Source organism: Natrix helvetica (genome assembly GCF_964273705.1).
Source record: "Natrix helvetica genome assembly, chromosome: Z".
NCBI lineage: Eukaryota > Metazoa > Chordata > Lepidosauria > Squamata > Natricidae > Natrix > Natrix helvetica.
In genome coordinates, this window is record NC_138554.1 from 119838285 (window position 1) to 120077544 (window position 239260).

Here is a 239260-nt window from a genome sequence, read left to right on the forward strand (position 1 = left end):
TGCTTTCTGGATGTGATTGCTGACAGACAAGTCAAATTCTTTGACTGACAGGGTGTGTAGCATGCCTTCCCTAGCTGATTGACTGGGGCAGACTGATGCGATGGGGTGAAGAAAAGACTGGAAGATAGCTAGAGAAAGATGGGGAAGGCAACTGGGCTAGTGTTGTGAGTTTTTAATGGTGTAAGATACTAAGAGAACTCTGTAGAGTAGGGGTGTTAAACTCAAGGCCTGCGGGCCGCATCCGGCCCACAAGGTGCTTCGATCTGGCTCATGGGGACACTCGAAAAATGGCACTGTCCCTCGATGCCTCTGTCAGCGAAAATGGACTCGAGAGGGCCATGCATTCCTGTTTTCAGTCACAATGGCTTCCTGCAGACTTCTGCCAGCAAAAACGGAGCTCGGGGGTGGTTAGGTTGTGAAGGAAGGAAGCAGGGAAGGAGGGAGGGAGGGTCTGAGGGAAGTTCTGCCTTAGCACTTGGCCACCACAAGTGCCCCTGACACGAGTGACGTCAAGCTGGCCACGCCCACCCTGGCCACACCAACCTAACCCCCTGGAGGTCAAACACAACCCTGATGAGGCCCTCAAGGAAATCAAGTTTGGCACCCCTGCTGTAGAGTATTGCCTTGCCCAAAGGTTTCATCTAGATTCTCCATCTTTGTCATAAGTACTGCATTTTGTTGAGCCAACATGACCAGCTCACAGGCCTAGAAGAAGTGCTCAAAATTATTTCTGCAACATTTCCTTTGGAACAGTAACCGAGTTGTGTTAATAAACCTCTGCAAGCTCCCTGGTGTTATGAGACCACCGGCGTATGGCACTGATCTTGTATCGGCACCTCCCTTGTGTGCAGAAGGAGCTGCAAAGCCCATATCCAGAGTGGAGAAAGGACTAGTCACAGTTCTCATAATTTATCAATCACTAGTGTTGTCTTTGTTTTTCATGGTCATTCAGTGTTTCTCTGAAAAGTATCCAAGGCCAGAAAACTATTTTCCAACATTAATAAAGAGCTTATGTATAATAACGGATATTCTGTTTTTTCAAGAAAATGTGCAAGGAAACAATCAGGTTTTGTGCTTTGAAATGATCAGTTTAAGCAATACAGTCCCGTTGCTTAAAACAATACAATCGTAGTTATTACATTACAGACAAAAATTACATTCACAAGGTCAAAATCAACACCAGATTGGCCCAATGCAGAATCACTTTTCAAGGCAGATCTGTGCCATGTGGCAATTACATGTCACAATGGTGATCAGGAAAGAGACACATCATGTTCATATTTCTGTAAAGCAATTGCTTGGACTTTTCACTGTGCAATTACTGTTGCAGCTAATTCATTGCACATGTGATGAGTACATATGATATGAAATGGAACCTACAATGGTCTTCCTTGGTATTGAATCAGGACAAATTTTAAATAATGTCATCTAAGAAATCTATGGAGGTTGTTTACCTGATTAAGGCAATCTGGACATTATTCTACAAAAAATGTTGGCCTGAATCCTCTGATGGAAATTATTCAGAGAGCTGCAAAGAATTACCACAGAAAGCTGTCCACATCACTATTCCTTTTAAAAACTGGAATAATGATTTGCATCTTGGAAGGGTAGACTGGTGCAATCCAGTCAAATGTTTAGCTTGCAAAATCTTTTGCATGAGTGAAGCTGAGTTGGACTTCAAAAAGTTGAACTCCAGAAAGCTTGGCGAACATCAAGTTGACAAACATGAATTACCTGATTAGAAATTAAACCCCAGACTCTTTTCCCATATGTCTTTGCATAATTGTACATATAAATTACCTCTTACAGCGGGTTTCCCCCCAGATGTGAAGTGGTATAAAGTTTCCTGCCTAAGCAGGGAGTTGGACTAGAAGCCTTCAAGGTCCTTCCAACTTTGTTATTCTATTCTATTCTATTCTATTCTATTCTATTCTATTCTATTCTATTCTATTCTATTCTAACTGCAGAACGTTTAGCCCCATTATTTTGTTTATCGGTCCAAAGGCTGTTTAGCAGGACAAGAAAAGGCAAGAAGAGGGGAAAACTAAAAAAAAAGAAAATAAAAAGAAAAGGTAAAGAAAGCTAAGGAGATTCTGTTTGTAGGACAATCAGAAATTAAATGAAAAGAAATAAACAAAAAGAAGAGAAGGCACGATTTAATCAGCCTTTTAGTTTCAATCATGAAAAACTTACCATATTTTTGGAGTATAAGACACACCGGAGTATAAGATACAGCAAGGTTTTGAAGAGGAAATTTAAAAAAAAAAGTTTTTGTACTCTGCAAACCTCCCCAAAATGATCCATTTTTCATAAAAACAGGCCCCCTTTTTCCTCAAAAAAAGGGCATGGATAGCCTTTAGGAAGCTTATAGAGCCATTTTCCGCTCATTTCTGCCCTCTCCAGCCTCCATGAGTTATCTGAAAGCCCCCTAAAGGATATGCATGGCCATTTAGGTGAAGTGAGTGGAGTTTCAGGAGGCAAAAATGCTGTATTCAGTATATAAGACACACCCAGATTTTCAGCCTCTCTTTTGAGGGAAAAAGGTGTGTCTTATACTCTGAAAAATATGGTAGTTCAATGGTTTCTCCCATGTTTAGAAGGGCATGGAGTTATCAATGCAGTGGTGGACTCCTGCTGGTTCAGACCGGTTCAGGCAAACCAGTAGTTCCGACCGACCCTGGTGCTATTTTGGCCATATATCGCCGTGCTTTTGGAGCTGTGTGCATGCGTGAAAGGCTGCATGCATACATGGATGGTGCACGTACAAGCAAAACAAGTGTGCGTGAGCACTCACATTTCCAGTGTTGGCTCTTTCTTTATTTGACACCCAGCTCTGTATCAATGCTATAATGCTACAAAATGTAGAGATCAGGATGATGTTTCTCAACCTTGTCAACCTTGAGATTTATGGACTTCAACTCCCAGAGTTCCCCAGCCAGCATTTTGGCTGGGGAATTTTGGGAGTTGAAGCTCACACATCTTAAAGTTGTCAAGGTTGTGACACACAGGGTTGTGGATTGACCTTCCCCTAGCAACTGTTTATAAAAGCAAGGCTACATGAGTAGAAATAAAAAAGTAATTTATTTCTACAGTCCCCACCAAGATAGCTGAACTGCATAATTAGTCTCTGTAATATAGAAAAGTTTCTGGATAACTAGAAAAGGATGGCAATTCTGTGAGTGACATTAAAAAGCATAATAATATATGGAAAAGATAAGACACAGTGATATTTTTATTAGGGTGTCAGAGGCTTTACAAACTAATGTCAGGTTTTATAACAACTCAGAGGATCAAAAACCAGTGAGATGCTAGACAGGGTAAAGATAAAGGAGGAAAGGGGAACTCATCAAATTTGCAGAGGACACCAAGGTTGCAGGAATAGCCAACACTCCAGAAGATAGGCTTAAGATACAGAAGGATCTTGGCAAACTTGAACATTGGGCACTATCTAATAAAATGAAATTCAATGGTGAAAAGAGTAAGGTTCCACATTTAGGCAAGAAAAACAAAATGCACAGGTACAGTATAGGTGGTACCTTGCTCAATAGTAGTAACTGTGAGAAGGATCTTGGAGTCCTAGTGGACAACCATTTAAATATGAGCCAGCAGTGTGCAGCAGGTGCAAAAAAAGCCAACACAGTTCTAGGCTACATAAATAGAGGGATAGAATCAAGATCATGTGAAGTGTTAATACCACTTTATAATGCCTTGATAAGGCCACACTTGGAATACTGCATTCAGTTTTGGTCGCCATGATGTAGAAAAGATGTGGAAACTCTAGAAAGAGTGCAGAGAAGAGCAACAAAGATGATTAGGGGACTGGAGACTAAAACATATGAAGAACGGTTGCAGGAACTGGTTATGTCTAGTTTATTGAAAAGAAGGACTAGGGGAGACATGATAGCAGTGTTCCAATATCTCAGGGGTTGCCACAAAGAAGAGGGAGTCAAACTATTCTCCAAAGCATCTGAGGGCAGAACAAAAAGCAATGGGTGGAAACTAATCAAGGAGAGAAGCAACTTAGAACTGAGGAGAAATTTCCTGACAGTTAGAACAATTAATCAGTGGAACAGCTTGCCTCCAGAAGTTGTGAATGCCCAACACTGGAAGTCTTTAAGAAGATGTTGGATAGCCATTTGTCTGAAACAGTATAGGGTTTCCTGTCTGAGCAGGGGGTTGGACTAGAAGACCTCCAAGGTCCCTTCCAACTCTGCTATTGTATTATTGTATTGTATTATTGTATAAAGGGCATCTGATTTTAGTGCTTATTTGCACCATTTTTTATGGGAATGCTGTTACTGCAAATATGAATAAGGAATTATTCAAAGGGGTTAAATATTCTGTGGAGTCATTGAGATTTTTTGACGATCCTCCTTTCTCCTTGGCGAAATTCATGGTTTAAAGGTCTAAAGTCATTGTTATTTTACATGTCTCTTTTCCCAGCATCTTTTTTAATAAGCATAAATGTATTTGTAATGCTACAGGCCAGTTAATAAAGTGAGGAAAAAGATGAAAACATCTGAAGGGTTTTTAGAGACCAAAGATAAATAATTATTGGACAGAAAAAGAAGGAGTGAGGGAAATTGAATAGGTAATCTTAGATTGGGTAACTACGTTTTTAGACTTTGAAGAAACAGGATAAAAAGAGTATCAACACCCTTGAACTAGGGCAGGGGTCTGCAATCTTCAACACTCCAAAAGAGCCATTTGGACCTGTTTCCCACAGAAAAGAAAACACTGGGGGGGCCACAAAACCTGGGTGGGCATGCCAACTTGACATCACTTACTCCCACCCAGTCACATGACCCCAGCCACGCCTACCCAGCTAGTCATTAGCCACGCCTACCCAGCTAGTCATTAGGGCAGAGAACTGGTTGTTAAATTGTTTACAATGCCCCTCCCTGCCTAACCCCTCTCCTCACCTCCCAGCCACCTTTTGTCACACCTGGCCTCGCCTCTTGGCCACTTGCCTCAAAGGCCTTAACATATTTATAGTTCTGTAAAAATGTTGTTCATTCCCCCTCTCTCTTTCCCTTCCACTCTCCCTCCCCCCCGCCCCCGGCCAGGCACTTTTTCTCTTTATTTCTCTCTCTGTCTTTCAATTAGCAAAATGGCAAAACTGCTTTCAGGATTTTCATGGTCACATTTCACCCTTAAAATACACAACATCTCTCCCCCTCTCCCCTTCTCTCCCACACCCCTGAACTGGTGCTGGGTGGTGAGAATCTGATATCGAGAGGCCGATGATCCCAGGAGCAGTGCGCCGATGGTCAGCTGGTCGCTGGAGAGGTGGAGCATCACAACACTGGCAGCTCTGCAGGAAAAACAACTGACTTCCGGGAGGCGAGACCTAGCCGTCACTGCCATTGCTGTTGCCAGGGGCGGATGGAGCAGGGTCACATTATGGCTCTGCATCATAATGGCCTCCAAGAGGAGGGGGTCCAGTCTCCCCCATTGTAAAGCACGCTAAATTTCACTGTGCTGCACAAGGCGCTGCAAGAGCAGCAGGAAGGCCACAGAGGCAACAACAGCAATGCGTGACAAGGTGACAGAGAGCTGAACAAGGGGATGAAAGATCCTCTGGAGCCTTGGGTTGGTGACACCCAAACCAGGGGTGAAATTCAGCAGGTTCTTCTGGAGAACCAGTAGGGGAAATTTTGAATAGTTCTGAGAATCAGCAAATACCACTTCTAGCTGGCCCCAGAATAGGGTGGGAATGGGGATTTTGCAGTATCCTTCCCTGCCACGGCCACCAAGCCACGCCCACAGAACTGGTAGTAAAAAAAAATTGAATTGCACCACTGGCCCAAGCTAAGGGTTGGAGAAGATTCTTAAAAAATTCATGGACAACCAAGAAAACAAACCATTGGATCATTGAACAAATCAACCCAGAGTTCTTATTCAAAGCAAACACAATCAGGCTCAAGTTATCCTATCTTGAGCACTTCATGCAAAATTCCAGCTCTCTGGAAAAATCTCTAATGCTGGGAAAGGTGGAATGAAAAAGAAGAAGAGGATAACTAGCAACAAGATGGCTAGGGTCAGCTACTGACTTACTGTACAATAGCACTGTTGGATGTAATGAAACACTAATTTAGGGGGAAATGATGATGATGAAGAAGAAAACCTATGCGGGTATGAAGAGTCAACACCAACATGATGGCTGATAATAAATCAAATCACCTAAGTTTCAGTTCGCAAATGCCTACAGAAAGCAAAATACGAAGGAAGCAACCCAAATTGACAGCTTGCAAAAATGTCCATGTCATAAAATCAAGATGGCAGTTGCGCCTGCACAGTCAAAGCCCATCCTTGTTTGATTTGATCACCATTTTTTGTTGACTTTTTTGTTCCCCCCACCCCAATAGACAGGCCTGGTCTTACATTTATATGAATTTCATTGGCATTTCTTCTCTTTGGAAAACAAATGAAAACAATTCCCGTTCCATCAAGTTGAAAACTGGAAATAAAGCGCAGAAGACATTTTTTTGGCACTTCAAATATATAACAAAATGATTTTCTGCCCAGATCGATATAATGGTAAATAATTTGGACAGTGAAATCTTTTAAATCTTTTCTTGGGCTAAGCTGAGCAATCAAGTAGCCAAATTGGTAGTCACAGTCCTACGCTGATGTTCACGCTCATAGGATTCTTATGCTTTATTCCACTTGGACCAGCAGTGGCCTAAGTCATTTTCTATTAACTCATCCAAGCATAGAAGACCATAACAATAAAAATGTTAAATGTACTGTGGAATTTCATTCGGCTTTTATAAGGAGCTACGCAACCCCCTAAAGCAGAAAACACATAATCTTAACCAGATTTTAAATAACATTTTTGCTGCTCTTTTGGAAGAGAAGTAAGCCAAGCTGACCAGAATTTTACTCAGAAGCAAAAAGCAGCCATTTTCTTGCTCTGATGCAATATGGACCCATGGGGGGAGAGGAACTGTTAAGTTGTCCAAGGAGAAGAAAAGTTAATAAACAACATATGTGTTCTTCGCCCCAACATTGAGTATAATTGTCTGGTTTTAGGTGGCAATGAATTTGAAGTCTGGCTACTCAAGAGACAGGGAACTGGACTTTGCCACATCATTAAGCTTACTGTATTTATCTAAATGACTATGCCACCATATGCAAGACATCTGTAATTGTTAATAAATAGATTGTTGATAAATAATGTCAATAAATTCCTCAATGTGTTTGCCTTTATTCTTCCATAGAAACATCATCTTGGACTTTCTCAGTATTACTGAAGGATATCGGGTGAGCCAACCTCAGACTTAACCTGGGAATGAGTGGTAAAGAACTACTAAGTAAATAGGGTCACAGTGCTTGTGAAATTGTCTGGGTTGCTGGACTTCTAATTGTGGTGTGCTTATTTTAAGGGATATGCTACAGCTTCACATAATTATGAGAGTCATCTCCAAAGAAATGAGAAGCTAGTGAAAAATGGGATCCCTGGATCCAAAGAATTGGACTCATGGATCATATTGAGCCATAATGGGGTCAGATTGCCCATCATTATATGCTTCTTTGCAATCCAAATTTTATTCTAATTCTTGCTCAAATCTTTGTAAGCAAAGTAGCCAGTTTGGCTACCCTTTTAAACAAAACAAGCACATGTTGGTGGCTGAATTTGAGGGACAAGAGTGATGTAGATGAAGGCTGTTTGAGAACATCTGTATGTCATCAACTCTTTTTCCTTCTACCTATTTGTCTGGTCAATAGTACTCCAAGATGCCTTTCTGCCCACAGAGAAAACTGCTATTTTAAATATTTAAGCACTGCCACAAAAGCATTAAACATTATATCATCACTTTTTATTGTAACTTTAATGGCATTCATCACTAGAAAGAGAAAACCGAACATCTAGAAAAATATATGATTCATTTACCATACACTCTTTTTCTTCCTAAGGTCCTAGACTGCCAATCTTTCTATCTCTTGAATGCTATGATCCATCAGCATCATAGACACTTCTATCTTCCTTCCTTCCTTCCTTCCTTCCTTCCTTCCTTCCTTCCTTCCTTCCTTCCTTTTTTCCTTCCTTCCTCTCATAAAGTTGACATGGTGAGGAAAGGGGGCCTGACACCTTCCTTCCTTCCTTCCCTCCCTCCCTCCCTCCTTTCTTCCTTCCTTCCTCCTTTCCTTCCTTCCTTCCTTCCTCCCTCCCTCCCTCCCTCCCTTCCCTTCCCTTCCCTTCCCTCCTCCTCCTCTTTAAATCTGCTTGTTATTATTGTAGACAGTAAAGAATAAAGTTAACCTGCTGTAGTCATACTTGATAATTGGAAATTGGGGTGACCTATCTTTAGGAGAAGAGGAAAGAATGGGATTCTAAGTGAGGGATGAAGGAATTTAAGTTCAGTTTGCAGTTCAAATTTAGCTTCTCACTTTTAAGTTACCACTAGCAGCCTCAGTGATTAGGAGATGCAAAACTACTGCAGGTTTTTTTCATATAATGGAAAATTATTAAAGCAGCATTCACCTGTTGGATGCCTTTCTGATGGGCTGTATTACAACTTCCAATATTTCTAATTCTGGACAAGTTAGCTTGGAAATTTAGGCTCTGTATTTAATGTTTGATGTGTAGTTTAATACACCAGGCGGCGAAAAATTCCAATTGAATCACTGTGGGTGACTGCAAAGCGATTTCCTTTGTAGCTACCTATCAGTGTTGGGACAATTTCTCTTGTTTTTTTTGCCCAGCTTGATCATTGTGAACATTCAAAGTCACCTCAGCAACCACTGAGCCTCAATTCTCTCTGACAACAGAAAGACATGAAAGAGAAAGGACCACTTCTTTTCATTTTTAATAACGCGGGTCAAGCTGCCAATGAAACATACGAAATCAATAGTCCATTTCATGTGAAAAGATCTGGGCTCAAGAAAGCTCTTCCACAGCTGCTCTATGATACGAAGATGACAGATTGATCTTTTTTTTCTCAGTTTTACCTTTCACAGTGATGTTGTACAAATAGCAACACCCTGATGCTAGAAAGTTGTAAATATCTTGGGAGTGCGAAATCCATGCATTCATCACTTAATGTTAGTCATTTTAACACAATAGGATGTCATCCACTAACTGCACAGCTGACAGTTTTAAACATACCTGATTGCAGGACTGGTCTTTTCACTTCTGCCTATTTCTTTCACAGCAGGAACATCTGGTCATTCTAAAACTGTAATTTGTGGACACTTTGCACTCACAACGGAATGTCCAAAAACAGCTCTGAAAAACTTGCCTGTCTTTTTTCCCCCTTGCCAAGGAGCTGGCCTGGACTTTAGCAACCATTGTTATAAATCTGCCTTTGCTTTTTCAGCCCTGGATGGAGTCAAACACGTCACGAGGCCTTGCTAGAGAGTGAAGCAAGGCACTCTGGCAAAAAAATAAACAAATAAAACAAAATAAAGAGCACTGGTGTGTTAATTGGAAGAGCCGAATAACTGAGTCAAGAGGATGAGTAATTGCTTGATTTATTTAGCAAATTTATATGGTTGCCCACTTCACTGAATGCTACCCTGGACAGCATGCAATAATAATTAAAACAAAATTGCAACCATCAAAACACTTAAAACAGTAAACATAATAAAAATAGATAAAAAGCAAGATTGCAGGAAAATAACAGCCTTCCAAGCACAGTAGAATCATCTAGCAGCTGCTTCTCTAGTGGATTCACAGACCTGACGAAAAAGATCTACATTTTGTGGGTTTTCTGAAAAACTACAGGTAGCCCTCAACTTACAACCATTTGTTTAGTGACTTTGTGTAGTTAGCGACAGCACTGAAAAAGGTGATTAAATGACTGCTTTTCACATGTACTACATTGCAGTATCCCCATGGCCACATGATTAAAATTCGGGCACTTGGCAACTGGCATGTATTTATGACGGTTGCACATCCCAAGGTCATGTGGTCACTATTTGTAAACTTCCTAGCTGGCTTCCGACAAGCAAAGTCTTTCTTTTTTTGCCATGGTTGTTAACAAGTGAATCAAGCAGTTGTTAAACAAATTCAGCTTTCCCCATTGATGTGCCTTAGCAGAAATTGGTTGGGAAGGTAGCAACTGTTAATTACATGACCCCAGGATGCTACAACTCTTGTAAATACATGCTAGTTCTTTCACAAGTGCCCACATTTTGATCATGTGACAGTGGAGATGCTGTGATTGTTGTAAATGTGTGTACCGGGCAAAAGGCACCTGTAGTGGGGTATCAAAAAGTCAAGATGACAGCTATGACCACCGCATGGAAGGCATTTTATGTACTTCATACAGTTCTGATTGCTGACTCCTTCCTGATCAGTTCAATTTTTTCCTTTAATGGAAGGTAGTTTTTTATTTTTTATTTTCAGGAGCTATACCAAATTAGATTTTGCAGTGACACTGCACATGTGTGGTATCTGTATTACTGAAAATCTATTTCATTCAATATAATCCACTAGCCAATAACCTGGCATTACCCAGGTATTTATTTATAGGGAGAAAATGTCCGGACCAAAAGTAATTTCTAATGTTGGATTTTTCCCTTTACTAGAGGGAGCCCCCTTGTGGAGAACTGTGAAGCCATTACCATGGCAACTCCACTGCGCTGTACAGTAAAAGCCATTTTACGGAAGTAGCTTAGAAGCCATTTTAAGGCACAACATGCAGTATTTTAACAGAACACACACCTGAGGGGTGTTAAGAGTGGCTTACCCCCACAGTATTTGTTTCCAGAGAGTAAGTCATTGGTGCACAAAGTTTGGTTGAAATTGCTCGAGGCGTTCCAGAGTTATACTAGAACACACCAGGGGTGGGTTCCAGCAGGTACTAGTGCTGGCACGCTTGATGTGTGGGCACACACAGTGCAATAAAAATTGTCCTGTGCATGCACAGAAACAAAAAGCAAGATGGCGGCACCTACGGTGCTGCCTGGAAGAATAAAACAGGAAGGCCAGATTTGACATTTCCTTCTGTAAATCTGCAGTGAAAGAAAGAGAAAGGTCTCGGTGGCTACTCTCGAGAAGGAACAAACTGAAACTTGAATGCTGCAATTCAAGTGGCTTTTTATGAGACTTAATCAACATGCTTTCGAAAGATGTGATAAAGGAGACAATATACAGGGGGACAAATCTGATGATCCCTCGCTATAAATGTGCAGTGGAAGGAACAAAGCGTTCATTGTTTATGAAACTTAACTGGTAGGGTTTTTGAAGAGATTAGCCAGAAAATAGATTAGATGCAGCAAATGAGCAGAAGCAGGTAAATACCAAGGAGAGAGGTGATTTATTGGGAGAACTGACTCTCTGAGGTCCATGTTCCTTGAAGTACCTATCCACCTCCACTCATGCTCTCCTTGAAGGCCGATATAGGAAAAATCCTATTCAGAGAAGCAATGCCCCTGTGATATAGAAACATGTGCTTTTCCAGTGCATATACTAGAAAGATATTAATTTCAGCCTGATCTCACCAATACTGTATAAATATACCCACTGTAGACAGGACAATTTTATATCTCCCTGCTGCTTGCAGATACTAATCCTGCTCCAATATTCAGTGTTGCCAGGTTCTGCAGAGCAGCGATTAAAATGCATTAGATGATGACCTTTGCCTCAAACCTGCCTTAGTGAGTATTTTGATCTGTTAGTTAAAAGTGTTTTGTATCATAATAGCTTTGGCTATATATTATTCTTTTGTGCTTTTTATATTCATTTCATGTTTTTAATTCATCTTAATACTTTTTTTTTAGTTTTGTGTGTATGTGTTCAATTGTGCATGTTTTAAACTTTTGTGCATTTTATATATATTTTTATGATTAATTGTTCATAATTCACCCTTCTTATGCTGGTCTACGACCTTTCTAAGGTTTGGATTTGATTTGGGTTGCATGTAAAAATAAAGTCATGTGACTGAGACAAACTCAGTGGGAAGAAATCTTCCTTGTTTCCATGGCTTCGACTGCAGAGATGATGACTGCTCTTTGTTGAGGGATTTGAAAGAATGAGTCAGGAACAAATCGTCCTGGAGAAAATGTATTGATGGTCGCTGGGAGTTAAAAGCAACTTCTTGGCACATAATCAATCAATCCATCAATCTATAGTCAGAAGGCATTGGAGCACTTTAACTGTGAGGTGACTTTAACATGCACCCCAGTGATTAACCCAGACATATCTTACGAGAGCATCCTGGTGTGAGGGCACCTGAGAAATTAGGGAGGAGGGATTGCAAAAAGACTTCAGAGAGGCACATAGGCCTGGCATGAGGAAAGGGGCATGGAATAAAAAAAAATAAGTAGATAGGAAGATTTTGTCTCGTCTCTCTAGGCCAGAGGACAATCAAATGACAGCTCATAATTAACCTGTGGAACAGACTACCAATCTTCAAAAGGAGAATGAATTAATTCATGGAAGATAGGTTCATTGTGGCTATTTATTTTTAAGTATAGATGTTACTGTTTTGACCTAGGCTTCCCCAGCAGCACAAAGGTGAGTCCTCGTCCTGATAAACCCCTTTTAATTAATTTACAGTGAATTCCTTTCCAACAAAGTCCCGGCCCACAGTCTTTCAAGATAGTTCACAATTACCGACCTTTATCAGGTTTGGATAGTGGCCAGGCTGATATCTTTCAGACACCGCAATACTTGCCAAGAATGCAGGAATGAACTAATAGTCTCCTGCAAACACCCCTCCCCTTTCGTTCCTCTTTTATTCCCTATGGGAGGGGCCATTTACCGTCCACCTGTGTCCTTACTCCCAAATTGACCCTTGTTCCTTAGCTGTTCCCTTCGTCTGGCAATTCTTCACATGTGCACACTGGGAACAGGCTCCAGCTGTTTTTCTGCCTCACTGATGTCTGACTCCAAAGACAGCTGATAATTGGCATATGGCTCTGGGCCTCTCTCTGCCTCCAACACAGAGCCCTCATCAGAGCCTTCCCCAGACCCCAGGGACTGGCCCATGTTCCTCCCCAACCTCACTATCTGAATCTGCTGCCAGCTCCACTGGCTACTGGTGGGCCACAACAGTTACCTCTGCATTTGAGGAAGCATAGCTCCCAATATCAATGGTAGTAGAACAAAGGACCTGGTCAATCAACTTTTATTTTGCCTTCTCCTGGCTGATGGTAAGTCAGTCAGCTGAGACAACTATGAACATTTACAAGGGCCCAAAGAATTTGTTATTGTCCTATTCTTTCTGTTGTTGTGTTCCATGTTCCATGAACAACTTCTTAGCTGGGTCTGGCTGTTCTACTTAAGCTGAATTTGTTTTATGGAAGCATGATTGTCAATTGCCTTGTACATATACAGCCTGTGCCAAAAAGTAGAGCATGCATTTGGGAGGGGTATGTAAATCATTTAAATTTACAGAGGGTTTTGGTTTTTTTGCTTAATTTTTAAATGATCATAGATTATGTCTCCATTGATGGTTCTGTCTTAAAACAGGGCATTCTGCTACTGCCTTGGATTTGAGGTTGCGAGCCTTCATTCTGTTGGATGAATGAGTAGTTTTCAGAGCCAAGACATACGTTTCTCCCCATCAGATTCCTTCATAAAAAGGTTGCATGTGTTGCTAGACTTGATAAATGAAAAAACTGCATTTCTGACTGTCTAAAAAGTAGGCTGCTTTATTTCACAAACAGAAAAGATATTCTGGATTTCTCCCCAGTCATTTACAGGGCAAAACGTTTTATTAATCCACTCTGTGCAGACACTTGTGTCATCCAATGAGCAAATCTCACATATTTCAGTCTTTTTAAAACATATCCTGGTGTGCTGTCATTTCCACTCACGAGCCCCAGGATATACAAAGCTGCTCTATGGATTGTGACAGCAAAAATGGATTATTCAGAAATGAATAAAACTTCATATCGGTGGTGTAGCCAGGAACTTGTTTTAGCCAAAGTGAAGTTATAGGAAAGAACAAACTCCTTGAAGTCTACCCAGAATCTTACTAACCTCCATTAAACCTATTTCTTGGGGTAGGCTTTAGTTATCTCAGCCTGGAAATAAGCACGCACACACCACCTGTGTTGTGCAGCCAGGAGGCAGCCAGTGGTGGGATTCAGCCAGTTCGCACCACTTTGGGAGAACCGATTGTTAACTTTCTGAGCAGTTTGGTGAACCGGTTGTTAGAAGAAATCATCAGGACAGAGAACAGGTTGTTATTTGAATCCCACCACAGGAGGCAGCCCTTTTCACATTCCAGGATGGTCTTGTTTTGGGCTTTTCCTCATTACCAACATGGTATAATAATTAAGAAAGGGCTTTGTGGATGCAGGGACTCTGTAGGTGCTCTTTATTTTTGTCAGAATAGCAAAAGGAGCCTTACTTACAGAGTCATAAGCCATACCTTGGTAAGGCCACACTTGGAATACTGCATCCAGTTCTGGTCGCCACAGTGTAAAAAAGATGTGGAGACTCTAGAAAGAGTGCAGAGAAGAGCAACAAAGATGATTAGGGAATTGAGGGCTGAAACATACGAAGAAGGGTTGCAGGAATTGCTTAATGAAAAGAAGGACTAGGGGTGATATTATAGCAGTGTTCCAATATCTGAAGAGCTGTCATAAAGAAGAGGGCAACCCATCCCCCAAAGCACCCAAGGCTGGACAATGGATGGAAACTAAAATCAAGGAGAGAAGTAACCTAGAACTAAGTAGAAATGTCTTGCTTGGTAGAACAATTAATCAGTGGAACAACTTGCTTCCAAAAGTTGTGAGTGCTCCAACACTGGAGGTTTTTTAAAAGAGACTGGGCAATCATTTGTCTGAAATGGCATAGGGTTTCCTGCTTGAGTATGGGGTTGGATTAGAAGACCTCCAAGGCCCCTCTGAACTCTGTTATTCTGTTATATTCTATTATACTCTTAGGGTCTGTGCACAGTGTTGCGATGCAGGTATGAAAGGGATGTGACTTGCCTTGTGACATCCTGATGCTGTTTTTATCATTTTGATCCCTATTATTCCCTCTGCATGCCAGTATCACAGAAGGATTCAAGCCCAGCCTTAGTCATTAGAAGCAAAATGGGTGACTTGAGTCCAGTTGTTCTCTTGCACTCCCACCTACCCTACAGGATGATCTTCGCAGGGAAATAAGGTAGCAGAAAGATGTGGTTTTTTTTTCTTTTGAAGATGTTTCGCTTCTTATCCAAGAAGCTTCTTCAGCTCTGTAGAAGCTTCTTTATGAGTTCCAAGAAGCTTCTTGGATGAGAAGTGAAATGTACCTCTGGAGGAACAGCCAGATGTAGGTCTAGCAAAAAATATTTCCACCCATCTAAGCCATAAACAACCTTACCACATGGAATTTGCTGCCCCGTTGCTGGTCTCATTGCTGCTCTTACTTCTATCAACTAGATTCCTCCACCATCGGACTTCCTTCCAAGGTGTTGGGAGATAAAGCAAGTCAGAGTTGATATACTTTATGGCTGCTCTTGGATAGGAATGGACTAAGGAGGCAATGTTGCTGTCATGTTAGCATAACTAAGGGCGATTTCCCTGTCTTGTACATGGGCTAGGATGAGATGGAGGCAGTCTTGGGTGGGCCAATAGGAAAAAAAAGGCAGCCAGCCTCGTTTGTGCCCTACCTACTGTAGGTGCAAACATAGCCTTGGAAAATCAGCTACTGCCTAAAAAGAAGCCACCACAAAAAAAAAAAAAAAAAACAGAGATGCATTTAAATGCTGGAAGTCAACTGGGTGACCTTCGGATAGTTTCTCTGTCTCTCAACCCTAAGACAGCGGCAAACCACTTCCGAAAACGTTGCTAAGAAAACGGCAGGGACTTTATTCAGGCAATTGCCAGGAGTCAACACTGACTCAGAGGAGAAAACATACACTTTGTACTTAATATGGCAGCAATTTTGGAAGGGGCCAGAGAAATCACATGGTTTCTTACTTCTGCAAGTTTGGTTTAGAAAGTGGTCGGTCTTCTCCAATATAGAGATCTTCAGTTCTGCTGGATTTCAATAAAGAGGCCTCTCAGGCTCAAAATAGATGCAAGGTTGAGCATGTGGGTAAAAAAGTTTAAAACAACCAGGGCGTGTTACAGGTAATCCTTAATTTATAACTGCAATTGGGACCAGAATGTCCATTGTTAAGCGAGTCATCTCAATTTTACTCCCTTTTTACCCTGTTTGTTAAGTGAATTACTATGATTGCTAAGTGAATCAAGTGGTCATTAAGTGAATCCAGCTTTCCCCATTGAGTCTCTTGTGGGAAGCCACCTGAGAGATTCTCAGTCATCCAGGTCATGGTTGCCCCAAAAGTGCTTTTTCAAGAGCAACTGGACTTTCCTATTTTTTCTTTTGAAGATGTTTCGCTTCTTATCCAAGAAGCTTCCTCAGCTCTGAAGAAGCTTCTCCATGAGCTGAAGAAGCTTCTTGGATGAGAAGTGAAATGTCTTCAAAAGAAAAACCAAGAAAGTCCAGCTGCCTCCTGAAAAAGCACTTTTGGGAAAAGACATTTGGAAAGATAATAAATCACAATCACATCACCCCAGGATGTTGTAACTGTCATAAATACACGACAGTTACCAAGAACCCAAGTTTTGATTCTTTTACTATGGGAATGCTGTGGTGGTCATAAGCGCAAGGACCAGTCATAAGTCACTTCTTCAGTGCCTTTGTAACTTTTAATGGTCACAAAGTGGATAGTTGTAAGTCAAGGATTCTACCCTTCCACTTAGATCAAATTCCATCAAAGAGCAGTCAGGACTCTGGCACCTGAACTGCAAAATTCAAGATACACATCAGACGCCAGGAAAATGTTTTGCACCTGCTGTGCTCTATAGCAGGGGTCTCCAACCTTGTCCACTTTAAGACTTGTGGACTTCAACTCAAGTCTTAAAGTGGTCAAGGTTGGAGACCCCTGCTCTAGAGGATCTCTGGATTCTGGCAGAGAAGGGGAATTTGTTGGGAAAAATAAGGAGAAGGTTAATCCCTTTTTTCCCCATTTCTCTATCCCCGGAGCAGGTTAGAGCTGGAGCAATATGTGCCTATTCACCTGCTTATAATTAACGTTCATAGGATTCCCTTCTATTCCTTGATTCAAGAGTATATTTGTTAGTTTTATGTCCAATCTCAGAATTGTTTTTACAAAATAAAATATTTATTTATATTTCCATAATATATAAATCAACAAGGAACCAGGAGGAGTTGTTGTGTTTTTTTAGCTGATTTATTGATTAGGCAGTCACCAATCCATAAGGTTTCAAAGGTTTCAGCCTGCTTAAGGAAAAATTTAATGGAGGGGAAGCGTTGAAGCTTTGTTGGAACAGAGCCACATAAACGGAGAGACCACTGCCAATAATAGCTCTCACTGTTGTCCACCGCAGCTTAATTTTTTTCCACCTAAGCAATTTAAATTGTTCAGAATTTTCAAAAGCAACACAAGCCATTTACATTAGATGCCCTCCCAAACGTCTTGCAACCTATGTGACTGGGGTGGATGGCAAATGTCAAATCTTAACAGATTGAACCTGTGACTGACTTGTTTTAGAAGTATTGTATTGTATGAGAATAATTACCCAATGGAACAACTTGCCTGCAGAAAGTTTGAGAGCTTCATCACCAGAAGCATTCAAGAAGAGACTGGACTGCCATCTGTCAGAAATGATGTGGGGTCTCCTGCTTGGGCAGCGGGTTGGACTAGATGACCTACAAGGTCCCTTCCAACTCTGTTATTCTGCTCTGACCAGAAGCAAGTTCTCTTTGATTCTTCACATTTTTTTTAATTCAGTTGATTAGAAGAAACATAAATGAGAAATTGGCAAAACAAGGCACTAGGCTCTAGCGTTTTTATGGACAATTATGCTTTTGAGCCCATAAGGATCCAATCTGCTTTGCATTATAAGTTACAAACTTAACTTGGCTATGTCCTCTCCTCCTCTCCCCTCTTCCCTCCCCTCTACCCCAGTCTACTCTACTGTTCTCTAATCTAGATTTATAATCATTTAGGTAAAGGTTAAGGTTTCCCTTTCACATATGTGCTAGTCATTCCTGACTCTAGGAATCTCCATTTCAAAGCTGGAGAGCCAGCACTGTCCGAAGACATCTCCATGGTCATGTGGCCGGCATGACTAAACAACGAAGGCACATGGAACGCTGTTACCTTCCCACCAAAGGTGTTTCCTATTTTTCTACTTGTATTTTTACATGCTTTCGAACTGCTTGGTTGGCAGAAGCTGGGACAAGTTAATGGGAGTTCACTCCATTACGCAGCACTAAGGATTTGCACCGCTGAACTGCCGACCTTCTGATCCTGAGCCCCTGAGCCCCTGCATCTTGCATACTAAAGATTCACTTGGTGTAATAAGTGCATTGCATCAACATATTATACATACCATCATAATGTGGCTGGTTGGATGAAGTAAGACAGTTAGAACTTGGATGCAGGAAGAAGTGAACTGGAAATGCAGAATTGAGGAGCTGTGTGTCCTACGTGCCACTTTTACAGCTTCCACTCCACACCTTTGAACAGAAAAATGGATTAAGTAGTTCTATTTCAGGCTGTTAATAATGGCATAGGAATAACATTAGTGGAGGATTGGGCAACCTTTCCAACACCTGGTGAATATCTGTTTGGGAGGCTGATCCACTTGATGAAGTCAAGCTTACTAATCAGATGGGGTGTGGGGGAGAAACATTTCATCCACCAGAGAGGTTCAGTAGCTGGCATGACTATTACTTTTCTCCATTCTTCTGCTCCCTCCATCACCTTGGTGACATCTATCAAATGTTACATTTCTCAAATTTGCTGTTTATTGTGTAGACTTATGGATGGGAAGCAAAAGTGCAAGAGATAAGCAAATGCAGAACCAGATGTGTGGATTTCCTTTAAAGAAGAGGAAAATTCACCCATCCATAACTTTGCACACAGTCAAAAGAAAGAAGAATGATTAGATGAATTTTGTGTTGATTCACACCTGTCATTAAGACATCAATTAAATTTCCCTGCTTGTTTTCTCGTCTTTCTCTTTAAAAGAGGAAAGGAAGTAGAATGTAGTTTATGATGCAAAAGCCACAGGGGAGAAACTAAAGCACATACAGACCCATATGTTGAGGTAGAAAAGAATCCAGCACCCTGAAAAAGAAAGGGGTAGGAAAGGAATAAATAAATGTCCATCATCTGACAAAAAATAATAAAATAAAATACAGATAATAAATAAATTAAAAAGGAAATAAAAAAACAAAGACCCTAAAAGAACAGACTCAATGGACCAGTGTGCCCTTTTCTGACATCAGTTTTCTATGCTTCTATGTTTGAAAGGAAAAAAGGGGAGAGAGGAGAAGGGAGAGAGAAGAGGAGAAAATGGAGAGAAGAGGAGGGAGAGGAAGGAGAGGAGAGGAAGGAGAGGAGAGGATGGAGACGAGAGGAGAGAATGGAGAGGAAAGGCAAGGAAAGCGGAGGAGGCAGAGGAGAGGAAAAGAGAGAAGAGGAGAAGATAGAGAGGAGAGGAGGGAGAGGAAAGGAGAGGAGAGGAAAGGAGAAGAGAGGGTGGAGAGGAAAGCAGAGGAGAGGGAAGGAAGGAGAGGATGGAGAGAGGAAAAGAGGAGATGAGGAGAGGAAAGGAGAAGAGAGGATGGAGAGGAAAGGAGAGGAAGGAGAAGATGGAGAGGAAAGGAAAGGATGGAGAGGAAAGAAGAGGGGAGGGGAGGAAGGGGAAGAGAGGATGGAAAGGAGAGGAGAGGAGATGGGAGGAAGGAGAGGAGAGGATGGAGAGGAAAGGAGGATGGAGAGGAAAGGAGAGGGGAGGGGAAGGGAGGAAGGAGATGGGAAGAGGGAAAGGAGAGGATGGAGGAGAGGGGAGGAAGAAGAGAAGAGGAGGGAGAGGAGAGGAAAAGAGAGGAGAGGAGAAGATGGAGAGGAAAGGAGAGGAGGGAGGGGAGACGGGAGAAGAGGAGATGGAAAGGAGGTAGAGAAGAGAAATGTCAGGATAAGGAAATCTTTAGCCAAATAAAGCAGCCTGAAGTGGAGGCAAACTTTTTCTCAATCTCCATCACTTCGTAATCATACACTTTGGGTCGTATCCAGCCTGCCTTAATGAAGTGAGGAAGCCAATGTAAAGCTTTATCCTATGTGCTGCTAATGGCTGTCTGACATATGTCAAATGCAATTGAGGAATGAGGAAGGAGGAGGAGGTAGTTTCCAAAACATTCCAGCCTTTGGATATAAGAATGAATCTGGGCATTCTTTCTATCTGTAGTCATTTTATAAATGGTTCCACAAGTTTCTATCATCTCTGCAGCATTATGTACAACTCACATACTACATGCAGATAAATTTAATAAGCCCTCTCCAAATCCTGTGAAACCAAACTTGGACCAGTCTTGAATTATTTTTAATATCTGATCAGTTCCAAGTCCTATCTAAGCCACGATAGCATGACAGTGGCAGCTTAGCCCGAGATAAACAGCCTGGATTTTCCTGTCTCGAAACTATTATTATTTCATTGCATAAGGATTTTTTTCCTGTCCTATTTTGAGATACACATGAAAAGTAAAACCAGTCTTGTTTCTTTCTTCGTGGCCTTCAAGTGTTACTGACTTTTCATAATTAGAAGATAATGGCTGGTATTATTTCTTGCGCAGCCCAAACCTGGCGTTAGAGTTACACTTGACCAAAAGCCAAGGCTATAGCTGGCTTAACTACTTTTCCCAGCCTTTGCAAGATTTTACAGATTTTTCTATGAACAATTTATACAGTTCCAAGCCAAGGAAAGAATAAATACTTGTTCAAAAGATCCATATAAGCTTGGTGGGGCTGCCCTAGTTAAAAATGTGCAAAAGTGTGATTGCTAGCTAGAGCTGGCATTAAGCAACATTTTTTTTAATGGCAGAGATTAAATATGACCTACTCTTAGTTACTTTTTCACCTACTATATGTCCCTTCAAATAAATTTAGGCAAGTGTAACCATAGTTGGGGTGACATTCTTGAAAAAGTTTCGAGATCAGTGTAATTCCCTTTTGGCATAATTCAGGGAGCCTTGATAGGACTAAATGTCATGCTTTAATAAACGAAATTCAGCTAACTTTGTCACCTGGTTATGTTTGCTGCATGTGCTAGGGGGTGCTGTGTGTTAGTAAGACTTTTGGACCACTAGCTCATGAACTTTTGAAAAAACTATCGCTGTTGAGTAAAGCTTTGTCAGCACTCTTTGCAGTTTATTCATGACAGAATAACAGTGTGCATTGGTTTTCTTCTTTCAACCACAATACAGCAGTGTTTTAATAGGCAACTGTTAAACCAGTGGGACATAAAAATGAGGTGAAAATGGGTAAGCAGGTGTTGTGGGGAACTTGATTTCAAATACCTGCTAGGGCCCTGAAATTTTATTGCATGCTGTTAGGTTGGTTTTTTTATTTCCAAAAAACTGTGGTGATGCTAAAATAAAGTAGAACCAACTGGGCTGACTAGCACTTCAATTCTGCTTCTTGGTTGCAAATGAAGGAAAGGTTTATGCAATAAATCTGAATACAGAATAGCATACATTAAATGTATATGTTTTGGACTGTGCACATAAAGAGTGTGTGTTTGCATGTGTGTGTGATTGTACATACAAATGTATGGTTATAACAGCACTCATTTCTTTTTTTCTCACAGACTTGAAGGCAATTAGATTTGGACTGGCACAATTGAAACAATTTGATAAGTGAGTCTAGGTTTGAAATGAACAATTGGACCAAAACCAACCCATAAATTTTTGGTCAGGTTAGATTTAAATCTGCAATCTCAAGTCTAACATTCAACCACTGTCCCCCAATGGTTCTCTTGTATGTTGCCTTTAAATAACTTGTATAGCAATGATGGTTTGATCTGGTTAAAAAAAAAGACAAGATAGTGGTGCCAGATGATAACACACACACACACACAAACAGACAGAGCTTGGATTCACTGTTGCATCACCCATCTTCATTGTTTTGACTGTGTAGTGGATACCCCTGATAGCAGTTATGAAGGAACTGCAACTGGTTTTAAAATATGAACCTTTGTCTTTGTTCTAGCAATGATCTTAGGAGTGGTCTACTTTTATGCGCCTGAATGGCAAAACAGAATTGATGTTTTAAATATTTGTTGAAACAAAAGCATCAAATCTGCAGCTATATGGCAGGGAAAAGAGATCAAAATAAATAGAATAACAAGAGTTGGAAGAAACCTTAGAGATCTTCTAGTCCAACCCTAACCCTATACCATTTCAGACAAATGTTGTCCAATCTGTTCTTAAAAATCCCATGAGTTCTGGAAGCAAGTCGTTCTACTGATTAACTGTTGTAATTGTCAAGATCAGAATGTATGTCCAATTCTTTTGCTTTCCTTCTTGATGGGAATGCTTAAAATTTGATAATCTCTGCATATATTATTCAGGCAACTGCTCAAAGTGTGCCAGCTAACACAGCTTTACATTTTATAGGTTGGCTTGAGAAATTTTCTGATTCTTTGCCTTATTTACGAGTCTCTTTGATTTTTTAAAATAGATATAAATGCATCCTTTGTAGTTTTATCCACTTGTTTGCTTGTTTTAATAGTATAATTAAAGCAAGTAAAATGACTACTATCATTAGTAATCTACTATCTACAACTCTCAGTAATAATCCACATGCCTGAACACACAAATCCAATCGTTGATCAAAAAGTATTTGCCGACTCTTGTAGATATAACTTGTTCACAGGATGTAAATGCAGTACTCCTTGGCTTACAATTATTAATTTAGTGACATTCAAAGCTACAACGGCACTGGAAAAAGTGACTTATGACTAGTCCTCACAGTTACAACCATCTCAGCATCCTCATGATCATGTGATCAAAATTTGGGCTGACGTGGATTTACCATGATGTGGCATCCTGTAATGATGTGATTGCCCTTTGTGGCCTTCCAAATCAGATCCTGACAAGCAAGTCAATAGGAAAAGCAGGATTCGCTTAAAGATCACATTGTTCACTTAATTGAAGTGATTTGCTTAACAACCTTGGTGAAAAGATCATAAAATTGGGGTGACTCACATCCACTGCCTTGCTTAACAACAGAAATTCTGGTCCCACCTGCAGGCATAAATCAAGGACTACTGATTCAATATGGCAATTGCAGAATATTTCACTCCTGCTCATCATTTTAAATACTACATTCTGATAGTTTACATTTTTATTATTAGACTTTGCAATCATTCTGCTTGGTTTTATGATGTTTATTAACTCTGTAAGTGAAACATAATAATTGAAAGGCTGATTTAAAATGTTGATAACAGCTGCTTACTTTTTATTCTAAAGTGAAAGTTACGGCATGCCTTTAATTTTGACTTTGGTGGAATTCTCTTTCCATGCTTCCTTTCTAACCAGCCTGCTCTGACTATTTAGTTGTTACGCTCCATTTTCTACCTTAGGGTAAAATGATTCTACCCAGAAACATTTCCCATCTTCAGAGAAGATAAGAGGATATAAAACAGGGGTGTCAAGCTCAATTTCATTGAGGGCCGCATCAGGGTTGTGTTTGACCTTAGGGCGCCACGGTGGACATGGCCAGCTCAACATCACTCGTGTTGGGGACGCCTGTGGTGGCCTGAGCACTCTGTCAGTGAAAACAGGCTCCCAAACTCTGTTTTCAGCTGTGATGGCGTCCTGCAACCCTCTGTCAGTGAAAACAGAGCTTTGTTTCCTCTGGTAGAGGCACTGTGGACTTGTCGTTTGCTGTTTCCAGGGCGGTCCCATGGGCCTGATCTAAGCACCCCTCGGGCTGCTCTTGAATCCTTGAATTTCATACTCCTGATGTAGACACACAAGGATCTTGACTTAGAAGCATTTGTTTAGCAACCATTTGCAGTTACAATGGCACTGGAAAAAAATGACTTGCAACAAATTGTCGAATTTACAACTGTCACAGCATCCTCACAGTCATATGGTAACCAAAAGGTGAATGGCAACCAACATGCATTGATGACATGTGCAGCATCCTGGGGATTGCCATTTGTGACCTTCACAGCCCACTTTCAACAAGCAAGTCAATGGGGGGAAGCCAGATTTGCTTAATGCTGCATGATTCATTTAACAACTGTAGTGATTTTTTTTTAGAATTACACATTAACAGAGTTGGAAGGGACCCTGTAGGTCATCTAGTCCAACCCCCCAAACCCAAGCAGACCCTACACCATTTCTGACAGATGGCAGCCCAGTCTCTTTTTGAAAGAGTTCCAGTGATGAAGTTCCCACAACTTCTAACGGCAACTTCTGTTCCCTTGGTTGATTGTTCTCATTGTCAGAAAATTTCTCCTTATTTTCAGGTTGAATCTCTCCTTGTTCAGTTTCCATCCATTATTCCTTGTTTGGCCTTCAGGTGCCTTAGAAAATAGCTTGATCCCTTCCTTTCTGTGGCAGCCCCTTAAATATTGGCACACTGCTATCCTGTCTTCCCTGGTCCTTCTCTTCACTAGACTAGCCATGCCCAGTTCATCCTATGTTTTAGCCTCCAGTCCCCTAATCATCTTGATTGCTCTTCTTTGCACTCTTTCTCAACATGTGATCAAAACTGGATGGAGTATTCTAGATGTTTTCTTACTAAGACTTTATAGAGTTGTATTAGTACCTCACTTGATCTTGATTGTATCGCTTTGTTAATGCTTACAACTGTGGCAAAAATTGGGTGTGACTCATTTAATTACTGCCTTGCTTAGCAACAGAAATTCTGGACCCAATTGTGGTGATAAATTGAGGACTGCCTTACTGAACTGCAAGCCAAGGCTGGCCTCATACAGGGGGGAAAAAGGATCCATTCCTGGTAGAAGGGAAGACTTAAGTGGTTATAGCACTGGCTTCCTTACATGCTTCTAAAAATCCTGTTAATGGATAGCTAACAGTTGTGGAAACATTCAAGAAAAAGGAATGTTTTCAAGCAAATATTCAAGAAAAAGAGACTGAATTGCTGCAGAGCTGAACTCAGATGATGTACCATCTTTCTGGCTTTAACAAGGGCTCTGAAAACAAATAGGGACCTTGCAGATGCCAGCAGATGTGGTGGGTTTTGTTCTGGTAATAAGATTAGAAGAGTGAAGAAATAGCTAGATACCAGTATCTATCCAGTCCAGTCTCTTCTTGAAAGTAGATATGCGGAGCATGGAGTCACCCTGGAGCCACCAAGTAAGTTACAGGTAGTCCTTGACTTACAACAGCTCACTTAGTGATCATTTGAAGCTACAACAGCATTGGAAAAAGTGACTTATGACCATTTCCCCACACTTACAACCATTGTATATATCCCCCATGGTCACATGATTTACATTCATATGCTTGACCACTGACTCACATTTATGATGATTGCAGTGTCCTGGGATCATGTGATCACCTTGTGCGGCCTTCTGACAAGCAAAGACAATGGGGAAACCAGATAGTTAACAGCTGCCTTAACTAGTTTCACAATTGCAGTGTCAGGTTTCCGAAAGATGCCCTAATTAATATAACAGACATGCCAATGCTTTATGAGTTGACATGCTGTGATTCACTTAACGCATGTGGCAAGTAAAGTTATAAAATGGGGCAAAGCTCACTTAACACATTTCTCATTTAGCGACATAAATTTTGGGCTCAATTACAGTTGTAAATTGAGGACTATCTGTATGTCTTCTGTAGGCTGGAGTATGAAGGCAATCTGACCTTCTAGAAAAAGTGCAGAGAACAGCAACCAAGAGGATTAGGGGACTGGAGGCTAAAACATATGAAGAACAGTTGTTGAAATGTCCAGTAATGAAAAGAAGGACTAGGGGTGACATGATAGCAGTGTTCTGATATCTCAGGGGCTGCCACAAACAAGAGGGAGTCAAGCTAGTCTCCAAAGCACCTGAGGGTAGAACAAGAAGCAATGTGTGGAAACTAATCAAGGAGAGAAGCAACTTAGAACTGAGGAGAAACTTCCTGACAGAACAATTAATCAGCAGAACAACTTGCCTCCAGAAGTTGTGAATGCCCCAACACTGGAAGTCTTTAAGATGATGTTGGATAGCCATTTGTTTGAAATGATATAGGGTTTCCTGCCTAAGCAGGTGGTTGGACTAGATGACCTCCAGGTTCCCTTCCACCTCTGTTATTCTATTACTTACAGTATTTCCTCAGTTTTTTATGACTGTAACTTTTTTTGTTTCTATCTCATGATTTATGTTGATTGATTATTTAGTATCCTATAACTATCACTGAGTGGAGAAGGATGAAAGTAGGGTTGAATCATCATGACTTAGGGCCCACCTCTTTTGTACTTGCACTCTTAGGTCACATGCATGCATGAAAGGGCTGGCAGCCACAATAGAAGCAAAACGAGCATTGTATCTAATGATATAATTGTTGATGATGATGTGGGCAGAACTAGAATCCCAGCTTTTCTTGGGGTGCATCTTCAGACATGGAACTCAGGAAAGATCAAGACTCCTTCAAGTTGAACTCAGCACCAAGGGACAATAGATACAGCCAGTTTGCTTGAAAACATAACTGAAATGCTTTGCCACTGTTACCTTCTGGAATAGTTTCAACTTCCCATTCTAGCCTTCAATCTTGGTACTGTATTTTTCTGAGTATAAGACGTACTAGAGTATAAGATGCCAAGATTTTGAAAAGGCAATTAAAAAAAAAAAACATTTTTGCACTCTGCAGACCTCCCAAAACCGGCCCATTTTTCATAAAAACTGGTCCATTTTTTGTCCAAAAAAGGGGCATGCATAGCCTTTAAGAGGCTTATAGAGTGCTCCTGGGTGTGTGGGGTGTGTGTGTGTGTGTGTGTGTGCAAAAACAAGCGAAAAACGGGCCATTTTTCATCAAAAAAGGGCATGCATAACCTTTAGGAGGCTTTCAGGATGCTCCTGGGGATTGGGGAGGCAAAAATGAGCAAACCCCCCCCCAGCCCTCAGGAGCACTCTGGAAGCCCCCTAAAGTCTATGCACAGCCATTTTGGTGAAGGGGGCAGAGTTTTTGGAGGCCACAAATGCTGTATTCAGTGTATAAGATGGACCCAGATTTTCACCCTCTTTTTTGAGGGGAAAAGGTACGTCCTATACTCCAAAAAATATAGTATTACCCATTCTTCTCCAATTGAAGTCGAATCCAACCTGATTTTACTTAGTTTCCAAGCTCTGATAAGATTACCTGCAAGTCAATCTATCCAGAAGGTCAGAGATCATAATAGTTGTAATCATCTGAAGAACTGAAGATTGTCAAGAGCTCATACATCTATTATATGAAATAATTAGCAGTATGAAATGCACAAGCAGAATAGCTTGTAAGCCTTGGCTAAATCTTATTTCATACTACCTTGATGTACATTGTCCAGGCATTGCATGAATATAATTCAACATTTATACTGCTTGCATAGAATGGAAAAATATTATCATTTTTTTTCTAGATTATCTCTGCAGGCTGACCGTAAAATCCACCTGCGGTTTTTGACTAAACTTCAAATGGTATTTTTTAAAAAAGACATCATTTTACTCGTAAGAACCAAAATGTAGCTATGCGTTATCATTTTGTGTATTTTGTGTAACAATACATTGTATTGTTTCCTTTTTCAGAATTCTAGAGTGTATGTGTTCTATTATTGCTATCTATTTTTTTCTTTGTACCTTTCTCTGTAGTTCTCCAGTTGTTTAAAATAACAATGGCAAACTGAAATATTTGAACAAATATATCCTGGGACGTGTTGTGTTCTTAATATCTTAAAAGAGATGGGAAGGTCTGCTATGTTCAAATGCTGTCTAAGTCTGAGCTGATATATTGCCAATGTTATGCTTCAAATGCATAACTATTGCCACACTGTTCATGAGCACCTCTAATCTATGTGGCCAGCTACAGGATTCCATGCAACATGTGTTTTTCTTGTGCACAGTTTTCCAAAGAACATTTAAACTTGTTGCACTGTAATCAAAGGTCTTCCTAATTACTTCAGCGTGCAGATTCTCCTCCAAAAGACTAGTCCTCTGACCATTCCAAAATAATTTGATTAAGGAACAAAGCAACTCAAATAGCAATAATTGGGTTTCTTGGATCACTGAAAGTGTGTGAGTGGAAAGAGTAGTTCTGGTAACTTTCCCATCACGTTGACTTTTGTTCTTTGGAAAAATGCTTGTTTGTGTCTTTTCAGCAGCTTTGGAGACAAAGCTGGAAAGATGCAGTGGAATTGTATTATTGATTATCATTTCAGGCTAGGGCTAAATACGCAATGCTGATCAGAAAGGCACATTCTGGTAATGACCTTTCTAGGCCAGTGGTTCTCAACCTGTGGGTCGGGACCCCTTTGGGGGTCGAATGACCCTTTCACAGGGGTCGCCTAAGACCATCGGAAAACACATATTTTTGAAAAAATACGGAAAACATATAAGAATTTTATGGTTGGGTGTCACCACAACATGAGGAACTGTATTAAGGGCCATGGCATTAAGAAGATTGAGACCCACTGTTCTAGGCTATTCCCAATTGGTCCAAAACGAAGGGAAGGCAGGCCTTGAATTCATGATTCATTTGTTCCTTCGATGTGGATGTCCAGTAAAAAAGAAACTAAGCTATGAACATTGACTTTGAAACTAATTTGATGCGAAATGTTAAAACAAACATATACTATCTATTTAAGTAAATCTTTCTGTTTCACTTAAACTCCCCTAGATGCTTCGGCTAAAGGGAAAATCTGTGCAATTGCCTTTGAATTTTGTTCCTGTTAAAACTTATGGTGGCAGAGCTGCTGTGGCATCTTTTGTCACACTGATAATTCTAGACACTGTTTTATACACAGTCCTACATTCTTGTGCAATTCAGGGTAGGCTGAAATTTGTTGTCTTCTAACTGAACTAGGACATTGGTGATTTGTGGTGAATTTCATGAAACAGAACAGGTGGAGTGTTCAGCTGGGCTGCTTTGTTTCCCCAGAGACTTTGAAAGATTTATTTATATTTATATTTATATTTATATTTATATTTATATTTATATTTATATTTATATTTATATTTATATTTATATTTATATTTATATTTATATTTATATTTATATTTATATTTATATTTATATTTATATTTATATTTATATTTATATTTATATTTATATTTATATTATTTATATTTATATTTATATTTATATTTATATTTATATTTATATTTATATATTTATATATATTTATATTTATATTTATATTTATATTTATATTTATATTTATATTTATATTTATATTTATATTTATATTTATATTTATATTATTTATATTTATTTATTTATTATTTATCTATCTATCTATCTATCTATCTATCTATCTATCAATCATTTATTTATTTATTTATTTATTTATTTATTTATTTATTTATTTATTTATTTATTTATTTATTTATTTATTTATTTATTTATTTATTTATTTATTTATTTATTTATTTATTTATTTATTTATTTATTTATTTATGTTTCCTTCCCAGGATCCTTTTTCTAGTGTTATCCTCTCATCAAGCAACCTATAAGGTAGATGATAAGAGCTAGACCAACATCAGCTTCTATTATAAAGATGGCCTCATCTTTGGGTTCCCATTCCTAATTCATCAACAACATCGTCCCATGTCACTGACTGCTACACTTTGATAAAACCATCGGTGGGAGGGGGAAAGTTATTTTTAAATAAATAACTTTGTTCTGGCTAATTTGAAAGTTCCACATGAATGGTAGCAAAGTACAAACTAGTTTCATTATGAATCTCAATGTTTATTGTCCACAATAAATCCTCACCCCACAAAATACATTTTTAAATACAAAATACCTGTTTAAAACTGATTTGATCATCTGATTGACTATGTTACCACCAAATTGTTGTTGACTCTTTGCAATTACATAGATTGATTTCCTCCATAATAATTTGTCCCTAAAGTGGTCCTTTAAGTGTTCCAGTGGTAGACTATTATCCCTGTAAATGAGTCCATCTACCTGACCATCCTTTTCTTCTGTTTCCTTTCAGCTTCCCCAGATTGATCAGATTAACAGAGTTGGAAGGGACCTTCTAAGTGATCTAGCCTAACCCCCCGTCCAAGCAGGGGACCCATTCTGACAGATAGTAGTCCAGTCTCTTCTTGAAAGCCTCCAGTGATGAAGCTCCCACAACTTCCGAAGGCAACTTCTTTTCCATTGGTTGATTGCATTAGAACTTTCTCCAGAGAGTTGGGTTTTTGTATAATGTGTCTGGAGTAGGATAAATTGAATCTGGTCATTGAGCCTTGACTTAGAAGAACTCTTGGTTAATTTGATGGATAATCCATTTGTTTATCTGTGATCACAAAGGACTGGTTTTTTTTTTAAATGCTATTTTCAAGCGTGTCTGTATGACAGTGAGGCATATTTCCCTGCAAAACCTGGAGATACAATTTCCACATCCGTTCCTTGTAAGGATTTATTTTAAGACACTGTTATGTTTTTTGTTTGCTTTTGTTTCAAAGGTCTCCTGCTCCAACTAATTTTAATATTAAGTTTGATTTCTGAGAGACCAATCTTTAATTTTAGTTGAGAGGTGTTAAAAGAGCATCGACAGACAAAATTGTTTTCCCCACCTCCCAAAATTGATACTATGATGGGTTTTTAAAAGGTTTTAAAAATAATTTCAATAATATTTTTTGCATTAAGTACATAGGCTATTACTGCATAATATGTCAGACTATTCAAGGAGGAGATAAATGAACAGAATTTCAGTAGAGCAGAATTACGAAAAAGGTTCACCTATAATGGCTTTTACAGAAAAAGGTTTTGTAACCATTGCCATTCTTTTCTTAGGCAAACATAATGGCCCTTATACACGAGAATCCCTAGTAAGTGGGTAAGAATTGTGCAGAGCAACATAAATTGGGTATCTCTGAGACTTATGTTTTTAGCATGGTATAATTATGGCTCATTATTTTTACTGGAACATGGTAGTTTAATTGTAAGGATGCTGGATTGACAATATGCAAGTCCATGTTCGAAGCCCAAGTGCTGCTGTGTAATGCGGTGAGTACCCTTCATTTGCTCAAGCACTTCCCGAATTAGCTGTTTGAAAGCCCCCCATTGCAAGTAGATAAATAGGTACCACTTTAGTGGGCTCACTAATGGGGACATGAAAGAAACACTTGACTGGGTGTCCTCACGCAGTGGTAATGTGACTGGCCTGGTCCTTTCACCACAGAAGTGCTTTGGTGTGTCCGACACGAAAGTACAGTATCATTTTTATAATGTTCTTTTTTTTTACATTTGTAGAAAATCTGAAACAGTTTTGTTTGAAATTGCCCTTAGCATAAGTATCTTTAACATAGATTTCTTGAGACCATTTGTAAAACAAATTAAATTGTTTTTTTAATGGAAACTATGTGTTTCCTCTGATGTAAATCATTATTTTTTAAGGAACTACCATTAAAGGCTGATAAACATTTGTTGGAGATGTCATTCACAAACAAATACACATTTTGTGCACATGCATGTGGTTTGCTTGGTTTTTTTTTAGAGTGGAACAAGATGGACACTAATAGTCTCCGTTTAGTGCCACTGTCCGTAGAGTGTTGGTGGATCTCATTAGAATAGAATAGAATAATAGAATAGAATAGAATTATTTATTGGCCAAGTGTGATTGGACACACAAGGAATTTGTCTTTGGTGCATATGCTCTCAGGGTACATAAAGAAAAATAAAATAGAATATATTCATCAAGAATCCTAACGTACAACAGTGATAGTCATAGGTTACTAATAAGCAATCAAATTATACTAGGAACAAATAAAACAATATAAATTTTAAAGATACAAGCAACATGGTTATAGTCATAAGTGGAAACAGATAGTTACTAGGAAGGAAGAGAATAATAATAATAGTAATACAGTCTTAGTAGGTAATTGACTGCTGCTCTAGAAATGAGGGATTTGTGTATATTCCGATAAGTTCTTTTTAGATTTTAGCTCATTCTAAACTTAGTTCTGAGTAAACACCCAGAAAACTGAGTCCTATTCTTAATTGAGAGTCCAAGTAATAACATCATTACATTGTTGGACTTCAACCAGGAAAAAGAAGCCTGGTTCAGATCCACACTGTCTTGAGGAAAGGAGAATTTGGCCAGTCTTACTCTCAGCCAATTCATCTCAAAAGGTTGGAGCATGGAAAAAAACCCAGCCAGCATGAACTTTAAGAAAAAGGTAGCATATAAGAGTCATGGATAAGTAGTACAATGCTGCCACGATACCTGCAGCTTTTTTTACCTTTTTCTGTCACCTATGTTAGTTCTCTCCCCACCCCTATTATATTTTGTGAAGAACAATGCAATGCCCAGTTATACAACCTGCCCTGCCTTATAATAACTTTTTCTCAGACCCATCCAAGAATATTCTTGATGGTTTTGTTAGAACCATAACAAAAAACCTGCAATGATTAATTAAAACAAGGGCCAAGCATTCCTGCTTTGGATACAAAGCCGCAGGCATTTCAAACTGATCAGGTTCTTTGCTACGGAGCAAACACAATGGGACAATTTATCCTCAAGTATGTACATGGGCTATATATCCATCACCAAAATACAAAAGAAACCTACACCTCAACTATAGCATTCCAGGATAATGTGGATTTGCAAGGGAGACTTGCAAATTTATTTGGGATTACTAGATTGCAAACCTGAGATGGGAAAGGGAATTTTCCTGAGCAGGCAGTGGCTCATGACAGTCATGGCATTTTTTATTAAACTTGGGCACTGCTAAATCCTACAAGCTGCCTTACATCATTAGTTTTTGCTTCACAAGAAATGTTCAGAAATTTTCAGGTCATACACTCCATGGAAAGGCAAACTCTGGGTTCATTTCTTGACAGTTTCAGGAAGGGTAAAAAAAAAGTTTCTGGATAAATTTTGCTTCTTAGTGCAGATAATGTGTAAATAGATAGCCCAATAGGCTGATCCTGTGATGGCTCGTGTAGCATTAGATGACACATTATGCTAAACCACGATGAGGTAGGTTTGCAATTTACTTACAGTGTTGTGTCAATCATGGAATTGCTATTGGTAAGTCAATGTTTATAGCTTGTGTGTTCATGCAGACAATTGTGTCTTACGCAATAGACTATAATCAAACAAATGATGACAGTGAAATATGTGAATCCACTCTGTGTGTGTGTGTGTACACAAAAAGTTAAGCAGGTTTGGACCTAGTTAATACCTGGATGGAAACTACTAGTAAATGAAAGACTGTTTCAACCTGGCACTTCCCTCACCCCCAAAAGGCAAGCCATTTATATATTGTGGTGAAGACAACAATATTGACAGGTCCATGAATTCTTCAGAAATCAAGCTCAATTTGAGGATGAATTGTAGTTTAGTTTAGTTTAGTATAGTCTACTGCATAAGACACAATTGTCTGCATTAACATGCAAGCTATAAACATTGACTTACCAATAACAATTCCATGATTGACACAACACTATCAGTAAATTGCAAACCTACCTCATGATGGTTTAGCATAATGTGTTATACATGTGGGTTCTAATGTACATACAGTATATGTGTGAGAGTCAGTTGCTTAAGTTAGTTGCTAAAACAAAAGATTTCCAGAATAGCCTTCTCAAACAGTGCTTAAATTTGTTCTCCTTAAGTTCATCAGTGGACAATTGGCATAACCAGCATTGTGTCTCTTCATTCATTTTACGTGAATTGCAGGCTGTGTATAAATGAGCTGTTCTAATGTGCCCTCTTCCCCCTTCTGTTTTTCAGATGAACTCTTTTTAGATGTCATGTTGGTCATGAAGAAATTGTTGATTGCTTTCCTGGAAATTCAGTGTCTTTTATACAGTCTGTGGACCAGCAAATACAGAAACTTGGCTGGACAAACCCATAAGAAATTCTTGTCCAGCTACACAGATGAAACTCGTCTTGGCAGAGTTCATATCTCTCAGCTGCCATATTTTGCCCTCTTATCATTAGCAGGTGCTTCCTTATCTTAAAGAGCTCTTTGCCTTCCCTGATATCTCAAAGCTTCTGTTTTTTGTTTTTACAATATGCTGTTTCCCTTTTTCATAGCTCTGCTACAGGTTCGTGACAGGTTCAGAATTAAACTTCAGAAACTCTTTAAAAATCTGTCTTTTCCTCTCTCTCCAAAGAATGCCATATTACATTATCCTAAAAGAAAAGAATGCCTCTTATTTGTGGTTATTTATTTACAGCATTGTAAATCAAGCATGTACCATCAAATGCCAGTGAAAATTGTTGAAAAATCAACCTTAAAACTCTCGGCAGCAGCTCATAAAACAGCACTTGGCAGGTTTTAGGTAGTTATGGTTAGAATGACACTCCTTTAGGGAGTTAAGTTAGCCACAAGGACTAATGGTTAAGTACAGAGTGATAGATGAGGGCAAAAGTTGGGCGAGGCAATTTTGCATTGGTGCACACTTGACATCTTAGCACCTTGAGAATTGGTTGGCTAAGATTAGCAAGAAAGAACTTGAATCAGGACTGGGATGAATAAACACAGCTCTTTGACACATCCAAATCTTCTGTTGCCAAAACATGACAGGAGAAAGAGAAGGAGAGCTCTGCTGGGCTATAAAATGAACTTTCAGTGGCATAAGAGGCTCGATTTTATCTACATGAATGCTCTACATGAATAGAGCTGAACAGTAGTCACTGTAACATTTTCCCTGGCTCGCTACAAGTCAGTTGCCAGTCAGGGTTTTGTGCTCTGTCAAATTTCACGAGACCTCCTTCCTTTAAAGAATTATTTATATTTCTTAGCTGTACGTATAGTATTTCTTCATTCTTCATCATCAGTTTGATTTCAAAGGAATTGTAAAAATAACTTGCGGATCATGAGGGAGGTATATTATTAATATCATATACTAAAGCTATGTTTTTCAAACTAGGCAACTTTAAGATGTGGACTTCAAGTTCCAGAATTCTCCTTGCCAAGTTTGAAAATCCATGTACAAGACCATAAATCAGCCTTCTAGATGTGTTGGGACTGAAATTCCTGTTCCCAGCCAGAATGGCTAAAAGATGTGAACTCTTTAGACAATGACATGTTGAGTAAAGTCTCTTGAGTTATTCCTGATCACATCAAACACTTGCAGGCATATATCTTCTGAGCATCTGCTGGGATAATAATTTTATTGCACTGAACATACAGAGGAGAGTTTTTGTTGTTGCAGTCGAAGTCTGCTATTTAAATGATGTTCTCTGGAAAGATAGTCTATCAACAAAGAGCACTGATAACAACTATTTAGATAGTTATAAACAAAACTTTGCAGAAGACTGATACCCAGCTTAAAAGAACCTCTGCAACATTAGCAGATGTCCAAGAAATGGCAGAGAGAAAAAAAAGGCCCAAGGTGTTGGGATCCTATCCAAAAAACAGGATGGAAAATAAAATGATCTGAAAAAAGATCCAACAAGACAAATGAATGAGCTCATCCATTATGGAACCAGACCTCAATAGCTTAAAAATTCAGGTGCACTGATTTATAGCTATATTGAGCTAGGCCTGACATCTATTGCCAATAACTTCATCCATTGCCAATTGACCAAGCTGATATGACAGTTGCATTAAAAGAATTTGAGGAGGGGAGACTAAAAATTGAGATGTGGAAAATGTATCAAGTTTGTGTATCCATGGCCTTTCCCCCTCCCCCACTTCCTTAATTAATTCTAATCACTATCAGTTAGTGATTGATAACAGAATCTGGAAATGTCAGCTCTGCCTTTATCCCAGATTTCATCTGTCCCAAATTATATTCAGTAAAGTCATTACTGATTTGATAGAATTCTCTCACCTGAATTATTTTATGAGAATGATGACTGTTGCAGATTCTCCTGATGTCCTGATTTAATTGACGCCCAAAGCACTGCTATCAATGACAATTAACTGAATGCAAACATAGCATTTTCTCTGTAGATGCTTTGGTTTCTCTGTCAAGCAGGCTTTCTGGGACATGCATGGTGGACCTTTCAGGAAGTTGGCCTCCCTTTAGAAAAGTGAGTGACCATAGAACACTTTCAATAAATATAGATATATCTCTGGTTTTTCCATTACAAACATTTTGTGACATCTATAATGGATCCCTTCAACAACAACAAAAGGAACAGTAGCCCTATTTCGTAAGTCAGAAAGAGGCAAAGGAGGTGGAAATGAAGACAGAACTTTAAGATTCTTTGCCTTGAAACCTCAACTTCATGGAAGATGTTGAGATAAGCTAGATAAGCTAGCTAAGCTACAGGGTGTTCTTGAACCATTATTGTTCTAAACTTGCCATCTCTCTCCTGCAACAAGGTAATTTGGGGTCCAGCTGGGTCGATACAGTTCAGTAATAGCTTTTTTGAACAGTGGATGATGAAACTGAACTGGCAGTGAACCTCTGAAAGCAAACCAGGTGTCGTTGAGCCAGACCCAAAAACATGAAAGATCAGAATATGACACACATGTGCTTTCAATGCTTTTAAAGCAGCCCAAAGGTTTGGCACAATATTCCTGTATCGTAACATCGGCTCTGCTTATCTTTTAAACACTTGAGCCCAGTTCTGAAATAATTTTACTCCACATGTCTTAGGGTTTTGGAAATATAAAGAATCTCTGTGTAGAAATTATAGAAACCACTTGTTGCTATAAGCAAGCACATTTCTATTACCTGCTAACATTAATTCCCTAAACACTTTTTTTTATAAACGCCTGGGCTATCAGCCCAAACCTAATTAAGGGTGCTTAAATCCTATGAAATCAGCAGTCCCCTGCATGCTTAATTTGATTGCTGTTTGATTGTATCTCCAATATTGAGAAACAAGCTGAGCAGAACATGCATTTGAAATCAACAACTTTTGGAATCAAAATTTGTTTCCAAACTGGCATGAAGGGATTTTTAAAAGTTGCTTATGTTCTTAAAATGGTTATGCCAGTTAAAGCAAAGACCAGCAAGTTTGCTGATAAATAACCGAGACTCAGTTCTGGTCTCGGTTCTGAGACTTCTGTTGCCTAAATTTGTGGCAATAGAAGGATTAAACTCAAGGAAATTTTTTTTAAAAATCACATAAATATTTACATTTACTTTTCATTGCCTAGAAATCATTTGGCAGTATCCAATCTGTTCATCTAAGTGGAACTTCAGAAATTCCCAGACATAATTGTCTTCAAGCACGGAAAAGAATGAAACAACACAACATCAATTATTTCCCTGTATCTTATACTTCGAAGGACCACCTCCACCTGGTTATTCTATCATTCAATCTGGGTACACATTCTCCAAGTCCCATTCTATCTGAGAGGCCCCCAGAAATTATGCCTTAGTCTCCATCTCTATATCAATGGAATATTGTTCTTCTAGGGATTAGAATGGTCTGATCTTACTGACCATAGTTTGCATTTGTTCCTGAAATCCAGAAATAATACTCTTAGTTGTTCTTTTCCACTGAATTTAATTTGAAGATGCTCTAAACTTGGCTGGTGTCAATATTTAGTTATACCACAAAACTTGGGCATTTAAAAGAGAAGTTGTAACAATGGGGGATTTCAGTTGCCCTCATAGACCTTCTATATTTGTATTCAGGCCATCATTAGACAATCTTGTCATGAGTCTGTATACACGAGTATTTTTTTTAATCCCCTCGCTTCAAAAAGGAACCACGTGATCCATACCATCCTTATTTTGTATAGTAACTTTTATTCTTTGGGTTGATCCTTCCACATATTAGTAATTTTGTTGACACTGTTATTCACTTGAATTTTTAAAAACAAAACAAACCTGAAAACATCTTACAGAAAAGTTTGGCAACACAGTTTATTTTCACAAAATAGTTAATAGCAGAATAATTTACAATAGTATGAACTAAAGCGAAGCGCTTACTCTCTGTTTTTATTTTAAAAATTCACATTGTTATGAGAAAATCCAGTAGATTGGTTGTCAAAGCCATAAAGTGTGGGGATATCTCTGTTGCATAATGATGTAAATCATTCAAAAGTAAACTTCAGCTGTTCATACAGTCATAACATACAGTATATTTCCTGCTTTTTTCATGTCAATGAAAACACTCCCTAAAAAAGTGTGTGTGTGTGTGTGTGTGTGTGTGTGTGTTTATAGGCATGTATGTATGTATGTATGTATGTATGTATGTATGTATGTATGTATGTATGTATGTATGTATTTGTGTTACAACTCTTGGTATGCCCAAATATGGGAGGGAGCTCACTACTCCCCCTTTCTGTCCTTTGGCCCATTACAAAGGACCATCCAGGCAGAAAACCATATTTTTATTTTTTATGTTGCCTTTTTATATTTGTGTTGTATTTGTGTATTTATATATATGTGTGTGTGTGTGTATGTATATGTGTGTACAAAATATATATATTTTTCATATCAAATCACTTTAACTATACAGTTTAGAAATAACCATCATCGCAAAATGCTATGATACATCAAGATGCATTCTACAAGTTACATCAAGGCAGATACCTGCTAGTTTATATTAGTGCAATTGAAACTGGCTACACTTGAAGATCAATCTGCATACCTGAAAGTTAGCTCCATCAAGGGTTAGTCCCCCTGCCTCTCTTGAATTTCTAGGATTTCCCTCGACGTCGAGGGAGCATAACGGGTGTAAATCTTCTGCAGCCTATATCCACTGCTTCCACATGTATAGGATGGCTATATGCTTTAGAAAGCTTCTTTTGGAAATTTTGCACAATTTAATCCCCACTTAATCTTGCTCATATAAGGAACCCTATACAATGCCCTCCATGCTCAGGAAATTAGAAATAGCCAATTTAGAGGTGTGATAAGTTTTTTTTTAAAACAGAAAGATTTGAATTAGCCACAAGGTTACCTACCTTCCCAACAGAGTTTACGTTGAAGGCTAAACCCTGGTTGATTTTGCAATACATTTTAGACTTTAGACAGGAATCTGCCTTACTTTGATTTGTTATACTATAAAGAGTTTAGAAAACTAGCAATACAGTCTTAAAAGAATTCTGTGCAAAGCTATATGCAAAAGTCTTAATTCAGTCTTATCTACTCTTCTGCTGGGAGTTCTCTACCCAAAGAACACCTCGTGGATGTATAAACCTGACAGTATCAAGTAAAAACAGGCAACATTCTGGTGGATATTGAACATTTTAGGGAGGCTCTCAGTGTTGATGGGGTCACAACATGACTGCCATATGATGGAGCCATGCCTTGACCATCAAATAGTCAGGGCAGAATATGGGAAGGGCTGTTCCCTTGTTCTTTTCACTGGGATATTTCTATATTAGGAATTATATTACCATTTTCATGCTTTTTTATATTTTGAAGTGGTGGGAATGATGCTTTGCATTTTGGGGAATTATGGTCAAGTGGGATTTAAGTACTGCCCAAAAAGATTTAAAGACTGCGTGGGGTACATGTCACCCACTGCTTGTAGAGAGAGAATTCCATTCCAGGACACAGTTTGTTGGGGGCAATATGCTGACTTTGTAAACCGCTCGGAGAGGGTTGTAAAGCACTGTAAAGCAGTATATAAGTCTAAGTGCTATTGCTAAGTGCTATTGCTATCAGGTGAGACATGAGGAATTAAACAGTGAATCTGCCTTGTCCATCTCAACTAACATATACTGATTTTTTCTTTCCCCTCTCCCCTTTTATTGGCTATAACTGTGCTGGGGAGAAAAACAAGATTGGAGTTTAAATGATATTTTCTCGAAACTAGGTTTACAATTTAGTCTGGATATTGTTATTCAAATGTAACATTCAAACAATTAAAGGAAAATAAGCTTGGTTTCAACTTTGCTAAACTAAACTCTGGCAATCAACTTTTTTCTCTAATTTTCTTTTACCACTCAATATAAACTATTTGGGCCTTTACTGTTGTTTACATAAGGGAGGGAGCCTGATTAGAACATTTTTGGATGATTGAAGAAAAATTTGATATACCTCTATAAAAACTATTTTGTACAATTCACTTGACTCAATGGCAGTCAAATCTAGAGGTTTAAAATGTTGTTTTTAATGCCTAATTTAGCATCTATTTTAACTTTAAATTGAGTCAGTGCCACAATTGTTTGTCTGTTGTGTACCCCACATGTTTTTAATTCAGGCTTTTCACTTTATATAATATATAGATTTCATTATGCCCACTTTTCCTTCATTGAAATGGGGATTGCCTTCATTTGATACATTCCATACCAAAATAAAAAACATTTTGGATGCATTAAGGCAATAACGGTTTCCGTCGTGGAAAGTTACAGAGCTCCAATGTAAATAATAAACTGAAGCACAGATTGATTTGGTACCAAAAAAAGTGAGCTGCTTTGTTTACTTACATAACAGTTTCAATAAATCTAAAGGGGACTTTAAAAGGAAGGAATCTACACTGGATTTATTGATAGCTTTACTGCAACAAGAACAACTTAAGCTGTCACAGGATACGTTTTCATGTAAAAAAAAATTAAGCACTATATAAAGCTAAGAGGAACATTTTCATAGGTGAGATTTAATTTCTCTGTGAGCTGCTATCTTGCTCTCATGCTCAACAATAATAAGAGCCAAAACAGCAGTCAGACGGAGGAGAGGCACTGTATTTTTAAATCATATTGAGAAACAAGCACATCCAGACTGCAAAGCACCTGAAAGGAAGGATGCTTCACATATATAAATGTCCTTGCTGTTCGAATTCTTCTTAAAATGAATGAGGCTTATTTCTTTTTAAAATCTGGATCTCAAGCTCTTGAAGCCATAATATTGCACTTATCAAAATAATTCTATGGGTAACAAAACATAGCAATTTGATTTCACTTGAGCAAAGTAGAGTATTACTTGGTAACAATCAATTTTTCTTTCATGGTAAAATATAGCAATTTCATTTTAGATATTACTGGGTCTCTAATTCAGATAAATGAAAAGTTTAGGGCTTTTAAAACAGTAATAATACCCTTTCTGACGTCAGCTTCGAACGGTCAAGATGCACTTAGAACTGCATGCAAGGTTAAGTGTTGGGTGATTGACATTTTGAGGCACAGATGTCTAAAGCTATGCCCACGTTGTAGCTTACTGTAAGAAAGCAAGGCACTTATTGTTATAGCAATGCAGATGGTTAATGTGCAGCTTGATTAATATAATAAAATAAGTTAATAATTTTGACTTAAAAAGAAAAAAGCAGGGAACGCCCCCCCCCATAATGGATATGTTATTTAAGAAACAAACTATTTAGCCTGAGAGAATATTTCTTGATTACTGTACCATAACAGAACACAATTCATTGGGAATAGCTTTTACATCACAAACAAGAAAATGAACGAGAACCACACAAACCTCCTCAGGATCATTTTGCTGGTGCTTGCTGGTGAGACCTTTCCGATGAGCTACGCTTATTCATATTCGTCCTGACTGTCACAGACTACAATAGGAGCTTCAATCCCTATTCTAGATCTTTTGTGATCTTACAAGAAAACGAACAGCATGAAAAAAAAAATCCACAGAGAGAGAGAAAGATAAGTAAATCACTTTTTCTCTTAAAATGGCATTGGCACCAGTGGAACTTTCACTGTCTTCACTTCTGATATGTGTGAAGATTTCTGAATGATGCAGCTGGTTGTACCCTGCAGTTTGTCCTTTCCCTGGGCAAGATTGGTTAAGGCCATCGCTGCATTGATCTCCTTCCAATACGTCTCGTCTTTGCTTGATCTTTTCCTGTTCATTGCACTGGAAACAAACATCAAGAAATGTTTCCATGTTTGTTAATTATTATGATACTCATGCATTCAAACAGTGAAATAACACTTTTCTCCATTAGGCATATAAAAATCTGTTTGTTTAAAAAAGAATCTCCTGTAGAGTGTACAGTACGAGGGGGGGAAATCTTGTCTGTCACTCCTGGTGCATCTCGGGCCTATTTTAAGAACAGAGACAGTATCTGTCCTCTTGATAGGACTGAACCTGAGTGGGGCAATAGGATTAGAAGGGAACATTAAGACTTTCTCCTAATCTATTGAAATTTCCCCTCTCACATTATGACATCTTCACTCATCCTTAACCTTTCCATTGACTTGTTCCTGTCAAGTCAATACAGGCATACAGGCATAATTCCCTCTCCCATTTATGCACACTAACCTGGTTCTCACAAGGCACAATTTTACTCAGTTTATTGGATTAGCTATAATTGTTTGGGCTAATACAACACACCAAACAAACAAAAGAGGACCCACAACTTGGGGAATGCGGCGCTCCACCTGAGACTTCGTAGCACCTCAAAAATTGACTGAACCAAAGAACCTTTGATTTTCCAACATATAGCCCGAAAACCGCTGTTTCTCAGGGCTGATGGGATTTAAAAATAAGAATGCTTATGATGTGCCTCTCAAAGGTGCCCCGCTCTCTCCCATTTTTATTATTTTTATTAATAACTCAAGACAGAAATGTGTTTCCTTTCTTTTCCTATTTTCCCCCAATGACTGTATGAGATGGGTTGGGCTGAGAGAGAGGGACTGGCCCAAAATCGCCCAGTTGGCTTTCCTGTGTAAGGCAGGACCAAAATTTGCAATGTCCTTGTTTCTAGCTTAGTGCCTTCACCACCAGAACAACTCAGTCTCTTAGCCTGACTTCCCCATCACAAAACTGGCGCCATCCTCTGTCATCCCATGAGATCCAATGGCCTTTCAATAGCTGCATCTGGGTCAACAGCCTTCTCCCATTGTCCTTTCCATATGAGTGGCTCTTTAAAGCAGCCTCTTCATTCAAACTGATGGAGACATTTTTACTGAATTGAATAAACAAGGGAAGGACTGGAGAGTAGAATTATTGAATAGCTTAGTTCAACATCTGTTAAGTTCCACCTAACTTTAAAAATATTTTGCTTATTTATTTGAAATACTGCCAAGTGCCATCTTCTGTCTTGATTCCTCAACACAGCTCTTCAAGACTTTATCAGAAAATAATAGTGATCAGTAGGTGCAGCTCAGCACTTCATTTAAAAGAGTGCCATTTAGATAAAGGTGCTAAGGTGCTAAGGAACCATCCTCATATTCCAAAATGAAGGGTAGCAAGAAGGAACCTCCCCAGTTGACCCATAAGCTTCCAGTCCAAGCAGAAGAATGAGATCTCAGAACCACTGAACTATATGTTTCAGAGATCCTGGAACACCGGGGAACTACCAGAGGACTGGAAAAGAGCTGATGTGGTTCCCATCTTCAAAAAAGGAAAAAAAATAGATCCAGGAAACTACAGACCTATCAGCCTGACCTCAATACCAGATTCTGGAAAAGATAATCAAGCAACGAATTAGCAAACACCTAGAAGTAAACAAAGTAATAGCCAAAAGCCAACATGGGTTTGTCAAAAACAGATCCTGCCAGACTAATCTTATTGCATTCTTTGACAATGACAAAATTAGTGGACCAGAGGAATGCCTTTGATATAATTTATTTGGACTTTAGCAAGGCATTTGAGAACGTAGACCATAACCTACTACTAGATAAAGCAGAAAAATGTGGGTTAGACAGCATCACCATCAGATGGATTCATAACTGGCTGACTAACTGCACTCAACGTGCAGTCCTCAATGGAACTGCATCTACACGGAGGGAAGTATGCAGTGGAGTACCCTAAGGCTCTGTTTTAGGCCCAGTACTCTTCAACATCTTCATCAATGATGTGAATGAGGGAATAAATGGGAAACTCATCAAATTTGCAGATGACACCAAGATGGCAGGAATAGCCAACACTCCAGAATATAGGCTTAAGATATAGAAGGATCTTGACAAACTTGAACATTGGGCACTATCTAACAAAATGAAATTCAATGGTGAAAAAAGTAAGGTTCTATATTTAGGCAAGAAAACCAAAATGCAGAGGTACAGTATAGGTGGTACCTTGCTTAATAGTAGTAATTGTGAGAGGGATCTTGAAATCCTAGTGGACAACCATTTAAATATGAGCCAGCAGCTGCCAAAGAAACCCAACACAGTTCTAGGCTACATAAACAGAGGGATAAAATCAAGATCACGTGAAGTGTTAATACCACTTTATAATGCCTTGGTAAGGCCACACTTGGAATACTGCATTCAGTTTTGGTCACCACAATGTAGAAAAGATGTGGAGACTCTAGAAAGAGTGCAGAGAAGAGCAACAGAGATGATTAGGGGATTGGAGGCTAAAACATATGAGGAACGGTTGCAGGAACTGGGTATGTCTAATTTAACTAAAAGAAGGACTAGGGGAGACATGATAGCTGTGTTCCAATATCTCATGGGTTGCCACAAAGAAGAGGGAGTCAAACTATTCTCCAAAGCACCTGAGGGTAGAACAAGAAGTAATGGGTGGAAATTAATCAAGGAGAGAAGCAACTTAGAACTGAGGAGAAATTTCTTGACAGTGAGAACAATTAATCATTGGAACAGCTTGCCTCCAGAAGTTGTGAATGTCCCAACACTGGAAGTCTTTAAGAAGATGTTGAATAGCTATTTGTCTGAAACGGTATAGGGTTTCCTGCCTAGGCAGGGGGTTGGGCTAGAAGACCTCCAAGGTCCCTTCCAACTCTACTATTGTATTGTATTGTAATGAGTGAATTGCTAAACAGAGGAGAACACCATGTGGACAGCAGAGGCATGCAATGTTTTCAACCTTGGCATCTTTAAGATGTCTGGACCTCATGCTGGCTGGGGAATTCTAGGAATTAAAATCCAGACATCTTAAAGTTCCCAAGATTGAGAATCACTGCCCTAAAGGCTCTTCACAGGGTAGGGATGCCAATATTTTTTTCTGCTGGAGTCCATGTATGGTCAATCACTTTCTCTCTTGCTTATCCACCACTTTGACAAGTTTGCCTTTTTTCCTCTTCCTAATTTTAGCTTACGAAGTGAGGGAATTGCTGCCATCAAAGTTTTCCATGTCTTCCGAGCTTGTTATCCTTCTGATGGAAATAGGATGATGTCCATGACTTCTGCTTCCAACAATCTCTACTTATATTTGCTTTTGAACTATTCAATAAGCAAAGGAAAATTTTACTCACCTTTCACGCTTGTTAGGTCCATTCTCCAAAGTTTCTGAAAAAAAACAGAGAATATTTTTTTTATTTCTATTTTTATAACATTTTAGCATCAGTATTTTTTTTAAGCAACAGATGTTTAAAACGATTTTAGTAGACTTATTAGAGTTCCTGGTTTAATGTTATGGACTGACTCCAAATTTACAGTAATTCACGTGGGTCTGAATCCAATCCAATGATTTCATTTGCAGCAGTGCCTCAGATAGAAAGTCCATACAGAGAATGGTAAGGACAGCTGAGAAGATTGTAGGAATATTGTTTCTGTTATTCAGGATACTGCTTATAAGCGCTATGTGCTTAGAGCTTGAAGCATGGTTAGAGACCCCAAACACCCGCTTTATAGTCTGCTTCTGTTGCTCCCCTCTGGAAGGAGGTTTTTAAGTATTTCTAGCAGGACTACCAGATTCTGTAACAGTTTTGTTCCCTATGCCATCCGCCTAGTAAACTCGCAATATTAGTTTTTCTCATCATGGGCATGTATACATTCGAACTAGACTAGGTTGCTTTTCTGTGTCATATAATATATATGAGTATATACATAATTTTGTATTTATTTATTTATCTACTTATTGTGTCATGTTTATGTAGTGTATATTGGCGGTAGTGACCCTTTGAGAACTGTATGCAATGAAATTTCATTTTAATGTATGCAAATTACTGTATTCAAAGTGACAATAAAGTTAATTCTGTTCTATTCTGTTCTGTTCTATTCCATTCCATTCCATTCCATTCTAATATATCTGATAACTGTGTATAATCATAATATTGTGAGACTAATGCACAGTGATGCTTCAGTGTTAATAGCAACTTTACACACGATAAACCTTTACAACCTAAACCTCGGGATCGCATTCTGCCCCATACATCCCTGCGACCAATTCGCTCTCACAGAGAGGGACTCCTCCGGGTGCCATCCACCAGACAGTGTCAGAGGGCGGCGCCCAGGAGTAGGGCCTTCTCTGTGATGGGCCCAGCCCTCTGGAATGACCTCCCCCCAGACATCAGGATAACGACCGATCTCCGCTCCTTCCGCACGAAACTCAAGACCCACCTGTTCCAACTAGCCGGCCTGGCTTAAACTAGAACTTTCTAACCTCCCTGGCAATTTTAATTACGGTAAATGTAAATTTTGGGGTTTTAAATTATTTAAACTGTTTTAATTTATTGTTATTTATTTTAACCTAGTGGCTTTTTATTGGAATCTTATTTGTTAAGCATTGATGTCACCTCCTCCATGCCACATCTGTATATTTGTTTTGATTGTACGTCGCCCCGAGTCCCTTTGCAGAGAGGGGGCGACTGATAAGTCAAATAAATAATAAATAAATAAATAAAATAAATAATGTCAAAATTGAAGAAAATAACACAGATATCCCTGAGGTTTTTTTTTTTTTTTAATATCCTTGTCATCTTTTGAGCTACAGAAACACAGTTCTGCTAATACAAAACCTATCTCAAAATTACTTTGCTACTAGTTCGTTTCCCTAGAGCAAATTTTGGGTGGAAATATTGATTTATATTGGATTGGATAGCATACTTTATTTGGCCTAGTGTGATTAAACACCCAAGGAATTTGTCTCTGGTACAGAAGCTCTAAGTGTACATGCAAAGCAACAGAATTGGATTTGGAGAGGTCATGGGGGTGGAGTGTAGATGTTTAGAAGTTGTACCACAGAACCTTTGGTACCACTTCAGAAAGTTAATTTAAAGAATGTCTTGTAAAGCCCCATGCAGCTGGGTAGGATGAAGAAACCAGGAACCACTCAGACTTCATTAGTGTATCATTCTTGCTACTTTGGCAAAATAAAGATATGTGGAACTGTAATATAAATGGGCTGGGATGGAAAGAAGCAGTAGAGAAACATGGAAAGGTACAATATTGTATTATTATTATTATTATTATTATTATTATTATTATTATTATTATTATTATTATTATTATTATATCTTTCTCTATTTTGCTTATTTGCTATATTATTACTTTGCATTTTCTCCAGAAGCCCAGTGTAGTAAGCTAGGCACTACTCTATGAGGAGTAACAGGTAAACCTTATTTGCTTCTGTGGATACTGCAAAGTCATGTCCATGAAAAGAGCAAGTGGTCATATTGAGAATTGTGGAATAACTTAGAAATAGAATAACAGAGTTGGAAGGGACCTTGGAGGTCTTCTAGTCCAAGCCCCTGCTTAGGCAGGAAACCCTACACCACTTCAGATAAATGGCTATGCAACATATTCTTAAAAACTTCCAGTGTTGGGGCTTTCACAACTTCTGGAGGCAAGCTGTTTCACTGATTAATTGTTCTAACTGTCAGGAAATGTCTCCTTAGTTCTAGGTTGCTTCTATCCTTGATTAGTTTCCACCCCTTGCTTCTTTTTACTTATATTTACATGGCTGTTTGTTAGGTACATAAGAGCTTTACCACATACGTCATAATTTGAAAAGTGTTCAGGGCCAATGTATTCCTTTATCCTGGGTGGTACCAGTATTTTTTTTTCAATCAGCACCAATGTGTATGTCATCCGATGGATGCTTGTGATAGGTGAGCTATTGCACAATTTGTTTGTGGGCAAAAGCTGTCATTTTGCTCAGTTCCAACTAATCTGTACAGTACTAAGAAACTTTCTTATTCTACTTAGGACAAATATTTCAAAACTGGAAGGTCTGCTGAACTTAAAAGGAGATCCATGAAAAACAAAAACAAACACAGCATGAGTATTGAATCGCATGTCACATATCAGGGACCACCAGAGGCACATTTCTCTAACAGTTGAGAATTCCTTGTTTCAATTCCACCTCTTCTGCTCATTTTCTAGTTAAAATTATTTATTTATTTAAATGTATTATAACCTCCCATAAGCTGCAATGGACTCTGGACAGTGTACAAAACCAACCCCCCCTCCCATAAAACAAGATAAAACATGCAAACACACAGTCAACCCAGATTAAAAGCATCTAAAAGTGACACAAATCAAACAAAATAAAGCTACCAGGGCTTGCAATAGTACAGTATGGCCTGAGAAATTAATGCAAAACAACCTAAATGATTTTCTAGTTTCATTTGGTGCAGTTTGGATGCCTGGGACAATTTTTTCCCCTTTCAATTTCACTCCAAACAGTACATGAGACTCATCGTTTCTGCAGCAGTCCAGAAAATTGTTATAATTGGTGTCATTTGCATAATTATGTAATTGACATTTTTACAGTTTCCATCAAGTTATGCTACTTGCATAATTATGTAAAGTGATGACCTAAAAATAGCATCTTAATGACATAAATATCAATTACATTTATTGATACGTATAATTTAGCGGATAATTTTAATCCAAGATGGCCTGTTAAATCAAAGATTTACAGCAGACCTATTATCAGATATGAATGTTCCAGAAAGCAAGACCTTTGTAATATGCTATACTAGCTGAGAAGGAGAGGAATTAAAGAAATGATATTAATTGTTAAATGTACTCCATATATAGTAGTGGTTCTCAACCTGTGGGTTGGGACCCCTTTGGGGGTTTACTGACCCTTTCACAGGGGTCGCCTAAGACCATCAGAAAACACATATTTTCGATGGTCTTAGGAACCGAGACACCAATTTGATGGTTGGGGTTCACCACAACATGAGGAACTGTATTAAAGGGTCGTGGCATTGGGAAAGTTGAGAACCACTTACTTATAGGTAAGTAAGTTCAGTATGGGATAGCTATTGAAACTGTGGAGAATTTCAAAAGGGTATTTTGCTTCATCAAAGCTAAATCTGAACATCTTTTTCAAGCAGGGGTAGGCTGCAAACGGTTTGACAACCGGTCGCACGCAGCATTCAAAAACCATCCATTTTAAGCTCTAAAACTTACCTTCTACTGCAGCACCAGTGAGTAAAACAGCTGAGGCGTGGCAACCCCCTGTGCTGCGCGAATCAGCTGAACTGAAAAACACGGAAATATAGGACAGGATGGGGCAGGGGTGGGTGGGCGGGGCCAACTGCTCACCGGAACTACCAGTTCACCTGAATCGGTCCGAACTGGTGGCAGCCCATCACGGTTTTCAAATGATGGTTTCATATAGAACCGGTTGTCCCACTTCAGTTCAAATGATTAGCAATGCATGAGCCAAAGTTCTTCTTATTGAATCTAAGGGGATAGTTGATTCTAGCTGGTGTTATGTTAATTCTGCCAGGTGAAGCATGATGCTTGGGACGAACCATAGGGACTTTGCTGTTGATCAGCCTAGCCTTAGTGATCAACCTGTGGACCTCTGAATGTTATTGAAATGTAATTTCTAGCATCTCTCATCATTAGCTAGACTGGCTGGGGTTGCTGGATGGCGTCATATATTGCCTCCTTTTTGCATAGTTGAATTGTGTGTTCAATATAAACAATGCAGAAGTGGTTATTCAGCAAGCTACATGGGGAGGTTATTTTCTTGCTTCTCTGCTTTCTAAATATATTGTTCCATTTGGTAGAATCTGTCAGAAAATTTTGAAAAGTACCATTCAAAATGAGATCTTTGCTATAGGCCTGAGAATATCTTGTGTTTGAATTTTTTGAATAACATACTCTTCCATCTCATTGTTTTCCAATACAGTGGAAGGGATTGTTTTAGATGCATACTCATAAGATATGCATTGCTTATCAATTAACCACTTAATCTATTAAATAATGTTTATTGCCTACAAGAGTGCTATGAATTATATATACTGGCAATTCTTGAGTTATATTCATAACTGAGCCCTGCAATTATAAAACAGCCAGTTGCTGGATGGACAACTGGTGAAATTTCCCCTTGTCCAGGTTATCTTTATACTTTTATTGAGTTAGTTCAGGGGTCGGCAACCTTAAACACTCAAAGAGCCACAAAGATTTTAACCGGAAGCCCCCCGTTCAATTCTCCTCCTACCTCAGCATCCTTTTTCCTTTACCTGTCCTAACTGAAAGTCCTGTTAATTGCGGAGCCAACCGGCAACAGGAAGCCACAGCAGAAGGATGAAAGAGTCAGAGGTTGCTGGTCCTTGAGTTAGTTGCTTGTTTCCAGCCACTCTCCATTTTTTTCCCTAAAAATGCCTAGGACCCCCATTTAGAACCCCCAACAACAATGTAGCAACTATGATTAGCATCTTCTGTATGACAAACATACCAGAAAGCTTTTAGTCTGCCTGCAACTGAAAATTGCATTCTTTTATTTAAAGACCAAAGAACAGTTTTATCTGTATTAAGTGAATGCCAATAAGTGACAGAGTTGTAAAAAATGGAAAGTGGAAAAATGTGAAATCAAATTAAAGGTTATAATGCCAAAAATATTTTCTAGAGCCAGTAAAGGATGTAGAAATGATTGCGTAGTCTCCTCAGAATGTAATACTCATTACTAATACCCTGAAACCTATCATGAAGAGAGTTGGATGCATTCAATTTCTTAAAAGTTAGAGGACTTCATATTAGATTGGTTTCAGCATATTCTGAAAGACAGCCTCTTTGAAAGTTATTTTTGAAAGTAGATGCCACTCATGTTTGATGAAGAAAATGATTTCTTCCTAGAGATCTTGAGGATGAAAGACACTCTTACGTTTTATGTTAAAATCTCTCTGGATGTAGCATCTTCTTAACATTTTTGAGATCTTTACTATTTTATTGGTGACAGAAGATTGTGATTTTCTGGTCTTCACACCTCAAAAAAGATAGCTATGTACTGAACTATGCTCTCAGTTGCATCTAACCATGTTACAAAGATGTTCCATAATTTTTTTTAATTGTATCCTCATAGTGTTTTGTTCATGTTGTCTTAACTCATGAATGCAACAGTTTGAAGTCATTTTTAGCTGTAACCAGTGTTACAACAGTATTTTCCTTATTATTCTAGTTCCAGTCAAGGACAATCTCAAATTAAAATAAAATAAAAATTATTTGATAACCTACCTTTTATTCAGGAACACAAGCTAGCGTACCTAATAGTCTGGAATAATGCCACAATTTCTCCTTATAATTCTTTTCGTCACCGTCTCATGCTCAATACAACCACAGTGCATGATAAACAGTCAGATTGCAGCCAGATTCTACTGTATATAGAATTTTGCCCCTTTCACAAAATTTTCAGGCATTTAAAGAAAAACTAGCAAAACTCCTGCTGTAGAATTATTTTAGAACTATTTTGAGAAGAAGTTTTAAAAAGTGGGGGAAACAATTCAAAGCACTATAGGGGAAATTTACTTGGATTTTGTTTGTATATTTGTGTGCTTCAAGTCAGCAGTGACTGGTGGCTGCCTGGACTAGTCTCTGAAATTTTCTTGGTGAGATTTCAGAAGTGTCTTATAATTTCCTCCTTCTTAGGGCTGAGAGAACATGAGTAGTCCAAGATTGCCTATCTGGTTTTGTGCCTAAAGTGGAACTCTCCTGGTTTATAGTGTGGTTTCTTAATCAAGATACCAAATTGTCTCTTTACCTGATTAATTGATTAGGCATTATGTTAGATCCAATTTATGGGATGCAGTGGCTCAGTGGCTAAGATGCTGAGCTTGTTGATCAGAAAGGTCAGCAGTTCGGTGGTTCGAATCCTTAGCGCCGCATAACGGAGAGAGCTCCTCTTAATTGTCAAAAGCACATAAAAATGCAAGTAGACGAATAGGAACCACCTTTGGTGGGAAGGTAACAGCGTTCCGTGTGCCTTCGGTGTTTAGTCATGCTGGCCACATGACCATGGGGGCATCTCTTCAGCTTTGAAACAGAGATGAGCACAGCCCCCTAGAGTTGAGAACAACTAGCACAGAGGTGTGAGGGGAACCTTTTTACCTTTACCTAGATCCAATTTAGAAATTCCCATGCTGTTTCTAGATTTCTGTTAGTAAATCCAGATTAATTTTGAATAAAGAGAAGTATTATTTTACAAGGCTCTTAGAGAAAAAAAGCTTTAATTAGAATTCCAAAGTGATGTAGCTTTCTGGGATTGTATTTTTAAGTTTTAGTAACTTTAAAACCCTGAGGCAGCCTCCAAATGAATGTAAATAAATCCACTAACACGAAGAACTAAAATAGAGGTGAACATCATGTTCAGGAACCACTTTGCTATTTATGGTTAGGACTTCAACATTCCTCTTAAAATGCTTCTTATTTGAGTCTTTTCAGCTCCCGTAAATCCTTTGAGTCAGTCACTACTTCTAGAAAAGACAAATTCAGAAATTGCCAATTCTGGAGTATTCTGAGTATTCTGGATTTGGACAGCATTTTGCTTAATTAGTAGCCTTGTATCTTACTCCCAGATGAACATCTTTTTGGACAATTTTCATGAATTACAGTGCTATGCTTCATTTCCTTACTTCCTACTCATTGTGTGAAAGATGCTTCAAAAGGGAGGGAAACGAACAGCTCAGCTGCACAGAAGGATGAGGAAGCGACTCTACATACAAAGAGTCTGTTATGTGTAAAAAGGAAAGCTAAGAAAAGAGAGGGGGGGGAGAGAGCGAAAGGGAGCTCATTTTCTGATGACTTTCCACTATATTTCCTTTAGTAAACAGGAAAGCCAAGACTTATCACTCACAAAGCCTCCTGGGAATCAAGTGCAAAGCTTATTTCGAGAGTTTAGGCATTGCATACCACTCCAAAAACATTAATTGGGTACAAAGAATCAGGAATTTTGCAAAAAAAAATTAAACAATGGAATAATGCTGCACTGAATTATGCCACAGCTGGGTCAAATCATGCAAGTGTTAAATAAGTCACTCATCCAAAAAATTATACATCTTTGGGTGTACATTAGATGCCAGATGTGCCTCCTTTTCCTGTCAAGGACAATCTTCTTTCACAGAACAGAATATCATTTCCTGAGTTGTCTCAATTCCAGGTCAGCAGAATATCCCTCTCCTGTATTTTTTTAAAACAATCTTCTCAGTTTTCCAGGCATGACCAAGGTGATAGATAAGACATTCTTCAGCTCAGTGGTGGGTTTCAATTTAGTTTACTCCCGGTTTGCTCATGGTCACTTGCACGGCACCTCTACACATGCACAGAAGCATCCGGGAGGGTGGGCGGAGCCTGCCACTGCTTCCATTAGCGGTTCGCCCGATCCAGGGCAAACTGGCAGAAGCCCAACTCTGCTTCAGCTAGATGCCATGCTATTTAAAACAAACAAACATGAAAACATCCATTTATACCTGTTTTCTCTTTAGAGAGACACTATGCCTTTTTCCTCTGTAGGGGCCTTTTCTATGGTGGTCTTTTAGATGCCTTTCAGAAAAACTAGTATGATGCTAATCTTGCAGATCAGATGGAGGCAATTTCTTTTTCTTGGTTTGTTTTATTATACGCTTTCTATCTACTGTCACTGCAACTTACTTACATGTCTGTTATGCTTAAGAACTGTTTCAACATTCACTGAGCGTTTTTGTAGCTTTTGAAAATGCTGAAAGTCAAATTGTAACATTTTCACTACACAGAGAATTCGGAATCCACAAAAGGCTTGAATGCTAGCCATAAGCAAAATCTGGCTAGTATTCAATCCCACCGCATATTTAAAAAAAACTTGTAAGAATGCAGGAAGGGTTGGCCTTACTGTTTTCACTGCACAGCATTCCTGAGGGAGTTGGTGGGCTTCCATTTTTGTTTAACCCTTAAATCTTCTGAGACCTCACAGCAATATTAGTTTCTTTACAGGGCCATTTTTTTTTGCAATGTGCTCTGAAACGCACAGGTTGCCACATATTCAAGCAATCACCTGTAACTCTGGCTCTGTTTCCTATATAATGTCTTCATATAATGACGTCTGGGTGATGTGAGATCAACATCATTAAGATGGCAAACATAGCATAGTGATGCATGGCCCTAAAAATGTGGGATTTGCACTGTGATATTCCATCTGTCATCTTGTCTTTGCTGCCCTCTCACCCCAGCAGAGGCACTGTCTTCATATCTAGCATATGTTTCAAAAGTAATTTTTTCAAAAGGCAACTGGACTTTGTTTTTTGCTTCGAGACATTTCACTTCTCATAAAAGAAGCTTCTTCAGTTCTGAAGAACTAAAGGAGCTTCTTGGATGAGAAGCAAAACGTCTTCAAGCTAAAAATGAAATCCAGTTGCCTTTTGAAAAAGCACCTTTGGGACAACCATGACCTGGAGGACTGAAAATCTCTGAAGACATTTAGCTAACATATGGAATGGCTGCTCATCCTAAGAAGGCATGACTCATTTCCACTACTGAAAAAGAACTGCAAAACCTTCGCACGTTCAGAGAACAGAAGAACAGAGGAAATGGGTCATTCAATAAAATGTTGCAACATGCTTTCCCTCCTAAAAGTTCAAACTAAGTATCTTCTTCCCTACTTTAAATTCATTTTTTTCTCTGTATGTCCTATGGACAGTTCCAGGTGACCAGACTTTTCATGGGAACCCTTTTAAATCGAAAATATATCTAAACCAGGCTATTTTGATTATTTTCACACCTATAAGGACATTAAAACATATGATAGATCCGTTTCTAAGATCTGTCTTGACTGACAACTCTAGCACCCTCACACTGGCTATCTCTGGAGCTAAAAATGGCAAAGAAGGAAGAGTAAGTAAAACATGCATCTGAATTTTTTTGCAGTTTACTAGCACTTCAAATTTTTATTATCAAATCTGGCGTGAGCACATTCAACTCATCTTGTGTGAATTGGTTTTTTGTTACTGTTGGAAATGACTGTATTGACCCAGATTTTCCAAATAATCTAATGGAAGGAAGGAAGGGAAGAAGAAAATAAGAGGACATGACTGATTCAATGTGATTTACTAGGTTACCTACAGTTCTCCCAAACCACAGTTTGCAGGCAGGCACGAAGCATGCACTATACTTTCACAGGGCAATCTAAGTTAACCGGCAGTTCATGTAATTACATTACGTTGGACGGAACTCACATGAATGTTCAAAGGAAAAAGTGTCTGCAGATTAGAAAAATAAAGTCTCAATGGAACTTAACCAACATGATAACAAGTCTAAAATTAACAACATGTTAACGATAAAAAAATTCTTTATTTGTTTTGTTACATTCCAATTTTAGGCTGCCTCGTTTTTAGAACATGTGCATTTAGAAATCTGCCAATTTATCCAAAAAAAGGGGCATTTGAGGGCTTACGGATTCCCACAATGAAAGAATGGATGGTAAAGCTAATGGAATTGGCAGAAATGGCAAAAATTAACTATTCTGATTAGAGAAAAATCGTTATGTAGTTTTGTTTCTACCCGGAAAGCACTTTTTAATTTTTGTTTTTTGCTTGAAACTAAAGGAAATGATATTTTAATTTTGGGAGTTGATAATTAGAAATGTTTATGACTCTAGAAATACTGAGAACTATTGTTAGTATTGTCAAAACATTACTATATTTTATATTTGTATCTATATGAAAGAAAGATGGAAGCTGCTCCTTTTATTTTTCTCTCCTCCCCCCCCCCCCCTCTTTATTTGCACTCCTAATCTTTTTTCGCTGGCTTTCCTTTTTCCATTTTTTATTTTTCTGTTTTCTTATATTTTATTTTTTGCTGAAACTTTATAACATTTTTACTAAAAACAGAATTTGTCCCTATGGCTCTGTGTGTGTGTGTGTGTGTGTGTGTGTGTACTTTCTATGAATTAAAATCTGGATATGAATTAAAACTTGGGCAAGCAATTGTTTTTCTTTATTTGGAAGAAAAGATACCCTCATTCTGCCATCATGAATGGTGTCTCAGCCAACTTCCATGCAAGTATATAACATGGCTTGTAGTCCCATCTTAGATATCTGAATGTCTTAAACTATATGTCTAAAGTTTCTTATATCTATTGGAAGCATCTCTGGGCCAAGTCTTACCAGCCTCAACCTCAAGGCCAAGTCTTACCAATTAAGTTCAGTGAGGAAGTCAAGCCCAAAGCTATCTACAGGATTTTTTTTCAGGTGAGGGAGAAGAAAGCTGCAAGGAAGGACGTGGTTTAATTTGTGTATATAGCATATTCACAACATCCATGCCCATTTTTCTAATAAGGTACTGGATTATATATGTATGTATGTATGTATGTATGTATGTATGTATGTATATATGTATTTGTGTTACAACCCCTGGTATGCCCAAATATGGGAGGGAGCTCACTACTCCCCTTTTCTGTCCTTCAGCTCATTACAGATTATATATATAATCTGTATATATATATAAAAGCCCAAGCTTGAAGATAGCAGGTGAGATCCTGCCGAAACGTTGCAAAGACAATCTCAATCTTACACGGGAAAAGACCCGAATACAACAAAACCAGCATGTGTGTGTGTGTGTGTGTGTGTGTGTGTGTAAAAAATTAACAATTCCACATGATTTGTCAGAAATATGATCTCATGTCCTGTATATATGAACATAGGAAGATGCTTTACACTGAACGACACCCTCGTTCATCTGGCAATGATCATCCACACCACTAGGTAGCAGTGTTCTAGATTTCAGAAGTCTTTCTCAATCTTACCTAGAGCACCAAGAACTAAATCTGAAACAGCACTGCATGCAAAGAAGAAATCCCATAACTGAGCCACAAATCTTTCCTTTGTCTGCAAAAAATGGATCCTGCAGGAAAAGCCTTTTGTAGTGGTGGAACATTTTGTATCTTAACTTTTACCCTGTTTAACATTGATTAATAAAGTACATTTTTGGTAGTTAATATTACATTGTACCAGCACTCTTGGAATTGACAGTTCTTAAAATTGAAGAGTTTGTATCTGATTATACATTTAATTAAAACAAATACCTGATCGCATCAAAGAACAGCTTTGCTATTTTTTAAATAAAACTAAAGCTTAAACAGCAGGTCTACGAAATATATATACATTCCTAATTTTTCAGGGTGAAAACCTGGGGACTTTTTATATATGGCTAAAATCTCTAATGTTCTAGTATCAGAAACTTATTCAAGTCCTAGAAAAATATTGTACTGAAGAAATGTAAGCTTATATAACATTTGAATTTACATTTGAAATGTGAAATTAAAAAAATAATAATTCTAGATTTAGTTCCCCTGATTAGTCAAAAGGCTGATATAATGTTTATTTGCTGCCTGAATTGCTATTATGAAAAAAATGTGGGATATAAATGTAATAATATAAAAAAAGCATTTCTATTAGTTCCCTTAATTATATAATGCCATTTGATGTAGGCTGTGCTCCGTAGGCTACCCATAAGGCGTATCTTCATGAAACAAGAGTGCCATTTCTGAGCATCGACTAAATCTGCTCTCGGAAAAGAAAAATCTCATTCAAAAGAAAGGAAAAACTGAAGTACATACAATATTCTTGCAGGTAACATTTTCTCCTTCAATCTTTACATTTCTACTTAGGTTTCCCGCTCTCACTTACTTTTATCTTTAAAAAAAGCCAATGACACTCCAAGAGAATCTACAAATTTATCTGGTATCAATTTCTGTATACAACCTCCTACCCTCATCCCACCAACATAGGCACAACAGCCGTTTAAGATAGCATAAATGAGTCTCCCTGCTACCTTATTTTTTAAAATATGCAGTTATAGATTTCATAGGTCACCATGGCAGAATCACTATTTTTAAAACTTGCATACATTCAGAAAATGTTATTCCTAATTTCTACACACACACACACACACACACACACACACAGAGAGAGAGAGAGAGAGAGAGAGAGAGAGAGAGAGAGAGAGAGAGAGAGAGAGAGAGAGAGAGAGAGAAATAATTGTTTTTCTACCTTTCCCTGTTGGCTCAATCCACAAAAAAACACGTTTTTAAAGCTTACTATGTATGACAAAGACCAGAGCCTTGATTCTATTCATCTCAGTTAGCTAATAAATTGAATTAGCTTGTTAAGTCTTGTTAAGTCCAAGAGGACAATCTTAGGTACTACTTTGGCCCTCCGTATTTGTGTCAAGTTATGGTCCAGATTCTAGGGTTTAAACCTTTTTGCCTTGAGATCTCCCCATGATGGCTGTTGTACTAGGTCCGAAGCACAAGCCTAGCAAAATGAATTAGCTGATGCATGTTTAACTTTACATTAAACTGCACCCTAGATGCAAAATCCAGGAGAGAGGGAAAAGAATGAAATATGATTTGCAAAGTACAAAGTGCTATATTAAAAACAGTACTAGGACATAATGATAATTACAGATGGGTCTCTTCTGGAATGAAGTCAAGGTCAGAAGCGGGCAGAGAAGAGGAAATAGTATCCATTACGCATTTTCTTCCACGGGGCCAAAATGTCACTTTAGGGCCTGATTGCTACAAGTCATCTTCTTTACTTTGTTTTTATTCCTGCCAAATTTTACCGTCTAGACAGCCTTCTTTGTAGAACATTAGCTGTAAATATCTTTAATGAATTGCTACACTGACATTGACTAATTGAACACCTCAGCTGACAGAATGACTGAGGAGACATATTTATTTGCACCAGACATAGTTTTGAGATGTTTCTCACTGAAAAAGCCTACCATGTTGGTTGTGTAACCCTCTGAAATGACAGCAAACAAGGTATGTGTCAACCAGAACTGGTGTGATACAAATAGCAAAAAAGAACAATAGAAAAATCCTTGTGCCCAATTCCTTGTCAGAACCAGGAAAATGAATTTGAACTGTAGCTTTTAATGTTGATTTTCCTGATGTGAATACAACTTTTGCAGATGTTGGTTGGCTCTTCAATCTCTCTTGAACAACGTTGGTATCAGCCATAAAATCTCCTCTTTGTGGGGAAAGGGTGAAGGGGAAAATGAGCCAGCAATGTGCTGCAGCTGCCAAAAAAGCCAATGCAACCCCAGGCTGCATTAACAGAGGGATAGAATCAAGATCACATGAAGTGCTAGTACTGCTTTACAAAGCCTTAGTAAAACCACATTTGGAATACTGCATCCAGTTTTGGTCACCATGATGCAAAAAAGATGTGGAGACTCTAAAAACAGTGCAGAAGAGAGCAACAAAGATGATTAGGGAAATGGAGGATAAAATATATAAAGAACAGTTGAAGGAATGGAGTATGGCTAGCTTAATGAAAAGAAAATGAAAAGATGAAGAATGATATGGTAGCAGTGTTTCAATATCTAAAGGGCTGCCATAGAGAAGAAGGGGTCAATCTATTCTCCAAAGCACCTGAAGGCAGGACAAGAACCAATAGGTGGAAACTAATCAAAGAGAAGCAACTTAGAACTAAAGATAATTTTTCTAACAATTAAAACAATTAATCAATGGAATAGTTGCCTTCAGAAGTTGTTGGTGCTCCAACACTGGAGGTTTTAAGGATTGGACAATCATTTGTCTGAAATGGTATAGGGCTTGCTGCCTGATCAGGGGGCTGGATTAGAAGACCTCCAAGGTCCCTGCCAACTCTGTTATTCTTGTATTATGTTAAGACATGAAGCATTTGACTTTCCAGAAGCTGCTCACTTCTTCACATTCTCACATATAATTCCTTCTGATAAAAAAAGTGAGAAGGGGGTCCATCATCTTCCTAAATGGCAATTTTAGGCCATTTCATGATATTTTAAAGGGTATTAAGAGGCAATTAAACCATTAATTTAGTAGGGGGAAAGCCAAGAAAAATTGCATATGGTTTTGAATGCTGGGTGTCTCAGTGATAAAAGACCTTGAGCTTGTCAGCTGGAAAACTGACAGCCCGGGTTTGAGACCCTAGTGCCATATGATGGAGTGAGCTCCCATTATTTGCCCCATCTCCTGTTAATCTACCAGGTTGAAAGCATGCAGATGGGAGTAGATAAATAGCCACTGCTTCAGAGGGAAAATAGCAGAGATTCTGTACACCTTGGGGGTATATTCATGCTGGCCACATGACCACATAAGTATCTTCTTGCTGGCTGCCTCTGTTAAGAATCAAAGATGAGTACCTCCACCTGGAGTTGGAAATGACTGGACATGAGAAATCTTCACCTTTATCTTTGAATGCTGGCAACTGCATGAAACCTCTGATTCCTAATTTTCATATACATATATGTGAGTGTGTCTGACTGTGTGAGAGAGAGGGAGGGAGGGAGGGAGGGAGGGAGGGAGAGATTGAGAGAGAGAGAGTTCTAGTTCCTCTAGACAGCCTACAAAAATTATTTGGTTTAAATCTTCCTGTTCTCATACTGCTGCCATTCATACAGCTCAATGGGTTAGGGAAGAAATAGCAGGGGCATAGAGACCATGGGCAGGAACCATTTCCCCCCCTACCAACCCCAGATTTTCAAAACAATCTACTGTCCTCAGTAGTAGCAGCAGAGGGACCCCCAAGAAAAGGAAAACAGAGGGACAACATTATTGTTTTTTAATTGCTTCAGTGTTAGGAAACAACAAAGCAGTTTTTTTTAAATGTCATCTGCATTTTAAGAAACACTTCAATGTACAGATTTGCCCATCTCTTTTGTGCATGGTCCTTGGGGTGGGTGGGGGGTGGCCTATAATTTAGCCTTTTCAAATCTTTCTCATTTCAATTAGGGAATTAGGAGAACTGAAGTCCAACACGTTTGCAGGTCTTAAGCTGTGAAATATTAACCTCAAAGCTCAAAGATCTGGCAGGTTTTGGCTCTGAATCAGTTGAAGGAACCTTCATAAATGCTCTTGGCATTTTGGTAGCAAATAAAAAGAAATACATCAGAATCTTCAACATGCTTATGTTCAGCTAAGTTGACGCAACTGTATCTTGACAAAGTCTGCCTCTAATTATATATGGCAGTCATCTGACCACAGATAAACAGATATTACACAAACCTTTGGAGGGAAGAGTATTTGGCTACTAGAACTTTTGGAATAATTTACTCTACATCCTGACTTTAAAACACCAAAAATGATTCATAGCATTTTGGGGAGTTGCACATAAATATTTTTACTGAACAAGAGATTAGTCTCTCTGACCTCCATGCCTTATTCATACTAAACATTTCTATGTTTAGTGATATTGTATCATGGATCGCTGGAGAATAGTCGGAGAATTGGAGCCCCAAACTAACAAATACTAATAGTTCCCTCCCAGTAACTTTCAAAAGCTCCCCTTCAAAAATAATGGCACAACAAGAGAAGCACAATGTCCCAAGAATGATTACTTTCACTTCTTTTCAAAACAAAGTGGGTGAATCATAGAAAGCTCTCTGTAAAGATAAATTACCCAGCCACTACTTAAGAAAAGAATCTGGGTTGAAAAACCTATGTTATTGATTACCACTGGAAGTGGAATAAAAATAGCTTATATGTGCTTTGAGAATTCAGTACATCCATCTTAACCAGAACCCTATTAATTTTGTTGGAAGATATTTATACAGTGTGTGTGTGTGGGGGGGAGGTAGTGAAGCTTGGTCATGCAACAGGCTTAAAACATTAATTGTGTGTTGAATTTAGTTTGAGTTAATAGCTCATCCTCATATATGAAACAATTGAGGGTGCAAAGATGGTTTTTCAAGAGGCAACTGGACTTTCTGGTTTCTCTTTGAAGACATTTTGCTTCTCATTCAAGAAGCTTCTTCAACTCTGACTGGATGGTGGGGAATGGAAGGAGAAGAGCAGAAGAAGCTTCTTGGATGAGAACCAAAATGTCTTCAAAGAAAAATCATAAAGTCCAGTTGTCTCTTGAAAAAGCACCTTTGGGATAACCATGATCTGGATCACTGAGAATCTCCATGGACAATTGAGGGAACTGCTAAATCAGACCACTAGCAGTTGAATAACCATGTTGATTAAGAAGTATAATCCATGTTGTGTAGAATGATCAGGAAAAAGGACTGATTTTTATGTTTAAATTTAGATTATAATAATTAAAAGGAATTTCCCATTTATTATCTGTGAGCCAGATCATTAATGTATAATTATGCAAAGGCAAAAATATAGAGTAAAAGTCTAAGAATTACATAGTTGTTTACTCTGCTAGAAAATATTTATACAGTGAAAAAAATTAGCATGCCTAATGCGTGCCTTTCTTGCATGCCTGGGCGATATAAGTCAAGTATAGGTTTCTCATCATGCTAAGCACACATCCTGATTTGAGGCATGCTGAGACAAAAAGCTGCCAGAATTTACTGGTGGGAATAAAATCAAATACGTTGATTTATGTAAATGAGAAAATGGCAAAATAAATCCTTTGTCTAAATCTGGGTCCTCAGGATAGGCAATATGTCAAAAAAATGAAATTGATTCTATAAAAGACAACTTATTATTATTATTATTATTATTATTATTATTATTATTATTATTATTATTATTATTATTATTATTATTATTATTATTATTATTTGGTAAAACTGCTACCACAGATAGTCCTCAACTTATGACCCTTCATTTAATGGTGGTTGAAAGTTATCATGGCCTTGGAAAACTGACTCATCCTCAAAAGATCTACCTGAAATTAGACACAATTTGCTTATTAAATAGCCTGGACATAAATTGCAATCTTAATAAAAGCATAAGAATCAATTATGCTGGCTGAGCGTGTAAACAGTAAAACAACCGTAATTTTGTACATAGTCAGAAATAGAGAAAAGCAACTGTACACAATATTCTCATTTATTCTGGAACTCATAGAAACATACAAACCCACACCAAACAACAGATCTATCCTTCACTTCTCAGTAGTTCTCCAGTCGACTAACTTCTTAGTATGATTAACCTTCATTTATTCCTCCATTTTACCTGAGTATTTTTAATCCAGAGCAATACAAAGATGAGTACAATTATTTATATTGGTTCTACTTATAGAACCTGTGAAAATAATCTTTATATATTTTATAAAACCACAGGCTCTCCTCCTTGTCAGCTGAGCCAGGGAAATAGGTATGTATTTGTGTTACAACCCCTGGTATGCCCAAATATGGGAGGGAGCTCACTACTCCCCCTTTCTGTCCTTTGGCTCATTACAGAAGACCATACAGGCAGAAAACCATATTTTTATTTTTAATGTTGCCTTTGCTATGTTTGTGTTGTATTTGTGCTGATAAATAAATAAAGGGAGACTAGTATAGATCTATTTCAAGCTATTTAGCTCTCATCAGCTAGCCATACCCTTACTGGGATTTGAGCACAAATACAACACAAACATAGGAAAGGCAACATTAAAAATAAAAATATGGTTTTCTGCCTGGATGGTCTTCTGTAATGAGCCGAAGGACAGAAAGGGGGAGTAGTGAGCTCCCTCCCATATTTGGGCATACCAGGGGTTGTAAAACACACACACACACACACACACACACACACATATATATGAATAAACACAGACAAACAAAACACAAAAAACACCACAAAACCATCTTCCATTAAAATTGTAGAAAGTGTGTCAAATGGTTACAAAAAACTTTTGTGCATCACTTCCACAGTCATCACCTATAATTCACATCAAATTATATATTTTAAATCAAATATATTTATATGTATTACTATCATCATACCTCAACCTTCATTTGACTATAATTGTTTTTACGTCCTTTTATATAAAATATTCCAAAATTTAAAGAAAAACCACATAATGGCAATCCGTTAACTGTTTCCATTATCATCCGGTAACATTACATCGTTATAACATGTTCTAAATAAAAAATGATTATATTAATCATATCTTAATTAATATATTAATTAATTTATTTATTAATATATTAATTAATAACAAAGTTACTAAACTTCCTTTCTTAATCTCGGTTTACAATTTATATCCAATTTCCTTTTATCAAACCAGTAAATATATATACATTATTTTTAACAAAATTTGACTTAATTTTTTATTATAAGCTTTCATACATAACAGAATTTCTAAATTTCCTTTCGTAGTCACCATTTGCAATTTATATCAAATTTCCTCTTATCAAACCAATACATATGTATACATTGTTATCATGATCAATTATTTATCTAACTATATCCATTATCACTTCATTTTTTACATAATGCTCTAAATTTAACTAAATTTGACTATTTTTTTATTATAAACTTTCATATATCAACCTGTGTCTTTCCAGTAATAGTGCAGTTTTATGTCTTTTGCCATTTGTGGGATTAGTCTTCTGGTTGTTTCCTTAATAAGATTTGTATGGACCACATGGGAACAGGAGCTGACATTGCAACGACACGACATGCGATCTCGGAGCTCCGAGATTGCAGTTGATACTTTTGCCACTGGATGGTCCTTTTGGACCTAAACTGTCCTGAAGAGATGGTGTCAGGGAAGAATATGTCTTGCTAATCTCAGGGACACTGCAAAGTCCCTGATTGATCCAAGAGGATCTCTTGTTGCCAGCGACAGAAGCACAGCCAAAAGCTGCTGAAGTTGGGAGAGCTCCGGAACAGGAGGAAAGAAGAAACAGAGTGTCTATCTGGTGAGGAAATCATATTGTTTAAAAGAGACTGCCTCCCCCCAAATTAAAGCTAAATTAAATTTGAAAACAGAAGAAAATAAGTGGTGAAATTAAGCTACATTGGACAGTGTGTTATCTTTTTTAATTTTCTTTTATGGATGGAATTTTTGCAAATATTTCTTATTTTTTAAAGTGAGCAGATTAGTTTTTCTTCTACTACTTCTTTTTTTGCCTATGGATTGGAATCTTTTTATTTGTTTTTGTAATACTGGTTTGGATGGGTTTTTTTCTATTTTGCTTCACTTGAGAATTTTGTTTCTTTTGTGCCTGATATGTGGAGAAGATATGGGAGGAATATGGAGAGGGTTGTGGTGTCAGGGGGAGGCGGGTGACACTGTCACTTGGAGGCTGGAGGCTTGAGTCCTGAAAACATTGCCCTTTCTTTTTTTGCTTTGATCATTTTGACTTTGCACTTTAGGGTTCTTCAGCTTGTTTGTAGGGAGTGATAGGGAGAGGAGTGTGGGTTCTTTGTACAGGTACTCTTTGGGAGCTTCATTGGCAGCTGGAGAGAGGTGAAGGCAAGGCCTTGTTTTGAAGGATTATAAATGAACTTGTGTCAAATCTAATAAAAGGTTTTGAATGCTAGAGTGGCAGTGTTTGCCAGTTGGAAGAGTGGCACAACATTGAAGGGAAACCTTAACATTGCAAAAGATTATGTTTAAAATTTAAAATTTATTAGAAGTAACAGAGAAAATTGAGAAGAGATTGTAAAAGATAGATTGTAAAAGAGTAAAATTTGATGGAAAAATTGAAGATGTTCATCAAATGGAAAAAGTGGAGATTAGAGTCCTACAAACTGAAGGGAAAAATGAACAAAGAGACAAGGTAATTGTTGATACCAACAGTGAACTGAGCATGGTTGGAAATGGAAAGAGTGGAATATGGAAAGGGGAGATAGATGGATAGGAGTTCTACCCCAGATTTCAAGGTATAGAAGAAGAAAAAAGAGAAGAATTGGTGGATCTAAGGAGAGAAATTTTGTCAGAAGCACTATTGATAACCAAAGATAAGCTGATTAAAGAAGCAGATGGAGGGTTTCAAGATTATATAAGATATGCAACAAGCAACAAGTTGAAAATAATCTTTATCACTTTTCAAGGGGGATTGGTAAAAAGAATTTCCTCTTTAGTTTAGTTTACTTTATTGTCATTGTACCTCGTACAATGAAATTAAATGCCATCTTCAGTGAACATTATAACTATAAAAATAAAACACAAACACACATACGTCACATTCTATATAATTGAATTGAAAACCTGATATTGCATTAGTATTGCACTATACAGAAGAATTCAATATGGTTACTTCCCTGGATAGAAGTTGTTTTTCAGTCTATTTGTCCTTGTTTTTATTATCCTGTACCGTCTGCCAGATGGAAATAGTTCAAAAAAGGGTGCCCAGGATGAGATGAGTCTTTATGAATGTTTTGGACTTTCTTGAGGCAACAGGAGCTATAAAGCTCTTCCAAAGAGGAGAGAGGACAACCAATAATCCTCTGGGCAATGACATTAACCCTCTAGAGTGCTGACCTATCTGCCACTGTGCAATTGGCAAACCATACACAGGTGCAGTAAGTTAAAACAGTCTCTATGGTGCAGCGATAGAAGGTCACCAGCAGTTTTTCATTCAGTTGTTGCTTCCTGAGAAGTCTCAGGTAGTACAATTTCTGCTGGGCCCTTTTGACAAGTGCTGTAATGTGAGTTCCCCAGGTCAAGTCCTCCTTTATGCTAACACCCAGAAACTTAGAAGTGGCCACTTGCTCCAATCGATCTCCATTGATAAGCAAGGGCTGGATGCCTGATCTATTCCTTTTATAGTCCATTATAAGTCCCTTGGTCTTATTGGTGTTAAGAATCAAATTATTGTGTCCACACCATGAAAAAATCGGTCCATCTCATCTCAATAGGCAGTCCCAACACTGTTGCATCATCTGCAAATTTATTAGTAGTATTACTAGTGTGAGTGGGAATGCAGTCATGGACATAAAGAGTATAGAATAAGGGATTCAACATGGAACCCTGTGGTGTACAGTGTTAAGAATAAGGGCTGAAGAGATATGATTAGCTAACGTGACCCTCTGAAAGTGGCCAGACAGGAAATCCATAATCCAAAGGCAGATTGAATAAGAAAGTCCAAGATCCAGAAGTTTAGACACTAGTCTATGTGGAAGTATTGTGTAAAATGCAGAGCTAAAATCTAAAAAAAGCATCCTCACTTAGGTGTTCCAAAAGAACTCTTGTGCAAAGGAAATTTATGCAGCTTATTATTTTCTTTATTATTTTCTCACTTTTTAAACAAGTATGATCTGCTATTTTTATGTCTTATGAAATGAATACATGTTATTTACAGAATACAAGATGCTGTGTGTGTGTGAGAGAGAGGGGGGGAGGGAGGGAGGGAGGGAGGGAGAGGGAGAGGGAGAGGGAGAGGGAGAGGGAGAGGGAGAGGGAGAGGGAGAGGGAGGGAGGGAGAGAGAGAGAGAGAGAGAGAGAGAGAGAGAGAGAGAGAGAGAGAGAGAGAGAGAGAGAGAGAGAGAGAGAGATGACAACCAAAATCTCATTTGACAAGCTAGCAACCTGGGAAAATTCAAAACCGATTCCTTTGCCTTTCCACTTGAAGAATCAATTATCATCAAACATACGATTCATTATAATACAAGAACAGGTCACAAAAGTTAAGACAATTAAAGATGACCAGTATACCAAAATCTCATGAAAGCCTTACGTATTGCGCCATCTGCGAAAAAAATTGAATTTCCACTCCATTTTCTTAAGAACTGTTGCAGTAATGTAAACCCCACTTATTGCAAATTGCACAGTTCTTTTTAGAAATCTTGGCCTCTTTCATTGCTTCTTTCACCCTTTTCCCAACTCGGTAACTCTTATGATTCCTACTATCCATTGCTCTTCAGTGGACATGGGAAGGAGAAAATCTCTGCATAATTATGTTGTTGGCAAAATATTCAATTAGACAACAAGGCTTAAACCATTCAAGAATAAAAGCTCTGGAGAGGAAGGACTCCACAGAAGCAACTTAGCTTGTTTGGTTGATTGGCATTCAGAAACTCAGCCGCTATTGACCACAAAAACAATCTGCCGTCTGTCTAATGAAGTGAGGCATTTAACTACAGGCTCCGTGGTTTCAGCTTGCATCTGACATATTTTTTTTTTTGCAATACTTCGTGTTACTTTAATCCAAGTCAAGCCTTTTAAAATTAAAAGAAAATGTTGTCTTTAATTAAAGACTCAGTAGAGAAAGTTCTTTACAAAGAGTGTGCTTCTACTTTGAAGGGGGGAAATGTATTTGAAAACAGTGAAAACTTTTTGAAATATAAAATACATTTTCCCCTTGCCAGACTAGGAGGAGAAACTTTCTCTTCTTGTCTCTTTGGGCTTTAAAGCAAACTATGTGAAAATCATTCATTTACGGAACAATATTTTGGATACTATTGCCACTGCAGTTGTGAATATTTGGCCCCACCAGACTTTTTCCAGATTTTCGGCAGGAAAGCAGAAATGAAAAGGTGGGTTATCCTTAGCACATATTAAGCACTAACCCTTGCTGAAAAATTTACTCATTTGCTGGGATTAAATTATTTGATGTCAGGTATGTGCAACGTAGCACTTTTCACCACGATGCAAATGAAAATAAAGGGCTTGCTACAAAGTCTCACTTTGGCAAGATGGGTTGAAACAGCAGCTGCTGGAAGATAATTTTGGGGAACAATGAGCCATCTGAAAACCATTACTGCGTTCAAGTGGATTTTCCACATGTTCATTTGCTGGACAAGCAGGTTGCCCTTGAAGTATTGTCCTCAAGGGGGAAAAGGAAAAACTTGAAAAAAGTATTCTCACTGTTAGATCACTGCTTTGCTAGAGCAAGCCAAAAGTACAGCCAAGGAAGCTTTGAGTTTTACGGCTGGCAAAATCATCCGATCAGGTACAAGGGAGGGAGGCAGGCAGGCAGGCAGGGAGCTAGTGAGGAATTCAAAGGATGAAAGCAACAGTGGCTGATAGGAGGAGGAGAAATATTGGTGCTTAAACTGCTCAGGAGGAAAATTAAGTATTCAGAATTCTCCTCTCTTCTTGCGGCTTACATGATCTACATTTGCAATGTCCAAAGGAAAATGCCATTGTCTTACTGCATACAATTCTTGCTTCATTTTTGGTACAGATTTTTAAGACTCAATTACTGGACAGATAGGGACATGTTTATAAAAAGTAGGTAAGAAAAAATATGCACCTTTTGTATTTTTGCTTTGAGTTAAATGGTATGTTGGTTCAAATTTTAAGAATGGCATAGATATAAAATATTTTTGCTTTAAGGGAAAAGGCAAAAGGAAAATCTAGATGTACCATATTCAATGAAGCATGAAAACGTACAATTTCAAAATTGCTTAAGATTTACTATTCGTGTGAAAATTTCTATTGTGAGTGAGATGATTATTATTCCTGACTTAAGGCATATCTTTTAAAATCAATATCTTTTTTGTTTAGATTGTTATAATAATAATGTATTGCATATTGAAATTCTATGATATGATGCTGTCTTTTCTTTGACTTCAGTAAGACGTTTGTAGAATACAATTGACAGGTCCACTAAAGTCATCATAGTAGATATGCAACTAATTGAAACATTCTATGCATCAAAATCTCTACCTTAAGGATATAATAAAGCTTACAGGAAAATCAGATTTGTAAGAGATTTCTGAAAAAAAACACAGGCAAATGATTTCATCAAACTGCGAATAACATCTCAATGTTCTCTCTCATTAGAATATACTTTCTTCCATTTTTTGAAATTAGTGGTAATTTTAGCTGGTTTTACTAACTAAAATTACCGCTAAGTTTATATCTCCAAATCTTTCTTGACTTACTATGAGTACAAAAGCAAAGTATAAAATAAAAATTTAACTACATAAACACATTTCTGGCTTTTTAATGGTTGGCATTAGCTATTAGTGTTCTGCTTATTTTACTGTTTTTATTTACTCATTTAGTATTCCTATTTTTTAACACAGAAAAACTATATATAAGCCCAGAAAAAAAATTCCTTTACCAAGCTCAGTTGAACAATACTTAAATCTCAACAGAGACTTTATAACAGCTACATAATCACTATAAAGACAGGTTTATAAATTCAGTGTAAAAATTTGCCATTTATTTGGTAATTGACAGCCAATCCATGAAAAGCCTGGATCATCACTAATTTTCAGAACTGTTAAATAAGAAAATATTCTGCAATTATGCATTTAGATGACATTAAATGATAAACAATATATTAAAATGTCACCTGATACATATTTCTTAACAAATAAAAATATGATATATAGAACGGTCCACTTGGTGGACCAATTTATGTTTGAATGCATATTAAAAGAACCATGTTCAATGAAAATAAATAACATGTGAATTCCATTAATCTCAACAGTGGTAACTAAGGAAACCCTGCCATGAGCTGTACTTTCATGTTCTGTTTGACCGAAGTACAGCTTAATTTGTTTTGGATGATGAAAACGGGAATTGCTACCTTGAGTTTGCTGCTACTAGAAGTCTGCTTACATTTCCCTGTCTCTGTGTCCCAGATAATTTCAGATTTTTAGATTGATAAGTTTCTGAATCACTCTTGGGAATTGTATGAAGACCTACATCATCAATGTATAAGGAGAACATGTAAAGCAGAGTTGAATGCACTCATTTCTTATCTATCTATCTATCTATCTATCTATCTATCTATCTATCTATCTATCATCTATCTATCTATCATCTATCTATCTATCATCTATCTATCTATCATCCATCTATCTATGCATTTGTGTGAGAGTTAATTATTTTTCAGTTCTAAGCAATTTCCTATAAAAATATAACCAATAGCAATTTCAGATGTACATATTATTTTATGGTTTTGCTATGCTGCCAATTAGAACACAAAGCAGAAGATAAATATCCCCACCCCATTTTAATTTTGTGGTTCAATCAAGATGTATTAATATTGGCCAGAAGCTTCTGTTGCAATCAGGAATCATTCATAAATCCACTTTAGAATCTACCATAAATCAGTGTAAAGGCACATGGATACGTACAAGAATTCTAGTTTTAGTTACATGCTTCCATCATGGAACCTCTCTGCTGTTATGATTATGGACAAATGGCCAAGTTAAAGGAAATACTTAATTTCCCCCCAATAATGAGAAATAAAATACAAACTACAAATCCGTAAGGGGAATCGGGATTTGCACAAACAATACCGTATTTCTTTATTGCCTCTGGATTTTAATAACCATTGTGTGGCAGCAACACATACAAATAAGAAATGAAAAAAAGCATGTTTCTCTTACTTGAAAGAATATTTTTAAACCTTTAAAAATACATTTTTGAGTAGCTTTCCTAACCCCAGAAAAATATATTTTATGGAAAAAGGTTATACAACCAATCAGAACAATTTAAAGTGAAATAATGCTCTTTAAAAAAAAACCCAAGTGTTGTTAGATGCAAATGTATCAGATTAATTTATGCCAGGTGTTTTTACACTTATAGTTAGTTATGGGTGATTTCTGGTACTTTTTGAAATTGATCATAAGCATCCCTACTGGGGTGAAGGTTAAGACTGCAGAAGAAATTCGAGAAAAGAAATTCCTGGTCTAGGGCAGGGGTGAAATCCAGCAGGTTCTGACAGGTTCTGGAGAACCAGTAGTGGAAATTTTGAGTAGTTTGGAGAACCGGCAAATGCCACCTCTGGCTGGCCCCATAGTGGGGTGGGAATGGAGATTTTGCTGTATCCTTCCCCTGCCACGCCCACCAAGAACCGGTAGTAAAAAAAAATAAATTTAACCACTGATCTAGGACCTTCATAGTCAGAATAATTTTACAGTTATTCAATTCACACACACACACACACACACACACACACACACACACACACCACAGACACCCTCAAGTCATTTTTGGACTCCTAATGATTGCATTGATTAGTTCCTGCTGTTTTCTTGGTGAAGTTTTTCTGAGGTGATTTGTTGTTGCCTCTTATATCTGAGATGGGTCTAGAACTCACAGTCTCCTGGTTTCTAGCCCAATGCTTTAATCACCTCACCAAAACAGATCTCTATAAATACATAGGTGAGTTAATACAGGAGGATTACAAAGACCGAAATAAGGGTCATTCGACAGAAGAAGAAAAAATATATACTCAACAGAAGTGACAGCAAAGGAAACTACAATGAAATGCAAATGAAGACCACTTTCGTGGAAATAGACAGCACCAATTATAATCAGATCTGCAAGAGAGAGGAGGTTTTTTTTTTCTCCTTTCTCTTTTAAATTGCCTTCATTAATGCAAATGCTGGTATCAGAGACATACCTGTGTAAATCTACTTCGTGTAAATTGGAGAATGTGTCTCCTGCTTTGCCAAGTTCAAGCCTGACTGAATTTTTACAGCTGGATCAGAGAAGGTTGGCTGTGTATGTTTTAGAAAAGCTTTTTTAATGGAAATATTGATACAACTTTAAACACACAAGAATGAACAGCTCTGTGATGGGCTAATATTACACTAGAGGTATGGACAGATCCAGCAGACAGTGGTACGGACAGAATTTACCAGATTGGGAGATACAAAAGTTTTATTTACATTAAGAAATGGAAACAACCTGGAACACAAGGAATGCCATTCCAGATATTAGGTTTGAAGTAAGACATTTTTCCAGAAATAAATAAAGTTTTTATGCCCTCCCCTTCCTTTTCTTAGGTATTCTGCCAAGAAATACAAGATCCCTTGTTCCAGACCAATCCTCTTTCATGGGATTTATATTTTGGGGCATTACTTTAATGATATGCCTTGCTTCCAAAACAGCTTTTCCCAACCTGGTGCCCTCTTAATACATCAAGCCTACAGTTTCCAGAACTTCCAGGCAAAATTCTGAGAACGGACATTCCAAACTCCTTGGAAGGATTAAGATTTGGCAAAACTGTTCTAATATATGTTTTTGGTTCACTTTAATTCTCCCGAGCATGAGATTATCTCTATGGTTTGCAAAGAATGGTTCACACTTGAATGAGTGTCAACATTCCCTTGCAGAAAAGCCTTTGATAAAAGAGATTTAGGAGATGGTGGGGAAGGACATTAGCCATTGTGACTGGGAGTACAGTGCTGAAAAAATATGCATTAAACCAGTGTTTCTCAGTCTTGGTAATTTGAAGATGCATGGCTAGGGAATTCTGGGAGCTATATACATCTTCAAACTGCCAAGGTTGAAAAACAATGCATTAAACCTCATCTGAAAGACTAAACTGAAATATTCAAACCAATCATAGTGGAGGAGAATAATCAGTTTCGAAGTATGAAAGAAAGAAAAAAGAAAGAAAGAAAAAAGAAACAAAGAAAGGAAGGAAGGAAGGAAGGAAGGAAGGAAGGAAGGAAGGAAGGAAGGAAGGAAGGAAGGAAGGAAGCAGTTATTTCCAGTTTGGTTTCAAAGCATGCAGGAAAGAAAGAATCTTGAAGAGAAGAAAAGGTGAAAGATGAAAGAAAGAAAGGGAAGGGAAAGAACAGAGCAGAGCAAAGCAAATTTGGTTAGTAGCAGAGAACTTTCTTCCAGGTGTAATAGTAAGTGAATGAGGTAAATTTTCATCAGAACTATGCTTGGTACAAATCAGTGGTGGGATTCTTTTTTTTTTTTACTACTGATTCTGTGGGCGTGGCTTGGCGGGCATGGCATGGTTTGGTGGGTGTGGTTTGGTAAGAGTGGCAGGGGAAGGATCTCTATTCTCTATTCCCTGCCCACTCCAGGGGAAGGTTACTGCAAAATCCCCATTCCCTCCTGATCATCTGGACTCGGGAGGCAGAGAATAGATGGGGGCGGGGCTAGTCAGAGATGGTATTATCAGTTCTCTGAACTGCTCAAAATTTCTGCAAAATCTGATGGAAATGTGTTAAGCTAGATCTGAAAAGAAATTTGACTAACAGCATAGAAAATGAATGTTTTGCCTCTGGCACGTCAGATCTGTTGCCCTAGTCACCCATAAAGCAGGTTTAAAGTTAAATCAGCTACTTTATTGTTTATAAAATATTTCATTTTCTTTTCCATTTTTCACACTTTTAAAATATCCTATTTTTTAATGTTGCTGATCTCTTTTTATTAATTTTATTGGCTGCTGGCCTAAAAATAGTCTTAAGTTCTGGAAAATTTCATATAGGCCAGCATCGCAGTAGGAACATAAGAAATTTTAGAATATCGTGCTTTATTGTCTGGATCACTGGCTTCCTTGCCCTGATATACATTACAAGAATATTTCTTGGCTCCAGTCCAGAAGCAATAAAGCATGACTAAGTCCCAAGGAAGCAGCTTAGTTGGGCCAAACCAAAACGGAAGGCAATAGACGTATACATTTAAACATGGCTCCATCATCAATGCTATGAAAAGTTTTTTTTTTTCCTCTGAGGGTATATGTATCTCTTAAAACTGATCAGTGATCGTGATAATCCTAAGTGCCATTAAAGAGATCATTTAAAAACCTGTATGGCAGAAACAGCCACATCTTTTAAGCAATTGATTCTGTACTATTTTAGATAGGTACTGTACCTATCAGGAATGTGAATTTTGCTGTACTTGATATTCAAATGCTTATCTTGCTTTAGTGTTTTTCATTTTGCAGTAGTAGACATTTATCTTCATTCCTACTTTTCATAAACTAATCTGCAACATATTCCACAAAAATACAGTGCAGATGTTCAAAAGTGGATCATATGAAGATTTTTGTCAACTCTTAAACAGTTGTGAAAGAAGAATACATTTTGCAGCCACATTTTTTTTTAAAGTGGATGTTTCATTTCACAAATATTAACTGGAAAGGGGGGGAAAACATGTTGGCAAGCTAAACAAGATAAAATATCTATACATCTGATATATAATATAAAGTCTACCAGCTAGACATAAAGTAATCTAACCTTTAAGAATGGCATTTGGGAATTGTGGTTTTCAATCTCCTGCAATGGAAGATGCTAAAGATTCAACATCATAAGAGCAAAATATAGAGTGAAAGAGGAGTTGAGGAGTAAGTAAGAAAAACAATTCCAGAAGCCCACAAAATTCTACTCCACATAAACACCTAAAAGAAAACCACCACTTTCAAATTCTGAATCCTGATCAGTTCTGAGGGCAGTTTTTTTCCAGATGTCATCATTCTTGAACTCCTTAAATACCACAAATACAAATATGCCAAAGACTTTGCTTCTGTTGCTGTCCTGCTCATCCTCTCTCAACAAAGGAATTCTTAAAACTCTGTTATGAGATACTGAAGCTATTTAGTTTCCAATGGGATACATGGTCAAGTATTTCATGTGAAGCAAACACTAGTATGTCTAATTTCTGAGCAAGTGCCTGGAAGTGCCATGGAAACTGATATAGTCTCTGTCTCTGTTTCTTTCTTACATGCATACATTATTCCAGTCTATAAGAATGTATGTTCAAAAAAGCTCTGTAGTTAAAATATAGCTTATTATGCATGCAAAGCATAATTGGTAGGGTAAGTTGGCTGAGATATGAATCTGTAATATGAAGGTCAAAAAAATCTGGGATGAATTTGGTTGGGGAAGTGATGCAAATATGAAGTAGTCAATGCTTTGGAGAACATTTGTAACTTCCTCATAAAAGGGCTGTCATGGTAGGCTGGTCAGTTACAAATTACTATTTACTAAAAGCAAACAGTGATGTCACTTCTTGCCACTCCATCTAGCTCTTCATGATGCTTCTTAGCATCCTGGTTTACCGCTTCTCGTTTTTTTTCCGGATAGGAAGGCACATTTTGTTATTACTACTTCGTTCTTCAGGAATTCCAGTATGGCTTCTGCATAGCCCAGAAACAGCATTGGAAATGTTTTGCTTATTTATTAATTTCAAATGGCTACCAAATTAAAAAAACCTCTAGTGCTTTGCATTCCAGTTTCCTATTTAAAAATGATATTTTAAAAAAGGGAGATATGGCAAGGAACTTGTTGGTTGCCAAAGGAGAAATCTGTAGGCACACCCTCAAATCTGATCACATTCATGTACTGTTGAATATGGCACGTGCTGTCAATATTTCCTCATACCGAGGAAAATTGCATATAGAAATGAACAGAAAAAAAAGAAAAGAAAACATGCATGTGCATGAATCATTTTTAGTTAGGAAAAGACATATCAGAGAAACAAATGCTGGAATAATTGGTTCCTCCTTTTTAAGTGAGCTGGCAGTGCCCCATTCTGGTTGGCATGTGGTTAAAACTTTAATTGGTTAAAAGTCAATTTGCATATTCCTGAAATTATGGGTCTGTTCACCTTATAGTGGAGTCCACATTTTCTGTTCTGCATTACAGACTAATTAGAACAATACACTTGGAACACACTAGGGCAACATAGACGTCTGTCTGAAGGACAATAGGAATTAAAATTGAGTGTATCTGGAGGTCCCGAGTGAGGGCGGGGTGAACCTGGAGTATCAGTGTATGAAAATATTTACTCGGTCCTTTGAAGTCTGCAAAGAATACGGAAGATGACCTTGTTGGAAAAATGCAAGAACCATTAATTAGCCAAAGGGAACTGAAACTTTCTTTTTTAAATCCTCATAAACAATATAATATTTAGAAACAGCTCAGAAAGACACCTCCCTGATTCACTGGGAAATTGAAGGGATGAATGTCAGGGGTGTTTGCATGGAGATGGAGTCTAGCCAGACCTGCAAGATTTTGTTAATGTAGCCAAGGTAGATCTTCTAAAGGCACCGAATTCCTGAATTCTGGCCTGCTTACTGCAGCCGACAGAACCCCACATAACATGACGGTGTACATAAACTAAACATTTGTATCAGCACTATACGTTTTGTTATTTAATTTGAATTACTTAAACAGAAGTATGTTAGAACTTCTTGTATTCTTGACCCTTTACATTTCTAACAGTGTTCTCATATTCAGAGTTATTAAAGATGCCAGGAAATCATAACATGTCAAGAAAATGCTGCTCTAAGACATTTTCAGAAAATTTTAAATTATTGGCCCAGCATTTGTAAGAGAGCTAGTGGAATTATAGAACATATTTAGAAATTGGATGCATGGGACTTTTAGCTTCTAGGGTTGTACAATTTAAGACCCTAGAACCACTTGCACTATACCCCCTTAATAACTTGAGTGAGTTCACAAAATTATTTAAAATACTGCTACCAAATGCTAATATTAAAGGAGGAAACGTTAAATAAACAGGAAGAGTAATCTCATTGATTAAATTAAGTTTTGCCCTGACCCCACCCATTTATTTGATTTCTTTTAACATGAACATTTTTCACCAGATGGCTTCCAGGATGGCTACTTAGGGTCTTACCTTTTCCTTCTCCAAAGTGTATCCCTGCTTTAAAAGTAATTGTGGTGCATTATGTAATATTTTTTGTCTTCAAATTAAATTTGTGCAGTAAAAAGAAATGTCCCTATGAATGTTAAATTTGTCTATTTAAACATGTTGCTTTATGCTTTTCAAGAGTACATTCAAAGGAAAAAGTCTCTATGTAGCACTAATTCTGCACACATAGAGAGACATTAGCATGATTGTATAACAATTTATAGCTTGTTTTTCCAAATGTTCCACTTGTTCCTGATGTAGTGGTTAATATACGGATGTCTCAGCCATTTCAGGAAATTTCTCCAGCTCTCAGTCAAAGCTAAAATGCTGGCAGAAAACAGGCCAAGTCCAGTAACAATTCTATTACACAAGAGTATGCCCATTTTTAAATTCCAATTGTATAAGTATCAAAAATCAGAAGTTCACATGTCTTAAGTCACTGTGCTCATTTGAGCAACAATCGTTTTAAACTAAAATTTGGCACAGGATTATCGCGTAATGTAGACCAAATGCACTTGGAATGCTGAAAAACAGCATTCAAAAACCAAGAGATTTCACTTGGAAAACACTTGAACTAGACAACCACAGCTCCTATTTTACACAAAACCTTTTAGAATTATGAATACACTTCAAGGAAAGTCCATTGCTCAACCCAAGACTTGGAAGGAAAGCACAATAATTTTAACTTAAATGGAAGATCTACATAAGACTGAAACTCAGGGGAAGAGATCAAAGGAATGAGTTATTATTATTTATTTTTATCCAAACAATAAAAGAAGGAATGCACTTTTTGAAAGCTTCTCTGAAAATCTAGGAATCAAGATATAGATGATCTATAATAGCATTCTCCAACTTGATCCCACAGACACTTTGAATTATCTCTTCGCAGTTGACATCACTTTTGACTTTTCTTACTCTTAACCTGCCCATTCCCACCATTCATCCATACGTATTTTGAACTAAAAAAGATCCCTTTATATTTTACCACACCATAAAAAAGATCTCTTCATATTCCACCATACTGGACAACAGACCATACTATGGTCTGTTGTCCAGTCTTCTATTACCAACTTTTCATAATCCTTTCCAAAACATCTTGTGATATTTTTACAGTATTTCATTTAACTTTCTAGGAATCTTGTCCTGTTTTAAATGTAAACTTGATATATTTCAATATATCTGATATATTTGGAAAATTAGAAAACCAGGGGATTAGAAGGTTAGAAGAAGCTGGATGATAACTAAGAGGCATGTCTTTTGGATGACATATACATTAGTATGGACACAAGAAAATGAAAAAAAAATTAAAGCTTTTTTCAAAGAAAAGCAAACTTATTTTCTGTCCTTGAGGATAGAAAGCTTTAACTTGGGATTTACTTCAAAGCAAAATGCTGGAAGTTGTAGTACAAATTGTGAAAAGATTGCAAGAGTTTGAGGAAAAGACTGTGAAAGAAATGACAAAGACTACAATGTGAAGGTTGAAGAATGATCCCGTATATGAGTGTAAAAACATGGACTTCATTATGAAGTTTCATCCATGGAATCATTCAGATGTTCAGGTTTCATTCAGAAGGGCATATGAATGCAATTCATGGTAGGTCTAAACAGGCCAAAATTAACAGGCCAGAGCAGCTTAGAGGAACATAGTTTTGTCATGATGCAACAGATGAAAATATAGGATCCATATTTATTAATAAAGCAGGCAAGAAGAGGATTTCTCATATGGAACTGTTTGACTTTCAGCCAAACCACTAGTCCAAATCACTTGAGCTGTTGGCACTGAAGATCTGGGCCAAGCTCCAAGGCCTTCAGAACAATTAACCAAATAGCAGAATGGTGTAAATAGACTAAGCAGTAGCAGGATGGAGCTAACCTATCTTGAGTAGGGATCAAAAATTGAAAAAGTTTCTTCTCTTATGACAATCTGCCCAGATTCCAGACCTTTCCCTCTTAACTTTTCCTGAGTGCTACAAAGTTCATCCAAAATAGAAAAAAGTCAGTCTTTCCTGTGGAGCTTCATATCAAGTAGCGTGCTTTGCCATTTCAAATGTATCAGACCCCATCTATGTCTCATTTTAAGAAAACCCTAAAGCCCCATTAATTTATCCCAGGAATCCTGTTAACAAGACTTATTATATTGGCAAGGACACCAGTTGGAACTGAGGTTTCTTTTTCTATGGTGGAACATATTCTTTTAATGTTGGCTTTCTAACCTCAGGCATCCAGTGAAACCTAGGGGTTTTTTTACAGCAAAAAGTAGTGAATTACAATATTAATTACAGCATAGTCTTCTAAACCCTGAGATATTAGCATTAGCTTTGGGGCACAATGGTTCAGTGGTTAAAGACACAGATCAGGTTCGAGACCCAAGGGCTGCACAATGGGATGAACTCCCATTACTTGACCCAGCTCCTGCCTACCTAGCATTTTTAAAGCATGCAAATGCAAGTAGATAAATAGGTACCACTTTGATGAGAAGGTAACAGTGTTCTGTGTACCTCAGTGTGCATAGCCATGCTGGCCACATGACCATGGAAATATCTTCATACAATGCTGGTTCCCTCAGCTAAGAAACAGAGTTGAGCACTGTCCCCTAGAGTTGAACATGACTGGAAAGGGGAAAACTCTTACCTTTACCTTCTAAACTCTGAGATATTACAAGCACATTCACCCTAAAACAATCTTCTTGCAAAAATAGGAATAATTATGAAGGAACCAGAAAAGGGTCTTTGGGGAAAGGCACATACCTGTCCGGTAGACAAAATTTCCATCAGTCTCAGAGGAGGATGGCGACACCAGTTCTTCTTCAAACTCATTAGAGCTGAATGATCCAGAATGATTCCTTTGTCTTGTTTTTTCCATCAGGTCTGCATCTGTGGTCATGACATGTGTCACCGAATCATTCAGGTAGCGATTCAATAAGCTGCTTTTGTATTTAGGAGGGGCTACATAATCCTCACTGGCACTTCCTTCTGGTTTTACTCCAGATTTTATGACAGAACTTTCTGTTTTAACCATAGCATGATGAACCTGGGTGTTGTATTCTCCTTCATTTCTGGGAGGGCTTTCATCTGCAAAGAGAAGAATGATCAAGCAGAAACTTTTCTTATGTATATCTATACTCCTAAAGAAGTATTTGGTGGAAAACGGAGATCAGATGGCATTATCATGAAAGTCTTTTCTAAAATCCATTTACATAGACTTCTCTAACCTGCCCCATCCTCCATTCCCAGTTCCCAGCCACATGGTGTGAAGTGTGCTTCCCACCGAAGGTTATTTGTATCTTATCTATATATACATATATAAATGTGTGTGTGTGTGTGTGTGTGTGTATTCCAGCATAACTCTGGAAAATTTCGAAAAATTTCAAACAAACTTGATACACAGAGGACTTACTGTCTGGAAACAAATATTGTGGGGGTAAGACACCCCTAACACCCCTTGGGGTGTGTTCTGTTAAGATACAGCTTGTCGTGTCTTAAAATGGCTTCTACAATATTGCTGTAAAATGGCTTCTACTGTACAGCGCAGTGGAGTTGCCATGGTAACGGCTTCACAGTACTCCACAAGGGGGCTCCTTCTGGTAAGGGGGAAAATCCAACATTAGAAATTACATTTAGTCTGAGATTATTTTTGAGGAGAAATGTATGGATTAGGATAAATAAATACCCGGGCAATGCCGGGTTATCAGATAGCATTATATATATGAGATTCACCCCTTAAAAGCAGTGAAAGAAAATCTCCCCCAAAAGAAACAACTTATTACATGGTTTATCTACTACAGTATAATATTTTGGCAGTTCCCCAAAGAAACAAGACAGAGTTCACTTCATACATAATTTATCTTTGTAGTAGTGGGACTGCTGCAATTGCTATAGAAGACAAATATTTTTGTGTAAATATACAGTGAACTCCCTCTTATCTCTTAATACATTTATAACTGGGCTTTAAGAAAGATTAGTTCAAATAATTCAGAAAGAATTGACATTCTCCTGCCAAACTTAACTTTAGGGAAGAAGTTCTCGTAGCAGAGGGCATCAAGTGGGCATAAGATTTCTTCCTTCTTCTTCTTTTTTTTTTTTTACAAAACCATCATTGCATCTTAAGCAAACAATATAGTCCATCTGGACATATATAGGCTTTTAATCTTTGAAGTGATTTTTTAGACATTCATTCTTCTTCAGAGTCCAGGAAGATGCTGCTTATTAGACATAGTTGAGGAGCCCAGGTCAAGGCAAAAACAGCATGCAAGACTATTGACTTCTTGAGAAATAATAACTATTTTCAATTTTACAGACTTTTTATAGAGACAACTTGAAAGTATCAAAAACAAACCTTCAGAACATGAATCATCACTGCTTACGCTAAGCCGCTCAGCATTTCCTTGAACATACTTATTGTATAGTTTTATTCGTAAAGCCCAGCTGAGATCCGGTTGGCGGACAGTATTTTTAAGACGCCGCCTTGCATTGGCAAACCAATTTGACACCTAAATAAAAGACAAATGCATCAAATTTGTCTTTGACCCAGAACATTGAGAACTGAATTTCTCCTCTGTAAATGCGATGAAAGAAGTATAAAAGGTAGACAAAGGTGATTCATAGTTCTATTTTAACAACAATTATATGGGCACTGGAAAAACATGATAGCAAGTTCTATATCTATCAATTATTAAATGAAAGGTCAATCTGTGCTCCTGAAGTCTTGCTGAATTCTGCTTAGTACAGGGTACATTGGGGGAAAAAAAGATGTGAATTGGCTCAAAAATATCTGGGGAGCCACCTGCTACCTACTTCTGCAAAATAACCAACAGCAGAACCTTAAATTGCAGAATCCCACATCCTAATAGGAAGTGGGCGGCTATATAACTAGGCTATTGAATGCAAGAGACAGATGCAATTTTTCAGGCTTTCAGAGTGCTAGGTCAGTTTTCCCGGTCTCTGTAACCCAGGTCATCTTCCCGTTTCTGCTGATCACAACCCACTAATGGACATTCCGTATGCCAGAGAGTACCATGGGATCAGCCCAGGACCACGTATTATTCGGCCGCACAAATTTAGATGAGCCAATGTTTGGACTGTATATACTTTCTGAATTCTTTGTTGAATAGTCTGTGTTAATGATTGTACCATTTATTTGTTGGGGAGGGGTAAAGACAGAGAGAGAAAGATGTGTTGGCTTAATAGCTGCATAAGCATCTTCTGTCATATGAAGTGGTAGAGATTTATCCACGTAGCTCTTGATACAGGCAATATAAAACTAGCATGATTTATATGCATACACCTCCATTTCATGGAAAAAGCCAAAATGAAGCCTTGTGCACTCAAGATTTCCATGTCAATAGCAAGCATTATTCACATGAATATGAACAGCTCCCTGTTTCAAAGTGTTCCAGCAGGCAGTAAAGTGAAATAGGGTTATCTCAAGAAAAAGTATCTGGAGCCCCCAAATACTTGAATTTTGGACGTTGTCTTTTCCTCATCAAAACAATTATGAAATCGTCATTTTTGACCACTTAGGAACTAAAGGAAATAAACTCACTATTCATACTGCCTGGAAAAGGAGAAAAGAAATAGTCACTCCAAGCACTGTAGCTATCACGATATTTAAAAAAAAAACCAGAAAGCTTAAAAAGCTGTATTTGAGGCAATAGTTGGTCAAGGAGCAATTTTTAGTATTACATTTTGCTACAGCAATACAGTCAATTTAGAGCTGATAAATACTGCATTAGTCATTGGTTTCTCAGAACTGTCATTACCATCTCTGTTTGGCTTCTACCTTTCTTTAAAATGCTACATTTCTGTTCATATGAATTGGTCCTATTCCAGAAGCATGTAAAGCCTGAAATAAAACAATTGCATATAGTTCCAAACTCACAGTCACCACCAGATTGTTAACTAGGGTGTCCATCAAAGCTTCCAAGGACGCCAGTAGAAGCACATGGTTAGGCTTTGTAGTTTCCCCTGATGGCCCTGGACCAAACAGCAGCTTGAAGTTCTGGACTGCAAACACATAGCTGACTTCTCCCTCCTTCCCTCCCTCTCCCTCCCCCCACTACCCCCCTCTATTTCTGTGTTATCAAATAATTTGCCGTCTCCATGATATGGCCTGCAAGTGTGTACTGCAGCAAATTTTTGCATTTCATGAAAACCTAGATGAAGCACATTTTAGTCATCCTACATGGGCTACCTCTAGTTCCATCTTGGAACAAAAGGCAGGTTATAAAATGCCATAACTAAGCAAATAAAATTAGAAGGATGCATAGCTCTTAGCTGGACTAGGAAAATTGTAGCTGCTCAGACTTGGAATGATGTTAGATACAGTGGGCCATAATTCCCATAATTTTTCAGCAACAGGGCCAAATGCACTGTGCTCTCACAAAACTGGAGAAAGGGTGGATTAAACTAAGAAATTCTTTTTATATGCCCTTCATTTTGATTTGCTTCTTTTTTCTTATTTACTATTATGATAAACTGTTTCTACTCAGCAAATGTATTTTTCAGGTGGTTTTAGGGCAGGTCTCCCATTTTCCAATGCATTAAATAAACATCATGCTTAAAATATAAATCATAAAGTACGTTCCTATCTTTATCTCCTTTGAAGGGAAAAGATTACTAAGATATTGCAGATCGTATTGCTCAAGGATAAACATCTAAAGGAGCAATTTATCCAAACTTGTGTTCTCCAGATGTGTGGGTCAATAATAGGTTGAAGCTAGCCCAGGGGTCGGCAACCTTAAACACTGAAAGAGCTACAAAGGTCCTAACTGGAAGCCTCCCCTCTGGTTCAATTCTGGAATCATCCAGAAGTCTGGTTCTCCCACCATAGAGTCTCCTTCTAGCACGGTGTCCTTTTCCCCCTGCCTGTCTTAACTGAAAGCCTTAGAAACTGAAATTGAAAACTGAAATTGTGGAGCTGACCAGCAACAGGGAGCTGCAGCAGAGCAATAAAAGAGCCACAAGGGACTGCAGAGCCATGGGTTGCTGACCCCTGAGTTAGCTGAAAGTTTTGAGAGTTGAAGTTCAAGACATCTGAAGATTGGAGATGATTGAAAGGGAGAAGATGGCTCACCTAAGTGATTTTTTCTTCCTCGGTAAATTATATCCTATGCAGTATATACTTTTGCAAAGCTGAATATTGCCAGAGTCTCAGAAGCTGAAAAGCAAGCCATTAGTCATACTGTGGCAAATCATATTCAACAATAAAGCCATTCATATTTCCCCTTCTGGAAAGAATGTTCAGCTTTTTTTTTTTTTAATTCCTAGGAATGGCTAAAACCAAATTTAAAATAAAATAAATCCACCCCTACGGGAATAGTGCAAATGAAAACATGACATACAGCATTCATTGCAAATTAGCAGGACAAATTGCTAGCCTCCAAATTGAGGGCTAATTGGCAAGATAAATATAGGCTGCGGCTTTTAGTCGAATATGGCTTTCTGCTCTAGTTCTGTAGTTTCGGAGTATAATGTTTCTGGCTCTAAAGCAAATGGGAGAAGAGGGAGTCTAGAAGTTACATGAATTAGGCACCGTATTGAGCTGAGCTTCAGCTATACAGATGCTTTCCCCAAATCTTCTTTTAGAAGCCTTCTTCCTTTCCTTAAAACAAAATTACCTAATACAGGGACGATTTGCCTTGTTTGTTGGTTAATATTCTGCCAGGAACTCAGACAAACAAATGGCACCATTCTCTCCCTCCCTCCCTCCCTCCCGCCCTCTCTATCTCTCCCTCCCTCCCTCCCTCCCTCCCTCCCTCCCTCTCACTTTCTCTCTCTCTCTCTTTCACACACACACACACACACACACACACACACACACACTACAAATCTCCTGTGGGGCAGGATTGACTGAAGGAATGGCCCCAAGTCCCCTCAGTGAACTTCCACAGCTGAGTTAGGCCACACTTGGAATACTGCATTCAGTTCTGGTCGCCACGATGTAGAAAAGATGTGGAGACTCTCGAAAGAGTGCAGAGAAGAGCAACAAAGATGATTAGGGGAGTGGAGACTAAAACATATGAAGAACGGTTGCAGGAACTGGGTATGTTCAGCTTAAGAGAAAGAAGGACTAGGGGAGACATGATAGCAGTGTTCCAATATCTCAGGGGTTGCCACAAAGGAGAGGGAGTCAAACTATTCTCCAAGGCACCTGAGGGTAGAACAAGAAGCAATGGGTGGAAACTAATCAAGGAGAGAAGCAACTTAGAACCGAGGAGAAATTTCCTGACAGTTAGAACAATTAATCAGTGGAACAAGTTGCCTCCAGAAGCTGTGAATGCCCCAACACTGGAAGTCTTTAAGAAGATGTTGGATAGCTATTTGTCTGAAACGGTATAGGGTTTCCTGCCTAGTCAGGGGGTTGGACTAGAAGACCTCCAAGGTCCCTTCCAACTCTACTATTGTATTGTATTGTATTGAGTTGAAGTTGGATCTCCAAGTCCTAGCTTACTACTTTTATTCATCTTAAATTAGAGTTTCCCAACCTTGGCAATTTTCAGGTGCCGGTATATGGACTTTAACTTCCAGAATTACACAGCCAGCATAGCCATTGATGAAAATTCTAGGATTGAAATCCACTCATCATTAAAATGCCAAGGTTGGGAAATAGATTCTTGGGGAAACAGTAGATTCTGTTTTCCACCAGAAACTCAATGTTAATGTTTCCAACTTGCTTGCAGTGCTTGTGGTACCTTCCTTATTTATTTGTCGGTACTTACCCACTTATTTACTTACTTGTAGTGAATAAAATTGAGAGGGTATACAAAACCTTTGCTTTCTCCGTCACTCTACAATGTCTACTTTTACTTTTACTTCATTAGGATTTCCATATAATTAAATGCCCCAAGCTAGTACATGGTCAGTGGTGTTTCATTATACTTAATATGTTGATGTACAATTGGGGGATTAAAGGAAAACCATCTGTAACTAGAAAATTGGTGGCTAAAGAAAAAGGCTAGTAAGAAGTCTTAGGGCTCCCCAGCTAGATTCAGAAAACTTATCATTTGCTTACAATTTAACATTCTTTTGGTTGCATAAAAAATCATAAATACAATTTTCTTCTGATAGAAGAAACCAAAATAATAAACAATCAGAAAGGGAGGCAACCACAAGTGTTGCTAATAGGAAAATATTTACATGATATGTTTTCTGAATTTCTTCATATTAAGACTGCACAATTGACATGATTAAAAAGGCTTTTCACCCTTCTATTAAATATTCAAATATGTATAATACACATAATGAATGCAGTAACCAGTATTAATACTATAATGCCTTGGTTAAAGCCACACTTGGAATATTGCATCCAGTTTTGGTCGCTATGATATAAAAAAAGATATTGAAATTCTAGAAAGCGTGCAGAGAAGAGCAACAAAGATGATTAGGCTAAAACATAAAGGCTTAAGGCTAAAACATATAAAGAATGGCTAAGCATATAAAGAATGCTAAAACATATAAAAATGGTTACTGGAATTGTTATGTCTAGTTTAATGGAAAGAAGGGGTTAGGGGTTACATGATAGCAGTGTTCCAATATCTAAGGGATTGCCATAAAGAAGAGGGGGTGAACCTATTCTCCAAAGCACCTGAATGCAGGAAAAGAAGCAATGGATGGAAACTAATCAAGGAGAGAAGCAACCTAGAATAAGAAGCAGTTTCCTGATAGTTAGAACAATTAATCAGAGGAACAACTTGCCTCCAGAAGTTGTGAATGCTCCAACACTGGAAGTTTTTAAGAAGAGATTTCTTCTTAAATAAATCTTCTAGAGTCTTCTAGTCCAACCCCCTGCTCAGGCAAGAAATCCTATGCCATTTGTCTGAAATGGTATAGGGTTTCCTGCCCGAGTAGGGGGTTGGACTAGAAGACCTCCAAGGTCCCTTCCAACTCTATATTCTAACTTAAACTGAAGATGGAGGATCCAGAAAAACAGTGGCGTAGCGTGGGTTGTCAGCACCCGGGGCAAGGCAAGTAATTTGCGCCCCCTAACACCCCCTCCTAACACCACTCCCCTAGCACCCCCCCCTCCACAGTGGGCGGCGACCCGGCGGCTCAGATCAGATTCGCACAGCCAGCACTGCAGTGAGAGAGAGTGAGTGAGCCAGGCAGGGGCAGAGAGCTGTGAGTGCGAGCGCGCCCCCCCCAGATGTTGCGCCCGGTGCGGCCGGCCCCCCTGCACCCCCCACGCTACGCCACTGCAGAAAAATAAGCCTATGGACCTCTAGGGATGTTACACTAAGTCTCAGCCATAAAGCTAAGAGGCTATCAGAGATAACTTTAGGAATGTCTTCAGGGGGCTTTAGATTCACCACAAATATAAAGAGTTCCTTTATACACAAGGCAAATTATTTTAAAATATATTTTTTTCTCCACACACATATTTATGGAGTCTTAATGCAATTTTACTCATATTTACCCAGCACCGAATTTCACTAAGTTCAGTGGGTTTTAGGACAACGCTTATCGGCTTCATATTGCAATTTAAATGAGCTACAGTTAATAACAATAATCAACTGTGGTGGATTATGAGAGGATTTTTTTCCTCCCAATTTGGCACCAATCCCATCATAAGAAAGATTTGACTGAAACTGAAATAAAACTGTAGCTCTAACGCTATATCAACTTAACCAAATAAAACTAACATAGCAACGTGTTACAGAATTTGACAGAATGATGCAAAGGAAAAGGTCAGCCTTATTACATGGAATGCATGAAATACAGATCATGCGAACACTTTTTTTTGTTAACTCCAGAAGTGTCCTGGCACTTAACAATCCTAGATTAAAGTCAGTCATCCAACACTATTTGACCATCTGGAATGCACAGCTTCAAGGAATGAGAACTATTTTTCAAATGTATATTAAAACACGACCCATTCTCAAGATAAAATAATGTTGGTTTGAGTTGGTGTGGTTGCAGAGAAATTATTCTACATTCAGGTATGACTTGAAATTATTCTCTGCCTTTGTTATTTTTGACAAGCTGGGCTTCTTATAATCAATAATCAGATCTCAACCACAATTCATTCTCTCCTTTTCTTTCTCTTCATGCAGATATCACAGGATTGCTGGACCAAGTATAGAAGAAGCATCTGGAATGTTTTATTATAGTTCTTTTGTTTGTTTGTTTTCAGACCATGTGCTTCTGTCAAATAAGATACATTGACAATAAAATGAAGCATTTTTCCTCCTAACCAAACAAGCCATTTAATTTCTGTGGAACATATTGCCATGAAAAGTTAAGAAGGCAAAGGACTACATTTAATAAAAGTCATTCAAAAAGGGGAAAAAATTAATGGGAGTATCCAACTTATTCCTAAATACCTGAAGAAATCAAATGATAAGGTTAGTGGTTTGATTTAGAATGAACCCGTATCTCCACACCTGCCTAATTTTTATTATACGTCATTTCACAACAGGCTTCAATGAACAAAATTCTCGAAGAGCCACGGTGGCACTATGTTTAGAAAAACAGGCTAATACTGCCCATTGCCAGGAGTTAGATCTTGATGGACTCAAGGTTCATTCAGCCTTCCATCCTTCCGAGGTCGGTAAAATGAGGAGTCAAGACTGTTGGAGCAAGATGCTGACTCTGTAAACCACTTAGAGAGGGCTGTAAAGCACTATGGAGCTGTATATAAGTTTATTGTTAGTGCTAAGAAATCACAATTGAAGCCAAAACATTGAAATCAAATATTTGATTTACTCTTACTGCAGTATTCCCCAACTGTTTTCCTCCACCCTGTTCAAGTGATCTCCATCCAACCAAACCACAATTATGGATGCTACAGTCCCACAGTCATGTATAGACAGTCATGTTGATGTAATAAATGTCAACTGGAAGCCTAAATCAAGCCATCCTAGTTTCTAGAGGAATTATTTAATTTACTCATACAATAATGGTTTCTTGCCATAGTTTAATTCCCAACTTTCGTCTAGTATCAATAGTGTTAAGGAAGAGGTAGATAGATACTTATTTCTATAACAGAGCAAAACAATAAAATCAGATTAATATTCAGATAAAAGTTTGTGGCTGCTTCTTTTTTGAAATGAAATAGCTGGTATTCGGTTTCCATTTAATTGAACAGGAAAATAAATCTACATGTACATGAAAGAGCAGCTGAAGTACATTCCAGCTGCACTTAGAACTCTACTTGTTTGTTCGCTACCATTGGAAGACACAAGATTGAGGGAAACGGTTACAGGACATCTTTCCAGATTGAAAATCATACTTGGCCTTTGAATGTCAACCTGGGTTATACTCTCAATTGTACTAAAATTAAACATGGTTAATATTACTCTCTAATCATTACAGCCATGCAAAATTTGTCACTCTAGGAACAGAATGTTCAAGAGAGCTCCCAAATATTCTTCTGAAACATGCCAAAACTTTTCCTGTCTTACGGGAGTTTGGCAGTTTTTGAAAGTAAATCCTCCAAGTCTGGTTTCAAGAATTTACTTCCAGAAATCAACAAACCTCCTGAATGAGATTATCTGAAGGGAGATGGAACATTCTGGAATGCCACTCCCACGTAAACAAATTTTTACTCTTCTCTATTTTTTCTCCTCCTTCTATTACATTAAAAAAGTTTATAACTTGCTGGTACATCTGATGGCAACCAGTCAGATTTTTAAAATCAAAGTCTACAGAGTATTTTCTTCTTACCTGGACCAGAGTCATCTGAGAGCCCAGAGCCAGCAAGATCTTCTCTGTCTTCGTTGGGTAGGGATTATCCCGGTGCTTATACAACCACTGCTTCAGTGGTCGTGCCATATCTTGCAGGGCCTGGCGCTTGTGTCTCACCTTCCCACTGTTCTGCCGGGCGCTGTGAATGAGGTAAGAGAGAGGGGAGAGAAAGAGGTATATTGATATTTCAAGAGGAAAGGGGAGTACTATGAGTGCTATCCATTCATAAGACCACTCATGGGGTGGAGAAGTAGAAGAGCATCAATCATGAAAGGGAACTATTTGTCATGACTGTATATATCAGGTTTTCCCAATGTGCTACTCCAATCCAGGGTTGAGAATGGAACTGATCAAATGTTCCGTAAAAATGACCTCTAGGCTTCCATTTGTAGAAGACTGATCTATAGCTTCTCCCATTCCCCAAAGTCAGAATAACAGATATAGACTCTAATCAATGTGGAAGGAGTTACTTTTATTTACTCCGTGTAAATGTTAAAGCCGTAATTCAGCCTTTCCCAACTAGTTTATCCTTCCAATGAAGGGAGGGAGGGGACTGGATTACAACCCCTTCTAAACATGGTGAATGTTAGGTTGAGATATATTGATTTATGAGTTTGAATACATGCATGTGAATTTATAGAGGTCATGGTACCTATCGTGATGATTTTCCATTGTTTGTGACATCAACGCACCTCAAATGGAATATCCTTGGCACATAAAATATTTTGTTGTACACCATGCAGAATTATTTTTATGAGATGGTAGCTATATAAATTAGATAAATAAATGAATACAATTATATTTTAAAATACTGTATTAAATCAACAATTTTAATGCTCAGATAACAGTTTTAATATTCAATCCATTCAAAGGCAATTATACTAAACAAACTTGGAATCACGAAGGATATAGTCCAAATTAAGTGTGTGATGAACTGTCTTATATTCCTATCTTTTATTAAAGTGGTTCAAAACAATTTAGGACTATTTAACTTTCAACATATTGGCTAGTTTCACACCACACTTTAAGCCATGGCAACATTACCCATGGTTTGTTCAGGATTAGCAGAAAAAATTTCAGCCATAAATCATAATAACAGGCTCAAGTAATAGCCTATGCCAGAATCAAATAAGCTACATTACGGCTTCCTATATATAGATTCCCATCAGAGGGCCTGTTAGTGCTAACACAACCAGAGACTAAGCTCTTTATGCCCTCCATAACACAAATAATTGTATTGTTTTCTAACTACAAATAGTTCTTAATTTATAATCATCCATTTAGTGACCACTGAAAACTCTTATGTCACATGACCAGTTTTCCCACTTAAGAACTATTGCACCCTCTCCATAGTTCCGTCATTAAAATTCAGGCACTTGGCAACTGGCAATATTTACAATGATTGCAGTGTCCTGGGGTCATGTGATCACAATTTGCAATCTTCCCAGATAGCTTCCAACGAAGTCAATGGGGGAGGCTGGATTTATACTAACGGCTGCATGATTCATTGAACAACTGCAGTGGTTCACTTAACAAATATGGCAAGAAAAGTCATAAAATGGGGCAAAGCTCACCCTACAACTGCCTTGCCAAGCAATGTAAATTCTGGTCACAGCTGTGATCGTAAGTGGAGGACTATAGGTAGTCCTCAACTTACAACCACAATTGAGCCCAAAATGTATGTTGTTAAGTGAGAAATTTGTTAAGTGAGTTTCCCCCCATTCGACGACTTTTCTTGCCACATTTGTTAAGTGAATCATTGCAGCTGCTAAGTTAGTAACATGGTTGATAAGTGAATCTGGTTTCCCCGTTGACTTTGCTTGTCAGGAGGTGACATGACTCCTGGACACTGCAACTGTCATACATGTCAGTCAGATGTCAAGCATTCAAATGTAAATCATGTGGCCATGGGGATGCTAAAAAGGTTGTAAGTGTGAAAAATGGTCATAAGTCACTTTTTTCAGTGATGTTCTAATTTTGAACGGTCACTAAGTGGACTGTTGTGAGTCGAGGACTTCTTGCCTACCTGTACTGCATCATTATTTTTGTGAATAGGAGCTTCGCTTCTCCCTCCCCTCCAAGTTTGCTAGGGGCTGAATATGAATAAAGCACAGTAGTGAGTTCCTACCCGTTTGGACCGGTTCAGCCGAACCGGTAGTGGTTTGGCAGTCTGGGTTGCTGGAACCGGCGAGACCCAGGCCTGCCACCCCCCTGAACTGGTTTTTTGGGCAGTGCCATAGGCACCGCCATCTTGTTTTTTGCTTCTGCATATGTGCAGAACAATTTTTATTGCACTACCAGAACCCACCCCTGATACAGTAGAATTATGGATACAACCACCCCGAATTTCAACTCCATTGACTTTGTTTCTTTGGGCTTCTTAGATTTGGAATGTCTTATTGTTATCAAGCAGCTGTCTTTTCACAGGCATGTGATTACAACAATTCCAACTTCAGCTGGATTATCAGTACCATCCTAGAAGTCACAATGATAAATTGGGACATACTCTGGAGCCTTTTCTAACATATTCTTGTCATTGTACATGATCAATGGTAATTACAAGCAACATAAAGGAGAACCCTGCTGGTTAAACTAAAGGTCAATTGATTCCAAATATTTCCCAGAAGAATCTCTCAGACATATGGGTCAACTGAAGCATGAAGGCCACAGTTCTTTAAACAAAGATCTAAAGGCATTCAGAGCAGCCCACAAGTACAGACATATGAGGGAGTGTGGATTTACAAACTATGCATAATCATTTATTCAGGTTTTATGGAAGAATAAGCAGAGAGGAACTTGTTTATTCCTTAACATGTTTACCTCGCTAACTGTATTAAAAAAAAACCATCCCGACTAGCTATAACAGCTTTGATAGCTCTCATATTCATAAAATCAACATAACATTGCAGAAAGCCAATATATAAGAATGCAAACCAAGGGCAAAATTCAGCCCCAAGGGATGGAGAAAAAAGGAGTTGCCAAACTGGATGCTTTGATAATTTAAATAGCATCGTCCATTTCTGGCCTGCATACTATCTCAATTTCTTATGAAGATAAAAGATCTTTCTCAAGTAAGGAAGCTGTTAAAACACTGTCTGACCTTGGAAGAAGGATTTGAGAAGAAAAGAAATTGCAGACAAAACAGTGTTTGCTAACAGAAAACATTTGGTATTTGACACAAGCCTTTAGCTTTTCTCTCCACTGGGATAGAGATGCAGCCAAAGCAAGCAAGTTCAGCAATCTTCTCCAATGTAGACCTCTTCAGTCACGCTGGAGAAAATGTCAGAGTTGCCATCCCATTATTTCCAGCATTGAGGTGTGAAGGGCTGGCTTAATCAACACACTCTTTACAATACAATACAATACAATACAATAGTAGAGTTGGAAGGGACCTTGGAGGTCTTCTAGTCCAACCCCCTGCCTAGGCAGGAAACCCTATACCGTTCCAGACAAATGGCTATCCAACATCTTCTTAAAGACTTCCAGTGTTGGGGCATTCACAACTTCTGGAGGCAAGCTGTTCCACTGGTTAATTGTTCTAACTGTCAGGAAATTTCTCCTCAATTCTAAGTTGCTTCTCTCCTTGATTAGTTTCCACCCATTGCTTCTTGTTCTGTCCACAGGTGCCTTGGAGAATAGTTTGACTCCCTCTTCTTTGTGGCAACCCTTGAGATATTGGAACTCTGCTATCATGTCTCCCTTAGTCCTTCTTTTCATTAAGCTAAACATACCCAGTTCCTGCAGCCGTTCTTCATATGTTTTAGTCTCCAGTCCCCTAATCATCTTTGTTGCTCTTTTCTGCACTCTTTCTAGTCTCCACATCTTTTTTACATTGTGGCGACCAGAACTGAATGCAGTATTCCAAGTGTGGCCTTACCAAGGCATTATAAAGTGGTATTAACACGTCACGTGATCTTGATTCTATCCCTCTGTTGATGCAGCCTAGAACTGTGTTGGCTTTTTTGGCAGCTGCTGCACACTGCTGGCTCATATTTAAATGGTTCTCTCCTGCACCTTTCTTTCAATTATACCTTTAAACAAGGGATCTACTACCCTGAGCATCTAGCAATAACGATACTATTAGGATGCAATCCCCTTGGAAGCAGCAAGAGAGGAGCACAAAAACACAAAGAATTTCCCATGAATTAGTATCAGTCCAACAGACCACACTACCGTAACAACAATAAGTGGACCTTACTCCCAAACCCATACAATCAATGGGAGGTGCTTGGGCTTACTAATAATTTCTTCCATAATGTAGGATAGAATTTCACAATCTCATCAGTTTAAAGACGTGTGAACTTCTATTCCCAGAATCCCCTAGTTAGCATGCTGTGGAATTCTGAGAGTGGAAGACCATACATCATAAAGCTTCTGACCTTCAGAAACATTGGTAGAGGGGTGTCAAACTCAAGGCCCTGGGTCTGGATCTGGCCCGCAGAACAGTTAGATCTGGCCCAGTGGTTGGTTCCTACTGATTTGGGCCTGTTTGGCCGAACTGGTAGTGGTTTGGTGACCTGGGTCACTGGAACTGGCAGTGACCCAGGCCTGCCATGCTCCTGAATCGGTTCTCCTGGAGGCAGAGCAATTTTTATTGCACTGCGCATGCGCGGGCGGCCAGCAAACCGGCAGTACCCACCCCTGATCTGGTCCCCTGGAAATAGTGAAGGACTGGACCACAGTGCTTCTACCAGCGAAAATGGGTTCCCGAGCTCCCTTTTCGCTGCCACAGCCTCCTGCAACCCTCAGCCAGTAAAAATGGAGCTCAGTTTTCAGTGGCAGAGGGTTGCAGGAGGCCGTGGTGGGCAAAAACGGAGCTCGGGAGCCAGTTTTTGCTGGCAGAGTGCTTGGGCTACCACAGATGCCTCCGACATGAGTGATGTCAAGTTGGCCACACTATCCTGGCCACATCCACTCTGCCCCTCTGAGGTCAAACGCAACCCTGATGCGGCCCTCAATTAAATTGAGGTATAGAGGGACAGTTTCATCTTCTCCAGTTTCCTTAAGCAATTGAGCATTTTCATGTATATTTGAAAGTAGGCAAATCTGTCTCAGTGGGAGACGACACGTAAATTTCCAGGCACATCATTTTGGGAAAGTTACATCATGGATCTTGTGCTGCTTAAAGCAAACTGGACCTAAATTAACCTGTGCTTAACTAAAATAAAGCCTGGTACAAGAAAAGCAAGGTTAAAAATCTGCCAAATCTAGAATGAATGCTTTCTCTGAATGAGTTTTTGTAAAGAAACCTATTTTATTTTCAGGCATTATTCTACTGTTGCTTTAGAGTTCACAATCAGGTAGACAGGCAGGGCAGCAAAGCAGCCACGTAGTCTTTGAGTCATGCGCTGGAAGCCAAGGTGGAAGCAGGAGTAAGAGTAGCGAAACCATCCTGGACCAGAGAAAAATATGTATTAGTTTAACTAGAGTTAAATTTAATTAAACACAATCAATGTAACTCTTCTATACATAATATGTTCTCCTTTCCTTTGCATTAGAGTTAATATTTAGTATTGATACTTGGAGAGAACCTGGGGCTGTACCCAAGGTTTTAGTGGTTTCCACAGTCTTCATTTTCACAGCTGTACTCTACAATATGCTTGTTGAACACGCTGTGAGCCAAGCTGAGGACAGTAGATGGCTTTATTATGGTAGGCAACAATAGGGGATATCCTCCCAAGATCAACAATGTCTTCATAGGAAAAAAATGTCCTAGTTTGGAGCAGGAGATAAAGAATTAAATTCCACCCACCCACCCTTTCTTCAGGTGCTTCTATTTGTATTTTAAATGAAGACAACTGACCTCAGATAAAAACTCCCAAAGCCAACTGGTAAATATATATATATATAATTAAAGGGGCATGAAGAGTTCAGGACCTGGGAGAAATTGTTGCAAAGCCAAGTGTCAGCTTGGCTAGGAGCCCCAATCATGAACTGAGAAGCTGAGATCAATTTGCAGGGCAAGAGGATGTGATGGGAAGCAACCTAACCTTGCTTTCTGTTAACACAACACAAACATTTTGCATATTGTTTATCTCGGAGCAAGCCTTCCCTTGAGGATTATTTTGTGAAAACATTCCTAGCATGTTCTCACAATTCCAAAACGGGGCAGCAAGTTCCCCAAAGTGAGGAATTTGGTTTAAGTGTTAAGTGTGGCTAATGTGACCTTGTTTTCAGATCAAGCAATTTTTACACATCTGGCTAATCAAGATATTTAGATAATAACCTCCTTCCCACTTCCAAAGTCTTACATCTGTTTATGACTAATTATTAAGGGGAGCAAGTACCAGTCATTTCTGCACTTGACCAATCTTAAATGAAAATAAATGTGACTTTTGCAGACAGCCCAGTACTGATAAGCAATTAGTATTCTAGATATACATAATGGCTGATGGAGAGATAATATTGCACTCTGGATTTTTGTCTCGGCAAAGACAAATGTTTGCCTGATGGGATGCTTGTACATTCCTATCCCAACAGAAGTTCATCCAATGGAAGACATGAACAACTTCGTCTCATCTCTCAGGCATGTGCTGTTTTTTTAGGCATGTCCTGTTTAATTAATGTAAAGCCTAACCATATGCAGTCCCCCTTCGTGGAAAGAAGCTTTACTGAATAAAGTTCCATGGAATTTACACAGAGGCAAGTTTACATAAGTTTGGATCCACCGTATCCAAAATCAGGACACAAAGGAGAATCATTAAGAGAAACAAATTATAATCAGGGGCAGGTTTGCTCTCCCCTCAAAACCAGTCCAGGACATTTGGTATCCCCAGTGAGAGGATGGGATGCAAGTACACAAATCAAGCAACTAGACTTGGCCTTTCCACAAAACCCCCCAAAATATCTGAACCTGTCCTTCCAAACTGGTGCCAGTTTCTCGTTAAGATTCTGGAGTTTGATCCTGCAATGCTATTTTCCTCCAAAGATGCTGCCTCCAAGCGGTGCTTGTTCCCTGCCCACTCATGAATGCCTCTCCCACTTCTTAAAAGTTGTTTTTTGGTCTTTTTTTTTTTTACTTGTTACTATTATTGTTGAAATGTAAATTCTAGTAGCATCTCAGCAGAGTACAACCATTCTTTTGGTAGCCTTAAATATTTTGTAAGTATAAACCCGACATGATTTTTAACTTTCCATTTCAGAGAAAAAGAATCTCCTCTCCCTTTCCACTTTTGACATCCCTTAATTTTTTTCTCACAAATGAGCGTTCTGATCTACGTGCATTACTCCTAGACTTGTCGCATTCTGTTCCTGAAGGTATCGATGATCCTCTAATGGATGTCCATGCAGAAACCATTAACTGACCCACCCACCCATTTTATGTCTCTTTCTGAACAAAAGGGGCAAATCTTGATTCCTTTGGACTCCTAATGTTGGCACAAGCGAAAGATTAAGTTTTACATGTGGAACACAAATAACCATTGTGGCAGTCAACCGCAAAATAATTGTGCAGAAGCATTCCTTAAAAACCAAACAAAGTCTGAGTAAATTTGCAAGCCCATAAGCACACATTATCCATCACCTGAAAAGCAATCATAAACAGCAGCAAATTTGCTTTCCGGGGTTAAAATAGCCACAATCAAAGGAATTATTGACACGATATTGATTATTGTCTCTAGCTGTCTCTCAAATGTAATATTGTTTAATAGATACTACTAGTGTCCTTATTTTTCAAATTATTATTGCTGCTGCTGCTGCTGCTGTGATTGTTCTAATTGTTATCATTTTCAGCAACATCAGTTTGCTCAGATGTAAATCCCAGTTAAGTCTCTCTCTCCTAGGTAAATGTTCATCCACTTCAATTTTCAGTCATTGTCCTTGCACAATTTTTTTTCTATTCTCACAGTACTTAGGTAGCTGCTGGTTTTTATTTCATGCCAGCTGTATTTCTACAATGCCAGCTGCCCAGCCTATCAGTGGGATTTTCATCTTCCAAACATGCCACTTTCTTTTGAAAGTATGTGGAAATAATTTAATGGAACATAATTGTGAGTAGTGGGATGCCCAGTTGAGCTTAACAAGAAAGATTTGGAAGCTGAGAGGTCTTGGCAAAAGGGCATAAGTGTTGGGTTGGTTGAATTATTGAAACAAGTGCCCTGATAGGAAAGGCTAAGGCAGGTGGAGATGGACAGCGACCCCAGAATGTAATTCAACCGGTGCTCCAGCCTCTCACTTCTCCTGCCCAGGCCAACCCTCCCTTCCTCCCACCTGCTCTCCAAGCCCCGACCCAGCAGCCTGCGGGTGCTTACCCGGTCTTCTTATGGCGAACGGTGAGGTTATCTTTATTGGGAGGGCGGTCGGGCAAGAGGACTTCCGGGCGAGGGGTGACTTCCAAGAGCGGCCCGTAAGGACGGCTGCTGTTTCTGTCGTGGTCCTTGGCGCTTTCTTCGAAGAGCACTTGGCCGCTGAGCTTGTTGAAGACGATGGTGTTCATGGCTGGAGGATGGCAACGTCCTTCAGGCGAGAGCAGGACGGCTGGGTGCGGGCAGGCAGTCCCGGTCAGCGGGGACAGGCGCGCGCTGCAAAGGAGAAACCTCGGGTTACTCGGGGTTCCGGACATCATCCGACGCATCGCGGGGGGACGGGGAGGGGAGGGAAGGGGTCGAACAAGATCAAGGACGAGGACTTTTCCGCGAAGGGAGAACCTCCAGGAGCAGCTGCATTAGACGTCAGGGGCTACCAATTCCCCACGCAACAGGGCGGGAGAGAAGGGCGATCGAAAAGTCGCCAATGTTGAAGAGCGGACCACCAGTCGCTCTTCGAAACGCCCCCGCTAAACTCAACCCATCCCACATCCCGCCAAGCCATCTCGTGGCCGGTTTGATCAGAGCGAAAAGCAAACCTAGGCGCAAAGTTGCGCCTCTTCAAGCAAAGCTTACCGCTCGGAGAGAGGTGGAAACGCGGCGCGGTCCAAACCAACCGCTCTGCTGAACTACTGCGCGATTCTAATCTTCGATGCGCGTTTATGAGGTTTTTAAAGGCTTCCTTTTACAGGGCTGTTTCCATCCCTTGTGAGCATCACTCTCAGCCACCGAATCGGAGACGAAAACCCAGCATCACCTGCTTAATTTGCCGCCTTGTCCGCGAATGAGAGACGGAAGTTCTGTCTGGAGGGCAAGCGGCTTGGGCAGAAGGGCGTAGCTGATGTGATGTCTCGGGGCTCCCCTTCCCGGCTCGCGCACGGCCGGTCCTGGTCCCCGCCTCCTTTACACCTGTCTGCACGCCCCCTAGTGACAGGACCAATTCTTCCAGCGAACGAGGGACTTTCGCCAGAGAGAGTTTTCGCAATAATTGGACTGTTCCTCCCAAATACAACACACACACACACACACACACACACAGAGAGAGAGAGAGAGAGAGAGAGAGAAAGATGGGGCTAGGAAAAGGGTGACAAACAGCTCTTTTCCACCAGGATTGCGACGTCTCCATGTTGTTCAAAAATAGTTTCTCACTTGTTTTTTCTAGAACATTTTTTGGGAGGGGGGGTTGGTTGATTTCCCAATCTACAGCACAGATTTCTTGGTGTTTTCTCATCCAAGTATTACATCTGATGTAAATTTAATAATCTTTTGTGTTTCTTTCTTTCTTTGACCGAGAAGCAAACAGGTATTGCAATGGATGTCTCCGCTTTGCTAATGTAAGGCTGGGAACTTGTTTTGCCTAAGTTACACATTTATTAGTTTTTATGTATTCATTCTATTAGCTCCCCCCCCTCAAAAATAATTTACTATTAAAATGGGATAATGGTCTGTATTTTATTACTGTATTTTAATAGCAGCTTTGAGCGCTGTTTGCCAAGAAAAGGAGGGGAGGCCATTCTAAGAAATGAACAAATTCTTACAAGTACAAATGGTTGGGGAAATTTCTGCCGAAATTTGCATTATTTTTTCTTGCAAGACCACCAACAGACCTAGGACCTAAGCTGTTGCTTCAAGGACCAGAACAGAAACATTGACTCTCCCATTCCTGTGATAGAGGTTTAGAAAAACAAAGGCAATCCTGAGTATCCTCCAAACCAGACTGTGCTTGTCCCCCACTACTTTTGAGACTGCACACGCATTAAACTTCATGTGAATGCGCGGGATTTATAAATGTGTGGGACTTTTTCTCTTGTGTGCTTTAAACCACTCGAGGATTCTGTATACCAAGCTAATACATCTCCCAAGCCGAAAATATTCTGCTGTGCTCTCGATGCAGATTGGGAGGGGGGGGAGGCTAAAATTGAATATACAGTTATTCAATTAAACAACTGGGTTTAAATCAGCTTTTCTTGTCTATAAATGCGAACAACTACATAAAGGTATGCGATATGTTTATGATTTGACTTGGTATACATTCGAACTTAAGCCGGATCAGACCTTGTTAGTACTTGGATGGGAGACTACGGGGAAATCCCAGGACTGCAGGCTGAGAAATAAGGAGGGAGGGGAAAGGGAAGACTGTACTGCTCCCAAGAACATTCCATGGACGTGCCTACAAGCCACTGGAAACAGATCTCACTTTGTGATGGGAAATTCTTCAAACAAGGTCAACCTCTGCAAGTTTAGCAGAAAGCAAGACTCACTGAATTCAGTGGAATTTAGTCCCAAACAACTGCCTTTTGGATTTTAACCAAATGCTATTTCAATTTAAAACGAAACCTGCATTGGATACCATTGGTAGGTTCTCCCCCCCCCCCAAAACTTCCCCCCTCCCCTTTTCACCATTCACACACCGCAAGTTAACGCGCGCAAGTCTATGGAAAACAGGTTATATCAAACAAATAAAAGGCTGGTAATTTTTTGGCATCCCGCAGATAGGGCCATTGGTTCAAGCTCCCCGGATCCATCCGGACCAGGACCGGGGAATGCCCATAAGCGTTCACATCTTATAATTGATTAATACGGATAAAAAATGTGTGATCAAATATCACATACCTCTGAGTTTTGAAGATCAGGCTGACAGAGGAAGGTGGGCAATCAGATAGAAGAGAGAGGACCTAGAGCGGACTACGATGGAAACTACTTTAGAGGAAGAAACTGGAGTCGGGGGCGGAGGTGGGTTCTTCCCAATCAGAAAAAGAAAGACACGTGATGCTGCCTGTCCCTTTGGGTGCTCATTCCTAGAGATAAGGCTAATTACAGCTTCAGCTGCAGACACAAACCATGGCTTATTTAACCGCGTCTTATCTAATAACTATCGGTATATACAAGGTCGTTGTGAAGCAAACCAACGATAGTTGTTAGTAAAACGTGGTTCAACAAGCCATGGTTTGCATATGCAGCTGAAACTTTAACCACACATCATTCCATCCTCCAGTAGCATCCTGGTTAGCTTGTTGGTCGAACTCAGTGAGAGAGATGTCAGGACAGGAAGGGGAATAGGGGCGAAGTCTGCAAAAGATGCGCAGAAAGAGATGGAGCCAAACAAACTTGGAAAACTCGTTTCTGAAACACGTGTGGGTTATAGGTTTTGGGAGACTCGAAGGGGCCCCGTTTGAGAGGCGAGATAAGTTTATCAACTTGCCCCGCTTGAGTACATGAACAAGAAAACGAAATGTCGGCCAAGCAATAAGCGCGTTCAGATTCGCATCTACGTGTTTCTGGATGGCGGGGGGGGGGGGGAGCGGAGAGATGAAAGCAGAGTCCCGGGTGGCGTCGCCGGCCTTGTTCTGATTCATCTCGCCCTCTCCGGTGCTGCGCCCCCACCCCTTAACTCCAGCCCAACCTTTAATCTGGCAGGTTTTGCTACCTTCGCTCGCGTTCGCTTTGTCAGGACGCACTCAGACAGCTTTTCCCGGCCGGAGCTCCCTTTGGCCTCTCTGCTGACCAAAGTCACTCAAGAGATCCGCGCCAACAGCACCCCCACCCACCCACCCCTGGTGCCCTCCAGCCTCTCCATCCCAAACTTCCCCATCCTAAACTAAGCCTTCCCACCTCCAGGAATCGCGTCGCCTTCTCCCCGCTCCAAAAACGTTTGGAGTAGCCACTGTCAATATTTGCGAGGATATTTTTCAGACTCCTTTTGGACTTTATCCGCAGGGGAAAAAACACGCCATGGGTCTGCGGGTCTGCGCGGGACTGGAGCCTCCAAGGCAAGGCGACAAGCGCTACTGGGCCAAAAGAGGACAGGAACCTGCCAGCGCTGGCGCACCTGGGCCCAGAAAACAACTCTCGCGCGTTCCACAATCCCCTCCGGTCCCCAGCCCTCGCCCTCGCCCAGGTACCTGCCGGCCAGTCCTCAGAACTTTTCCCAAGATCGAATCTGACACCGCAAAGACCATCGCCGTATTTAAGCATCACACAGGACTTCCACTGGTGGGGACGCCTCAAGGATGCGACTTTTTACAAAAAGATAAAAGGAAGAAAAGCCTCCGGGCACCATCAAATTACCCCATTAAGACGGCCTCAGCTGAACCGGCGGTACTTTCCCTAAAGTTAAAGGGTAGCATCTTGGGTTGCTACCCTCGCAGGGAGCCCCAAGAACCTTCCTTTCCTCCTCTGAAGCCGCCACCACTCGAAGGCCTGGGTCTGGCTCACGTTCGCCGGACTCTTCTCTTCCCGACAAAGGCGTCCCCATGCGCTCTCCAGGTTAACCAGAGAGGTCCCCTTCCGGCAAAATCAGAAGAAGTAAGAAAGAAGCCCGTCCCTTGGGAGGGAGAAAGGGGCCATAATAATCCGATTGCAATTTGTAACCAGGGACCCAAAGCCACTGCCGAAATATAAATAGTTTCGAATAATTAATTAAGTCGAAACACGCTATTTCAAAATTTACAGCACATGAATTTCAAATATCCAGAGAACATTCAGCTTGCGAGGGTCGCTTCTATACCGTGTCTAGACCTCTCAAGTTCCTTGTTTAAGGCACAATACGAGCGGCACTTAAAAGACACGGACCATTGGCAAAGCAGAGAGAGAATAGCACGCAGGAAAAGGCGGCCGCCGTTTCCCGCAGCGGGACCCCGTTTCCGCAAAAGGTCGCCGTGAATACCATCAACCCGCTGCTCGGAAACCGCTCCTTCGCCCAGACCCCATCAACTTTCGCAGAAATGCGGATGCGCAACTCTGGAGAACAGGCGGCGCCTAACAGAAGATGCTGCGCCTCGGGTGACTCTCCTGCGGATCTGCCGTCCCAAACTCACCTAATTAGAGATGCGGCAGTTCCGCTCCCTAATGGGAGAAGGCGCAGTTCACTCGGGCCACTAAGTGGCAATGGGTTTACGAGATCAAGCCCCGGGCCTGCCCCCACCCCCGCCCCCAATTCAGTAAAAGGAAAAGGGAAAAATAAAACGCTCGCTTTCCCCTAGGATCTTTTGCGTAGTCCTCATAGTCTGTCATTGCTATTACTATGAATCTTATTAAGTTGATGTGTGCATGTGTAGGGGGCGGCGGGGCGGGGGGTGGGTAGGCAGAATCCTTCTGGCAGCTAAGGCGTCCGGACTGTATTCTCATTAATATTGTTTTTGGGCAGAGGAATCGCTCGTTCCTTGAAGGACGCGGTTCGTTTCAAAGGGGGAACCCCGAGAGAAGTCGCGCGCGCGCTAAGGCGAGCGGGGCTGCTGAGCGGCGGCGAAGCCGAGCGCTGGCGAAGACCGCGGGCGTGATGATGGACACAGCCGGCGGGTCGCATTAAGCTCTCCCTTTGGAACGGCAAAACCTCAGCGACCTTTCACCTGTAGCCCCCCGTGCCCTGCCAGGATTCCCCGCTCCCTTTCCCCCGTCGGAACCGCTGCGGACAGTACCACTATCTCTGGCAAAAGGAAGAGTGAAAGAAAACCGGGGCGGCGAGAGCTTTGCTGGTACAGAAGCACCACTTTGGTGTCCCAAGTAGAGGTTGAGGTATGTCTGCGGGGGAAGGGCCCCTTCCCTCCCGTTGCCTTGGTTCAGGTCAAGCTCGGCCAGCGCGCGCGCGTCCTCTCCCATTCCCGGGGATGCCTCCAGCGGTCAGTACCTGGCGGCTGTTGGGAGCTGCGGTTGCTGCGGGGCCGGGATTCGGTCTGACTGCGTGCTTGTTCGTTGGTTTGCTTGCCTCCGCTCTCCCCTTCTCCCATCCCAGCTCCCGCCACACGCTTTCGGCACGCACACCGCTCGCGAGAGTTCTCGCCCCGCGGCGGCGGAGGAGGCTGCTCGTCTTTATTGTCCAGACTCGAGCGCCCTAGCCCGGGAACGTGAATAGCCGCGTCTTCTCATGTTTCCCCTTTGGCTAGCTCAGTCTGCGAACATCGTACTATTGTCGTATCCAGCTTCCGGGGCCGCGGCGGTCTGCGAACCCCGCGGCGGTGTCTGTCAAAAGGACAGGGAGGGACCGAGGCGCGGTGGAGAGCGCGGCGGGATCGCGGACCGACCGATCCTTTCACGGAGGAGGAATCCGCGGTGGTTGGATGCCCTGAGGCGACTCCTGTCTTGTCCGAGGCGGACAAAGGGCGAAAAGAAAATTAAACATGGTCTTTCTGGTACATAGAATTATTTGCCAGGAGGTTCAAAACTCTGAAAGAGAGACGAGAGATACTTCACTGTATCGCAGTAGCCTTTCCGACCTAAGTACCTTCCAGATCGCCTTGGGCACCATGGGCCATAATCCCCAGTCATTCTAAAAGATGAAGAGCAACATAAATATGGGAATCCTAAAAGCTGCAGTCTGGGAGAGACCCAGTCTGGAAAGACTGGCAGGAGGGATTGCCCAACTACTGTTTGCTTAACAGTGCATGGCCACTCCGAAGTAACCTTATTCAGTTTAATGCTACCTGATCCCAGAAGGTGCAAGATCCTGGCTTCTTTCACCTCAAAAGAGATAAATCAGAACAAGTTAAATACACAGATTTATGGAGGAAGCTGGTGAATCCTGCGAGGTTGTAACTTGTTTCTACATACCTTACACTGATTTGTGAGCCCATTGGAAAGATAAGGGAAGTCTTGGACAAAGTAGCATATTCTGCTCATTTTAGAGATGGAATGAATGGAGGTTGAAACAACCCAAAGTGATCTAGGGACTCAAGTCATTTAGCAACACCAAAGGGTCACTTGTCACCAATCTTCATCTATTAAGGAGGTGGACAGTAGAGATCTGTCTTTCCACACAATTATTTGTTCATTCATAAGTCTATTTGACAAGGGCACCATTACTGTATGCCTAAATCTAGTATGTCCTCCAAAATATAAAGATATTTTGAGTATGACTCTGTTTGGTAGGCCTGCACACACTTGCTTATACTGGATTTATAGATATAACACATGTGTTGTAACATGAATACAAGTTCTTCCAATTAAAGGTTAAATCAACATTTCCCAACTTGGTGCACTTCAGATATGTTGGACTTCCATGTCTGCAAAGCCTGGCTGAAATACAGGCTTAAAACATTTTGAAGTTTCCCCAGAAATGATGACAAATCATCAAGTTCCAAAAGGTGGGATAAGAGGCAGGGGGAATAAAAGTATTAGACTTCAGGGACCTGGGTGGGGGGGAATGAGTTTAACTGAAAAACCTTTACTTGACTTCCTTCAAGAGTTGTTCTTAAGTTGTTTCTACCAAGTCCACTGGTGGGTGGGAAAGTTGGTTCGAAGTAAAGCTTGACCGATCAGCAGATAAATAGCATATGGACTACCATTGACTGAATTCAGCAGCTCCACTAAATTAGATACTGTATTATTTAATGTATATCCTACTTGCCTCCAGAAGCAAAGAGTGGCTTTTACAGAGATCTCAATTTTTTCCTTCATAGCAATGCAGTGGAGTAGCTTGGATGAAAGGGTGGGACTATTCTTGAATCATTCTAATCAGCTTTAATAAAGAAAAGAGAGAAAGAATTGGGCATCAGTTGAAAAAAAGGCTGTGATCCTAAATGCACATGTTTATAAGTAGCCCCAATGAATTCACTAGGATGAGTAAACTCTCATAGGAGTGGAAAGTTCCATCTTAGTTTTCCAAAGTGAGAAAATCCTGATGAAGTCCTTGCATGCGATTTGATGCTCTTCTCAAGGAGCAATCCAAACTGGCCCAAGGTCAGCCAACTGGCTTTGTGCCTAGGATGGGACTAGAACTCAAGGTCTTCTGGTCTCCTAATTCAAAGATTATATGGATTGTTCAAAACATTTCCCGCCACCCTCCCCTGCAATATAAAACCAAAATATATAAAAGTAGCTTGATTGTGAGATGGGAGGCAAATAAAGAAACAAATAAATACATAAATAAACAAATCACTTTATTCTGGGATACAAGAGTTTATTCTGCAAAACTGGTGGATGTATGACTATTTCCCACATTAAATAATAAATATATTTACTTTATGTTGAACAAATGGAACTTAAAATCTTTCAGATTACAATAATATTTTCAAATAGTACATAATGTACAATAGCTCCCTCTTCTCATGCAATGCTTTCTCTGCCAGTTTCCCAGTTATTAGACTATTATTACTTTTAATTCAAATTAGGAGTTTTGGGAAAATTGGCAGTAGTTTTTTATTTTCAGCAGCCTGGTCCATAATTATTCAGTTTGCTGGAGAGGCTTAAATTAGCCAATGTGTGGAGTAAATAGGAAAGTGCACAACGATGTCTGATAGCAGTTTATGAGAAATGAATTATATATCTTGAGCTCACAATTATAAATAAATGAGTGTAAATATTATATATTAAAGTTTTAATATGCTAGTATCTACACTGTTCTAAGGAGAATTTGGTACCAATTATGTCTTTATGTATTCAATCAATCTTTATAGGCAATCATCTGAACCAAGTGATTCTGGGCAGCTGACAATTCTGAAACTATATAACAGTTAAAACAATTTAAAACAATAAAAACATCCAAACAATAAATACATACAGGCGCCAAAATAATTAACCAACTAATGTTAAAGTCACAAGATGGAGCGCTGAACACAATTTAGGTACACAGCCAAATTCTTAAAGCCTTACCAAATATCAACAGAGTTGGGGCATTTTAATTTCTAAGGGGGAATATTCTACAAAGGAGGGGATATAGCAGAAAAGGCCTGTCTTTTAGTATCTGCCAATTTATACTCTTTGGATTAAGGGATTTGCAGCATACCCAATCTGCTGGATCAAATTGGATGAGTAGAAACTAATTCCCACAACACTGTCAAACTATTTACTAGGACTGTATTACTATTATTATTTTTCTCATCCTTCCTATTACCTATCTCCTCCCACTTATGACTACAACCTTGTTGTTTGTATCTCTACAATTTATATTGTTTTTTGTTTCTTAGTATGATTTGATTGCTTATTAGTAACCCATGACTATCACTAAGTGCTAGTGATTTTGATGAATATATATATATTTCTTTTTATGTACACTGAGAGCATATGCACCAAAGACAAATTCCTTGTGTGTCCAATTGCACTTGGCCAATAAAGAATTATATCTATAAATGTTTTGAAGTCAATTCATCTAACTTTTAAATGTTACTATTATCATATTTTCAAATGATTCTGTAGGTTTTTAAAAGCAAAAATATATCCAGTTCATAAAAGGTCACTTTCAGTTTTAAGGGGAAAGATATAGGACATTAACAGAAAAAAAAATATAAGAGTGTATTGTTTAAACTGGTATTCCATACTCTTCTTTAATACTTCCTTGAAGCAGAATATTTATTGTGCTACTTCTGGAAGTGGAATATTTCTTTCATTCACCCTATCTTATTTAAACATTTTCTTGTTTTGGTTTTCATTTGTTTTTTTCCATGAGCATGCTCATTTCCTGAGTTTACTACACAAGATCCATGTCTCAAGTGCTAATATTAAATGTTGGGACAAGTTGTGTAGATTTCCCTTCTAATTTGGCTGTATCCATACCGTGTGCCAATCATATATTTCTGTGCAGTAAGCTGGCAGAGCTTACTGATGTTGAGTCCTGTCGTTGGGCAGTAAAAGCTGACTCTGATTTACCAAAAGATGCTAGACGCTGCCGTTCCAAAATTTGAATGAGATCCTGGAACATTAAATAATTATATGAGATTTAAACTCTGAACTTGTGTTTTGAAAGGTCCTGATGACCTAGTTCTTCACCCAGGCATTTGGTAAATAAGAATGAAGGCCGTTTTTCGTTGTCTTTGTTCCCATCTTTGGTTATCTCTGCCATCTTTGTTCCTTTTCCTTTTGCGCTGTTTGTTTTAAACTGCCCAGAATATTTTTACTAAGGTTGGTCGCACAGTCAGCCAGATGTTTAGACTGGATTTGGCATTTTTATCCACCAACTGAGTTCTCCCCAAGGACCTGGGATAGGCAGTTAATAATGTTAAAGGGTGCAGGATGTAAGTTGTTCCAAGTAAAACTGAATTGACCAATGGTAATTCTGTCAGTGCTCATCATTTTCAAGTGGTACTGCAGATGTTTTGAGATTGCAACCACGGTGTCTATTAAGATTGATTAAGATTTCTTTCTTTGTCTTTCTTATCGATAACTGTTAGGTCTGGAGTGTTATGTGGCAAATGTTTGTCTATCTGAGCTCTAAAGTCCCACAGCACTTCAGCTTCTTCATTTTTTATTACTTTGTCTACTTAATAGTACCACTAGTTCTTGCTTGCAGGCAAATAGTTTTTTTTTTGCAGATATTCAAATGCATCATTGTGGTTCCTTTGTCAAGCTGTTATTTGCAATCTATGTGATTACTTTGCAACAACTAACCAGGTGATCCACTGTATCTTCAGGTTCTTTGCAGAGATGGCACTTGCTGCCTGTTGCTTCTCAAGATTTGGTCTTGTTCCCAAGATTGGATCTTGTGCAGCCAGAATTAGCCTCCCTATCTCTCTCTCTTTTCTTTTAACTTTCCTGCTTTTAGCCATTGCCTAGTCTTGTTCTACTTTGCCTTTGTGTACTCACCATGGAATACTTTGCCTTGCCATGTATCTTTTCCATTTTTGTTTGGCCTTTCTTACAGGCCACCCTGGCCTCTTTGGTATTCAGTAAGCCTCCTTGGAGTATTAGTTTCAGGACAGGGGTGAAATCAACTTAACTTTGCTATCAGTTCGCAAATGTGAGCGCGTGTAGAGCGTCAAAAATGGGATATGATGATGTCCAGGTGGGTGGGCGGAACCTCCCGCTACCACCGCTACCCGTTAGCCCAAACCGGGTAGAACTGCCTGAATTGCACCACTGCTTCAGGGCATCTTCACTGTCCTTCAGCTATTCTAATGTCCATTTTGCTTTTTCAATTATCTAGCATGTTAGCAACATCCCGTGCCCATCTATGCTCTTTTACTTGTCATATACCATCGAATGTATCAGCATCACTCTGTTCTTATTATTATTGTTATAATTATTTAATCAAGCTCGCAGCCTGCTCACAGATACTGGTAGTGAATTGTACCTCTGTGACTATTTGTCATTGTCACCCAATTCCATTGGAACCTGACGGAGTTGACAACACTTTTCTTTGCTGGTAGAATAGTAACACTTGATTGTACTTCCAGGCAGATGGACTTCCCAATGAGTCAGAAGTCTTGTTTATTTGATCAGCCTTTTACTTCCAGGATGCTTTGCACGTTGATCAACCTTCTCCAACTTCGCCATCTCTCTTACCTGAGAGTAAACTTCTATAAAGCCCAGGCAGATGACTGAAAGCTGGAAATTCTAAGGATTGCAGGCTTAACATAGCTGAAGGAGAACAGGTTGGGATAGCTGGGCAGATAGTGGCCACAGATGAACATTCAAATACTGAATCAATCTCATTACTGGATTGAAAAGAAATTTAAGAAGAGATAAAGATGGATGAGGGGCTCAATATTTGAAAATCAAATTGAAAAAGAAAATGCAAACAAAAGTTGTGCAGAAAAAAGGTATGCCCAAAATAACAGTGGAGGAGCAAGGGAAATTGGCATCAGTGCAATTTTAAGATCCACCAAATAATCCCATATAACATTTTGCTGTGGACAATACATTCTCTATTCATTTCCCTATTGCATTTCTTAAATCACCATTTGAAACAAATTTGTTAATGAAAACAAGATTAACTCCTGTTTCTATTTTCAGAACTTGTTTAACATGGGATCCAGAATAGAGACATGTTTTTAATTAATAGTACTTACCAAAATGGCATTAAAAACCAGTTTCTAACTGTGGCCCATTTACTGTATATATCTTCCTCTCCCTCAATGTGGAGGGGGGGGCATGAGTAGGAGAGTTCACTGGGGGGAAAATTACTCAGAGCTATGAAAGGTTTGTGGAAAAGTGATCCATATTCAAGGGCTTGAATTAATGAAGCCACACATAAAGGCAGAAATTTTTAGACAAGGTTTACTATGGGCTCTTACACAATAGGCCAGGAAACCAAGCAACAGCCCTACAACAAGTCTGCCATCAGTTATACTAGAAAGTTGATATAAGAACATATACTCCCCAAGTGTGGCTCTGTGCCTCCAAATTAGTTGTTGTACCCCTTTGGCTCACTAGCCAAAATAAATACATCAATAAATGACAATAAAAGACTTCAGTTCTGCATTCATGCTATCCAGAGGATTTATACTTCCCCTTGACCACAGTATATGCAACACCTTTAAATTCAGAATGTTAGTGTCACTAATATAATATTTTCCCAAATTCCAACTTAATAGTTTTTGATTGGATCATATTTTTAGTTTTGAAATGTTTCAAGACTTTTGTTTTAGGATTATAATTATTTTGTTAGAATACTACATATTAATATTTAGGTTGTTACCTGAGATTATATTCTCTGATGTATTCTGTTCTTTTATTCACCTTCGTTTGTTAATCCGTCTCTGCTTTGTGCTGACCAACCAAAAGGCCAGAAACTTCCCAAAACAACAATGGTTCTTCAGAACCTACTAAAGTAAAATGTGATTGGCTGCTTTATGGCTCAACACTTTGCAGCCAGTATGGCTATTTTAGTGTAGTGTGATAATCCAATTGGGTTAGTGCAGTAAATTATATCGAAGCAAACCAGGATTTCGTGCAAGACAACCAACCAGATGAAAGTAGTCAACTTCATTTTAACTTAGCATGGTGCACGAACAGAGCCTATTCAGTCCATTTATAATTGTGTGAACTATAAATACACAAAAATAGGTCAATGGAATAAATCATAGTTAAGTAGAAGCATATAGCAGGAAGGTAGTATCCACTGATGGCATCAGTTATCAATACAGGTACATAGTGATAAATAACATCTACTTGCCATTAAAAAAATGACAATTAAAAAGACCAAAACAGCTACTCATGGGCAACCAATACCCAGATGATCAGCAATTAACACCAAGATTAACATTAGATTACAATAAAGAAGCAAGAAGCTACCAACTCAGAGAAACAAGCCCAGTGAAGAAACTACCTAATCAATTCCAACAAAACACTGACAGGGTAAGGCAAAAAGAGAGCAAGCCCTACTCCCTTACTACACTGATGATGTTACTTAATTAGGTAGCAAAATGTCTGCAAGAAAACAAACTTAGAGAGCACCAAGGACATTCAACATCAAGCTACAAATATTTTCATCTATAGGCCAATAGCTTCCATCACCAAAATACGTAATTCTGTGAAGGAAGTCAGAAGTCTGAAGTATCTAAAACTCAGTCCTTTTGTTTAGGATTGCCCAACCTGAACCTTTAATAATAGGTGTGGAACTCAAAGCTTGAAAGGCTCCCTACAAGCTTTGGAAAAGTTTTAATACATTTTTAAAAATTTCTGGACATTGCAATGAGAAAAATCAAGACTGTTCAGCTTAAAATATAATTCAGAATACTGTTGAAGAAGGTTGGTGTGTGTGTGTGTGTGTTTGCTGTCCCTCTTTTATTCTAAATAAAATAGTAGCGTTCTTCTCTTCCACAAATTGAGCAACAAGTATGAAAGTCCCTCAGGAATTTCAGCACGCTTGACAAAAACACATGATGGGTAATAAATGATTGTGGGTGAGAGGCTGGTTAATAACCAGTGAGAGAGGAACCCCTGTAACTCTCAAAATATACCTCTCAGCCAACCCAACATAAGCTAAGTTGTTTACTACTTTAACCATGACACCTAGTGGGGAAGCACTATAAAATGAAAACCAGGACATGGCATATGAGTAACAGTGCTAATTTGCTAATAATTAGAAAAGATAAAGGCAAATGACTATTCTTAATAAAAAAGTAAAGAGGTGAGAACTGAACTTTGTATATCATTTCATCCATTGGAGCAGACATGACTGTGCTATTAAATGTAGCTATTTTATTCCCAGTTGAACTCCATTTATTGGCTAAGGGATTTTAAAACTTATTTTAATAGCAAGCAGCAGCACCAATATATCTTTACTGGAATTGAATTACAACAATTTTTATTCAGTGCATTGTGGCAAGGATTAACTTGTATAAATCTTACTACTTATTGCAAACTCTTTGCACTGAAGACATGTCACAACAGCTGTTACCGGACAGTCTCTAAATATGTCAAAGACCCACAGTGTGCTTATTTCAAACCATAATGTAGTTGGCAATCTACATTATGGATGGCTTTTCACATCATAGTAAGCCAAGCACACCACATTATGGCTTAGTGTGACTTGTGAACTTACCACCCTGGTTTGTGATTTACTGTATTCAGCAAACTAGTCGATTGTGGTTTATTCAAGAAATAAATCATAGTTAAGCAAACTCTGGCTTAGCAGGATGTGTGACTCTGGTCTATCGTTTGGAATGCTAGTATAGTATAATTCTCATTCTAAACAAGGAACAGGACAATGGAAAAGAGCCATAAAAAGTCCAGGAGAGTATTAGTTTTATTCACCAAATGTTCATACATTTTCAAACAGATGATATATAAAAATATATTTATTTTGTTCCATCTTAAGGAAGCCTTATTGCAATATTCCCTAGTCTGATGTTTTTCAGATGTATTTGCTGGAAATTCTCCCAAAGTTTAGGACTATGTATAAATCAGTCAGTTACCATAAAGCTGACTGAGAGTTCTTAAGCAATGAAACGTTCTGCTTTCTGAGGTTTTGGGTGCTCCATCACTGCAAGTTTTCAAGAAAAACTGGTTGGCTGTTTATCCAGAATAGTATAAGGTTTTCCCTGCACTGGGCAAGAAATAGGACTAGAAGACCTCCAAGGCTCCTTCTAACCCTATGATTCTAGGTCCCTGATAAACGTCTCACCAGAAATCTCATTCCAACACCTCCACCTGCTCAACAGGATGGCAACTCCGGTTTATTGTTATTGTTTTAAGTAAGGGTTTCTAAGTGTTTTATGAAAGCAAAATATTATGATGAGTGCCTGCAGGGTGGTGAGGCATTCTGAAAGAAGGAACAGAGTTTTGCAAAGTTCCAAGTTATAAATCATTCCTTCTTTCATCAGCCTGTTCTCTTCTGGCTGCTAGTTATCTAACAAGGTGCTGAACCTGGAAGGGGGAAAAAGTGACAGAGTGACAGGTCCCGCCAAGTGGGCCTTTATAAAATGTCTAAAACCTAGTAATCTTTTATGCAATTCCAGCATCGTTGCATGAAAGCTTGTGAAGCAATGCTCTCTCGGTGAAAAACAGAGCCGTCTATTAAAGACTCAGCCAAGAACTCCTATGGTATAGAACCTGAACTGGCTGATGTCATTGATTTATTACAAGAACTTCCTGGTTCAGCCTGGTATTCCATCTCTTTGACATCTGCATCGTTGTGTTCTGCTCAGCATCCATCCCTCATTTCCCGTGGTTTGTTTGACTTTCCTCTTTCCTTTGCTTTCCTTCTGACTTCTGTCCATGTATAAAGCAACAAAGATATCAAAATCATCTCATGAATTTAATATTAAGAATTCCACACTTTCACAAGTATGCCTTCAGTAAAGCATGGTATGTGTATCGAAAATCTCTGTACTGTTTGAGACCTTGTTAGGGTGCGTTAAAACCCGAAGAACCATCATTTAGATCCAGAACGGTGCGGGATCTTTTTATACCAACAAGAGAAAACATTCACCTCATTTTTTTTTTACTATGCTATTTCAATTATTTACTGGATGGGTTCTAGCACACTAAAGATAGTTCTCTCAGAGGTGCTTTTCCAAAAGGCAATGGGTTTTTTGCCCTTGAGAGAGAAAATGTTTCACTTCTCATCCAAGAAGCTTCATCAGGTGTTTGTAAAGATTGTTCCTTTCTGTGAATCTATTCAAATCATTGTTTATGGCTTAGAATACAATAAATATTGACTATTGAATAAAAAATGACTTATTATTATTATTATCAATAAGGCCCCCCTCATCCACGATCTAATTTTGGAGGGGGTGCCGGACCTCGCAGGAATAACCGAGACCTGGTTGGGCCACGAGGGTGGTTTACCCCTCGTGGAAATGTGCCCGCCAGGTTATCGAGCATTTCACCAGCCTTGGGCCCAGGGAAGGGGCGGTGGGGTAGCAGTGATTATCCGGGAAGACTTAGAGCCGAGAGAGTTCACTGTGCCACAGACATCCGGGTGTGAGTCCCTTGTCGTGAGATGGGGCCCAGGGAGGCAGTTGGGCCTGCTGATAGTATACCTGGCTCCTCGCTATACGTCAGCGGCCCTGCCTGAACTCCTCGAGCTGATCTCATCGGTGGCGGTTGAGACCCCCAAACTGTTAGTGATGGGGGATTTTAATCTGCCGTCGATGGGAGAAGCGTCTGAGGGGGTTCGGGAGTTCATGGCTTCCATGACAGCCATGGACCTGACCCAGTTAATTCAGGGCCCTACTCATGAGGGAGGCCACACGCTGGACCTTGTCTTTGTCTCTGGCCAATGGACGAGTGATCTGGGAATAGGGGATCTAGCTATTATTCCCCTGTCATGGTCGGATCACTCACTTCTCCGGCTTGACTTCCCTGGTGCTACCCCCCACCGCGAGGAGGCGGAACCGGAAGGCATTAGATGGTTCCGCCCCAAGCGCCTGATGGAACCAGATAGGTTCCAGACGGAGCTTGGGCCACCTCCTGTGGATCTGACCCGCCCTCGAGTAGAGGACCTGGTAGACGCATGGAACAGTGCGACTGCCGGGGCCCTAGACCGGGTGGCGCCTTTGCGGCCTCTCCTGCGGCGACAAACCACCCTGGCCCCTTGGTTTACTGAGGAGCTAAGGGTGATGAAACGCCACAAGAGACGCCTAGAGAGTCGTTGGAGATCCTCCCGTTCCGAATTTGACCGAGCACAGGCACGAGCCTATTTGAGGACGTACCTTGTGGCACTAAGAGTGGCCAAACGTCAATATTGTGCCGCTCTTATTGCGTCCGCAGATAACCGCCCTGCCGCCCTGTTTCGGGTGACTCGCTCCCTCTTGTTTGAGAGACCGCGGGAAGCCCCTTTACAGGGCAGAGCAGAGGAGTTTGGGAAATATCTACAGGACAAAGTCGCTCAAATCCGGATGGGATGGGCCCCTTTCAGTGGTCCAGTAGAGACGCCCGTGGCGAGTCTTGAGGGACCGCTTTGGGAGGAGTTTGACTCGGTTGCCATCGAGGATTTGGACAGGTTGCGTGGATGTCTGCGACCCACCACATGTTTATTGGACCCGTGTCCCTCCTGGCTTGTACTGGCATCCTGGGAGGTTACGCGCGACTGGCTCCTGGGCCTAGTGAACGCTTCGTTGGGTGAGGGATCTCTACCGGCCGCCTTGAAAGAGGCGGTGGTGAGGCCCCTGCTCAAGAAGCCTTCCCTGGACCCAATGGACCTAGCCAATTATCGTCCTGTCTCCAACCTTCCTTTCTTAGCGAAGGTTGTAGAGAATGTGGTGGTACAGCAGTTCCCTCGTCACCTGGAGGAAAATGATTATCTAGACCCGCGCCAGTCCGGCTTCCGACCCGGGCACAGCACGGAGACGGCCTTGGTCGCATTGGTTGATGATCTCTGGAGGGCCAGAGATAGGGGTTGTTCCTCTATCCTGGTCCTATTAGATCTCTCGGCGGCGTTCGATACCATCGACCATGGTATCCTGTTGCACCGGCTAGAGGGGCTGGGAGTCAGGGGCACCATTTTACGGTGGTTTGGCTCCTACCTCTCTGACCGGACGCAACGTGTGTTGGCAGGGGAGCAGAGTTCGACCCGGAGGTCACTCACATGTGGAGTGCCACAGGGATCGGTGCTCTCGCCTCTCCTGTTCAACACATACATGAAACCGCTGGGCGAGATCATCCGTGGCTTTGGGGTGGGATATCATCTGTATGCTGATGATACTCAGCTATACATTTCCACCCCGAACCACCCCAATGAGGCCGTCGAAATGATGTCCCGGTGTTTGGAGGCCGTACGGGTCTGGATGGATGGCAACCGACTAAAACTCAACCCTTCCAAGACGGAGTGGCTGTGGCTTCCGGCCCCCCGGTTCAACCAGGTGCTTCCATCTCTGGCCATTGGGGGCGTGCAACTAGCCCCCATGGAACAGGTGCGCAATTTGGGCGTCCTCCTAGATGCCCGGCTGTCCATGGATGACCATGTAACAGCCGTGGCTAGGGGGGCGTTCCATCAGGTCCGCCTGATGCGCCAATTGCGCCCCTTATTGGACCGGGATGCCCTACGCACAGTCACCCATGCGCTAGTGACGTCTCGCCTGGACTACTGCAATGCTCTCTACATGGGGCTTCCCTTGAGATGCACTCGGAGACTACAGTTGGTCCAGAACGCGGCCGCGCGGGTGATTATGGGGAGGTCTAGATACTCCCCTGTAACACCTCTCCTGCGCGAGCTGCACTGGCTTCCTGTGGTCTACCGAGTGCGTTTCAAGGTTTTGATTATGATCTTTAAAGCGCTTCATGGCATAGGACCTAGTTACATGCAGGATCGCATCCTGCCCCACACATCCCTACGACCAATTCGCTCACACAGAGAGGGACTTCTCCGGGTGCCGTCCGCCAAACAGTGTCGGGGGGCGACATCCAGGAGCAGAGCCTTCTCTGTGATGGGCCCAGCCCTGTGGAATGACCTCCCCCGTGACATCAGGATTATTTCCGATCTCCGCTCCTTCCGTGTACAGTTGAAGACCCACCTCTTTCAATCATCCGGCCTGGCTCAACCGTAATCTTTTCATATTCCTCCTGACTGTCTTTTTTAAATTTTAAATTTTTATTGTATATTGGATTTTTTATTAGACGGGGCATGTTAATGGTTTTAATTTGTCTTAATGTTTTAATCTATTACCTCCTCCGTGCATGTATGTCTTTGTATATATGTATGTTTATATATGTCTTAGTGTACGCCGCCCCGAGTCCTGCCCGGAAAGGGAGCGGCTAATAAATCCAAATTTATTATTATTATTATTATTCAGCTAACCATCCACCAGCAAATCATGGATTAGTAAACACATCAGGAGAGGCTTTATCATCAGTTACAAAACATGCATTTCTGAAACTGATGAGGCTGAGCATTCATTTTACCTCATTGGAAGGTTCCCTAGTTAGTTTTTAGAAAACAGACACATTTTCAAACTGCTAATTGGGCAATGCTATTTTTGTTTTATGTGGAACTTAGAAACATTTTTCTAAATAAATATGTTGGAATTTGGTATTATATTTTGCAGGTTACCATTATCTCACTATTACAATTATCACTATCACCACCTTTTATTATTATAGAGAGATTTTTAGACTGTACCTGGCATTTTTTATTCAATTGTTGAATCCTTCCCAAGGACTAGGGATAGGCAGATGTTATTGATGATGGTAAAGGTATAGTCACCGAATGTAAGCTGTTCCAAGTAAAGCTGCCTTTTGTAATTGACAGGTGAGATTTTGTCAATACGGATCGTATTCAATTGGTGTTCCCAATGTTTTGTGATTGCACCCAGGTGGTAGTATCTTTGGTTTTTTTTTTTTTTGCCAGAATCATTCTATTTCTATTTGCAGTTTTTTTTTTATTTTGCAATTTTCTCCAGTCTTTCTCCTCTATTCTGCTGTTTCTAGGTACTGCCATGTCCTCTAACCAGATTTTTTTTTGGTCTTTCTTACCAACAATTTTAAGTCTTGACTGTTATGAGGCAGGTGCTTGTCTATCTGAATTCTAAAATTCTAGATCACTTTAGCATCTTCATTTTCTACTCCTTTGTCTATTTTGGTACTACCAGTTCTTGCTTCCGGGGCAAATGGTATTTCTTGCAGATGTTCCAAGGCACTATTGTTGCTACTTGACTTGCCATTGTTTATAGCTAGTCTGGGCAATCTTCTTGCAGCACTATGATTATTTAACTAAACAATTCAAACATGAAATCAAGCGTTAAGTGCCAAAATGCTTTTCTATGGACATCCTATCATCTGCATCCTATTGTCAACTTCTTCACACAAATTGTATGCTCTGTCAACCCAGTTTGGCTTAAATACTTATTTAATGACTGGGGTATGAACATAAATTGCCAAAGTTTAGCCAAACAATTTTTCAAATAAAATTGAACAATCTGCTAAAATTATGCAGTTAGCATGCATAATACTTATTCTAAGCACTGCTTTTTTGGTAACTATAATTTGACACCATCCCTTAGGAAGAGACAGCACCACCTCTTGTTACTGTTGGAGAAATACAGACTGTCCAACAGGGTCAAACGTTTCCTTAAAGAACAGACAGCCATCCACCCTTTCCTTAGAAGTTAATAAGGCAGCCATTGTTTTAGCGAGCTTCAAAATTAAATAGAACAATGATCTGTAATATGATAGTCTAAGACCATTAATTAAAACCAGAACTACATACCTGACATTCATAACAGGGCAGGGTGAGGAACATATTCACATGGCCCTATGAAAGGATTGTCTGTGGTGGTAGCTCAAAAACAGGTTGAGGAGGATACATTCCTTCACAACAGAAAATAATCCAGGGAGTAGGGTTACACATGTTGTAGATGGAAAGAAGGATCCAAAATGTTTTGGATGACATTCTAAACATAAAGAGGTCAGTCTCAAGATGGGCTCGGGGTTTGGTCATTGCATCTATGCAGTTTCCTTGGCTCTGAATTGGAAATGTTTGTCACTACCTTCTTTAGTAAACTTTTCTTTTATTCAAATTCTCAGTGAGCATCTTGTACTACATATGCTGCCAAACATTTTAAGTGGAAGCGTGTGCACTTCAAGTATATAGTAGTTGTGTTTAATTTTTATACTTCATTCTAGTAAACAGGGGGCCCTGAGAATATTCCTGTGTGGCCTGAAACAAGGGTTATGAAAAGCTATGTATGTGATTCTCCCATCCTTTTTACCCTTCTCTGAACTGCACTCATTTCTCTGTTGACACAACAGCCACAAGCAAAGTGCTGAATTTAAATTCAAAATTGAGATATCAAATTTCTTGCCTTTATCCCTGATGGTGCACCCTCCAGGATTTGAATGTGTTTGTTTGAAGGTTGAATTAAAACATAACCATAAATGGACCCAAGTTATCAAAACTGTTCCTAAAATTCTTCACAGCAAGTAGGCTAACCCATTCATCAGATTTTCTCCAAACTACTTAAGTGTTTGAGGCTCCGTTCCTATGCAAATACCAGGAAAGAATATACACAAACACCATTTTCCTTCCCTCTCATGTTTGTTTTCCCAAACAGGATGAGAGGAACACAAAAGAGAATTGTTCATTGAGGAATTAAAACAGAAACAGTGCCACATAAGAATTTAGGGAGCTCATAAGGAAGGAACACTTGGGCTGATTGCACCAGACAATGAACACATTCTCTGTTGGATACTATTTTTTCTATTAGAAGCAGAAGGCGCAGTGGCAGCCTGAGGGTCCATTTAATATATGAGCAACTTTTTTTCAGAGGAATTATTTTCACTGCAGCTAAAAAGTGCTTCGGCGTTAGCTGTTAGCATCTCATTTCTTGAATTAAAATGAGAATTGTTAATCAGGCATGAACAAGTAGCAGGCTAGGGGCTGTATCTTAGGCCCATCTTTTATCCCAATACTGTGATATTTGCTTTACTCACATGGCATTCTCTCCGATACGACCCCTGGGAACTATAATTCCCTTTTACTCGCCATTTTCAGTGATAGCTGTTTCCTGAGGGGACTGACTTATTTGTGTGCTAATTTAGTGACATAAAACTTGATAGCTCACCATGGAGATTGGGTTTAAAGTGAGAGAACTTTTTTGGCAAACCTTTTTTATATCTTTATCTCAAATAGAGGTGTTGGGGGGGCTGTAGAGAATTTGCAGGCAGCTATGAAACATCATCCAACCTTGATTTTTATACCTGTAAATGTATTTATCAGACTTTGTCAAAAACTGAAGATTGGCATAGTGGCATGTGGATGAAGGAGAAACTCAAACTATAAATATATTCAATTCCACTAAGCATATAAATGCATTGGCCTCTATTAGAGGCTTAATTACCTCCACAAAGAAATCTGCATTCTTGAATAGCAGCTCAGCAGCCTGACCTCTTTCAACTTCCTTCCACAATTGCTTTCTATAGACTGCTTATGTCACACACTCAAGTTAAAAACAGAAATGATGAAATGAATGTTATGTTTTTTTGTTTCAGCTGTTGCTACTTTTCTCATAACAATCATCACAAGACACAAGGCACTAGTTCGCCTTGTAAACACAGTATATAATTTATTGTGTGCGGCCAATGTGCAGTAATGCGTCTTCCTCTGTAATGCTTGCCATGTAAAGATGTCAGGATCCAAATCACAGTATCTAATAGGGTTGTGCAGTGCTTTGGATTTGACGAGAAAAGGATGATTTGGAAAACAACTTGTGCCAAAAGCAGCACATATCTGCAACTCTTTAAAGCAGTTGTGTTTTGTCTGGGGTTGTGTGCCTTTTTTCCACAGCTGCCATTGGAAAAGAGCTGCAGAGAACAGCTGTTCATACCTTTTGTGCTCACAAAATACTTCTATGGAATTAAACCAAAGCTCTGTGTGGCCCTAATATTCAAACTGAAGCCTTTAAAAAGTAAGAGGATAAACTGTGTTAAAAGAGCAAAGCTTAAAGAAGGCAGGTTAGAAAAGAGGAGAAACTAACTACAACTTTTTTCAACTGGTTGTTCTTCAAACATTTTGTCTGTTCTTTGTTTTATATTTGACACTGTTTTTAATGTTTATTATACTGTAAGCTGTCCAGAGTAATTTGAAATGAGATTGGCAGCAAATAAATTTAATAAATAAACATGCTGACTTCAATGTCCAACATTCTCAGCTATCATGGCAAGAAAAAAGTTGAATGACACTATTTGGATATTGCCAAGATAGTGCCTCTTTCCTAATATATAGATCAAGCCATGCTATTTGATGCAAACAAGCACCCCACCCCAGGTTTTTTACATGCCAAAGAGTTTTATTTTTAACTGTTGCTTACAAGACAAGTTTCCCATGTAGCCACTGAATTGCTTTGATTTTTTTTTTAAAAACCCTCAAAATAGTCTTGTAGATTTGCTCCCTGCTGCCCCAGTTATGCTTCCTCTGAGTGCCTTCACAGGGCCTGGCCAATATCAATCCAGCATCAAGCAATCTGATACTCTTGGGGTGGGTGGGGAGTGTAAGCCCTTTGGAGGAGAAGCAAACTTGTGGCTCTAAACACAACTGAGTACAGACTTGGTTTAAAAAATGCTCATAACCAGCAGTAACTGGCCAAGAACTAGCCATCAGAGGCACCGAGCAAAGAAACAGAATTAAAAAAAAACAATACTAATGCAAAGCATGATTGCCCACTGCCTACAATAGGTATGTTTCCTGCAAATTTTCTGAAGTTGGAGACTGTATATTAAAAGACGACTCTAAACCTTCTTGTTAAGGTTTACCTATTAAGAGGAGCCAATTGCTTTGTGGCAGTGTACTCACATCAGCATCTTGATAATAGCAAAAAAACATCAACAACAAAAAACTACTGAGTAGCAGTGAACATTATAACTGAGCCAAAGTAGTAAAATATGATTCTGAATATTTATATACATAACGCAACAGTAACGGCAACAGAAATGGTTCCCAATTGCCTGCTACATTTGGGCCAAAAATTTCACCTGGCTTAGTTCCAGAAGAGGGAATGTTTTTGTTTTGGTGGAGTGAGACTAACCTAGGATTTGGCCCCTTAAAGGTAAATGGGAGGTCATCAAAACTCTAGAGTTTGCTGGGCTGGCTGAGTTATTCAATCTCTTACTCCATCTACTGTTCCTGCGTCCCAGGGAGCATGCTGGAAAGCTGAGGAGCTGACAGACAAGGAAACCAGGACTTGGAGTGAGGGAAAAGTCTGTTTTCAAATCTGTAAAATCAGTATCAAAGTACTAAGGTGGAGTGGTCCCAGTATGCCTCAGTTATGGGCAATGTGTGACTGCCACTTTGTTGTTTAAAAGTAAAAAAAAAAGTCAGAAAAGTGCACTGGATTAATGCTGATGGAGCCCTTTTGGGATCTAGAAAAGATTAAACTGAAGGCTGGATGCAATGACTAGGGAAGGGGATAGCAGGGGGCATTCAATTCCTGGAAGCAATGAAGGCAGCATTCTAAAATGGATGCAATATGGGATTAGGCAAAAGCATAGGGAAAACATAGGGCTCAGTGGGCAGATAACGAGCCCGGAGTAGAAAAAGCCTTTTTTATTTTGCATTCTCCATGTAGCTCATCCATATTATCCATGTATCCATCCATCTTATGGCATGCTAGCTGGGGAATTCTGAGAGTTGAAGTTCACACATCTTTAAGTTGCCAAGGTTAAAAAAAACACTGGTTTATCCCAAAGGAGTAATTAAACACGGCAGCCAAGTTTGAATTTTTGTTGTAAAAGAAAAAAAAAGAATCCTTGTCAAGCCAATTTTTTTGGGGTTGTTGATGGTGTTTATGCGGCCACTCATTCTTTTTATTTCTTAGAGATTTCTATCCCACAACTTCTGCAGTCCAAAACAACATCAAGGGTAATAAGGAGTAGAAAAAGGGCTTCACCTTATTTGGGTGCCAGAAAAGTCTCGCTGGGGAAATAATTCTAAAACCAGGATGGCCATGACTGTCTCCTGGTTGAGGACGCCCAGAAGTGCTTCCAAATCCCCTCCCATGTATGAGTGCTGGATTTGGCTGTCCCATAGCAAACAGCTCAGCCTTCCCCATCTCACTTGAAATATAGTAGCTATATAAGTATAGGGCTTGTTTATCCGTAAGTGAAGAAATCATTAAGCAATGACTTATTACACAATGTGTAGCAATATATAAGAACCAGTCTAGTCTAATGGTTAAGGTACCAGTCCTGCCTTACTCATGAAAGCAAGCTGGGTGATTTTGGGCCAGTCTCTCTCTCAACCTAATCCACCTCACAGGATTGTTGATCTGAGGAAAATAGAAGGAAGAAGTTGTATAGGGAATGTTCACTGCCTTGAGTTATTCTAAAAACAATAAAGGCAGGAAACAAACAAAGAAACAAACAAAGGATTATATCTAGTAGCCCATCAAATTATGCAATCAGGAAACAGGACAAAACCAAATGTTTTAAAAATTAAAAATATAGTTCATTAAATACAATTTAGTGCCTGTGAACACATTGTTATACATAGATATTTGGGCTCTGCTTAACAAGTAACATTGGGAGGTGTGGAGGTGGGGGAAGCTAAAACAATGTGTAAGTGGTTTGTAACATAAATTTTCATTCATGAACTTTAGCAGGAAATGAATATAAAGCTCACATTTCAGTGCCTAGTTGAGCATCCTAGGACAATTGATTAGTTGATAATAAGTGTCTGTCATCAGGCAATAAATCATACATTCAGGAAACGATAAAGAAAGCCTTTTTTGTCTGCTGACAGACATTTGCAGGGAAAACTTCATATTTTCAGTTCAAAGAAAGGCAAAGAAAGGTTCTCTCTTTCAGCTTTCTTCCTGGAGTAGGATAGCACTTCCCTTGCAGAATGTTGGGTAAAGTCATTCCCCCCATGAACATTTTAACGAAAGTGCACTTTAGTGTTCTTGACATCTACAGGAGGGTAGTAGCTGATTTATACTCATTGAGAAGCTGGCCACGATCAAATTGGAAAAGGTATTTTAAATGCGTTTTGGAAGCTTGAGCTCTAAGTGTAAAATAAAATATTACCAACCTGCCATTGACACACATGTTCCAAATTGCTTCTTGATCATATATTGTTTTGTTTTTAAACTGAGGGTCATATATTTCAAGATAGGTTGCTTTGGACCTCAAGATTGCTATAGCAAGAAGGAAAATTTTACAGGAGCCTATAAAACTTAAATATTTGGGTAATTACTTCCTTTGATGTATACTTTATATGGATTATAATCTACACACCAGCTTTGACCATTGCAATGTATTTGGGATATATTTAGATCACAACACTCAAAATTCTCAGGCAGGGTGCCCAGAAGCTAGGAGCTATGGGTCTAAGACATCTGGAGGGCATGATCTTAGAGAAGGATGATATACGGTTTGAGAATAAATCAATCAAACAGCCAGTCTAGGCCATTTTATTACTGTATTCCATTTTGCAAAACTTACTCATCTTTTTCCAAATACTTAAACTATCTCCAGGGACAAAAAGTATATGACCTGATACAAATCTTTATACAGCAGATATTAAAAAATTAGGCTTTCAATGGTTTGACAAGGTTGATAAAGAAAAGATATTTATTGCAATTGAAAAAGAAAATAATGTTTGCAAATAACAGTCCATTTGACATATTTGATAAGGCTGAAGTCTTTAGGGAAGAATTGCTAATGTAAAGTGATATTTATAAATTTCCCTACATGCAATATAGAGAAAAGAATAGTCAACAGGAATTGTATCAGTAGCAACTATTTCCATAGGGAAGTTAATTATGGATATGGCTACATCACGGACTGAATCTGTTAGAAAGCCCCTAAGGCATGTTGGAGGTTTGAGGGAATCTAGAAACATGGAACAACGATCTGTACATACCTTCTGAAAATCATAATTTCTAACATTCTTTGGAAAAAGCCAAGATTCTAAAATTGATAATCAGAATTAGCATGGATTTGCAGTGTAGCAGTACCATGAGTTAAAAACTGGACATGACCAAAGATAGTGTAATGAAGAAAAAAATGCTATCTGTTTTAAATTGGTTTAGTATAACTAGTTGTGAGTTTTAAGACTTGAACTTGTATTTGGATCATTATGTATTTCTAATCAAATTAATTGATCTTGTTGGTACAGGACAGGTAGTATTAAAGTACAGGAATTTGAGGGAATGTTGGGAGTGTGTAGAAAAGCAGATGTGTTTGAAGTCCTTGTATAGTTCCAGATGTGAAACTGGCCTATATGAATATAGTCCTCTTGATATTTTTGAGTACTTAACTATGGAAAATCATAATAATGGAATGATTAGACAGACTTAGCTCAACACATTAGTGAGAAATAGTACAGTCGTATACAATGAAAGGAAATACATTTGTTGTAGCATTCCAAACAAGAAGGAAGCATTATTAGATTTATAACACTTTTGGACATATAGTGATATATGGGTTATGCCAAATATATCCAGTGGAAGTGATAAAATAAAAATAATTTTTAAAATACAGTAATAAGGGCAAATGCTGAAATATCATGCACCTTTTGACTTTATGTTTCACTTTTGCATCCATTTATTTTTGATTAGGTATGCCACACTAGTACAAATAACTAAAAATATAGATTTCGGAGACATTCTCAATCATCATTTGCTCATCAATCTGAGCTAGCATACAGTACATTAGGCAGAAAAAGCTGACAGGGCCCTGATAAAAGCTGCTTGGAGTTTCAGCCATACTTAGCTTTCTCTGTAGCCAAAGCCAGCCTGCGGATGTTTGCTATGCAACCAGCTGCTGCTTCCTGAAGAGTTTCATCCGTAGAGCCTGCCATACCCAGCAGAAGCTTGTTAAAAATAAAAGTGCAGGGGGAAAAATGAGAAAGGGTTCCAAACCAAAAACATTACACTAAAAATAAATTATTTTAAAATAACACGCCTGCAGAAATCCATCCAATAATGAATGAAAATAGCCATGTGTTCCACATTCTGGAATCAGCTGCTCAAAAGCTGGATTTCCAATAGCCTCCTTCGAGAAAATACACTAGCCAAAAGCACAACACGTTTAAAAAAGAATGGAATAAATGCATTTAAGACAAGGTAAGTATCAGGAAAAAAAAACATTCAGACCAATCCTGTTATATACAAAGACATAATAAAAATATTACATTGGTATTGTAGTGGCAAATGCACAGGATTGGCATTTAAGCAACATCATTTTGGATGTTGGCCTTTCAACAAAGTTCCAAGTTTTCCCACTTCCAATGGAAATATTCTGAGAGTTTAGATGCTCCTGTATGTTAATGGCTCTATTTAAAAAACTGTTGCTCTTAGCAATAGAACTTCAATCCGGTTTTTGTTAGAATGTTGGCCAATAGATTTATGTCGTCTATGGGGAGTAAATAGTTCCAAAAATTGAAATACACTCTGATCATTCAAAACCTAAATCTATTTTAGACAGTGTACAGAGACTACTAACTCTGTTCAAACACTGAACAATTTGTCAGGACTAGGAATTTTTAAAAAGTGGACTTTAATAAATGATAAAATAACCAAAAAAAAACCAAGTTACCTTATTTTTGTCTTTCTTTCTGAAAGAAGATAGTGGGGCTTATCAGTCTGTATAGGTAAGGGAAGAAAAAGCCCAAACCAGCAAAAGATTGGAAAATCAGAAGGAAATAAATTTATCTTATGGTCTGATCTGAACTGTTTCTTTTCTTAGATTTATTTTGTTTTATCACTTAGCATGTGTATGTACGTTTCTTCCTGAAAGATTATGAATTAAGGCATGTAGGAGTAAGAATGTTTTCTCCTATTTTCTTCAAGTCTCAGCTGAGTTCTAAATTAAAAAAACAAAACCTTTATATACAACTGGAAATTTAGCTTCCAACATTTTAGTGTATCTAGGGACAAACCCAATATTCTGCCACCATCTTGACTTTTTTGATTACTTAAGCCTATATATTCAGCCCCTCTGCTAGCTATAAAATGGCAAGAAAACAGAGTAAGTTTCCACTCTTTTGCTCCTGAATAAATGTACACCAAGAGATTTTCTCTGTAAAAGATTAGCAGCCCAGCTACAAAACAAGCTCTCCGCAAGAGTGGGTGAGAGCACAAGAATAAGGATTATGGGGACTCCACTTAAGTCAGCTATCCATTATAATCTCGGGCATGCACTGCAACTGTGTGCTATATTCATATTCATATTCAATATACACATTTCATGGAAAGCAGTGTGGTCAATTCAGATTTAAGAAAGTCTCCTAAATTTTTATTATGGCAACCGCAGGATTTTAAAGCTTGTAGCCTTAATTAAAAATTATTTTTCAATCTGTAGCTTTTAGTGTTCTGAATATAAGCAACATTTAATTCAACCACAAAAACATGTTACCATTCAATTCTTATGCATATTTTTATACTGCTGCATTATGAAACTTTATGAGCAGCTACATATACAAGCAGAAAGTTAACATAAATGTAAATACTAATCACTACCATTCATTACCCTTACAACTGTTGGGAGACAGGAAATCTAACTGCACACATCTGAGATATGCTTATGAAGATCAATTTTATATTTTAGGAAGTATTTGTGTAGAATGTAAGCATCTTGTCAGTCACCTCTTTCTTTGATCTCTAGGTGTCACCATAAAACATTCAAGGTTTTGCTTCACCTCCATTTGTTTAGTTTGAACATGTTTACCATAGAATCGAAACAGATAATTCTCAACTTACGACCACAATTAAGCCCAAAATTTCAATTGGTAAATAAGTAGTGGTAGGTTCCGGCTCCCGTTGCAATCGGTATGCTGCAGCAGGGCTGGGCGTCCACCATGTGCACAGCGCGCGCATGCGTACACACTGCCTGCGGCGCTCCGGCTGCTCGGCGGAGCGTCACACAGGCACTGCACACCCTTTGCGTGTGCGCAAATGTCCCGGTCAGCTCAAATAGTAGTAAGGAGAGCGGGCGGGCGGGTGGCCCTCCAGAGCACCATACCGGAACAGTACCTGGTGCTCCCAGCAGGCACCAGACCGTCTGCATCCCACCACTGAAAGTAAGGCAGTGAAGTAAGTTTTGCCCGATTTTACGATGGTTTTTTGCCACAGTTGTTAAGCAAATAGCTGCAGTTATTAAGTGAATCATGCTATTGATTCACTTAATGGGCCACATCTGGCTTCCTCCATTGACTTTGCCTGTTGGAAGTTAGCTGGGAAGGTCACAAATGTATCAGATAACTCTAGGACCATGAATGTAATGAGTACCTGCCAAGTATCCATATTTTGATCACATGGTCATGAGATCCTAGAACCATTGTAAGTATGAAAAACAGCCATAAGCCATTTTTTTCAGTGCCATTGTAACTTTGAGCGGTCACTAAATGAATGATAGCAAGGACTACCTGTATTACATGTGTTACAAACTTCTGTAATGCAGTTCACAGAATCACAGGATTTTGAGAGGCAAAGTTTTCAGGAAAGGTTATTGTTTGCCCTGAGTCAATTGAATTAATTTGAATGAGAAAGAACGTTGGTCTTACCTGAACGTTTTTTCTGTCGAATGGAGGGAGGGGTCACTGAAGGGTTAACACAGCCTGATTGGTCCATTTGACTGAGAGAAAACTTCTTAGCCTCCGGCTTCTCCTGTTGGCTCCCAGTTTCCGCGATGTCACGGTCAGCGTCTGTATGATGTAAGAAGACAAGGGAAAGCCGCCCAGGGCCACCCGATCCTACCCCTCCCGGACCCTGTCTATCTAACTAGGGCGGGAAAGTGACCCCTCCCTCCACTCGACAGAAAAAAACGTTCAGGTAAGACCAACGTTCTTTTTCCAGTAGAGTGGAGGGAGGTGTCACTGAAGGGACATACCCACGCTACGTCCCAGGGAGGGAAGACTGGGTCCCAGGGGGAGGATCGGCCGCCACCCTCTGGAGAACCCTCCGCCCAAATGACGCCTCAGCCGAGGCGTAAGTATCCAGGCAGTAATGCCTTATGAAGAGGGTAGGAGAGGCCCAGGTGGCCGCTCGGCATATGTCCTCGAAGAGCGCCCTTGTGGCCCAGGCCGCGGAGGAGGCTGCACTACGAGTGGAGTGAGCTGTAATCCCCGAAGGGGGGGATTTCCCCAAGGCTCCGTAAGCCTCAACTATGGCCAACCTGATCCACCTCCCAATAGTCGAAGACGAAACCTTTTTGCCTAGTGAACCCGGATGAAACGAGACAAATAACGCCTCGGTCCTACGAATGCCCTCCGTCCGCTTCAGATAAATACGGAGGGCCCTTCGCACATCCAACTGATGCCACGCCTGTTCTCTCTCCCTTGTTGGATTGGGGCAAAAATTTGGTAGGACAATCTCCTGGGCCCTATGAAACAGAGAGTTAACCTTCGGGATGAACGAAGGATCCAAACGCAGGACCACCCTGTCCTGGTGAATCACACAAAGGTCGCTGCGAACTGAAAGGGCCCCCAACTCAGATATACGTCTGGCCGATGTAATGGCCACCAAGAACACTACCTTAAGCGAGAGGAGACGCATGTGTACCGACCTGAGCGGCTCAAATGGAGAGCCCGTCAGTGCCTTCAGGACGAGGGTAAGATCCCAGGTAGGGAATCTATGAACTGGGGGCGGACAGATGTTAGCCGCCCCTTTGAGGAACCGCTTTATCAATGGGGAGTGGGAGAGGGTAGAGGATCCTTCCCCTCCTAAGATGGTGGATAGGGCCGCTACCTGTCGCCGGAGCGTATTATGGGACAACCCGTCCTCCAGCCCTTTTTGGAGGAACTCTAAAACGTCTGGAACCGTGGCCCTAGCGGGATCCACCCCCCTTGGGCTGCACCACTTTGCAAAGGCCGCCCAGGTGGCGTTATAGATTCTGATTGTGGACGGCCTTCTAGATGCCTCCAAGGTAGCTATGACCCCTGATGACAACTTCCTCCCCTTTAGCAATCCCCGTTCAAGAGCCACGCGGTCAGATGAAGCCACTGCGGCTCTGGGTGAAGTAAGACCCCTTGACAAAGGACGACCTCCTCTGGTGGAATCCTCCAGGGATCCGCGACCGAGAGCTGGACCAGGTCTGCGAACCATGGTCTCCTCGGCCAGTATGGGGCTAATAGAATGATATAGGCCCTCTCTGTGACTACCTTCCGTATGGTTCTGGGAATGAGGGGAAGGGGGGGAAAGGCATAAAGAAGTCCCGGAGGCCACCGGGTTCTGAGGGCATCCGCTCCTTCTGCCGCTGGAGTCTGGAATCGGGCGAAAAATCTCGGTAGTTGTGCGTTGCCGGGAGAGGCGAACAGGTCCACAAGGGGGGTGCCTAATCTGAGACAGATCTTCCGAAACAACTCTGGGGACAGCTGCCACTCGCCGTTGTCCAGAGTCGCCCGACTCAACCAGTCCGCCTGGTGGTTGGACTCCCCCGATATATGCTCCGCCGTAATTGAGGCCAAGTGTCTCTGCCCACAGGCCCAATGTCTGCGCCTCCCGCCACAGGGCACGGGAGTGAGTCCCCCCTTGACGGTTGACATGAGCTTTCGTCGCTACATTGTCCGTGAGCAGGAGGACGTGTCGCCCCTGCAGATGACGATGAAAGGTCCGGAGGGCCAGTCTCGCAGCCTTGAGCTCCAGCCAATTGATGTTGTGGCTGAGGTCTGAGGCAGTCCATCATCCTTGGGCCATGTCGGACCCCATCACGGCCCCCCAGCCGAAAAAGCTCGCGTCCGTCGTGACTGTTACTCTCTCTGGCTCCCAAATTGAAGCCCCTTGACGCAGTGCCGGGGACATCCACCACCTGAGAGAGAGTCTCACCTCTGGCGTTAGGCGAAGCGGTCGCAGAGAGTTGCTCAACATCCTCTTCTGGGCTGGTATCAAGGCCCACTGGAGGGGACGCAGGTGTAGGCGGGCCCAGGGGACTATCCCTATACAGGACACCATCTTCCCCAGGAGTTGAGATAAGGTCAGGATGGAAACGGACCTTTTTGTTCTGATGGATGTGATCAACTGTCTCAGACTGGTCAGACGGTCTGGGGAGAGGCGAACCCTCCCTGATTCGGAATCGATTACTGTCCCTAGATGTAGTATCTGTCTGGAGGGGGACAGGTGGCTCTTGGGGAAATTTACTGAGAACCCTAGAGTCTGGAGCCATTGGATGGTCAGCTGGAGGTCTGCCCTGGCTCTGGGAAGGGACCCTGCCTAGACCAGGACATCGTCCAAGTAGCACTGAAGCCTCACCGGAATGGATCTCAGGTAAGCCGCCAGGACCTTGGTGAACGTCCGAGGGGCCGAGGCCAGGCCGAATGGAAGGGCCCGGTACTGATAGTGTCGGTCCTTGTGGGAGAACCGCAGGAAGCGACGGTGAGCCCGGAGAATGGGGATGTGAAGATAGGCCTCCGTCAAATCTACCGAGGCCATGTAATCCCCCTTCCGAATACCCTGCAAGATTGATTTCAGGGAGGCCATCTTGAAGCGCCTGTAGACTAGGTACTGATTAAGGCGCTTCAGGTCGAGGATTGCTCCAACCCCCCGAGGTCTTCGGGACTACGAAGAGATTTGAATAGTAGCCCCATCCCCTCTCCGGCTCCAGAACGACCTCCACCGCTCTGATTTCCAGAAGATGGGAGACGGTGAGGTCCATGAGACGACGGCGTTCCGGATCCCGGGATGGGGGAAAACCTTGAACCGTCTCGGGGGATAGGAGAGGAACTCTAACCTTAGGCCGTGGCGAATGGTCGCTCGGACCCACCCGTCTGATGTGATCTGGTCCCACTTGTCCGCGTACAGCGCCAGGCGGCCGCCTATGGGATGACTCGGATTTGAGTCATTTCCCTCTGCGGAAGGGGCGGCCGTCCCCCCCGCGAAAGGGCCGCTTGGATTGAGGCTGGTACCTGGAGTGTTCCTGAAAGTTCTGCCTGTTGTATTGCCTGTCCTGTCTGTACTGCTGGAAACGGGGCTCCTGGTCCCTGTCATAACTCCTAAAGGAAGGCCTGCGATACGGGTGACTGCGTGTTTCGGACTTCTTGGTGGAGGTAGGCATCACCTTTTTCTTGTCTTTATTCTCCACCAAAATCGGGTCTAGAGCAGACCCAAACAGATTGGGACCCGTAAAGGGAGCGGCTATTAAATCCCATTTGGCTTTATTATCGATCTGCCAATTTCTAAGCCAAAGGAGCCGGCGTGAGGCCACGGAGGTAGCTAAGGCGCTGGAGCCGAATCGCATGGCATCCAGGGTCGCATCGGCCGAATACTGGCACGCCGCCATAATTTTAGTCAAATCCTGGTGGATGCGATCATCCTGGATCGGGATACGATCCTGGAGTTGGCGGAGCCACATCACTGTCGTGCGATTAAAATACGAGGCGGCGGCCGCCGCCCGCATTGCCCATGCGGAAGCCTTGTAATTTTTCTGCAAGGTGAGCTCCGCTCTCTTATCTTCCGGCTTAAGCTTATCTGCCGCATCACCCGAGACCACCGGGGAAGATGAGACCAGGGCAGCTATAGGTTGTTCTATGGCCGGTAGTTGGATGGCCTGTAGGAAGGCCTTCTCCATGTTATAAGCCCGCCTGTCATTGCTGCCCGGAGGGGAAAAATTTGAAGGCCGGGCCCACTGACTGGTGGCCACCTCCAAGAACAGAGGGGGAGCAGGGATCTCCTCTTTATTGGTGGCCGTGTTTGAGAACATCACCATATCCGGATCTCTGGGAGGGGGCACCGAGGGGTCCCCCGTGCCCACCTTGGTGGTTCTCCTAGCTTTTTTGAGTAGGGGCTTAAACATGGCCTGGATGAATAGGTTGGAGGAGGTGGGCTGTTCAGTGGCCGCATCCTCTTCCTCAGAAAAACCCCAGTCGTCCTTGCGACGAGCGTCCTCCCTAGAGGAGACCTCACTCATGAGAGAAGGTGAGGAAGCCCTAGATCTGGCTCTGCTGAACGGTGTAATCCTATTATGATGGGAGGGTCTATCTCTTTGAGCTATTCCCCTGGAAATGGCTGCAGAAATTAAACGTTTTAGATTTTCAGGAAGGTGTTCTAGATCTTCCTCATCATATTCAGAGTCATAGTCACGTGAGATCGAGTCCCTGTGAGACCTCCTACCCCTGGGGGTACCAGCAGAGGGGCCCTCTAATGGGTCATTTCTATCCAATTCCCTTGTCCCAGGGGAAGTTGGAGGTGGAGGTGAAGCCCCCCGCCCTTCACTCCTAACCGATCTAGAGGAAGAGGTAGAGGGAGAAGAAGGGCTGAACCCCCTGTTGACAGAGGGGGAATGACAAGAGGCCTCAGGTCTGGGGGATCTAGATCTAGGCCTGGGATCCCTGGCCTTTTTCTTCTCTGCCCTCTCAATGGCTTTTTCAATTGCTCTGGAACGCCTAAGCTCGTCCCTTTGTAGAGCTCTAGAGGGCCGATCCTCTGCAGAAGGCCTAGAAACTCGAGGCCTGGCTGGGGCCGTGGGGCCTGACTTGTCTTCTTGAGCCTGGGTAGTCGCGGTTTGAGCGACCTCGGATCGCGCTGCCATCGCCCCACTCACGTGCTCAGATGAACAGAAGTTGATGGTCTTGAGTTGTTGCAGCCTCTAAGCCCGCGCTGGTGGGAAACGCTCAGCCTTGGCTTTGTGTGTCGGTGGCTGCTCGGTAAGGCCCGGTGAGTCTGGGCCCGCCACGTGTCCAAAATGGCCGCCGGCAGAAATTATTGCTTTCTCTTCAGGCGGCCGCTAAAATGGCACGCGTGCTGCCGCTTGTCTCCCCAGCCGTTCCGACGGCTTGCTGACCCAAAAACAGGAGATCGCGGCTCGTAGGCAATCTTCCGCCGGTCTTCACGCCCGGCAAAAGCCGCTGGCGCTCTGGTCTTGCGCTCGCGCCGCCGCCGAGAGCACCGCCGACCCGGGAGAGGCGGCGCGGCCGAGTTAAGAGGCTTGCCGGTCTTCACGCGCGGCAAAAGGCCGCCGGCGCTGCGGCTTGAGGAAGCGGGTCGTCGGGGGAGAATCTGAGAGCTGTGAGCCACCCGGCACGCCCGAGGCACCAGGAATCAGCCGGGTGGAAGGGAAGGCCCGGCAGGGAGGAAGAGGGATGAGAAGGAGTTCGCTCCACGCGGCTCTCCCTGCCTATTCAGGACAGCGATAGATTGTCCTGTTGGGCACAGCTCCAATTCTATTCTATTAATTTCTTTTTAATTTTGAAATATCCAATTGACCAAATAAATCTCAATTTTAGTACTCACTATCAACTGGGAACCAAATAATAAGTCTTTGGACCTTCTTGACTGAGAGGAAACTGGGAGCCAACGGGAGAAGCCGGAGGCTAAGAAGTTTTCTCTCAGTCAAATGGACCAATCAGGCTGTGTTAACCCTTCAGTGACACCTCCCTCCACTCTACTGGAAAAAAAGCAGGTTTTGCTCTAATCCCAAATATCATCAGTAGACTTCATTCAAGGGCAAATGCCAACATTACTGCAAGGAAGTAAGATACTACAGTAGAAATAGAATCACAAACACAGGTGAGTCAAAGCATCAAACCAAGTGATTAAAAATGTTATTTATATGAGTCTAAAACAACATCAAGCACCTTGTAACAATTGATGGATGTCGGGAATTGATCAGCCAGTTCTGGCTCCAGTTGATGGTTAAATTATTCCTTTCTATATTGATAAAGCAAGCTCAAAAACCTTTAGATTTTCAGGTAATCTATTTACTTGTGTTTGAAAATTCTCCCAATTGCTGATATTGAAATACTTTGAGATGTAAAACAAGACACTTGATTATAAATTTATAATCTATAGATATAATGTCCTTTATAGATAACCATTCAGTCATTATTCTCCATCTCCTTTTTGAACTGTTCACAAAATATGTCTATTGAAAAATGATTTGGTAAATGAGGGAGAATAGTATATTATATACAATATATCCCTATAGAGTCAATGCTCATCTCCTCTAAAGAAAGGAGTTAGTTTCTTTCTCCTTTACACATGCATAATCAAGCTGTTAATACATAAGATAATTGTAATAAGAACAATAGGATTGTATAGAAGTGCACACAGCCTGTGGAACCTAGTTCCATTGTTGAAGCTAATCTTTGAAACCTTTGAAAAGGTTTGAGATGGGGTTTTTTGAGTACAGCCCTTTGCTGTTCTCACAGAAAAATAAACTCACAGAAAAATAAACTTCTTGGAGGAAAAATTTAATCTCAAGAGTTAGCATGGACCTCTTGGTAGTATTGCCCTCAAGGACTGGGAACAATACAACTTGCAAGAAGTCTACAAGAGGTGTGCTTGACTGGGGAAAACTACATGTTTTCAATTACAGAAAACTTTTATCATCATTAAATTTGGGGAGTTTGTCTCATGGAGTTGGAATGCAAATTGAGAGTTAACTAAGCATTCCATGGCTCACCTAACTACTTTATGCAGAAAAACTAAACATGTGAAGAGTTGAATGAACTGCATTTTGAGTACAATGTCGCTATTGCTATGGAAATATTTAACTGGCCTACTGATTTGTCTTGTAATTATTTAAAATTGATACTCTTTCAACTGGACAGGAATTACATTAAAGTAATCTGTTTGATACATGGTGGTATTTGTACCTGAACAACCTTCAAACTCAATATGTTTGTGAAAAATGCAATACACAAATAAATTGATTTTGACACTAATTATACGAACCCAACTAACAGGCTCCTAATCAAGGCACAGCTGTTAATAATTTGTTGTTATTATGGAATGAACATGACTCCAGAGTTGCAAATCAGTTTTACCAAATACAGAGCCTATTGAATTTTATCAATGACGTGAATATGGTGCTTTAAGAGCCTGGCATTGCTATGCTTCCTTGATGGATAATGTAAGGCACAACTTGGTGTGGCTTCTTCCCATAAACCACTAGTGTTTTCTGAAGTGCCTTCTTCATTCAGTTCCTGAAAGTCATCTCCTGTTTTTATTTTCTGCCACAATCTGCAGTTCTGATGAGCTTTTAACTACAACATATTGCTTCATGAAGCAATTTCCCTATGAATCCAACAGATGAGTTAAAGGCAGAAATATAATCATATGTCTGACTTAAAACCAAAGTTATGTATGTACATAGAGTAACTACAATGATTTCCATAAAGTTTGACATGAAACAAGGAAAATATTATTTATTATTATAGACTGTATATTCACAGATCATCTTTTGTTTTCTTACTATCTTAATAAATCTCAAACGTAACTTTTCGAATAATACCCTTTTTAGTGTTTGGGGCTTTGATAATAAAACCATTCTGCTATATATATTGTGATGCCAATAAAAGAAAATATTTGTAGTTCGGGTTTAAAACATTCTTATCATGTTCTTGTGACCAAAGCATTATTATTTCTCCTCTTCTAAAACATGATATTTAGTAGCATTAAATGGTTTTTTTTTTAAATCAGACAAATCTTTATGGAGATTTTCAATCATCCAGTCATGGTTGGTCCAAAAATATTTTTCAAAATGCAATTGGAGGAAAAGTGAAATATTTTCAAGGAAAAACCAAGAAAATCTACTTGCCTTTTGAAAAACATTTCTGGGACTATTAGACAAGTCTCTTTTTAAATAATTCCACATCTCATTTATTTTCCAGATTACCATTTAAAAACAAAACAAAACCTAATGCATTTTAGAATTTTGAAAAAGTGATTTAATGAGCATATTATGTGGTACATTCAGCAGGGATTTTTCTTTAACAAAGTATCAACCAGAGTTAATTGATAAAGTCATCTAATAAATTCTTATTAAAAATTCCAACCTTTAGTTGGTGTGAAGCTTTATCAAGATAACATGCCTCATTTATATCTTCTCCAGTTTTTGTAGATCTATACACATTATATAAATTATACACGAATGACTTCATTTTAAATAAAGAGCTGGAAATTTATTTGGTTAATACTACCACAACTTTATATGCAAAATGTTAGAAATCCTATAAATCTATAAATCCGAACGTTAAAGAAAAAACTAGAAATAAAATTTCCACATGGCTAATTAAACACTGAGAGGAAATGGGAGAATAAATGCAATTTACAAAATGTAGAAGAACAGAGTTGGAAGGGACTTTGAAGACCTTCTAGTCTAACTTCCTTCTTAAGCAGGTGACCCTATACCATTCTGGACAAATGCTGTTCAATCTCTTCTAATTTGAATTAGTCTCTTTTGTTAAATTTGCTAAAACAATGAACAAATGCAATGGTGGAGTGAAGAGAAATGAGATTTGCTTTAAAAGATCCCTTATTTCAAAGGAATTATGTCTGCCTGTTGTGGAATGAGCTTGGATCCAAGATATTAGGAGGTTGAGAATTTTACAAACAGGAAATACAGATTAAGTCACTTTCTTGTTACTTTTCATAATATATGCATAACTAAAATGCATTCATTAAAAAAACACAATTGTTTTAATACAATTTAAAAATTGTTTGTTCTGATTTGCCAGGCAAAGATTGGACCTAGACAAGAACCACTGATAACCTGGAGACTACAAATTTTACATGCAAAATGTTCCCAGTTTAGTCCTTTGGAATCTCTGGTTTGTATGACAAACTTTCTTTTCTGAAAACTACCAATCAGAGGTAATTTAGTTACCTAAATAAATATCATGTCCTCATCAATGAATTTATAACTGTATAAATATAAAGCTTCATAAATATGTAATAAGATGACATATATTGCCTAAAATAGATACAATTATTATTCTTAAGTGATTCTAGAAATTACAGTATTAATTTTTTTTTCAATTCAATGATTGCTTGCTTCTCAAAGATGTTGATTTCTTGACTTTCTAATTAGGAAGGAAATGGACTTTTTAGCTGTATTCCAAAAACATACATAAAAAAACCTGCCTTGAATAAAAACATATGGTCAAAATCCATCCAAAGAAGTATTAATCTAGATAGAATCTGTTCTTGTTTTCAGTAACCAAAGCCTGGAACTATTTGAGACATTCAAGTGTATGTGTTATTTTGCACATATAATTTGCTCCTTAAAAGCTTCTGTCTCAATTAAATGATAAATAATGCATGTGAATAACCCAAACCTAATAGGATTAGAACTGAGTTACCATTTCATTGCTAGTTAACTCCATTCTTTTTTTTTTCTTCTCAACTCATAAAAGGATAACATAATATTTGGAATATACATTGTATGTTGTTGGAAAGAACTTGGCCTTAAAATATCATGGTCAAAAGTGAACAGATTCCAGTTGAAAATGGACACGGGGAAAATCCCATGTGGGCTGGAAGCTAATTTTTGGCATATAATCTAAGGAACAGTTAAACCAAAATGTTGTTAATTCTTCACTCTATAAGCGATGGCTGGTTGCCTTCTATTTTTTTCTTCTTAAAAGTTAAGAAATGTTCACTAATATTGCTAATGGTGGTAAAAGTGAATTAAGGTTCATTTCTAAAACTTGAGATTCAGGAATTTTGAAGGATAAAAAAAATATCATTTGTATTCAAGTTAGACAATTACTTATTATTTTTATTATCTGGTGCCCTATTGCAATGTATAATAAAATATGCAACTGGATAAAATATTAAAATAACAAATTTTAAAAGAAAACTACCAATAAAAACCTACATTAAAAGGTGCAGTGTGATTCAATCAATAGCTCAGTTAACAATAGGATATTATAGACTTGATTGTAGCAGTGATGGGTGCATTATTGGAAGACTGAATAGGCAGACTGAGGATAGATCATACTGAAGAAGTTCTATCTCCATGGTAAATAAAATTCAAAATTGATTTGATGGCACATAATCAACAACCATGTATTTGACCCTGCAATATGTATAAACAAAATTATGACATCAAAAAATCCTGATACTAAAAAAAGGAAAAGGGAAAAAAATCATTAAAATTTATGCAAAATTGACAAATTGAAAAAAAGTCAAATTCAGGTATTGCAGACTTCCAACTTTAAGGGATCACAAATATTATGAGAAAATTCTGCCATCTGTAGATTAATTCTGAAAGGAAGCATTGCAAAATCCATCTTGTGGCCTTATTCAGCCCTAAATTGCCCTACCAGCTGCTACATTTCAACACTCATCCAAGACTGAAGATTTTTAAAGATGTTGCATGACCGAAAGACTGCAAATAAATGTACATCCATCATTTTCTCGGAGTTGCCAAACAACAAGCCGGCAAAGAAGCAACAAGGAATGAAATGCATTCCTTCCTTTCTTCTGCATCTACAAAGGCATGAAGAATTTTTCTAAAAAATAAAACCTGTTCCTTCGCCAGTTTCCTTTGTATAAAACTAAATGTCTAACAGCTGCTTTCGGTACATAAAAACAAACAAACATTTGAAATGTGTAAAAATATCCTATAATATGATGTACTATCAAATAAATGGTAAAATCTAGTGTCTGTAGGAATCTTACCAAGAACCCAGTAAGTCATTTTGAAAGAAGATATTGACAAGCGTGTTCTGATGGTTAATTACTACAGCCAGCTGCCAGAGCTTTAATTCAATACATACAATATTCAGCTAATTGGTAAAATTAAACTTGCTGTTTTCAGGCAGATATGTATCATATTTTTAATAATTGCCAAAAAAGGCTAGTCAAGAAGTCTGAAATACATTATTATTGTTTTTTCTTATGTTTAGCTTCTGTGAATGCTCTTTTTTCCCCTCAAGGAAACTATTTTTGCTCAGCTCATTGCCAAAAATAATTACCTGGCACCTTGCCTCAGTGTGCTCAGTCTGCTATCTGCCAGTGAAAAGAAATTCATTTTATTAGCGGTACAATTATATTTTAAGGTAGCACTGTTTACAAATAGTATTTCTTGGAGAGTTTTGCTTTTCACCTTCCTCAGGTTAATTGAGATGGGCATGCCTATTGCATAGTGGGTTTTCTTATAGCTAACATTCCTCTTTGCTCCTAAAAAGCTACATATGTGGACCAGGGGATTTTCTGTGGCTGTATGGAAAATCAGTGAGTCCTCTATGGATGTGTAGAAATGTTTTCCAGTTGTGCACTGGGATCTCTGGATCCCAGCCTGACTTTTCTACAAAGTCTCCTGAACTGGAATTTGTTTTTAGACAATTGCAAGAAGCTGTTCAATGTATTTTCTGTGGTTTGGATAAAAGTGCCAAGTCAGAAAAAAGGACATTCCCTGCATTCTCTAAAGCAAGATAAATACAGAAGAGAAACCTAGATGAAAGATGGAACTGTTATCTATGGCTCATGCCAGATTCTTTGGTTTTTTGGCAAATTCTGTTAAAGTTGGAAGAGTCAAAGAGCTACAACCTTTTCCATTAAAATTCAGAGTATATGTTAGGGTTTAGCATACCTTGTTTATACATTTTGAACCTTCAAAACTATCTATTTAAAAATGCTTTAATGATTCCTTCTGCATACATTGGCTGCAGCTCCACTTATTTGAAATGGCTCATTTACCACTAAAAGAGCTGCAGGGCACAGCTTCTGTTGAACTGCTCCAACAAACCTACAGCTTAGTGGGACAGGCTTCTTTTTAGAAAACTAAAAGATATTCAGAACATGCCAAGTAGAAGATGCCAACATACAGGGTTCCCCCACCCCCAAATGTTCCTAAATGAAAAAGTTGCCAAAGGGGAGATTAAGAACAATAATAAAATCATCAAAATTATTGTTCCTTACTAGGAATTAGACTGGAAATAACATATCTCACATGTTATTATTTTTTTTAAAAAATGATGTATACTAAATGTACTTGTCAGCTTCATGGAATATTTCCCATGTCTGATATATATGTATGTATGTATGTATGTATGTATGTATGTATGTATGTATGTATGTATGTATGTATGTATGTGTTACAACCCCTGGTATGCCCAAATATGGGAGGGAGCTCACTACTCCCCCTTTCTGTCCTTCGGCTCATTACAGAAAACCATACAGGCAGAAAACCATATTTTTTTATTTTTAATGTTGCCTTTTTATAATTGTGTTGTATTTGTGCATATATATATATATATATATATATATATATATATATATATATATATATATATATATATATATATATATATATATATATATATATATATATATATATTATTATAATAGCAAATCTAATGCAAACTAAACTTAAAGAAAAGAGAAAAGAAATATGTTTCAAGGAAAAATAAAAATCCTATACATAATAGAATATTATGAGGCGCATCCAGAAAAGCAAATGGTACTGGTTTTCCTTGATGCACAAAAAGCATTTGACAACGTAATTTGGAAATTTATAACACTATCAGGTAGGATGACATTCAGAGAAAAAATTACAAAAATGATAGAAAAACTTTATAACAGTCAGACAGCCAAAGTTCTGATGAACAAAGAACTAACAGAAGATCAAAATAAAAAAGGGAGTCAGACAGGGATGCCCCCTCTCTCCTTTGCTGTTTATATTAACTCTGGAAATTTTATTAAATGAAATTAGCAAGGACCAAGGAATAAAAGGTTTGAGACTCAAAAATGAAGAATATAAGGCCCAGGCCTACGCTGATGACTTAGTATTTGTTCTAGAGGATCCATTAGAATCCAGTCTGAAATTAATTCAAAAATTAGAAGAATATGGCAAAGTGGCAGGACTAAAAATCAATAAAGGCAAAACAAAAATGATAACCAAGAACATGACAAAAAAGCAAGAGGAACTGGAATTAGCAACCAGAATGCAAATAACTAAGAAAGTGAAGTACTTGGGGATCTGGGTGTTGGCAAAATGTTCCACCATTAAAGACGATAATTATAATAAACTAGTGACACAAATAAAGATTTAGAAAGCTGGTAAAATATTCAGCTATCACTAATGGGACGCATAGCCACAGTCAAAATGAATATTTTACCAAGAATCTTATTCTTGTTGCAAGCCGCACCTATTAACCCGGATAAAACTTTCTTTCAAGAATTAAGCAAGATAACGTTAGGTTCATTTGGCAAGGACAAAAAGTGAGGATTAAACTAAAGTCAATGCAAGACAGCAAGGAGAGGGGAGGTTTAGCATTACCAAATTGTGAATTATACACATTAGCAGTAACAATAACATGGGTGAAGGATTGGATAGAGCTAAAGAATAAAAGAATTTTGATCTTAGAAGGCCATGATTTGCAAGCAGGCTGGCATACATTCCTATGGGATGATAAAAATAAAATGCACAAATACTTTCAAAAACATTTAATTAGAAGAGCGTTATTGCAAAAAAATCCACTATGTGAAAATCCCGAATTGGCTATCACTGACGGAAAGGACGATCCATCCAAATTTTACAGATATGAATAAAATGCTAAGATACAGAGACTTAATTGACGGACAGGGAAATTTAAAAACAATTGAAGAATTGGCAGAACAAAACATGAAAGTTGACTGGCTAACCTACTTGCAAATCAAAAGTAAACACAATAATGATACTAAATTATATGATATTGAAACAGAACCACACGATTGGATAAAATAATTCAAAGCTCAGATAGAAAGATGATAGGGAGAATATACAAATTTCTCCTGAAGCATAAAATGGAAGAGGAAATGAAAGAACAAATGATAAAATGGCACAGAACTTTGGCTATAATATTGAATTAGATAAATGGGAAACATTTTGGGGAACAAACTTAAAAATGACACTATCAGTTGCATACAAGGAAAACCAGTACAAAATGTTTTACAGATGGCACCTGGCACCAACAAGGTTAGCTAAAATCTCAAATAGCCCCCCAAAATGTTGGAAATGTTGGAAAAAGGTACAAGCCTATAAAATCCATGTTTACAATGGATTTTTACGATGAAATTTTTTTACAGTGAAAATGCTGAAAGAGATTTGGAACAATGCAGTCATGAATTAGTAGCTACAATATTAACAATGTCAATAATGTTATCTGCTTCTATACATAGGTTATACTGTAGATGTTATTGAAGAAATGACCTGTAGAACAAATTTATTCTGACAAGATAAAGATGGTATCAAAAGTAGATTTACAATTGACAGCTCAAAAATGATTTGGAAAAGTATGTTCCAATGGATCTACTTGTACTGGTCTTTGACGGTAATAAACATTTGACTGATTGACTGACTGGCACTGGATCTACAAAACAAATTGGTGAAGTTTTAAAAGGGGAATACAAATGATAATCCAAAGGAGTATCCTAGACCTAAACAATTTTTCCTATTATATTTACAAAAGATTCTTGTTAAAGCCTTGAAGAACTCTGTGCAATAGGACAAAGAAAAAATAAAAATAATTCAAATTCTATCACAATATTTGAATGAATTAAAGATTAAGTCTGTTAGAAGTACACCTGGTCGTCAACCCTCAACCATTCATATAATGACCGTTCAAAGTTACAAGAGCTGAAAAAAGGGACTTACTACCAGTTCTTGTACTTATGATCTTCACAGCATTCCTGTAGTCACGTGCTCAAAATTCATGTACTTGGCAACTGATGTGTATTTATGATGGTTACAATGTGCTGGGATCATGTGATTGATATTTATTCCCTTCCCAGGTGGTTCTGGATGAACAAGATTAATGGGAGGCTGCATTTGTTTAATATTTGCAGTACTTATTTAACAATTGTGGTGATTCGCTTAATGGCAGCAGCAAAAAGATTGTAAAATCTTCAGAGCTGATCTTGAATACTGAAAACAATATTCAATAGTGATGAATATTGAATTGGTTTAATTAAACATGTTGTCAGTGACCAGACTTGGTCAGTGACCATCAATCTGTTTTAATGAATGTGAAGCACTGGGTTGTATTAGAAAGTTTTTTCTGTACATTGGAAGTCATGAACTTGGTCACAGTGGTTTTATTTATGGATAGACAGATTTAAACTGCTTAATAGTCACAAGCCATGATCCTCAACAACTACTAAACTAATCACTATCTACAATGAATCTAGCAATAATGCAGACACCAACATTCCAGTTGTGGTATGAGAATTTTAAAAAAGGAAACGGGTAGATAAAGTATGAAAAACTAGGAGTATTATTCAAGACATCCCACTGTTTAAAGGAAGCATTAATAAAATACCAAGAAGTTGCTAAAAATATCTTGCTGTAATACTCTGTACTTCTTTCCGCCAAATTATAATTGTGCAACAGCTCCCCTCAAAAGCATAAGCAATGGTAGAGTTTGTCTTCTATCCTCATTACTATGAAATCTTGATGGGAGACTATGAGAAAAATCCTAGGATGTGTTATAAACTTGAACAAAAATATATGACAACATAGAAGGCAAAAATTCTAAGAAATTTAGCTTGATTTGTGATTGAGATACACACACACACACACACACACACCACATATATAATGTTCTCCAGAAAATGTAAAAAGGATTTGCCATTGATTTGACATATTTGCCATCTGATTTCTTGATTTTCTAGTCTAAGCTACAATCCTAGGATTTTTCTCCTAGTTTCCCATCTAAGTACTAACCAAATATTACCCTGCTTAGTTTTTTTAAGATAAGACAGTCATTTGCTTCTGCCATCTACTGAATCCTGAATTAAAAAGAGGTCTTTTTAGGCATGAGACATGATTATTCTATGTATAATTTGTATTCCTATAGTTTTATTGCTCCATCAATTCTTGCAGCTAACTATCCATCTGTTTCACAGCCTGATGATAAATCACTGCTACTTATCAATATTGTTAGTACATAGGACAGCAGCACCACTATCTGTCCATTATTATGCAATGCTCATAGCTATTGGTATGTTTTATTGCAAAAAAAGGTTCCCATATTATATGCAGCATACAACTAACTTTATAAAGCAAGCAAAAAGAGGCATGAAAGCATTCAAATTAAATAGAGAATGTTACCTATATAAATAGGTCCATATTCTAGCGTGACTAATTTCCATAAAATTAAAATAAATTTTTCTAATTCCTTAGTGAAAAAGACTTAAGATTAGTCCACATATTAAAGATCAATTTCAAACAGTATGGAAAATTGCCATCCTATCTGGTGCCAGAAACTGAGGTTTTCAGATTGTAAAAAGTTTTAAAAATCAGTTACATGTATACTATAAAAGTCCATTTTTCTTATTGAAGTAGAATAAAAGGACTTATTCATTATTTTGCGTTTTCCAAAGTTGAATGTTATGTAACATGATTTTAAGCCTTTGAATCAATTATAAAATTATTTTAGTAATTATTAATTACATCTATTCAGACATTCAAGTGTGATAATATTGCTGTGAGGCAAAGTGCAATATAGTTTAGCTAACTTACAATGGAATGACTGTTGTCTTACCTGAACGGTCGTTCTTGGGGCGCTGCGGGAGAGTCCAAGGAAGGGTTAACACAGCCATCTGCCCAAGGACTGAGTTGATTTTTTTCCCTGGTCATGCATCCTTTGCCTCCTTAGGATCAGTTTTAAAAACGAGGTCTTGACCGTCGAGGAAGCTCCAATCGCCTTCAACTGCATGGAACAGTCACGTAGTAACCTATCAACCCTGGGCGGGTCTTGGACTCTCCCGCAGCGCCCCAAGAATGACCGTTCAGGTAAGACAACGGTCATTCTCCATGGCGCTGCTTGGAGAGTCCAAGGAAGGGACATACCCAAGCTATAGTGTCCCAGGGCGGGAAATGTCACTACTGGCCGGAGCCTCAAGAACTTGCTGTAAAACTCTTCTCCCAAAGGAGGCTTCGGCTGAGGCAAAGGAATCTGTCTTGTAATTTCTAATGAAAGACGTGGGGGAAGCCCACGTCGCAGCTCTGCAAATGTCCAGGATAGACGCCTGGGTCGCCCATGCTGCAGTCGTGGCCGCGCTTCTTGTGGAGCGGGCCGTCACCCGAGCCGGAACTGTCTTGCCTTGGTGCTCGTAAGTCATCTTGATGCAGGCCCTTAGCCAGCGCCCAATGGTTGATGAAGAAACCTTGCGCCCCAACGACCCCGGTTGAAAAGACACAAAGAAGGCCTCAGAGTGTCTGAGATCCTTAGTCCTTTTCAAGTAGATCCGAACAGCACGCCGCACATCCAACTTGTGCCAGCAGCGCTCCCTGGGGTGCTGAGGTTTGGGACAGAAGTTCGGGAGTATCACCTCCTGAGCTCTGTGGAAATGAGAATTCACCTTCGGTAAGAAGGCTGGATCCAGACGCAAAATGACACGTTCCGGGTGGATGATACAAAGCTCTTCCCTGACAGAGAAGGCCGCAATCTCTGACACCCGTCTAGCTGAGGTTACCGCTATCAGAAAAGCGGTTTTGAGAGTCAGATGACGCAGAGAAACCTTTCTCAAAGGCTCAAAGGGTGCAGAGGTCAATGCCTGCAAAACGAACGGTAAGTTCCAGGTCGGGTATCTATGCACCGCTTGAGGTCGTAAATTAGAAGCCCCTTTCAGGAAACTCTTGACCTGGGGGTGATGACTCAAGGACTGAGGGTGGTGTCTCGCCAGAATGGTAGACAAGGCCGCGACCTGCCGCCGGAGAGTTGCAGGCGCCAAAAGCTTGTCCAATCCAGCCTGGAGGAAGTCCAGTAACTGAGGCACGGACGCCTCAACGTCAACAATGCTCCGCTGCTTGCACCAAGCTGAAAATGCAGACAACGTCGCTTCATATATGCGAGTTGTGGCTGGACGTCTGGAAGCTTGAATTGTCTGGATGACCTTGTCCGAGAGACGCAGATCCTTCAGGAGCTGCCCCTCAAGCGCCAAACGGCTAGCTGAAGCCACTGGGGCTCTGGATGAATGATTGCCCCTTGGGTCAGGACCACCTTCTCTGGGGGAATCCTCCATGGTCTCTCCACGGAAAGATCGGTCAGATCCGCGAACCTAGACCTCCTGGGCCAATACGGTGCCACCAGGATGAGCTCCGCCCCCTCCGTCAGAAGCTTGGTGATTACCTGCGGAATTAGAGGTAGGGGCGGAAACGCGTACAGCAGCCCCGGAGGCCACCTGGACCTCAGGGCGTCCGTCCCCTCCGCCTCAGTCGACTGGTATCGTGAGAAGAACCTCTGCAGGTGTTTGTTGCCGTCGCAAACAGGTCGACTTGCGGAAGACCGAACCGCCTCACAATCCGATCGAACAGGTCCGGATGCAGCCTCCACTCCGAGTTGTTGAGTGTCTGACGACTCAGCCAATCCGCACTTACCTTGCTGTTGCCGGAGATGTGATCTGCCCTCAGCGATGCTAAGTGGATGTCTGCCCAACGACCCAAGGCTTCTGCTTCTGCCATGAGTCTCCTGGAGTGGGTGCCACCCTGCCGGTTCACGTGCACCTTTGTGGCGATATTGTCCGTAAGCAGTAGCACGTGGTGACCCCTCAGTTGGCTCCAAAACCATCTCAGAGCAAGTCTGGCAGCTCTCAGCTCCAATCAATTGATGTTTCGGGCCGCCTCCGCACATGACCACCTGCCTTGTGCCAGCTGACCTTGGCAATGTGCGCCCCAACCGAAGAGGCTGGCATCTGTTGTCACAACAATTTTGTTGGGCTCCTTGAACAGACAGCCCTTTTCCACCGCCTTTGACTGCCACCATCTCAGGGAACGGGACACCTTCAGCGGGAGCCGAACCTTCCTGGTCGAGTTGGTCGCCTTCTCCCTCTGCATTGGCAGGAGGAACCATTGCAATTCCCTGGCATGAAGACGAGCCCAGGGAACCACATGGAGGCAAGATATCATGATCCCCAGCAACTGGGATAGCTGGACAATCGGCAAGGCTGTAGCTATGCGACACTGTCGAATCCTGTTCCTGAGATTGTGTAGCCTGTCTAGAGACAGGAATACTTGGCATGAGACCGAGTCTATTATGGCACCCAGGTGCTGGATGCGTGTGGCAGGCACCAGGTGGCTCTTCTCTACGTTTACAGAGAACCCGTGGTACTGCAAGATGCGAATGATGACACTTACGTCCTTCACCGCTTGTGACCGACTCCTTGAGTGGATGATGATGTTGTCGAGGTAGCACTCCAGACAGATGGGAAGCTTGCGCAGATGGGCCACCACAGCTGCAAGAAGCTTGGTAAACGTCCTGGGTGCCGATGAAAGTCCGAACGGTAGCACCCTGTATTGGTAGTGTCTTCCGTTGTAGCAGTCGAAGAAACTTCCTGTGGGCTGGATGAATCGGCACGTGTAGATGCGCCTCCTTGAGATCGAAGGAGGTGAGCAGGTCGCCTCGCCTTATGCAGCCTAGGATGGACTGGAGGGACTGCATCTTGAAGCGCTTGTAGGCCAGATGCCGGTTCAGGTGCTTCAGATCTAATATGGCCCTCCACCCCCCTGAGCTCTTGGGGACCAGGAAGAGAATGGAGTAAAAACCCCTCCCTACCTGCTAGGAGGAACGGGCTCTATGGCGTTTATTAGCAGAAGATGATCGATCTCTGCTTGCATGAGGGATCTTTTTACGGGATTCTTGCCAGAGGGCAGCGAATAAATGTTCGGGGCGGAAACGATAGAAATTCCAGTGTCAGCCCCCTCCTGATGGTGTTTAGAATCCACGAATCCATGGTGATCTCCTCCCACCGGTCTGCATAAAGTTGCAGGCGGCCTCCGATGGGAGTGGGGCTGTGGTGGTCACTTGCCACGTCTGAACTGCCGGTTGTGGGAGCCCCCTCGAAAAGGCTTTCGAAAGGAACCCTGGTTGTGCTGTCTACCCCTGGGGTTGAAGTTGCCCCTGTCCTGTGCCCTGTCATTAGACTGGCTGTAGGATCTCTGATAGGGATAGGAAGAGGTGGAGGGCTGGGCATTGTCCTGAGCTTGAAAGGCCTGTTTCCTGAAGGACCCAGAACCTTTCCTCTCATTCTTTTTAAAGGTAGACGGAAGGACCTTTTGTTTGTCCTTCGGCTCAATCACAAACTTTTCTAATGCATCCCCCAAGAGAAACCTCCCTTTGAAGGGTGCAGAGGCCAGTTTCCATTTGGCCTTCATGTCTGCTTGCCAGTGCCGGAGCCATAGCAAGCGACGTGAGGTCACGTTGGAGGCCAGCGCCCTGGATGCAAACTTTGCAGCAGTCAGGGAAGCGTCAGCAGAATATTCTATGGCAGTAATTATTTTGTCCAGATCGTGACGCCAACAAGATGCCTCAGAGGGAGGCTTGGATCTCAATTGGCGCAGCAATTGGCGTGAAGAAGGAGGCAGAGGTGGATGCCTTGATCGTCCAGGCAGCCACCTGGTGTGTCTTATGACAGGCCTTTTCAGACCTCTTATCCTCCGCCTTCAAACCTTCTAACAGGTCAGCTGGAAGGGAAGAATTGGAGGTCAGAGAAACCACCGGGGCATCCACCTCAGGCATCTTTAGTACATCCTCTAACTTCTGTTCCAGAGGGAACAAGGTTTTGTCCGCGCCACTGGGATTGGCCAGAGTCCCCGGCTGCACCCACTGGCGCTGTACCACATCCATAAACAGGAACTGGAATAAGTTCCGGATCTGGGGTGGTCTCACTAAATAAATAGGCCCACCTTAAGGTCCTGCGGAATTGGGATAGCGGCCTTATCCTTAGGTTTGGTACCTAACTCCGTAGAGGTCCTGGCCTTGTGTAAGATGGCTTTAAACAAGGAAGGTTTGAACAAACCAGTGAAGGCTGGTTTATCGGGGGGCATATCCTCATCCTCCGAAAGTTGAAACTCATCTACAGTTTCCTCCTCCCACGTTGATACCTCTGTGGTAATAGAAGTACCTGGAGAACCAGGCTCGCGACTCCTACCAGCCGCCTGGGAAGAGGCAGCCCTTGGGGCCTTACCCCTTCTACTTTCCTTTTGGCGCAAGGCCTCAACCACCCCTTGAGATATGGCCTGAGTAATGATCTCCCTCATCTCTGCCAAAATAGCTGGGCCCTTGTCCTCAACAGGCCTGGGCCTAGAAGAGACTCCACCCCTCGCAGAGTGAGCAGGAGCCAAAGGTCCCTCCATGTGGAGGCAACCATGGAAAGACTCCAAATCATCCCTTACAGAGGAACTGGGGGAATCTGGATAACCCAGTGAAGCAGCAGGAGAGCCAGACAGGGAATCCCTACCACTGATAGAAGGAGATTGATCCCCCTGATTAGAGAGAGAGTCCTCCCTCTCTTGTCTGGTTAAGGCAGAACCCAGCTCAGCCTCACAGGTTTGAGGAGGATGAAGGGCCTGGGCCTTACTAGGCTGCTCTTTGGAGCCCTCAAGCCTCCTATCCCCTAGGTGCTTGGGGCCCTTATTTCCTGAGGAGCTGTGGGAAGACTTGCACCCTGCCCTTTCCACCCCTTCTCCCTTGGCCCGAGGGATCTGGCCTACTGCGCTTAGCAGATGGCCCTGCCAGTTCGTCCCTCTGCTCCAAACCTTCATCTGCCATGCTTGCACAGGTGGAGAACAGTTCAGCCATTGGAGAAGGGCAATTGATGCTAGCCAGCCGGCTCCTGAGCGTCTGCCGATCCAGGAAATTTCTGGAGGCTGGAATGAGACACCAGGACACTCCACAGCCGCCCCTTCAGGTCGAAGGGCCAATAGAAGGGCTCCAGTACTGCCAGTGACCCGAACAGGACACTTCAAACCCTCTGCAGCGATCTGCGCAGAGGCGGAGAGGTGCGGAGAGTCGGAGAGCTTTGCCTTGCTGCTGCTTGAAAGACTAGCCAGAGAAAATGGCCGCCACGACTTTCCCGTGCTTTAAAAAGGCCAGAAATGCAACCAGGCGCCTAATTTGGCCGTTGGAAAGCGCCACTTTCAAAATGTCCGCCGCCACCTCCGGAGCCAACAGGGATGCCACTGAAGGAGAAATCCTGCCGAAAATCTCCTTATGAAGCGGCTGGGCGCGCGTCGAAGCTTCGACCGTCCCCGCACTCGCCGCCAGCCGCCAGACCAGTGGTCACAGCTGATTTCCTGCACCGCAAGCGCAGCAGGTGGGCTCCTTGCCTCTGTACAACCACAATCACTTCTAATATAAAACAAAAGCCGAATCAGCAATAAAGAAATAAACAAATAAAGGGGAAAAAATCCTAATTTCTATTCTAACCTACAATAACAGATTATTCTTGGGGAACCCAGCGTATCTGTCCAAAGACTGGGAACTCCCCAATTACGTCCTATCGGGCGGACTGAGTTTTTAAAACTGATCCTAAGGAGGCAAAGGAGGCGTGACCAGGGGAAAAAATCAACTCAGTCCTTGGGCAGATAGGCTGTGTTAACCCTTTCTTGGACTCTCCAAGCAGCGCCATGGAGAATGAGGAATTCTGAGGGATAGCAGGGCCACATTTTTTTTTCTAGTTACATGCAGAGAAACTAAAAAGGTTAAAGCTAACATAAAACGTATACTACATTAAGTATACAATGCCAAGAAGATAGGCATAGAGAGAACATTGTTAAGTGCCTAGGAGTAAGAATATTGTGCAATTTGAATTCTACCGTAGAGAAGGTAATTTCTGATAGTCATTTACCTAAGTGCATTGGACCACAAAGATGAACAAAAGAGCTAGCTATCTTACCTTCACCACTCCATTTTCATGCATGGTAATGCAATTGTTGGGATCCTCTGACAGCTGATACAATGCTTGTGCAGTAGCTCGGTGAACTTCTGGATCACTTGATTTCAGATAACGTACCAAAGGGGCAACAGCTTTGGTATCTCCAAAACCAATCCTGTTACTTCCCCACATGCAGCAGCGAGAAATGGCATCAGCTAAATGCCGTCTTAATTTGTCATTGTTCTAAACCAAAAGGAAAAATAAATTATAATAAAAATATATCCCTTAATGTCTTAATGAAAGACACTTCACATAACAGCAGCTATTAAAAATATGAAAGGAGCTTTAAAAAGGTTGGCTTCTTTGTTCTTAATGCTTTATTGGTTATTAACATCGTATGTATGTATGTATGTATGTATGTATATGTGTGTGTGTGTATATATATATATATATGTATGTATGTATGTATGTATGTATGATGTATGTATGTATGCATGCATGCATGCATGCATGTTTTCGTAGATTTTCACGAGTACAGGTATGCAGGTCTTGGCATATTCGGTCTTTTCCCGTGTAAGATTGAGAGTATCATGGCGACGTTTCGACGAGGTCCCACTCGCCATCTTCAGGCTGGTGCCTTTGGCTTCGTGCTTGTGGAAGCAAAGCGTGATTGGAGCTGCCATCTTTCTATAAATATTGGTGTGTGTGTGGTGATGGGATTGTATATTTAAATAGTGGTTGCTGTGTGTTTTTTTCCGGTAGATGGTGTGTCCTAGGGAGCCATTGGGTTTTTTGTAGATTAGGATATCCAGAAAGGGAGGTTGGTTGTTAGCTTCTATTTCCATAGTAAATTGTATTTTGGGGTGTAGGCTGTTGAGATGTGTGAGGAAGTTGTCCAGTTTTTCCTTCAGAGTATGAAGATTTTGAAATAATGTTTGATCTTTAACTGCAGAAGTTATAATATGACATCATAAAGTGTATTCCAGAATATTAGCAACAAGAACAAAGTTTCACTTACTGTATTTGCTAATTTGGATAATAAAGGAACAACACCATGATCTGTTATAACAGCTAAATTCTCTTCATCTTTTGCTATGTTGGTGATTGCAGCACACACACTTGCCAAAACTTCTTTATTTTCAGATTTTAAAAGATTAACAATTAGTTCCAAACCACCAACAAATGAACGAACCATTTCACCAGCATCCTAAGTGAAAACAAGACAAATTATAACATTTTATTTCTGTGAGCAATTTTATAACTAGATCTCAGCACTTAGTGATGACAGAAATATGTTCTTCATAGATGATCAGGTTTTTCTAGCATCATGGCAGACATCATTACTTTCTACCTTCTAAAGTATGGTAGTCTATGTACTTCAGAATTGCACCTCTGGGTTGCATGTGATTTATGAGACCAGAAGATCATTACAGCTACTGCTTTTCAAATGAACATACCATGAAAAACATACTTATCTGCCAAAATTCTAAAGTGTTGTATCTCTTTCATGCTTCAGAATCATAACTGTACATTTCATATTAGTCTGAACTCTTACAAACTAAATCCTGCTTTGAAAAGGTACGCTGTTTATAAACATTATATCCTTACAGATAAAAGCATATCAAAAAAATCAGTAGTATTTTCCATTTGGAGCATCTTAGAAAGCTTAAGATGTCAAAGGTAATTTATCAACTCTGGTTGCTTTTGCCCAAAAATGTGATGGTGTGGCTGTGCAAATAAACCTGAGTTACCAAGAATCCTCTGTGGACTATGATTTCTTCTGGAGAACCTGTCCTTGTCCAATTCCATTGCCTACCATTTTAAAGGAAACCATCTTAAAGTCCATTTACAGGAGGGTAGGAAAAAAGAGAAAATTCAGCATGTCTTTTCTGCATTTCATAAAACACTGTTACATAAGAAAATGAGCTTATAACATAAAGTAAGTAATTAATATGTGAGCCAACCATCTTGGAAAAGACTATGTGCACATCTGAGGAATATAATTCTGAAGCAATATTTTGTTAGTCCAGACTGATGCCATACAAAATGAGTTCTATAATGAAGGTTAATACTTTCTACCTATAAAGACTTCACCATTATGGAACATGAATACATATGATTTAACACTGATACAAACATTATAGTAAATATTTTATGTACAATACTTTAAGTTTCATTAAGATTTAGTACAATTGCCACAGATCAGAACAACTCATTCATTCTTTTGTCCTTAAAAATATTATTGTTAGGTAATAACAGCTAAAAAGGTATGTACTAATTCTGTTAATTTAATGCATTTATTGTCTGTGTCTCAGCTTGCAAAAGCTAAAGTCAATTATACACAGAAAAGGCTCAAGATAGAGTTAATCTGAAATACATGTACTTCTCATCATTTTATCATTAACTCAATTTTATCTTATATTTGATTTTAGTTTATTTTCAAATGTTATACGCTCAGTTAAGATCTTTCGTTTACAGCCTTTAATTTATTAGATTTACTTATTGTTTTAAAGTATCTTTTTTAATGTTTCAAAATAAAAATATGTTTTCTATTACCTTCACATGCTAAGTATCAGTTGAAACATTTATATCTGGCCATGAATATACAAATTCACCTACTAAGACTTTATATCAATATATTAATACAAATTCACCTACTAATATTTTATACCAAATAAGCTTTAGAATGTAGAGTATTTTTGGTATCCTAACTAAAGTACAATAGTTTTTTTATGGGATGATTTTGATAAAATCAGGGAAATTAACACAAGAATATTGCCAAATGAAAAACAGACCCAGACACAAAACAATTTTACCATAGATATTATATATAACAACTTTCTAATATTAGACAAGATTATTTCTAACAACAGTAAGAACACAACAAGAGATTTGATGGTTAGTTAACAATAAGAAGAACTGAAGAAGACTTGATAATGGCAAGATATTACTGTACTTAAAAACTTAAATGTTTTGGAGGTTTACATTTCAGTCACATGGGGACAGCAAACAAGAACAATAAATAATTTGAAAACTATGAGAAGAAATATATAAATGAAGTCAGATAAAGTATATTTATTATATACAGTAATAAGAAAGTGCTCTGATCAGAACAATTATCTGCTTCTTTCAATGGAAGTATAGTTCTCTGAGATTCTAAGAGCCCAATGAAAGATTAATGTCCTGATACTGAGTTCCTTCATGAATCACTATAGTAGCTATTTATTCACAAACAAACATATAGTTCTGTTTGCCCCAAACTTCACTGTAGATTTAGCACATATGCTTTTAATAATTTTAATAGCTGAAATGTGTATTTCTTTCATAAGATTTAGTAATTAGATTACAGATTTATAACATACTCTACCTGTCAGTTACATGTGCCCAGGCAGTCAAACATAGCTCTTCTTACCACAAACTAGATCTTCATTTGTAGCTTTATGAAGTATTTAAAATCCACAAAGTTAGTTAATTGAAATAACTGTTAAAACTGTTTTGTATATGCAAATTGTGAAAAAAAATTTTTTTATTGCCTTAAATAAAGGTTTTTGTTTGTTAAAATTACCAGACTGCTATCCACATTCAAAAGTGCCTGAATCATTTTGGAACCTATCAGTCTTTGGGGATCAACATGGCAACCTTCTTCTAACAAGGCAGACTTTGTAATCCCTGAATTTTTTTTTAATGTTTACATTATTCACCACAGGGAATAAGTAGTATCATGACTACAAATTGACTTTCCAACATCAACAGAGCTCAGAACACTTTTCACTGCAATTCTTCATAATTATTTGCTTAGATTGGCTAATATACTTCCACTCTGTCACAGCAATTACTTCTACCGTTATGGTTTGTAGCTATTGAATTAACCGGCTAATTAATCTAAATCTACTTCTGCTAAGAAGATTCTGTTGCCTCAATACTGCTCTTTAAGCACACCTACACACGATTAATTCTGATATATGCATTACCACTGCATCAAAACAATCATTAGCGCTATGCAGGAACAACATTTGCCATGATATACAGATATCCTCTTCTATTACCCATGCAGCATGCCTTTTAATTCCTCAATGCGCCAATGCAGGCAGCCAAGGTACACCTGGATCTGTTTGACTGTGATGAAAGAGGAAAGCTTCCTCATAATCACAAAGTATCATTTATTATAACCCTGGCTCTTTCCCCTAGTTTGACAGTAAGGAAGTGGTCCTGTAAATTATTTGCCTTAATCTTAGCATCCAGTAATTTCTACAAATCAACTCTGCAACTTTCCATGTATTTTTATATAATCCTGCATAAACTATCCAAAAATGGTTCATTTTCAAATAAGAATCAGTGTATGATAATTACATAAAAATTAAAAAGAGGGACAAATGATGACAACTAGAGATCCACTGACTCCAGTGATTTCCCATAGTTATGAGCACACTTTAAATTCTTTAAAATATAAAAGAAAATTAAAAGGGCAATTCTTTTACTAGTTAAATCATTTGATACAGGGCAAAAGGAAGCTGTTTTTCTTTTTTTCTGATACTGAGTAAGTATGTCTCTCTAGTTTTGTTAGTATCTTTGTAGAATCCTTATTGCCTACTAAGTCTAAGATAGAGAAGGACAATATCAGAAATGGCAAAATTCTTATATTAATGCAGAAGCAGCATAGCTTTTATTCTCTATTTAACACTTCAGGGATATTGGAAAATATAAACTTCATATTCCTTGCTTACTTATCAATTCAGAGCTCTAAAAATAAAGAATACAGAAAGCATGAGGAATACACAGAATACAGAATATACATTTTTAAAGAAAGGGATAAAGAACATAAATGGGTGAGCTTGGATTGTGTTGCCATGACATCCTTTTTGGCTCTATTCAGCCCAACTGTTGATGCTGCTAACCTTAAAGCAAGTTTTTAAAATGATGTCTTTTAAAGAAAAAATAAATTTAGTTTTTGCTCCTCAAAAAAACCAATTCTCCCCTTTCCTTTTTATACTATTTTGGAGCATTTGACTAGAACTCAAATTTAGGTTTCAATAGTCCTATAATGTTTGACACTCAATGGGCAATGCCTATAGAAAGCGTATTGCATATTCCTATGTAAGATTTTTAAAAATCCCAAGTGATAAGAGGAACAAACCCAGTGATAAATTCCTATGTTTCCTAATAAATATTTTGCAAAAAAAGTCTTTACCTTAAAAGATACAAATTTCATGCTCTAGCTTCCATTCCCAAAGTCTGGACCCTTCTATAACATGAGGGCAGTGCTGATACATATTGGTATGAGAATTATATGTTCTCTCTTCAGACGTTAATGGGCTTCCGATGAAACATAATAAGGCTAAATTTGCTTCATTTCCTCTGCAATGTGGGACAGGCAGTTACTTACTGCAAGAACTCCCAATTCATCCCATGTTCAGGGATTTCCATTCCCCTCCCGAGCAAAAGAGAGCCAGTTTGGTGTAGTGGTTAAGGCACCAGGTTAGAAAGCAGGAGATCATGAGTTCAATTCCTACTTAGCCAGCTGGGTGACTGTGGACAGTCATTCTCTCTCAGCCCAACCCAGCTCCCTGGGTTTTTCTTATGAGGAAAATAGGAGGAGGAAGATGTGTTGGATATGTTTGTCACTTTGGGTTGTTTGTAAAAATAATCAAGGTGGGGTTCAAATTTTTATACATACATACATACATACATACATACATACATACATACATGTTGTATTTGTGCTGATAAATAAATAAAGGGAGACATTAAAAATAAAAATATGGTTTTCTGCCTGGATGGTCTTCTGTAATGAGCCGAATGACAGAAAGGGGGAGTAGTGAGCTCCCTCCCATATTTGGGCATACCAGGGGGTTGTAACACACATACATACATACATACATACATACATACATACATATACATACATACATATATCTATATATATATATCTGCCCTGCCCTCTTCTTCCTCTTCTTTTCTTTAGTCCTGTGAAGCAAATGGAATGAACAAGGAGCAAGGTAAAGAGGGTGGAGCATCAGCTAGCCATGTTTTCCTACATTGGACAAATGGAGGAAGTGTTGACCACCTTATGGAGGTGGGAGGAATATGTAGAGTACCATTCAACAGTGTGTAAATAGTACTGATATTCGGGGGGAAAGCCAATAACCATTTGAACATACCTTGTCTTTCGTCTTCAGCTTAACTAACTAAATATTACCCTTGCTGACTCTGGCATGGTATTACTTATATTTTGGCTCCCTTTTTCTAACCTTGTTCAGTTTCCTTCATGCGTATCTGGCTTATATTAATTTCTCATCTTCTTTTGTGTCAACACACCCTAACATTTCCATCCTTCCATCCAATTGATGCTTCACTGTGTCTTTCCATCTCCTATTTCTTGGAGGTGGTGCATGTTTTATCAGAATTCTGGTAACTATTCTTATACAAAACAGAATATCCAATTTCTTGAAGTGTGCATGTCTTTGACTTGCTGCTCATTTCCATTTTTGCTTTTGCCAAATTTGCTATGGCTTATTTGTATTCAAAATAGTTCTTGCTCCCCTCACCCTCAATATGTTTATTCAGTGTATGGATAAACATATAATAGATGAATAAAAAGTAAATAAACTATTTTCTAATTTGGAAGCATACTCTGAATTTGGTATTCACAAAACTTTTCAATTTATAAGTTAGCAAGTTCGTTAAATATAATTCCTTTTCAGAAATGATAAACACCTTTCTTGTTAAATTTGTTTTATGAATCAAAGTTGAATATTTCATATCCAGCTTTATTTTCTCAGTGATGTAGTCATGGTAAAAACTTAGTATAAATAATAATAATGTGATCAATGCAAGAGAATGATTATAGATGTGACATTCTGATCAAGCATGATTAATAACTCTATAGACTTAACTCTTGTTTAGTACACATTAAATAAATAACTAAAGATTTAATTCATATGCAAATCAACTGCCATCCATATAAAATGTGTACAAATCCAAAATATAGTTCAGATGACTCTTAGAACATGTGTGACTAATACTATATATCTAATCCATTAAGCAGAATAAAGTTATAATATTATTGCATGTATTATGTAATATGTAATTTACAGAAAAAAAGCTGAACATCAAAGCATACCCATATATCTCCAATATTATGCATAGGAAAAAGTATGTACATATTAAAGTACAATATAAACTAGATGATAATAGTTCATACTTTGGACATATATATATTAGCTCTTTCATTCCTTCTTTCATGCAATTGATCCTACATTTATGTATTTCTCCACATAGTACTAATCCATAGAGTGGCTGAGGGCTAGAGAAGACTAAATGATTGACAACATCATTTCTCCAGAAGATAGGATAATCTTCAATCAGTTCTATTTTATCCTTAATTTTACATCTATTTTCTTTATTCATTTAATTAGCTAATTCATACTCTTTACTTCTCTTATATTTAAGACACAATATTCCATGTACTTTGATCATCACCAGATGGACCTAAAAACTCTAATCTCCACCATTCATCTTGACTTTGATTAACTGAAGCTTTCGTGTAATATTTATTAAAATAGTAAAAATATAAACTTAATATCTAGTCTTAGTCACACCTGTCCCATATGTAAATTTCCCCATTAAGACAAAGACAATACTGGTCAGTTTTAGCACATGTAGTTTAGTACATCATTAGTAAACTGAAAGCCTGATTTTATAACAGGTCATGCCAGACTAATCTTATTGCATTCTTCGACAAAGTGACAAAATTAATGGACCAGAAGAATGCCGTCGATATAATTTACTTGGACTTCAACAAAGCATTTGTTAAAGTAGACCATAACCTACTACTAGATAGAAAAATGTGGGTTAAACAGCATCATCACCAGATGGATTTGTAATTGGCTAACCAACCGCACTCAACGTGTAGTCCTCACTGGAATTGCATCTACATGGAGGGAAGTATGCAGTGGAGTACCGCAAGGCTCTGTTTTAGGCCCAGTACTCTTCAACATCTTCATCAATGATTTGGATGAGGGGATAAATGGGGAACTCATCAAATTTGCAGATGACCCCAAGATGGCAGGAATAGCCAACACTCCAGAAGATAGGCTTAAGATATAGAAGGATCTTGACAAACTTGAACATTGGGCACTATCTAACAAAATGAAATTCAATGGTGAAAAAAGTAAGGTTCTATATTTAGGCAAGAAAACCAAAATGCAGAGGTACAGTATAGGTGGTACCTTGCTTAATAGTAGTAATTGTGAGAGGGATCTTGAAATCCTCGTGGACAACCATTTAAATATGAGCCAGCAGTGTGCAGCAGCTGCCAAAAAAGCCAACACAGTTCTAGGCTGCATAAACAAAGGGATAGAATTAAAATCATGTGAAGTGTTAATACCACTTTATAATGCCTTGGTAAGGCCACGCTTGGAACACTGCATTCAGTTTTGGTTGTAAAAAAGATGTAAAAAAGATGTGGAGACTCTAGAAAGAGTGCAGAGAAGAGCAAGAAAGATGATTAGGGAACTGGAGGCTAAAACATATGAAGAATGGTTGCAGAAACTGGGTATGTCTAGTTTAATGAAAAGAACGACTAGGGGAGGCATGATAGAAGTGTTCCAATATCTCAGGTGTTGCCATAAAGAAGAGGGAGTCAAACTGTTCTCCAAAGCACCTGAGGGCAGAACAAGAAGCAATGGGTGGAAACTAATCAAGGAGAGAAGCAACTTAGAACTGAGGAGAAATTTCCTGACAGTTAGAACAATTAACCAGTGGAACAGCTTGCCTCCCAAAGTTGTGAATGCCCCAACACTGGAAGTCTTTAAGAAGATTTGGATAGCCATTTGTCTGAAATGGTATAGGGTTTCCTGCCAAGGTCCCTTCCAACTCTGCTATTGTACTGTACTGCATTGCATTGCATTATTATTCCAGATATGTTCATGTTATTCCATGCAAGTTAAAATCCCTAACTATGGAAGTCAATATGATATTATCTGCATCTTACCAACTCAGAGACACAGAATGCACTGACACAGGATGCAAAGTAATTTAGCAATAAGGTAGGGAAAAAATCAATCTAATGTGAATCTTTAAAGTTTAATTAACCAGCAAAAGAGATTTTTAGCATTTTAATATAATTCTAGAGAACCTATGATTAAAAAAAACAGCACTTTGGAGAGGTAGGATAAATCTACACAATAAAACAGAACTATAATACTGTGTGTGATTGTGTTCATGCAGCCTAAAGTTGCATTTGCCTTTTTGCAACAGCCATATTGTATTACTAACTCATATTCTGTTTGCAGTCTGTTCTATGACATTTGTTAGAAATCCTGTTACCAAGCCAGGTATCTCCTATCCTGTATCTGTGCATTTTGTTTCCTAAATTAGAATGTGTATTTTTCTGGCATATTATTATACTGTTTCTGTAACTTAATATTATTATGAATTTTTTGTATGTTTTGTTAGATTATTATTTATCTTTCCCCTTCTTTACCATTTACAAATTATATAAGGATCCATTAAGTTATGAACTGAAAATATTGGCAATAGGTGCTAGTTGAGTACCAAGACTAACTCTTGCGATACCCTACTCATTATTTTAATAACTATTTCCAGTATGATAAAGCACAGTTCTTCTTTGCTATGTACCTATTTAATTGTCATACTATTCAGCCAACCCTAAGTAACCTGCTAATCAGAATATTACCAATACATTGTCAAATGCCTTGCTAGGAAATAAACTAACATTTGGTGATTATTTAGATTATAATGTCAATGTATTTATTTACCTTTGCATTTTCAATACAAGGACAGATCGCCCAGGCTGCGCTGGCCTGAACGCCTGGGTGAGGATTTTTCAACAATGACCATAATAAGCGAACGCCATCCAAGCGATCAATTATCCTATCAAAGAGAAACATGGAAGATATTTAACTGAAAATTAGAAGATATAAAATATGTGTTTGTTTGATTAATTGAATGATAGCTTATTTATCCAAGTTCAATTTATTCAATTCTATCATTAAGACTATGGATATTCTTTATGAATAGGTTTATTATAGTAATTTTTAAATAGAAATAAACTATTTTTTAAAATAATTGGATGGTTGTATAGTCATCATTTAGAAACATAATTGTACATATTCAAAATATATATTTTGTATCTGATGGGTAAAATGTACAATTTCATAATATTTTGCCTTAAAAATAATTCCTCAAGAAAATAAAAATAAAATGATACTATTTAGAAGGACTCTAGTAAACTTTGCAAACAAGCCATGTGACTTTTTAACAAGCTTTATGCAAAGTCAAACCAAAATTGAAGCATACTGGTTTCTTTCATATAGCAATAAATACTTTCCAAAACAAATATTTATGCCAAAAAGCTATGTACTTTATATTGAGTCTATGCTTAATTTATTTAACTTGCTCTATGACATATTTTAAATATCTATGTGCTCACCTAACATTCAGAATGAAAATGGGTCACACTACCACAGTGCACTCTTTGTTGGGTATGAATAACGTACAACTTGTTTCTCATGCTTTCCCTAAGACAAGACTAACACTGAATACTCTGTTATAATTGCTTAAACATACTGTAATCAAAGTATCTTCATGTCTAGCTGAAAAATGAATTATCATCAGAGCCATCTTTAAACCATCTGTCTTCTGTTTATATATCAATCAGTCTAGGGGATCATAACTTCATATTAAAATCCACAGAGTACTTTAAAATGGAGAGGAAGACCAAACAAAACTTAATATCCTTTACAAACTTAGTTTTGTTCAGGAAGATATGCAAAATTCAAAGCAGATGAGGTGAAGATAAAGAGACTCCAGCATACTTTGATTTATAACCTCATGATTAATTCTAAAGTTTGTCCATGTCTCTAATTGTGAATACATTATTTTGTAAATAAAATTGATATTTTACCTATGTAGAAATCAAACAAGAACATCTAATTTATGTTCATTATGTAAAGTGAGTTTGCAAGGAATGGAAAACACAAAATCAATCTAGTACATAATCATACAATTATAACCCAGCTAGAATGCTTTAGAAAACACAATTTTGTCTAATGTAACTGCAGCTTTTACTTCAATCAATGCAACCTAGTTATATAACTTTGCTTCCAACATCCAGGTAATTTGGAAAAGACTAATATTAATTTGTTGGAGAGAGCTACTGTCAATTTCAAACATCACATAATGCAGACAAATTTATATTGCCAGCATAGATAATGCAAAAAAAAAAAAAAGAGTTTTGCCTGGAAAGTGGGAAATAAAATTTTAGGCTAACAAATAATTTAAAAAGTTGATAGAAATAGAATGAAAAGCTATTTAAGAAACATGTGATCAAGGATAAATGAGAATCGTAAAATCTATATAATTAATTCTAAATTCTAGTCCAATATTTCAGATATTTTGATAATATTTTACAAACATGTATATGTTACGGTGAAAGACCGAAATCTGGTGAATGTCGACATTCACCGGTGAAAGACCGAATATTTCATTACATTGTTTTACATTCGGACCTTCACCGGTAAATGTCGACATTCACACAGTTGCTTGGTGTATGTCCGAAAATACCCTTATCCTCTCGACACCCTTACCCTAATACCTCGGCTCCTCGCTTCTTTTTAAGCGTCTTCTTAAGGATCGCAGGTTTTAAAAAAAAAAACTCCGCGAATAGAAGACGCTTAAAAGGAAGCGAGGAGCCGAGGTATTAGGATAAGGGGATTAGGGTAAGGGTGTCGAGAGGATTACCCTTATCCTCTCGACACCCTTACCCTAATACCTCAGCTCCTCGCTTCCTTTTAAGCGTCTTCTTAAGGATCGCAGGTTTTTAAAAAAAAACTCCGCAAATAGAAGACGCTTAAAAGGAAGCGAGGAGCCAAGGTATTAGGATAAGGGGATTAGGGTAAGGGTGTCGAGAGGATTACCCTTATCCTCTCGACACCCTTACCCTAATACCTCGGCTCCTCGCTTCCTTTTAAGCGTCTTCTTAAGGATCGCAGGTTTTTTTTAAAAAAACTCCGCGAATAGAAGACGCTTAAAAGGAAGCGAGGAGCCGAGGTATTAGGATAAGGGGATTAGGGTAAGGGTGTCGAGAGGATTACCCTTATCCTCTTGACACCCTTACCCTAATACCTCGGCTCCTCGCTTCCTTTTAAGCGTCTTCTTAAGGATCGCAGGTTTAAAAAAAAAAACTCCGCGAATAGAAGACGCTTAAAAGGAAGCGAGGAACCGAGGTATTAGGGTAAGGGTGTCGAGAGGATAAGGGTATTTTCGGACATACACCAAGCGACTGTGTGAATGTCGACATTCACCGGTGAAGGTCCGAATGTAAAACAATGTAATGAAATATTCGGTCTTTCACCGGTGAATGTCGACATTCACCAGATTTCGGTCTTTCACCGTAACATATATATTTTGTAACATTTTACAATCAACACACACACACACATTCAATAGCATTTAGTTTCAATGTCTGTTTAATTATCTCTTAAACCATCCTACTTCTAAAATCCAGATCTTAGTTTTAGCAGTTTAGAATGAGGCAGCCAAGCCTGACAGTAATCTGATCAAGATCTCTCAACAAGGCCCTACATGACAGTGATTTCCAGATTTATATGCCTTCTAATCAAAGAATTGCATTATATCAACTGTACCATACTACTATTTAACAAGATAAACATTTACTGTTTTATCTGATACGACCCATCCAGTTATAGATTTGAATCATCCTTCATTACATCTTGTAGAAAGCGTGTCGATTGGTTACAGTCATTACTTATAGTTCATATTAGATTATACACTTTAAATCAAAAAGCTTTGTATATTTCATTATCAATGTACTACAATTCTCATTTGACTACAATTATTTGAGCGTGCTTTTTTTACCTCAAATTAGTCATACTTAAAAACACAACCACATAATGGCATTCATTAGCTATTTCAAAAATTCTCCAATAACATTACACTTTTATGACATATTTTAAGTAAAAGTCAATTAATAAAATTTCTAAACTATCCCCCCCCCTTTTCCCCCCAACTCTCTGTTTAGAGTTTGTATCCAAGTTGCTTTTACCAATACCAGAGCGTGTATATATTATTAAACAATATCCATTGACATTTCCTTGATGTTATTATAATTGGCTAAAAATCATTTACTATTTATATCCCACCTCCTCTCGTCAAGACCAAAAAACATTACACCTTTATGACAAGACCTAAATAAAAGTTTGTTAATAAAATTTATAGGTCTTTTTCCCAGATCACAATTTGCAATTTATAGCCAAATTTCTTTTACTGGTTTGCCAATACATACATACATACATACATACATACATACATACATACATACATACATACAATTAAGCTATATCCATTATCATTTCATTATTGTTATTATAGTTAATTATTTGTTGATGAATAAACATTTAATAAAAATCTAAAACAATCTAAAAATTACTGAGTTCCTACTTATTGCTCAACCAAAATTAACTAATTTTTTATTATCAACTTTCACTGTCAACCTGTATCTTTCCAGTAACAAAACAGTCTCAGCTCTCTTGCTAATTGTGGTGTCAGTCTTCTTTTTATCTCCTTTATAAGGTTTTTATAGACTTTCTGCACATTGTTGCTTGAAGGATCTCTCAGATAATCTCGTTGCCCTCCAGTTGTTATTAAAGTTAGCTTGTCTTTGGTTGTCAATCGTGCTTCTGAAAAAAAATTCTCTTCTTAAATCCATCATCATTACCCTTTTTTCTTCTTCTGTATCTTGGAATCTGGGGTAGAGCTCCAGTTCGTTGAATTCCCTCTTCCATATTCCCTTCGTTCCACTTTCACCCACATTTGCTCCATTAATAAATTCATAGTTGTCTTGTCTTTATCTTCTATGTCTTCATTCTTCCCTTTAATTTTTGGGGCTCCAACACCTTCATTTTTTGCTGTGAGAAACACTAGTTTTTCCAACTTCTTTTCAATTCTCCCATATCCTTCCAATAGATTTTGAATTCCAGCCAAGATATTTTGGAATTTTAAGGTTTCCTCATCTGAATATTGATCCATGTTTCCAAAAAAGAAGGAAAAAAAAACTAGTTGCCACTCTAGCCTTCCAGGCCTCTTTAATTTTTTAATTTTAGGTTGACTTAAGCACAAGTTCTTTTGTGCTCTTCAAAAAAGAGGGTTCTCTTTTTTTTCCCTTTCTCTCCCCTGCCAAAATAGTTCTCAAAAGCACCTGCAAAAACAATTTGTGCCCTTGGCTCTTTATCAGTTTCTGTAAACAAATTGCAAACCCTTCAGCTACAAAGTCAGTAAGATCAAAGAGGAAAAAAGAAGAGATTGTTTCAAAAACTCCAGCCTCTAACCTCTGAGTGGCAGTGTTGCTACTTTTCACTTTCTAATATTTATCTCTGGCTTATAGGAAACAAAGTTCTTTAATGAAATTTAATAACAGGTAATAGGGAGAATTGTTAAAATAAAAAGGAAGGTTTTAGTCCAGAAGTCAAAAAATAAAGTAACAAAAAGCAGAAGAAAAAAATTAATCTGTTCACTTTAAGAGGAGAAAACAAAAAATGTTGCGAGCACTTCAATCCACAAAGTATAGTTACAAAGGAAAAAAAAGCTTTCCAAAGCAATCCAGTATAAGTTAATTTCGCCGCTTAATTCTTTTGCTTAAGGATCTAATTGGGCTTTTAAAAAGTTTCTTTGGGCAGTCTTTCCCAAAATAGAAAAAAAAAAACACCTCACCAGATGGTCTCACTTTCTCTTTTCACTTCCTTCCTTCTGGAGCCGTCCCGACTTCATCAGCCTGGGGCTGCCTGTTTACCGCCGGCTTGAAGAGCTTCCCTTGGGTCAATCAGGGATTCTGCGGTGTCCCTGAGACCAGCAAGGCTTCATTTTCCTGATCACCATCTCTACGGGACGGTCTAGGTCCAAATGGACCGTCCAGCAGCAAAAATGTCAACGGCAGTCTCGGAGTGTTGAGTGTCGAGACCGCACGTTGTATCATCGTGACATTGGCTCCTCCTTCTCCTTCAAATGATTTGAAACATTCTGTTGCTATTTCTAATCTCTGTTGTTTTCTATTCCCATTTTCCACTTTCATTACCTGTACAAGTTCATTTGCAATCAGCTTTGAACTACAAGTCCAGCAATTCTGAATAGGATTTGCATCTCACATGGCATCCGCTGGGGCTCACTGTATAAATGAGGCATAGTATCCTCTCCTCAGTGTGATTGTGGGGTCCCACATCAAACTGTAGATCACATTTGACCTACTGTATGGTAAGGCACATACCAAACCAGTAATTGATTATTTTTTTCATATAAACAATGCTGCTCTTCAATGGTTAGATAGCCTAGACCAGTGGTTCCCAGGGGGACAATTTTATTTTTAATGGGGGCAATTTGAATCTTGTTTAAACCAAGTTAATGGCCTGTTAGGCTTCCTCCACGTGAGTAAGTTCACTTTTTGAATAAATTAAAAATTATATGTCGGGGGAGGGGGGCATCAGGATTATAGAGATGCTTAGGTGGGGAATGGACAAAAAAAGGTTGGAACCACTAGCCTAGATATTGGTTTTTGAACATAGACCTTTTTAGCATTTATATTTTGCTGTGTTTTATCATTCTAGGTGAAATGTTAATATATATTGGTAATTCATGTGTGATATGCCATATGCTAAATAAAAAAGTAATGCAGTCAGGCCAAGTAAGATAACAAGAATTGCTTCTGATGAACCTAGTGTTCTGCTTCCTACTCATCCCTTATTATTTTAATCATAACACTCTACTTAAGGTAATGGTTACACTCTATCCATTTATCTAGAGGTGAGTATCTTTGAGATCAAATTCTTAAGAGTTTCAATTCACAAAGGCAATGGTAAGAGCGAAAGGGCTGAAAGGCACACAATCCACAAGCTTTCAACAAGAAACACTCCTTACAAGAAATGGTTTATGCTGGCCTTGCTATTGAGGCCAGCAATACAATCCAGATGATTTAGAATGGAAGCTCAAGCCCTGAATTATCCAACTGGCCTGTTAGAAATAAACCAATGCTGCAAATAATGTCTTCACCTTGAAGCTCTTATGACCAGTTGCCAGAAATATTGACTCATTTTCTAGTCTGATTTTTTGGATGCAGCAGACTCAGTTCACTCTTTGCACTCTGGAGTATGGAACAGTTTAGCTACCTCAGCTGACTCTTGAACTGCTAACTGACCTTGTCTTTGCTAAAATCCTTGGCTCATTGTTGCTTGACTAGAAGGAAAAGTTGTTTCCTTGCCAAGCACAGTGGTTCCTCTAAGACAAAACGACAAATTTGCTTGATTAGTTTTAGAATGAACTATCTCCTATATAAGCCTCAAGTGGCAGGCAAGCTTTTGCTCTATGCTAAAAGCCATTGCAAAATCAAAACATATTTTAATACAAGTCCTATGTTTTTGCATAGAATTTTAATCATGAAGAGACAAATACTATAAAAAGAAATGGACAAAAATATTCTTAGTTTGCAAAAAAAGAAGCTATTTTAAGGAATTGAAATATTATTCATTTTCATTTATTTATGGTCATAGACAAAAATTTTAAAGAATGTTTGAAAGTAGAGGAGGAGGAGAGGTGGAGAGGGGAGGGCAAAGGAAAGGAGAAGAGAAGAAAGGAAAGGAAAGGAAAGCCCTTTAGATAGAATCTTGAAATCTGGATTGTAATACTGAATAGAGTCAAGAATGTCCACTAAAAGTTAGCAAGTGATCATGACTTGTGACCCCACCAGCTTCCCTACTGACTTTCTAGGGAAGATGGCAGGAAAGATTGCAAATGACAACCACATGATTATGGGGTGCATAGCAACCAGTCCTAAGTACAAACAGGTTGCCAAGCACCCAGACTGCAATCAAGTGACCGAAGGGACCTGCAATGGTTATAACTTTAGGCAAAGATCATACATTCCTTTGTTCAGCACCACTGTAATTTTGAACTGTCAATGAATGAATGATCATTAAAGGAAAGCTACCAGTGGTTAGAGGATCTATCTCTCTACTGCTTTCATTTGATCTGATTATATAACCTGAACACATAGCTATGACAAACATTATGACAAACATCCTCTTTCCTAAAGAGCTAGAGCTGTTCCTTAATCGTATGTACCTATTTTGAGCTCCCAGAACATTATTCTCCAGAACTTGTGCTACTCCCATTAAGATTAGTTTTGATTACTTTCTACTACCTTTCTATTATCCCCGGTGAGTGAAGTTGTTTCCAGCTCCAGAAGGGCCATCAATAGTATAATCATCATTCTTCAAGAGGTATTCACTATAAGCTCAGAACTGTAACTCCTGTGTTTTTCCGCTCTTACTTTTGCACACAAGAAAAACCATTAAACAAGAAGAGAAAACAAACTTTTTGAACAGTAGATCTGGAGGCCAGTCATTCTACAAAACACTAATGGTTTCCTAAAATACTGTGTATGTAAAACAATCTTGGTCACATTGATTACTTTTGCAATTGATACTGGAATTTGTCTGCTAGACCCTGATTATTGTTGGTTATGCAATTGCTTTTTTAGACTAATACATGAGCTCATTTTTTTTAAATGGATTGCAGGGTTACATTTGTTTTACTGCCAAAGTAACAGTTCTAAGTGAATCTACAGCAAGCCAGTTTTGTGCTTTAATAATTTGATATTGAATATTTCCAGGGTAAACAAGCCTCAAACTTTCTCAAAGACACATGCACACACTCAACATCTGTTTCTTATAGCTATCATCCTTTTTGTTACACCAGTATATGCCAGGACTCTCAAGAAGTCTGACTGCATCTCCTGCCAATTGAGACCACATACACAAATGTAAACAGTGTTATACTGAATATATATATTGCGCTCCCTGGTAAGATTACAGGTTTCAAGTCTTACAAAGCACAATCTCATCTTTTGGAAAACCGCAGTTCAACTCTTGTAAACTTAAACAAAAAGTTACAAACTGCTTTGATAAATAGTATTGTAAATCTGAGAGTCAAGCTACATCTGGTTGGTTTAGTGAATCTTAAATTTTAGTGCATAAGACTTACTGATAGAGTGGTTTGAAGTTAAATAAAATACAACATAAAATATTTTTTAAAATTTACAATGTAATTGTGCAGGATAGATAAACAAACAGAAACACCCTCAAACAAATACACTGGGGAATGTTTTCTAAGAACATGTTTTATATAGTCTAGACCAGCCTCTAGACTATGGTGACTTGGTACCAGTGGTGGGTTTCAAAAAATTTTAGAACCTTTTCTGTAGATGTAGCCTCCTTTGTGGGAGTGGCTTGCCGGCCATGTGACTGGGTGGGAGTGGCTTGCCAGCCATGTGACTGGGTGGGCATGGCCAACTTATAAAATGTGGTGAAACTCACTTAACAATGCTTTTGCTTAGCAACCAAAATGTTGACTCAGAAACTCTGGTATTTGAAGCACGCAAGTCTTAAAGCTGTCAACTTACAAGACCCTTGCACCCCTAACCCTTTAGAAAAAAAACCAGTTCTAAACGGCACGGTAGATTTGTGCAACCTCTTCTATAGAAGAGGTTAGAACTGGCAGGAACCCACCCCTGCTTGGTACTCACCAAATGCTTCATACAAAATCTCCCAGATTTTTCAGTCAACTTGGCTAAGAATGCTAGGAGACATCTAAAGGATGCTACTTTAGAGAAGGCTGGTCTCTGTAAAAAAACTACTTAAGGGAAAGCTGGGTGAGTTACATAGTACACTTTTATAAAAGATGGTGGCAATCCCCGCTGCCTGGAACAACTGATCAGCAGTATTCTGGGAAGCCAATCCAACTGTCAATCAGCTGCTCGGCAGCGAAGGCTCCAGCATTCCCCGGAGATAGCAGCTCAGCTCAGTTGACCAGTGGCAGGCTCAACGGAGCAGAGCCCTGACCAGCCACATGCTGACATTGACCAGAGGTTGACCAGACTGTTTGTTGCAAGGATGCTAGCCAGATGAATACCGGATGGATGCTGGGAGGCAGAAGCAGATTTTTTTTCTTGTTTTCCTCCTCTAAAGCTAATGTGCTAATATTGCAAACAATACTGTAGCTTCTTCATTTTGTATGACTTTTTCTATTTTATGATCCCACCAGTTCTTGCTTGCAGGCAAATGGCATTTCTTATAAGTCTTCCAATGCACTGTTGTTGCTACTTTGTCATGCTGCTGTTTGTTGTTATGAGCCAAGATTTTATCATTTTGTATTTGAAAATCCCACAATATTGTAACTTGCTCATTTCCCAACACTTTTTCAACTCTATGTTTACACCAATTTTTCATTAGTGGAATATAACTTTTATAGATGTTCCAGTAAATTTTGGTGGCTGCATTATATTGTGGTTTATAAATACTTTCTGTGATCCTCTTGCATGGCCTAAGCAAATAATGCAATATTTGTTCTAGGTTTTTTGCAACATTTGTACCTTGAATCGTTTGATGATTTTTCAGCTCTGGCCTTGATTGGATTGGTTTGAATAGCTTGAGCAGGCAAAATCAAGTCTTCAGTTTCTTTCTTTCTTTTTTTTTTAATGTTCCACTTTTAAGCCGCTATAATTGTTCATCTTTACCTGCTTTCCCTTTATTATTTTTTTAGAAATTGATCACATAATACTTTTCCTTGCCAGCATTCTATTTGTGGCTTTATTAGTTTATTTTGAAATTCAAATTTTGTTTCCTGCACATTTAATAAATTTCAATTTTTGAATCAATCCTTGTTCACGGCTGTTTTTATGTAAAAGCCAATACACGTGTTTCTTCTGGATAGATTGTTTAATTTGAAGTAAACCTCTTTGCTGCAAGGCAGATATATCAATCAGTATAACTCCCTTTTTACAACCCTATAATCCCTTAATTTGGTATAGAGTCAGAGAGACTAAATGGGTCTGAGCATTTACTGGCCAGATGCCCTTCCTGATGCCATGCAGTTAGCAGCAGATACTTTTTTTCTTTGCAACCTAGGAAAGAAACATCTGCCACTATCTAGGATTGAGCTCTCAACCTTCCAAATGTGAGTCTTTACCACTAGGTCACCACACTGTTCATATCAATCAATATAACTAATCATTATATTTCTTGTTTTGTGTTGTTGTTGTTATTATTATTATTATTATTATTATTATTTATTATTATTATTATTATTATTATTATTATTATTATTATTATTATTATTATTATTATTATTATTATTATTATTATTATTATTATTATTAAATTTTTGGTGAGATTCACAGCCTTTGAGGCTGGTTGGTAGCTCAACAGTTTGAGTCCTAACCAAGGACCTAGGAACTATTAAGGTAACGTCGGAGGATATAAGTTATTATTATTATTATTATTATTATTATTATTATTATTATTATTATTATTATTATTATTATTATTATTATTATTTAGTGTTATATAATATATTATTATATTATATAATATATTATTATTATTGTTATTGTTGCATATTTACCATATGTTAACACAACATACCTAGACACAGACTGATTATAAAAAATATCCCTTGTGTCAGTATAATAATAACATTTAAATAATATATTAGCAGCATGAGATAAAATATATTTGCCTTCAACCAGAAGGATAATGAAGAGCCAGACCCACCCTTTGGGAAGCCATTTCAAACTGAAGGAATACCACCAAGAAGGCCTACTCTTTGATAACCATTTTCTACATCACAGCATGAGAGAGAATCTGGAGTATGGCCTCTGAGAACATATTAAACATAGCTAACTCATTCCCTCTTGACGACACAAACTATACAGAAGGATGTTTGAATATTCTCCTTTGTATGTTCTTTGCTGTTCCTTTTGCTTAAAGTTTCAGCTATCGTTAGAGGTGGATGGGAGGAGGAGGTAGCATTAAGCAATGTTCTTGCATTGAAGAATTAAATTGGAAGAACAAAATAAACTTAGAAGTGATGCATACTTTAATTCAAGAATCATTTGATTCCATTCAAATGATCAACAGTTCCTCTCCTTTCGCTTAAATGAAGTGATATCTTTCAGATCACAATTTTAGGTATTTATTTGGATTCACCACCATTCAGACCACAATTTTAGGTATTTATTTGAATTTACATCATGCTTTGACATTCTTTTTATTCACTAAATTCTTATGCCTATAACCTTTACCTGGACAAACAATACATCAGGGGGCAAAACGTTTTTGACTAAGGTACCTCAAATGGGCTTACAGAATGCATCCAAAATCCAGAACCCCCAAATCCCACAGAACTGTAATACTGCAAATTTTATAAAACATTGCAGGACATAAAACCTATCATAAACATTTTATGATATAATTTAAAATATCATTTAAATTTTTTGGAGTCAACTCCTGAAGTATGACTATCCTATACAGTTCAACATGAGTATTTTCAAGATCAATGCATGTCTGAATATCTTCCAGAATCTTTAAGAACTTTTTTAGTGAAAGCAGTACATTAGAAGCACTGCCATTGTTGAAGATATTGAGGAACTGGGTAAGAAAATATTTCTAAAATTATAACCAAGCAGGTCATGGGTTGTCTATTCTAGTACAAAACTGGAGACAAAAGCAATAGCCTCCAAGCAGTGTGTTATTGTTATTGCTCTAGAATATGTTGTTTGGATTCCATTGTCAGTTTATGACCCTATCACCAGTATTCAGTTAATACAAAAATTACATGTGAACTAACCATTATTTATGAGATATACTATAATAATGATTAATTCTATGCATATCTTTCTTCCATTGAACTTGCTTCATTCATTCTATGCCATATTTACATTTCTGCCCTATCTTGCCACTGGGTGATAGCCAAAGCATGAAAATAAATGGTGCTTTCAAGGAAATTAAATCATTGCACTAAGAAAAGCAAGTGAGGCAAAATAAAACAGTGGGAGGAAACAAGGGCTATATTCATTTGATCTTGGTTGTATAGAAGCAAAGAGCTATACTACTGCATGCCCTTGTCAAGACTTTCCACATAAAGCAAAATATTACTTGAAGCTTTTAATGAAACATTTATCCAAAAGGGAAATGCTTAAATCTCAGATCTAAGTTTTACATTATAAAAGTCAAAAACGAATAACTTGGTTTACGCAGAAGAGTGCAATGTGGGAAGAAAAAAGAAAAGAAAATGTGGTTTGATATTTTTTTAGTTTCCATGCACAGCTACTAAATGTTTAAATACCTCAGGAAAACTCTTATAATGCCAACTATGTGAAAGATTTTTAAAAGGCTAGATGGCCAGAAGCAGGAAAAACATATTTTGTCCTAAAGCATCTTGAAAGAAATATAAATTGTTTTGGGGAGTTAGGATTTAGATATTATCAAAGAAGGAATGACAATTTGTTGGTGAAGGATACAGTTTGTACTCAGAAGAACCTGGAATCTCATCCAGAAATCCCACTTTATACCTCAAACTTCAGAAGTGAAATTGTTCTAAATGAGCCTGATGGTCTGCCTCAGGAGAAAAGTGTAGGATCATTAATGTGCTTATCAGCCTTAACTATTTAAACTTTGGAAGTTGCTATATAGTTATTTCTAAATAGTTATGTGGTATTTTGAAATATGTATTATCAGAATGATCCCATTCTTTTAACTGAATACAAAGAATATAGAGTTTTGAAAAATGGTATGAGCTACTCAGTATTTTTAAAATTGAGACTTTATATCGCTATAACTGAAATGATCCCATATTAATATCATAAAATAAAACAGAATATAAAATAGAGCATTATTGGCCGGTCCAAATCTTTCCATTAAAAGAGACCCATTTATGGTAGTTTTTAGGATTTTATTAAGGAAAGGACACACAACCTGTTTCATTGTGGCTTCATTCCATCACAACACATATAAATAAATGGTGGAGCCCCAAAAGCCACCAATTGGTAAGATGACCATCTACATTCTCATTCTCTCTCTCATACACAAAACTCTGTCAAAGATAACTTATTTTGATTATCTTTTGTCCCCTTAGAGAAGACTCCAAAAGAGGGATAGACTGGTTACAGCAATATTGGAAAACACTCTTATAAAAAGCTTCTGAAATTAACTACATTATATCCAGGTCTCTTTATGAGGTATCATACTTCTATATTAAGTACTGTTTAACATAAAAGTTCAAGATCCAAAAAACTGTGCAAAATCCTACAGTTCTAGTAATGTTTCTGAAACCAGAAGCAGTTATTCCTTAGAATGTCATTTTAGAAAAGACTTTGAAACAACATGATGGCATTATCAACCTGTGGCATTTGATGCTCCCATATAAATAAAAATCATGATTTAAAATTCCATTGACTACATTCTGTTAATACCATATTCAAAGCAAGGATAATTTCATATTCAGCCCACCACAAAATCATCAATGAATACAGAAAAAAGAGGCTCAAAAATATTGTGTAACTTAATTTATAGTTTCATTTTAATATTTTAGTTATTGAAATATTTCAAACATTATTTATTTGAAATCATTTATTTCAAATATACTAAATATTTGCTAAATGTAATTCTAATTTATGACATGACTTTCATAGCACTAATTTCAATTGTGACAGCTATGGCAATGTGTATATAATATATACTAAAGAGAAAAACTTACGCCATATTTTCTGGTTCAGCTGCACAAGATCCCACGGCTTTGGTCACATTCACAAGAAGAGCTTGATTGGTTCCAGTGAGTAAGGCAACAAGAGATGGGATTCCACCACATCTACGGATAATGGTTCGATTGGCTTGTTCCTGACAACATTCACCAAGGGCACCTACCACATTTATAAGAACTTCTTCTGGCTGATCTGTTAGCAAGCCAACCAAAGCTTCTATGGCTTTGTATTCCCGGAATCTAAAAATCAAAGTTTCATGACTAAATATAAATATAATATTTGTCAACAGACTTACTCAAAGTATAATGAAATTCAAAGAATTTGGATTTCATTATTCCTATCTCATATGTGGGTGGTTTAATGGCAGATGAACTATTATCATTCTACAATACAATAGGAATTAAGTTTATAAATAAATAAATTTAGTATAAGTTTTGTACTTTCTGTATTTTCCAGAATTTTATAGTTCTGAGTCATGACTATGTCTTATAATTAGGAATCCTGGAATTCAAGATTGCTAAACAGATTTGAATCTGGCAATACATATATACACAAACTGATTTCAGCCAAATCTTGACATTACTGCCATAATTACTTCTGGTATGGCTTATTTTACAAGGGTTTGCTGCTTGCTTTAACATCACAACTTGTAATTCTCTAACTTCCAGGCACATCTGTTTCTATCTATTATGATGCCAAACTGTCCATCATCCCCCATGACACAAATACCACCCTTTCATATTTGTATTGCAATACTGCACATAAATGCATAAAAAGCAGACCTGTCATTGCTTGCAGATACCAATAGCTCTTGGATATCCTTCCTCAATTTAGTGATCTGTAAAATGGATTAGACTGTGTTTCCCATTATCCTTACCCAACATGCCACAAAAACTAATTTTTGCTGCAATATATCTAGTTTGACATTAAGATAGAGAATACAGTAGATGATAACTACAGGTATTGTAGAGAAGTAAATGTTGGCTTAAATTTGTATTATTAGATTGCCAACTAATCCAATAAATATTTCAGCATGTTTTAAGTTTCAGTATGACAGTTAGATAGAGCCCTTCTAAAGCATACACACAACACCTAAATATTCCAGATGTTACTCACACATAACAATTACATCGTAATAGTTTCTAAATTCTTATGATTGGTTATAAGCAGGAGGTGCTAACTACAATATATATATTTCAAGGCATCAAATATTGCAAGTACTTTGTCACATTTTCTTTGCTGATTGCACATTTCCAGATTGCTCCTGTCACTGCTGCCAGAAGTTCTTTATTTCCAGAATTAGAAACTAAAGTAGCAAGAGGTTTCAGGCCTCCATGTTGTCTAACAAGTTCACGAGTCTCTTGATCTTCAGCACACTATGTAAAAACAAACAAACAAATGAAAATATAAATACAAAAATACATTGAAAAGACGTTTTAAATCCAGACCAATCCCTACTCTGTTCTGTTTAGAGACAGCACTATGATTTAAATGAACTATGATTTAAATGAACTAAATTTAAAAATCCTAGAAGCAATATTTAGATTCCTAAATTAAATTAGGAGGATGCAAAGAAACAGTATAGGCTTAAATCCTATTAAAATAAATAGATCCCAAGCCCATTTCTTCATCACTCCAGTGAAAAGTCTCAAAATTAACATTGGCAAGTACAGTTTTAATCAAGAAATATGGATGGCCTGACATTACTGGCCTTCAGAAAAACAATGGTTTTTCCTCCAGATACTGGAGCCAGGATGTTGATGAGGCTGGCATGATATGGTTGACCCATGGATATAGTTTCATTGGGGCCTCAGCATTGTCTTTTTTCCTTTAATGGTTTAAAACTCTCTGTGTGTCTATGGTGTTTTTATTTTTGTTCAAAATCCCAATTTTCCTACAGGTAGGCGAGTAGCCATATATATTTCATAAATAAATAAGAAGCAAGCTTATGAATGGAGATAAATAGGAAAAACATGGCAAGCTATTTACAAAGCAATAGTAATAACTATAGAATGATGTAGCAAGAATAATAGAGAATTCACCATCCTCTTTAAATTGTTAATTTGTGGGGTGGGTTTGGAGTTAATACTTACCAAGTTAAAGGGCTACTTTTCCTTTGGATCTAAATTTTTTATTATCATTTTCCTTTGAAAGTTTCATGGTGTCAGAGTTGGATACATCAGAGCTGATAAGGTAAAGGTTCCCCTCGCACATATGTGCTAGTCGTTCTCGACTCTAGGGGGCGATGCTCATCTCTTTCCGAAGAGCCAGCACTGTCCGAAGATGTCTCCGTGGTCATGTGGACAGCATGACTAAATGCCAAAGGTGCACGGAACGCTGTTACCTTCCCACCAAAGTTGGTTCTTATTTTTCTACTTGCATTTTTACATGCTTTCGAACTGCTAGGTTGGCAGAAGCTGGGGCAAGTAATGGGAACTCACTCCATTACGCGGTGCTAGGGATTCAAATCGCCAAACTGCTTACCTTTCTGATCGACAAGCTCAGCGTCTTAGCCACTGAGCCCCGTGTCCCCATTCAGAGCTGATAGAGGATGGTAAACAAAGTTATTCAAGACTGCATTTTCCATTGCAGATGTAGAGCCCTCTATGCAATTTCATGGGGATGATCCTGACAAATTAAGCACTCTTAGAACACAGTCCCAAGGATAGTAACTTTGTAAATATAAGGCTATACCTATGCTAGAGGATTTGTAACTATCAGTTTTTGTGATAAAGGGCCGATGAAGTAGTCACACCATTTTTTTCTTAGATAATTATCCAGTTTGCCCATTATTTTTTTTAAAGAGAAATGGTGTGCAGAGAACCTTTTTTGTCTCAGAAGATGAATGCTTACCTTAAAAATTGCACTGGCACAATGCATTTGCAACTCTTCCTTGTCACTGTTCAGATTTTTCACAAGATTTTCAATCATTTTCTCATGTTTGATTGCTAGTCTGTAGCTGGGCTACAAATAAACACCCATTAGAAAGGGGTTTGAAAAGACCTTCAGAAAATAAATTATCAATGTGGACAAAGTTAAATGCTTTTTTTGTCTTTGCCATTTCCCCTCCCCCCCCCCAAATGAAAAACAATAGGAGATGATTATAAAACCAGCAAATATTCCTCTATATTGCAAAGTTCCAAAGTTTTCTTGTGAGTTAAGGCTGACAATTTCTGTCAAAACCAATCAGGGAGTTTATATGTCTATCTGTCTCCCTCAGTGTTGGGGTTGTACCAGTTTTACTACTGGCTCGCTCATGCGCTCTCTCTCGTAACGCTTCTGCGCATCCAAAGAAGCGCCCGGGTGGGTGGGCGGATTCTCCCGTTGCCACCACTACCTGGTCGAACCAGGCCGAACCGGGAGCAACTCAACTCTGGTCTTCCTACTATATAACTGTGCATAAGAATGTTTAATACAGGTAATCCTCAACTTACGACCACAATTGAGCCCACACTTTCTGTTGTTAAAGTGAGATATTTGTGAAGTGAATTTTGCCTATTTTATGGCTTTTCTTCCAAGAGTTGTTAAGAGAATCATTGCAGTTGGTAAATTAGTAGCCTGGTTGTTAAGTATATCCAACTTCCCCATTGACTTTGCAAAAGATGATCACATAACCCTGGGGCACAGCAACGGTCATAAATAAGAACCAATTGCCAAGCATCTGAATTTTGATCACATGATCATGAGAATGCAGGAAAGGTCATAATTGTGAACAATGGTTATAAGTCACTCTTTTCAGTGCCGTTGTAACTTTGAATGGTCACTAAATGACTCGTTCTAAGTCGAGGACTATGTGGCCACATTGGTCAGAAACTGCTCTTAAAAAAAAGCAGTACTGGGCAAAAAATTGATATAATTAATAATTATAAAATAAGACAACCCAATTTCAAAATTACGTGATTTCCCACTTGCACCCATATTGGTATATAAATACTTTGTTATTGCTCAGATAGAAAGGGAATAATTACAAAATCTGGAGATAAGATCTTTGGGATAGTGATCTTTTTTCCCCTTAGCATTTTCCCACTTTTTTTATCAACTATGAATCTGTTGCCCTGCATGCAGACACACACAAACATAAAAATCAATTATTTCTATTTGTAATTATTTGGAAATGATAACTCACATTCCTTTCAGGTAAATACCATAATTTGCATTAATTTAAAGAATTAAAATGTAATGGAATATAATTATAGGAATTCAATTAAACTACCTAATGTTGTAGTCAATTATATCACTGTGATTGGTTAGTATATAGATGGGTGAATGGATAGACAGGCAGAATATTGCTTCATATGCACCTGAAATTTAAAGTCATTGTCTATTTTTGATTTCTATTTGGTCTCCGAAGGATAGTCATTTGATTTTGCAAGTGTAGAGATGTTGCTTACCTCAGAGGCACACTCTTGCAAAGTTCCTACTACAGGTATTAACATATTTGAATGAGGAGACTTCAGTAACTGGGCCAGCAGGGGGATGCCTCCAGCTTTACGGATTGCTTCTTTATTCCTAGAACTCTTGCTGCAGCTCCATAGTGCCAAAGCACCACAGCGTGCTACTTCAATTTCCTTTCCCTGAATCTGATTGAGACTTGCAGAACAGTCTAACAGCCCAACCTGGTAAGAAATAATGATGTGCACTAATCAAATATGCCATCCTGGTGCTGAAAGATACCATTACTCCTTGTTCTAGAAATAAAAGGAAATATCTTACTCCTATTTTAGCTCTTGCTGCCTATAGGTTTTTGGTTGTAGAGACCAAACCTTCTGGTGGAGCAGGGGGAGGACACTTCCCATGTGAGATTTTGAAGATAAACAAAGCGACACTGTGGATGGGTCAAAGATGCAATTTTTTTGGTATATGTCACACGTGGATTAAAATCAGAAATTTATAGTTTTTGTTGGGTTGTGGGCTCTTTTTAAAAAAATTATCTTTGGTCTATTTTAGAGTTTTTGTTTGTATTCTGCTTCAAAATAGCAAGTAATGCCCTGGTGATTTTCAGCAGTTGTGGTAAAACAGAGAGAACTCTTCAATACCACAAAAAAGCGGTTTGCCCCTGGATTCTCTCACTATTCGCACTATAAAAATGGGTACGTTTGGGAATGTTTCCATTTATATAATTATGAAAAAACCCTCCTGCATCTCCTAGTTAAGTGAGAAGTATATTTCGTAAGCTTTTAATCAGTTATTCCAAACTGCTGGAAGGAATGCCTGCTAAAACACTTTTCAGTTGGTTTAGAATGTAAGCAAAACTATCTTTATTTCAGGAGATATATGTAATCTGAAATGCTATTCTGATCTTGTCAGTTTAAACAGAATATTTAGACTTTCAGAGAGATGCTTCTGTTATTGTTCATTTTAAAAATAATTGTTGTTCTGATTGGGAATTGTTCATTTTCTTTTAAAGGAAGGCTACACAAACATAGCAATAGCAATAACACTTATAGTTATATACCGCTTTACAGCCCTCTCTAAGCGGTTTACTGAATCAGCATATAGCCCCCAATAATCTGGGTTCTCACTTTACCGACCTTGGAAGGCTGGAAGTTTTAGTCAATCTTGAGCTGAAGAGAATCGAACTGCTGGCAGTTGGCAGAAGTAGCCTGCAATACTGCATTCTAATCACAATGCCACCACAGCTCTGCTAATGTCTGCTATAGGGTAGGGTATAGGAGGTTATGGGGTGGAGTGGTGTGGGGTGGAATGGAATGGAATAGAATAGAATAGAATATTCTTTATTGGCCAAGTATGATTGGATACCCAAAGAATTTGTCTCTAGTGCATAAGATCTGGGTGTACATACCAACAACAAAATAATATAACCATAAGATACCAATGGTAGAAGGCAATAGATGAGAAGGATAATAGTAATGCAGCCCTACCACATGTGTAAGTATCTTTAGACATAAGACAGTGCTGTGGCATTAGATGTTCAGCAAAATGATAACATGAGGTGTCATTTTTTTTAAAAGCAGAGTGACTTTTCTGTCACATGGAAAAGGATTTGACCACATTGGTGTACATTTCATTCCACATTAGTTAGATGAAAAAAGACACAATTAAGATGAAATTCTGATAGCAAACCTTATGAGAGTATAAAAGCAACTTACCAGTTTCTTGATTCCACCATACTGACGGACTGTTCTTCGGGCTCGTTTGAACCTAGCTACATTAGCTATTGTTTCAGCAGCCAAACACTTCAAATCTTCATCTAGAGAATCAAGTATATTAACCATGATCTGTAGTCCTCCAAGATCAGCAATTGTACGTCTTATCTGAGCATTTTGACTAATTTCCTTCAGGATTTTTAATGAACCAATCTAATGGGGAAAAAATGCATGGTTATGGATTGCTTTCTTTTAGAGTACACGTTAACTTTTTAAAAAAGTTTTAATACACGTAATCCTCTATTTACCACCACAGTTGAAGCCAAAACATCTCTTTCTGAGACATTTGTTAAGTGAGTTTTGTCCCATTTTATTACCTTTCTTGCCACAGTTTTTAGGTGAATCACTGCAGTTGATAAGATAGTAACTCAGTTGTTAAGTGAATCTGGCTTCCCCATTGACTTTACTCATCAGAAGGTTGAAAAAGGTGATCCCATAACCTTGGGACACTGTCACCATCATAAATATGAACCAGTTGCCAAGCATTTGAATTTTGATTACATGATCATGGGGACGCTGCAAAGGTCATAACTGTGAAGGAAAGTTGTGTTACTTTTTTCACTGCCGTTGTAACTTTGAATGGTCATTAAATGAACTGTTGTAAGTTGAAGACTACCTGTAATATGCAGATTTTTATGCCACAGGAGACACTACTTGTCTTTCTTTGTTCCATGCAAGTTTATTACAGAGTGGAAAAGAAGGAAGACAACTTTCCACCCATCCAGGGTTCGAACAATGGCAGCACTTCCAACTCATATTCTGCTTCTACAGCCCCTCTCTAAATCAATATCAAGTGGTGTTTTTCCTACTGGGGGTTGTGCTATTCATTGTAAGAAGGGTAATTGTTTTTTCCTCTGGTTTTGTTGTTCTCCCCTTTCACAGCCAGCAGAGAAAACAGAGGTTCTGATTGGAACCTTGCTTTTCATCTGTATCTCATCCTTGTCTACTCCTCTTATATCATTAGATCATCTCCCAAGTTTAAAATAATAGTGAATAATATAAAATACGGAACAATACCAGCGCAGAAATAGTAACAGAAAAGAAGACACAAGACTAGTTGGAACTATAGAATTGGCTAGAAGTTATATTGCCAAAGAAATGAAATTGACAAATTGAAACTGACCACACTCTTAGTTTGAGAGGAGAGTGGAACAGTGATTGTAAGGGACATATGAAAACAAAATAACTCCCATCCTCTTTTATGAAAATGAAATACTGGCAGTGCTCTTCTTTGTTCCGACATCGGTGTCAAAGGTAAGGGTGAGGAACAGTGACAAGCATGAAAAGAACATAATACTAATGAAAAGGGCAAAACCTATAAGGGAAGTATCTGTGGCAGGGGCTGGTTAATGAAGAGATTATTGGGAGTGGGCTCATGCCCAAGCACTCCTATAATCTTCCTTAGCTGACCTTGCCTCTGAGATAGTGGCTAACAACGCATTACAGATTTCATACACCTTGAACCTGAGCTGGGATGGTAATGATTTAAAGTGTAATATATTATTTTAAAATGTAAGTACTCCTAAGGATGATTGTTTCACTCATGGGATGAGAAGAAGGTATTATCATGCCACCAAATAGAAAATTGCTACTATCAATCATTCCTGTGATGTGGATGAGTACAAGTGGTGACAAGGCTGAAAAAGGAAATTATTTTGCTTCCGAGATATGATGGCAAAAGCCTCTAAAGAAAGTTTATGTGAGAATGCACAAAGGAAACAGCCAAAGAAATCTTGATTTCCATTTCTACATGGAAGCCAGAAGGATTCTCAAACTTTTCCTGTAATTCATGCATACATTCTTTAATTCCTTAAATTTCCCCCATGACTTAAATGTTAAGACTCTTTATACTGTGAGAGGGATCTTGGAGTCTAGTGGACAACCATATGAGCCAGTAGTGTGCAGCAGCTGTCAAAAAAGCCAACAAAGTTCTAGGCTGCATAAACAGAAGGATAGAATCAAGATCACGTGAAGTGTTAATGCCACTTTATAATGCCTTGGTAAGGCCACACTTATAATACTGCATCCAGTTTTGGTCGCCACCATGTAAAAAAGATGTTGAGATCCTAAAAAGAATGCAGAGAAGAAGAACAAAGATGATTAGGGGACTGGAGGCTAAAATGTATGAAGAATGGCTACAGGAACTGGGTCAAGCTATTCTCCAAAGTTTCTGAGGGCAGGACAAGAAGCAATGGGTGGAAACTAGTCAAGGATAGAAGCAACCTAGAACTAAGGAGACGTTTCCTGATGGTTAGAACAATTAATCAGGTGGAACAACTTGCCTCCAGAAATTGTAAACTCCAACACTGGAAATTTTAAAGAAGAGATTGGATAATCATTTGTCTGAAGTGGGGTAGGGTTTCCTGCTTAAGCAGGGGATTGGACTACCCCAAGGTCCCAAGGTCCAAGACCTCCAAAGTCCCTTCCAACTTTATTCTGTTTATGAGGCTTCAGTTAAAATACACAGTGTTACAAGATGAGTGATAGTCACAGAGCTTTTAAAAGAAAGAGAAGGATCTGGAAATCAAAATAATACCCTGTGTAAAAGCTAGTAGAATCCTTAAAAATAATGATCACTATGCAACTAACTCACCTTACATTTGATTTCTTCAGTATCAAGTAAATTAATCAGCACTTCGAGACCTCCAACATCTCTAATTGCCAACTGGCACGTTTCTTGAGACAAGTTGAAATCTCTCATTGAACACAATGCAATTACAGTAGCCGTCTGGTTACCTGCCTATAAATGAGACCATCAATATAGTATAGGGTAAAATAGGTTTTATTATATGTTTTACTGAGCAGACATACCAAGAAAAAAAAATTATACAGCAAAAATTATAAGGGCAATGTGCATATTTTAATTTGGTGGGATTTGTTAGTGAGGTGAATAGAAGAAAAGCCAATTTCTGTTAAATTATCACTGATAAATCAGTGACATATTTTAATAAACTAAAGAAGAAAAGATACAATTCTAACTTTTGAAACTTTCTTTTAATTTTACATTTGTAAAACTGAATCTGGGAGGGTTTTATACAAAATTTGTATGCAAAAAATTGCTTCCACTGTTTCATTCACATTTTAAAACAAACCCATAAAATATTTTTCACATGTTCTCATACATTTGTGCTACGTACATTATAACCATTACTACTGATTACCATAACTATTATTTTTCTGCCTAGTAGCTATTAGAGAAAGTTTTCAAAGGTAGATTTTAATCAATATGGAAGCTGTTAGGCTCTATTAAACGTACACAAAATTGCATCATGTTGTTAAAACCTTTGAAACTGGATATAGTATGATGGATGCTACATGAGTTCTATGGCACTGCAACACTAAACTTTAAAGCTTTAAATTAAAGGCAGATTTTATTTCTAAAAATCTAGCTTCACTTATAGGATGGTTCAGCATAAATATCCACAAATTGAAATAAAAAGAGAATATAAACTCAAAAAATAATTAAAGGCATGCTTGGAGAAAAAAAATTCTAGGCACTTTTTAGATAATGGATAAAGTTCAGAATTATATTAGGTAACCGCTGTAAAGTAAAGAAAAACCACCTTTCTGAGATGAGATCTACAACATTTTCATTTCATTCATTACTGGGCTTAAGGAACAATAAGAAATATTCCACTAAAACAAATAAATGTAGATAAGTGTATGACAAGATCACAAACATTAGTTAATATGAAACAATTACAAATCTAAAACTGGCCTACACATTTTTCTTCTGAAAAAGTCAAACTAAAGGGGAAAATAGAAAAAAGAGGCCTCTATTTCTCCTTATAGAAATTTCTCAGTCAGTTAATACAATGGGACTAGTTCACAAGCTCCACAGACTCCTTGGAGTCCATATGGCTCCTGCAGAATTCTGTTCAGGGTATTATCTAACATCCAAATCCCATCCAAAAAAGAAATGAAATGTCGTGTTTCCAACCACATTGCCCTCAGCTTTCTACCCCTAGTACAAAACAAGTTCCATAATTAGCCATATTTTACTTTTGCCAGGCAAAGACTATTAAAAGGGGGCATCAAACATACAAAATGTTTGCAGGAATACATTATAAACCATTGGTTTAGCCTTAAAATATCTGCCATTTTTTAAAAGCCCAAGAAAGAAACAGATATTCCTCTTTTCTTTGGTATTTGACTCAATTGGGGACTAAAGCCAAGAAAACCTGGCAGATAATTCTACTGTTTCAGTTCATTCACATTCTAACCTCCCAAGCAGTCCTATTACAGTACTACCAGATTTTTTCAATTTTAATGTCAAGTTGTCTTAAGCTAGCCTTACAAATGAATCTGAAAAATCTAGATTATTGCTTGAAATCTAACTTGTGGCTACCTGTTGCCTACAAATGATTTTTTGTAGATAACTTAATTCAGCTTCCATTCATTTATATTGAAGCAAAATACACTATTAAGTCGGATATACTGTATTAAAATTATGAGTGTATTAGTTTCTCATTTAGTTGCCCTACATAGCTTTGATCTAAGCAGGTGGATATGCTTGTGATGATCTAGTCTCCTTTATTGAATATGCTTGTGTTACTTGCTAGAATAAAGGCACAATTATTTCAGCTATGGTTTTATGGTGGATTTTCAAAATAGGAATAATATCTTATTAAATATTCATTGTCTGATCCAACTTTTCATTTTGTTTAACAGAACACAGGTCAAGCTGCAACTTGTTAGTGACGAGTTGTGGAGAAGTATTACAGAGTTATGGAATAACTTCTTGTCCCATTTCCTGAATCCTCTGCAGTTCTTGGGTTATAGCCTGGCAGTGAATGAAACACAGAGATTAAAATAAACAGGGCCAGTGGAAAATCATAACCATGATAAAAATCACAGATTCCATAATGTTCACATTACATGTCTGTAATGCGTGGAAAATAAGTATTGTTTAAGAGCTAATTAAGCACTGACACCGTCAAGCCTGGTATGTCTCAGTAACAAAGGAATACATGGAGCAAACATCAAATTAAAACCATCACCAGTTTTTTTTTTTCAAATGAAGAATGAAAACAAAATTGCATGATACGGGGGGAAAATTCCAGACTGGGTTCAGAGTGTAGATTTGCACTATTGCTCAAACTTCTCTCAGGCATTTTCTTTACATTCTGACTTTCTGACCTCTTAGTTTTGTAGAGCTGCAGATTTATTTATATAGGCAAAGTCTGAGTCTACACAGGTGTTACATCCCACTGGAATACTGACCCATGTTGGAGCACCTGACACATCGTCTATCTTGTTCCTAATTGCTATTTCTTTTTTGAATCATTATTTCCCTGTTTTTTGATACAATATTTACAATCCTGATGTCTTTAGGTAAACACATACAGCCACATATGGAATAAAAATATGTAATGATAAAATCCAAAAGTTAAATACAAAGGGTGAATAATACCACTGGGACCACCAGGAGCCAAGGGCTCAAAATTATCAAAATATAGTTCTATGAAAAGAGAAGACAGAGTTCCATACATTATGGGCCTTCAGAGAGAAAGATTGTCATCTAGTACATAATCCAATGTTACTAGATGCTTGCTGAAAAGAAGTAAATCTGTTTTGATGAGATTTAATCTGAAATGGTTTTATCCAATTCAGATCCTTATAACCTCGACACCTGAGCTTCCAGAGCATTGCTGGCTTGGCCCAAAGTAGCAACATGTAAGTAAGTGTCATCAGTCTAGTAATACTAATAACATATCACCTTGAACAGATAGATGATTTCTCCCAGTGGTTTTACAAGAGGTTTAAACAACAAGGGAAAGAGTTCTGATTTCTGTCAGATTCTTTGCAAGCCTTTCATGAACTCGAACACTTTCCTCCAGGATATATGATTGAGGAACCATTGACTGAAGCACAGAATCATTGTAAAACAGTTGGCAGTTCACTACTGCCAATCCTCGTAGATGATCTAGGGTACTCCCTGTTGAGAGATCTCACAGAATCAAACAATGTATTCCCCTATCTAAGTCAGCTACTAGAGCAGGGCTGCCAAACTCCGGGCCCATGGGCTGGATGCATCACGCGCTCACCATAGCCATGCTCAGTTTAATGAAGTGGGGGGAAAGTCCTGATGCCAATGTGATGATGTGAGTTTGACACTTCTGTAACTAGAGTAACGAATTCTGTTTATGTCCCATGATTTGGGCTGAATCCTGACTGAAAATCACGTAGGTAATTAGTTTCCTCTGTAATCCTCTGTAACTGGTTCCCAATGCCTTCATAGCAAACTTGCTTCAAAGGGAAGAGTTAGAGACTAGGCAAACAGCTGTCTTAAAGAATTACCTTTTAAAGAAGGAGATTACTTTCTCCTTCAAACAAAGCAAAATTACTCTCTTCCTCAAAAATAACCAAACCCACCACATTGATTACCTCTTAAGAGTTAGCTGGCCATACCCTGTTAAACACCTTGAAGGGGAAGAGAGGTGGGGTCTAGCCAACAGATAGCAGCATTCAAATTACAGAGAACTCAAATACTTGTGCAAAATAAATGTAAATTACATCATAAGATGCTGTCTCACTCACCCCTCAGGCTCTACCAAATTAACATCCAGCCCAGAGTGAACAAAAATGATTTTTTTAATCAAAAAAGCCACAAACTCATTCAGCCTGGTTTTTAAAAAAATGAGAGCTACTATAGATAAGTATGGCTAGCCTCACTGTGCCTATCCATCAATTCCATATTGTTTTTTTTAAGTGAGAAGGGACCCACATTCAAAGGACACAATGGACTTTGAAGAAAAGCAAAACACAGAATTATGCTGCTTTCTCCTTTGATTGTTTTTTTCCACTCTCTTCCTTGTCATCACAGAGAACTGAGTATTAGAAAGGAAATAAATATCCACATTGCCATTCTTCATTTTGCAGGAACAATTAAAATATACATTACCCATAACTTGTAGGACATGCATATAGAAACTGCACCAGTCAGCATGGCTGCTACACTGAATAGATCTTTTAACAGTAACCTCTGTTCTTCCACCTTCCCTCCCTCTCCAGGATCAGAACGTATGGAAGGCACATCATTTCCTGGCCGTGTTTCTGCTTGATGTCAAACACCAGAGGAAAGTGCTGAATTCTTCTCAAAATAGAGCAGATAATAGAGAGGAATCTGGGGAAGTTCTGCTCTTAGTATTGGCAAGAGTTGCACTGCCACAAGTGGGTGTGGGGTCATGGCTGGGCCTGAAATAATGTCTGCGAAAGACATTTAACAAGACTAATCTGGGAAGACCCATCACTGTTTCAGACTGTCAAGAAAACAACAAGCAGCTGAGCTTGAATAAAAAGTTGGGCAATTGAATTGCAGTAAAGCCAACAGATTTTCCAAAGAAAAACTAAACCATATGAACAGAGCATTCAAATATGAGGGGAGCAATGCTTTCAGGGAATAAACAAGATCAGCAAGCAAACGTCTTAAATTCACAGAATGGGTGTTATTCATATATTCCAGCAAGGTGAATAATTTTTAAAAGAAAGCATGCTGGTTTTGGAGTAGCTGGCAGGTAAGTGTTAAATGAAAGATTAAGTCCATAATGCAGACCTATGGATAAAGAGATCTAGCTATTACTTTATGGATTGCAGTTTACATGGTTTTTGGTCTGTCCATGAAAATGGTAATACTTTGGTTAGCCGGCATCTGCTGCTTAATAGTTTGTCTTTCAAACATAGGGGGCAGTGGGGTAAGACCAGTGGTGGGATTCAGCCAGTTCGCACCACTTCAGGAGAACTTTCAGAGCAGTTTGGTGAACTGGTTGTTGGAAGAATTCATTAGGGTAGAGAACTGGTTATTAAATTATTTGAATCCCTCCACTGGGTAAGACTGTGAAGTCCCCTTCACTACCAGCTGCATAAATAGAATATAAGCCCCTGGTACCTCAAAAACTACATCTTTTTATTACCTAAGATAAGCTCTCTTTTGGTATGGTGAGATATCATGACTCTACTTAGTTCTTCTATTGACTGGGCCCAAATGTCTCCAGCACCTACGAAGTTGTGACAGTAAGAAGAACAGCAAAGTAACATCTCGACCTAACAGTAACCATATCAGACTTCTGGGTATGAAGGTTTTGCAGCAATTTGGAGCTGATCACATGATGTTGCCTGGCTTTTTGAGGGCCATTTTTTTTTCTCAATCTGCTGGGGTTTATTTGAATCTGAAGAAAGCCGATATTCCTTTAAAATACTCTAGCTTTGCAAGTGATCTCTCCCTCCAGCTCCTGGGTTCTCTCTCTCCAACTCTTTCCTGCCATAGTAGAAATTCACCATCCTACTTGTATTTATATTATTTATACTGCCAGCCGTATATGTGATTGCAATTTTTTGGTGTATTATCACTTCACTCTTGAAATTTTTATATACAACAAACAGATGCTTTTGGGTGTTTTGCTTTTTAACAAGTGGCCTTCCTTTATACAGCCCCTCATCACAAAAACATGCTGCTGCTGCTGATGATGATTGGGAAGCTGTGAGCAAGTTAGTTTCTTGTATGCATAGGGTAGGAGATTAGGAGAATTATGATGGTTCAAAGGAAGAGCAAGGTTATATCTGTGCTAAAAGTTTAGGTTTTTGGTCAACAGGACTACAGTTGCTTGGTTAGATGTACAGTTCAGCCGGTGTATTAATGATATTTTCTTATCATATATCACTTGTTTTTTCTTTTCTCATATGTATTTTTCCCTTCTAGCAGCCCTTGTTTTTCTTTTCCTGTACAGTTTTCATTAGCAATGATACTTATTTTCTATCTTTAGTAGATCATAAAAATAACTCTTTCTAATACAACCCTTCCATAAGTCACTTTTCCAGCTGTTATCTGAATAACTAATTTGATCCAGCAACATCATACATTATTTCAAAAAAATTATCTAACAAAAGTATGAAACAAATTAAAAAGCCTTTTGTAACTGTTGACATTTATGGGCGTATATAATAGATGTCTCATGTTTTATTTTACTTCTTTTTGTAAGTTAATCTAAAGCAATTCACTTCTACTTTTGATTGTGAAAGTCTTCATCCAAATAGATAAAAAGTGGCGAACATTTATTTTGGAAAGCTTCAGTGATACATCACCTAATTAGAAACACTGAATAACTCCAAAGACCTTACAACATAACTATTGCCATTTTTCTCTTGGAACTAATAAATCATTATATATATGGCATTGCATTTATAGAGGAAAAGGAGATGATCTTTCTTCATAATGTACATTTTTATTTGTGTCCATTTGCAGATTATTAATTTGTCTCTCAGTTTATATGAAATTGTTAATAATAATAATAATAATAATAATAATAATAATAATAATAATAATAATAATAATAATAATAATAATAATAATAATAATATTTTAATTGCTATATCAAAACATTTTAGACAGCATTTGGAAAAATCTGTGCATTTCCATCTGTCAGTTGCAAAAGACCAGACTACTTGGATGATTACATATGCTACGCTAATATATTATAATATCCTAGGCTCTTGGGAAGAACTCAATGTGTAGGAAAGCCAACACTAGCTACAGAATTGGCAGTCGTGATTTTACATTGTTGTGAAGATAATAATGGTATACCAATTTTCCTTCTGATGATGCCCAGAGTGATTTACAATGGAACAGCCAAAAACAATCTAAATAAAATCTAAAACAATACTGAAGCATTAAGCAAAAGCATTAAGGTTCATTTTAAAAATAATTAAAAGACGAAATGACCACCCATGGGTACACAGTATGTTATTTGCTAGCTTATTAATACAAGATAATGTTTTACTCAAAATCCAATCCTATTTTAATGCATTTCTCATATTCAAGCAGAAGTGTTCTGGAATTAATTATATAAACACACAGAGAGAACAAGTCTACTGTTTTTTCCAGTCTTCCAAATATGTCATATTATTTAAATTTAATAGAAATTATTCTATAACATTTTCACAAGCGACTTGTGGACAATTCAGTAAAATGAAACCAATAAAGGATTTGCTATTTTTTTTACATTGTTTTGTTTTCCATCAGCGCAATTAAATTGATGCGATGTGAAACTTTATTTTTATGGGAATATTCTTTTTGCTTTTATATGTTATAAATAATAAATAAATGAAGTTTTTTGTACCTAGCCTGGCTATATGAATCCCTGCAGTTACTGGAAGAGCCACATCAGAAGCAAGAACTATTAGAATCAAGCTGCTTATTTGGGGCATTTGATTCAAATATGAAAATAGGATTAAATCTTTCATAATTAGCCTTTTGAAATTATATTATTGCATAAATACGATAATTTCAAAATTATAACCTATTTTTAAAATTATAATTATAACATTATTTTTAAAATTATAATCTAATTTTTCAAAGCATCAGAAGGCAAGACCAGAAACAATTAAGGAAAGAAGCAACCTAGAAATTTCCTGTGAGAGAACAATGCATTGCCTTCAGAGGTTGTAGGGGCCCTACATGTAAAAGCCTCACTGGAGGCTTTTACGAAGAGACTGCCCAGCCACGTGTCTGGAATAGTATAGGGTCTCTTACACGAACAGGGGGTTGGACTAGAAGACTTCCAAGGACCCTTCCAACTCTGTTCTATGTACTATGTTCTATAACATGATTCACATCCACAAATATAACCCAGCAAAGAGCTGTGTATAAAAACAAAAGCCATAAGTGATCTCTTAAATTTATAGACCTATCAATAAATAAATCCCAACAAAGTGGGAAAAAATAATAAAATTGACCAGGCAACCAAAAAGCCCTAATTCCAAATTGTTGCAAAACCTTCATGCACAGAGACATAATATTATTGTTACTGTTAGGTCAAGTTTTTACTCTCTTTTTTTCTTATGTCACAACTTTGAAGGATGCTGGAGACATTTCACTGAGATAGATGTCTATATAAATTCAATAAGTAAGTAACATGGAATGTAGAATATTTAATATTTTGCCACTTTATAATAGGTTGCACTAGACTACCTATCTGCTTCGCAATATATTGGGCTGAAAGGGTATTGTTATGACTAAATTAAATCGTATTCTACAGATCTACTACAACAGAAGTTCAAAAGGTTCAAAAAGAATTGTAGGATGCAAACTGATTAGAGAAATAAAAACAAAATGAATAGATTCTGGAATAATAATTTTGAATTTATACTTTAATCAGAAGATCCTTTGAGATCTTCTGCAGTCTTTCCTCAAAATTATTTTTTTTACCTTTATATATTTGACTAATTTTTGAATCTGCCAATATTCTGATGGCAAATCAGTGTTAATTTCCTGATGACGTTCAGGCTCTTCATCCTCTTCTTCACTCTCAGAAGAACTTTCACTTGCATCTTCACTTTTCAGTGGAAGTTTACTAAACCAAAAAAGAAGGAAAAGTGGAGCAAGAAAGGGACAATCACAGCTAGAAATGAGAACTATATTAATCCAAACACAATCCATGTATATGAATTTGAAATTATTAAGAGACATAAATTTAAAGCAAGCCACACTAAGATGACCTATGCATGTATTGAAAAAGATTGGAAATGTGCTCCATAATAGTTGACAATATGAGTAACAGAAGAACAGAGGTGGAAGGGATCTTGAAGGTTTTCTAGTCCAATCTCCTTTTCAAGCAGGAAACCCTATATCATTGCAGACAAATGGTTGTCCAATCTCTTCTTAAAAACTTCCAGTTTTGGAGCACCCACAAGTTTTGGAGACAACTTGTTCCACTGATGATTGCAGCATCTTTTAAAACAGTATTTATTCAGTTTTCCAAGTCAGGATAAAAGATACAAGATGCATCTCTTTAATGACCCAATTTATTAATATAACTGTTTTTTTAAAAACATTTCATTGAAATAGTCACATATAATTTTTGCTGCTGGGAAAAAACCTCCACTGTTTTAAAGAAATGTTTGCTTTCATATTTCACAAATTATTTTTAATTGCATAAAATTCATAAAGGAAACTAGCATCTATTTAATCAGAAACTATTTATGCAGTTGAATCATTTCCTCCTGAACACCAAGGTATATATCTTGTTTTTATTTCCTGTTAGCTGCCCAGAGTAATATGTTATATAAATTGAACAATAATTTTGCTGAATTACTCAAATGCAACACTGTTAAGAAAGTATAAGATAGATCAATATTATTACCCTGTTCCACACGGTAAAATGAAATTACAGAGACTGGTTTATCATCTGATATGAACAAACTAAATGTTAAAACATTTCCAGTTTTGATTTTTTGTTTTTAGTATAGTTGTAGATTGAAGAATTTGGGAAATAGATTGAGTACTTTTCTAAAAGTCTTCTCTCCCCCCCCCCCCCGTTTTGAACAATTTTTCAAAGCTAAGCAAGCACCTTATCTCTGAAGCTAAATGTATGCTTTATCTTTCATGTGGAAGAACAACTGAAGAATTAATATACGTGCAACTTTCAGTATAAAAACAGCTTATAAAAGAAGGATGAAGCATCCTTTGTGGTTTCAATTATATTTGGAACAATATTTTGCAATATAGTAATAATTAAAAAATAATCAGAAGACATTATTACATAGGATACATCCTATGTATCCTATGTAATAGTTCTCACTGTATTGTGCTATTATTTTATAAAATTAGCATGCAAAACTGTGCATTAATATCTTCATTAATAGATATCAATTCTTATCTAATTATAACAAATTAGCTAAATTCTATAATGAACTGAATTACATCATGTTTACATAATCCACTAAACTGACAGAGAGTGGAAAAAAATTAAAATCATTTGTTTGAACCTGCATGATATTTTGCTGATGGAATAGTGTGACTATGAAAGTTGTTGGAATGAATGTATTCGTTTGCTTTTCAGATTTTGATACTAACTAAGTCCCAGAACACTGAAGAAGAGAGAAAGGAAGATTACTAAAAATAAAAACAAAACAATACAAAAACCTCTCCAAACAGGTATTTAAATTTCAGGGCACACTGTTGAAAACTGAGATCTGTTTCTGTACACTGCTAAGGAAATGTCTATTAAGAGCCAAGTTACTAGAACAATAAGCCAAGCAATCATCATTTCTCTGTCTGTGATTGGAAAAATGGTAGCAGATGCAAATATAACACAATTCTGCCAGAACCAACAGGTTTATATTTTCAGCTTGGGAGTTCCCTCTTTGGTCATGCAAAGAAGTGGGAACACCAGAAAATTTTCCATTTGAAAACTTAATAAGTAAGATTCGTATCTGAGACTAACACTGATTTTACAGACTCCTGCACGTAAAAATAGTAAAAAAAAAAACACCTTAAAATAAATCCATCAAATACAATTCAATCATTTCAGTTTTCTCATGAGACACTGAAATAATTTGTTGTTATCTTGTTCATGTTGGAAAATTGTGATTTTAATTCAAGCAAAAGAAAATTATGCATTATTAAGACTGTACCTTTTAAGAGAAGCAGTTGGTGTTCCACAGGATCTTTTCTTGCTTTCTGGAGTGGCATGCTTGATTTCTTTTTCATCGGATTTTCTTGCTGCTTTGCCTCTAAAAAGATTTAACATTTGTTAAATTAAGGATATAATGAATATATTAAAAATGTTTTAGTTTCTGAACTAAGTCCATTAAATGCTAAACTGATTAATGTCATACCACTTAGATTGGATAATTTGTTAAAGAAGCATAAAGAACTGATGTCATCACAAATTATCAGCAAAATTTGCTGAATCTAGAATTATAAATGGGCCATAATTCAGCTCAGTTGCAGCAAAGAATAAACCTAATGATTTCAATGGACCTAAGCACAGTTAATTCTCTCTTGGATTGCGGTCATGGCATTTTGATATTAAAAGCAGACTCCGACTTTTTTCTTCTTTAAACTTTTTTTTAAGTGCAGCTATTGATTTGACTTTTCAAAGTACTTTTAACAGACATTTGTGTGAAGCTGGGCAAGAGCTACGATGTAAATATTAATGTTCTAATACTGTAATGCATTTCAGTTCATGGTGCAATTCACAACTTGTGTGGATAACTATTGCAATTCTTGCAGTAAGTAATATACCTCTGATAAGAGTCATAAGCACCTCCTATAATCCTTTCTCTCATCTTTCTTGAATTTAGCTAATGGGCCATTACAACTAATGATCATTGATGCTGAATATACTGTCACAGTGAAAATCAGATTACACACATAATTAAAAGTTGTAATACAGATAGTCCTCAATTTACAACTGTTAGTAATTGTTTAAAATTTCAACAGCATTGAAAAAATGGACTAATGACTGTTTTTCACACAACCATTGCAGCATCTTCAGGGTCATGTGATCAAAATTTGGATGCTTGGCAACTGATTCTTATTTGTGACAGCTGCTGTGTCCCAAGGCCATGTGATCATCTTTTGCAACCTCCGGGCAAGAAAATCAATGGGGAAGACAGATTCACTTTTAGTTAACAACCGTGTTATTAACTTAACAACAGTGTTAAGATTCACTTAATAACTGTGGTGAGAAAAGTCATAAAATTGACCAAAACTCACTTAACAATTGTCTTGCTTAGCAACAGAAATTTTGGGCTCAGTTGCGGTTGTAAATCAACAACTACCTCTACTTTTTAAGTGCAGTATATACAGAATCCTTTTTCCACTAAGTAAGCCAGTTGGATATCATTGTCAAAATGTGATTGTTCTAAAGCCACTTAATGGTGCTTTTTTACCAGAAGACTTGAGATATATATATATATATATCCTCTCAATTCCTTTTTTCAAAGATATACAAGTTTGAGCTGGAAGAACTGAAGTACTCAGAACCTCCTATTACTCCCAGACCATAGATATGCAGACTTTAGAGTTACTGGAGCCCAAGAGATCTTGAGAGGCACCTGCTTCTCTCCTCTACCTGAATTCTTTATGACATATCAATCTTCATATACCGGTAATCCTAGAATATTGAATTTGGTGAAAGTTTTGTTTCAAAAGGACCAATTAACTAATACTTTGCATAAGAGTAACCACAATGAAGATATATTTGCTTAATTAACTTGTAATATACAATCAATAGCAATACATTTGAATTTTAGTGTTGTTGACCTTCTAGATTTGGTTTTTATTTTTCCCCCTTTTATGCTGTATATATTACCAATCATAAAAATGGAATTAGAACATCTTAGCGATCCAGAGAAAAAAATGGTGCGTGTCTAAATTATCATCATCTGTGTAACCAACTACAAATAATGTATTAAATGTATATGCTGCTGAACTCCCAGTAGCTCTGATTCAGAAATTCTTTTTTGAGCTTGTAGCCCAAACCACTTGTTTCTCCTGTCTTCTACTTTGATTGGTTCTGGGTGGAACCACAACCTAACTTGTGAATAGCCAAGTCACCAATTATCAACATTAGTCCTGCTGTTTGAGCAAAATACTGTCTGTATTATCTGCACATTTCCTGTTCTCTGTGTGAAATGGTAACTGGCAAAGAACCTGTTCTGGTGTAATCATTAGAATTTCAGATTCTCAGAAGCAAAGTTAAAATCACGATTGTCTTCTCCAGTTATTTTTCTCAATCTTGCCTTCGCTCCTTAGAGGGAAAGAAATAAACACATACTCTGCTTTGTATTGTCACAGGAAATATGATATAAATAAATGTGATTGGCCAGCCAGACCGGTCAATCACAAAGCATTAAAATTTCAAGGTATCATTAAGTTGCTTGTCAAATTTGAAAATTTGGAGCCATAAGCATATCTCTTGGATCCTAAATGCTCCATTCTAAATCATGGAGATACAGTTGTTTCTACCTACATTTGTAAATCCTGTGCCTATTTATGAGGCATGTACTTATATTGAAGAAATATGATTTGAATACAAACTTTTCTAATTGTTGAGTTGTTACAAAATAAGGAAAAGTAACATTTTGGAAATCACAATTTATTTAAATAAAGCTTTTAAATTAGAGCAAATTTAAATTTATTCAATTTCATATATTTTTTTAAAAATAATGACAACAATATTACATTGCAAAAATTCAGGTTAATTAATTATATTTGTCAGAAAATCTAAAAGCATTACATACTCTCGAGTGCCCGTTGTAGCCTTCCACTTTAGAGATGGTTCTAATTTCTTGCTGTCAGGAGGTTTACTTTTTACAAGAGGACTCTTAGGCTTTTCAAATACATTCTTTTCCGCATAGTCGTAAAACTTTGGGGCTTGGCCCTCATCTCCCTCAACTGCTGCCATATGATGATAATGATTTTCATACTTTGGTTCATCAAAAAATGTGTATTTCTAATAAGAGATGAAAATGTTTAGGAAAAAGTCATATTTTCAAATGAGTAAAACATGCTAAGAAATTAGTAAATCAGAGGATAGTTAGATAGTTTGATTTTCTTAGCGTATAAAAGTTGTCAATCACAATTCTTGATTTTAAAAAAGATAGCCATAAGGAAACTAAATCAAAATTTTGATTAAAAATGTATACTTGATTCTGTATTTTAAAAAACCCAATGTTTTATTATTAACTAAAATTATTAACTAAAATTCTATTTAATGGACTGAAAATGAATATATTAAATAACTTTTGCTATAAGAACTGTATAACAGATATTTATGTAAATAACCACCTTGCTACTAAAATCTTAAGCCTCCCTTCAAAAGAAAAGGATTGTAGGAACTGTAGGAAAAATCTGTAATAGAAACAAATGTGAGCCACTTATTTAAAATAAAAACTGCACTAAATATTGCTAAGGGTTTTACTAGAATATGCAACATTCAATATTTGCAATATTGCAATATTGAATGTGTTTTTTACCTACCAAGAAAATCTCAATTTTCTTGCCTATGCAACAAGTGGAAGTTGGTATTTTCCATAGGAATACTTAAGGCTAGCAAGGAAGCTGCTTTAAGTCTCGTAAAACTGAGATTACAAATGTTGAATTTTTCTGAAGCACTAATAATGAACTTTTATATATATAACTATTTTAAATATATGTTCTTCTTTTGATATCAATATTTGATATAAATATTAAATATAATAATGCATGGTGTTTTTAAATTAAATATCTAAAATAATAAGGCACTTAGCATTCAACCAAATTAGTAACTTTGTCAAAAAGTGAGACAAAGTTAATATCTGCCTGTCTGTCCATCTCTTTCCTTCTCTCCCTCCCTCCCTCCCCAAGGTGGCAAACATACTTATAAAATCATAAAGCTGGAAAGAATTCCTGAGGTTGTCTAAGCAAACTCTGAATTTGGTGCATAATCTGATTTTAAACAATGACTGCTCAGTCTCCATTTAAATATTTTCCTGTCAATAAATCTCAGAACATTACCTACTTTTCAGTTCATAATCTTTTAGCTCATATTTAATGCATCTATTGGAATACCCAGATCCTTTTCACATGTACGACCACCAAGTGAGATCTCTGCCATTCTATATTTCTACTATTCATTTTTTTCACCCCAGATGAAAGGCATTACATTTATCCCTGCTGAATTTCATATTCATTTCATTGTCCCAGCTCATTTCTTTCAATCTTTATTTTCTCTTCCAAAGGAGTAGTTATACCTTTTAGTACAATGTTATCTGCAAATCTGATTATCATCCCCTTACCCTTGACACTAATAAAATATTGGAATAAGCTCAAGACATAGCTGATTCAATTCTACCTCCCAATCCAACAAGGAGCTATTTAAATTATCAGCCATTTTTTTACCATTTTATTCATGAAACTATTTTTGTCTTCCCTGTCTAGTTTATTACTTTGCTGTTTCTTGGTAAGAATGAGGCACACAATGTTCACCTAATTTAAGCAACGTAATAACTCTGTCAAAAATGAGACAAGGTTAATTTGTTTATTTTTAGCTAACTTCCTAATTGTTGCACTCCTATTTAAGTGCTCACAAATAAGCTATTTAATTATCTCCTGGAGGACTTTGGCCAGACTAGTTATCGAGCTGAAAAAGCCCTGCTTTCCTTTTTCTGAAAACAGGGTTAACATTTATTCTCTTTCAGTCTTCTAGGTTTTCCCAGGACTTCCAAAAAATAAAAGTATTACTTCTAAAACCCCTTCTCCTAGTTCTTTCACTATGATAGGATGCAATTCATTTGACCCTGGAGACATAAATTCATTGAATTATCTAGGTGATATTTTACCTTTTCCTTGATTAGCCTGAGTTCCTCTATGGGAAGTGAGACCAACTAAGATTTGTTTCCCTTCTTAGAGCAGACATAAAATACGTTAAGAATGCTTCCTTCTTGTCATCACCTGTTACCAATCATTTCTTTCTGATGTTCCTGAAAATGTTTTCTGAGTTCTTTGGGGCATTTCTTCACTTTACATTTTTTATTCAATCCCTACCGAACCTGGCAACTGCTTTGTGTTTTTTGTCGAATAAACACCCCCTGGCCATTTGCTATACAAGTCTATTTCTTTGCATCAATTTAGAAAGTACTATGTATATTCAAAATGGTCCCAATAGATGTCTTCCATTTTTCTTCCAAATAGGAATTGTTTGCAGATATACCTATGCTGCAATATCATGTTTTAGAGGCTTTCTCATCCCTCCCTAATACATTTCTTTTTCAGGATATAAAGATATCGAAACTGGCCTATCATATTTTTAAATTTATTGTTTATCTGTTTAATTTTATTATTTTGAAGCCCAGCATACATGTCAGACTCTTCTTCCTCCCCTTGCTATCACGAAATCAAAGTAACTTCAGATTCCTCAGTTATTCAAAAAAATTCTATCTATTAGTAAAAATTAGATTTGGGATAGTAAATCCTTGTTGTTAGCAAGAAAGGACAGAAATATGTTGGACTTCTGATTTTTGGCTGAGTTACATTTCTAACAGATGTCAGGGAAGTTTAAATCTCCCATTGTCACAATTATAAGCCCCTTTAAATGTTTAGTCATTTGACACAACACACCTCATCCCTATTTTCTGCTTTTTCAGGAGGTCTACAACAAATCCTTACTACTGTATTTTGTTTTTCTTATTGTTATCCGAACACTTTTGACAGGATTTCCATGCTCTATGAAACACCCTTTCCCTTTTAGTTGAGTAAGTTCTCTTTAAATAAATTGTAGCCCCCAGTCAGTGTGCAGGTTTATTTTAGATGTTTATTTATTGATGGAAAAAAAAAACTGTACAAAAGGGATGGTCTGCACCCATCCAAGAAAGGGACTGAGTTACTTGGCATTAAATTCACAGATTTTCTGGATAAACATTTAAACTGTGAGGACAGAGAATTAATTGATACAGAACATTTCTGTCCCCACAATCTAAAATTCATAGGGTTATCAGTGCATGTAACACAGATGTTCGTGCAGGTAAGATTATCACCCCCGCTGTCAAGCAAAACCAAGCATTTAATAGTGAGTGCCATACCATGTGCATGAATCATACAAGTGGCAAGAAAATAGGGGCAGTCAGGCATAATACAGGTTATGTAGACAATAAACACAGGGTCAATCAAAATGGACTCAAATGTCTATACACCAATGCACAGAGTATGAGGAATAAACAGGGCGAATTAGAAATTCAAGTAAAAGCGGGCAGATACGATATTGTTGCCATTACAGAAACTTGGTGGGATGAAACCGACAAATGGAACATACAGCTAGAAGGATTTAAATTATTTAAAAGAAATAGACCAAATAAAAGAGGAGGTGGAGTTGCACTATATATAAGAAATAATTACCCCTCTACAGAAATAGAGCACAATGATGAGAACTATCTTGAATGCATTTGGGTCAATATTAAAGGTTGGGGGGGGGGGGAAATGACATTGCCATAGGTCTATACTACAGGCCACCCAACCAAGCAGAGGAAGTAGATGAACCTTTTGCTAGTCAGCTAACTAACGTATGTAGGAAGCACACTACAATAATAGTGGGGGATTTTAACTACCCTGACATCAACTGGGAAACAAACTCTGCACCAAGTGGAAGATCCAACAAGTTCCTAACAAACCTAGCAGACAACTTTGTTTTCCAAAAAGTAGAGAAGGGAACAAGGGGATCAGCCATATTGGTCCTAATTCTCACTAACAGAGAGGAAATGATAGAAGGTGTTGAAACCACAGGCACCCTAGGGGCAAGTGACCATGCAATATTGGAATTCAACATTATGCAAACACAAGTAGTAGAACAAAGTCAAACTAGAGTCTTGGACTTTAAGAAAGCTAATTTCAATAAACTTAGAGAGAGCTTGAGAAAAATTCCATGGATGAGAATCCTCAAGGGGAAAACAACTCAAGAAGCTTGGGAAATTTTGAAAAATGAGATTACTAAAGCCCAGTCTAGCACAATACCAATGAAGAAGAAAAATAACAGCTCCCAAAAGAAACCAGCATGGCTGCATAAAGAACTCTCTGACAAATTGAAAGACAAAAAAGATAAGTACAAAAAGTGGAAATTGGGGGACATACCTAAGGCAGAATATCAGCAAATAGCCCGAGCATGTAAAGATGAAGTGAGGAAAGCTAAGGCTCACAATAAAGAAAGGCTTGCCACAAAAGTAAAAAATAACAAAAAAAGCTTCTTCCAACATGTCAAAAACAAGAAAAAAGGTTAAGGAAACAATTGGTCCATTGGTGGGAGAAAATGGCAAGAATGGGGCGTTGGTTCTTACCTGATACGCCCCTTCTCCGGGCAGGTGGAGATAGTGGTCATGCATGGGTTAACTCAGTCAGTAACCAATAGAACTGAGTCTACCAAAGTGATGTCATCGTCTCTGTGGAGCATGCTCCCGCTTTTCGTGACGAAGGAGATAAGTAGACTGCTGTGCTGTGAACAATCACTCTCCGTTTGGTGACTACACAACATGCTCCCAGATCCTCCCTGCGAGGTAGGCCAGAACCCTAAGGGTGGGGATGACCGCTGCCTCCACCTGCCCAGAAAAGGGGCGTATCAGGTAAGAACCAACGCCCCATTCTCCCAAGTTGGTGGAGACAGTGGTCATGCATGGGACATACCAAAGCTGGCATGTCCCCGGGAGGGCATAAGACTGGCCTAGGAGCTGGAAGAAGGAAGAACGTGCTGAAGGACGTGCCATCCAAAGGTAGCATCTGCCAATGCATATCGATCCACCTTGTAATGTCTAATAAAGGAATTAGGGGTGGACCAAGTAACTGCCTTGCAGATTTCTTCCACTGAGGCCTGTTATGCCCACGCCGCCGACGTGGCCGCGCTTCGTGTGGAGTGAGCTGTAATGTTAGGCAGAGGAGTGAGATGATGCGTGATGTAGGCTTGAGCAATGGCTGATCTAATCCACTGGCCAATCATGGAAGGGGAAGCTTTCAGCCCTTTGTTGGTAGGATGGAAGGATACAAAGAGTGCACCTGAAGGCCGCCGTCATGGCTATGTAGATCTTAAGAGCCCGCCTGATGTCCAACCTATGCCATTTGTGCTCCAGCCTGTGAGATGGGGCAGGGCAGAAATTTGGGAGAGTGATATCTAGGGAGCAATGGAATGCTGATTGACCTTCGGGACAAAGGTGGGATCGATGTGGAGTACCACTCGCTCCTTGTGGAATACACATAAGTCAGAATGGATGGAAAGGGCTGACACTTCTGAAACCCTCCGTGCAGAGGTTATGGCTACCAGAAAGACTGTCTTAAGTGTGAGGTGATGTAAGGTTGCCGACCTGAGAGGTTTGAAGGGCGGGTCGGTAAGGAAGTCCAGGACCTTGGTCAGATACCAGGAGGGAAAGCGATGAACGACTGGAGGGCAGAGATTGGATGCCCCTTTAATGAATCTGCGGACATGAGGGTGCAGAGAGATGGGCTCATCCCGGTGAAGTGATAGAACAGAAGAGAGAGCTGACACTTGTCGTCGTAAGGTGTTCGGTGAAAGTCCCTTATTAAGGCCTTGTTGTAAAAAATCAAGAAGTGGGGCAGTGGTGGGTTTCTACCGGATCGCGCAATCTGGTTGGTCAATGAACCCGGAAGTAATTTCCTGCCCCGCCCCCTTGGCGATTTTTGCATCGGGGCTTGCTGCAAGAGAGAGGGAGTAAAGACCTTTTCCAGATTGTTGGTGGTGGAGGTGCGGGCCCGTGCTCACTGAAGCAAGTCCGGGGAAGTCCTTTGCGCCAGCTGGAAAAGGTCTTCACTCCCCCCCCCTTGCAGCATGCCCCCAATGCAAAAAATGGCGAGATCGGCGCACTTGGGGCTGCTACTGTGATGTCCAAGCCGTGCGCCTCTCCCAGCCACTTTCGTAGCTTCGCAGAGCGCCAAGAACCTTCGCGCTCTTCTCCGCGCTCCTCGGCTCCTCGCAACGGCGATCTGAGCAACACGCGATTCACCTCACTGTCTGCCTGGCGATGGGACGGCGCTTGCCTGCGCTCCACCAGCTTGGGCACGACCGGAGAAGTTTCTCTTCAAAGAAATGTCTTCAGTGGAGTGGTGGCAGCCTGCGTCCCTTTCAGGAGCTCCAGTGAGGAAACTTCTCCGGTCGCGCCCGAGCTGGTGGAGCGCAGGCAAGCGCCGTCCCGTCGCCAGGGAGACAGTGAGTGAGGGGAATCGCGTGTTGCTCAGATCACACAGGCGCAGTCCGGTCAAGCACCGGGCAATGGGCGGTAGTTTGTTAGGGCAGCAGAGAATGAAAGTAGATAGCCTAGCCGAGGGCAAAGGATCCTGCAGCCTCCTTTATTCCTTCCTTCCCTCAGTGCCCCCCAAAGCGTTCCCCCTGCTTGGCTGCTGTTGCTGCCGCCACGCCGTCTCTGCGTGCCTGCCCGGGCTCCGGCCTGAGTGGTAGTGAGCAATGGCGCAGGGCGGCTATTGCTCCTGGGCTAGCTGTGGGTTGCGCTGCTCAGCGGGCAGCGCCCTGACTCCCCGCCGCCACCGCTGCGCTACCTCATGTTCCTTGTCTTCTGGCCGCGGCCCCACTCCGTGGAAAACATAGGCGCAATTACAGCCCGGAGCAGGACCAAAGCCCCTTTCCCAACTAGCCCTTCCTCCCTCAGAAGGCTTCGGAGGGAAGCTTCTGCAGAAGCCCGGGCGAGTGACAACAAGTTCCCGCCGTTACGAAGTCTCCGAGGCTGTAATTTTCTGAGCTGTGCGCGCTCGCCTATGTTTTCCATGGCGTGGAGCAGCAGCGAGGCTCTGCGCGGCCAGCGGTGATTCCGGACGCCATCAGTGGGGGGCAGGGTCCCCCCTCGCATTCCTCGTCTTCCTGGATGGCCTCCGGAGTCATTGCCGGCCATGCAGAACCTCGCCACTGCTCCACGCTGTGGAAAACAGGTGCGCGCGCACAGCTCAGAAAATTACAGCCTCAGAGACTTCGTAACGGCAGGAACTTGTTGTCACTCGCCCGGGCTTCTGCAGAAGCTTTCCTCCGAAGTCCTCCAAGCAAGGAAAGGCCATTTGGAAAAGGGGCTTTGGTCCTGCTCCGGGCTGTAAGCTTCCCTCCGAAGTCTTGGGATGTTCTGAGGAGCCCCCCAAGGAAAAATGCCGCTGCCAGGTACTTTTAACCATATATTTTGGTCCTATGACTGCAGAATGCTGCAAAATACCATAAATGCAGGCCAGTTGTTGAGTGTTTAAAATGTGATTGGAACACTCAACAAGGTGACCACAGTGTGTGTGTGTGTGAGACAGACAGACAGACAGAGGAACAAAGAGAGACAGAGAGAGGGAGTGAGGGAGGGAATCGGAGAGAGACTGACAGACACACACACACACAGACAGAGAGAGACAGAGAGGGGGAGGGAGGGAGGGAGGGAGAGAAAGATAGACACAGAGAGAGAGACACACACAGAGAGTGAGTGATTAAGTGAATGAGTGAGAGACACACCCACATACACATACAGAGTGACAGAGAGGGAGGGAGGGAGGGAGATACAGACAGAGAGACACAGAGAGAGACACACAGAGTGAGTGATTAAGTGAATGAGTGAGAGACACACACACACATACACACACAGAGTGACAGAGAGAGAGGAAGGGAGGGGAGAGAGACAGGGAGAGACAGAGACAGACACACACATAGAGTGAGTGAGAGACAGACAGACACACACACACACACAGAGTGACAGAGATGGAGGGAGGAGAGAGAGACAGAGATACAGAGAGAGAGAGAGAGAGACAGACAGACAGACAGATAGACACACAGAGAAAATGACAGAGGGAGACAGAGAGGGAGGGAGGGAGAGAGAGACAAAGAGCCAGAGAGAGAGAGAGAGAGAGAGAGGGAAAGAAAGAAAAAGAAAAAAAGAAAGTGGGAGAGATGAAAGAAAGAAAAAGAAAGAGAACTTATGACCACAATTGAGCCCAAAATTTTGGTTGCTAAGCAAGAGCGTCGTTAAGTGAGTTTCACCACATTTTCCAAGTTAGCCATGCCCACCTGGTCACATGACTCCAAGCCACTCCCACCCGGTCACATGGTCGGCAAGCCACTCCCACCCGGTCACATGGTCGGCAAGCCACTCCCACCAGGTCACATGGTCGGCAAGTCACTCCCACAAAGGAGGCCACACCCACAGAGTAGGTTCCCAAAAAATTTGAAACCCACCACTGAAGTGGGGCCACTGAAGCCTTTAAGGGGGTATATCCCTCAGGCGTGGCACCAAGCCACGAAGGTCTGCCAAGTAGATTCGTAAATTCTATTTGTAGCCGGGCGGTGGGATGCCTGAATGGTATTGATTACAGTCTCGGAAAGATTATCTGCCCTCAGGACCGCCTGCTCAGCCTCCAAGCGGTTAGGCGTAGCCAGTGCAGATCGGGGTGGTGCAGGGACCCCTGGTGGAGGAGGGACGGAATCATTGGAAGAGGCCACTGAGGATCCACAGACAGATTGAATAGATCTGTATACCATGGGTGGCATGGCCAATTGGGAGCAATCAGGATGAGCTCGGCCTCTTCCTCTATCATCTTCCAAATTACCCTCTGAATCAGGGGGAAGGGAGGGAATGCGTACAGGAGACTGCAAGGCCACCTGCACCGTAGGGGGTCAGTCCCTTCCGCGCCTGGTGTTGTGTAGCAAGTCAGGTACCTGGGCATGTGGTTGTTGGACGCAGCTGCGAAGAGATCCAGGGTTGGAGTCTCGTACCTGGACGACAGTTGCAGAAAGATGCTGGCGATTCAGGCTCCACTCCGCCGGGGCGATCGTTGCGCAGCTTAGCCAGTTGGCTGTGGTGTTGTCCGACCCCGAGATGTGTTCGGATCGAAGGGAAAGAAGGTTGGCTTCCGCCCAAGTCCCTAAGTGGAATGCACACTCCATGAGAGACACAGCTCTTATCTCCCCCTGGCAATTGACATGCGCCTTGGCCGTCGTGTTGTCCGTTCGGATCAGCACGTGGGTGTTGTGAAGGGAGTTTTGGAAATGGAGGAGGGCCAGATGGATGGCCTTTAACTCTAGCCAATTCATACTGTGGGACAGGTCGGAATTGGTCCAAAGTCCCTGGGCGACCTGATGTTCCAGGTGCGCTCCCCAACCCGTTAGACTCGCGTCCGTCGTGACCACGAGATGCGGGGGTTCCCTGAAGAGAGATCCCTGAGCTATGGCCGGGGATACCCACCAGTCCAGAGAGCGCAGAACCTCTGGTGTCAGGGTGACTTTCACTACCGAACAGCTGCTGTCGGTCTTCTGGAAGGGCAGAAGAAACCACTGGAGGCAGCGGCTGTGAAGCCATGCCCAAGGGACGATGGAGAAGCAGGAGACCATCTTCCCTAGCAATTGAGACATCTGGAGAAGAGGGACCCTTTGCCGCCTTCATACCTCCCTGGCTAATTCCCTGAGACTGTCCTGGCAGTCCTGAGAGGGGAAGACTTTCCCTTGAGAGGAGTCTATGAGGGCTCCCAGGTGCACCAGGCGAAACATGGGGGTGAAGTGACTTTTCTCTTGATTTATGGAGAATCCCATGTCTTGAAACACCTGAAGGGTGTCCTGAAGGTCCCTGAGGGCGAGACCTGGACAACAAGAGGATGTCATCCAGGTAGCAGAATATATGGATGGGCAGAGCCCGCAGATGTGCGGCTACCACTGAAAGCACCTTCGTGAAGACCCTCGGGGCTGAGGACAGCCCGAAGGGAAGGGCCCGATATTTGAAGTGGTGACCCACATAAACGAAGCGGAGGAACCGTCAGTGCTGCCTGTGAATGGGGACGTGGAGGAAAACCTCTGTGAGGTCCACTGAAGTTAGGAGATCGTGTTCGCGAACACTCTCCAGAATTGACAGGAGAGAGTGCATTTTGAATCTCCTGTACCTGATGAATTGATTCAGAAATTTTAGATTGAGGATGGCCCTCCAGCCCCCCGAAGACTTCGGCACGATAAAGAGAGATTCGTAAAACCCCCGCCCTTCCTGGCCTGGAGGCACAGGTTGAATGGCCCGAATGTGGAGCAGATGGAGAACGTCCTGCTCTACCAGGAACCTTTTTTGAGGGTCCCTGGAGGCTGGGCACGTGACAAAGTGGTTCGGAGGGCTGGATCGCAAATCCAGAAGGCTGAATCTGATAGTGAACCTGACCCACGCGTCGTTGGTGATGTCGTCCCAACGATCCACAAAGGCAGCTAGACGTCCCCCTATGGAGAGATCTTCCAGGCAGTCACTTCTGCCTCTTAAAGGAACTATTGGAATTGTCCCTGAAGGGCTTCCTGGGCTGGAACCTCTGGTTGTTCCTCCCTGATCTATTGGAGAAAGAGGGGGTCTGTCTAGGAGGGGCCTGTCGTTGCGGACGGGAGGTGGAAACACCCCCATCCTGTCTCGAAAGGGCTGCCTGCAATAAAAGGATTGGCTCCGACCCTCCTGCTTTTTAGTGGCCAGTTGCAGGACCTTCCTTTTATCTTTGGACTCTACCAGAAGGGGCTCTAAAGGAAGACCAAAGAGAAGAGATGAAGAGTAAGGAGAAGAAGCAAGTCTCCACTTGGCTCACGCTTCTGCCTGCCACTGTTTTAGCCAGATAAGCCGACGGGTAGAGATGGAGGACGCAATGGCAATGGATGCAAACCGGGCCGCGTCTAATGAGGCATCTGCAGTGTATTCTAAGGCCGCCTTAATTTTGTTAATGTCTCTGCGAGCCCTAGAATCCCTGGCTGGAAGGCAAGCTTGGAGTTGTCTCAGCCACAGGAGAGTGGAGTGGCTAAAGAATGAAGCGGAGGTGCCATCTCTAACAGACCAAGCTGAAGCCTGGTGGCCTTTGACCAGAGTCTGTTCAATCCTCTTATCCTCAGGCCTCAGTGTTTCCTCAGGAGCTGCCGAGGCCGCGTTGGGAGAGGACAGAGCAATGATAGGTAAGTCAATAGAAGGTACCTCCAAGGCCTTGGCAAGGTCAGGAGAGACATTGTACAGGCGTTTATCCGAGGCACTGGAGAGGGGGGCGGTACCTGGAGATGCCCATTGATTTTGGACAACGTCCATGAAGAAGCGTGATGATGGGATCGCCTCAGTGTTTCCTCAGGAGCTGCCGAGGCCGCATTGGGAGAGGACAGAGCAATGATAGGTAAGTCAATAGAAGGTACCTCCAAGGCCTTGGCAAGATCAGGAGAGACATTGTACAGGCGTTTATCCGAGGCACTGGAGAGGGGGGCGGTATCTGGAGATGCCCATTGATTTTGGACAACGTCCATGAAGAAGCGTGATGATGGGATCACCTCTTTTCCACCGTAGGCTGGGTAAAGAGCGGGTCAGTGGTGTCAGCCTTGTCCGCTTCCGCAGTTGGAGCCGTCTTAGGAGAAGGAATGCCTGCGATCTTCCTGGCCTTAAAAAGGAGAGCGCGAAAGACAGCAGGTTTAAACAAACCGACAAAGGGAGGTGGATCGGGGGGGAAGACCCTCATCCACAGATAGATCCGAGTCTCTTGCCGGGTGATCCTCTCCCCCAAAGACCGACTGCTGGTTGGAGGTGCCGGGTAGGTCGTTCGACGAAGAAGCCGAAAGATCACCACCCCTGCGCCTGGAGCGGGAGGAAGAAGCAGACCTGTGAGAAGCAGAGCGATTAGAAGACCTGTGTTTAAGGTCAGGCGCAATCCCACGTTCAATGGCCTCAGAGATCATATCAGCCATGCCTGGCGAATAGGAGCGGCGACGGCGGGGATGGGGAGAAATATCTTCCTAGTAGAGGGGATCCTCATCAGGGGTATTGCTCCTGCCACAATCTGAATCATCCCCACTGTCGTTCAAGGCCTCTGTGCCCCTGGCCTCCTCAGGCTGCAGAATTGAGGCAGCAGGGGAGAAGTCCTCCTCCGAGTCAGATGATAGATCAGGAGCAGGGCTAGAATGGGCAGGCCTTTGGGCCTGGAAAAGGCGAGGCTCACTGTGCTTGGTCTTGGATCTGGCCTTCTTAACCGGGGCCTGAGGGGCTCTATCATCCTCCCGGGGGGTGGTTCCTCAGCGCCCCCTTGGTCAGGCCTTGGATCCCTGGGAGGGGGCTGGATGGCATCCCCTGGAGCAGGCCTGGGCTTGCAACCCTTAGAAGCAGGAGGCTCGGTGGCAGGGGCAGGAGTCACAGGGACTGGAGGTAGCTGAGAGCCAGGATTGGGAGAGGAGGCCATAGCCAGTACTCACAGTTGTTGTCCAAAATGGCCACCGAACACTTTCGCGCCCAAACAAAATGGCCATTGAGGCTGCAAAGCCTATGGGCTGGCGCCACGAGGTATCCGAGGCCGCGCTGATAGTGTGGGTGGGTTAGGCCCTGTGGCAAGGCTGTGGGGCCAAGGGCAAAGCTGCGGAAGACAGCTGGGGCCGGAACGACGATTGGGCGAAGCGGCGGCAGAAACTGAGCCTCCTAGCATCGAAATGGCTCCACACGGCTTTTTGGGCTCCCTGCGGCGATCGAAGGCTTCTGGCGGCAGCGGCGGCAGTCAGCGCAGCAGAAAAGAATCAGAGGCTGAGAATCCCTCATTGGAGAGCCTCTTCTGGCTCCTTCCAAAGGCGCTGCTGCTCTGGGGAGCCTTAGAAACCCAAAGGCAAGCAAGGCAGGCCTCGCCAAAGCGAGGCAATCCTCTCCAGCCCCAGGGGCTGTTGAGAGTGCTGAGAACTTCAGCAGGAGCCCAATGGAGAGGAACAATTTAGAAGTAGTTTGCAGAGAAGTCCAATTAAGTTCAAATTCGAATTAAAATGATCAAATATTTAAGTTTTGTAGAGGAGAAGCGATTAGCACAGCCAGTTCTGATCGAACTAAGTCTAGAAAAGCGGGAGCATGCTCCACAGAGACGATGACATCATTTTGGTAGACTCAGTTCTATTGGTTACTGACTGAGTTAACCCATGCATGACCGCTGTCTCCATCAACTTGGGAGAAGGTGACAAGCAACAGGGAGAAAGAAGAACTATTTAACTCATGTTTTGCATCTGTCTTTATACAAAGGGATAAAACAGTCCAACCTATCAAAAACAGCACCACAAAAATCAGATTAGGAACACAAATTGAAATAGGGAAGAAAATGGTAAGTGAGCATCTGTCTACCCTAGACAAGTACAAAATACCAGGACCAGATGGATTACACCCCAGGGTTCTGAAGGAACTGGCAGACGAGATCTCAGAACCACTGAACTATATCTTTCAGAGATCCTGGAGCACCGGGGAACTACCAGAGGACTGGAAAAGAGCTAATGTGGTTCCCATCTTCAAAGAAGGGGAAAAAACAGATCCAGGAAACTACAGACCTATCAGCCTGACCTCAATACCAGGAAAGATTCTGGAAAAGATAATCAAGCAACGAATTAGCAAACAGATAGAAGCAAACAAAGTAATAGCCAAAAGCCAACATGGGTTTGTCAAAAAGAGATCATGCCAGACTAATCTTATTGCATTCTTTGACAAGGTGACAAAATTAGTGGACCAGAGGAATGTTGTCGATATAGTTTACTTGGACTTCAGTAAGGCATTTGATAAGGTAGACCATTAGAAGAATGTGGGTTGGATAGCATCACCACCAGATGGATTCGTAACTGGCTGACCAACTGCACTCAACGTGTAGTCCTCAATGGAACTGCATCTACATGGAGGGAGGTATGCAGTGGAGTACCCCAAGGCTCTGTTTTGGGCCCAGTAATCTTCAACATCTTCATCAATGATTTGGAAGAGGGAATAAATAGGGAACTCATCAAATTTGCAGATGACACCAAGATGGCAGGAATAGCCAACACTCCAGAAGATAGGCTAAAGATACAGAAGGACCTTGACAAACTTGAACATTGGACACTATCTAATAAAATGAAATTCAATGGTGAAAAGAGTAAGGTTCTACATTTAGGCAACAAAAACGAAATGCACAGGTACAGAATAGGTGGTACCTTGCTCAACAGTAGTAACTGTGAGAGGGATCTTGGAGTCCTAGTGGACAACCATTTAAATATGAACCAGCAGTGTGCAGCAGCTGCCAAAAAAGCCAACACAGTTCTAGGCTGCATCAACAGAGGGATAGAATCAAGATCACGTGAAGTGTTAATACCACTTTATAATGCCTTGGTAAGACCACACTTGGAATACTGCATCCAGTTTTGGTCACCACAATGTAGAAAAGATGTGGAGACTCTAGAAAGAGTGCAGAGAAGAGCAACAAAGATGATTAGGGGACTGGAGGCTAAAACACATGAAGAACGGTTGCAGGAACTGGGCATGTCTAGTTTAATAGAAAGAAGGACTAGGGGAGACATGACAGCAGTGTTCCAATACCTCAGGGATTGCCACAAAGAAGAGGGAGTCAAACTATTTTCCAAGGCACCTGAGGGTAGAACAAGAAGCAATGGGTGGAAACTAATCAAGGAAAGAAGCAACTTAGAACTGAGGAGAAATTTCCTGACAGTTAGAACAATTAATCAGTGGAACAGAAGTTGCCTCCAGAGGTTGTGAATGCCCCAACACTGGAAGTCTTTAAGAACATGTTGGATAGCCATTTGTCTGAAACGGTATAGGGTTTCCTGCCTAGGCAGGGGGTTGGACTAGAAGGCCTCCAAGGTCCCTTCCAACTCTGCTATTGTATTGTATGTATTGATGTCATTATTTCTCTATGGATTATGAGTGTTAGAATTTTAGTCCCTTATCTCAAAACCTAACCATTTTAGCTTACTTGCAATGAATGTTCCTATGAAAATGCAACATCTAAAAATATGGAGAAAATTGTTTGCCATAAATACCATTATAGCTGCTATTTTTTATTAAAAATATTATTCTGATTTGCCAGCAATATTTAAATCCTAGACTTGCAACATTGTAACAATCATTCGTGCTATGTTAGTTTTAAAGTACCCCTAATGCTGAAATCAAAGAAAACTGAAAAATAATGATTCTTTTTATTCAAATAATAAGAGATGAAGTTAGAAAGAGGAATGGTTCTGATTATTTAAAGCATTGTCAAAGACAGTTGACCTTTTTTGTTAAAATATGATATTTTCCTGCTTTAAAATTATACTACTGCTTAAAGGAAAAACATGTGTAGAAAGATGAGCAGAGACTTTTTGCCAACTGCTGCAGTCCTAAGCTTGGAAAGAAGTTCCATTAAAATCAAAACAGCTTCCAAATAAGTGTGTTAAGGATCTAGGAAATAAATTTACTGGCAAAATTCCAGACTTAGAGATAAATTCCTGAGCCAGCCATAGATATTTTCTATGGTTCATAGACAAATGAAAAAAAATATTATAGATAAAATATTGTAAAACTGATTCCTAATAACTTCATTCAAAATACTTTGTTACATTTGGCTTTTGACAATGAAATGAGGATTGTATTTACCAATCCTTTTCATCAATTCCAATTTTCTATAAAGATTTTCATAATCTCTTATATTATCTGCTCTATTCTCACTTCTAAGTGACTTAGTTCAGTATTAGATCATCTAAATAAATGTTGAAATATAATTTTTCACCACTGCGCTCATGTTTAGGAAAGCACAAATAAGGCAGTCTATAATATAACAATGACTTGGAGCATTAAAAAAGTATACTTCCTTGGCAGAATTTAAATATCAGCCAGATCTGGGCAATGTACCTGATATAATTACAATTTATCTTCATAAATACTGTAAATCACCAAAAGTACTTAGTCAAAGAACCTATTGGTGGACATATGTTGCATTGAGCTATAGTTGTTTAACAATACTTTATTCAATTTACATGCCATTTGGGGGGTACTCAGTTCAATACACATAATGATCCTGGAGCACCAGGGAACTACAAGAGGACTGAAAAAGAGCTGATGTAGTTCCCATCTTCAAAAAAGGAAAAAAAATAGATCCAGGAAACTACAGCCCTATCAACCTGATCTCAATACCTGGGAAGATTCTGAAGAAGATTATCAAGCAATGAATCAATGAGCACCTAGGGGCAAACGAAGTCATAACCAAAAGCCAACATGGGTTTTTCAAAAAGAGATCATGCCAGACAAATCTTATTGCATTCTTTGACAAGGTGACAAAATTAGTGGACCAGAAGAATGCTGTGGATATAATTTACTTGGATTTCAGCAAGGCATTTGACAAAGTAGACCACAATTTACAACTTGATAACATTAAAATGTGGGTTAGATAACATCACCACCAGATGGATTCGTAACTGGCTGACCAACTGCACTCAACAAGTAGTCCTCACAATGGAACTGCATCCACATGGAGGGAAGTATGCAGTGGAGTACCCCAAGGCTTTGTTTTAGGCCCAGTACTCTTCAACATCTTCATCAATGATTTGGATGAGGGGATAGATAAGAAACTCATTAAATTTGCAGATGACACCAAGCTGTCAGGAATAGCCAACACTCCAGAAGATAGGCTTAAGATTCAGAAGGATCGTGACAAACCTAAACATTGAGCGCTACCTAAAAAAATAAAATTCAATGGTGAAAAAAGTAAGGTTCTACATTTAGGCAAGGGTACAGTTCTATAGGTGGTACCTCACTCAATAGTAGTAACTGTAAGAGAGATCTTGGAGTCATAGTGGACAATCACTTACATATGAGCCAGCAGTGTGCTACAGCTGCCAAAAAAGTCAACAAAGTTCTAGGCTGCACTAATAGAAGGATAGAATCAGGATCACATGAAGTGTGTTAATATTACTTTATAATCCCTTGGTAAGGCCACACTTGGAATACTGCATCCAGTTTTGATCACTATGATCTAAAAAAGATGTTGATACTGTAGAAAGAGTGTAGAGAACAGCAACAAAGATGTTTAGGGGACTGAAAGCTAAAACATATGATGAATGGCTGCTGGAATTGGGTATGTCTAGTTTTATGAAAAGAAGGACTGGGGTGATATGATAGCAGTGTTCCAATATCTCAGGGGCTGCCACAAAGAAGAGGGAGTCAAGTTATTCTCCAAAGCAGCTGAGGGCAGGACAAGAAGCAATGAGTGGAAACTAATCCAGGAGAGAAGCAACCTAGAACTAAGAAGAAATGTCCTGACAGTTAGAACAATTAACCAGTGGAACAACTTGCCTCCAGAAGTTGTGAATGCCCCAACACTGGAAGTTTTAAAGAAGAGATTGGATAACCTTTTGTCTGAAATGGTATAGGGTTTCCTGCTGAGAAGGGGGTTGGACTAGAAGACCTCCAAGGTCCCTTCCCACTCTGTTATTCTATTCTATTCTATTCTATTCTATTCTATTCTTACAGATATTTTCCCCACAACCTTATATGAGGTGTGAGAAAGTCATTGACCTAAAGTCACTCTGTGATTTCCATTGAACCTGCATTTAATCCAACATTCACACAACATAATAAACCAAAAAGCCAGACTGTGACTTAATATGTGTGAAGTTGTCCAATGTGTGATTGTACAGTATGTGTGCTCGTATAAATATATGCATATTGCATAAACAGACTGAACTAAAATAAGATACAAAATCACATAAAAATAACTTAAGATATGCAAGCTTTCAAACTGTTCATAGTATAGATGAGAACTAGAAGTATAATAAAAAGAAATGCATACCTGTTTAACCATATTGCTTACAAATGCTGCTGATCGTTCTCTTAAAAATGTGACAAGATCTTTATATATGTCACTCTTCCTCTCATAATCAATTTCATCTCTCTCATTGCTTCTTCCCTATAAGAAAACCAAGTTTTATATAATTTTCAACTGTTTCACACATTTCTCAGAAACACAGAGCTATACTCATTTCTAGGTAAGTCACACTGAATTTATTGGAACCTATTTCCAAGGGGTTTACATATTGCAACCTTCACCTCTGGCATTTTTTAAATTGGTTCAATCCATTCCATTTTGAAACGTCTCTTAAAATTTAAAGTGAGTGAAGCTATCACATTGATTTCAATATTATTTATTTTCTTCCATTTCAATACTATCATATAATTATAATCCTTATTTCTCTCAGCAGCATTATAGCACATTATTTTAAAAATGTCTTGTGTTATTTCTCTATATGCATAATGGTGATCCAGTTCATAATCACAAGTCCTACAATAAAAGAAAACAATTTATATTCTAATTCATAATTAGAATAAGCATAGCATAAATCAGTATATAAAGGAACAGCAGGAATAGAATGTAGGTGCACAGGGCCACCACAAAATTATTTGGGTGCAAAAATTCAAAACTAAGATAATTATACATTTGAATGTCTTATGAAAAGAAAACTATTTATGTTGCTGACTTACAAGTAGCACAACAGTTTTAACCAGTAAACAAACAAACATTTATTTAGATCATAGAGACAATCTCTGAAATAAAAGCCATAAAGCTTTGCTTTAATTACTTACTCCATTTAAGAATATTCCTGCTGTGCTACAAGTAACAAACATAGCATCTGTGTCACGTGGTTTAATTGACAAATAACAAATTTCCCCATGTACTTGTCTCCAAGGTGGGGCACGACATCCATTGAAGAATTCATAGTCTGAAAAAACAAGAGCAATGCTTTAGTCCACTTTAATTTACCCGACAGAGGAAAAAATGTAGTAAATAAACTTTTACTGTGATGTTAGTGCAAATGAAACATTGCATATTCAGTCAGTGCAGATTAATTTTTTAAAAGCCAATTTGATGTAGTGGTTAAGGCAGCAGAAACTATAAGACCATGAATTCCAGTTCCACCTTAGGCACAAAGCCAACTTGATGACTTTGGCCAATCACTCTTCATATCATATGAAGGAAGAAATGGCAAACCACTTCTGAAATCTTGCAAAAAGAACTGCAGTGAGTTGTCCAGGCAGTTGCCAAAGTTAACATTGATTCTAAGACACACATTAAAAAAGTGGTAAAAAGGTAATCTACAATTTGAGACCATGCATAATAAAAATTAACACTATCAAGTAAAATAGGTAATATACCAGGCCTGAGCATGAAGCATCTACAGATAACCCTCACTTAGAGACCACAATTGGGACCAGCAACTCCATCGTTAAGCAAAATTGTCACTAAGGGGGAAATGTAATTTCACTTTCCTTTTTGCCTACTCCCCCAACCTTTGGAATGTTCACTCCGGCCCTGGGATAATTAACAGGAAGGGAATTAATGATTGTACCATTTGGATTCATTGGAGAGGAAGAGATTACAAGAGATTAAGCAGGCACACAATGGGGAATGCACAATGAAATCAAGTGCTGGTACCAGCAGCCGTGAGCACACTCTACTCAACCAGGCTGGTATATTTCCCATTGTGTTATTCTTTTGTTATTCCTTTCTCTCCAATCTCTCCATTCTGCAAAGAGGGGATCACAAGAAAAACAATATATCAGGCACAGAACAGTGCATACTGACTGTATGGTGGTCATGTGCCTGAGAGATGTTGCAAAAGTCATAAATCAGGGTAATGGTCATAAAGTTATTTTTATTATAACTTGAAATGGTTGCTGAAAAATGCAGTTGGTATTCCAGGGCTATCTCTATGTCTGGTGCCATATTAGGGAGCTGTGTTGGAAAGATATGAGGGTGGTTTTAATACTGAGGGAAGAAATATTTAATAAACTGTGCTAAGCTGATGAAACCGTATTGATAACTGAAAATATAATGAATCTGCAAGTTCTTTTCAAGGATTTTAAGGAAGACAATAAAAAAAATGAGAGCAAATTTACAAGTAAAAAAGGGAGAACTAATTATTTATTAGATTTACATTTATTGTGAGCTCATTAGATTTATATACTTCCTGAATGGATAAGACTGCTAAGCTAATGAATTGTGGTTGGAGATTGTGGATTCTTCTTTAAGACAGGGAGTTGTTTCTCCAACCTTCAAAGAGGAGTTAGTTCACACTCTCTTCAAGAAGCCACGAATAGATTCCACCATACTGAACAACCTTCGTCCAGTAGCCAATGTTCTCATTTTAGGGAAAGTTGCTGAGAAGATAGTGGCACAAAGGTTTCATAGAATTCTGTATGAAGTAAATTAGTTCAGCCCTTTCAATTCAGATCTTAGCATAGGCCAGAGACAATATCCATTGTGTTTTTGATGATCTCTAGTAAGAACAAGATAGAGGTCATGCATCTATCTCAAGGATGACCTCTCAGCAGCTTTTGATATATCAATCATGGTATCTATCTTGAGCAGCCTTGGGAGCTGGAAGTGGGCAGTACCATATTATGCTGGTTCTCTTCCTTTGAGGCAGGCCAGTCAATATTTATTGGCAATGAGAGATTATTCCCTCTTCCCTACTATGTGACACGCCACCAGGCTTGGTATTTTGTCCGCTCCTATTTAACATTAACCATATAAAAGATACTGGGTGAAGTCATCAGGTCAAGGGATCCATGGAAGTATAGAGCTCATTAAATGGCTACATTGTCCTTCTCTAAGCGGTTTACAGAGTCAGGATATTGTCCCCAGCAATCTGGGTCCTCATTTTACTGACCTTAGAAGGATGGAAGGCTGAGCCTGGTGAGATTCGAACTGCCAAATTGCAGGCCTCATAACCATATTTTAATAGTTTTATTTTAATTATGCCACATCAAATGTGAGATGGGGGCTATAAACATATATAAATGATAACAGATATAACAACCACTTAGAATTGGTTGTGAAAATATTGGAATTGTTGACAATTTCTGTCTTTTAGGTTCAACTATCAAGAATAAAAGAACCTGAGGAGAGCTGACATAGCGACAGCACGACGTGCGATCTTGGTGCTCCGAGATTGCAGTTGAATTTCTGCCGCTGGACGGTCCATTTGGATCTAAACCATCCCGCAGAGATGGTGATTGAGAAGGGCACCTCTTGCTGTCTCAGGGACACTGCAAAGTCCCTGAAAGATCCAGGAATAGCCCTTTTTTTCCAGCAACAGAAACACAGTTAATGAAGCTGCTGAAGTTGGGACAGCTCCGGAATGGGAAGAAAGTGAGAAGAGAAAGTGTGTTAAATTGGTGAGGAAGTTTTATTATTAGAGGAAGAGACTACCCAAGAAAAAAAATTAAGTTAAGATTGAAGACAGAAGACTGTAGGCGGTGAGATTCATCTGCATTGAACTTAGTGTGTTATCCAGTTTCTAACTTTTGCAGGGGCTCCTTATTTTTTAAACTGAATGGATTAATTCTTTCTTCTTTTTTCACTTTTGCTTATACCTATGGATTAAAATTCTCTCTTTTTTATAATGCTTGATTGGATTGATTGGATTGTTTTTGATCTCCGTTTAAGGTTTTTTTTTCCTTAAGCTTGGAATATAAAGAAGATAACAAGAAGGATTATAAAGAGGGTTGTAACAACAGGAGGAAAAGTAGTTACACTGCCATTTAGAGGCTGGAGGCTGGATATATTGTTTTTTCTTCTTTCTCTGTGATCACTTGAGATTCAAAGTTATTTCAGTTTGTTTACTGACAGTGAAGAGCACAAGTTGTTTATACAGATGCCTTTTGGAAGTTCTATCACTAGCTTTTGGAGGGAAGACAACATTTTGACTTGAAAGATAATAAATGAATCTGTTTGAAGTTTATTAAAATAGCCTTGAACCCTATAGTGGCAGGGCTTGCAAAATTGAAAGAATGGCTCAGCAGGAAAAAGAAACTGTAACATTGCAAATTATTATGTTTGAAATTCAAAATCTTTTAGCTGTGACAGAGAATTGAAGAGATTGGAGAATATGGAATACAAAACAGAAAAATCTGATGGAGAAACTAAGGATGTTTATCAAATGGAGAAAGTGGAGGACAGAGTTCAAAAGATGCAAGAAAAAAATGAGCAAAGAGATAAGAAAACTGTGGATATTAACAACAAAGTGAGTGTGATTGGTAATGGCAAGAGCGGAATATGGAAAGGGGAGACAGATGGATTGGAACTCTACCCCAGACTTCAAAGCACAGAAGAAAAGAGAGAAAAATTGACGGAGATAAGGAGAGAAATCTTGACAGAAGCACTAGCAATAACGAAAGATAAGTTGATGGAAAGAATAGATGTTGGGTTTCAAGCTTTTAAGAGATATGAAAGGAATAACATGTTGTCAAGAGAAATTTATACAAGATTTATTAAGAAAGTAACTAGAACATTAATGCTACAAATGGCAAGAGATATAAGACCGTATTATTACTGCAAAGATACAGGTTGATGCAATGAAAATGTATAATAAAAATTTAAGCTAAATTTAGTTTACTAGTAGATGTATAAAATGAAGCGACAATAGCTATAGTTAAATAATGATTAATAATGATAATAATATATATATAGATATATTAGTTTGATAATATGAAATTTTATATAAACAACACATGGAGATTATGAGAGAATGTTTAAAAGTTTTATCTAGAATATGTTATAAAGATGTATTGTGATTGGATGATCTTAGGATGATTTAATGGAATGTTATCATATAATCTTATTTTAGATTTTGAATATTATATATAAAAGGATGTAAGAATAATTATAGACAAATTAAGGCTGAGATATAATAATTGTGATATACATGAATATAGGTGAATTTAAAATATTTGATATGAAAAGCAGGTGGTGACTATGGAAGAGGTGCATGGAAATACTGTAACCAACTGACACACTTTCCACAATTTGTAATGGAAGATGGTTTTTTTTAATGTTTGTTTGTCCTTGTTCAAAACAAATAAAAATTGTAAAAAAAAAAGAATGAAGGAACCAAGCAATCAAAAATGTGCCATAGACTAGCAATTGTAGGATAACAAAGAAAGCCTTGGAAAAATATATTCAGATGTCATAATATCTCTATAGCCTACAAAGATCAGAACTGTGTAGGTACCTATTTTCCCTGTTACAGTCTGTGGAAGTGGGTTTAAAAATATAAATAAATAAATATTGTTAACTTCCCTCTTCCCCAGCATGGTCAGTTTAATGTTGAAACTCCTGTCAATTTATCAAATTCTCCATTATCATCATGAACCCAAAATGTCTGTGAGCCTATCTTTTATTTGTATTTAATATACATTTTTTTAAAAATGATAAGAATAAAAAAACACAATTTGAACCTGATATATAGTCTAGTGATTCAAGGACTGCATCTTCCATTGGCCCAGAGAAATGCTTAAGCAATTCTACTTCATTTTTCACAGCAGTTGGTGTTAATCTCACTTCTCTGTAATTAGAATAAATTAATTACATTCTAACAATATTTAAAGATTCAATTAAAGAATATGTTGGGTTTCTTTTTCAAAGCAATTCTATATTCCACAGAAACACTATTAACTGCTTGGCTAATTAGCTTTAAGGCAAGAAGTTCTCATACATAACACTGGATGTCTTGGTTTGGGAAAGAGTATGGCAGGGCTGTTGGGCGAACAGGAAACCAAAAATTAGGTTAACATAGGACATTTGTGGGAAAATGCTTTCCTGTTTTCTGACAACCTTACATTTTTCCTCTGACTACTTGTCTATGATAGCACCCAATGTCCCCAAATTACTTATGAGGAAGGCAAAGGGGCAAGGCAGAAATCTTTATATGTTCGTTCTTAATTTATTCTCAGAGGTGACAATATTTGAAGAGTAAACTACAGAAGCTCCAGATTCAAAATTACTTTCTATTACTTTTCCTTTTCAAATTATTGGGAATTATTTGAATTTTCAGTTAATAAATGCAAAAATAAATCTTATTTTAAAAAATGTAAAAGTATAAGATTTGCCCTCTGAGAGGGTCATAATTCATTTTAAATAAACAAATACTATCTGAAATAGACTTACTGTGATATCTGTTTCAGCGAGCTGTTAAGCAACTGCATATCCAATTGCTGAAGAAGTAGGGAAATTTTCATTTTAATTTCATTATCTGATGCATCATCCTTTTTAATTTTGTCTAGTAAACGAAGCATGGACAAATCCTCTCCTTCAATTGTTCCATATCCAGGGCCAAGAATTTTCACAATAGGATCTCTATTAGCTATAAGTAATTCAAATTACATAAAGAACTCACATTGAGTTATTGAAGGTCTTGGTTAATTACAAATAAATATGAATTTGAATGAAACTTTATCCCATTAGTTGTAAAACATCTAATTTTAGCATTATTTAGCCTATTTCTGATATTGAATCATGATAAATTACCTCTCCTAGGTTTGAGTAGCAACAAATTCTCCTTCTGAACTAATTATTCAAATAGAACAAGGCCAAATAATGCAATTATCAAGTAATTCAGAAATATCAGGTTTTCAGAGAAAGAGTATACAGAATACCTTCAAGACATGCCTGTGCTTCTTTCAGTCTTTTTTTCCCAGCAGCAGAGAGTAAATAAGACAGCTGTCCAAAACTCCGAACGCTAATTGTTGATCCTTTAAGGAGGAGAAGTGGCTGTCCATTTTTGTCTTTTTCTTGAGACTGAACAGTTTTTTCACTGAAAGAATAAAGTAATAATTTAAAATCCAGTGATTCTTAATAAATAATAAACATAGCTTGTTTTTCACTACAGTTATTCCAATTTTTAGTCATGTATACCAGTTTTATCAGTCATATACCCTATACTTTTTTGATATAATTTTTTTCTAATTTGGGCAGAAGATGTGAAACCCAAGTCTTGGAAACTGAAATACAAACCCAAATCCTCTTTCTCAATGACAATTTGCAAATCATTTTCTCAAACTGATTTTAATCCACCTAGAAGTAGGATCTTGTTTCCTAATAAAATAGTGTTAGGTTTGAATGTTAATTTTTTATTAACTTACCAAAATTAATCTATTAAATATTGTGAGCTGTCTTTTAATAGCTTGGATTACATTAATAGAATAAGGAATATTTTTGTAGCAAATTAAACCAGGATCAACATCTGAACATTTTTATTTTATATACTCCAGGGGAAGTAACATTTCCTTAGAGTACATTCTAAATTGGTTGACATTTGCCCTTACATTCTCAATCCAAATATTTTTTCACAAAGAAAATCCTGAGTACTTATTTACTTATTGGAATATACATGTTTGAAGTCAAAATATTTTCTCCAAAATACAACCTGGAAAATACAGCTGGAACAAAATACAGAAGCTATACTCCTGAGGGGTCAATTTCATCAGGCTAGAATAAAATCTAATTTGAGGTCACTGCTTAGGTTGCCAATTGGCTTTCGAGACCAATTCAAAATACTGGTCATTATCTTTTAAAAACCATAATGGGATATATCAGGCAACAACTTGCCAGAATGGAATTCTCGCCCTGTTGTAGGTTCATGTTATTCATGTGGTCCATGGGGCAAGGACTGACAGTTCTTTTCAGTACCTACTCCCACTTTGTGGAACAAGGTCCCCCAGAGGTACAGATGACTTTGATTTTGCTAACATTTCAAAAATAGATCAAAGCAATCTTATTCCACTGTGTGTGTGTGTTTGGCCCTTAATTTAGTTTGCTTTGTTTTGAATGGACCCCCATCATGTTTGCTGTTAACTTTTTTAATTCATTATTTTTATATACTAGGCTTTTATTTTGTTTGCTTTGATCATGTTAAATGCTATAGAATTTGCTAAGAATGGGTTATGCAATAGGATTATGTATTCTTAAACTAAGAGGATATTATCCATTTTGTTTTTTAATAATAAAAAAGAAAGGCAATGCCAAAGAATGTTCAAACTATTGCACATTGCACTCATTTCACATGCTAGTAAAGTTATGCTCAAAATCCTACAAGCTAGACTCCAGCAGTATGTGGATTGAGAACTACCAGAAGTACAGGCAGGATTTCGAAGAGGCCAATGAACTAGAGATCAAATGCCAACATACTTTGGATCATGGAGAAAACTAGAGTTACAGAAAAACATCTACTTCTGTTCATTGACTATGCTAAAGCCTTTGATAGTGTGGATCACAACAAATTGTGGCAAGCTCTTACAGAGATGGGAATGCCAGATCATCTTATTTGTCTCTTGAGAAAAGTCAAGAGATCAAGGAGCAACATGGAACCACCGATTGGGTCAAAATTGGGAAAGGAGTCCGGCAAGGCTGTATACTGTCACCCTGCCTATTTAATTTATATGCAGAGCACCTCATGAGAAAGGCGGGTTTAGATAAATCTAAAATTAGAATTAAGATTGCTGGGAGAAATATCAACAATCTCAGATATGCAGATGATACCACTCTAATGGTAGAAAGTGAAGAGGAAGTAAAGAGTCTCTTGATACGGGTGAAGAAAGAGAGTGCAAAAGTTGGCTTGAAGCTCAACATTAAGAAAACTAAGATCATGGCATCTGGCCCTCTCTATTCCTGGCAAATAGATGGAGAAGAAATGAAGGTGGTGACAGATTTTATTTTCCTGGGCTCCAAGATCACAGCAGATGGGGACTGCAGCCAAGAAATAAAGTTTGCTCCTGAGGAGGAAAGCTGAGGCAAATCTAGACAGCGTACTAAAAAGCAGAAACATTACTCTGCCAACAAAAGTGTGTATAGTCAAGGCTGCGGTTCCCAGTTGTAATGTATGGCTGTGAAAGTTGGACCATAAGAAAGGCTGAGCACCAAAGAATTTAGGTCTTTGAACTATGGTGCTGGAGAAGACTCCTGCGAGTCCCTTGGACTGCAAGATGAGCAAACTGGTTCAGTCCTAGAGGAGATCAACCCTGACTGCTCTTTAGAAGGACAGATCTTGAAGATGAAACTCAAATACTTTGGTCACCTAAAGAGAAGGAAGGACTCATTGGAGAAGAGCCTAATGCTGGGAAAGATTGAGGGCAAAAGAAGAATGAGGTAGCTGGATGGAGTCACTGAAACCATAGGTGTGAGCTTAAATGGACTCCAGAGGATGGTAGAGGACAGGAAGGCCTGGAGGAAGGTTGTCCATGGAGTCGCGATGGATCAGACATGACTTCGCAACTAATAACAATAATAACAAAACATAACTTGCCTCAATTTGCTATCTTTTTTGTATTTTGCATTTCTGTATTTTTTATTATTGTCAGTGTCAATAGCCTTGAATGATGATTATTTCTGAACAGGAAATATTGCAAGCTTCATTAAACAAAACATTGGATATCCCATTAATTCTTATACTGAATCTAGAAATTACATAGCCTTCATTGGTTTTTCAAAAAGAATATAGTGGATCAGCTTTTCTAATGCTGGGTTTTTCAGAATTTTGGATGATAACTCTCATGATCCTTGATCTACATTTCTTAGCAATTTTTATGACAGTTCATTGTAGGCAATAAGTCTCTTTTAATTTAGGAACTCTTCAATATATACTGTATACTTGGTACACACAAATGCATCATAAGCACATTTAGCAAAAGTTAAAATTTATTTCTTTTAAATTTTTATCCCATTTTATTTTTACAGGTAGTCCTTGACTTATGACCATTTATTCAGCAAGTATTCAAAATCACTATGATGTTGAATGAGGGGTCTTGTGATTGGTCCACAAATTACATCATAGTATGTCCTCAATCATGTTTGCAATGAGGGTGCCTGGGCCCACCTTGTGATTATAACATTGCAGTGCACTGTGGTCATGTGATTGCTATTTGCGACCTTCCCTACCAGCTTTGCAGAGGATGCTAAACTGGCAGGAATAGCTAACACCCCAGAAGACAAGCTCAAGATCCAAAAAGATCTTGACAAATTTGAACAATGGGCTCTATCCAACAAAATGAATTTCAACATGGAGAAAAGCAAAGTTTTACATTTAGGCAGGAAAAATCAAAAGCTTAAGTACACATTAGGCGAAACTTGGCTCAAAAACAGTAACTGTGAGGGGGACCTTGGAGTCTTAGTGGATGATAACTTGAATATAAGCCCCATTGTGCAGCCGCCGCCAAAAAAGCTAATACAATCCTAGGTTGTATAAACAGAGTTATAGAAACAAGATCACATGAAGTATTAGTACTGTTTTATAAAATCCTAGTGAGACTGCAACCAATTTTGGTCACCATACTACAAAAAAGATGTTGAGACTTTGGAAAAAGTTCAGAGAAGAGCAACTAAGATGATCAAAAGCCTGGAGAGTAAAACATATGAAGAACGCCTGCATTTGGGTTTGGCTAGTCTAAAGAAAAGAAGAATTAGGGGGGGGGGGACGGGACATGATAGCAGTATTCCAGTACTTGAGGGGTTGCCACAAAGAAGAGGGGGTCAAATTATTCTCCAATGCACCAGAGGACAATGATTGGAAACTACCCTTAATCAAAGAGAGAAGCAACCTGGAATTAAGGAGAAACTTCCTAACAGTGAGGGCAATTAAATAGTGAACAGCTTGCCTCCAGAAATCGTGGGCACTCCATCTCTGGATGTTTTTAAGAAGAGTCTAGACAATCACTTATTTGAAATAATATAGGTTGATTGAGCAAGGGGATGGACTGGAAGACTTCCAAGGTCCCTTCCAGCTCATTCATTCTAAAGTAAATCTTCTCACAAGCAAAGTCAGTAGAAAACTGAAGGGAAGATCACAAGTTGCTCCTGCTGCTTTTTCTTCCACTGTGGAATAGGAGATCCCAGGGATCTTATCCTCTGTTGCAAAATTCTCCCCTCCCACAAACACACACAATTCCCCGTACTTGTCTGTTGCTGTTATCTTCCCAGGGTCAATCCATGGCAGCCACACACTCCTTACCTCTTCCCATTTGACTTGGATGCTCCTGGGGTTATAATGCAATGGAGATTGCCAGTATTACCATTACTAAGCAACACAGTCATGTGATGTGACACTGTATGATGAATTACTTATTGATGGCAATCCTAACTTTAATTTCCATTGTAACATTAGGACTAGCTGTAGCATTCATAATTAATATTTCTAACTCCTGTCTCCTGTTTCTTTCTATCTTCTGAAACAAACATGTTAGATGGGTTGGACTGAGAGTGCATGATTGGCCCAAAGCCATCCAATCAGCTTTCATGCCTATAGGACAACTAGAACTCACCGTTTCCTGATTTCTAGCTCAACATTTCAGTCACTATATCAAACTGCCTCTTTCTTAAACTCTATCTATTATTATGATTATGTTCCTTACATCCCTTAAAATTATCTTGACCAATAAAAAGGGTTGCTAATCTGAAGATTTGCAGATGCAAAAGTTATGCACGTCTACTAAGACATCACAGGACAAAAAGATCCAAATCACATCCTAATATTTCCAGTAGGAAATGGGGAAAACAAAATCTGCACCCATAAAAAAACATCTTTATAGGTATCTTGAAGACTTATTTTGTTCTTATACTGTACATTCTGGGAAGAGTGAGCTGGCCACAGACTTACCTGACATCGTAGCCTGCCTCAAATGCAGATGGTTCTAGTTTTGTTTGCCATTCAAGTGGTTCTTTAAAGACAAAAGCTGCTTCCTGGGGATGCTTGCTACTAAACGTTTCTGTGAACTTGATAATTTCATTCAAAAGAGATTCGTTCAGGGGGGTAATTTCTAAGGTGCCCGTTCCAGTTCCAGCTGCCGTCCACTGAGCTGCTCTAGTCAAGGCTACTCCCATGGTTTATGACCATTCCAGAGTCTTGGCAGAAAGATGCTAAAAACAAGAAAAGAAACATGCAGACCAAAGTGTGTTATGTTGAATATATATTGAACATATGCTGAATATACAAATACACCTACTTGTTCGCAGCTGCTTACCAGACTGAACCGATGGCCGGTTCGCTCCGTAATTGTTAGAATCTAGGAAGATACGGCCTAGTTAGTCAGCGGCTCTTTTCTGTTGCAGAGCTAGCGCCGCTGGTTGCCACGGGGACGTTAGTTCTTCGGTTGCTAGGAGTTTTCTCCTGTAGTAAACAACGCGCGTGGTAGGCTGGACCTTCCCATTTCTCTCGCGCCGGAATTCTTCCCCGCCATTGATTGGTTGTTTTGGATTCTACCCAGGCGAGGGTCCCCCGCCTTCGGGACTGTCTGGCTCCATCATGTTTCCTTTCTTTCCTAACCCGACTGTTTGAGCTGTCAATCATCTCCCTCTCGCCTTTACTTGCACGCTCACGCAGGGGTTTTTGGTTGTTGTTCTTTTGCGGATTTCCTAGCTGACATTTATTGTTATCTTCTGTTTCGGTGACTTCGCCAAACGAATGGCAAGCCAGAGGTTGCGTGAGACGGAATGCACTTCCCATGATCCCCGGTCAGCATATCAAATGGACAAGTGCCTGGGGCGTTGCAATGCAAAATATTTTAAAAAGCAGCATGTCGCAAAAAAACTAGGATTAATTCGAGCAGTCGTACGGTATTAGAAGTAGGCTTGGCTCTTCGATTTCAAAAAAACAGAGTGGGCCGGGCTTCTGATTTGCAATGATTATGTATTTATTTGTATTAATTTATCACATGTGTCTCACTGCCCGTCTCACGGAGTAACAAAATAAAGCAGACTAAACACAAACCTATTAGAAAACAACTGCTTTAAATTTAACAAGATAGAAAAAATAAGATAAAAGATATATTTCTATGGCCTTTTATGTCCCAAGCTAAGTCAATTATATATAATTGTTTCTGGATATTTTCGAACTGCAATTACATATACTAGTTGAATTATAATTTTAAATTAACATTAATGAGGAGCAAGATGAAATTTATAACTTTTTAAATCCTATCTACTTTTCTGAAAATGCTTAAATATGCCAAAGGAGTATGATTTCCAATATAACTATTTTACAAATCTGTATTTAATACTGCCTTATAAATTAACTTTGCTGAAATAAGTACTTATATGAGAGCATTTTCTGTCATATATTTTGTTAGTTCTCTATATTTATTTCATTAACAATCATCAAGTTAAACATTTTTTTCTTTTTTAAAATGTACCCAACAAAATACAGTGTAATTCCAAAATGAACACTTTTGTGAGCCCCCAACAATCGGCCTAATTTAACCAAGACTGTTTTCTTTTTTAAAAAATATGAGCAAACTTCGAAGTGTATTTATTGGGGGGAAAAAGTAAACAATTTATTTTGCTACATTTCATATTTATATCCCATACATTCAAACTGATCACTTTTTATTTATTTAGCTCATGGCATCTACAGAGGTTACACAATCACTGATATTCAAATTTAGTTTAAATTAAAAGTAATCAATAACATGACAGTTTTTATTAAATATATGTATGCTCTAAATTTTGCAGTAGCTTTTTTTAGAATGTTTTAGGTGTGATAAATTATGTATATAATTATGTATATAATTTATATTTGCATTATCCAGAAATAAGCATAGTGATTTTTTCCCTTAAAAATTATTTCCATGATTATTAGAATTAGTTCCTCAGAGTAATAGCTATAATACCAGGTTTGTCACAACCAAAATAACATTAACCTTACAGAACTTTGACATGAATACAATTAAGCTAAATATTAATATATAAATAAATAAAAATAATCAAGCTTTCTGCTGATATAGAACTATATATACATTGCTAAGTTTTATACAAAATAGTGATGTGGAATCGAAATTTATTCTAGAAAAATAATTATAAGTATTTTATTGATCCTTACTATTTATAAATATATCTACAAGCATATTGAATAAGTTAGCTGATCAGCAGCTGTTTCATAATATGAACTAACATTTGCCTAACAACTGTTTTTTTAACAATGAACTAAGGCATCACTGTAATTTGACCATGGTCATATGTCCCAAAAATTCATCTACATTCTTTCCCCATATTTTTAAATACAATAATTTATATTTAGCTGTACTGGTATATGATCTAAAATGAAACAAAAAAATAGAGCAGTATAATATTGTTTAATAATATTGTATATGACCTACCCACTTTTCTTCCCTAATAGAGCTTCATAAAAGGAAGCTTTGCCTATGAATAACTGTTGCATTACATTTGATGATAAATGAATCCTCCCAATTTTTTTAAAAGCATGGAAATCCACTTAAATCTGTTTTAGGACATTGCATTCTGATAAGATAGTAATTGGCATTTAATTTACTTGCACAAAGGACAGAGCTGAATTCAGAAGAATTGAAGCCTAATGTTATAAGAAAATGCAGATAAGACATTTCTCAAATTCCTCATTAGGTGTAAGTATTTATATCTATTTGTAAGTAAAGTAATTCTTGGAAGCTGTAAACTCAGAACAGAAGTGGCCACTATAGTTTTCTTTGATCCATGTAGGAAAGCAAATGCTAAAAATGCCTGTATGTAAATCAGCTTGTTTGAAAAAGCTTGTTTAAGATTATAAGTTATTCAGAGTTACCCTGTGGTAATATGGGCAGCCAATAAATTTTACAAATAGATATTTAGATGATATAAATAGATGGATGGATGGATGGATGGATGGATGGACGGACGGGATAGGTTGGTAGGTAGGTAGATCGATGATGATGATGATAGATAGATAGATAGATGATGATGATGATAGATGATAGATAGATAGATAGATAGATAGATAGATAGATAGATAGATGATAATAAATAATAATAATAATAAATAAATTTAAATTTATTAGCCGCTCCCTTTCCAGACAGGACTCGGGGCGGCGTACAATGGAGTATATAAAACATAAAACATGTATACAAACACATAACCATACATATATACAGAACATACATGCACGGAGGAGGTAACAAATTACATCACATTGGACAATTAAAAATCACCATTAAAATACCCCAATTGTAAAACACAATTTAAAATTTAAAAATTTAAAAGAACTGTCAGGAGGAGTAAGAAAAATTTACGGTTGAGCCAGGCCAGATAATTGAAAGAGGTGGGTCTTCAACTGTACACGGAAGGAGCGGAGATCGGAAGTAGTCCTGATGTCACGGGGGAGGTCATTCCATAGGGCTGGGCCCATCACAGAGAAGGCTCTGCTCCTGGGTGTCGCCCCCCGACACTGTTTGGCGGACGGCACCCGAAGAAGTCCCTCTCTGTGTGAGCGGATTGGTCGTAGGGATGTATGGGGCAGGATGCGATCCTGCATGTAACTAGGTCCTGTGCCATGAAGAGCTTTAAAGATCATAATCAAAACCTTGAAACGCACTCGGAAGACTACAGGAAGCCAGTGCAGCTCGCGCAGGAGAGGTGTTACAGGGGAGTACCTAGTCCTCCCCATAATCACCCGCGCGGCCGCGTTCTGGACCAACTGCAGTCTCCGAGTGCATCTCAAGGGAAGCCCCATGTAGAGAGCATTGCAGTAGTCCAGGCGAGACGTCACTAGCGCATGGGTGACTGTGCGTAGGGCATCCCGGTCCAATAAGGGGCGCAATTGGCGCATCAGGCGAACCTGATGGAACGCCCCCCTTGCCACGGCTGTTACATGGTCATCCATGGACAGCCGGGCATCTAGGAGGACGCCCAAATTGCGCACCTGTTCCATGGGGGCCAGTTGCATGCCCCCAATGGCCAGAGAAGGAAGCAACTGGTTGAACCGGGAGGCCGGAAGCCACAGCCACTCCGTCTTGGAAGGGTTGAGTTTTAGTCGGTTGTCATCCATCCAGACCCGTATGGCCTCCAAACACCGGGACATCATTTCGACGGCCTCATTGGGGTGGTTCGGGGTGGAAATGTATAGCTGAGTATCATCAGCATACAGATGATATCCCAACCCGAAACCACGGATGATCTCGCCCAGCGGTTTCATGTAGGTGTTGAACAGGAGAGGCGAGAGCACCGACCCCTGAGGCACCCCACATGTGAGTGGCCTCCGGGTCGATCTCTGCTCCCCTGCCAACACACGTTGCGTCCGGTCAGAGAGGTAGGAGCCAAACCACCGTAGAACGGTGCCCCTGACTCCCAGCCCCTCTAGCCGGTGCAACAGGATACCATGGTCGATGGTATCGAACGCCGCCGAGAGATCTAATAGGACCAGGATAGAGGAACAGCCCCTATCTCTGGCCCTCCAGAGATCATCAACCAATGCGACCAAGGCCGTCTCCGTGCTGTGCCCGGGTCGGAAGCCGGACTGGCGCGGGTCTAGATAATCATTCTCCTCCAGGTGACGTGGGAACTGTTGTGCTACCACACTCTCTACAACCTTCGCTAAAAAAGGAAGGTTGGAGACTGGACGATAATTGACTAGGTCCATTGGGTCCAGGGAAGGCTTCTTGAGCAGGGGCCTCACCACCGCCTCTTTCAAGGCGGTCGGTAGAAGCCCCTCGCCCAACGAAGCGTTCACTAGGCCCAGGAGCCAGTCGCGTGTAACCTCCCAGGATGCCAGTACAAGCCAGGAGGGACACGGGTCCAATAAACATGTGGTAGGTCGCAGACGTCCACGCAACCTGTCCAAATCCTCGATGGCAACCAAGTCAAACTCCTCCCAAAGTGGTCCCTCAAGACTTGCCGCGGGCGTCTCAGCTGGACCACTGAAAGGGGCCCATCCCTTCCGGATTTGAGCGACTTTGTCCTGTAGATATTTCCCAAACTCCTCTGCTCTGCCCTGTAAAGGGGCTTCCCGCGGTCTCTCAAACAAGAGAGAGCGAGTCACCCGAAACAGGGCGGCAGGGCGGTTATCTGCGGACGCAATAAGAGCGGCACAATATTGACGTTTGGCCGCTCTTAATGCCACAAGGTACGTCCTCAAATAGGCTCGTGCCTGTGCTCGGTCAAATTCGGAACGGGAGGATCTCCAACGACTCTCTAGGCGTCTCTTGTGGCGTTTCATCACCCTTAGCTCCTCGGTGAACCAAGGGGCCAGGGTGGTTCGTCGCCGCAGGAGAGGCCGCAAAGGCGCCACCCAGTCTAGGGCCCCGGTAGTCGCACTATTCCATGCGTCTACCAGGTCCTCCACTTGGGGGCGGGTCAGGTCCACAGGAGGTGGCCCAAGCTCTGTCTGGAACCTATCTGGTTCCATCAGGCGCTTGGGGCGGAACCATCTAATACCTTCCGGTTCCGCCTCCCCACAGCGGGGTGTAGCACCGGGGAAGTCAAGCCGGAGAAGTGAGTGATCTGACCATGACAGGGGGGTAATAATTGGATCCCCTATTCCCAGATCACGCGTCCACTGGCCAGAGACAAAGACAAGGTCCAACGTGTGGCCTCCCTCGTGAGTAGGGCCCTGAATTAACTGGGTCAGGTCCATGGCTGTCATGGAAGCCATGAACTCCCGAACCCCCTCAGACGCTTCTCCCATCGACGGCAGATTAAAATCTAGATAGATAGATAGATAGATAGATAGATAGATAGATAGATAGATGATAGATAGATATATATATGATAGATAGATAAATGCTAGAGATAGATCGATAGGTGATAGATAGATAGAGATCAATAGATAGATAGATAGATAGATAGAATGAAGATGAAAAAATGTAATTAACACTGCAGCCTGCCTATATTTATATGCTTATTTCCTTTAGAAAAAGTTTAAAATATTGTGCTCAAGATTTATAATTTTTGAAATCCAATTTTAAAAGTCTGAAATATTACGTTTCTGCTTTATAAAACAATGCCAGCCATAGTTGCCACTGAAATATCACGACACAAAAAAACTAGACCAGGGCCACTCAGCCTGAAAGCTCATCACTACTTGACTCATGATGACCTTGAAAGCCTGTACAAGTATATTGCAGGTTTAGGCAGGTTTCTTTTTCCTAGCCTGCACATTGTACATAGTGAAAGCTGTAGCTAGAAAATAAGGTTATGCATTTGTCAACCTTAAAAATAGATAAATGGGGAGGGGCCGAAGTCCCGACGAAACGATGTGCGATCTCAATGCTCTGAGATTGCAGTGGACACTTTTGCCACCGGGGGGTTCAAACGGACCTAAACCATCCCGAAGAGGTGGTGAACAGGAAGATTACGTCTTGCTGATCTCGGGGATATCGCAAAATCCCCAAAAGAAGCAAGTCAAGATCTTCAAGCCGGTGACAAAAAATCCAGCCATGGGTGACAAAGTCGGGGCGGCTCCAAAACAGAACGATGTGGAAAGAGAAAGTGTTTCCAGCTGGTGAGGAATTTTTATTGTTCTAAAAAAAAGGGACTGCCTATAAAAACATAAAAACGTATTTAAATCAAAGAATAGAAGAACTTGGCAGCACAATTGAATTTTGGAATGGTTTTGGACAGTGGTTATCTTACTTTTAAATGTTATTTACATGGATTGAATCTATGCAAACCTTTTCAAATGGATGGATTAAGCTTTCTTCTTCTAACCTTTCTTTGTGACGCTCTGTAAAGTACAGATTAATTTTTTCCTCTTTTATTGCTGTGGGTATTTTCTCTTTTAACCCATTTAAAGATTGGAACTCTTTCTAATTTGATATATAAAAAAGATACAAAAAAAAACCCCCACCCCTGAGGCTGGGTGGCATTGCTGTTCGGAGTTTTTGTGTACCCAAAGACGGAAACTTTTTTTTTTTGTTGTTGTTCCCATGGATTGCTTTGACTTTCCAATTTGAAATACAAAATAGTTACAAAAAGAAGCTTTTTAACAGCGTTACGTTGCTCGAATGCTGGGAGGCTTTTTCGAATGGAGTTGTGTGTATTCAGATGGAACGCATCCTCCCACACACATCCCTGCGGCCAATTCGCTCACACAGGGAGGGGCTTCTCCTGGTGCCATCCACTAGGCAATGCCAGCGGGCGACACCGAGGAGTAGGGCCTTCTCTGTGATGGGCCCAACCCTCTGGAATGACCTCCCCCCCGACATCAGAACCACCACTGACCTCCGCTCCTTCCGGCAAAAATTGAAGACTCACCTGTTCCGATTAGCGGGCCTGGCATAATTACAACTGTTACCTCCTGGTAGACGTACTATTAACTGGTTATTTTAGGAGTATTGTTTTTAATTTGTGTGTTTCTTAGGGGTTTTAAAATTATATTTATATATACTGGCTAACTGTACAGTTCTTTTTAATTCTATTTTTAACCTCCTCCATATTTAACTGTACATATTTAATTTTTTCTATTTATTGTATTTTGATGTATTCTTTGCATGGACTGTACACCGCCCCGAGTCCCTTTTGGGAGAGGGGGCGGTCTAGAAGCACAGTAAAATAAATAAATAATAAATAAATAACTTTCTTTGTTTAGACTGACGGCTTGGCTACAGAGTGTTTAGAAAAAAAGCCAGATGTCCCTTTGAAGTGCATTCAAGTGAAAACAACGATCTTTGTGAACGTATGCTTAATCTTGTTGACCTTCCAAGCGAGAGCAACTGTGTGTGATAATATGGCATCTGAAGAAAATGTAGAGGCTTTAAATTTGCAAGGAATATTTTCAGAATTACAAAAATTATTAAATACAGAGGAACGATTTGAGAGAAAACTGGAGTATTTGGACCATATAACAGCAAAATATGATGAAAAAATTGAGGATGTTTTTCAAATGCAAAATGAGGTGATTGGAACTCAAAAAACCGAAGTGGAAAATGAATATAAAGAGACTAAATCTGTCGATATCTATGGCAATTGGTTTATGTCTGAAAAAAGAAAGAATGAAAAATTGAAAGAGGAATTAAATGGAGAGGAAATACATTCTAAAGGGCAAGATATAGAAGAAGAAGAAAAAATTAAAGAATTTATGGACTATGAAATCCTATCTGCAAAAACATTGATAACACTGCTGACAATCAAAGACAAGCTGAACAAGGAAACAGAAAGAGGGCATCAAGAGTACAGACTTTACAGTGAGAGACTACAAGCAAGGAGTTGCTAAGAGAAGTCCATTCAGACTTGATCAAGAAGATGTTTAGAAGACTAGTTCCACAAATGGCAGAAGATAATTGTTTTGTTTCTGGAAAGATACAGGTTGATAGATGGAAGAGTAGAATTTAAAACTAGCTAAACTTAGTGAAATTCAGTGATAATAGGTATAGTTAAATAAAAAATTGATAATAATAATGTATACAATTTGTAGTGTTATGATAAGCAATAATTGGATATGAATACTGAATGATACCCATGAAGGGAAGGCTAGAAACTCTTTTGGATTATATATAAAGGTTAATAATAATAACAATAAAAAAGAACTAAATTAGACACAGTTAAGTTTTGATTATTAGGGGGGAAATGTTATGATATAGGACAGTGATGGCGAACCTATGGCATGCGTGCCACAAGTGGCACGCGGAGCCATTTGTCAGGGCACGCGAGGCGCTGCCCTGTCAGCTGTCCAGCGTGCATGGGCGCGCTGGCCAGCTGAGTTCACCTTTTTAAAAGCCATTTTTCGCCCTTCCCAGGTTCCAGAGGCTTTATAGGAGCCTGGGGAGGGTGAAAAGAGCCTTCCCCCCCGGAGGCTTCAGGGACCACCCGGGTTCCTCGGAGGGTCGTTTTAAGCGTTCCGAAGGCTTCAGGAACCATCCGGAGGCTTCCCTGACGCCTTCGGAGCACTTAAAACGACCCTCCGAGCAAACCGGACGTCACTTCCGGTTTGCTCGGAGGGTGGTTTTAAGCGTTCCGAAGGCTTCAGGGACCGTCCGGAGGCTTCCCTGACGCCTTCGGAGCGCTTAAAACCACCCTCCGAGCAAACTGGAAGTCACTTCCGGTTTGCTCGGAGGGTGGTTTTAAGCGTTCCGAAGGCTTCAGGGACCGTCCGGAGGCTTCTCTGATGCCTTCGGAGCACTTAAAACGACCCTCCGAGCAAACCGGAAGTCACTTCCGGTTTGCTCGGAGGATCCTTTTGAGCGCTCCGAAGGCTTCAGGGACCATCCTGACGAAAACCATCCTGTTTTCGCCCTCCCCAGGCTCCTATGAAGCCTCTGGAGCCTGGGGAGGGCGAAAAAAGCATGTAAAAATGGGGGGGTCGTGCGTTGTGTGTGCATGCGCACTGGGGGGGTCACGCATTGTATTATGGGTGTGGCATGCCCGCACACGACCCCCCCTGCGCTCCCCTCACTTGTGGCATGCGAGCCAAAAAAGGTTCATCATCGCTGATATAGGATATAGTCAAATAAAGAAATATAATGATAATAATCTATATACATGTATGGGTATAATATAAGGAAACGATGCAAATTTAGTGATTTGGAAAGGAGGATTACTAAACTTTGTTATTAAATATTATGGATGTTTAGCTAGAATAGGATATAAGGATTCAGTGTTAATGGAGGATTTTAGAAATAGTAAATGAAATGCCAGTATGTGGTTACGTACTAAATTTTGGTATATTTTATGATGAAGAACGTTTAAACAATCATAGTCAAATAAAAGTGGAGGTATGATGGTAATATGTATAAACATCTGAGTTAAGATATTAGAGTTAATATGAACTATACTTGATGATGGTGGAAGAGATGCACGAAAGCCTTTTGTAACCAACTGAAACCATACTTTCTACAGTATGTAAAGAAGGAAGATTTTTATGTGTTATGTTTGTTTTGAAAATTAAAAATAAATAAAAAAATTATGAAAAAATAGATAAATAAATATGCAGTACTCTAGAACAATGACTATTGAAAACCAAAACATTTTTTATTATCATAGCTTAAGATAAAAGGACAAAGAAAATAAAATACTCAGTGATGAAGGCAGTTTTTGATTTCTCAGATGATTGTGATTTGCTAATTGGTTCCCAATTTGATGACACTGATAAAAGAAGGAACACCAAATCTAAAGATAAATTTAAGATTTGGTTCATTGCTTGAGATTTCTATGGTTTGTTGAGTATTTATTTGACTGCTACTGAGTTTATGAGTCATGGGATGCTTCTGAAATTCCAGTTGCTCAGATGTTTCTCTTACAATTATGTTATAACATTTCTGTGACACCATTCAGAACATCTCTGCGCAGCGTGTAGTATTAAACTTTAATTATAAACATCCATCCCTTAATAACTAACTTTTCCAAAATAGAGCAACTTTGCCAACTTCCCCGCCCCAAAATAAAAATAAATATCAGAACATAGCTAATAACATTTATCCAGGTTATAACAGTAATACAGAATTAGATCAGGTTATTATTAATAGAATTTAATAACAAAAGAATCCTGTTCATAATAATAGTAATGTTATTTAGTATGTGTTTAGAACTAAATGCAATACTGGTAGATCAAAAATATACAATACTATATGAATGAATGTCAACAAAACAATAAATGTTTAAACAATAAACATTTCCTACTAGTATACAATGGTAAGTTGGAAACATTTTCTAATATCTGCACAACCATAAGGTAAACCTTGGAAATATGACCAAGAATGCTATTTTGGCTTCATAAGATTTCTTGTTTTTTTTTAAATAAAAAAGTGTTTTAAGAGCCTATCTTAGATCCAACATGTAGCTAGGTCAAGCAATTGATCAACATGAAATAGAAGCATTTACTACACCAATTATTTCAATGCTTACTACAATAAATCTGATAGTATTTATACAGTACTTCCTAGAATATTAATTATATATTTTCCAATCAAAGTTTAGTATTTTATAATTTTTAGTGCTTATTTTTCTTTATTCTTTATAGCTTCTACCACTTTTAAGTCTGCTTTGGGAAAATGTGATCTCAAGACAACTAATCAAACTACAAGATGCTCAGATCCTAGTTGTATTTGATAAAAAGATTTCAATCCCTCTTACAAAAATAACAGTCATAAAGGAATAAAGTAAATTAAATCGATGTATGATGTAGTAGTATTGCATACATTTCATTCTTAGAAAACTGTACATATATAGATAATTATGCACCTAAAACTTATTTTGTTACACCCATAAGTAAATTAGTTTTAGTGTTGCTGTTTTAAAAACACTGTTTCAAGAAAAAATCATATCAGAACATATTTATGAAATGAAGCTGTTAGATTGGACAAAAAGGTTCATGTATCTAAATAACCTTCAATGCTTACAAATGTGATTGAACATACAAGGGATTTGTCTCAGGGGCATAAGCTCTTAGTGTACATATGTAAACAACAAAGTGATATAATCATAAGATACAAATATGAGAAGGTAATAGGAAAGATGAGAAGGATAATAGTAATAATATCCTTAAGCATATAGTAGGACTGCATTACCATTATCCTTTCATCTTTTTAAGTTTTTAATTCAGTAGCTATAGCCAAATCTGGCAACAGCCAATTGCCTAAATGCAATTAGGTAGGCCTCAACTTACAACCAGAATTGGGACTGGAAATGTAGTCTTAAATCATTGTGAACATATATCAAGGAACCCACATGATTGGAAATAATATTCTCACACTTTCAGTGGTAGTTGTCAAACAAATGTTGCAATTGTCAAGAGAGTACCAATTCATTTGAATGATAATGACACAAAATGCCAGAAACCAGCAAAAAGCATCACAAATCACAGTCACGTGGCAGGGGAACGCTGCAACCAGTCATAATGCTCACCTACCCAACATGCAATCCCATAATCATCAGGGGCAGCACAACCATTTACCATGGCAAGAGTGCTGTAAAGCATCTCTTCTGCAGTTGTTGTAACTTTGGTAAAATGACCAATAATAACTTGAGGACTACCTATATTATCAGTCAAAGATGAATTCTGTCATACCTGGTTTAAAGCTATTAATTACTTTCATGGAAGGAACTTTATTATATTATATATTCATAGGATGACCACCTCATGAAATAAGCTCAACTATTTCATTTTGGTGGAACATCAGACTTGGGATGCTTCAAAACCACCTGGACTCTCCCATCTCAGTCCCTCACAAAGCACTTAAAATTGACCTGTTATTAATTTTAACTTTATTGACTTCAAAATGCAGAGACTGCCAGGAACCAATCTGTGTTCCATATCTTTTATAAATAGAAGATGGAAGATGTGCTAGCTAGTGCAAGCCCTGGTTTAACAAAAATGCCATCACTCTGAATTCCTCAGTCAGGGCATTCACAAGGAGGAGGGGAAAAAAGTCAAGATGGTGACTGGGACTATTTATTTATTTATTTGTAAAATTTATTGGTTGCTTGCTTTACCATAGGGTAACTCTGGGCGGCTTACAGTTACATATAAACTAAAACATAAAAAGTTAAAATTAGACATTAAGAGGCACACTGAAGCAATGACTCCTCCAAGAAGAAAGAAAGCTGCCCTCAAACTATGTAGAGTCACAGCAGTTCTTTAGAAATCACTCACTTTGCTAGTTTCAAATACACCAAAGAAAACTCAGTAATGGATCAGTTGGGTTTGCCCATTTTCAGGAATTGGCTAACTAGGAAGCTGAATTAATTTAGTCCTAAATATTTTCCAAATACAGTATAAAAGAAATGCATTTGTCAGCTTTAGTTAATTTTATCTTTGTAAAGCCACAGTCAGGCTTCTCTCAGAAATACCTAGGCATATGTTACTATTGTGGTCCTTAATAAAACAAAGAACCAAACAGACCCAAATATTTTAAGGCTCTTTTTCTCAGTCTGGGATTCCTGATCTGTTGGATCTGCTGAAAGTTCTTTGGCTTCTGTTGGATGGAAATTCTAGGAGTTGAACTCCCAACTCATCCAAGAACAGTCTGTTTGGGATGGCAGTTTGAAAGACAGAACACCAAAACACAAATGGTCTCAATTGTGAATTAAGTTGGTTGCAGTGGGGAAATAAAGTTTTTTCGGATAGGATTTAGTGTGACATGGGGAAAGTATGTGATTTTCTGAGCAAGTTGTCTAGCCAAGGGATGATGCCTTCAACAATCTGCAAGGGGGGGGGGAGGCCTGCTTGAAGTGAGACATACTTTGGGGGGGGGGATAATAAATCAAGGGTTTATTAATACTCAGGCAGTTGCTTCTCTTCTGCATGACAGAGTAGGAGATTTTGCAGGACACTTCAAGAAATGGGTTCCAGATGGGAATGCATGGCAATGCAGTGTCCAAGATTTAATGTGATTTAGAAGAACTTAACCAGTAAAAGAGAAGGAGACTAAATCAGAAGAGCATCTTGTACTTGCTTTCCAGCTTCTCAGCTCTGTGGTT

At 39.1% G+C, this 239260-nt stretch overlaps 1 protein-coding gene across 3 annotated transcripts; it reads right to left on the reverse strand.

Moving 5' to 3' along the window:
• Positions 1-37604: 37604 nt before the first annotated feature.
• Positions 37605-226198, reverse strand: LOC309401940 (homeobox protein Mohawk-like). Of its 3 annotated transcripts, XM_081971321.1 has the most exons (26): positions 226099-226198; positions 225725-225984; positions 220734-220891; positions 220246-220441; positions 219537-219643; positions 214881-215017; positions 214090-214206; positions 196296-196507; positions 193680-193778; positions 191473-191617; positions 182863-183009; positions 180213-180422; positions 178494-178718; positions 176956-177066; positions 175324-175478; positions 174099-174341; positions 160259-160373; positions 151498-151686; positions 150501-150722; positions 124893-124996; positions 97546-97815; positions 89276-89435; positions 80952-81105; positions 79364-79687; positions 44916-44949; positions 37605-41611 (listed from the first exon to the last, which is right to left on the reverse strand). In XM_081971321.1, exons 2-26 carry the CDS (start codon positions 225946-225948, stop codon positions 41422-41424), a joined length of 4248 nt encoding a protein of 1415 aa, XP_081827447.1. In that variant the 5' UTR covers positions 225949-225984; positions 226099-226198; the 3' UTR covers positions 37605-41421. The 3 variants fall into 3 exon arrangements, with proteins under 3 accessions (XP_081827447.1, XP_081827445.1, XP_081827446.1); XM_081971319.1 differs by lacking the exons at positions 124893-124996; positions 150501-150722; positions 151498-151686; ... (15 more) ...; positions 225725-225984; positions 226099-226198 and adding an exon at positions 103226-103326; XM_081971320.1 differs by lacking the exons at positions 124893-124996; positions 150501-150722; positions 151498-151686; ... (15 more) ...; positions 225725-225984; positions 226099-226198 and adding an exon at positions 98176-98370.
• Between the last annotated feature and the right edge of the window lie 13062 nt (positions 226199-239260).

Excerpts from the sequence above, each read along its gene's own strand:
- LOC309401940 (XM_081971321.1), bottom strand. The coding sequence starts at position 225,948 with ATGGGAGTAGCCTTGACTAGAGCAGCTCAGTGGACGGCAGCTGGAACT. Across the intron at positions 150,723-151,497 it reads TATCCAAATTAGCAAATACA|AACAATGACAAATTAAGACG; the intron begins GTAAGTGAAACT and ends CTTTTGGTTTAG. Across the intron at positions 89,436-97,545 it reads GTTCGCCATAAGAAGACCGG|CGCCCGGCAGAACAGTGGGA; the intron begins GTAAGCACCCGC and ends CCTCATTCACAG.